The 250826-nt window shown below is 34.4% G+C and overlaps 2 protein-coding genes across 2 annotated transcripts; one reads left to right on the top strand and one right to left on the bottom strand.

Moving 5' to 3' along the window:
- Positions 1-90630: 90630 nt before the first annotated feature.
- On the bottom strand, positions 90631-91089 carry LOC112126682 (WAS/WASL-interacting protein family member 3-like). Its single transcript, XM_024226244.1, has one exon. It carries the CDS (start codon positions 91087-91089, stop codon positions 90631-90633), a length of 459 nt encoding a protein of 152 aa, XP_024082012.1.
- Positions 91090-127338: 36249 nt separating this feature from the next.
- Positions 127339-244889, top strand: LOC106665845 (hemicentin-2). The gene is made up of 9 exons (XM_024226243.1): positions 127339-127481; positions 129794-129891; positions 141186-141329; positions 143863-144051; positions 174123-174383; positions 191061-191348; positions 196680-196864; positions 197485-197636; positions 244700-244889. The coding sequence occupies exons 1-9, from the start codon at positions 127339-127341 to the stop codon at positions 244887-244889; spliced, it is 1650 nt and encodes a 549-aa protein (XP_024082011.1).
- Positions 244890-250826: the final 5937 nt, after the last annotated feature.

The following is a 250826-nucleotide window of genomic DNA, read 5'->3' as shown; positions in this document are numbered from 1 at the left end:
GAGTACTCGATATTCCTCGGGGCGGGGTAAATAACCCCTTCCTTTCATGCTTAAATTACATTCATTCCAATAGAGTAAAATATAAACAACATACAATACTAACATAAAAGTCTGGTCACATTCACTCCCCCAGATTACTCGATATTCCTCGGGGCGGGGCCGAACCCACTCTATTCGCGCTAGTAACTTACTTTTGCTCCCCAGACATCACACACTCACCCTAGAGTACTCGATATTCCTCGGGGCGGGGTAAATAACCCCTTCCTTTCACGCTAATAAATTACATTCATCCTAATATATTAACATAAACACGACACAAACACTTCTGACACTAAACAAACACAGCACAAACACACATAAACTATATACAACGGTAAAATAATTTCTAGCACAGCAGCGTTTTAAAAAGGGTCATCAACACCTCTCTTTCTGCTCCCCACTTAAAGTTCGAGAGGTATCTCAGGAGGTTGATGACCCGCTTGCACTAGACTTCGATGTTCACGATATGTGGTTGCCATCTTAGCTTCTTGTCGAAGGTCCGCATACCCGAGAACTTCGTTCCCCATCCGGAGCTGAGAGGGATTATGTTCCCTCCTCACTCTACAGAAGTGGACTGCCCGCGTCTTTTCGGCCGAAAAGGAGAAACCTATCCTCTCGGCACTGGCAACCATTTTGTCGATTGCGGTCTGCACTCTTCTTCCAACTTCTTCTACATTAATACCATGTGTGGAAATAGCGGCATCGTCGACGTAGAGCGATATCATCATTGGGGGCTCAATGCCATCGACGATACCGTTAACCGCAATCGTGAGGAGTGTAACCGACAGTACCGATCCTTGCGGGATCCCATTTCTTTGGTCTCTCCTTTCGGATAGCGTACTTCCCAGCCTTACCCTAAACCACCGGTTGCTGAGGAAACTCCTAAGCAATTCCGGGAGTCTACCCCTCAGGCCGAATTCGTGACACCTCCGGAGGATGCCATACTTCCATGTCGTGTCGTATGCTCTCTCGAGTTCGAAGAACACAGGCACGCCATGTTCCCTATTCAGGAACGTGGTCTGCACCTCGTGCTCGAGAAGAACCATTTGGTCAACGGAAGCATGTCCTCCCCGGAATCCCGCCGTATGTCGGCAGTAGAGTCCCCGAGTCTCCAAATTCCATACTAGTCTTCTGTTTATAATAGACTCGAGGACTTTACCCGAGCAGGTGGTCAACGATATCGGCCTGTAGCTTGATGGTTGGCTGGGGTCTTTACTTTCTTTGGCGATCGGTACTATCATGGCTTCTTTCCGGATATGTTCCGGCGCACCAAATGTTATTAAATAACTCTAAGAGGCGATCGTCTACGGTTTCTTCTAGTTCAGCCATCGTTATTGCTCGGTTGTACTCTTCTTCGTTTTCGCTAGTGAAGTCCTGTACAAGCTGTTCCAATTGTGCGCTTTACTATACTGAACCTTTCAGTGTATGACGGATCGCTCGACACTTCCTCGTAGTGATGATCCAGCGCATCGGCCACCTCCTTCGGATCCGTGATGATTCGATCAGTCACATTTAGTGCTGATATTATGGGTTTTTTGTCTTCCCCACGATCGCTTTTATTTTTCCCCATATCTGTATCGGCGACGTTTCCTTATTTAGCCGCGATACATATTCCTGCATGCTGCTCTTTTTCTGTTGGGTCTATAACCTTCGCTCTACTGCTCTTTTTATTTTAAAATCTTCTAAATTGGCCGACGTGAGACTTCTTTTCAATTTTTTAACCGCCCTTTCTTTTCTTTGTTAGCCGCCTTACACTCCTCAGGCCACCACGGCACCCCCTTTCGACGAATGGGGGTTCCTCCTGTTTTGGGCACTGAGTGCTCGGCGGCATGTTTTACATTTTCTGTGAGGATGTGGACGTCTCGTTCCACGTCGCCACTCATATCTGAAATATTCAGGGCACTTGTGAAAGTTTTCCAGTCGGCCTTACGAAGGTTATATCTGATCGCGGGGGTATAAAACCTGGCAATTTCTCACTCAGAAGCTTAATATACATTAAAATTTTTGTATATTGTAATTCTTTTTCAAAATTTCGTTTTTCATGATGCCGTTTTAAATTGCAAGATTATAAAATGAATTGAAAAATAGTAAAAAGGAGGGAAAATTCGAAAGTTTGTAGGTTGAGATGGGGAGTTGGTGTCCGAGAGCATCACAGTCACGATAGCTCAAGCGTCTTACGAATGTTTCAAAGATAATAGACACGTGATCGCTGTTATATTCGTCGTTTAAAGTGTTCCATGAGAGGCTAGCGGCAATGGACGGAGAGGCGAAGCTCAGGTCGATCACACTGAATCTCCCAGTGTAAATACTTATATACGTCGGATTTCCATTGTTAAGTAACACCATACCGATATATTCATCTATAATATCTTCTATACGCTCGCCCCTGGAGTCCGTCGTCTCCGACCCCCACATTGTATTGTGAGAGTTGAAGTCTCCTAGTATCAGGTAGGGACGAGGAAGTTGATCTATTATTCTTTTAATTTCTGTATGGTGCCACCTTCTATCTGGGAGGTAGATATTGCATAAGATCATCTCTAATGGATTTTTTATTTTTATTAAGATCGCTTGTATTTCAGTATTTAACGTCAATTTGTCGTATTTGAATTTTTTGTTTATGTACAGCGCTACTCCACCATACGCCCTTCCACCGGGTTCGGGTTGGATTTCCCTGCTTATGCAGGAAAAACCCCGGAGGTGATATTTCTTCCCGGGTAGTAGATGGGTTTCGTGTAGCGCTATTAACATCGGTTGTTTAAGTCTAATTATTCGTTGTAATCCTTCTTCATTATTTTTTAACCCTCTCACGTTCCATTGCAAAATGTTTTCGTTTATCATTATTGTTAAAAGTACAAATTATTGTAACTGGTCGGTCTATGGCATGAGTCATGTCTCTATTGATTGTTTCACTCCTGTTGTTTTTTTAAGTGACTTGCGGGGTTTTCCCTTGGGCTACCCTTTCTTGTTTTCCTTTCTAATCTCCTGGAAATCCTCTGAGTCGACCGAGGGAGTCGACTCGGTCCCGGCATCCCCCAACCACCACTCCTCAAGCTTTTTGACGTCCTCCGGATTTACTCCGGGAGGCATCTGCTCGAGGGAGAGAGAGAAGGGACCCGAGAGGTTTCCAGGGGTCGTCGGATCTTCTGTTTTATCACCCCCGCTCATGGGCGGAGGTTTATTATTTGATCCTCTCTCTAATTTGGAAGGAAGGTTTGGGGGTTCAGTAACACCCTCCACTGGTTTTACCCCGTCTTTAGGTCGGGCAGGGGCACCAGTGGAACCCTGGAAGGTGTATATTTGTGGGGATGGGTTCGTTTGGACGGCGATCTCCAACGACGAACCTTTTGCCTGGTGCCGACTGTCCGGCAGCCCTCGCATAGCTCATATTTGGCCGTGAAAACACTGAGCTGCGGACTATAGCTCTTGCTTCGACTCGACTCATGCCTTTTTTTGCCTTTAACCTCTGTATTTCTCTTTCCTCTTTTAGTATTGGGCACACACTGGACCTTCCATGGTGCGGCCCATCACAATTTACACACTTCGGCGGATCTACACATGGCCGACCTTCGTGCACCGGCACGCCACACGAGCAAATCGTGTTCTGGCTTCTACATCGAAGTGCTGTGTGGCCAAACTTTAAGCATTTGAAGCATTTCATTGGTGCCGGTACAAAAGGACGGACCAAGAATCTTTGATATATAGCCCGTACTTCTCTCGGCATCTCTGGTCTGTCAAATGTTAATATGAGAGACTTCTATTTATTAGACCCCTGTCCGTTTTTCGATATGTTCTTTTTACTTCAATGAAGCTTGACAATTCTTCTTTGATTTCCTCCTCAGAGCATATTAGTAAATCTCGTGCTTAGATTACGCCCTGGGAGGAGTTCAGCTTTCAGTGGGGGGACGTTTTAACAGGGGTTGCGCCGATGTGTTTAGTCTCCATGACCTTTTTGGTCTGCAGAGAGTCAGTAACCTCTATACTCAGGATTCCAGATGACAATTTGTTTAGATTTTTAACTTTTCCCATTTATTGGTTGACTATATGGCAGATCTGGATGAGGGAGCCATCTTTAAAATCCCCCTCTTTTTGTTCCATGATCCAGTATGTTGTGAAAGTCTTTGGCTTCTGGCCTTCATTATCACTTCCGCTCTTTTCTTTTCTCATTCTTTTCCTTTTTTTTAGACTCCGGCTCAAATTGCTGCAGTGTCCTCACGAATTCCTTGTTACCTTTTCCGTTCCTAGCAGTTTCTATACGTTGGGTGGCGCTGCTCTCTCCCCAAACCCCAACGGGCCCGAGGAAATAACGCCGAGGGTGGCCTGTGCCACCGACGTCACCGTCATTTCGCCTTCCGGATATACGGCGTTTTTTAATGTATTTCTTGGAGCTTGTTGGTTTCCGGCCAAGGGGAAGCTACCCGCCCTGGCCCTACCCGATTAGTGGGGTGCCACTAAAGGTGAACCGGCACACCTCCCCCTCCTTAAAATCTGGGACGCCGGGAGAAGGAACAGGGAGGAGGTTAGTGTTGGGGAAGGTGTTGTTACAGGAATAGGTAATGAGTTAGTATGGGGATGGGGTGTTACGGAAGGCCACCAGTTACAGGAGGGGTATTGGACGCAGTTTAACCTCTGGCCCGGGAGGTAGTAGAACAAGTTTTTTTATCGAAATGTCTAGTTCCTGCTGACTATGGTAGTACTGGTAACAACAGAAGCTTAAATTTAGTCGAGGTCGAATGAGAAAGTTTTTTCAAGCTTTGTTTTAAATTGGCCAGAAGAAGGAGGATAAGGTCATATTTCCAGTTTATGGTTTCTCGGTTAACGGAGATGCCCCAAAAGATTGTGGGTTATGATCTTTGGATTTCATTGACTATAGTTGATTCATTCATTAATGTAAGATCTACTCCGAACACATGTGCACAGGATCAAGCGTATGCCTATCCTAGGCTTATAAAGAAATGAAAAAAGAGTTCATCCATTTCGGGTTTTGCAGACTAGGGTCAGATTTCGCGCTGACGCTAACGAGTATATTCACTCTTAATGTGCACGAAATGGAATACAGAACAAAATGTTTATTAGTACTTTATACACTAAAAGCCCTGTTTCTTTTAACAATAGAAACACGGGACCCAAATTATCGCTGACGGATTCAAGCAGATCTCATATCTGGTGGAAGTCCTTCACTACAAGGTCTCTACTAATACATCTTAATACATGCTCCCTACATAGAGCCAAAGTCGTACCTCCTTTAATTATGTTGGACACTTTGGCTTTAACAGAAAAGTAAGTTCACGGTCTATTACTTATTTTGGCCGATTGGGTGAGGACGATCCCTCTGCTCGATTCAGAATTTCTTTGTGCCACCCATCGGACGTGTTCATGATACGTAGAAGATCCTCTGCCGATCTGACCCACAGACGCTCTTATTTCCTTTTGATCATATTCTTTATTGCATTTTATCGACAGACATCTGGATTGAGGTGGATAGGTCCTCCGAAGGTTGGGCGTTCCGGCCTTAGCCGCTTCTTCCGGGTTTTCGTTACCCTCGTGAGATATTTGTCCGGACCCTGGGAACTACGGAGAGCAGCAACTGCGCTCAGTTGTACAGAACCTCTGTCTTCTCGAACTCCAAACGCGTGCCAAATCGCATAGAAATGATGTCGTTAGATTACGAGACTAGAAACTCTGAGATGAAGTGCAATGTCGAGATCAGTAGTTTCATTTAACAAGTTTAACAGATAAAGCAAAACTCACGCTCAATATTTTTAATTAATATACATGACAAAGTAAAATTAGCACCACATTGCGAAATTAAGTAAAATAATCTTCTGGAGTATAACCTCGAATACTATAAATATGAATTTTTCATAACCAAGTTTTATTTCCACAATGTAATCCAGAAGAAAATTGTTAAAGCTTTTATTTATAATATTTCTAACTTGTTCGATTTCGTGATTATGAAGGGTGAGAAGCAATCTGTGCGGTCGTCAGCTCTCAAACTTAATTGCCCCTCAGGCGTTACCATCCCTTGTTTTCTGATATCCACCCAACACGCGAATTCCTGTTATAACGTTGATAAAAAACCAAATTTAGTAACATTTTAAAACTGTAGCTCTAACGATCGGAATTTGTTGAGTTAACTATTAAAAAATCCGGAGATTGATGCTTGCTTTCCGGAAATGAAGCTTTTTTAATTAAAATGTCAACTACCTCGGTCGTAAATGAATGATTCTCAACATGGGAATTAGCGATCCCATTTTACGACTGCTGTCATTTTCGAACCCAAAGTTAAAAAGGGATCTCGGTCAATCAATTTGGTTTGGGCCTATTTTCTTTCCATTTGTTTGAAAGTTTGCCACACGTTTCAAAAGAAGGTTATAAAATGTTTGTGACTATTAGATTCGATTAGTCTGCCGTTTATACTGTAGGTGTGTTGAAAAAAAGCAATTCCGATAGATTAAGTTGAAAATAAATAAATTTTCATCAGACAAAATCTCTCAGGCAATGTGACTTTTCCGAAGAAACTATTAATGAGGAATAGGTGCATCCTATTTTTAATTATTAAAGATAAGGAATTCAATTTGATTTTATAAAAAATAAACTAATTTAACAACTAACTAACTTAACATTATTAATATTGTTACCTACGTTTTTGATAGCATTGGATAGCAATTTTGAAATGCACATCCTGGCACTTGATTGTGCAACGCAGGTCACTAGTTGGCACCATTAAAATACGTACTAGTTTATGATCTAATTCATACCACTAAAATAAACTTAATTTATTTTCTCCGCATACAGAAGATTTAAAAACTTTATATTTTTGTGACCCTATCCTATTAGGATATATTGTACTATATGTATAAAGTACTTATTTTATGCTTTTTGAAACCAATATGAGTAAATAGATCATTTGCTTTATAAAAGCAAAAAACTTCTTGCTCGATATAAGTAACATGTTATGCGTATAATGTAATGAAATTCGACCTTTCCTTAGGTAGATATTTTACAAAACATTTTTACAATTATGTTTATTTTTTTAAATAATTCGTTTATCAAACCTGATCTCTAATATATTCGAAAATTAATCATTCATATTTTAGAAGTAGGTTACCAGTTTGTGCACAGGAAAACAGAACAAAATTATATTTTCAGTTTTTTCATAAATAATAAAATGGTTGTAAACCAACTCATCTTTAATAAATCTAATCGTGAATAAATAAAATAATTAATTAATAATAAATATTAATAATCTTTCTTTTTCTAGAATGTGCTGTCGCTCTCTTGCTTTCTATCTATCTAACTCTATTTCTGTTTCTCTTCTCTCTCTCTTTTACATTCTGCTTCCTCTATATTTATCTCTCTCTCGCTCTACTTCTCTCTCGCCCTACTTCTCTCTCTCTCTTTCTTTATCTCTTTTTCTCTGTCTGTCACTTTCACTAGCTCTCTTTCTCACTCACTTATTCACTAACTCACTACGTCCTTCTTCAAATGGGTGCTTTTCTCACATTACTGCATATTGGCATATGTTAACTTTTAGGATATAAATGCAGCTGCTATAATTTTTTTAAACAAATTAATTTGTGTTTATAGTGACCAGTTCCCGTGGGATAAACCTGGGAGAAAGGGAAGAATGTTTCTTCGTATTTGCTCTTTGAACCTTTCGTATAGTAAAAAAACAACAGGAAATCCGAAGGTGAAAGAACAGTGAATGTATTACAGACGACCTGGCACGTGTGCTGCCTGAATCGATGGCAGGTACACAAAAAAAGCGAGCGGTGATGGAGCCATAACAAGGGCTAGAAATTCCAAGTTTGCCTCTGAAAAAATCAGCGAGGAATTGACTGTTTGTTGTTTCAATCAGGGAAAATTGGACAGATATGCGTTGGCTTGGAGAAAGAAATCTTTCCATTTGTTTCCCTTGCGGGAAGGAGATAACTTACACCCGTTGTGATTGGGGGTGACCCGTCCGCACTGTGACTGAGATAACGAATCCGCTCGGGGGCGTGATCCATTCCTTGATTGCCTCATTCATAACTCCCCATTGTTGAAAAAGCCCATTGTTGCCGCACACCTATAACACCTATAATATTTATTGTTGTATGTTGATTCCATTATGCCCAGCTCTATCTGGATTTCCTTTTTTCTCCCTGGTAAAGTTCGGTTTACGAGGCTTTGCATGAAGAACGATTTTCTGGTATCATTTTTCAAACGATTTTATGATGAATGTATTGATATAGGAATTATAATCATTGGTAAAACCTTTTAATGAAATATTTTTAACTACTGTTATATAACGGAATATATAAAATAATATTTTAAAAATTGTATTCGATCGAGACTGTTTAACGATTGAATTTTTAATTTAAAAAAGCAATGAAGCGTAAAATTATCTGGTACATTTTACAATGAAGTAAATTCGTTTTCTATAAAATTAAAAATACATGGATATAAACACATTAGTATCTAACGCTAAAAAAATATATCAAGAATACATTATATCTTTACTCAACATTATTTTCTTGTTGTAAAACAAAGTTTTATTTTAAAATAATCTCATCTTTTATGTCTGTAGTATTTTTCTTTGGTTTTATAAAAAATTCACTTCTTTCAAGAGAATGAAAGAAATATTTATTAACCATTATTCCTTCCATTTTCCATACAATTTTCAAGAATTAACAACTAAGACATCTCGTATGATTATAAATAATACACATTTTGTAATTTCCTAACATTCTTTTAACCTAGCTTACAAATAAAATAAAATATACATAAATGTAACTTAATTTAGTGGTTGTATATTAAAACACGATCATAGATGATATCAATTACGGAGGAAATATTGGCGCAACAATTTGATCATTATTAAGTGTTGAGTTAAAGCTTAAAATACTTTCTAAAGCACACGTTTTGTTTCCTCTCGATCTTTAAATTAACGAAAATAACTGAACATATAGAAAATTACGTGTACATAAGAAAATAATGTTGAGTAAAGATGTAAGACTGATTAAAATCTTTTACTAGTCATTCTTATTTATTACATTTTATCAAGTACTACTCGGATGGGATCAGGTAGCACTAATTCTCTTTATCAAGCTACCTGTCCTGATAGTAGTAAAAGCACAGTGAGTTACTAAAGTTTTCATTAAATAATATTAATTGCTTACAAACCAATTAGTAAAGGAAATTTCTTAGATTATCCCCAGCCTGGTTGCTAAACTGTATTACCGAATCCCATCTTCTACAAGGATGACGATTTAATACACAATAATCCGCACAGCGAAAACGGCCAAGGTTCCATTAAGCTCTTGACATCCTGAAATGGATGTTGCTCGTCGGTACCATAGTCCAATTAATGTCTAAATATAAATTGGACTTGAGGATAGTCTTAAGGAAGGTGCCGTCTCTTCTGGCTAATTCCTTTCTATATGGAAAATATTGGGTATAAGGATTAGGACCTATCTCGTTGTATCTTTACAACAGCTGTACACCAGAATGTACAACACGGTAACAGAGGAGTCGGTAAATACGCCTTCGGCCGAGAAGGATGGGTGCTTGTGCTGTGTTTGCCCCTGGATTTGGAATGAGGTAACTGTTGGTTCAGACCTTTTGGAAAACCGCTACTTGATAAAACAATAACCTTTCCCTCACAACTTATCTCTTACAGTTTATTAAATTTCTGCACGACGTCGGATGTGGTTTATTAAACTGAATTGCTTTTACAATATGAACTTATAAGGACAATAAAATAATTGAACTAATATTTCATCACAAACTTATAACATTGTGGAAAAATAGGTTACAGTTATTATGGCTTTTTGTCATTAAAAAAAACAACTTAAAACTAGAACTATGAAATAATAGATATTAAAATATAACAATAAACAGATACATATTTTTTTAATGAAATTGACCAAAAATAGCTTCATGTTTAGGCTTTTTTTACTTTTAATTTTGAAATATTATCTTGATTTTTTTATTAGCTGCGAATAATGGTAATAAAAATGAAATAATAATAACAATAGTAATAAACGTGTTTTATTAGCAAAGTCTTACAAAGAAAACATACATTTCGATATAAATATTTTTAAAAAAACTCATTGTATGGCGAGTTATCCGTCAGCAGAGTTGCTATCAATATCTATTATGTACATGTGCTTACGGTATACTTACAAATAACTAAAAAATTATTCAAATAAACAAAAATAAATGATCCCATTTTTTTTTCTTTTTAATAATTTCACTCTTGAACTGAACACAATCTATAGCTCTGCGCTCCTTTTAAAAAAGTATGGAGTTTACCCCAGTTGTTAACATTTATGTACGCACACAGTTCATCTTCAGAAACAGTAGTTTTATGCAAGAATTATAAAATATTACGATACTGGGTTAAAACTGGACAGATGGATATAAAGTGAACTAAGTCCTCGACCTCTCTTAAATTACATAAGGGGCATAGTTGACAGTGATCAAATTGAAAATGTGTACCATTTAAAAGCCACGTTTCGCTTCTAGCTTTTTAAAATCAACTTAACATACTCAAAACATCTATCTTTGTTATTGGTTAAAATGGTAATTCAATTGGGATATATTTTATGATATTGTCCTTGTGTGGTTTTTATATTTGCATTTATTGTTTCAGCTATTTCTAACTGAATAATTAACTAATTAATTAATATCATAAGCTTGTCCATAGAGCTTGAAAGGGAAGTGAAGGTGTTATAAGAACTAAGAATTTACAGTTGTTGGGAGGCGTCGGTGGCCGCAAGGTTTAGTCTTTGACACGGTGCTCATCACTGTAAGGTAAAGGTCCCGGGTTCGAATCCAGCGGCCCTGCATTCGAACTCGACATACTTACAAATGGGCTTTTTTTCAAAAACACCGGCGCCCTGAGGGTTTATATGACCTTTGCTGTTGCGAACCCTCGTAAAAAAAAAAAAAAAATTACAGTTGTTTTCCGGCTTCTATATTTCGACCATCTAAATGTTAACACCCTTATTTTTGATTTTTATGGATTCACCTCTAACCCTCACATTCCAGTAATTACCTTAAAAATTAATCATTTCTTACATAACTTGACAATTTGTCTGAAATAAGCACAATGTCATCGGCATAGAAAAAGAGCCTCAAATTCACATCGCCTATAATCCATCTCCATAGCCATTTTTGTATGTCATATCATTCATTTAAGTACAAAAAATTGTAGGGGACGACAAACAGCCTTGTTTAACACCAGCCTGAGTATCAAAAAATTTGAAGTGCCTCCTTTGCTCCACCCAGCTGCTGCCATCATATAAATGTCTTGTAATGTCTATAAACTTCCTACATTACCCTATCAACGATAATAATTTATAGAACAATAATTTTCTCGGCGCAGAGTCGAAGGCAAACATGAAATCTACGAAACATATTTTTTTGGTTTTTCTTCTCCTCCAATTTTAAATTAATTAGATTAACAAGGCTAAAAATTTTATCTACTGTTGATTAGTTCGTTCTGAGACTCGCTTGGAACTTAGAAATAACAACAAAAGTAATTCAATATTGGTTTATTAAATATAATAATTATAGGTGTATAAACATATATATATATGTTACGTACTCGCTAGACCCTTATCTGTTGCAACCCTTCACNATGATCCCACTCATCTTCGGAGATCTGGCCCTCTTCAAAGTCGGACATAATAACAAAAACACGACTATTTAACAATTATAATTTTATTTAGTAAAAGATCAAGGCACGGATGCACTCCCCACTGGCACGCATAAAATGTTACTGTAACATACTGGAGGTTCTTATTGCTTCTGCCCCGCAAAAGTATAGAGCGCACTCCATGGTCTTTCTAAAAACTACCTCCGCGGTTAATTTAGATTCTCAATCAGTGGGGAGCGTCCAAGACGACACAATGTGTTTGCCTTTCAGGAATTAATAACTTTATAATAATAATAATAAATAATAATTAATCAACTTTACAAAAATGTGATAAGTAGACAACATAAACATTAATCATTGGTTTCTTCTCTATCACCGACATATATATATACATATAATTAAATACCCATTTAATATCTCTCAGACGGGGTCTCAATGTCTATGAATATGTCTAGCGTATGATAAAGAAAGGAATGTATGTTATTGTATTTACATTTGTTAATAAAGATTTTGTTTAGTAACTCTCGTCATACAGGAAAGACGTTAACAAATAAAATTACTATATAAAACGTGATAATAAAAAAAATGATTTTTGTTGCCTTAATAACAAAACCGATACATTTCAGTTCGTTTTAACAGATAAACGATGCCTGATGACAATGAAAATAAAAATGAACTTAAAGAAACGGAAGCGATGAACACTGTTACGAAGGGTTAATACAAAATTAACTGCAAGGTCTTCCAATATGTTTTGCGAACATTTATTAATTGCCGTTGAGGGGTGTGTAACTAGTTATACAATATAGGTTAAACCCGCAAGACTTGTTTGGACAAACTTGCGAGAAAGCAACGTTGTGCTAATTAATCTATCAACTAGCTGATAAATTGGTTGGTTATATTAAAAGTAATCTAAACATTTGGCAGAAGAAAAAGAAAGAAAATAAACATTTAAAATAAATATTAAATGAGGCATGAGATTGTAAACTTTCCTTAGAGTATGAAAAATATTTCTTATTTTTCCTTGCTTCCATATAATTCTAGCATTTCGGAGAAATGTTTCCAGATTATGTATTTTTCATTTAGGTTTAATTTATGTTTCATTTAGGCCTTTTATTGTAATTCAGGGGCATTGACAATAAATATGCTGATATTCCTTCTCAGTAGTATGTGAGCTCAACAATATTTTAAAATAACAATATAATTGGTCAAGCGGATTACGAAAAGTAGTGAATATATTAAAATATTTTCTTTGTATAAATGGCTATAAATAACAAGACGTAATGAAGAGTGTACCGTAAATATGATTTTTTTTATTAATGTTGTGTTAATATGAAAAATAAATATCCATGCAAACAAATCAAATACACTTTATTTGCCTTACAATTTATTTTAATTTTATTTTACTATTTTTGCACGTAAATCAATTTTTGTCTAATTTTTTATTTAATTGATCATCGCTGTCAAAAGCATAGGCTACCTTGGTAGTGTCTTCTTTTAAAAGCAGTTTGATTATTTTCATGGCTCGCAATATTTTTATAAACTGGGAGTAAAATAAAAAATTTATTGCTTGGGATTTGCACTTTATAGTTTTTTCTGTGAAGAGGTGTGAAGAGGCTGATGTTTTAAATGAGATAAGTTTTATATAAATGACAATGGATGTCCTAATTTTAACAAGATTTTATTCAATGTATACATTAAGATAACTGAAATTTGTGTTGTAAGTGATAAGTAGGAAATGATTTGAATTAACCATTCAATTAACGCTTACAACCTAAGAAGCAATGTTTTTGAATTTACTATGAGCGTTTCACATCCAAGTCTGAAAATATGACGGTACAAATTGAGTTGAAATTAGTTTCAATTTACGAGCCATGAACACGCCATTGCAAAATTATCGTACCCAGAAGGGTACCGGTGAAAAAGGTAGATTGGTAATCGACCTATAGTCCCATTATAATTTCTTTAATCGTCAAAAGTTTTACGTAAGACCTGTTACAAGAGTTGGAAGTCTAGAAAAACCTTGATTCGTTTATATTTTTACTTATATAAATTGCGTTATTATGAAAACTTTTACGTTAATACAAAATATTTGTTCTAATATTTGAATAGTCTATGTAAGTATTCACTGTATAATATATAAGTAATATCTTACCTCAGTATGACCCATCATCGCGCATTGAATAGACTTACCCATGGGTTGTTAATTAATTTATTGTTTCCTGTTGTATTAATGGCTTTATTGCAGTTAAGTGATTAAACAATAGCCGAGAGTTGACCCAGTTTCATTGTTGAGCGATAATAATGCGTTTTCGTTATTAGTTAATATAATAATTAGTTATTACGTGGAAAGAGCGTCTTTTAATCCATCAAAGAACAAATTGTCTTGTGAGAATGTAATATTCTTGTCTAATTAATAGTCTTTTGGAAAGTAATAAACAAATGTAAAAGATATTTCTTAGAGACCGACGAAAATACCGTTTGAAATAAACAACGCGGCCGTATTTGCGGGATTGAGTGATACAGTACGAGATAAGGGGGCATTTCAACCAATGCATGCAAAATTTGTACGAGACAATCAAGAAGGGTGCGGACCGTCACCTGAGTCCAATCACGATCCACACACCTCTCACATACGCATGAGAAACAATCGAAAAGATCCCGTTTTCCCGTTTTCTCTCTCTCTCTCTCTCTCTCTATATATATATATATATTTTTTTTTTTCTTTCTTTCTTTTTTTACGACAAAACATATCTGTTCCATTTATATAGACTATGAAAGTCAACTACCAAATGCAGATATAATCTTTATTGTTATGTCCATACTATTTTATTTTTATATTTACAACAGGTTAAATCGAATCAATAATAGTGAAATTTTGGGTTGAATAATGTCAAATCCATTCAAAATGATATGGTCAAAAAGGAAAAAGAAAGGAATTGTATCAAGTAATTTGTAGGTTAACAGAGATTCTACAAAGCTAATTATAAAACGTGACAATGTCGATTAAAGAAAAAATATAAATTTCATAATTGCCGTACAAATATTTAAAATTGATGGTAAGTGTTAGTCTGCGAATCGGTGCACACATGTTGAACTGGGTACGTAAGTGTCCGTCTACACTCGCGGGTTTGCACAGACAAACTCACATTCATACACTAAACTCGCACCACCAAAAGCATTAGATGACAAAAACGCAATTCAAAAGAAGACAACATCGAAACAATTACAAAAAGTTTATCACCTGGCAATAATTCGTTCGATTATTTAGTACAGAGTTAATTTTATCTAAAGAAAGACTGCACTTAACGAGGTAGTGAATACGTACTGCTGTAGATGGATGGGGACATATAGACAAGAAATTATAAAATTCTCCTCTAGAATTCATGTTGAAAACGGAATATTCTTAATTATTAGGCATTAGCCCAAGGTCCAAAATTTAAATATACTAATTAACGGCTAATGATTTTTAAAAGTCATCAAAGTTGATCAATTCCAAGTACGCAGGGTGAAGTTGAAATCTTTCACGATATTATGCACAGATTCTTCTCGATGACTAGTAGTTATTAAACAAATCAGTTTCGATGGTTAGTTGAACAAATTAGGTAAGTCGTAAAGAAAACAAAGAATTTACACCAATATTTTGATTTTGAGTGTAAGCTTTCAAACCAAAAATGCTAATTTTTCACTCCTAGAGCTATGACTTTTGGTAGCCGATGATCGCCTAAGGGGAAGACTTTGGTACGGTATTTTGTATGCATTTTCTCAAGATTATTTTACTGTCCAAAGCATAGTTGGCCGTAAAAGTATTTAGAGAGAACCGTTTTTTTGTTGTTTTTTTAGTAAAAAAATCGTAACTTCTTCAAAGTTTTGTAATCTTGGAAACCCCAAATTTTAATCCTTTTTAAAAAGTTAGTTCTTACTCACAGTAAGTTTTTTTGCAACGATCCGGATTTCGTATTCATGTCGACGTGGTTGTAGAAATCCTTCAACCTAATGATGAGTTAAGGGCTCGAAATCCGGATCTTTGCAAAACAACTTACTGTGAGTAACTCGGAACTACCATTTTAAAAAGGATTGAACACCGTACTCACTCCATCATGCATCGTTTCTACCCCAAATTTTTGTCCTGTTAGAATTGATAGTACGCGATGCACTGTAAAAGAGTTGTAATTTAGCATTTAATGGCACAATTTTATTACTAATGAGATTAGAATAGATTCTATTGAGGCCAAACTTTGCTAATGAGATTTTGTTTTGGTGCTGAGGAGGGAAGGAGAGCCGCGCTATAAGAGCAACTCCGTGATCGTGCAGAATAGTTTTCAGAAGCCGCCAGTCTACCACCTCTAATCTAAATCAGCAGAATATTTCGACAGTGTTAAATTCTATAAACCTTACGATGTTGATACTTATCTGTAGTGAGGAGGGGTTGTCTGCGATGAGTTCAAGATCGTTCACATAGAGGAAAATCATTTTTGTATTCAAATAGGTCATCATTCTGTTTTGCTTTAGTTGTTTTATCATACATCAGACGGATTTGTTATTGCAATAACAAACTTTCCTTCAATACCTTACTGATCATATAACAAAATTTTCTTGTTTGGTTTTACGTTCAGTTATGTTTCATTTATTTTAATTTTATTTTTTATCAAAACTTTGATCAAAAATTTAGTTAACCTATTTAGTGGGTTTCTTATCCATGCGTCTTAATTGTAACGGCTTTTGGAAGGCGAGAATAAAACATTTGCAATCACTGAATTTCTCATGTCTAAGAAAATCGAATGAATTCATATAAATATATTAAATTATTACAAATGTATACTTTAATATTGTGTGTAAATATAAACATTAAAAAAGAAAAGAAAAATGATGTTTATTATTATTTGATGCTTAAGATATAAAGTTGAGAATAAAGCAATCAAGATAAAAAAAAATTTCTCACGTAGTGCAGGGCAGTGGTGTTGATGAGCTCAAACCGCAGTAACGTCCGGTGCACTTAATTCTTTTGACTATCAAGCTTTAGAAAATGGGTTATAATTCAATGTATACACATAATATGACCAGGTATGGCCGATGAAAGCGAAGAAAAATCACTGTCTAGTATTCAATAATATGATGGAGAGTGATTAAATAGAAGAAATCTGATACTTTTATTTATTAGAAAACAAAAATAGAGACAAGGCGTATTGCTAAGCTACTAAAGCTCCCGAAACAGGTTGAAAAGGGCCTAGTCCTGACTGCAGGAACGTATCGCCAAGAGGGGGATTATTTTCATTTCCCATGAAAACGGGAGATGAGTGGGACCTGAGTTGGCCTCGGTTAGGGCTGAACTCCCCCTGCGCTCCGGATCTCTGCCTAACTTTTTATTAAAACATTTTTCAAGCGCATCCGAGGGAGAACGGTGTATACATATTGAACAAAAACAAGAGTTAATACAGAGACAGTTCATGTTTCAATTTAACGGAAATGGAATCTTTCGCTTTACTGGTTGAAAAATAATGTTTTCAAATTGATATAGCCAGCATTTTTTCAAATTATGTTCTCTGAATTTAAGTTAAATGAAAGCATTGTAACATAAAATGTACTATTACTTTGAAAACATAACTTTCTCCACCACACCTCATTTTATGGCATAAAAACTCACTGTTTTGATGTTAACCATTTCTTTTATTAATTTAGCACGTATTTGGAAAAAACTAATAATCTTGCATTAAAAATAATAAGTAAATTAGCAAATAAAATGTCGGGCATTCAGGCATTTGGAAAGTAGGTATGAAATAGTATTCTTTCTTGAATTTGAAAAACATATATGGTAGAGTGGATAACCAATGCATATATAAGACGATTGGGGTCCTCAATGATTCAAAAGTGATATTTTTCAGAACAAAGTGCAACTAAACCAGCTAACCTTTATTTAATTTTGTATTTAATGATTAGACATTTGAATTTTATTTCATCAAGAACCATCTGGGAGAAAATCAAAAAAGTAGAGCACCATTGTTTCAAATTCAATTTAACATTATTATAGAGCTATGGGTTCAACACCAATAAAACTAAATAAAGAAAAATCGGGCTGTAGAAATATTGAAGATATATCGAGGATATGTCTATTTATTGCTGGAACGTGTTGAAAATATAACAGGAAGGACTTAGCGGTCTAAAAGTTTCAAACTGACCTACTTTTCTATTGTGAGGGATTAGTTGTAACTGTAATTGTTTCCTTCATATGCATCTTCTTGGTTTTTTACGTATTTTTCGATTTTTCACAAGGTGTGCTATAAATCATGTGGGACACATTTCTCCTGTTTCCCTTACCACGTTGTCAGCTTCAAACGGTCAACTTCAAGAAGCATTTCGCCATGTATCCTCGTTTTCACTTTTCACGGAATGGATCGGTTTGTTTGTTATAAATTAGTCCTTTTTATATAATTTGTTCTATTTATATGTTTATATCTCAACGGGAGTATTTACTCTCGCTCTCTGTCAAAAAGAAAAAACATAACAACGACGTCACAGTTCATAACGTAGCAGTTTGTTCTAAAGGCTAATGAGACAATCGGTCTATTAACCTTTCATTTCAGTTTAGCTGGTTATATATGAAGTTGAATATATATATTAAAATAAGTAAATATTTCAAGGTTATAAAGCGTTTAATAAAAGATACCAGTTTACTAGTCTTAAATATATTATATTGACTTAAGTAAAAAGCTATCTGGTTATTATTTAGTAATTATTCTGAAATCGTGAGATGCGGTCTGGTGTGATGTAGGTTTCAGAAAAATATTTTCCTTATCGTGCCAACGTTTCGATCTTCAGGGCTCAAAGTGTTTGTCTTCTGCGTGATTGTGCCATTCTTGCGTGTCATGTTGAGAGTGTATTACTTAGGGTTGTTATTCATAATTTTAATTATGCGTATATCCTAGGTAAATGTATATAAGCTAAAACGGGTTGATTAAAAATTTTATTATTTCTAATCGTAGTGATTGATTTATTCACAACAACATACTTTCTGCAGGGATAGTATGACTACATAAAAAATCATGTGCGGTGAGAATGTTAAAAAACAATCCTAGCCGGTTGAAAAAGTAAATGTATTTTAAATTGATTGTAGCATGGGAAAAAGTTCTAATTAATTATAGTATAATGTATGTTTACCCCGGTTCAAACAATTGGAAAGCAGAACAAAAAAGTCCATTATCCTTACTGTCGTTTCAAAGGTATAAAGAAATGTGAGAAGGATATCGGACATGATGGCCTGATAACGATGATGGATGGACAGGCTGGTGTAAATGCATCTCACCTTTGTCGTTTCTATAAAGGCCACTACGAGGAAATGGTTTTTGTCCCTAACTCGCTTCATCCAATCCTACAACGAGGTAAAATTGATGGTAGCCAATATTCCAACGCGCTCGCGTAGGCCAGCCACGACAAAAAATAAAAAAATAACACGATTGTAAATTGATTGAAAGTTAAATCGCAGCCTAGAAAAATGTACGCTTAAAACAGTGGGATATATTTCTGTTTAAATAAAGAGTAATTTTGTAACGTTTGTGCTCGAAAAACACCTTTGCCACATTTTGCCTTGGCCACTTTTGATCCTTTCAAAGCGGCAACAAATAGTTTATCTTAATAGCATCTTTGATGTGATCGTCCGGGGTTATCTTCAAATAAATGTTTATCTCCCATCTGAGAAGAAATATGAAAGGAAATTGGTTGCCAAGTTACTAAAATTATTATTTAACTGGTTTAGGGAGTGGGATAAAACTTAACATCCATTTATTTCATTTTTCCTCTCTCTCTCTCTCTCTCTCTCTCTCTCTCTCTCTCTCTATCTATCTATCTATCTATCTATCTATCTCTCCTTCTCTCCCTCTCTGTCTGTCACATATACTCNCATCATCATCATCATCATCATCATCGTCGTCGTCGTCGTCATCATCATCATCATAATCACTTCCCCATTCTCCCTCTCTCTCAGCAAAACTTAAAAAAAAATAAGAATAGAAAGATTGATTGATAAAGCTAGATAGAAAGATGGAAAGAGAAAGTACGTTACCGAGCGAGTGAGTGAGAGAAAGGAAGAGAAAGTTCGCGGATGAATGTGTAATGTAGGGCGTCCCAAAATTCGCTCAAGAAATAATTTTGATATAAAACACAGGTTTATAATTAAAAATTGTAAATTTTTTATGGATTCATAAAGTATACAGTATATGTATGGAATAACTATCGGGTAAATGGCCTCCACGACTTCGCCCGCACGTACGCCATCTTTTGTTGAAATGCAACACGACTGTTTTACATAAAAGTGGCTTAATTTTGTTGATACCACGCTAAATTTCCTCTTTCAAGGCAAGGGTAATCGTGCTCTTTTTGACATAACATTAGTGTTCAAAAACTCCACCCAAAAAAGTCCAACGGCGTTAAATCGCATGATTATGATTGCCAAAAGGGGAAATTACTCGACCAGTCAATGACTCATACAGTAATCTAATTGTTTCTCGGACTGAATGGCATGTGGCACCTGTTCGTTGAAACCACGTATCGTCCAAATCCATTTCTTGTAATTTGAGCACAAAAAATTGAATTGTCATGTCGCGATACGTGCAACTTTAACTGTTATTGCTTGACTAGCGCATTTTGGCATTTTCGTTTTTCTTTCGTGAAGTACCCCATTTTTAACGGTGAACTGTCACGCTGCTTTTTGGCCTTAAGGCAACACCTGACCGTACAACTGGCGCAAAATTTAAATCTTCGAATGTGAATTTTTGGGCACCTCATATAAAGAGAAAGAAAGAAAAGCGCGTGTGTGTCTANAGTAGAATAGATAAATAGATACAGAGAGAGAGAGAGGGAGAGAGGGAGAGACAGAGAGGAAAGAGAGAGAGAGAGAGAGAGAGAGAGAGAGAGAGAGAGAGAGAGAGAGAGACAGACAGACAGACAGACAGACAGAGAGAGAAAGAGAGAGAGAGTGAGTGAGAGAGAAACAATGAATGAGAGGGAAATAAAAGATCGAGCTATTATCCACAATCAATTAAATTATTTAAGGCATATAATAAGCGTATACAATCTACTAATGTAAAGAAATTTATTTTTTCCTGAGTAGTTACAGTAATATATGCTCCGCCTGAATAATGTATGCCGAGGAATGAAAGAGAACAAATCAATGTGGAAAAGTTATTGTGCGGGAAGGTCCCCAATGGCTTACATTTGCTTTGTATGTGATGTATAAATTTCTCTGTTTCTTATTGGATGTGAAAGTATCCGGCGACGGAGCGCAGTTTCACTTCGGGTGACGTTGAGGATGTATAAGGTATTTTTCAGCTAAGCTTCGATCGTGCGGTGAAGCGTCCAGCTTTACCTCGGTAGTCTACCCGGTGTGCGTTTACGTCCCTCCACCCACGAAAAAAAGTCGCAACAGCCCCATATTACGACCCACACTTACAACAAAACTCTTATCTAGGCATAATTGAGTGAGGTAAACTTCTCTTCACATTTTATTGCCGATCTCAGAGACAGTTTACACGCCTCAAGCTTTAATTACGATGTTTTTATATGTGCGTGTCTGTTTTGCACTGTTTTGGAAACCGGATTGCCTTATCGACCTGTCCGTTTATTAAACCCCATTAATATATTGAAATTATATTGAAGTCAACCATTCGGACCACCTGTGACAGTTTTACCCGCATTATTAATTTTATAGAATTGAACTTTTAACCGCTCGTGACACTAACTTTTTTATATTGTCATGAAAATCACGACAATTTTTATTTAATTGACTTTTTGTTTATACTTTTGTTATGTTGTAATTTTCAAGTTAAATTATTATTATTAACAATGAAGTAAACCTTATTAATTTTCAAACAAACAATAATTTATTTAGAAAAAAAAATCTTATTTTTTATTTGTTTAAATTATTCAGTCAAGAAAATTTTATTAATTTGTTATTTCGATTTGCACTATATAAAAATGTAAATAGTTCATTTGCCAAACAAATATTTAGAAAAACTAGCGCTGCTTTCGCCATAACGTGTAGTAGCTTGTAGGCAGTCGTAGAGTCTACTTCATATAAACTATCGTTAACAGGTTGGCAAAAGAAAATATTTTAATTCTTTTTTGTATGATTATTTTGATTGAGATTTTTTTATATTTTGTTTCGAAGATTTTGAGTTTGTTTGTTTATTTTTTAAAAAGGAATATAATTTTTTGTTGTAATTCGGATTTTGTTTTATTTGTATTATTTCCACTGCACAGCAAGGATCTGCTGAATATTAGTGTCCCTTTCGGCAGTGTCCGAATAAAAGATACCACATATCTTCATTACAATATCAACTCAGACCTTAGACAAAAAAAATGAACTAATTAATACGGTTAATTATGACTGTTAACATAGTATTTTAAAATTAACTTCATGAATAAGTTGTGAAAAAAATATGTGCAGTGCTGTACAGTTATTATAAAATGAAAGAACAAAATTTTATACATATGTATAATGGATATAGATATGTATATATAATTATTAACCCTACCTGATTACAATGACGTTATGTAAAAATAATAATTTGTAACAAATTATGATATCTTTACGTAAAACCTGACCACTTTTTTGCCTGTGCACTGACAAAAATACAGGCCTTGAATTCGTCAAAAGCTTACGTAAAGTTCTAAAGTGTATAGAAACTCTATACAGTTTATCCATATTTATTGATATTTTTAATTGTAAATTGGGTTTGATCCATCTTACAACACTTTCCTCATTACTTGAGCCTAAGTTAATTGTAGTAAGAGGCCGACAATTTACACTAATTACTTCATTTTTCACACCATGACCGTTTTTCTCATCAGGAAAGTCCCATCATTGGTGATAATTTTAAATTAAGGTTAGAAAAGAAACTATACAGCGAGGGTTGTATAATCGGGTGGCAAAAGCTAAGAACGAGGCGAAGAGGCACGGTGGAGATTACTTAATGTAATGGTGGGCCTCATTAGTAGCCGCACAATATTCCACTGTGCTCATTATCTGACGACAGGTTTTGTTCAACACTCCATTAGTATTGAGCCGACGGGGCCAAGAAGGCAAAATTACGAATTTAATATGTTTGCTCTTCTTTCTAATGATAAACATCAGCACTACCGGTTGTTTTTGTTAAAAATTTATATGAAGAGCTTTTTGAAAGTTTCGTGACTTTATTATGAATATATGCATATATAAAATTTTGAAATATATAGGAATCAAAATAAAAGTATTTCTGACAGAAAGAAAAAAATCACTGACGATTTCATAAAAATAATTCGTCGTGTTAACACCATTTTTGTTGTGTGTTTATTAACAAAACTGTTCAACAATTTAGTAAATATTGCTACATACCGTTATACTAAACAAAAATTTTAAAAAAATTAATTAAAAAATTGAAAATTTCAAAGTTTTCAACCAAGAATGATAAACACTAGTAAACAATATAGTTATAGTAAAGGATAAACATTTATAACTAAGAATACGAACAATAATTTTTTTCAATACTTTTGTGTTTATGACCTAATTTACAACACTGGATCAAAATCAATCGATATGAATCGTCATGAGAAAGGATTGAACCTACGTGAGATCTAAGTAATAAGGATTACGTCGGCCATGAGGCCAGAAAATAGAATGCATCTTTCCTCTCTTCGGGGAATTTGGTAGGAATCAGGGGTAATGAGAACAAAGCGAGGACAGACACTGATTCAAACAGTGGAAGACAAACTTCGGACAAGTTTCCCCCAGTGGAAGATTTGTTCAAGACCTCCGAGAGTTAATGTCCTACTAATGAAAAATGTGTTGGACCCAAAGTTTATTGCCTTGGAAAGACTCTAATTCAACTCTTTCTTTCTCGATCTAATATAAAGCACGGTCGGCAAAAAGCTCTTCTCGAGGAGATCACCTTTCTCGCGGATTGAGCGTCCTTTTATTGCCTTTGTGACTTGTGCAGACAATGGTCGAGGATTGAATGGATTTAACTTATTTATTTAAGTTTCACCGGAATGTAATGGTTTTTGCTCTGAATTTTTCCAACCGGAAAAATCTCATTTGTAGCACGTTACTTTTGTTTGGCGATAATGCTGATCGAAAAATTAAACCTGTTCGCATTGAAAAACTAAATTATTTTAAAAAAAATGAAAATGATTGGATGGAGATACATTATGCGATAAAAATCATTATAATAAAACGAACATTTGTTTACAAAATGATAGATTTAAAGTCTTAAAAACCGAATGAATAACTTAATAACTTTAATATATAACATAACAAACAACACTGCAAATATTTTTTGCAAGATTGCGTTGAGCGTAAAATAAAGGATACAATTTTGTTACATTTAACATTACATCTATTCCACAGACGGAGATAACCAAAAAATAGAATAGAAGAACAACAATATTATCAAGATAAGATAATATAGCTTTTAATCATTTGTTATTTACAACTACAAATATAGTATTAAGTAAATATGTTCATATATGCTGAATTTGTTATTTGCGTCTCTTACAAGAGAAGTTGCCCATTTCTTCACACTGAAAGCTCCTCAATCTTCAGTCAATAAGACACCACTTTCGGTTCAATCGACTTGGAGGATTTTCGGGTAGGGGTGGAAGTAATAACTGTCGTACTAATTCCGTACGCCAAGAGTGAATTTATTATTGTCTTGTAAATTAAAACTTTGTTTTCAATGTCTAATTGTGATCGCAAGTCAAGTAGTATGTTTAATAATTTACAATGTTGGTTGAATTTTTGCTTTTTCAATCTTGTGTGGGGATTCCAAGACAGTCATTTATCGTTGAAAATTCCAAGATGATTCACACAGTCAGTGATAAGCAATGAGGTTCCGTTTATACTTACTGCAGGACAGATATTTTTTAAATAAGGTAAAATTTATCAGTCCGCTTTTCCTTAGGTTCTTCATTATCCACTTTTATAAACCTTACTGTTAATTCATTCAGGTGTTGGTGTAAGTGTTGAGTGTTAAATGAGGGGTCCGAATTACGTGTAAGAATCGAAGTATCATCAGCTAATGTATGTGTTCAAACGTTAACATCTGTATTAATATCTGAAGTGTATATTCCAAATAGGAATGGGCCACGTTTCGCTGAAGAACATCCGCCCTAATGCGTATTGTAAGCTGAGAATTCGGTCCCGATTTACTCGGGAAAATCGGTCCGGATAAGATCTCAGTATGAGTTAGTATGTATGAAGGAGGATGGTTCTACAGTTTCCAGAGCAACAAGCCTGATCGTTCGAAGGCCCGTTCTAAACCAAGAAATACACCCAAGCAATGCTGTTTTTGGTCGAGGCAATAGGTGATAATGTCAGCAACACGATGCTATTGTTGAATTGTCGAGTAAAATTAGCGAAATCCAAACCGTTTTTTTAAATATGATCTTTAAAAGTGATAAAACTGAATTTTTTACGATTTGCATTTATTTTTAAAAAAGAACAAAACAATAAAAATTTACTTTAGATAAACATGAGGAAATGAGCATTGCTTTTGGTTTTTCTTGATTCCGAATAGGCCGTACATCATTATGGAAAACTCTATTTATTAATTTATTATTAATTTTGATACCATAATTGAGCCATCGTGTTCGAGTGTAAAATATTTATTAATCCTTATTTACTGTCAACCAAATGGATCTATCCTTGGTAAAAATGTAATGCCAGTTAAAACTGTGAAGATTAATTTTTCATTTTTAAGTATTTAATTCACTCAATTGAAAAATTTAAAAATTTAAAAATTGCAAAAGATGTATAAAAAGAATCATAAATATTATTTCCTTAACAACAATTTTCGAAACCAAACATTTTGTAAACTATTTAAGTATATTAGTGAAATAAAAAAGAAAACAATTCTGGATTTGTTATTCAAGTTTTTTATGTTCATTTATATTAAAAATCAGGTTTAGGTTGGTGATTTAAGAGAAGAGAATGGTAATGTGTGAGATTTATAGATAGTAATTATTTTGTATATACAATTGAGTAATTTTCTAATAACGGGTAGAAAACCTGTTTTGCCGTAAACGTGGTATTAATTGAAACCGAAATGAAATTTGACAGAAATCAATTACAAGTTATAATGGAAAGCCAGGTCTCTACGCAGTGCCATCATATTAAGATAAATTAACGGATGTGAATATTAAAATTTTAACATGGCTTTTGAATATTGCCTTTAGAGTGAAAATTCGGTTCATTCCTGCCATTCATTAAAAGTGAAACAAATTAAAATCTAGGAAAACCAATACGACCTTTGATAAACGGCGTGACGGAACCTGCTGACTCTGCTCAATAGCTATCAGTAGTCGAGAGTACGGGTCGCTATTATGAAGGGATGGAACATGTTCCATCATCCTGTTCTTCGTCGAAAAAGGATTATCTAGCCTTCCGAGAAGGGCGTGACATGATCCGGAAGAATCCTTAGAAGGACCGATCTCTGGACTTATTGTCCGGGATTATTTTTACTGAAACTTTATCTTACAGTGTATTAAAAGCTTATCGTTAGGTAGCACAAGATAAAATATAATATAGAAAAAACTATTGCAGAAAGCTATTTCTTATTTATAAATTTCGGTAAATATTACAGCTAAAAATAATTAAAAAATTGTCAATGCAATTTTCAGAAAATCTTAAGAAAATATAATTGAAACTTTTTTTTGTGAAATACGAAAATGATTTGTTTGATATATTGATGATAATAAGGGGTGGCAGATTTACTCACCACATTCATTCACCGACCCTAGAGTACACAGTATTCCCTCGGAGTAATTTGGGTATGCCTCTCCTTTAGCGCTAATAAATTATATTCACACGCACTTCATTACTACTCCTACCCCCAGAGTACTCAATATACCACGGGATGATTGTGGATACTTATTCATACTAATAAATACATTTGTTTCAATAAATTACACATTATATCCATAAAAATACAAGAATACAGTTAAAGTTTTGGCACTGAGATATAGGATCAAAAATCCGTGCCTGCAGCCAAGCATAGGTCATGCTGGATGTCGTACTTTTTGCCAGATCTGTTTGTTTCTTTACTGTGATCATTTCTCCATACAAGGGGCACTTTCGTGGTCTCACCCCCGTTAGAAGGTGTTGGTATTGGTATCGTATATGCCTAACTTGGAAAATCGGCGGTACGTATATTAAAATTGGAATATAAATTTAATGAAAGCAAAAAAATAGTAAATACATATTAGTTTTGTAAATAAAGCAATACATATAATTTTTCATCAAGTGTTACCAATAGTCAACAAATCTTTAACTCTGACTCCTGAGAGACAACCATTCAAAAAAGAGTTAGGGAAATAGCCTGTAATACTCTCAACGCGACGTGTAAGGATGGCACAATTACACAGAAGACAAACACTTTGAGCCCTGAAGATGATCTCAATAAAAGATCGAAACGTTGGCACGATAAAGAAAATGTTTTTCTGAAACCTACATCACACCCGACCGCATCTCACGATATCTGAATAACTAGCGTGTAATACGTTTACCACCACATTCTTTCTTTTTTAAAATAAAAAATGAAACTTAATTAAATTAATAAAATTAATTATCTTAAACTTTATCCACTACTGTGGAAAAACAATTTTATAAAGTAACCGTTTACATTCCTTATAGGAGTCTCGGCTCCGGAAGGCTATGTAGTTACAGCGAACTTTCTGTGCTTCTCTTGCCACAAGAACATGTGTTTATGCATGTAGTTTAATTGTTTGAATAGTTGGCTCGCAATCATTCGGATTAACGAGCTAACACTTGTGGTGGGTGGTTAATTTACCACAATTAAAAGGCCATGTGACTCTAATCTTATGAAAGGAAAATATACATAAATTTTTTGTTTCGGTTTTATTCTTATTCCTAATTTTTCCACCATCAGGTACAAGCCAAAAACCCAACTTTTCAAAATTGCGATTTTAAAGTTTATAGGTGCAAATTCAATTTTCGCCCTAATTCTCCCCCCGCATCAAAGCCAATGTAGTTATTCTTGATGATAAATAAGTTTTTGAATTTATTTAATTATATCTTGAATTTCGGGTACTTATCCCATTTTGTTTACGAGTTTTAACACAAATTTAGGACACTTGTCGATAATCGTATCACCAATTATACAGTTATTCACGTTTAACTTTAATTTATAAGGCTAGGATAATTTGTGAGGTTAAATTGAGAAAATCCAAGTTGAATTAGAAACCACCATTATTTTATAGGCGAGAAAATAGAGCTAATTCACTGTTACCAAAAAATGTGCTAATACAAGTAGGTAAAAAAGCATCTCTTAACAGAACATAAAAATTTACTTTAGAAAAACATGAGTAGATGAGCATTGCTTTTGTGTTTTTCTTGATTCCGAATAGGCCGGGGATCGGGTATGAGACCCGGGCACATCTCATTCCTGTTATCTTCTAGTAAAATTACACTTGAAAGAATGACTCAGTCGAGCCGTCAGGGAAATGCATTTTCATCTTATGTACACATTAAGGCAGGTTTCCTCAGAGAAGCATTCTTGGTCCATTACTTTTTTCAATATACATTTCGGTCATACCATACCACACGTTAATAAATTTCGGATTATTTTGACAATCGACATACTTAGAATCCTCAAAGAACATTGAAAAGACAAGAAAAAAACTGACGATCAATATTATTAAAAACTCAACTTGACACGATCCAAATTTGACATTGAATACAAATTTCAATTTTCAATACAATGATAAGACCTCGTTAGGCTACATTATAAAACTTCGGGCTATATAAAGGACTCCAATTCCCAACGTCTCCAATCAATTCACTCCAAAATTCCCCGTCGTATTCTAAATATTAGTTTTACTTTACTTAATCAAATCCCGTTCTAAAAAATTACTTGACCTGCACAATAATCTCTTAGTGCCATAGCTATCAATTACAGTCCTACCGAAAAATCCTCCAAGACAATATAAGGTAAAGTGGCCGGATTGGGCAACTTCTCCCTCAAGAACAAATCAATATTAAAAAAAGAGGGTCGATAGCGGCAAATTGTTTATTTAATTTGAAAAATGTAAAAAACGAGAAAACTTTCTTCTATGTTCACGACCCGAAATATATAAGGAAATGATTTTGGTTACATAAAATAAATATATGTATGTATTGATATATGAACAGGTGAAAAAAATCTTAGAACCCAGAATATGAGTAACGGCGAAAAGGACCAGATTCAGGATATAGAAAGAAGGGCCGTCCAGGGGAAAAAGAAAAAACAGAGATCTGATATAGACAGGAAATTGAATTTAGGTGCGACCTGCGGACAGGTTTGTTTCTCGGCGGGGTGCAAAGTAGATTATAAATCAATTTACTTCTAAATTTGCCCCTCCCACTGAAGAAATTGGGTAGATGTAAATTTGGAATCCCATTACAAGTTGGTACAGCGCAACCAGAGATGTCCTACCGACCGATTTATTTAATTAAAATCCGTGACCTGGAATAATAATGGAAACAAATATTTACTCACTTTTCTCGGACGCTTTACACTTCTCGTTATGGGTGGGAGCTTGGAAACGTTTTAAAACGAAGTCGATTGATAATTAATTTTGTCGGCTTGTGGGATTTGATTAAAGCCGCCTTTATGTTTGCAGTATTAATACCATTGTTATTTACACATTTCAGAAATTGAATTTCTGTTTGGGTATCACAGAATTGGGTGTGGGAATGATTTTCAAACTCAACATTTACTCGTTGATTGTTTTGTGTTTTTTCAAAGAGTAAAAAAGCATCTCTTAACAGAACATAGATAAATATCAATTAGGATATAGTTAAATGCACGTACTCTATTTCAGTATATAATTTATTCGAATTTACAAATATACGATATCATCAAATATATGAGTTGATCTTCTTTGATCTATGAAGTCTAAGTAAACGTGTAATTATCGAAATGTTGACGTACTTTTGAAGATGGGTAAAGGTATTTAACGTTTAAAAAGAAATGATTTCCTTGATGATGATAAAATGTGTCGTTTTGCCACAAAGGTGCAGATTTTTTCGTTATTAATAAACTTAAGTAGCTAGTTTTTGTTTACTCTAACAACAATTATAAGTAACAACACATAATGACAAATAGTAAAATAGCTCTAAACAATATGTTTTTCGGATAACTAAGATGAATATAGTTAATTTTTTTTCTTCTTAGAGGTTAGTGTTTCAGTAATTGCTAAAAAGTGAGTTTAGGGATTTATATACAATTCCAGTATCACTTTTTATTTTGACAAATTAACAAAGTTACCTGTTAAAATAAGTATTTTAGGTATTATAATAGTTTTTATTTAACTTGAAATATATTTGTATTTCACGTAAGTCCGATGCCTTGATAAGAACATCAAATTCTATATATATAAATGAAATCCACCTGTGCTTCCTGGGAATCCCAAGGTGTTAACAGGCTTTACATGTCAAATTAAATAATGCATTTCAACCCCAGGAACAGCTACCTTTATCATAGTGTTTTAGCAAAATTCCAAATATAACACGTTGTAATTACTAATTAATAGAGGCTACGGTTGCTTGTATTAAATTTCAAATGTCATTAACACTTTGTAAATATTGAGTCATTTAAACTATACTGATTTATTCAAAGAGATTATACTGATAGATATGTATGAAGCAGAATGTGAAGGTGTGACCTTACCATCGGAAAAAATGCTATAGTGAGTCATGTATTATAAAGGATAGTGGTATATTATAGTCGCAATAATTCTTGTCCTACCAACATACCTGCCATGTATACTATGCTGTGGGGTAAAAATATCGGCCAACTTTTCGGTAAATACTTGCAATCGTTATAATTTTTATGTTTTGTTGTTTACTGGATATTTTTAAAGAAAAATGTACGTTATAATTAAATGAAAAATTAAATCGAGTAAAACAATTTTACTAAAAATATTAAGTAACCAATGAAGAAACCTCGGTGTGTCAAATGCGGGCGGTACCATTGGAGCGAAAATTGTATCATATCAAAAGAAACTCTACTTGTGTGCTCTGTTTGTAATGTTAACCATCCAGCCAACTAAAGAGACACTAGAAGAATTACAACTGCTAATAAGACAAGATTCCTCTTAATCAAGACACCTGTCTAGTACTCCTTCATCACCAGAACAGCAAGTGTGATATGATCGCCCTCGTCGAACCAGCATTAGCTATGCCCAAGCCATTCAAGGATCATACACAGCCGAACCCAATGACTTCTTTGATCCCTCCCTTCTAACTTCTTTAAACCTCACTTCAATGATGTCCTCCTTTATCAATTAATTCTGCTCTTTTATCAACCCTCTAACTTCTCTACTTACACTTATAGGCTGTATAGCACTGACCACCCCATGGCTATTGCCTGAGGAGGTACCGTTATCTCGATTCGCGACACCTAAACGCAACACAAGTGGGAGACTTTATTTATGTTTGCTTTACCTCTAATCATTTAAAACGGAACAGATATTTTAGAGATTTTAGATAATCCATGGAGGATTGTCTAAGAAATAAAATATTAGGGAGAACAAATTTTTTCCCAGTATAAGTCAAAATTTGATTTAGTTTATTTAGGTTCATTTTGCCTGTAATAAATAATTCTTTAAATTTTGCACTGTTGTTGAATCTATTCATACTGTTTGCGGAGATTTATTTGCTATTAACAGCAGAGTTCGGGAGCAAATTAAAGCACGGTGGTTTAGTCAATCATGTCAACCCATTTAGACAGTTCACAATTTCACAAATTTGATGTATGCGGCGAAAGTTAAAATCCAAGAGGACTGTGTACTAAATTCGTAACAATTTTACTAGAGACTAAAGACGATCGTAGACTAAAAGCTAGTCCGCTGTAGTTTGGAAATAAGGACGGATCGGACGCATGTGGTACCATAAAATGATCCTAAATCGCATCGTAATTGTTATTTTAATAAAAAATTAAATATTTACTTTGTTATCGATGGGAAATAGTTCATGAAAAATAAAAAATAATCACTATATGCAAGCAAAAATCACAGTGAATTACAATTGTAGATTTTTCTGGTCTTTAAACGAAATTACCTAAAATCTTGATTGAATTATTAGATTAATTACCATTTTAAATAGTTTTAATGTCTTTTTTTAATGTAGCGAATAGAGCAACCTTGTTTTTGTTTGATTTAAAGTTGGAAAAAGTGGTTGTCCCTAAATATAAAAGTGTTTCATCCGGCTTAGTATCTACAAACCGCCCCTCGAGGAATTGACGTTTGTTATAAATTACAATGTAAATATTAGCACTTGTCTTCTAAACAAAAACCTTCTATTATATACATTTTTTATAAATAATACCATTGAAACACAATTTCCAATTTCTTACGAGAAGTAAAAGTTAACTAGATTAGAGTATAAATCCAAATAATCGTAGTTTGTTTTACACGTAAAATGCGTCCCTAGGCACTTCACTTGCCGAACTTGCTCCCCTAGATACTTACACGACGGTAAAAATCAAGTTTTTAATTAAAAAGTACGTCTCATGTTGGCGAGTTAAATCTTCCTGGAAAACTTTAGAAAATAATTACCTCTTACCATGTCTAGAATTTTTTTCTGCTTAAGTGCATTAGGAACGAAATTTTTTTTATTTAGCTGTAATTATAACTTTGTTCAAATGAAATATGACAAGAGTTGAAAAATAATTTTTTATTGTTTTGAACATTTAATTATCTCTTGATCTTTTCAACCGTGTTAGCCCTCTCATTCTTTTAGTCGTTAATCCGTTTTTCCAGTCAAATGACGTATGCGTGAGTTAACTGGGTTTCGCCTAAACGAAATTTTTGTTCTACGGGGACTGAGTAGATTGGCCGGATTTGTGATTTCCTTTGAGAGTGGGAAGACAGAGTGCTAGCTGCAACTTGTGAGGCCTTAATGAAGTTCCCTTCATCTCATCAAGATCCCAAATGGTTTGCGGACATTTATGATTTTACGCTCCCGTTAAACAGGCCACAAAGCGGCAGCGACGGCGGTAAAAAATAAGGATGTCCAGGTGTTCCTGTTTCTATCAAAAATGCTAAGTTTATTTTAATGATATGATCACTCACATCTAAAATTTCTTTTTCTTGGAGTATAGTGAGAAGTGATTTCTTAGGTAATCGTTTTTCAAAACAAATGTTTCGCTATGTTTAACAAATTAATCAATACATATTTTTTATGTTAAAAGTTATATGCACAATTTTTTGCAATGCAGAATGGTGACTGAACAATACTAATAATACAGAATATATGTATGAGCGAAGGTGAGCAGGAGAGAAACAGAAATAGAAATAATTGTTGAAAATATAAAATTAATTAATTGATAAAAATAATAAGTAATAGAAACATTAGTTTCTACATATTATTAATACACACATTATTTTCAATATCCTAAATTATTGTTTGATGGGTGCGTTCCACGATATAGCCTCATTTCTTATTCAGTTTTCTTCTATAAGATTAAACGCTTCCTACCTACTCCTAGCGTGTAGTGCGCCTTATTAACCATATCTTGCAATCCTATTTATCTGGCCATGTTTCAAACTGAAATGAGTCAACGAAATACTCTTACATTACACACCATAAGCCGGAGTCCCACAAAGGATGTTTTTTGGCCATTTGTATACCATTTACACCGCTGATTTTTTATACGTCCCTCTACCATCGTTACTGTCAAAACGTATTGTCTTCTAACCCTCCAATCGAAAGTTCTCAACATTCCTTTTGGGATCGAACTGATGCAATCCCTTTTCAATAGTTCTATACCATGCTGTCGATTCATCCTAACCTTCGTATCCTATGTACTCAATAAACTTTCCCTTCACGAGAACTGGCCATTTCGTCGCTAAAACGATATCTTCGAGAATTCCTCGCCCTTCATTCCTCATATTTAGTTCGATCGTTGGCAGGTTTCTCTGAACTTGTGACCTCCGAGTGTAATACTGGCCAATAGTGCCATATACAGAGAAAGTCAGATGGATAGATAGATATAGACTGAAATATAAGTAGGTACTAAGAAAAATAAGTAATAAGAGTGTGACAGAATTAGAGTGAGAGAGAGAGAGAGACAGAGAGAGAGAGAGATAGAGAGAGAGAGAGAGAGGGAAAGAAAGAAAGAGAAAGAAAGAGAGAAGGAGATACTTCGTATAAACATAAATTATGTATAAGACACAATGCGTCTATCATAACGTTTTATTTTTTTGATTTCGCGAATTCAAAAAATGTTGCTAAGTTAAAGTTTTAAATAAAGATAAAACAGTAAGGTGTACATTTTGGAAACAATAGATTGTTCCACAAAATCAAAAGAAAAAGTTTTTTTTTTTTTAATTTGTGGATTTATTCATGAGATTTCTGTGAGAAAAAATGCTTCTGTGTTATTTAACGGCAGATTAGAAATTCAGATCAGGGCGGACGAATACGTACATGGTATATACAAATTACTGCTTTTGAAAATAGATCAAAATCGTTGGTAAAAATTAAAAAACAAAAAAGGAAAACTAAATCAAATCTTTTCGAACGTTGTCGAGTCTGCCGTTAAGATTAAAGGCAAATCCCCTCACCTCCATAGCGGGCTTCGTCATGTTTTACTCCCGTAATCCATGGGAAGGGAGGATCATCGTAGGGTCGTCACGCTGCATAAAAATTCCGGGGATTTCAGATCTGCAATGTGGTTCCATTCAACATGTACCTGGCCGCCGGCCGATCCCAGCACAGTTTACTGGGGCGCTTGCTTTTTAATTAAACCCACCCTATGCAATTCTAATTAAACTCGTTTTTTCCTCCACTGTTGTCCATCACCTCTTTAAGTACAGAATGTATACCCATTTTTTAGTTCAGTAAATAAATTCACTTCCGAACAACGTTCGCCCGATAGTTAAAAAATTTACATTGTTGCTCAATTAAATTGATTTTATCGTGAACATTCAATAATTGTTTATACACGATAGACGGTTTATGTTACTTAAATAATTACGAATGATTCGTCAAAACTAACGAACAAATATGGAACATTTAACTTAGATTATGATCGTCGAACCAACAGTTCGGCAATACATGTAAGCATTGCTGGTTTAGCCTAATCAATTCGTCGTAAAATATCAAGCTATATTTATAGGATAACAATCAAATAAATAAGTCAATAAAATAAATCACATAAATTAAATTAAGGGTATAACGATGAACGTTTGTATTTTCCAAAACTCTTTCCAAATAAAGAGAAAAATAGGGACAACCAATCCATTTCCTAGGTTCGTACTGTTTGAATGAAAAGTACATTTTTGTCTAAGGTCAGGTAGTATTATAAATGTCAGGATTCGAGGATAACAATGATGAAAGAAAACATGATTTCTACAAACTATCGTCACTTATATTCCTAGAGAACTGATTAAAGGCACTTGCAGCATATTGTACATTACATTCGACGACTTCGGACCTCCAAGGATAGGGACTTTATTTCAGTTTTGTTTGATTTTGTTTCTATTAATTTCAGTTTTTTTTACATGCAAGCTTGTTTGCCTTTGCAACTTAATATGTTGCGTTTTGCCTGTCGAGTTCAGAATGAAAACAAAGCTATAGAATACTAAATTAACTGAATGATATGGAAAAGTTTCATAACTACAAAAAACAATTGCCATTGAATTTTCTTTTTAGTAAACCAGGTTAACCTAACTGTACATATTAACCCAACTGATAACATTGTGGCAGGAAACCAACAAGAAACAATTCCTACAACAAAACATTAGTAATTGGAATTCGAAAAGAGCGACTTGCAGCTTTCCAGACAACATTCTGCAAACTTCAAGGATTAGTACTTCTTTCAACGTACCATTTTATATTTCTTAACTTTACAATTAGCTGGAGCAAACAGAGTAAATTGGACAGATGACTGTTTTACGTAGGACCGGACTCAATAGTGTGTGTACCTTCAGAGCTGCTGTTCACGGCAATTGGCCATTCAGAATCTCGTTCCTTTTAGTGGCTTGTATCACCACATACAATTTTTTTCAACCCATCATTTCTCGAATTCTCTCATGAAAGCATTGCATATTACAGCATTACAATAAAAATTTATCACGTCATTTGAAACCAGTATTTAAAGGGTGGTGAAACAAACACCGAACTCACTGTGTCAACCGAATGATTTATAACAGTAAAAGATTAAAAAGAGTAATCAACACTATCTCAAATACTATTCTTCTTTATTTATGATTTACCATATTTATTAGCATTAATTTATTAGTAAAACCATTTTTTTTATTTGGCATATAGTAAATACAGCCACAAACGTAAAATGATATATAGTTGAGAACATTTCTAATGAATAGGTCATTTTTTATTAAGATAAACAAAGAGCAACATTGTATCTTCAAATGAAATTGAACATTTGAAACCCTTTGGGTTAATTTGTTTTTTAAGCGTTCGTAAACAAACTTATTCTTGTAACTAACGATGTTTTTGTCGTCGCGAAATAAAAATTACATTTCTAAGAACTAAAATAATGTGTTGATTATTACAATATTTTTTATTTTCCACGTAAGTGATTGTCCATATTGGTATTCTGGTCGAACAATACAAATTTTGAACAAAAATAACATTTTTATTGAAGATTTGAAAGATTTCACACGAATGTTTTGTTGTTGTTCCAGTTCTCGAAAATTTCACATACCTTTGTAAAACCATGAAGATCGATCAATATACATTACATATGTAAACCAACAAAATTTGTGTCGTACAGGCAGAAAATAACTTATAGGTAGCAATAAATAAGAAAGGGAAAAGTATTCGGCCAAACCGTGATTTCTGAGTGGTAAAGATTCATCAGCAAATATGGGGAAATAGCGTGTTGATTATTAACTTCTGAATAACTGTGATTTCGTTGTAAACGTGTTGGTCTTATCCAGGCCGTGGCAAAGTGAATATTAAGTTTCGAAAAGGCGCCATTTCGTTTTCTATTGACCAAGATCACGTCAACGTCCGCCATATGGCGATAGCACGGTTTAATATTAAAAAAAAAATTATAATATGTTTGTGTGAAAATGTCATTCGTTTTGAACTAGAATTTGATGAATATATAACAAATTTTGTGAAATAATATTATGAAGATAGCATTCAAATGCAGTTGAAGTGCGAAGGTCGGAAAAGGAAATAGGGATAATTAAAACGTAAAATGATTTCAAGTAGGGTTTCAATACGATTATAATGAACATTTCTGCTGAAAGATTTTCTTCCATATCAAAAAAAAAAAAATCACAATGTTTTATCTGTGTTGTCTGTCCAATGAAACTCGTTTAGTTTGGAAGTAATAAGGACTTTGTTGACGATGTTTCGTTTATTCAGTAGTTTAATTAGTTCAAACATCAATTAGGAAATTTGTGTGATTTTTAAAATAATTGAACTTACTTAAATTAACATTGCGAGGTTCTTCGATAGGTTCTTTAGATTATTCTTAACAGAATGGTGAATACTAAATGTGGATTGAGAGCTTTTGATTTTAAAACGTTAAGAAAGGGGGGTTAAAATTTATCTTAAATAAAACCAAGATGATAAATGTCCAACACAAAAAGGATTTCAACTATCCTTCCAGAAAAGAATATTAATATTATAATTAGTGCTATACCCCGAAAAGACCTAATTTTTCTCTGAGGTGTTTGTAGCTTTATTCTCAGCAAATTACAAGTTGTAGTTAGAATTTACAAATTGTAATAAAATATTAAATAAAAAGTATAAAAAAAATATTTAAAAGAACTATTTCCAACACGAAACCATTTGTAAAATAATGCTTGTTTTACACCAGGATTTTAAGGAATAGAAGACTATTACACGAAAGAGTAATAAAAAATTGTTATTGGAAAATATAATTTTAATCAGTGTTATTATTCGAATATTCTGATAACAATAAGAGTTGCCAGGGTGTATGGGGCGATAAAAATACAATAACCATGTGTAAAGGTCTCGGGGGCGGGGTCAAGGGACTTAAGTTTATATACGAGGGTGGCTTCGGTGACAGTATATCAAGGAATACACCATGTAAATAACATGAAAAGAGAGAGGGAAAGACATAAGGGGCAAAAAGCGGAAAGGGGTTTTTAGAGAGGGTTCGCTCTCCCTTTTGGAATAGGGCATAAATCCGAGTAAGTCTACCCCAGGGAACTGTTGGTAGGGGACAAGTGATTCCTGGAGTTCGCTAATCTCATCCAAGGGTTTACATCACACTTTCTTCCTCCCGGTTGGCTCATAGGATATTCAATCTTTCCGAACGGAAGGATTACTAGCGGCGATGTCCCTTTTTTGACTAATGCATACCTTATATACCGGCAGTGACGAGTTTACTTATGCCTGAAAGCTCTTCTGTTCTACGGATCAAGGGAAAACGTTTCGAAAGCACAGATGCATTTAAAAGCCTATCTTGTTATCCTGATTTGCAAAATCGGCATGAGCTCACTATTTCTTTGAACCTCGTTTACTTTGACCGTCTTTTTAGACTTCTTCATCACATTACAAATACGAATCTATCTCGTTTATGCAAATACCTCATTACGATCTATGGAAAAAAATCAAAAAATTATTATTGTATTTTTCTTGTTTAATGTCCAAATGAAATTTCCATACACTATATTGAATAATCAATACAATGTGATAATTGTAAATATTTTAATAATAATAATTAGAAGGTATGTTTTAATATAAGGATTGTAAAATGTGCACATTTGTGTTGTAAACTAATTTCCTTTACCAAATTTGCGAAATCTTTGTTGATGTCAGCAGTTCGTAATGCCCGCACATTTTTTCGTCAGGAGAGCTCTGCTGAGCAGCGTTTATTGATTTCCATTAGTCAGACAAATTCACGGTTCAGCATGTTATACCTATAGTTCGGTTATGCTTTGAAAGCATTTTTATTTGTTTATTTATATTTATGTAAATTTAAAAAGCAACAAACATCATTTATAAAAAATATCATTACTATTAAAATATTGTATTCATAGGTGTGTAAGAGAGTGTACTGTCGTAGTGTAGTTTACATTTTTATGTTATGTACATTTGAAAGATTTTCCAAAAGTGCATTACGGCCAAACAAAACAGGATCTAGCTTATACAATCATAAATTGTAAAGATGGAAGAATGCCAAGGACATTAATAATTAACTAAAATAATTAAATGAAAACAATAATGTGTATAAAACTTAAGAAATAGAGTTGTTACTATTTATTACTATTTTATCGAACTTTTACGCACTAAACGATTTATCTCAGTTTTTGATCATAATTTATTACTTTCGGGCAAGGCCCTGGCTGCTCTTTCTTATTTAACAATGATCATTTTTATTAGAAACGTATTCTCATTGAATCTTAACAGGTGTAGTTAATTTATATTATACAAATTTATTTATACATTGTAACGATAAAATTATAATAGTAATGGTTGGTGTTTCTTGTCGACCGGATGACGATTACATGATTGGAGACTTTGTCAGGGTGGCGGTCAGAGAATGAACGACTCAGCAGTTCGTGACTTTTTTTAATTATTGGCGGCCTTTCGGACTTATTGTAGTCCTTCATCAGGCAAAACATTGTTGAAGGAACAAAATAGAAATAACAATTTCTATACATTATTCTATAAAATCTAGTACAGCCACTTCCTAGGATATTGAGACTAGGAAATGAAACGATCTTTGCGCAAATTACCAATCTAAATTCAGAAATCAACGAATAAAATGTTAAAAAGTTTAAAATGTAGTCCATGTTATTATTGTTTGAATAATTGTTGGTCCATTATTGTTTGAATTCAAATTATTAAACAGGACATAGCAAAAGGCATAAGGCACTCCACTACATTTGCAGTCTTAGCTGTGTGGTCGGAAGGTAGAGGCGGTCTACGTTACCCGTTGAGTTGATATTGGTAGCATGTGGGAATCAGATCCGTTTAATGACGCGTGTGTGACGAGTCGATCAGGAGGCGCTAATGATAGTTGCTTGATGATGGTTATGTTCTCATATTTAACCGCTAAATTTTCCACCGCATGCTTTCTCAGGGCTGTGGCGTCTAAGTTTCTGTTTTTTAAATATTTTTTGTGCTTCTGAACTCTTTTTTTGGACATTTGCTTGGATTAGGTTGGAAGCTGAATTAAGTTTTTCGTGAGCGAACAGAAATGTAAGATTCATCCATTCGCGGTTTCTTTCTGGCACCAGTCCCAGTTTGCATTTCTGATGATTCTGACATCAAGGAAGGGTATACTTCCATTCTCTTCTTTCTCTAGGATGAAAGTTACATCTAGCTGAAATTCATTAAAGGACCTCAAAACATCATCAATCCTGTCCTCCTTGATGATCACGCATATGTCGTCAACATATTTTTTAATGAAAAAGATATCCTTATTGTGCTTCTCCACCCCGCAATACAGCAAAGCGTTAAGAACCAAACTGCTGGTTCCAAAAACATCACAAGCGAGACAGTTACCCATGGCTAAGAACATTTTAAGATGTTAAGAAAGATTCTATTTTATAATCTCTACTATCACATTTGTGGAAAGGCACACTGCACCAAAGGAGACAGGGATATGATTTTCGGGTATAGGTAGGTAGGTTTTTAATAATAAAATTGACTAGTTCAAAGGAGTTGGGGCAGTCATACGGATTATTGTTGAAACTTTTTTTATGGTGGGAAGTATGTATATACTTAAGTTTTGGGAGGCCGAGGTAATAATATTGATGACTATGGGGCGAAGTTTCTGACCTGTTTTGTGGACCTTTCGGAGGCCAAATATGGTGCTGCGTCTTGTTTTACGAGTTTGTAATATTCTCCTTTCTGAATGCAGTTAACGGCTAAGAGTTGCTTGCAAAAACATTGGCTTGTAGTTGGTGTTATCTTTCTTTACTTTCTTTTCGGTTGGTCTGGTTCTCAAGCAATGAGGACCTAGCTCAAAACAAGTTTTACATCATCAGGAATCTCAACACGGGAAAAGTTTTCAACCCAATCTATTTTGCCTATAGGGTCAACGAGTTGTCTATGACCAACGTCGCCATTAATAAAAAAAGACATGACCTGCTGAGTTCTTCATTCTCTGGCTACCACCCTGAGGAATTGTCGAATCATGTGATAGTGAATGTTTTCAAATCTATGAAATATAAAGATTGAAACATGAATAATCTTTTGCACAATATTACACTTGAAATTTTTGCTAGAGAAAATTTGTGTTCATCATTATTGATCCGAAACCCGCATAAAATCGGTTACATACGGCAACTTTCACACAGAGACATTTGTTCATATTAAATATTTCTATTAGACTTAGGCCAGAAACAAAAAAAAATTGCCAAAGTATTGATTCGGCATCCGGTGAGGACAATTCCCCTTAAGACACGAGGAATACCAATGAAAGGTATAAATTGCATCAGTGGCAAATAGATGTAAGGCACTACGCAAAAGCGAATTTTCCCTCTTCCTTAATACAACAGTTGATCGACAGGGAGAATTTTACGGTCGATTGTCACCTAAAATTCGACTTGGAAATCCCCACGTGAATCTCTTTCTTTGCTCTATTTTTTTTTATTTTTCCTATCTCTAAAATAATTTTGTTAAGTCACACTAGTTTCAGGATTACGAAATTAAGTATAAGATTGTGATTCTTATAGAATAATTGAATGATAAATAAAGTTAAAGTTTCACTTAAATACTGTTTCGAAGTCTCCACGTGAATCTCCTTCTTCTTTGCCCCATTTATTTATTATTATTTTGAGTGTTCTCTAAAATAATTTCGTCAAATCATACTGGATTAATGCCATTCGTACTCGGTATAAAACGGTGAATCTTATGGAATATTTTAATGATAGATATAGATCATGTCTTACTTAAATGGGTTGGAAATCCCCACGTGAATACCTCTCTTTACCCCATTTATTTATGTTTTTCTTGGCAATTCTCTAAAGTAATGTAGTCAAAACATACTGCTTGCAGAATTACTGCAATTTGTATTCAGCATAAAACCTTGTTGAATCTTATGGAATATTTGAAAAATAGATAAAGTCAAAGTTTAACTTAAATCCGGCTTGGCAATCTCCACATGAATCTTTTTCTTTGCCCCATTTATATATTTTCTTGACAGTTCTCATAAATAATTTAGTCAAATCATACTTCTCACAGGTTTATGACTATTTGTACTAAGAATAAAACCTTGAATCTTAGGAATATTTGAAGGATAAATACAGGTAAAGTCTAATTTATTTGTGTGGTGATTAGTGACCCTTAATCGATAATTATTTAGAAATCGTGAGATGCGGTCTGGTGTGATGTAGGTTTCAGGTTCACATTTCCTTTATCGTGCCAAGTTTCGACCTTTATTGAGATCATCTTTAGGGCCTGGGATTTACAAACATTGATTACATTTAACAAATACATTTAGGATATGGAAAAGTGATTTTGTACAATGCAAAATACGTTTTTTTTTAATATTCAAAGTATTTCTACTCACTCAAAGTGTTTGTCTTCTGTGTAATTGTGCCATTCTTGCGTGACGTGTTGAGAGTGCCAGTGAGATATTGCTGTTTTGTGTTTATATATGTTGGATTTTGAAGGGGTGGGGAAGGAAGCCGGTATAGAAAAGATATTTTTGTATAAAGCGTCGGCTTCAGTGAGGTAAAAAGAGCCGACGAAGGAAAACAATGTGTTGGCAATGGTTCGGCCAGATTATCCTTTCAGGATTATATAGAAAGGGATAAATAGGAAAAGGAAAGCTAAATTGTTGGACAATTAGTCTATGAAAAATATTTGATGTGTGGAATGTAATGTAATAATATATGTATGTTATCTATATTGGATTTGATTAATTGGCGTAGCTGCAACTGAGTTTACATGTATCTGTTCTGTAATTGATGCTGTGTTTATCTCTGTTGATATAAACCATTTCTAAGAAATTACGTTTGTTTATTTTGTTCTGTATGCAATATTTTTGGATTTTTGAAGTCGAAATTGTGTTGGTGTTCAAAATGGTGAGTAGCGAGTGCTGTAGGATTTTGCTTGGGGTTTTTGCAATCATAGAGATGTTGCTTTACTCTCTTGTCCAGATATTGGGATGTAAGACCGATGTAAGTTGCCGGACAGTTTAAACAGTTGATCTTGTAGATTACGTCAGATTTATTTGTTANTTGATCTTGTTATGTCTTTTTCTTCCTCTGTTTTTGTGGATTTTTGGATTGCATAGTCTACATCCGTAATTAATTTAGCTGTTGGAAAATCTGTTTTGTTGTAAGGAATGGAATGTTTGGGACCAAGTGATAGGAAGTTCTGGAGGAATGTTAGTTTTGGTTAGGTTTAGGAACCATTTGTTGGTGTTAGCAGGTGTTTGTTTGTTGATTAAGTTATTTAATTTTTTGCCTCTAATTCATTTATTTTTCTTGTGTAGCAGGTTTCTATTTTCAATGCAAAATTTTAAGCAATGTTGACGTACCAAACGTCGTTTTTATTAATTGGGATAATTACTTACTTATAGTACTATAATAGGCTAACCTATTTCTCCTAGAAGAGTGGGTTGTTTCAAGTTTGTATTACATTTTCCATTGTGGTTGATAAAAAATCAGTTATAGCCAGATTGTTCATCAATTTTTCATTTACTTCCTTTGATTCCAATGAATTAGGTTAGACAACTTGTAAAAGTAATTGGTAAAGGTTTTGTTATTCAGTTTTATTTTATGGTCTAGTTTTGCATATTAAAAGGGAGTTCGGCTCTTTTCGTATTGTTCCAATGGAAAACACTTGAACCCATAAATCTTCCTTGAAAGGATAAAAAATATTCACTGAATCTCTTAAGTGCTAATACTCTCGGGATGGCGTATCAAATATTCATTAAGACCGTTTATCTTCAGCTCATTTAAAATTAATTTAAAGAATATTTTTGGAATTCGATGTTCTAGTTGGCGAAATGTTGAAGTTTAATGTGTCTTGCAGATGCATTAATATTAATATACAATTTAAAAGTAATTAACCAACTAAAACAATCATAAAAAAACGAAAAAACATTATTTACATTTAAATATTAAGCGTGCCTTATAATTATAATTTTTCTAAAATGATAATTTTAATTTAATCTAAAAATTATTACGATTATCGTATAATTTGTACAGTCGGCTTAACATATAAACGAAAAAAAATTTGATGTTTTATACCCGGGGGTATATTTGGAAACCCTTTATGCTCGCATATTTATTCCTGTTCAGTGGGAAAACGGTGAACATATTGAATTTAATTCTTCATTTGTACGTTTTATACACATTTTTCTCTTCACGACTACAGAACTAATTTTAGTCTAAAAATTGGTCAATAACCATTAACTTTCATTTTAGGTTGGTTGTCTTCTTGCTTCAATGATGGGAAAACCCTGTACCCTTAATTAAATAATGTGTTTGCTTTGACGGCGTCCTTCCTTTATATTTTCAGAATTCCTATAAATTTAATCACTCTTAAAAGCAAGCCATGGTTTTATAGATTCAAATTGGCCTATTTATGAAAAGCCTTTTAGAGGAAAATAATGTTCAGCTCAGATTCAATAGTGCGATTTCTTTTAAAACGGGAAGAGTAAGTGGCGACCAAAGAGAATTATTCTTTAATCAGAGCCCGTCCTAAATCCCGAGCCAGGACGAAAAATGTTTTTTATCGAGGAGCCAACCCTACCTTTAGAAGGGGATGCATGATAAATGAAGGTCTTGAAAAGAAGATTACAAAGCTAGAAGGGATTGCTACTCTCTATCTGCCAAATAGCCAATCAGGGCACCCCAATCCACGTTCACACACGCACCACCTCGAATCACACATCTCTTCCATAATTATACCTTTCTTACAAGCCCATCTACCATCCAGCAAACGAACTAATTAGAAGTAAAAGTGTATCTCACATTTATATCTTTCAAAATTATTTGATATTCAGATTTATATCTCTTAAATGGATGGACGTGGAAAAATGATACTATTTGGTAATTCAGATTAGATGTTTTTCCCGGCATGAACAGCACAATTTATGTAATTCTTATGCATGCTTATGCAACAGCTCATCCAATATTTTGTGCTACACGTGGAGTTATTCAAAAATGACTTGTTTGATATTTCTATTCTAACTGAGTCTCATTATGAAAATTCCTAGGAAACCGATCGACCGATTAGTCGTCCGTCTCACTTACCTAATTTTGCTTACTTTAGCAAAAATAAACGTAAAATGAAAAAACAAAAACTTTCATTTTCATTACTCATTGTTATATGTTTTTTAATTTTATTTATTCATTTTACGTTTATTTTCGTAATTACTAATTTTTCTAGACGTTCGCCGTGGAACCCCAGTTAGGGTCGCCGGACCAACCACCATCCGGAGGAACTTTCACGTTTTTAAAATTCTTAAATTTAAATTATAGTAATTTCTGTCAAACAAAAGAGTTTAACTTCCTAATAATAAAGATGGAAATCTGACGATGTCCAGAATCCGCATCTCTGCTAAGCTAGTTTATAAGTAGAACGGTCTTTTTTTTTCAATTACTAAATATTTTTTCATATTATTCTCAATTAAAAAGCATAGGCTATTCCCAGAACCTCTAGTATAGTATCCGAGTCAGACATTCAACTACAAACCACTGCGGTCCCCAACTTTTTAAATATTAGTCTCTAAAATAAAAGAAACCCAAATTAAAAAACAGTATGATCGAAATAACTGTTAGTTTAACTTTATCTTTTCTCGTAAAATGTATTATTAAAACAAATACCCGCCCCGAGGAATATCGAGTACGCTGGGGGAGTGAATGTGACCAGACTTCTATGTTTCTATCGAGTGTTGTGTTTGCGTTAATTTATTGGAATGAACGTAATTTATTAGCGTGAAAGGAAGGGGTTGCTTATAACACCGCCCCGAGGAATATCGAGTACGCTGGGGGAGTGAATGTGACCAGACCTCTATGTTTGTGGTGATGTATATATATGTATTGTATGTTTTGTTTCTATTCTGTATTTGACAACCTGAGATACAAACGAGAGGCTAGCATCCTAGGATATCAACGTAGTATATATTTGAAATCAGAGAGTCACTAACCAGATCGAGACGCTAAAATGGCTGCAGTTTAAAACAAAATACGCGCGAAAGAAGGGAAAAAGAAGGAAAACCCGCAGAGGGCCGGCGATTGCCTAAGCTTTGTGTCTGCCCATAAACTTCCCAAAACAAATAATGTTATAAAGCAAATGATGTAACCTCAAAGCAGTAAAAAATGCAATTAATACCGTACAGCTTACTTTGTCAGTTATTCGAAACCGAGTTGTATTTTAATTATTTTCCATCTTCACAAACGGCATTTTGATCGAAAACAAACAACTAGGCTACTCGGCCCAGACGTTATTACTGATTAAACAAGAAATATGCTCTCAAAATACTATTAGTTTATTAACCAAAGTTATAGTTTTGATTGGAAATGTTAATGTTTTATTACGTTTTTTTTACGGAAAAAAATGGATTTTCTTGTGTCTTGCCTGTGCCTGCGTGCGGGGAAAAAAATGTTAGTTTTAAGTTGAGTAAATTTGAATTTTGGGCGTACAAGATGAGAGCGTTAGACGGCAGCACGAGCGTGGGCGTTGAGGCCTGGAACGCGACCGAGAGAGAGAAGGTTAAGGGCCCTCGGCCCGGGGAGACGTGTCCGCCGTGCGAGGGACGAGCGGCCAAAGGAAAGGGGAAATTCACGCTGCTGCGGAGTGTTCGTCCTCATTAACCTGGCATCTTCCCCTGGACAGAGTGATGGGGAAGAGAACTCGGAAGAGGATTTGTGGTGCTACGAGGACAAATCATTTCCCCCGACTGAGGCTGCTCCTGGATGAGGACCACGCTGCGCCAGGGCCCCGAAGTGAGTTCGCCGAAACGGCCGATTGACTTTTTTTATTTGATTAATACCTTTTGTTAGATTAAGTTTAGTTATAAGACAAAATTGTTACGCTAGGTTTAGGTTTTCTTTGTTTTATTAAATAATGAGTCATTTTAAGTTAAAGAGTTGAGATTTAGTTGCTAAGTAGTTTAATTGTCATTTATTAATAAGATTATTTCCGATGTAAGAGATTTTAGTGTAATATAGTATAAAGTCAAGCGGTCTTTTGATGCTTGTTATGAACCTTTTATTTGGCGGAGGCCAAATGGTTTAGTTTTTTTCTTGTTGTTCACTGTACCCGTTGTGGGAGGCACAGGTAAGGCATCGGCGTTTAATATTATTGTTAATTATCTTCCTCTATCTCTATCTGTCCGGAGGATGGATTTGGGCCCCGGGTTTCGTGGCGATCCCAGACGCAAGGCGGTGAGCCGGCTGGATGCGGCGAGGCTCAGTCGGCGCCTGTGGTCTAGTGGTTACGGTCGCCGACTTGGGTCTCGAAAGTTGTGGGTTCAATTCCAAACTCTGTTAGTTATTTTTTTTTCCCTTTGGTTTCAATTTTTTTTCCTCTTCTTCTTTCTTTTACCTCTATTTCTTTTCTTCTCTTGGGGTTTCGGTATTTACCCTTCCCAAAAATACCGTGTCGCTCAACAATTCTCTACCTCTCTCCTTCACCCACCCCCTTCTCCACTGAGCGACGGGACCAACTGTTGTCGGCCGAAGTTTCGACCGTAACAGTTTTCAACGAAAATAAAAACCGACTTTAGAAAGAGGGGGCAAATTGCAGGGTGAATTGTGTAAATCTCCTTATCTCCTCGGCCCAAAACTTTTGTGTTCTTAGTCCGTTTTGAACGAGTGCGGTTAAGTCCATCACGGATTTCGTAAAGGAACCTTGTTTGCTCTTTGAACAAACACCGCCGCTTCCGTTGGGCCTCGCTATTTGCCTACACTCGTGTAACTTCGACAAACATTGACACATTTCCTCGGCAATTTGCCCGGACCTCTCTACAAGCTTGATTGCTCTCCGGGTCTTGATTTGTTGAATTATTAAATTTTTTTTCTCTTCCTGGCATCCGACCCTATTTTAAATTTTTCTTTGAATAACAGAAACGAAACCAAGCGACTTATATAATATGCAAAAAGTTTCTTTTTCTCTCTCCGTTAATATTCTTGTTTAGTTTCTTTGCTCGACTTATTACCTTTATTGTTTTAGCTTTGTTAATTTTATTGCAAGTGCAGAAAATAAAAACACAACAGACGTTTCACACAGTAGTAGTCTTTAATATTGAAATGTTCTGAATTTTGCTAGAATTACCAAACAAATCATCAATATGTGATCTACCGCAGTATTTTGCCAAAAATCATTAATTTTTACTCTTTAAACCTGCATCATAGTTTGTTTTAAAGTTAAACAAAAGTTCAAATCTAAGTAATTAAAAAGTAATTTCAACCATTTTTGACTGTTGTTGTAATACCCAATGTAACCAAGGTGTAAAAGTAAAGTACGGTCTTAATTACTTGCTGATTAATAATCAGTAACATCTTATCTTTCACTGTCCTAGTATTCCCGGCCCCCATATGTTCTCCAAGATAAGAGAAAATTGTTATAAAATGTAATAATTTAACTAAAAGTACATGTTATTAGATATTTTCGAGCTCCTCATCCGTAGGATCTATCTTTACTAAAACTGGCCATAACAATATCACTTGTTTAAACAAATATTATTTGGTTTATGCAAAATATAACTTTTTTCATTCTACATGTTTCAAACACCATATCAGAGCACACTCTAGGTCACGGGTGTTTTTTAATATATGCAACAGCCCGGGGATGGAAAAAGTAAAAAATATTTCTATCTAATTCCCGTGTCTACATTTGAGACAGGTCAAAACAAAAATTGAATAATTTAAAATAGACGCTTCCGAGAGGCGAACATGGTAGAGTCGATTTTTATGCGTATTTCAGGAGAGGGAAAATGTGAACAAATTTGTATTCGTTATGTTTTATTCTCGACTAAGTTAATAATTCAAACGTGAGTGAGTCTTGTTCGTTTGGCTGTAGCAATAAACATACATTAAATCTTGCTGAAAAATGAATATTTTAAGGCCGGGTTCAAAAGTAAATTTGCATGTCACATTAAATACCTTCATAGATTGTTTATCGAGTGTGTTTTTCTCAAAAACAAAAAATTTCCCTGGTAAAGTATATCGCCATGAAAATTTTCTTTGCGCTATCTGAACATTTTTGAAATAATTAAAACGATATTCGTTCGCCTGTTGTTAAGATTATGGAGTGAAGATTCAGAAGCAAACCCCAACTGCAGAAATGATAATTAATTTTGTAAATACTGGTTTAAATGTGAGGAAACCGACTATCTTGTTAAGATAACACATGTTATCTAGTTTAACAATCCTTGTTGGTTAATTGTGTTCTGCAACTACTACACGCATAAATCAACTTATGTAACTTTAGGGTAATATAATAACCCAGAGTTCGGGCTTACCTTATTTGGGCCGAGGACGTGAACATGTGAGAAAAGTGATGGAACATGATTGATGCTAGAAATAGACGGGTGGCGTTTAGAACCCCCTTGAAATATATTATTTTGAGTTATCAAATTTGGATTATTCTTATTGTGTTTCTTATAGATAAGCAGAAACCATCCAGCTGGTAACTTTACCAAGGAAAGGCCTTAATCAACGAAATCTTTACAAAATGACTGTAAATCGATATTGATATAAAATCAAAATTAGATTTTTGGTTAATATTTATGTGTGTACTAAACGGCCGTTCACAACCATCATAGTGTTTACTTTATCTATATAATAGAATTAGAAATACCCTCAGACAAGGATATTTATTAAGCCCAATGCGATTCTCTTTCTTTATTAATGGCATTTAAAATTACATAAACTGTAGCATTTTTATTAAGAGTACAAACATTAAAATATTTATAAATTCAGTTAACCTAGTCCTGTGAACAAGGATGAAAGAAAATATGATTTATACAAACTATTGTCACTTCTATTCCTACGGAACTGATTAAAGGCACTTGCAGCATATTGTCCGACATTTGGAGGTCCGAGTCGTCGAATGTGATGTACAATATGCTGCAAGTACCTTTAATCAGTTCTGTAGGAATAGAAATGACGAAAGTTTGTATAAATCATGTTTTCATTCTTTCCTGTCAAAAAAGTAAATAGAAATGGAAAAAAACAGTCAGAAGGTTGGAGCAGAAATGGTTTTACAAAAACGACAACAAATTGAGATTATTAATAGATTCTTAATTGTCCATATGCAAATGTATGCAGCATACCTCACTCTTTGGTGCTCACAGGTAAAAGATGTATAATGTATGCAGCAAATTTAATATCACTTTAGCAGATATTTGAAATAATAAATATCATACATCTGCTGAAAACAGATATATGGGAAGAATATAACCTAAAAGCATCCAAAATTCCAAGGTCCGCCGTTTATACACAGGACGATAACTTCATATATATACATACATTTATATACATATATATATATATATATACACATATATATACATACATACATACATATACATATATATATATACATATATACATATATATACATANTATATATATATATACATTTAATATCTTAATATCAAAAGCAATATTTTGGCTATGTAAAATTAGAGGAGAGGCATTTTACGTAAATAAATATAAGTTCAATCAACAAATAAAACTATGCTCAATATTTATTTTACAAGAAATCCATGTAACTTAACTATGAAGAATTTTTCATTCAGTACTTAAATGGTAAAGAGTGGTCAAAAGTGCATGGAAATATCGTTTCTCTTAATAACTTAATCATTAATAATTTATGTAAATACATAACTTTATAAACACATTTCATGTCACATACTATTGGTATTATCAGAAGATACTAAAACGGCTGAATTTCTTTTATGACATGTTATTTTGCTCCAATGAATAAACAACTAAAACAACCTCTCAGACAGTTGATTGATCATGAGTAAGCTTACTATTAATTTGTTATTAATAATATTTTTTGTTTTCATAAAAAATAAAGATTATTATTATTATTATTGGAGTATCGAATTTGAGGACTCCTGCCCTCATTAACTTTTCTTTCTATGACGGTTCCGGTAAACACGAGTCAAATTCGATACACTTTATTAAAGTAAGAAAAGTAAAACTTGTAAATGTATTTTTCATAAATAAACCGAACTTTTGTACAGATAATCAACCTTATGAAGAAAAATTAATAAGTTAAGAATTTTTCAGAATTTTTTTAAATATCAATGCAATGATTAACTATGTTTTTGCTTATAAATCAGGTATATTTTAAACGTTGCTCTATTGTTAAACAAATTTGTTTATAAATCAGCTACAAATAAAATTACTTTTTCTTTTTAATTTAAGCCACCATTCAATTGTTTATTTTAGGATATATTGAATTGACTTGAGATGTTTCTAGCTACCCAAGAGAAAGAATAATGAAAAATCAACTATTATATAACAAATTTAATTAATAATTATAAAAAATCTACTTTTTACTTCATTTTTCCGCATTAGGGTTATGAGAAAAGAAGATACTACGATAAATGTTTACAAAAGTAGTGTATTTGTATATGAAGTTGTAGTTTCATTTAACTAAATGCGTACATAGTCTTATTCGAATTTGCTTTTATTTCGCCATTTATAGAAATCGTCAACACAAATGAGCAGTTTTGAATACACCCTTTCAGCAATAAAACATTTATTCCCTTATGGAAAGTATGGAATCGAATACGTGAGAGAAAAAAAACCCGCTCTTTATTTAAATCCGCGTTCATGTATCGGCGTTTATACTGGGATGGCACGGACATTTTGAACCCAGCTAAAAAAAAACCTTCATCAGAAGAAATGTGAAACATCTTACGGTAAATATTTGCTTAGCAAACATGAATTTATCGCTCATATTTAGTCGCTCATACATAATCACGGAGGAATGCTTCGCCGCTTATAATTTGTAGACTTAATTGCAGACATGTGTATCTTGCATAAATATCCATAATTTATCTTAGGTTATAAACAAGCTTTGATTATCTATTTCCTGGAAGACGTGAAGCTTTTGAATATTTTCCAGACATTTCTTTCGAGGAATACAGAATAGAAAACATGGAGTTAAGAGGAAATATCGTTTAACTAGGTACCGATATACGCCAAAAAAACTAGATATATATTCGTTATTTTGTTTTTTGTGTAGAATGTAAAAATAATACTTGGAAATGTTATAAATATACATATGAAAGCCATGACCAACATAATTATAAATCACTTGAAAAATAATTTTAAATAATTGAGCATTAATTCTGTAACTCCAAAATCAACACAAAACTGTGAACGGTGAATCCGCGAGCGTCTCTGCTGCGTCCGGGCTGCCATAATCATGGTCGCAGTGAATCTGGTGTGTTGCTTTTTTCCCCTCTACCACCTTTTGAGTACCGACCGAAATGGTATTTCTGACTCAATGTGCGCAACACTGGGTCAGTGTGGACATGTATCTTCGCAGGGTAGAAGTGGCCTCCCTTGTTTCTTCACTTTGCCATTAGTTCAGTTAGCTATAGATTTTTTTATTAGTTTAATTTTTACAATTATAATTGTAATTTAAGCGGTATAATGCTGTGGAGTACCATTGAAACTTTGAAATTTATTGAGGTCATAGATTATCATCGTTGTTTATTGGATGTAAGCTTCAGTGAGTTTACTAACAGTGATTAAAACATAAAGGTTAAAAAATTGGCGAAGTTACATATTATTTTAGTTGCCGAAGTTGAAAAAAAATTGCATAGCTTAAAGGGCCATTTTCGGCGTGAGAATAAAGAAATGAAAATGATTACTTCTTTAATTATTATTACCCACGACCTTCGGCTCAATTCGCCGCTGCTATTACCACTGGAGCCATCGTGCCTTCGATCACTCGGGCACCAACTACTGAACTATGTCATCTGAAAAATGGCACAAAGATACAATCATGTTTAATTAAAACTTTAATTATTATTATATGAGCATGATCCGTTTTTATGAAAACAGATTATAAAAAATTGAAAACAGAAAAATTATTAACAAACAGTAATTTGTTATGTACAAAAGATATTAGCGCATGCCAATTTTAAAATAGAATTTTTTTCTGAAAGTACGGTTTATCGTAAGAATGCAAGAGATTATCGTGAATTTTTGAAAATATAAATCCTTTAGGGGCCGTAAAGAACTTCAATGAAGCCAGAATTGGGAGGACAGGGAAGAAAGGATTCTCCTTGCTCATTCAAACTTAACTGTCCAATATGCTCGAAACCCCGGAAGAATATGAAGGCTATTTCAGCAGTAAAACGTACAATAGATGTTTCTTCCGTAAAAGCGTCCCGAGCTCACCACCTCGCGACTTAATTAAAGAATCCAGCAGGGCCGTAAAACTTTACCGCCCGTCCCTATAGAACAGAGGACTTCCACTGTGCACGAACCCTGAACTCCTCGCTGATTGCGACCCTTTAGTGACAACAGTTCAATTCTATACCTTTTATATTGTTCTGGGCTAATGCCGGGAATTCGTGAGTAGCTTCATTACATCGGATTTGCCTTTTATTTTATGAGTAAGGTCGGTCTGCCAATTCAGCGAGGGAAATATTTTCGCACTCCCCTCGAGTTTTGGTTGGTCTTAATTGCACATGGGCAACTCTTCTTGTAGGGAAATTTTTTTTAGAATTAAAATGTTTTCATTATGGAAATAAGCCAACCCTCATTTGATTCATAACAATAAATTTACGGTTCAATTTAGTTTAAATAATAATAAGAACTTTAAGATGGGGCGTCGGTGGCCACTACGGTTTAGGCGGTGACACGGCCCTCCTCACTGTAAGGTAAAGGACCAGGGTTCGAATCCAGCGGCCCTGCATTCGTACCCGACATACTTACAAATGGGCTTTTTTTCAAAAACATCGGCACCCGAGGGTTAATATAAACTCTGTTGTTGCAAACCCTCGTAAAATAAAAATAATAAATAAATGTGTAGAGGTTAGTGACCGTTAATCGATAGTTCTTCAGATATCGTGAGATGCGGTCGGGTGTGATTTAGGTTTCAGAAAACATTTTCTTTATCGTGCCAACGTTTCGATCTTTTATTGAGATCATCTTCAGGGCTCAAAGTGTTTGTCTTCTGTGTAATTGTGCCATCCTTGCGTTTGTGTTGAGAGTGCCCTCTCAGGGAACCCTACCGCATCTCACGATATCTGAATAACTAAATAATAAATAAATAAGAACTTTAATATAACATCTCATCATATAAATCTCAAAATTTGTTCCAACAAAAAAAAAAATAATAATAATTTGGTCGTTTCTGATCACTTTTGCTTACCTACCTTCCTATTTTAGTCACGCCAATGCGTCTCGCCTTCTCGCCTTCTTGCCTTCTTCATAGGTTGGCCTGTAGAATATTAATTAAAATGAAAAAGAAATCTCAAATACCCATCCGACAAACTAATACTATTGAATTTTTTTTTTAATTCACCAATTTTAACAGTACAGTTGCTATTCTGCACATTCTTCCATTTTGTTTATTTAAAATTGTTGAAGATAATAGCACATAAAAAGAGTTTCCATATTTAAACTTTAGCACTTTAGCAGCAATAACAATATTATTGTTTTTTCGATATTAGTCTTAATCTTTACGATCATTAGGATGTTAGATGCTTCAACGTTTTAACCACAAATCATCAAATCGTCTTTAATTGGCTGAAGCCCATCGTGGTAAATTGTGATATCGTTACGGTTTAATTAATAAAGACTTTAATAAGAATATTATCAATTTATCAACGACAAATCTGACAATGAATAAAGTCAATAAACTACTTGTTATGTAGAGAAGAAAATCGTGTAAACAAAAAGGTATAATAACATTTTTTCTTTTGCTCCTGAAGCGTCAAAACGTCATATAGTCAAATTTGATATTCAGATAGATAGATAATGAAATTTCTTCCCTAGGTAGATCGGGGTAGGTAAACTCATGCGGCGTAAGGTTTGTTGAAAGGACCTGAGGCGGTTTTTGCACCGCTCGATGCCAAGGGGTCGAGAGGTAAATGAGGTCTAAAGAACCAGAGCCCCGAATGGTGAGGGCATTTATCAACAACAAGGGTTGAACATTAGCTGACGACATGTAAGAGGAATCAGAGGTTCCTACGGTCGTTACGTTTCCACCCAATCCTCACTCTCCGTCCCTCTCTTTCCTTGAAATTCTCTGTTTCGCCTACTTACTCTCTCCCTGTTAAATTCCCGTGATAACAAATGGAATTCGCGGAAAGACAGATTACCGGAAAAGCCGACAGGATGAACAAAATTAATGAAATTCTCTGTTGACCTCTTGGGAAACAAGATTACTTCTGTTCGACTTAGCTTAGTTGTTTGTGTAACAAATAAAAGGCTTTTTTAGCAATTGTATTCTAAAATATATTTTTTAAATCTATTTGAATTGTAATTAATTATCCTAATGAGAGATGTTTGAAAAGTACTAAAAAAAATTATATTGAAGCAAAAGCAATTAAATGAATGTACGATGAAATGACCACCTTTTAATTAAAATTATTAATTCTTTCAGAAAATAAACATTACTGTGTAACGGTGAAATTCATTATCTTCCATAATAAAGCTCAAGTTGCTGAAGCCAAGGAGTAAAACTTTGCTTTTACATTTTAAAAGTGACTGGTGCAACAATGTCAATGATATGCTAGTTTTTTCATCAAATGTTCAACACCTTTTTAAACACAAATTGTACTTTAACTAAAACTAAACATATATTTACATAAGACACGCACACAACGTTAGTGTTAAACAGCAGCACCTGAAGAAATTGCAGAAAAAATATGTTATTTTTAATTAATATTTTCTTCTAATTTCTTCCTTTACTGAAAGTAGATTTATATACGAAATGCAACACACAACATTAGTGACTTAAGTAACGAAAATATTTATACAAGAAAAATTAATTTTTTCTCCTTCAGTTTCTTATAATAATTTTTTTTCCAATTTCAATAATGTCCAAGTATTACATCAAGATGATGAAAACGTTGTTTTAAAAAACATATATAATTCCTATTATTTTATACCAAAGTTGATTAAAAAAAACTGAATTTTTACTTCAATGTTAATGCAATGTTTCTACTATAATTTTCTACAATGTATTTTTTCTTTAGGTCATCTGAACTTAGATTATATAAGAAATGCATCTCAACATCGTTAGGGGCAGAAGTAATTGATAAAATAGTACAAAAAATGTGTTAATTTTCTTTAATTTTCTCCTAATTTCTTATAAAATTATTTTTCAATTTCAATATGTCAAAATATTACGTCCAGATAACGAAAAACATAGTTTTAGAAAACGTACATAATTCGTAATTTTTTATACCAAAGATGATTACTTAAAATTGAAGTAGTCTTTTAAAGTTTCTACAATATTTCTTATAAAGGTTTTTACACTTTCGATTTTTCATTGTTTTGAACGTATAGAGGATAGACACATTAAAATTGCACATTAAAAACTAAAATTCACTACCTCTAAAATCTTACGAAGAAATCTCACAATATTTGTTAGATATTACAAGAGATAGATTTATAAAATTTGACCTCATCCGAAATTTTTTTCCTTCTTCGTAAAAATCCTTATCAACTTATGCGTTTTGAATGTTTCAGTCATCTTGGTTTAAATATAGAAAGACCAATTTTCATGTTGATTGTTTGATTTGTTGAAACAGCTCTTTACAAAACAACATTGTAAAAAATGCATTAAGTAGGTTGTCAAACATAAAATTCAAAGTAGGAGAAGGAACACAGACATATGTTGAACAAGGAACTTCCGTTGACCGCAAGTACATGAAAAATTGTGTCTGATGGTGGATTCAATCTTAAACCCCGTGGAGACACTACTCCTCTGCCAAATTCCCAAGAGGGTGTGGGGTTGACATGGATCTAAGTTGTACATGTCTAGACGTAAAATTGTGCCCGGCTATGGTCTGTTGAACTCCGGTGAATAGTAATTCATATTTTTTGAATTATAGTAAGGACAATATTGTACAATTCAAAGGAGATCGGAATTTATATTTTTACGAAACGGTTTTGCAGTTCGCGTAGGGAATATATTTGTGAATAATGCAAATACTACAGAATAATTTGATACAGTTTCAGCAAAAAAAATTTATCATTACAAAAAAAATAAATACATTTATCGTTACCATATGGAGGCTCTAAAACCAAATTGATCTCCCTAACTACGCAGGCAGTTACAATTTTCTTACCGACCGCCCTCGTGCCCCCTTTATGGCTTTATTTCCGCTCTGATTTTTCTAATCTACTTCAAAGGGGTAAATGGAAAAGCGATGGACGGGTCGATGGTTAATTACAAATTTTTTACCCTCCCTGCCCTCTACAACGCTAAATGGTAAATGTTTAATTGATTGTGAAAAAATGTTAATTAAAAACTTGTTTCCATTTGTTTTTAACTGCTGTCCTTAAATGCACAGTGTTATGTTGCTAGCCAATGATAAAAAATAGCAATTTAAATATATAACAAATTTTAATTTAATTTTTTTGTTATATAAAACGGCCTAAATGACCCATTGTGATTGAAGGAAGGAAGTATGATAGCAAAATGGAAAGTGTATATCTGAAAAATGTATATATCCAATTTGCGGTAATAAATGAATTCTGACCTGATTCGGGTTATCAATATAACTAAACAAAAAATCTGTAAAAGAAAAAATTTGAAAATTGTCGTTCCTTCTGGTGGACGCTAATTGGCGTATACGGAGTTCCAGTTGATAGCAAGATTTATATATATATGCAAAACATTTTTGATTGAGGTAATATAAAGCTACGTTTAGTTTTGCACAAAAGTATTGTAACAAGATAATATCTCGCAATGGATAAAGGTTGTTCGTATACATTTTATAAATCATACTATTTACGAGATTTTTTCTATATTTCCACTTTTGATAATCAGGTTAACATTTTTTTAAACTTATTTAATTCTGAAATGAATGAAGTGCTTACGGGTGTATCACAGGGACTTAATACTTGCTTCACAGTTGTATTTGTACTGGTATTTTTTCTTTGTCATTTTTAATTCTGACATACCCTCAAATGAGAATGCACTTGCTTCCGCAAAATCCAGATGATACCGCCATAACAAGTTATACAAATACAACCTGTTCCTCAATCCCGCAAAGTTAACTATTTAGCACTCAGGTTTTACATGAGACTAATTGGGACTCCGCACACACGATTAAAAAAAACACATAACAAACGATTTAAAATGTTTTATTCCTACTGAACTGCCAATCAAAATTACCATTAAAATCAACACTTTCGACATATATTACTCACTCCTATATGAATGTACGGGACCAAAGTTTATGGTTCGGCCAATATACCAATAATCGCAGCTTACAACGTTTTCATTCAAAGATTTTACGACTAAATGTTTCTGCCTTTTCTTATGAAAACAGTGACACACCGCGCAAAGTTCTTCACATGTCGCAGTTTTTTCATCCATCAAAATCACATTTTTTCACATCTAGGATTGAAAGGGTCTGATTTGAATTACACGATCGTACTAACACACAAATCTCTCAAATACCTCGTCGACGGCTTACATGTTAAATATACATTTAAGCTGCCACTGAGTAGCTTTCTCTATAATGCCACATGTCAAAATTAAATCCAATCTGCTGGTTGTGTATAATTCATATACAGTTAGTTGTACATATAAACAAATGAAGTAAAAAAGTTATTTACGTCCACAGAAACATTTTATATTTACTTTCAAATTCTATTTTTAACGTATCGTCAAAATTGTACCAAAACCTTCACAACAAAAACAATCCTTTTTACAAAAACAACTTTCTGCACGATCGAACTTGGATTTATACAATACAAAAATATTAATTTTGCCTTGTTGGTGTTTTTCTGCCTTGGTTAATTTATATTTATGCTTAAACTATGACTATAAAAAATATAAAACTTTACTTTACCCCAGTTTTTTGTATTAATATTTTAATGCCAGTGAACAATACACGACAAGTTCAATATTTCTAAAAACCACGTTGTATAATTTTTAACAATTCGTTATCGAATTAAAAATTAATTTTTATTTGCTAGGTTTCCTGGTTTGCTTGACCAATTAAATTATTTTCAACTTATTAAGGTTTGGGTTGAGATAAAGAAGTAAGTGTCACAAGCGGGATTCGAACCCACGACCTTCGGCTAAATACGGCGCTGCTTTATCATTTGAGCTATCGTGTCTTCGATCCACTCGGACACTAACTTCCCGTCTCAACCCCACCTTTTGAATTTTCTCTTCAAATGTCGTAAAGAAAGATTTTGAAAAATGGCAAAAATGAGCGAAAATTCAAAAGTGGGGTTGAGATGGGAAGTTAGTGTCCGAGTGGATCGAAGACACGATACCTCAGGTGATAGAGCAGCGGCGTATTCAGCCGAAGGTCGTGGGTTCAAATCCTGCTTGTGACACTTACTTTTTTATTTTAACCAAAATCGTAATTAATTAAAAGTTAATGTTACAACAAAACGAAAAGCTTACCAATAAATAAAAAAACAACACTCCGGACAATTTTATTAATTTGATTATACTCAATTTGATTACACTCTCCTATTTCAACATGAAGCAAAAAAAAGAAAAAAAGGAAAAAAGATTAAACTTAAAGATTTACGAACAGCGTCTGCCTGGTGTGATGTTTGTTACAATATGGCCGTGGTGCTTGTTTTGTTTTTTTTATTCAACATGCTTGCAATTTATAATAAACAAGAGAATGTGTACAGAGTACGTAGTCGTAACTAGATATGTACATGGGATGCCAGGGTAAAAGTCGAGAAGCTTCCAGAGTGGCAAGTAAAAATGAGAAAATTGCTTTTTTTATAGTTTTGTTTAACATAAACCTTTTTCCAGAGAAAATTGTTAGACTAGACTATAGGAATTGATTATATTTATATATGTTACATAGACTTTTGCAATTTTCAATTATCTAAGTAAGTAATTTGACCAATAGGGTCATCGAATAGTTGGTAAACATTTGTTAACTCGTCTAAATTGATTATAAAAATATCAAATCATCATATAATTAATATCTAAGTAACTGTGATATGTGATTCTATAAAAATTGCGCTTGAAATTGGATTTTAGTGTATACATTATTTAAAGGAAATGATCGAACCTTTTCATGACTAATCTACCTTTTTTCCTATGTTACAGGAGCCGTAGGTCTACAAAGATTTGACAAAGAGCCTTCCTATTCAGAAGTCAATCCTGGGGAAGATATTAAATTAGACTGCAAAATTTTTAACAAAAGGGGCAGTTGTTCCTGGCAGAAGGATCGTAAGGTAAGAGATATATATCTAAATAAATGAATAGATAGATTGTAAGATGTAAAGGGTGTGGTTTTCTTCGAAACCCACAACCTAAAAATTTTACTTGGTTTCTACCTGCCGAGATTAAGAATAATTCTAAAACTGCATGCTTTATATAAATTTTCAATAAAATATTGAATATTTGATTTTTAGTTTATTTCCGGACACGAGAAACGTCGATATAATAACATTTGGTTTTATTTTTTCTTGTTAATTACAGTAAATATTTACAAACGTTTACGGCTAATGTATTTAACGGCCGTATATTTTTTCTGTCAGAATTAACCACCAAGACAGATGTCAAGAGTCCAAACTGACATCTTGTTGTGCCAAATATTGCAGATTAAATCAAATTAAGTTATGCTTAATTAAGTAAATCCAAAACGAGTTCATTCTCTGCTCGCAATACATTAAATATTAAAACCTTACAAACTGAATATTTTTCAGATTGGTTTATAATTAATATGTATGCAAATGGATTGTCGAAAACACTCATTTAGGGCTTTCAATGAAGATCTGGATGATAGTTGTTATATAAATGTGTAGTATTTAGTGATCGTTAATTATTATTTACATATCGTGAGACGTGGTTTGGTGTGGATAGGTTTAAAATGTGGAGTTGTAGGTTTAGAAAAACAAAAAGCAGCGTGGAAATCGTAAACATTGTTTTAATTATACAAATACATACACGATATGAATATCAATTTATGCAATGATGAACACAATATAAAAACTTTAGGTTTAATCTAGTTGGTATATAATATAAATTCAACGAATGTGACATAACATCAGTAGCAATACGTGTCATATAGGAGGGCTTAACGTCCAAATTCCGTTGGGTTTCGCGGAGAAGGGTCAGGACCACTTTGGAATACTTTTACCAAATTAATCTCATTTAAAATTCCCCCGGCTATGCTAGGACCAAAACCCCTAGCTTGGAAATACAGCCGAACGTCGTAACCACCAGACAGACGTTTTGCAAACACAAAAATTGTGTCTTCTTGTATTTAAGACTGCATATACTGATTATACTTATTACACTGTATTTAATTTCCAAAACACAAATACAGTGCATCAAAATGAATTCTTATTATTCAGAAATGGTGAGATGCGGTCTGGTGTGATGTAGGTTTCAGAAAAACATTTTCTTTATCGTGCCCACGTTTCGATCATTATTGAGATCATCTTCAGGTCCTGGGATTTACAAACATTGTTTACATATAACAATTACATTTTGGATGTGGAAAAGTGAATTTATACAATGCAAAATATATTTTTTNTATATTATTATTATTATATTTATATATTATTATTATATATTATATATTCAATCAAAGTATTTCTACTCACTCAAAGTGTTTGTCTTCTGTGAAATTGTGCCATTCTTGCGTGTCGTATCGAGAGTGCCAATGAGATTTTGCTATTTTATGTTTATATACGTTGGATTTTCAAGGGGTGGAGAAGGATGTCGGTATAGAAAAGACATTTTTGTTGAAAGCTGTTCCCACAGATCAAATTAAAACTACATTAGATTCATTTAATAGCTTTCACCCACGCCTACAATTTACACACGAAATCGAAAACCACAAAAAAATACCATTTTTTGATATACTCGTAATAAAACAACCAGATGGCACATTAATCACAGATTGGTATCAAAAACCAAGAAACACAGATCGCTACCTCAACTTTACATCTCACCATCCCCTTCGTACAACAATAAACACGGCCAAAGGGATGCTTCACAGAATGATTACCCTAAGCCATGAATCATTTCACCACAAGAACATAAGATATACAAACAGATCCTCCATAACAATCTCTACCCTAAACACATAATTAACAGAATAATCAACAACTACAACTCAGCACAAACACCATCCACTATTACTAATAATACTACATTAAGTCTATCGAATACAAACAAACCAGCATACATTTCCATGCCATTTATCCAAGGCCTATCACATAAATTAAGCACATTTCTCTCGTCCGATAACTTCAAAATAGCTTTCAATAATTATAAAACAATTCAAACAATTTTTTTCAAAATTACAGATCCCATACCAATAACAAATAAATCTGACGTAATCTACAAGTAATTCACTACTTTCGTGGTCCGCTTGACCAATTAATACATGACAATTAATTAAGGTTTTTAGATGAGATGAAAAAAAGTTAATGGCACGAGAGGGATTCGAACCCACGACCTTCGGTTAGATACCCCGCTGTTCTACCACCTGAGCTATCGTGACCTCGATCCACTCGGACATCAACTCCCCCATCTGAACCCCACCTTATGAGTTTTCCCTCCTTTTGCCATTTTTCAAATGTCGTGAAAACGCTTTGGATTCTCGACGACAATTGAAATGGCGACGGAGAGCTTTAGTGAAGTGTACTTCATTTTTAAATCATTAATTCACTGCTTTCGTGGTCCGCTTGACCAATTAATACATGATAATTTATCATTGTAATCTACAAGATCAACTGTTTATACTGTCCGGCAACTTACATCGGTCTTACATCCAAATATCTGGACAAGAGAGTAAACCAACATATCTGTGATTGCAAAAAACCTAAGCTAAATCCTACAGCACTCGCTACCCACCATCTTGAACACCAACACAATTTCGACTTCAAAAATCCAAAAGTATTACACACAGAACAAAACAAACATAAACGTAATTTCTTAGAAATGGTTTATATCAACAGAGATAAACTCAGCATCAATTACAGAACAGATACATGTAAACTCAGTCGCAGCTACGCCAATATCATTAATCAAATTCAATACAGACAACATACCTATATCATCACATTACATTACACACATCAAATATTTTTCACATAGTCTAATTTCCCAACAAATTAGCTTTCCTTCTCCTATTTATCCCTTTCTATATAATCCTGAAAGGATAATCTGGCCGAACCATTATCAACACGTTTTTTCCCTTCGTCGGCTCTTTCCACCTCAAAGAAGCCGACACCTTATACAAAAATGTCTTTTGTATACCGACTTCCTTCCCCACCCCTTACATATATAAACATAAAACAGCAAAATCTCACTGGCACTCCCAACATGACACGCAAGAATGGCACAATTACACAGAAGACAAACACTTTGAGTGAATAGAAATACCTTATTGTATATAAAAAATATATTTTCCATTGTATAAATTCACTTTTCCACATCCTAAATGTATTTGTTAAATGTAATCAACGTTTGTAAATCCCAGGCCCTGAAGATGATCTCATTAAGATAGAGTCGTTGGCACGATAAAGAAAATGTTTTTCTGAAACCTACGTCACACCAGACCGCATCTCACCATTTCTGAATAATTATCGATTAAGGATCACTAATCACCACACACATGAATTCTTATTTTGAAATAAATAATTTTAGAAAAAGTTGGTAATTTGTAGTTGTTTTTTTTTTTTTTTTCAACAAATGATTTTCTAATATAATTTATCGCCAATAAAACTCACAACCGGTGAAAAGAGATGAACGATAGGGATAAATCCATTTCGTAATGGATAGGTGAATTTATAACAGACCTCAGTTCATGCCCGGAGAGGACGCTAACACACGCAATACTCGGACTTATTACACTCATTATACGCTTATTCATGATGCCGCTATCGCCAATTGGTGTGAACTGAAATTGAAAATGGAATGATTATTCAGAGCGTTTCTGTTTTTTCTTAATCCTCGAATAATCTGGATCTGTGTATGATCTTGATGATAAAACAAATCGAGTTGTTACTGCCAACCTTTTGACCTATTATAAGGCCATCTTCAGGGTAAAATAATGTTAAATATGTCTACAACTTGACTTAATTAAGTGTTAAGTTGGTGGTTTTAAATTTCTTTGAAGACGATTCAAACATTGCCAAGGACTGCTAACGTTTTTCTTTATAGGCAACTCCTGTCTCTTGCAGTTCTTCTTTTATTAAAAAGCCAAAAATAAAGTTGCCGTTTAAACATCATCTAAAATAAATGAGATAGCACATTTCTTTCCGTAAACCAAACCAAATTGCACCAAAGTAACATATTGAACATTTACCGATTCTCCTGACCTGTTGACAAGTGGCGTCTGACCTATGATATATTGGCAAACGTTCAACTATTTATTTAGAAACGCCATGGCAAAAAATGAAAACAAAGTGAACTTCCAAAAAAGTATTATTCAAAATAGTAATATGCATGTCACTTTTGCAATTATTTTTTAATTTATTTTTTAAGTCGTCGACAAGTAGGATAAAAATAAAAACCTAATGATCCAACTAAAGATTTCTTTTTTTTTATCGTGATATCTTGACTAACTGAATTTATGAAGCAAAAGAAGCTAAAATAGATGAAGTCATTAATGAAACTTCCAGCCATTTACAGAAAACAAATCTCAATACCATCCAAAACACTGGACTTAAAATAGCTACTGGAACTTTCTCATCAAGTTTCTTACCGATACGGATGCTTTCCTTAGGTTTGACAGAAACTATTGTACTTGTATTTAGTTTCTTTGTAAAATCATACCTTCCCCCTTAATGCCTATAACCTCCTTCGTAGTGATAATAACATAAGTTAATCTAAATATTACTAATCTATAGATTTTCCCATTCTAACATCCGTGCAATTTTAACCAAATATAATTACTCAGATATCGATTAACGGTCACTAATCTCTACCCAAATATAATTATTCTTCTACTGCTGAAAGAACAGCTCCGGCGATTCCACCGTAGTGCCTACCAAAGCTAAATATTATTCTCTTTCTTGCTTGATACAGTAAAACCACAATTCCTGAATATATTTAAAGGCAGTAGTTTCTTAAGATCAATAATTCACTACCTCGAAGTACTTATTTTTGCATGACCCCTGTCTGTTTTGATTGCAAATATAACCACCTAGTGACTAAAATGCTATAAGCAAAGGTTTAAATATGCTCAACGTGAATGAGATATTGATACCCATGTGCTGATTCTATTCCGCATCGCAAGCCTTTAAATTACAAAAAAACCACCTGTTTATATGATTCCTACGCATTTCAACATAGTGGGAGTTATAGCCGAAGGTTGTGGGTTCGAATCCCGCTCGTGACACTAACTTTTTCATTTCAGCCAAGACCTTACATGAAAAGAATAATTAATGGAAAGACGAATTTGGTCAATAAATCACTAAGCATAATGAATTTAATAGTGGCAAACGTTTACACAGCCGCCAAAGACATTGCGATATTAGCAATTGGTCATTGAGTCCTTGTATCCTTTTTTAAAGGAAAAATGTAGCAACAACAATTAGTGGAGTGTTTAAACCTACCTAGATTAGGATAAAATAAAAGCAGAGAGGATGTTGTACTAACAAGATTGAGAATAGGGCATTGCAGATTTACCGTGCGTTACTTATTGGCGTTTGACCAACCAATCCATCTGTAGATCTTGCTGGTCATCCCAATTTTTTTTCACTGTTTTGGTGTAAATCTGTTAATTCTTAAATTGAAAATGTTTTTTGCTTAACATTCCTTGTTCCTTCGTTTTTAAACTCCATTTATAAAAGAATTCTATGGCGAATCTGACTGGTTTCTGCATCTTCAACTAAATCATGAATTTCCTTGCACAATTGTCGTTCTCTATCCGAAATAACCGTTATTTGATGTTATGTGTTTCAGTTATAGCTATTGTTATACGTAGTTGCTGGTTGATTACAATTAACCCTTCCCTATTAACGGACTATTAATGTGCTGTTTGGAATAGCATTGTCAAATGGAAAAGTGTTCTGTGTTTTTAAAAGGTTTTGTATCTCAAAGTTTTTTTCCCCTCTATCTTTCCCTTTTTACATCTGTGGTAATAATCAAAGAAGAGTTGCACTATGTAATAAAACAGAAAACTATAACCCTTGTTATCACTTTATTTATTTTTTATTTTACGAGGGTTCGCAACAGCAGAGGTCAAATAAACCCTCAGAGTGCCAGTGTTTTTGAAAAAGGCCCATTTGTAAGTATGTCGGGTTCGAATGCAGGGCTGCTGGATTCGAACCCGGGACCTTTACCTTACAGTGATGAGCGCCGTGCCAACGCCTAAACCGTTACGGCCACCGACGCCCCCGTTATCACTTATTATCATCCATTTTGAACAGCATATTTCGAACATATTGTGACAGTTCGGTAAATCTCATTAATTCAGCACGTTTTAGCTTGCGTTCAGTTAATTAAAGGACCTGTAAATTTCTTTTAATGTAACTTAAAAATCATTAGCTAGTAACTGTCTCATTTAAGTTGAACGGGGGTGAAAATAAGCGGGAGTACCAAAGTCAGGAACTCACGACTGCCTCTTAGTTTCTTCATTGTGCTGAAACCTACTCGCAACCTCTTTGTCTCCACAGGCAATTCTACCCGTATAATTGGATGGTATATCACCATGAAAAGTCGTTTTAGCTCCTTTTGGTTTCGGTCCCTTTAATAGAGTGTAAGTGGCTGCTAGATATCTGATAAAAGCTTGAAAGTCGATCACAAACGAAAATAAATTAACATTTTTAATCTTAGAGAAAAGGGGTTAATAGACTGCTACAATGTTCAGCAGCCCGGTTTTCTGCTTTAATATTTCACCGGCTTTAAGCTGCGTCAGTCTAATCACTCTAACATGCGCTGATAATGGCCTTTGTATGTTGTATGTATATTCAAATAGTGAAATCGTTAAGCCGCCTAACATTTCTCTGGATTCCTGTAAAGTCCTGTCTCTAATTGTTTACCTAACTTTCGTTACAACAATAAACATGTCTCTAATTAGATATTAGTTGATTTAAATTAACGGAAAATAACATTCTCTCGAAAGTTTATTACCTATGTTACGAACATCCATACAAAATAAATAAACAGTAGTACAGAATTTTTAGCCTGTAATCTTTGAACAAATGTGTTATTTATAAATGTGTTTATTTTAAAAATTGTTCCGATATAAATGAATAAAGAAATCAATTTTTTTGCTAGGTTGTGATAACTATAGCTTTCTTTGAATTTGTAATTTTTTCTTAGCATAAAATCAAGAGCTACTGTCATTGTTTACCTATTGCCGCGAAAGAAATTTACCCACGTTAGATGTACGTTTCCAGTTTGAGAAATAACGAAAATGCTGTTGTCTTGCAAATAAGAACAATAAGAAGAAAATAATAATTGTAAATAGAAGAAAGGTAGATCCACTTGGAGTGTTGTCCAGAGTTTATTGTTAGTAGAAAAAATAAGGTTATGAAAATATATTATCGGTTCGATTTAATACGTGTTTCATTAGTGGTTTTTTTGTTTTAGTTTCATTTTTAAATTTGTAACCGTTTGTTCTGACGTATCATTTCGTCGGTGCCACACATTATTTGCAGACCTTTCAGGTTTCCCAAGATATTTGTATTTTCCATTCGTAGACGCCATTCTGAGCGGTCTAGATCTTTTATTTTTCAATTACAGTTCCCTGGCTCAAACTGAAAATGATTTACGCCGAAGAAGAAAGCACAAAAAATCTAGTTTCTTAAAAAATAAAATAAAATTGTTGGTCAAAAAATGTTTTTGAACAACTCTGATGCTCAAAATTGCAAATCCTTTATACTATACAATGCAGAAAAATGAGATATTAAATTATATATATATATACTAAATACTGTGAACAATTCAAAGCCAAATAATAAAGCGTAAACTTAATTCTAATAACTATTATTTTTAAAAATTGCGCGGATAGATACATTAATTTCAGCGTCAAAAGTGATTAAGAAGGTCATTATTATTGGCAGTTTATTCGTGGCTATGCTATTGCGTCCTGCTGTTGCAATTAATGAACAATTAAGTTACTCAATGGACTATAAAATCAAAATTACTGCTCAATGAATAAATCGTGTCCTTAATAATTTTGCCGATAGGCCTACTTCAACAGAATTTAGATTAGATAAGGTTAACGTAAATGGTGGAAGGTATATCATAAAAACCATATTATCGTTTCGTTTTTCTATAAACATTATTATGTTTTTCGTCCAAATGACATTATTGATAAAGCTAACTTTTTGACGTAAGTCGTTCGATGTGTGATTTGCTTCACAGTTCAAGGTAAATTATGAATTGAGCTATTTGACGCAACGATCCAAATTTTAAAACAGCTTATTCCTTCCGTTAGTATACAGACGAATTTTTCATGTATAGTCAATACAAAATGTAAATTTAGGAAAATTATTATTTATCAATATCGGGCTTTGGTCACTTGCGTTCTCTAGGAATCCATAACATGCATCCTCCCACCCGAAACTCATGTAAGCTTCAAAGATATCGAATTTTTTACGAGTTAAAGCCATGTGTTGGTTTGAGTGCTTTGGAAAATTGAGTTTCCATTAGAAGAAAGGTCAGATGCAGATCGATTGTAAATGTAGCTTGATCTGGTGGTAGTCTGGGCGTGTTGACTTAGTTTAAACAATGACTAGGTGTCAAGACTCAAAACGGAACCAGTTCTAAGATTAATATATATCATTAGTAACAACAGCGATTAATTAACTAATTAATCATTTAAGAGTTTAATTTGGTGTTTGCCATTTATTCGTCTTTCCTTTGTAATAAGGGAAAAATAAAACGTACCATTCCCATAGTCTTAATGCACAGATAAATTTCTAACCACAAGTGCAATTTTTGATTAAACCAATGGAACCAAGCTCATAGTTTTTTTTATACGGATTATTTTTAGGATAAGTAGTAATTGGAAATTTAAAAGCTATACATGACTTCCAAAATTTAAATAAAACTTTTATTAGAATTATAAGATCTACGTGGAAATTAATGTGGACTTTCAATTTCATTTTTTTCTATATTTAACCAGATATTTATGAGTATCCATTTCAATGTAGTAGACAAAATTGGATATAACAGAATCAATATAGAGAACATATAAAACCAAATAAAGGACACACTTAGGTTATAGAATGAACCAGTCATGTTTGATCCCGTTCATTGAACATTTAGTTAGGCGATATTCTCGAAAGTTCCACTGAGTGTTATCTTCTTCTAATTAGCTTCATCCGTGAGAAAGGCTGTGAGTCGGAAAGAGGGAGAAAAAATGGTACATAGAATAAGGAAGAGCAAAAAGCAAGTACGATATAACGAGAAAACGAGCATAAACAAAAATTTAAATAGAGAAGGACATTATAAATAGCTAGAGAGAAATAGAGGGATGACATAGAGAGAAAGATAAAGAATGTAAGAGAGAGAGAGAGAGAGAGAGAGAGAGAGAGAGAGTGAGTGAGAGAGAGAGAGAGAAAGAGAGAAGGAAGAAAGAAAGAAAACGATAGAGGGATAGAGATGGAGAGAGAGAGATAAATCGCTATTGAAGGAAGGAGAACGATACAGTGAATGGGAAAATGAGAAAGGGAGAGAAGTAGAGAGAAAATGTGGTGTATAGGAGAGGAAAAGCGTGGGATGAAAGAGAGAGAGAAACAGGACCAACAGAAATAGAAAGAAACAACATAGTCACATAAAGAAAAATCCAAACATCTAATATACAAACCTATGTGAATAATAAATCACAGTGTTCGAGCTGTAGAAATATTTTCAAATAATTTTGAACACCCCCGAAAAAAAAAATAATAGAAGCAGCTTTTCACCAAGGGTTCGGACTCATTTGTTAAAAGCGAGTAGGCATTGTTATCTTTACTGGAGCTGTGTGAGAAAGTTGTGAGGGTGAACATCTGCGGTAGTAGCAGTAGCTGATTAGACTCTACTGATAGCAAACCTCCTTCCAGATCTTGAAAGAAATATGCTCCTAATTCCCACTCTTTCCTTCTGATAACAATTTTTAAACGAGTACGCCCAAATTAGGGTCAAGCTCTCCCCTACCGTATTCATTAAAACGTATTTTGAAAGATCAAAAGATCGCTTGAGTCTTCTTGAATGCTAATTCACAATTTTCTATCCTTTCGATGAATTATATTGAGCATATTGCTCTAAATATATACATTAAACTTTCTGTTTGCAAAGACGATTGCTTTTGTATATTTTTCCCTCTTTTAGTCAATGCGCTTAAGTCAATTGGAATTTAAGTACTAGGTTCAATTCGATTTAAAATCACGTATCAAGTATGACGTATCAAGCAAAACCTATAGATACTTAAATTTATTAAGAAAAAGCGCAAACATGTCTCTATTCCCGAACATTTAGTTTTAAAATATTTAACTATTTAGATTTAAATTCCAATTAATTATGCTGGCATTCAGTATGGAAATCAAAAAATATTTCTTTCCAATTTTCTATACCGAAACGACAGGTAGTGTTGGTACCTACAAAGCGAAAAGTTTTCGGTCGTTTCTCTCGATCTAATGGATCCCCGAAATTGAATACAAGTTGAATCAATTGCTCGACCACGAGAATATTATTTGTAATAGGATTGAATAATTGATTTCTTAATAATTCCAATTGGCGGTTAGCTTTGCCATGACACATTCTTGGTTTCTGAATTATGCATAACTGCTGTTTGGGGCGTTGATCAATAACTGTTATATCAAATTACCTAAACTGACCTCTTCGGATTTTTAGATGGTATAATTTCAATTCAGAACGTGAAGCGTTCATTGACACATTATTTAACGTTTTGATAATTAAAGATTTTTTGAAAAAATTAAACTAATTTGAAATTTGTCTGAGGTTCCGACACTTACGTGATATGTGGACAGAAAGAGACAGATGGAAAAAATTATTGAGCAAAATAGATCTAGGTAGAGATAGATAGCTAAGTAGATAGATAGGTAGATAGATAGATAGATAGATAGATAGATAGAGAGAGAGAGAGAGAGAGAGAGAGAGAGAGAGAGAGAGAGAGATGATGATGATGATGATGATGAACGTTTTATTTATCAATCACACAAGATTTGGTCTCAAGGACCATTCTTACATCTAATGTGAAATACAATAGTTTCTAAGTTTAACTTACTTCTAATTTATTAAACATTAATTACATGGAATAACTTTATTTTGGTGGTCAATATGTTCCATCTATTTGTTAGACAATGAACTCAACTTACATTTGCTCGATGACATAGATATGTCAATTTACATAATAATTGAACAATGAAAAGGCAAATTACTAATAAAATAAGTGAACAAACATAATATTCAATACAACGTAGTACAAACAATGTATTGTAAATCACTAATATAAATCTACAAATAAAACCTTACTCACTAGATAGTAATATAAACAAAAAACCAAAACAACAAAAGAAGTTAAATTTGAGAGATCAACCATAACTAGATAACAGGTGATTTTTAAGACGATTCTGGAAATCTTTGATATTTTTACATTGTTTTATGTCGGTAGGGATTCTCGAAAAGGTTATTGCACCTTTTACTGAGAGCTTGAAATCGATTAACTCTTTAATTTTGAGAAATTTGAGTTGCGAAAACTTGTTATATATACAACTGTCATATTTCAGGTTCAGGATATATCTGATACACATGTTTAACCCTACTTGCAATTTTTTGATTTGTGTACGATTTAAGTATGTGTGACTTACACCTCCTACACCATAAGTTATGTGTGGAAAGATTAGAGCTGACACAAGTTGTTTTTTTATATTAACATTGTGTTTTGCAAAAACTTAACAATTTATTAAATCTATGTAAGGTAGAGTAGATTTGATTTTTAATTTTTAACACCTGTATATCCCATGATAGATTTTTTGTAAGCGTTAAACCCAGACATTTTACATTTTCTTCATATTTTAAAAAGATGTTATCAATTTTAATTTTATTTACACTATCAAGGTTCAATTTTTCTAATAATTTATTATGACCAAAAATTATTGCTTTGCATTTTGTTGGGTTTAATGCTAACATATGGTTATTACTCCACTCTTTCAATCTTACAAGGTCAGTATTTATTTTTTCGATTTGTTCGTTAATGTTATCAACTTTTGCATCGATATAAGCATTTAGGTCATCTGCATATAACTTAACTTTACAACAATGGAAAGCTTGATATATTCTAGTAATATACAGCGAGAACAACAACGCTGACAAAGTAGACCCTTGTGGTGACCCGTGATTAATGATTTTTTGTTCAGAAACTTTGCCATCCTGTGTTTTTATCATCTGACTTCTGTTTGTTAAATATGTGTGAAACCAATTAATTACATTATCGGATAAATTTATTGATTTCAGGATAGCTATCAAGATTTTATGATTTATACTATTAAAATCATTACTAAAGTCATGATGGTCATTTTACTGTAATCTATGTTTTCTCTTATTTCATCTGACATCATAATTAAAGCAGTTTCCGTGCTATGTGCTGACCTAAAACCAGATTGATATGGATAAATTATGTTTTTAGATTCAAGGTATTGATTAAGTTGTAAAAACACTATTTTATCTAGAATTTTTCCCAACGTACAGATAATATTTATGGGTCTGTAAGAGGTGCAGTCTTTTGGAGGCGATTTTTTTACTAATGGAATAACAAATGACGTTTACCAGTTTTCCGGATATACTCCAACTTGCAATGAATAATTATAAATGTGACTGAGAACTTCACATACAATTGGATTTATAATTTTTAGCATGACAATTGATATATAATCTGGACCTACTGATTTGGATTTTATTTTCTTAATCATTGTACTAACTAAGTCTGCGGTAATTGTTGCAAAATTAAATTCTTCTTCAACCTTGTTGTATTTTGACAAATTATTATAATATGCTATGGTATTTTTTAAGTGTATTAAATTGTTTACCTTTCCAAGTGAACAAAAGTAGTCATTTAAATCATCCAAATTTACAACGGGGTCGGAATTTTCTTTGTTTTTGGTAGTAATATTGTTTTCATTGACTAACGTCCAGAAGTCAGTGGGGTTTGATATGTTTTCAATTTGGTTTTTGTAGAAATTGAATTTTTTGTTTCTGATGGAGTTTTTAACTTTGTTTCTTATTTTTTTAAATTTATCTCAGTTTGCTAATTGTTTATCTTTTTTAAATGTTTTAAAAGCCTTGTCTCTATCTTTCATTAGTTTTAAAATATTTTCATCCAGCCAAGGTGCTGGTTTCTTATTAACTCGTATTTTTCTTGTTGGAAGAAATTTGTGTTCTAATTTTCGTAAGTAATCGGTTAACATATGTACTTTATTGATTAGATCATTTTGTAAATATATTTTATCAAAATTAAGTTCAGCTGCTTCTTTAAATAAGTTTATTTCATCGATTTTATTGTACTTTTTGACTGTTAGGATTTTAGGAGTAAATTTTGAATGTTTTTTTATTTTAAAACAACTAAAAATTATATCGTGATCCGCAAATCCGGGATGAAATAACTGGTCATTGATAAGTAATGTGTCCTTGCTATTTGTAATAATTACATCCAATGTAGATTCGTGTAATTTTCTGTGAAACGTAGGTGAGGATGGTAAAATTTCAAGATTAATGCCTTTTGTTAACGTTAGTAATTCTTACACATAAGTATTTAGTGATTTAGAACTTAAATCAGCGTTGAAGTCTCCCACAATTATTGTATCTTTATAATTTAAAATATAAGATTCAACGATATTGAAAAACTCTGCCAAGAAACCTATTTTTGGTGGTCTATATACCACTCCTACCAGTATTTTACTGCACTTTGTTTCTATTTTACCTAGGATAAATTCAGGTTTAGCAGAGTACAGGGCAGGTGACATATTTAACACGGAGAATTTTAAGGTACTTCTAACGAAAATTGCAACTCCACCTTTTCGAACGTTCATTCTGTCATTTCTTATTAAATTGTAACCCTTTAAGGAAAATGCTTTAGATGGCAAACTAGGCTTCAAAAAGGTTTCGGATACGCAAATCACGTCAAAAATACCATCTTCGAAAATTTTACAAAATTCAATCCAATGAAAAGGAAGAGATTCAATGTTTACATGGGCTATAGAAAAATTGTCTTTGTAAATCTTATCAAATTTTCTGGGCATCATGTTGATATAAAACTAAAATTAAAACATTAAATAGAAATACTAGCATTTATCAAAATCAAGGGGTGAATTGATAAAAACTATTTCACTGTTATCGTCTTTCGTTAGACATAGCCTATTATTTTTGTTGAACCAAATATATTTGTAATTTTAGAGAGAGAGAGAGAGAGAGAGAGAGAGAGAGAGAGAGAGAGAGAGCGAGAGAGAGAGAGAGCGAGAGAGAGAGAGCGAGAGAGAGAGAGGGGGAAAGAGTATGTGATAAAAAAGATATACCAAGCGAGGGAAAGAGAAATAGAGAAAAAGACCAACTGAGATAAAGTGATTTGAAATGTTATTCTCAACCCTCCCTATTTGAGAAGCTAAGTTCTTGTCTATTTCAGTTATAGGTTTTGATAACCTGTTGCTTACTACTACTATAGTAACCAGTATAACCTAGTTGGAATAGCCAATATTTGACTGTGAACTGAAATTTCCTTTGCATCGGTTAACACTGCTCGGCGACCCTTCTTCAAAAACACTGGCACTGCAGTAATTTTCATAACTAAGTAGTTGAAAAAAATGAATAATTACTCAAGTGTTATTTAGAATAAACAATAACATTTTGAGGAGAAATACATTTGCTACACATGTAAGCTTTCATATTGTGGTATTCATTGCATCTCCCTCTTTGTCCACAATCAATTATTTTGACCAGATGTTTCCAGTGTAGTAGCTGTTCTATTATAATTTTTTTTTTATAACCGTTTTAAATCTATTTCCACCAATTCCATTTTCCAAGATCTTTTATATTTTCCAGTCATTTACTCGAGGGGAAAGTACGAACAGTGGCCACCAACACATTTTACATCGGATATTTATTATGTACATTGCCACACCGTTATTATGCATATAAAAGTTTCCGATATTTTTATTGTCGTTATTCACTGTATACGATTGAACAATTTGTACAGGATTTTATTCACTTCGGCCAAACACTTTTCTTTTTAATAGGGTGGATTGTTATCACCCCATCGGGTAATTTTTTTTTGCATAACCGTTGCTTCTACGGATTTTTTTTTTTTTGAATTTATAGGTGAAGTCATATCTCATTCGAATAAGTAGAAAAAATACGGGGCAATGTCCAGTTACGGCAGATACTTACAACAAATAAGACATCTACAATGCGTGTTGTTTTAAGGTTGTATAGGGTTTATTATACTTTTTACCATTATTAATCTCAGAAATTTAATGAATTAAAATGAAGTATACTTCACTAAAGCTCTCCGTGGCCATTTCATTTGTCGCCGAGAATCCAGTCCGATTACACGACATTTGAAAAACGGCAAAAAAGGAGTGAAAATTCAAAAGGTGGGGTTGAGATGGGAAGTTAGTGCCCGAGTGGATCGAGGTCACGATAGCTCAAGTGGTAGAGCAGCTTATGTAGCCGAAGATCGTGTGTTCGAATCCTGCGCGTGCCATTGACTTTTTTATCTCAACTAAAAACCTTAATTAATTGTAATATATTAATTGGTCAAGCGGACCACGAAATGAGTGAATTTAATATTATTAAGAATAATGTGGCCTGGATTCCAGGGCACGTCGTGGCTGAAGGGGAACGAGAGAGTGGACCTGGCCTCTCGTTCCTCACAGTGATGTTGTTGAGACCAACCCGATACGGCCTGACGACGCTAAGAGAATAGTGAAAAATATGATATTAGAAAAGAGGAAGCGTCATGGGGCCGACTCAATTGACGCGCTGGTTTCCGTCAAGCCAACGGTCAACCGTTGGAGTCCGAAGGGGATATCTCGGAGGGGAACGTTGTCCTGACCCGCCTGCGGATCGGTCATACATTTGCGACTCATGGGTATCTGTTGGTTGGCGCGAATCGACCTATGCCCAGCAGGCCAAAATAACAGACTCACGGTGTTGGATGGGTGTCGTAGCCTGGCCCCGTATAGGGACCGAAATGGAATACCGCCGGCCTAAAGGAGAATGCTCGAGCATGGCAGCGAGTTAAAAGTTTGAGAGATATTGGGATAACGGGTTGCATATAGTGGGGTATTTATTTCATAGGTTAAAGTTTAGGTTAAGTTTATAGTAGAATAGGAGTATGCTGGGCGGCGGTGCAGCATATTATTTCAAGGCTCCACCGCTTCTCCGCTAAGCCGGGTCGGGGCGGAATATCGAGTACCCTCCGACCCGGATTCTAGACGGATTAAGTTTGTATATAGGAGTATGTATTTATTATATGAGTGAGTGTGAGAATGTCTAATTTTAGAGAACGTAAGGGCGCCGAAATGGCCTAAGAAGTCGATGGCGCCCGATCAGAGCCCACCGTCGGAGTCGCTCAAGCACCAAGGTGGGTGACTCCCCCTGATCCATCAGGGAGAGGCCATAATGTGACACAAAAATTAAAACAAAATGAAAGTAATTTCTACAAAAAATAGTAAATTTAATGTTGCGTTTTCGCAACGTGGGACGTAACTGTATAAAACAAAAGTCGACTTAATTACTATTTTAGGCATATGTAGAAATTGGGTCAATATTTCTGTGAGACATGTCCCATATGTTTTCAAAATAAATCAAGAAGAACAACATTATTAGGTTTGGTTGCACAACTTAGTCCTGCTAGAAATCATTGTGAAATCATATCCATTGACAGCAGGAGGTTGTGGTGTCAATAGATTGCTCTAACAATATATGATAATTTTGGCTGACTATTTTTCTACATATGCATTTAATTCTCTCTCAAAAAATACAGTCTCTACTAGATTTCATAGAAATAATCACGCCCACCACTAGATAATATCCTATAAAGGCAGATACTAGCTGCATTTAACTATAAATTCAAATGATTAATTTAAAAAGTATACAATATTTATTTATTTATATACTTGGTCCAGATTCTAAAGCAATATGAATGCCTCAAATCATGGAAATATAATACGCTTTAACTAATGCATTATTTACCTCCAGAATTTAAATTTTTTTTAATGGCTTTATGTTCTGAGCATATAAGCCAATGACAATGTATTATGCGTATTTTGGGGGGGAAGGGTAGCGTGAAAAAAAGGCCAGAGACGACGGTGGGAATCGAACCCACGACCGCGGGATCTACCACTCGGCTACCGCGGCCCCCTTTGTAAAATCTTAAATTATTAAAAATTAATGATGTGAAAGTAGGCAAGAAGAGAATTGTGAAAACACATTAAAAATGCAAATAGAGTAATATTAAAAATAGAAATAATAAAATACTTTTTAATAAACATTAAATAACCGTTTGAAACTTGATAGCGCTGTTAAACATGGACGACAAAGTAAGTTATTGTTAGGGCATCCGTCCTCCCCATATCGCTCCTGTCACCTGGTCTTTTAATAAAAGACAGCCTGGATTTACAAGTAGCCAATGAAGGTGGGCGTCAGCTTGAAAGGGTAATGAAGCCTTTTCCTCTCATTTCTATTCAACGTACACGTTGGACATTATACCCAAGCCCTGCTAATTAAGATACCTGCGGGATAGGACGTATGACCCAGGTTGACTTCCATCGGACTCGGAATAGCTGGCTAGTAAACTTATTTTATTTATTTTTTAATTAACACATACCTTCACCAATTCTGTAGTTAGGCGCAAAGATTTTTTGTGCGGGTTTTTCATTTGTTGACTACATAATCATGTTTCTAATGGCGATGTAATTTTTTCAAAACATTTGTTTACAATCAGAAATTTTTGGTTAGAATATGTAATTTCATGAACATTATATCTATAGTTCAGTTATTTACTTACATATTTACGTTGTGGGGAGCAAATACTAATTTTATTCTCCCACATCCCAGAAAATGGCCCCAAACAAGAAGGAATTAAGTCGGATAGCATAAACGGATTTTAATTATTAAATACAAAAAGTCGTTTACAGTAAGTCATTATGCCGAGAATGGTTCAATCATTGACTTTTGAATCTTTTTTTTTCAGGTTTTCCCGCGGTATTTTGAGATATAGAATGTTCGAATAAATCGTGTCTGACTACGTTGTTGATTTAAAACGTAATTTCCACTCGGATATAACACGACGTTCCGTTTTCCCCATAGAGCAACATTCCTAGACTTCCTCCTAACCTTGAATGATTGTTGTAATATTATTAGTATTTGTATTCTGTGTTTGTCCTTTGATAAGCATTTAATTTGGTGCCTTAACAGTTAGGATGAAGATTAAAACTGCAACGCCTCTCACTCACCCCCCCTCACTCTCTCTCTCTCTCTCTCTCTCTCTCTCACTCTCACTCTCTCTCTCTCACTCTCACTCTCACTCTCACTCTCTCTCACTCTCACTNTCTCTCTCTCTCTCTCTCTCTCTCTCTCTCTCTCTCTCTCTCTCTCCCACTCATGGCAAAATATTATCATTTAATGATAGAATAAAATTTAAATAACAATTTATTAACTAAGCCTGAAGTCTCCGAGACATCGGGTAAAGTAAGCGTTCGGATTCTTCTAACGATTTTGGAAATGACCGTGGTGACTCTCTTCACGTAGATCCCGCGGTCATAGGTTCAATTACCACCGTTGAGCGTTGAGCCTGGCCCTTTTTTCATAATACCCTTCCCCTAAAAAAAAACAAAAAAAAAACACGTGCGCAGCTTAATTTACCGTCTCGTTGGCTAAATGCACAGTTAATAAGGCGATTTTAAAAATGGAGCAAACCGGCATGGACGCTGATTCCACCTTATACCATAAGTAATTGTTTTTTAAAAGGCTATAACATGGCACATCAAGTAAAGCGTTCTACGCATCTACTCCACACACGGTCTCGGCCATCTGATTGCCACAAACCATACGGGACTCATCTGGGAAAAAAAGCCCCTTCATTGTGCGATACTGATTTGCAAATAGTCGCAGTTCTCCTCCTATGCCTGTCCAGTAGTAGAGAACCACGGGACATCTAGAGACTAGGCCATTCTCATGAAGCCTTCTGATGACTGTTTTAGAGCTGACCCATCGTTACGGATCCTTTGGACTTGACTGCCTCTAAAGAAAAATGTGTGGCGATTCGTGACAGTTAGTCGATGATTATTCGGAAATCGTGAGATGCTGTCTGGTGTGACGTAGGTTTTAGAAAAACATTTTCTTTATGGTGCCAACGTTTCTATCTTTATTGTGATCATCTTCAGGGCTCAAAGAGTTTATTTTCCGAGAATGCTTTCAACACACAGACCAGAATGACACAACTACACGGAAAACAAACACTTCGAGCCCTGAAGATGATCTAAATAAAGATAGAAACGTTGGTACGATAAAGAAAATGTTTTTCCAAAACCTACGTCACACCAGACCGCATCTCACCATTTCCGAATAGTTATAAAGAAAAAGTTAAACGACGGTTCCGTAGAACAGTAAGAGAAATAAAACGATCGTCTCTAGCCGTCGTACATCGCGTTCGACTCTACTCCTCTTCGATCGAGACTTCCGGTGTTATAAACTGCTCTTGTCCACCGTGGATGGTAGAACGCAATCCGCCTAGTCTCGCCATTTTTCCAAACACGCTATCGTGTGCTGTACTTATTGTGCTTCTTATGGAAGAGTTTCACACCCCCAATGACCTGTGAGTCTTTGGGCCCAGAACGCTGTTCTAATACTTCAGGTCTACACTACACATTCTAGCTTATTAACTCAATAGATTTAATTCAACATACATGTATTAATACTAAAACAGCGATATACAGAAAAACACCATTGCTTCGTCCAAAACCAAGCCATTCCCACTCGGTATTTATGTAGAGCCAAAGAAAGACACCCTTTAACAATGGAAGGCAAATCGTGAAGTCTTACTCCGTATACAGCACACATACGCTGGCTTTGGTCCAAAAGAAAGGGTTCATGTGCCCTCCGCGGGTGGGTCTATCGGAGTAAGGTCTAGCGAATCTCCACGACTGACATTTTTTTAGATCACATCGCCACGTAAAAAACCTTCCGATCCAACGATTTCGCCATTTTAGTTTAACCTTGTCTAACACTTTTTAATATCTGTGAGCAGGATCGCAGTGATCCTTAAACCCATTTACCAGCTGATAAATAAAAGTTGGTTTAATACATATTACTGAAGTTTAATTTCTATAGCTCAAAGGATTGTATTAATTTTAGAATATTCAAATATTTTACAATGATAGTCCAAATTAATAAAATTGATCCTTAAAAGTATGCAAGATATTGCCGTACTTCATGGTAATTACGTTTCAGGCAAGATGGTACAGTATCGAGTTGACACATTCCATTATAAATAAATATAACGTAGCAATTCAACCTAACCTAGTATTCTAAATAACCAAAACACGCAAATCCCCTCGTTGCCTCATCGGATAGGTGTATTAGAAAAGTTTCCATCTCTACACTTTCTTCGTTCTCGACTTTTCCTTCGTGAAAGTCGACAATAATTTGTTCTGTCCCTAGACTCTCTAAATAACTTTACCGCCTCGCTCTCGCCCGCAAACCTTTCTATTCTCTTTCTGTAAATATATTAAATAGGCCGAGCTTTGTGGGTCCAATGCATACAAATAATCGGCCTTTGGGAAGTTAGAGCTATATTTCAAAGTGTTTAGAAGCCCTTTGTTTAATATTGTTTCTCCCTTATTCTTCCCTGAGGTAAAGAGTAATAAAATGCCACTATAGTAGCAACCAACCGAAGATCAATGGTCAATTAAAAATCTCTCGTCTCTTGTTATACCTGTATACCAGGGCCTTAACCACAACATACCATAACGACTGACAGCTTAACAGCTTTAAAATTAAGAACAAGTCTTGGACTCGAAAGATAAGAAAGATGTTTTTTTCCAGTTAAAACAACAATCACTTTATGGGCGTTCGTCATATTTAAAAATCGCAATTTCTCTCCCGATCTTAACTAATTTTTTTATATACCGCTAATTTCATGTTTTCATTCTTGTAATCTTGTATATTTATTTTGAAATATAAACTTCGTATATTTTTTTGTCCCGCTCAACATTGTGAAATGATCGATATTGCCGTAAATGTGAAATGTACGCACGATCGCTATTGTCTCTATTGTTTTATATCACAATTATATCAACGATGATCATAAATATAATTATATTTGCTCTTGGAGGGTTATTCTTTATTAAAATTAAAAAAAGAACTATATTTAACATTACCCGGTTTGTAATCGTGTTCTATAGAACATATTGATTTTCAACTGACAAATAAATCAAACGATTCTCCGAAAGAATGCTTAGAAAATATTCCTTTTGGTAACCTGTAAACGATTTGCTAACCATTCTTCAAATAATGAAATTAAATGACACCAAACACGCTAACATTCTAACTCTACCACCGTATTCATTTTTTTAAAATTTATCTTTAATGATATAAATAAATTCTGTCAAAGTTGGTAAAAAAGGATAAATTTTGTGCGATGTAATATGCACATTTAGCGCAATATTTTTTAGATAACACTGAGATAAAATACAATATATAAGATACAACTGTAATATTAAGGGCGAATCCAATTACATCAAAGCAGAAACTACGTTCTTACTGATCATGCATTTTTTCATAATACTGAAACCACGGAAATTTTTACTGTGTAAATACTTGTGATTTGAGGCGTGTAATGTTGTAGAATATTGATTATTTAAATAATGCAGCAAACATAATATCGACACGACGAGTATTGTCAAAATATTATTTCATTTTTAGTGAATTGAATGGAGACAATAGAAAAATATCTCTTCATATTGAAAATATTATTATAGTAATATTGTATTGAAATATATAAGATGATTATATTGGGTTGTCCGGAAAATAATGCAGGATTTTGGTATTAAACAAAAAAAAAGAAACTAGTTNTGACATTCATACAAATGAGTAATCCTGTAAACGTAAACAGAATATTTTATATAGATTTTTTTTAATGAAAACTTAAAATCCTGCATTATTTTCCGGACAACCCAATACAAAGTATACCTTGGGGTCAACGTGAATTGTGGTTCACCATAACTTTGCTTAGTCTCGTTGAAATAATATTTTACAGACAAGCCGTCTCGGCTATGTAACTGGGAGTGATAAAAAGATAATACGCGAGAGAAAAAAGTTGGAAGAGAAAACATGCAAAAGAAAGTGTTAGAGTGAGTGAGCGGGGGGACAGACACAATAAACGCATGATTAAAGAACCATTAAGACAATAATTAAAAAAATAATTAAAAAAAGGAAAAATAAAAAATAGGAAAACACTTGGTTACAGTTTTCGCTCCGCGTGTTGGGGTCGTCTTGTACTTTGCATCCTGGGATATCAATGTTTTCCCAGAAGTTCCGTCTGTTTTCAGCGGTTGTTAAGAATGAGACACAAGGCTCTGGCATATCAAAATTTTAAATATTTACGATCTGTTATATATAGCGAGGGAAGCTGAAGTAGTAAAAATAAAATTAGCAGATAGAGAAAGTAGGGAAGAAGAAAGTACTGATAATAATAAATTAGGCAGTAGAAATCAGATGCCAAACCGAACTCTAGTTCTATTATAGAATAATTCATATTTTTGTGTTTATTCACCTTAAAAAACAACCGCTGTACTTAAGTACTGACTTCAAAATAAACGTGTGGCTACTATTCGAGCGAAGTGTGAAACTGCGTTGCAATATGCGGAAAACAACTCTAATTTTCACCGCTTCAATATGCGTCTTTCCTTAGACAGGATAAAACTCAAAGAAGCGATAGGGTCCTACTGGTCACTGGTATCTGAGAAAACATCTACACAACATGGGTACATACAATGATACTCCATTTGTAAATTGTGAAATCAAAAGGAAGAAACTGCCATCCACTTTATCTTCCATTATGAAGCAACCTATTAATACAGACATATATAATCTAGCGTACCAAGAGGAGCTGAGAAAACTAATTGCAGCTATGACTGTAAATGACCTACTTAGAAGATGAATCGGATCACTTAAATAGAACTAAGTAACTGGGAAAAAGACAATAAGCCAAAAGGATGCAGTGCTTGGGGATATCAAACTCACGCTTCGTACCACCCTTTTTATCACCACCAACCAAAATTTTGATGAAAATATACCCGCTTAAAAGCAGTGCTCTTATTACATAAAAAGGAATTACTTCTAATTGTACATCACATTTGATGGAAGTTCACAAACGATAATATAAACGACCAATAATTTAAGGGATCTATTTTTATATGGACAATTTAAATATTTATAAAACCGTTTGTATTGCTTGAAAATCTGACGTTTTGGTTTTGTACACCAGACGCGTTAAGCCGAAAGGGTGCGAAACGACAATACGTGATCAATGTTGTTCGACCTGCTGTCAACACTTCACCTAAGCGGGGAAATACAACTCGACGCGGGCTCACAATGTTTTTATTGCCGATGGGGATTACGTTTTCATATCAAGAGAAAAATTTGTAATCTGAGTAATAAATATCCATATTTCGCGAACGACATCAATTGCTTATATATTTTTAAATTATGAAGGATTTAAATGATAAAGTATTCTATTGTTGTAACAAAGGTTTATAAGGAAATAATGGTAATTAAAATTATTCCTGAAATAAAATTCTAAATTCCCTGAGCGTCTCCTCCCAACCGATTATGATGTTGGGTGATTTCAACGCGCAAAGCACCTTGTGGGGCTCTCAGCGCACCGATGAACCACGGTGCCGCTGGACATATTGTGACCTAAGAACCGGAATTTTAGCGCGATCGACGTCTAACCCTCCCTAGCAACTTTGGTGTTGTGGGCTCCATTGGGGAATCCACATGTGAGTGACCACTTCCTCACCACCAATAGTTCTGAGAAGTTCTGTTCCGAGGTAGACTGTACTTTGCTCTGGGAAAGGAGAATCGCGGTAAACGAACAAAAACGCATATTTTTCACCATAAACGGACAAATTCTCCCACTTTCTAATAATATTTCTATCCCAAATACCAACTACAAAAATGTACAAACGAAAGTCCTGAAACCACCATATTCAATTGTAACGTACAGAATACAACTCAGTAAAAAAATGTTGAATTGTTTCAACCTTATTCATATACAGAATAGTGAGAAAAATAGTGAAACGTTCTCACATATGTTTACAACTTCTTATCGACTCCGATCTTAATAGTCAATTTGTCAAAGATAACCAAATCCTTGTCAAGAAAATTCCAAACCAAATCTCATAATCCTTGGCAATTTTAATTATTACAAATTAGCTAACCATCATAATTCATCTCTTCTCAGGACTCCTTCTCAATAATTTGTCATAATTTAAAAAACTAAATAATGTTAATTAGTTAGTAAGAAATCTACTATGAATGTCCGAACAGAATTATAAAAATTAATCGAAAATCGCGTTTCCATAATCAAGTTTTGTCTGAACGGATTTTCAAACAACTGTTTGGAGGTAAAGCTTCTACTAATAATAGTTCATTATATTTTATTTTGGGCAGGTTTTATAAAAAACCAGGGGTGATGAGAGTAGGCTGACCCCCTGCATACTTCTCACACTCTTTGATATGGTAATAAGTAAATAAATTTAAGTAGAAAGCAAATCCCTCACGAGATTGTAACGCGATTATGAAAACAGGCGAATTTTTTTTCTAAGTGATAATTCGTGTTGGATTTCTTCTTAACGAAATAACATAATTTAATTTTTTTAAATTATAATATATATTTAAAAATACATACAACAGATATATAGATACTTTATTAGCAAGATTGCGTTAGCACAAAGCTTAATAAATTGGAAGTAGAAAGACAAAACCAGTTTCTATTCGAACATTGAAATGACCAATAAAATATGAAATATGAACAATTTTGCATTACAAAATTTTGTTCTCTTTATGTTTAAGCTTGTTTTCATATTTGAACTTAACAAATAATTTCAATTTTAGTCAAGAAGTCTTTGTTCTTTCGTAAATTTTAATTATATTGATATAATTTTCACGTTTTAAGAACAATAAAAGAACACTATAGTGAAAGTTGAAATGACAGTGTACATATTTTATGTCAGAAGTTTTCTATTTTATTATTAGTCTTGCATTAATATTATAATGATTTTTTGCATTAATCAAAGGTGTAATTATACTTTGTTAATCTTTTCTTTTCACAACCGTACATTACTATTTATTTGGCCGTTTTACATTTCAAACAGGACGTTTCATTATTTTAAATTAATTTGTTGCACACCTGTGAAAAGTTTGATAATATTTGTACTGCTTTTAACTTTAATTCAGGTTTATCAATTTGAAATTGTTTTCATTGGCTATTTGATAATATGATATTTAATCCTTTTCAACTGTCCTTAATCATGAAGCTAGGATTGGTGATGGATATATTATGTTAAAAACATTGTTTTGGTAGTAACATTATTGTACATAGAAATGTGATCAATTCACGACACAAGTGGTACAAACAATCACGATAGTTTGAAATTACATTGTCGCTGAATAAATTGCGGTTTCAGGTTGTATTGCTTAACATGTTACTACACGAAAATGTTATCGCTTACAGAAGATTTTTATATGTTTTTTGTGATTATTTTTGTAGTTTAGGCTCTTTTCTACAATCCATTGGAATTTGAACCTGATCAAACTCTATTTCCAGCCGAATTATCATACACTCGTGTATTTAAAGCCTCCAACTATAACACCTGTAAGTTACTTTGGAAAGGTAGAAACTTCAAAGAAGGCCGACTGACATGGCTGATCGTTCGGAACAGTTCTGCGAGATATAAGTTGTTTTATTGACGGAATCCGGTATTGATTGATGTTCCGCAGTCAGGGAAATGGGCCGTGAGGACTCTCTCCGCACACGTCATTTAGTGCATTGCCATTTTTTTTATCTTCTCGGTTGCGTTCTCCCACTAAAGGAAACCTTCCAGGGGAGAAGAAATGTCTACCCGTTATTCATTCCGGTACCAGCTCGACTTTGGTCAAAACGATCCACTGCGCAAAATCGATAAGTATTATCGACAATATACGTTTACCATAAAATAAAAAATAAAAATATTTTTTTACATGAAATTAATGTAGAAAATACACACGGGAGGAACGGATACTTGAGAGTTCTATTCCACTCAAACATTCAGTGCACATCATGTATACATATACATGATAAGTGTACATAAAAAAAAGTTCAGGCCGCGGGTGTTGAACAGAAATGTAAACGTTGTCATCAAATTGTTGTAAAAGCCTCGAAGTAATTGAAATAATTGCCTACCAATTAACCTAAGTTGGACCTATAGCGGCTAATTTAATTATTACTGCGTATTTCAAGAAATCAACAAGTTGATTTAAAAATTTTTTAACTTATATTAAAGTCAACGAAGAATCATAGAAGTTCAAATCGTGATTTTATATCCTCAGATGCCTATCTAGATTTTGACTTTTAATTTTTGCTCGTTTAATTAAAACACATATACTTTTATATATACAGTGCAGGGATAAAGCATCACAAAAACCACGGGAACGATTGATCATAAAAACGTTTATAATCAACCATTAGTTTAATCACTAGTGTGACCGGGAAACCAAAGAACAAAAGTATTTTTTCCTAATTAGGATGATATAGTTCGTAGAGTTTTTATCTTAGTTGAAATTTTGGCGGTTGTTATTATTTTACATAAATAACCTGAGATATGTTAAGCAGAACGGAAGATTGCGTCTTTTATTTGGTGTAAGTAAAGCAAATTAATCGTCATTATTAAAAACAAAACGGTCCTAATGATAAACAACGGGTAGATCGGGATATAAAGCTTATTTTTTTACCAAGTACCATTTTTTTAAATGTATAATTAAAATTATTTAATATTAAAAAATCTATAATTTTCATTCTGACTTCTTTGATGATGACCGACCCGAAAACCGTAGTGAAGAACAAAAATTTAAAAACAATGTATAACATGATGTAGAAAACGAGGAAGGGTGTTCGAGTAATTTTTCGAATGATTTTGCATTAGTGACTGGATTCTTGGAAGTTGGAACGCATTTGGTCGAACCCCACAATTCAATCACTTATGTTCAACTTTGTTGGAGTAATGATAAGTAGATGATTCAGTTCGTTTTGTGGTTAAAATATTGGACTATACTAAAATTTAATTGGTGGACTATAGAATTTTATAGAAGTTGATGATACACCCAGAAAAAAATATATATATCATATATAATTTTTTTCCGGGTGTATCATCAACTTCTATAGTCCACCCATTTAATGCGGAAACGATTAACATTAGCAAAACATGGTCTTATACAAACCACCCCAAGTTAAGTTTGTCTTCAAATTTTGCAAATGCATTATAGTAAATTTCTGAAGAATACCGCTTAAAGAACCTTTGTAAACCAAGAAACTACCTCAACAGTTCTACAATTTCTAACGAAATTGTGCAACTTGACAAGTGATTCACAGTTATAACTCGTACTCCTTTGTAGTTTACAATACAATTACAATAGCAAAAAAGGATTTATTAAAATGAAGAGAATTAATCAAATATGCACTTAATCATTGAAAATTTGAAGCAACTTTATACTGTATTGTAAATTTTAAACAAATATTATAATTTGAAAACTTAACTAATTTCTGTTTTAACACCATGTTGTAAACATTATTTTTCGTGCATGTATACAGGGTGAATTAACTTGTAAAGTCCACCCATTTAATTTGCAAACAATTAACTTATTAACTAAAGCAAAAAATGGTCTTAGGTACGTGGTGATAGGATAGGAATCACGTGGTAACATTTAAAACAACGTGTGGTGTTTAGGGACCGAATTAATGATTATTTGGAGATAAATCAGCGCTCTGGTGTGAGGTAGGTTTAGAAAAACATTTTCTTTATCGTGCCAACGTTTCGATCTTTATTGAGATCATCTTCAGGGTCTGGAATTTATAAAATTGTTAAAATTATAAAATACATATAAGGTGTGAAAAAATGGATTTCTATCATCGTACAAATAATAATTATTTAGCAAAACGTTCTCATCTAGCTGAGAAATGACACTGACTTTGTTATTTTAAATGGGAGTCCCATATTTTTATTGTGCAATTCTATTCTAGTGCTCATTTTTGCCACCTTTACTGAAAGGAAAATTTGGATAGGCTCGACCATTTCTGAGTTATGCCCGACGGAAAACGCGTGAGGGGGTATGGTTTTTGTAACATCAAGCTGGCCCACCCCGTTTATTTCGAAAACGATTAGCATTAGTAAGTTAATTTACCATAGTAATCGTCTCAGAGTTGTTTTTACGCTTAGCTTATATTAAGTTTTGAAAAGTCCAACAAGCTCCGCTTCGCACCCAGGGGAAGGTGGCGAAGCATCTCATATGGGATACCGTCACACCCGGGGCTTGAATTCCGGGCGCGCCCCGACGCGGACTCGAACTCTCCCATCGTCAGAGACATATTGTACGCTTCTCTGGTGCCGCCGCCGAAATCAATCTCAGTGCGTTCCGTCTCGGTTTTCCTTTGTCGGAAGGTATCGGAAGTGGACACCGAGGCGAAATGCCGCGCCAGTTCTTCGGCAACCTCCGAGGCTTCCGTCACACTCCCGCGATCGGTGGTCAATATCGGTACCGACGGAGGTTTGGATAGGCCAGAGAGTGCTCTGACCTTGTCCCATACTTCTTTGGCGGAGGTCTGGCAAGTCATTTCAGAGACATATCTCGCCAGGCTATCCTTTTTGGCTTAGGACAAGGTACGCCTCTCTCTAGCCCTTTTTACTTTAAAATTTGCAAGGTTCTCCTCCGTAGGAATGCTCGCTTCTTCTCCGCGTGTTCACGGCCTCAGGCATCGCTCCACCAAGGAACCGGTGGCCTACAAGTAGACCCACCGCTCCTGGGGATGGATCTGCCCGCAGCGCGGTTGATCTCCCGCTCAAAGAGGAGGAGATCAGTGTCGACATCCCCTGTTAATTGAGGTGCCGACACCGCCGAAGAGAAAAACTCCTAATTCGCAAGCTTCAGGCTCCACTTCGTAGGAGGGTGATATACTCCTCTCGAGACGGAACTCCTCAACAATATCGGAAAGGGGGTCCCCCAATGGAGCCCATTCCACCCGGGTGGTCAGGGATGGTGAGGCTAACGACAGGTCGATCCCGCTAAATCGGCCTGTACTAAAATCAATATGAGTAGCAGCGCCGGTGTTTAGGAGGCCCAGGTCGGACTCGCCTATTAGATCCCCCATCTCTCTGCCGCTAGCGTCTGTTCGCAACGACCCCCACGATGTGTTGTGCGAATTAAAATCACCCAACACCAGAACTGGCGGGGGGAGCTGCTCGACGAGGGCAGTGACCCCACTGCTGTGCCACGATCCATCTGGAGGAAGATAGAGTGAGGTTCATCGGCGCCGCTATCCTCTCTGTGATCGCCTGAATTTCAGTATTTATCCTCACCTCATGTACCGGTACGTTTTCTCTCATTAAGATGGCCACTCCTCCATGAGCCCTACCGCCCGGATCCGGCTGCACCTCTCTAGAGAAGGTATTGTACCCCCTCAGTTCGAGGCTCGCCCCCCCGGGCGGATTCGGGTCTCCTGCAGGAGTATCGCCATCGGTACATGTTCCCTGACCATTAACTGCAGCATTTCTCTTTTGTTATTTATACCCGTGCAGTTCCATTGCAGAATGGACTTCATTAGTCGCTCCCTTTTTATCTTTCTCATGTTCGGTCTGGGTCGACCCTTCTGCCACCCCTTTTTCCTCCTTGTCGGAGCATCAGTGGCTGCTGAAGAAGTATCTGACCAAGACGTCGCTTCTATGTCCGTCACCCAATCAAGGCGGGACGGACCTGTTGAGATTGAAGCTACCGCAACCCACCCTTTCTTTTGCCCCCGCCATCAACGGGAGGGCTTTGGCGACTTCTCCTCTCTGAGGATCAGCAGGCAGGTTTTCTCCAGGACTCTCGGCCCAGGAGCGGGACGAGCTGCCGCTTGGGCGTATGTCCCTGAAGTGCCCCTACTTTCGACCACTGCCCTGGCCTCACGAAAGCTCATTTTATCTATTGTTTTTAGTTTCTGTATCTCTCGTTCTTTCGAGAAGACAGGGCAGCTGCGGATCGAGCTGTATAGCATCCCCCGCAGTTCACGCAAGTGGGAGGGTCTGAGCATATAGATTCCTTTGGGTGTGCTTCCCTCCCACACTCTCACACTTCCTGCAGGGATTTACATCGCAGGGAGATATGACCAAATTTCTGGCAACGATAGCACCTTTGCGGAGGTGGGATATAAGGGCGGACTTTCAATTTGTAGAACGCCGCTCTTATTTCGTCTGGGCATCGCGGGGCGTCGAAGGTGAGGATTAGACTCGCCGAAGGGACAATTTGTCCGTTCCGGCGAATGTTCATCCTCCTTACCTCCAACACACCCTTGTCCCCTAGGCCTTCTTTGATGTCATCGACGCTGCTATTCATGAGGTCACGGCATACTACTACCCCTCTGGAGGTGTTGTGTGTGTGATGAGGGGTAACCTCGACCTCATGGCCAGCAAGCGCCTTTAATGACATCAGTTTTGCCTCGATCTCTTTCCCAGTCACTCCTGTGCATATTTTCCCATCTATACTTTTTGTAATAGAGTTTGTTTTTCCTATCTTCTTTATTTCCCTGTGTAAAAGGAAAGGGCATGTGGATTTACAATCTCCCTCTTTCCTTGCTACATTATAGTACCTCGTCTCGTAGGCCTCAGCGAGAAGAGTAATTCCCATGATCCCGAGACACGGCGACGAGGCACCACTTTGCGATTTCTTTTTCTTTTCTTTCTTTTCCTTCTTCTCTACTATTACTTCTTTTCTCTTTTTTTGTGCCGGTGACAAAGGAGACACAGGTACATTCTTGTTTCACTCTTTGGCGAGTTGGTGGGAATTCTTTTCTTTTCCCAGCAACAGGAACGAAGCCTTCATTCTCCAACGTATGAGAAGGAGTGGATGGTTGAGGAGAGGGGGTTGAAGGGTTTGCAGGGGATAGAGGGACGTGGGTCTGGGAAGTAGAGGAAAGCAAATCCTTCGGCGGGATTGAGAAAGGAGTTGGGAGAGGTGGTGGTGTTGGGATAGGAGGGGGTGTTGTCGGGCTGGTCGGGCCCGGGTTAGGCGGAGTAGCCACTTTTACTCCTAGATTATTTTCTTTCTTTTTCATTTTCATCATCTATTGTGTTTTGTCTGTAAGGATGTATTGTGACATGTGTGTACAGTTCTCAGCCTTTGGGGTCGGTCCCCCGGCCCGCTCGAGCGATACCCCACGCGCCCCACAAACTGTGTGGCCTCGAGAGGGCCCGCCGCGATGCCCAGCACGGTAACCATCCTGTCGCCAGCTGGCAATACTAGGCATCACGCCATTATACACGAGGTGATAGGACAGCCTCCCCGGTGGCTATTCCGGGGTTCGGGTCCCTGTACTACCTCGCGGCCCGGGAGTGCCGTAACCCAGTTTTCCTTTTGTACCCTCACAGCTGCAGGACTCATGGACACTCAAGCAGACCGGGAGACTGCTACCTCCAGATGAGGACTGTGTGTTGTTGGTGTGGTGTGATGTGCACGGTGATTTGCGTTTGTTATCTTCGGGTTCCGAGGCCCTTGGCCGCGTGCATCGGCCTGTGTGTTGGTGGTGGCATGCTGACGGAAGACTGAACACCGTCCAAGTCTCCCGCCCTCACTCCACCAAGTGTTAGGTGTGGCGGAGTTATGTCCAAACCGGGTCGCCAATTCCCAGGACGTGAGACTTTGAGTTCATCTCAAGAACCTTCCTAGGGACGGTAGCCCTAAGGTGTATATAACGTAAATGTACTTCTGTTAGTGTAGGTGTATGGTGTGTTATGTATGTGTATCGTAATCAATGAAGTTCTACTGAGATGCGATTATTGCTAGTTGAAGCTTTTAGTAGTTAAGAACGACTATGCTACCATCAGCCTTTAATACTTGGCTTTTTAGTGTCGCCCTATTCATAATACTATGTTTAAGTCGACCGGCAATTAGAGGGCTTAATAAATCTCTAGGACTTAACTTAAGGCTTCTCCATTTACACGTTGTTTACATTTTAATTAGACCTGACTGTGCACTTTATTACACGAACCTGTTTATGATAGGGTATAAACAGGAAGTCCTATTAAACGTATTATTTCTTTTACTAAGATTCAAAATTCTTCAAAGATATATTTATAAGTCAAGATTATACTTATACTGTTGGTGTAAACTCATAAAGCCTTTACGATAATCCGTTCCAAGCGGGTTTATTATATCATTGTCCTTGCAACCAACAATTTTATTGAATCACGAATTATGTTTTATCGTGCTTATATTTTGGAGAAGTTATAATTATGAAAACGCGAATAATTTATATTATAATAAAATTAGCAATTGATTATTAATATGAATATTCATAGGCACGTCATTTGTGTATTTTGCAATGTAAAATCTTATCATCATTATATCAGTCATTTTTAAAGGTTATGTAAATTGAACCGTTATACAATTAAAAACATGATTTTTAATAATGGTAAAAGTTTCCTTGGGTTAACTATATTTGAAAAAAAGGACAAAAGTAAACGACTATCTTCCGAGGAAGCGGGCAAACTTAATATAAACACTCTGGATTAAGAAATGGTTTTAAAGAAGAAAAAAAAATTTAGTTGCTAATGCCAAGCTTTCGACCTATTTTAAGGTGATTATCAGGGCAAAACAACTTTAAATGGCTGCAGAATGACATATTTTTTTTTACAGGCGATCTCAAATATCCTTGAAGGGGGACCGATTCAGTCCCAATATTGCCAAGGCCTTTATCAGTATTGAACAGTTTTGAGTACTGTTATAATCCTTGGCAATGTTGGCAAGATCGAGTAGTCGAATAAAAATTAAATATGTCAATCTGCAGACTCTGACGATGATCTAGATCGAAAACTTTGCATTAGAATAACTAAATTCACTTTCTTTTTCTTCAAGACCATACCTTGATCCAGACTGTTCGTAAGTGAAAAAGGGGTCGATACTGAAAACAATACTTAATATGCTTTAATAAAGCCTATCAACTGTTTGCCGGAAGGTATTAAATTCCCAACTTTGAGGAATCGGTTTTTACAACCGCCGTCAATTATGTCCTGAGCAAAGCTCAAAGAGGTATTGACGTTTCTGAGCCAATATACGAGATTTTAGACCCCTTTTTAGCTGGGTCATCCGCTCTCTCGTTTCTTAGACGTCCTTCATGACGGATTTATGTAATGCTCGTCTTTGTAGCTATTTGATGAATTTTCTTCTGCTCCCCTAGCTTAATTTCACAACCTTTTTTTATGGGTTTATAAGAATAATCAAAGGAAAATTGTGTGAGTTTTTTTAACTTATCAAAGAAATTACTGTTTCGATTTTCTAACTTTTACTTGTGTAGAAGGCCAATAATGTTCACTAATTCACATTGTAGTCACGCTCATTCCAAAATATTAATCCGATAGTGCGACTTTTTTCCTCTTGTCGGGCCCTGTTAATTATAATCTACTTTTCTTCCACTGCGACATTTTTTTTCTTAAAAAAATAATATCGATGTTTATCGTATGTAAGCAAATGAAGGATCCATTCGATTGACGTTAGAAAAGTATTGTACAAAGCCAGAAGGCTGCAGTACTTTGGGAACAAAACTCTCGACTTCCAAAGTAATTTTAAATTCTTCATCATCATCACCACCATCATCATATAAGAAAATAATTTTCCAGCGGTTAGATAGAACTGATTACATTATAAAAGCATCGTTTATCATAACTTACTTTCCACGTGTAAAAATTACTTACATTTCATGCCCTCTATCATCGTATTGTACACACAGTACGTGTACTATTGTACATTTAAGGGGGGTGTGTGCTCGGGAGCACGTTACTGCAAATTAGCTCCAGTCGCCCTGGTGTAAAAACTGTAATATCCTCTTGGCAACGTGAGATAGAAACCCTGAATGCTGCATTTCCATTTTCTCTTGCCGGAAGGCCCAAATAAGCCCTTAAACGGGCCCGGCCGGCTACTGCCCCTAGCACTTAGACCTCGGGTCATTTCCTTCTGGTCCAATTATCCTATATTGGCTGTAGATAGACTTGTCCTAGCAGAAAACGGAGTGGACAATCATTGGTCGTGTCAGAAGCTGAAAATTAAATTATGAAAAATCGGTATTCCTCAAGGGTACTTGTTATTGGCTCTGGCCATAACATTTTTTTGGAATAGTAATATATTTTAAACCCATTTTCTTAACCTTCAATACGTTATAAAAGTCAACCTTCTTTGCAGCGAAATTATTATCACGCGTATATTTTCATTCGAGCAAGAGAAAATTCTGTAAAAATATTTTGCATCAGGTCTACTATAAAGTAAGTTATGGTTAATGTTCTCTACGACATAAAGCTCAGTTTCTCAATATAAAGCAAGGATAAGAAGACGGAAAGTATTGATATCCAATCATCTTCTCAATAATACGCATATTGCTATTAATTTTTAAATCATAATAATTGTCCGCTAAATGTAATCGTTAGTCGCTCTTCATAAAACAAATAATTCCTACTCATTTTACGTTTTGTTCAAACAATACAATTACTCATTTTTTTTATTACAGCCCGTCGGCATCTTCGTCAAAAAGTACGAATGGTCTGGCAGCCAGGAGGCCGGCGATTGCAGCCTTTGGATCCGTGCAGCCACGCTGGAATTCGATGACGGCATGTGGGAATGCCAAGTGACTGCATCGGATTTTACTACCCAAGATGCCCTGTCTTCCATCCCCGTCCCACTAGTAGTTAGAGGTAATAATTTAAAATACCAATTAAAATTGCACCATCCCACTAGAAAAAGCATGAAAATGCGTTTTGGTACGCTAAGTAATAACATGGTAATAATATTTGAAATAATAGGAATAATTTTCTTTTTACTTTAAGCGAAGGTCTATAGGAGACTTTAGGAACAAAACGATCCCGCTTTATAGACAATTGAAAAAAATACTTAAATGGCCGAGGTCCGCCTGTATGGGGTGGGGATCGTACGGTTGTAGAAAAAATAATTGAAATAAATCGAGCAACCATTTTATATTCTATGTATAAAAAGAAAATGAAGAAGAAGTAAAAAATAATAAGGACATCCGACGAACGCGTCTTACAATAAAATTGATACACTTAAAAAAATTATAATGGTTTGTTGCACCACTATCCTAGGGATCGCTGTTCTGTCATAATTTATTATTCGTGGTTCTTGGCTCACTTTTTTATGGGAAATAAATCAGTAAAAGAAATATCTGTACGAAATATTTGAAAATATAAAAACATGGGAAATATGTCAAAATTAATTAATGAAATTCTTGCATCAGTACATGTTAATTGTATTGTCAATCAACTTTTAGTCGCCAAGTGAAAAATATAATACATTAAGGTTTTGTGAACAAAGTGAACTGCTCCAAATTTTAAAGTATATTTTCATTTTTGGTTAAGATTTTCGGGGCTATTGCCCGAATATTATTAATCCATTGGTAGCCATATTTTTATCTTAATATGCTTATTAACCAAGTTGATGTACTAGTTATGAAAGACAAAACGGAAAAACTTCTACAAAATAAAATGGAACATATGACGAATTGTTCACGTGTCAACATGAATGTCTAGTTGTATAGTATTGGAAACTATATCATTTAGTAAAAGACACACTGTCACACAAAACCAACATTGCACCACAAAAATAGCACCACACTTTATGCCCTGAAGGTGACCTGAAAAAAGGTCTAAACGTCGGCATAAAAATGGATAAAGTGTTTTTCTAAACTACCTCATTTTCGACCGCTCGTCAGGAATTCAACAAATTATGAAACAACCGTTCAGTAAGAAACCACAATTAATGGAAATGGAATAAACAAAAAATAAAAATTACTTAAAATGATTTGCATAGTTCAATTTATTCAAGAAACTTTAAAAATGAATCCAACTAAAAAAAAGCTGGAGGTCATAAAATATTTACAAATTAAAAAAATTATATACTGCACATACGTTAAAAATTCAAAACTGGGTGCACCTAAAACTGATTGAGCAGAAAAGCAAGGAATAATGTCGTTGTTTTTTTCAAATCAAAATCACGTCCGTTTTATTTTAATTAAAATTGGCATTCTCGCTTGAGCTATCCTAATACAATGCATTTCATGGTATGAGATGTTGGAAAATGTAATCGCCTCTACATGGTTTAAACTTCTAACAAATAATGCATATTCAGTTGGCTGGACAAGTAAAACTATTTTAGAAGCGAGTCAACATTCCAGGAAACTTTCTAATAAACCAGGGTCCGTCCCTCTGGCATTTTCGGACTGAATTTTATCTAACTTAATCAATTTGACCGAAACCACGAAACTGCAAAGAGAAAAACAATATCATTTAAAATTTTCATAGATCATTATATTTTATAATTTCGCATCTTTAAATATAGATCGTTGATCATTAATCTCTGTCACTTTTTCGTTAATTTACTTTATTTAACGAATAATCAAACAATTGTGATTTAACAGCATTGAATGTTTATTTTCCTTTTTTAACTCTTAATTAAAGGAAATTCTCTTACAGCAAACTGGCGGGTATGTGGGTAAATAGGAAAAAAAAATTTTAAAATATTGTGTTCGAAACGGACGTACTTACAAATGGGCTGTTTTTCGAAAAGACAGGCACCCCGAAGTTTATGTAACCTCGCAGTTGAAATACCCTCCGTAAAAAATAAAACAATAATATAAGAAGTTTCTAAAAAGTTATTCAAGGATTGCGGATAGTACTTCTTTTCACAAAAAAAGTTGCAATTCTTATTCTGGTAAATCGCCGTTTTATTCGTTCACATGTAATAAGATCGCATTTTTCTGATCGGCTGATTTCGTTTTAATCGTTTGAATTCCCATCGGTGAGGGGCCTATTCGCTTGACAGATGATATTAATTTAGCCCTTTAGCTCCATTGTCGGGCAAAGATCCTTTGCCAGAAGGGCCTCACCTCAGTAAAATCGTCTTGTGTAATTGAAATTCTTTCTTACAAAACACTAAGGAATCTTCAAATTAAAGAGAATGCCGTCGCACGATACAGCGATTTTCCTCCACCTTTTTTCAGCCTTGGATCACAGCCGCGAAGAAGGTTGATGAAGAACGTTAATTAATAAAAACTGCCTTATTTTTTATTAGAGAATAATCCTGTAATTAAATAACAAATTAAAGAATATAAGATTAAAGTTCTTGTTTCGTATTCGGATTGGTAAACTTAGTTTATTAAAATTACACCAAAATTAATCTTACATTTTAAAATTCAATTAATTAAAATAATTTTTACTTCATCACACTGTAGGAGTAGTAAAAAATAATCAAATAAAAAAAGAAATCGTGGAACTCCACCCGGATTATTAAGAGAGATTAAAGAGTTTAATCATAATTAAAATTAATTAAGCAGCAATAATTAAAGGTAAACCATTGCTTTGTGTAAACAAAAATTAAAAAACGGTGCCCTGGTGGACTTTCTGGGCACAATATGGCGAAGATTGTGACGGAAACAAGATGACCCGTGAAATAAAAATAGGGCTCGAGGCAGGGCAGTAATGCAAAACGAATATTAATAAAATCTTATTAATATTTACTCGAAAGACAGCATGTAATGAATTTCGTAGTCGTAGTTATCAAACATGTCTGGCCATTGAATGATATGTCATTTGAGCCATCACGACTGTCAAGTCATGATGGTTTAGCATTCGAAACGCCTTAAAGAATGAAATTTTTTTTATTTTATTACCATTTCAGTTTATTTCCCTATTCCTTTCAGTGAAAGATATAATATGTACGTTCAGTAATTTTATGCTATAACTTTTTTTGAGTATTCCTATAAAAGATGAAAAGAGTCATTAAAGCCAAAGAGGGCATACATTGTATACGAAAAAATATCGAAAAAAAGGCATGGTCTGAATGAAAGAACGAATTCAATTGATATCTGCCAAGCTTTTGACTCATTTTAAGGAGATCATCAGGGCAAATGATTTTAAAAATGTCTACAAGTTGGCATAATTAGAATTTTAATAAATGATTTTAAATTTCTTTAAAGTCGACTCAGTCTCAATTTGCCCAGTACTGTGACATACGTTTAGTTGAACGTCGCTAAACAGAATAGATTCTGTCAAACAATTGTCCACTTTTTATCGTTTATTTGCATCCGGTTTTTTTGTCAGTGTAGAATGTAGTTTCTCAAAGCAATTTCAATGGCCATTGCACGGAAATATTCATGAATATCACTTCCTGATTAGTTCGAAAACATTTGTTGGCAAAAGTCATAATAACACCACCACCTCCGTTGTATATGCATTAGCCGCGCGGTGTTTAGTCCTGAATATCAAATAGAGTTGGGTGCTGTCCGCCTTGGTACTTGGAGTTGACGTTACAGGTGAAATGACTTGATCAAAGCTGGTTTAGCATTTTAGGTCACGTAGTAAATCCGAAGTTTCTAACACAACTTGACGTATTGTCTGGATATAGTCTTGATCGATCAAGAAGTTCAAATTCCCTCCATTGTTGTTTCACTTAATAGACGCGATGACTATTGAACTTGCATGTTGAATAAGATGATCTCATGATGTCTTGTTTCCTTCAACTTCAATACTAAAATTAAAAAGTGCGTTAAATTATTCTTCAGTTATTATCGCTTGGAAAACAAAATTCGCTCACATTTTTCGTATCATGTACTCGAACTGGACGAGTATAAACATCTCCCCATCCGGCCCAAAGGTAATTCTTTTGATGGAGCTTTGAAACGAAGAGCCTTTTTAATTTTAATTCCCCACAAGAGACCACAGCAAAAAGCATAGTAAAAGAAACAAGTCTCTGAGAAAGAATTTAGAAATAAAACATCAAAAGGTGATTTTTTCTAATTTATTCATATGTTGCATTATCAATTATCATCTTTGAACGTATTTTTAATCGTTGTTTGACCGCCTAGAAAACGATTTAGTGAATTAATATAATATTTATTCTATAAACATGTAAATATTTATTCATGAATATATTTAATATTCATAAATGGTAACCATGCATAATGTTGTAGCAAATTTATCTATATACGTGAAATAGAAATTTTCTAAAAAAAATTGTAGTTTATACAAGAGAATTATTTGAATATGTTTTAAAGCTTTGGTTCTTTTCAAATTTGAAAAATGGATTGAACATCTAACTCTATGCCTTTATAAGTATTTGTTTGTTGTGTGGCGACCATTTTGGCAACACTGCCTAAAAAAAGCGAACCTTCCTAGACTGCTTTTTAGAAGATTATTAAAGAGTATCTTTTCGACCAACACGTGTTGTTTATTGTACCTCTCAGTGTATAATGTCGAAAGAGAATGACACCGTAAACTGTTCTTAGAGAGTGAAAGTGAATGTAATTATGAATTAGGAACGTATCCTCTTCACGAGAAATTGAAAATCAATTAAAAACATTTGATTTAGTGGCAAAAACAGTTTAAGTTTTGTATAAAAGCGTCACATCGTAGAGTTTTAATTCAAAAAGTATGTTATGGAATTTTCTTTTAAAATTCTACTTGTTTTTAAATTTAATTAATTCACACAATTTATTGCAAATTTTGGCCATTGAGTATAAACTAGCATTCTCAAGATGTGTAGTGTGGTGCGTAGGTAGAGCAAATTAGTGCCTGGTGCTGTAACCATGGTATGGAATAAGAACGTAAACTTGTCTTTGTGGTCACAGATAGTATTTATTGTAAAACATCCAGGAACTGTAATTAAATTGATATGGTTAAACTTACTCCAACATATCTTTATATCGCAACCCTAGAACATCTCTCAAAGCTTGCTTTTGAAGTAGGACAACCAGAACCAAATGCCATATTTCACAAGTAGCATAAAAATGGCGTAAGAAGCAGTTGAGACTGATGTCCCACTGATTTCAATCTCTTAAATCCGAAACTCTCAGCAGTCGGCTTACGCACCAGGAAAGATGAAAAACAATCAAAATAACAAAGGATATTTTTAAGTTCATACCTAAAAACCACGTGTTATTTAAACGTTCAATTGCTCTCATGTGAAACAATAAACGGGAATTTCAATGCTACGAGTTCTTTCTATGCTGAAGATTACACATTGATTCATGGTTGTAAACCACTTTAGACGATCAAATATTTCACCAGTTTACATAACGATACATGGTTAGCATTCATTAATATTATGCATATTCATCACCAAAGTTTCTCTCCTTCTTAATGTGCTATTATGAGCAAAAGCAGATAATAAAATGTTAGTTACATTTATTCTAATACTAAATGATTTTTCGGTGTTTTGTTAAATTTTCTACAAACCGTCATAATTAGATCATTTTTATTAATACTCAATTCTGATTCCATTTAATTTGGTTTACATTAAAATAAGTATGTTGTAATTAAACGATAAACATACATATAGTTTCAACTAACCTAAAAAATACGAGCGTTCGGTTTTTGTCATTGAATATATTTATAGGTTATAGATTGGTAGAGACCATTAATCCGAAGTATTTCAATCTAACCTAATCATTGATAGAAACCCAAATCAACAAATGGAATCTATTAAAATTTTAATACATATCTTGGTGAAAATAGTAATATAAATCTTAGCTGGTTTTTAACGAATAAACTACATTATCACGCACGAAGAAATGATCTTTTCAATAGGAATTTGTCACTTTTCTTTTGGTGTGTAGGATATTGTAGATGAATTATGATGCTATTTATGCTCATTTCCAATACATTTGTACTTTTACCTGGAAAGTGAACGGGAAAGAGTCGATTTTAGGGGGGGGGGAATACATAAAATGTAGCTTATGCCTTTCATGTCCCCGGCGACCTTAGTCCCTTTGGCACTCTCTTTCTCAACATCTACAAAACATCTTTCGGAAGTATGGAGAACTTGACCTCATCGCTACATTTTCTGACGGGGTAAAACAAACCCTGGCGTTTACCCTTGCTCCGGTCGAAATTAACTTTTTCTCATTTTCATCGTTCGTGTAATTCTTTGCTTTCACAAAAAAAAAAAAAAAAAAGCCGGATCATAGGACGGGGGCGACAAAGTTTCTTTATTGTTATCGGCCGGTTATCGCTACTGTCGAGAAAAAAACGGGTAAAATAAAAGCGAGATTAAAAATCAAACACTCTAACCCCAAAGAGAAAGTTAGAGGAATCAATCTGACCACGGCTACATGGCCTTCCGATTGAAAAGTTTTAGTTGCGGTCGGATTAATTGTTTACACTCGGCTGGGAATCTGCTTGAACAAACAACAATCAACCTAGTATATTATGGCAGAGTGGTGGAGATAGATTTAAGTTAACTAGAGATATTAGTCTAACCTAAAGCTTGTATCCCCTTAAAGCTGATGCTAATCCTTAAGTTATAGTTTATCGATTGTGACCGCAACTGCTGACCAGACCTTCTGGCCATTGTTCTAACCGTAAATAACATATAATCCCTTCCAAACATAAATACAATTTCTCTTTCCTGCACTATATATGAACAAGTCTGAATATTAGCCATCTAGATAAAATAGAAAAATAAGTATATCTGGGATAGCTATTTCTATAATTGTGGCTTGAAAAAGCACAAAACAAGGAAATTCTTTTAAAAAAATTAATATTATTGTATTATAAACAGTATAAATCTATAAATGTATTTAACAATTCATAAGTTGAATTCATCTCTCGAGTTTAGAAAGACATTGAAGGGTCATAAATTATTTGTACGTAAAATGTATCTTTATTTATTTTACAACACTGTTTATTTTTGATTAAAGTGTTATGTTTTCAAACCCTAAGTTGTACTAAAACTGGCGGTTAAAAATAAAAATGGAAAATAAAGGCAATTTAATTAAATTGCCTATAGTGAATTATACCGTAAAGGTCTCAATCTGGCAGTACAACGAAAGGAGATGCAATCCTATCTGGGAATTAGGGAGAAATGGGTTGTGACAGCAGAAAAAATCCAGAATATCATTCTAAAGGTCAGGTTTGGAATTGGAAATCCTCAGGGATTCTGTACGCCCAACGAGATCAGCATTATTACAGTCCAGCCTGAAAGGGGTTTGTACCAATTTCCATTTTTCATGCCAGGTTTAGCCATTCCGATATAATTTTTAAACGTAAAACATGTACTCGCCAAAGGAATTCAACTTTTCTGGTAGAAACGTATTTATACAATGGTCTACGAAAATTTAACATCACACCTTCACCACTTTAAAGAAATAATTCAGTTGTCCCACTTCATAGTCTGGTAAATATGATAGTCCTTATACATTGGACTTATTACATAAATATGATAGTCCTTGTACATTGGACTTATTACACTCATTGACCCTTTAGTCGATCATTCATAATTTATTCCCCCATAGTCCTACTGATCCACTTACTCACTCATTATCGTACTCGCGTTTTTACTCATTCACTCTCTCAGGAATACTAAGGCTTGCTCTAGACGTAGGTACTCAAATGAAATGGAACTGGTTTGTGACTGTTACTTATTGGTGACGCGTATCCACACACGGATCTAAATCACTAGTTGCCCCAGTAAAATCATGGAAGGAGCATCATCCAGTGATGATTTAAGCTCGGAAGCTGTCCTGTTACTGCATCCCCATAAGAGAAAGAATACGAAGGAAAATTTTCGATAATGCGTTTTTCCAAACTTCCGTTTCAGTAAAGGTGTATTAAACAACATGTTTTTCTAATTCTCCCACAAATAATATGTTCACTGTTGATCTTGCAACGGAGCTACTTCAGTCTCTAGCCTTGGCAGCTACCTGATTAGTAACGCGCCAGTAGTCAATATCGGCCCATCTAGTTACATTAGAAGTGTCTCATTGCGAATTTTTCCTCAGTTTGTTTTGAGTAGCTCCGTGCGTAGACGACTAAGCACTTATCCACATAGTGACTTATTCCCCTGATTAACTCATCCTCTAACCTTTTTTAATACACTCACATATTTCCTTTACACACTCATAATCTCTTCCAATTATGATGCAATAATTAACTCAATATACCTTACTCAGATTATCCAAAACTGGCTATTTCACATAGTACTGCTAAGCTTAGCCAGTTTTTTGTCTACCAGCCTTGAAAAATGAGTAAATTGTTGCAGTTATGGATGCATCATTGATCAAATGGTTTTGTAGGACATACTTGACCTATTCCCGGCCGGAATAAGCCTTTCCTCCTCACTTTGGTGAATCCCAGGAAGCATGGTGGCGAGACGTGATCGCACTAAATCAACCTCGTTCCCAACCGCACGTAATGTCTCCGCCAACTGAGATTAGTCGTTCAGCTGAAAATCTTTAGTAATTCCTCGACATTTTTCCAGCTTTCGTCACCCATCAATCAGTTTTTTGCCGCTAGCCCCCAGGAAGAGGAAAATTCCCCTCTCGCATCAATTTCATTGCGTGGCCCTCATCTCGTAATTTGCTGGGTTCCTTCCTTTTTTATTATATTTTTTGTTTTGTTTTTGTTCTGTTGTTTTAGTAAAATAAAGCCGTGGAAAATCTGGAAAAAATAACGTGCAAAGCTTACAGAATATTTTAATTTATTGGAGCTTTAAGGTTCAATACTTAGTTCATAAAGCTATGGCATATAAAACAATTACGTATAAAAAACATATTTTTAGATTATCATGTATAATATATATGACATATCCTAATTTAAAATATTAATATCAAAAATATACGGAAAACCCTTGCAGTCTCGGTTATCTCCATAATTATCATTTTCCATCTCATTTTTTATTTCAAGCTTTCTCATTTTCCTTATTGTTAATACTAACATTAGATATATTTTTGTACATCTATCTGTTCGTTTCTTTTTTAATTCTCTCTTTCTATGTCTGTCTGTCTGTTTGTCTCTCTCTCTCTCTCTCTCTCTCTCTCTCTCTCTCTCTTTCTCTCTCTTTCTCACTCTCTCTCTCTCTCTCTCTCTCTCTCTCTCTCTCTCTCTCTTTTCTGTTCTGCAGTTACTAAAGATTCCAGTTCTCTATTACTTTATCTTAGTTTATAACACAAAGTGGATTTGGACTATGAGTTTCATTAATGGTAATTACACTGTTTGTTCCATGAAAATCGAAATTTTGACTGTATTTATGTCCAGAACATTTAAAAATTTAAGTTGAAAAATTTTGATAGTTTCCTGTAATAACCCTCACTTTTGGTCGAACCCTAAAGAGGATGGTTTGCAAAGTCAGATTGTAACACAATTGGTCTAAAGTTTACCTTCTTGTTATCGGAGAACGGACTGAAAAGATTTTATGGGGCAGAACATTCCCATAAACTACTCAGGATATATATTACAGAGGAAATCAACGTCTGACTATCCTTGGTCAATTTGAAGGTTTCAGACTGGGAAAGAGGTCACTCCATAAATATAAAGCCGGCTCAAACAAATCCTCCCATGGCCCGAACTAAAGCAATCCGTCACCCTCTCTGCCCCGGGGGTAAACCAAACAAGTGATGTATGGAGGGATGGGCACGTGGTTAATCAGATCGGCTTATCTCAGCCAGGTATGGAATGAATCCAGCATATGACCCTATTCTTTAAAACACACAAGTCCTCAGTGTAATATTTCTGAGGAAGCAGTTATGGAGCGAAAATATATAAAAATGAAATGGTTATTAAAATGTCATTTCTGCTTATAAAACAGGGAAAATTCTTATTATTCGTCGTTATTCTTCGGGAAATCCTCAGGGTAAGCTATATATCACGAAGGAGACAGAAATAGGACAAAAGTGTATTAATTTTATGGAAGACCGCGGAGTAGCTGAGGGTTAACCATAAGACGTAAATCCGTATTTATATCTTGTGTAAAAAGGGTAATTTTTACAAGAGGGGCATAAATATCTAGAGAGGGTTTTAAACAGTTGTGAAGTGGGTTAAGGTGCATTTGCTCTATAGAAGATTTACGCCATTCTACCTCAAATCCTTGAAAATAAAACCATATTTTTAAGTAATTAATTTAAAAAATAAATTCATATTGGGGTATTTCAATTAGCGATGTGATGTTATAAAAGTAAACAAACAAAAAATTTAAACTAATTGTCTGCACCTTGTTAACCCCAGATAATTTTGATTTGTCCATTGTTTGGAATTGCTTCACTCATAACGTCAGTGGAATTTACAATATCTGTACTTCTATATTTCGTGCGTTAAAAAGGTTTCACAATTTATAGACATGAAAACATGACCTAGTCGTCAATCGACATTTCTGATGAACACTGTGATGTAGGTGGTTCCTAGATATATACGGAATATCCAGTTGAAAATAATGTCTAGTTAAAGTATGTCATCAAATAATTTTAAAGTAAAACGTATTATTATGCGCTAAAATATTTGTCACAATAAGTATACCAAATCACGCGTCCTGAAATAACATACGTAACCCTCCCCAAAAAAAATCCCAAAATAACATTAAACCTACACATAAATTAAATTCTTGCTTAGTATTTACGATCATTTATTTGACAGCATGACGTACGAATTTAATACTTAGGCTATAATTTTATAAACATTATTATCTAGCTCATGTGAATATGCAGTAAGAATGAACCTTACTCATATACGTTTTTCTTTAATTAAATAAATAAAAGCATTCAAATACTTGGGTGATTTTCTGCCTATATAATAATCCCAAAGTCGGACTTTTTTTTATCATCCCTTAGGTCCAGGCTTCAATTTTGCCCTTGTAACGCCCTGCGAAGTGTTTCTGTCTCCCGACTGGCCATGCTATCTCGCATTCCGACAATCTAGTAAGAAATTTAAATATCCATATAATATACTCAAAGACAATCGTATTTTGTCGTTTATTTCGAATTTTATGCATTTTTAGTTTATTAATTAAAACATACTTATTTTCATGAAACCAAATTAAACGAGACCAGAAAGTTAGAGTTTTAATAAAAATGATTAATTATTAAATTCACTAGTTTTCGTGGTCCGCTTGACTAATATCTTTCAATTAATTAAGGTTTTTAGGTGAGATAAAAAAGTCAGTGTCACGAGCGGGATAGATACGCCGCTCCTGTACGGAGTGGATCGAGGTCACGATAGCTCAAGTGGTCGAGCAGCGGCGTATTTAGCCGAAGATCGTGGGACCAAATCCCGCTCGTGACACTGACTTTTTATCTCAACTAAAACCCTTAATTAATTGAAAGATTATAAATTATGATAATTTGAAAGAAAATTAACTGAAAAATCATTTAGGAGATAAATCTCTTAATAACCATAAAGACCAAAACTAGGTAATAAATTGTAAATTAAATTTTAATTTATCACTAAAGGATTTTCCGGTGTTTTGGTGAAATTTCGTACGGGCTTATATCCCAAATACCCCGAGGGAGATCGAGTTCTTTGGAGTAGTGTTTTGTGCTGTATATGTGTAATTTATTAGAGCAAATGGAAGGGTTTATACCGAATTACCCTCAGAAATATCGAGTACTCTGGGGTAGTGTGAATGATTTGTACTGTGTATAAGTAATTTCTTAGCGCGAATGGAAGGGTTTATTCCAATTACCCCCAGAAATATCTATTACTCTGGAGTAGTGTGAATGTGATCTGGTGTATGAATGTAATTTATTAGCGTGAATGGATATCCCAATTACCCCGAGGAATGTCGCTTACTCTTGGCTAGAGTGAATGTTAACTAGACTATCATGCCTTTATATAATTTCTTTGTATTTGAGTTATTTTATCCACAATTGACGAAGTCGTGAGGTACAGAGATGCTAGCAAAAGGACAAAGAAAAGAGAGTTGGTTACCGTCGTACCATAAAATTACTTCTTTTTTTAACGCCTGCGCCATATTGATTCATTATCATTTGGCGCCTTATCTACGACGATACTGCTGCTCGCTTAACGTGAACCAGGGGACACGTGTACTAACGGTACGGATGCACACATTAACAGCATGTGGCAGCAGGGGGCTAACATATCGTAACTTAGCTGGAGAAGCAGAAAAAGAAATTAGTAGGAAAACACTAAGGTCGAGAGGGCTGACGTGACCAATGTAGTTTGCCGGCCCTAATAAAAAATAAAAATATAAAAATAAATTTAAAACAAGGTCGTTACAGTTCTCATCCCGATAAACAATCTCGCAATTTTATTTACAAATAACACAACATACAAACAAAATTGTCATACAAAAGAAACATCAAATAATTCGAAATAATAATTAAATACCTTTGAAGAGTGGACACCTCTGGCATCTGGATTTGATGTTCTCGGTGACAAAGGATTAAAAATAGCACGGCGGAATCAATACGCATATTCACCGGGGTTCAAGAGCCTTTTTCGGTGGTCGAATTTTACTAAATTATTAAAGCGCAAAATTTAATACGTGCTCAAAATATATTTATATGAGCATATAAAGGTTATTTATGTACGAATCCAATTAATTGGCTTTTAATACTAAAATAAAGATAGAATGGCGTAAAGCTTTTAATATCTGTGGTTATTATAACATTAACATTCAGGTCAGTGCCTGATGACATTTCTTGAATAAAAAAAATTATTTTTATATATATTTACATTAAAAAATGTTAAGTAGAAATAAAACTGACCAACTGGTCTTAAGAGATTTTGACTAAAATCCGCGTGACCTATATATATAAAGTGGAAGGTTTATGGGCCAACAAACAGCTGAGGTCATCGCCGGCCCTCCGCGTGTATTCCTTCTCTTTCCTGTCTTTCTCGCATATTTTGTATTGAACTGCAGCCATTTGAGCATCTCGATCTGATTACTGACTCTCTGCTTTTACTTGTATATTACGTCGTTATTTTACGCGTGACCTAATTCTGAAAAGTGTAATACCTGAGTAAATTTTAATATTACGTTGTAGTTTTTCAGACACGTGATATTAACAAAAAGATACAGTAGATACGTAGGAAGTTCGATATTAGTTTGCAATCAATAATTTATTTTAATATTTATCATTATAGAGTATAATATATGCCGGTTTAGTTTTACCTCTTTCTGACTTTTTTTGGACAATTGTAATCATAATTATATAAAATTGTTCGTCAACGTTCGTCAAGCATTATATGAGAGTTTACAGATGAAAAAGAAGGAAAGTGAGAGGTGATGGGTGGGTATGGACATGCTTACACTTTCATGTAATCTTGTCTCGATAAATCTAAGTATGTTTAATAACCAACTTTACTATTATTACTAATCAATTTTACCTGCATATAATCATTTATATAATTATCTTATTTCAAAAACAATAGCTTTATAATTCTTCTAAATGTAAGGTTAAATTACAAAAAAAGCTACGATTCGATATCAAATTAAGGAAAATTCTTATTAACTAAATAATGAACACATTTAAATTATAAAAGTTCTTCACCTAAATTGTTTTACCTCATTCACCGAAAATGTAGTTATATTAATATTAAATGTAAATTGCCTATTTTACACGTTTTTTTAGTTGATGCCACTATTTATAGTACGATAATATAGGTTAATTATTTATTAAGTTTAAGACAATAAGGTGAGCGTTCCATTGTATATGAAATGTTTAAACATTGCAACTTTCGTTATAGCGATGAGCTTTACAAAATTATTACACAATTGTTTTAGCGCTCAGTGTGTAAATCAATTATGATTTACAAAGTTGAGGCTAATTTTGGAAAGGCCAAAGCTGGTATTAACCTCTCAGACGTAATCCTGTTTTAAACGACCAAGAGATATTGAGAAATACTGCCGAACAATCCCAACATTTGTACAAACCAATTATACACCGATAATTAATTTAATCCGTTTAGTTTATTAAAAAAAAGGAATCGTTTTTTCAAGGGAAAGCAAATACCTCTAAGAAGTCTTCAGTTTATCCCATTTATATTTATAAATTAATGATTTAATCAAGCAATTGCTAGCATACAAAAGTTTTATCTTTATAAATTAATGATTAATCGAGCAATTGCTAGCATACAAAAATTACGTAAAAATCAATGACAAATATCATTGAAATATCAGAAAACGTAGCAAAATAGTCTCTTAGGTAATAAAGACCAACAACAATAATTGTAATTAATAAATTCAATATGAAATTATTTTAAATTAAAAAATTAAACTGTTACAACAACAAACTTATTAAAATAATCGGTCGTTATTTTTATTTTTGTCTTTTTTTATAGGTGAAACTATGTATGTGGAAATGTGCCATATATTCACACAAGCCCGTCCAACTTTAATCAATTAATTTAAAAAATATGGCTGCTGTGTGTTAGAGCCAGCACTTAGATAAAGTATCGTTTAAAGATATTAGTTATTACTATGCTACAGGCATTAAACATACCAAAACCACTATGACTACATTATAATCGTTAATCAATGTATTAGAGATTTTATGTTATTTACAAAGAAAGACGTCGGGTTTTATCACAGACCTGAATAAATTGGAAATGAGTTCCCAATCAAAATTTTGTATATTAAGTTTATGAAAAAAAAAATAATAAGGCGTTGTGAATTGTATGAAAAGCAATGTTTTTCTTTAAATAGAGTTTTAGTAATTATTAAGTGATTATTAATTGAGGGTCCAATGATTATAATTTTTCTCTTACCGCCATGAATAGATTTTATGCCAAATTTCCGTAATTTAAATGAAACCATCGTAACGATCCAAGCATAGGAAAATGCTTGAGAAAAAAAATGAGTTCGTTCATTTCCAAATATTTCGGTTTGGCTGGATTCTCTGTTTGGTTCTGTCAAGTGGGTTTCGGCTTACGCCATCCTCAGTGTGCAACTTCAATCAAAATGTTAAATAAAATATTCTTTGACCTACCACTGAAGATGACGCGATAGGGAGATTCGTCCGACATACAAAACCCGCAAGGATAGGCGAAACATGATGTTCGGGTACATCCAACTCTAGTTTCTTCACGACGCAGGCCGAAAGAGAAAATTTCATATTTCGTGGAACCAGTATAAATCAGGTGCAATCTAACACTCTCAACATTTATAAATCTGATATTTGGTTATGACCAAACAGTTTGGTCTGTCTATCCACTCCGGTTTGGCTTGCCTTACGCTTCTTTTTATAAGGTCATGAGGGGGTGCGTGTGTTCGTGTTATCTTTGTCGGTACCTTTGGTCGATTAAGTTTTTTTTTTCCGGTTTATCTTTGTGATATTCGTATTTTTTCCTTTCAGTTCGTGTAGTGTTTTGAATGGTGTGACCAAAGATAATGCCGATACCCGTAACCAATAACAGTACATTTTACTATATCAGTAAATAATCAATCGGTTATTTTTATATGTATCCGAGTTGTTTGCATTTAGAGTGGAAATCCGTCACGTTGGTCGTATAGGCAGACAAAATGCACGACCGGTTAAAAAAAATCAACTAACAATATATGATATAATTGTAACATACAAAAACATTGATTAATGTGGTCAGAAAAAAAATCGCAAAGAATTATCGCATGACAACGGTTAAACGGGTGGCTGAAAAGTTATTTAGTGCATTGTTGGCAGATGGGAGGGGGCGTTTAGTACTGCGAGAGCCCAGAACGCAGAGAAATAAATCAGGGTTGTTCCACATAATTAGTCCTATCTGGTGGGAAAAATGCTGGGTGTAGTGTTACGTGGCTGGAAGCGATCTATCAGCGGTCCAGTTCTGATTACACCGGCCGGGCTTACCACAGACATGCTAATTCCACACTCAGCTCAGCGTATATATTTAGTTATTTGCTAATTTAATTAAAAATAAATCAGACTCGCGCAGGGAATGGTAGCAGTGTTCAAAAAAGAGCATCGTTTATTTTATAAACCGACTGTAAACAATAGGACTTGGATTTAATTTATGCCTGCGGTGTAAAACGATTAAAACCATTATTCCTTATAGCAATGTTTCAGGCTACGTCCATTAAAGGCGTATTAAATGTTGACTGAGTTTTTAATTGGCGATTTATGATTTTATCACATTTCAACTATACTGAGGGGCAAAAAAGTGACCCCTCTTAATATTTTTAATTATCTCTTAGACATTTCTCTATGCATTATTATATAATATTTATTCTGCTTTAAATCATAAAAAGTAAATAAAAGACAGATAAAATCTTCTGCTTGGTTACAATTAGATATTGTAAATAAATCTTAGGATAATCATTCTCTCCTTTTTTTAAATTGTACCATTTTTTAGTTTCAAAAGTTTGCGTGATGCTTTTATATGATACAGATTCGGCTAGAATCATAGCATTGTCGAAAGATAGAAGAAGTCAAGGGTATGTGGCTTGGGGGGTTAACATTCCCAGAACGACTGCCCGAAGACTGTCCTTCCATCGCTACCAAGATACCCGAGGTTATTCAAGGCGTGGATCAAGTCACCACCGTATCACATCTCTGAGTTTTATTGTTTCGAATGTACTCCATAAACGACATTCTACTTCGGTTGAGATTAAGCAACGACTTTAACAAGTTAGAAATGTTAATGTCCTTTTACGCATTGTAGGACAAAAAGGACAATGAGGATCTTTAACGTCCACACCTTATCGAACGTTTTGATTCTCAAGATGAGAGCTGACGCACCTCCGCATAAGACAGAAGTGCACTGCCGCAGCGTTGGTGTAGAGGCAGCTCAGCCCCGAGGGGCCAAGACAACCTCGCTCCCCGCTTGCCCATTCCGAGTGGTCGGGTCCGCATTAAGCATCGCACCGTATGCCGCGCGCAAAGAGCCGAAATACATCAGCTCGGTCTCCCGCGCGCTCCCTAGATAGAGAAGGCCACTCTATCTCCCAGAGTATTGGGGGTTCCCCAGCGTAGAAACTACCGGATCCGCTCCGGCCGCGGTTTTTTGTAAAGTGGAATTGCTAACCACCCCCTAGAGGAGACCGCCTACGGTAAAAGCCTCCAATCGAGCTCAGCCTACACCTACGTGAAAAGCATACTCGAATAGGAGCAACCGATTCACTACCCATTCCCATCCGCATTCGAGGGACTTTTCAGCGTAATCATAGCGTCCTCAACGCTTATATGCTGCCGTCCGATCCGCCGTATCCCGTGAGGCCGGGTGTATAACGATGGTCATACGCAAGTTTCGTACGAAGGTCACAGACAGAAGACAGCCTCTTCTCTAAGTACCCGCCAGGGGTCCACCACGGCCAACTATGAGCCCATTCCCATTGTAATAGGGGCTGAACCTTGAAACATTTCTGTTACCCCGTAGTACAGAAGGCTGTGCACCCTCCCCCGTCTATGCCGACAGGATCTGGTGCCCTAACCCTCGTGTGTCTCTGATAAGGCGCCCCATGCTTACCCGAGGATGCGACAGGAGTACAGCTTGTGCTTTAGAGAGGTTGCCACGCCCTCAGGGCTACACCATTATTTATTACCGGACACAACAATGGTTGGGAGGGGTCACAGAGAACAATGAAGGAACATGGAGTGAGAGAGGGACTCGAGGTACTCCTTTCTTGGGCCCCGAGCCTTTACCACATTGTACCACCCGTCGTCGTCGTAGTTCCACATTAAGTGGGCTACGACTCCCCGGGTGGATGAGATGAGATGGCCGTTCAAGAGTCGAACGAATGTAGGGCGATGACAGTCAGAAGCTGGATTACATGCGAGAAGGCCTGCCTGCCACTGGTCCAGAACTTCTGACAAGGTACAGCAAAACGGCTCGGTTAAGTTTCGCATGAAATCACATCAATTGGTTTGAGCAAGATTAGACTAAAATCATGTTTTCGAATTAGTCATGGCTTTGTTTGAGGTTTTCTGACGGCCGAGAGAAGGTTGGGGGAAGAACATGAGAGCAATATGTCCCCGCAACATTTTCATTCGGGAAAAGCTATATAAAAGTTGTGTTATCGTTTGGGCAGGCATTTCTGTGGAAGTTAGCACAAACCTGATCTTCATCAAAGTCCGATACATTGAAGTTGTGTTATCAAAATACGCTTTTCTTGATACGCCATTAATTGGCGACGGTTTTATTTTTATGCATGCCAATGCAAGGCCCCACACAGCTAGGATCATGGTGACTAATTGGAACTTGACAATGTAAGTAAAACGTCGCACACTGATGCCAGAGAATGTGCATTAAATGGCGCTGTTCGAGGAGCATGGAAATATTCCCCAGCACTACATTCAAAACCTCATTAGTTCGATGCCACGTAGAGAAATTGAATATTTTCTTCATTGCTTCTGCAATTGCTTTACTCAGTGTAATTTTTTAATTGTTTTATTTAGTTGTATCTTATATTTTTCTTGAAAAATATCCTGGTTATAAAAAAAAAAATTATAACGATTGCAAATATTTATTAAAAAACAAGGGGGGCCACGTTTTTGCCTGTCCGTGTATTTATGTATTGAGTGTAATCGCTTAATTTTAAAAGCTATGACACAATCCTCATCACATCATTATCATAATTATCACTAGTGAAGAAATTATTCTCATACAATTAAAAAAATCCTCTTTTCTGCCGACTGTCTTTTTCTATATCTGTATCCCTCTCTGTCTCGCTCTCTCACTATCCAATAAGGGAGAAGCTTGAAATAATTTATTTTTCTCATTATTCCACTAATAAAAACGTTCTTATTCCAACGAGAATCTTTTCAGAAAGGTCATTTAATTATTTAATCGTGAACCGCCGGGAAAAATGCGGGGCAACATCTCCGGTAAAATAACTTTTCCGGTTTACGGCTTCTCTTTCTCGGGGTTAAAGTATAGAAGAGAAAAATTTGAAGAGTTTTCCGAACGTTATAGAAAAGTCAGTAAAGCCTGAAATTTGGGAGCGTTATTTAGTTGGCTTGTTTTATTCCAACGATATTGCTTCTTTCTTTCATATGTATTATAAACCTGACAGATGATTTTTGAGACCGTTGCTTTAATAATTCTCTACACTCCAAAGCAAGTTAGTATTGTTCATCATTTACTTACGGCATGCTGCTACTTAGTAAATCACGCAATATTTTTTTACACTGGAGTATATACGATATAAATATTTGTATGATGTTGCCTAAAGTTTTAGTAATAGTAGTAGTAGTAGTAGTAGTAAATTAGTAGTAGAAGTAAATCTAGTTTTTGTATCACAATAACAAATTCCTTGTTGTTTTTTTTTTAGATTTATTATTTCGTACTGGAGATACGTCAGGCTCTCCGTATCTTTTATTTCTCTTGTTTTTTTTCTGACGGCTCAGCTTTGTTTAAAGTCAATGTCTGTATTTATTTTTTTCTGTGTCAGTTTTGTTTATCTGCAAATTGGTGTTTACATTTTTTCTCAAGTAAGTAGAGGTCGTTTTACGTATACAAAACTACAACTCCATCATGCAGTTTCATGAGTCAAATAATCAAGGTTTTTCATAAAAAATTATATAACATAAAGCCGATGGATATAACTATTATTAGTGAATGTAAATTGTATTCGTCTACCTTAAGGTTTTCAATTACAGCAATGGCTTTTATTTTATTTGCATTATTTATTTTTTATTTGTTAAAGATTATTTCATTTCCTCAATGGGGCAGACAGTTACCGGGGTTTTGACAATACGCATTACCGCATTATTTTTTCAGTAGTCGATCTCTTTTCTTGTTCAACACTAACATATTTTCTACGTGGGTCTTAAATAGCATTTCGTGTTTTATTATGCCTCAATGAGTTTTAATTAGAAGATTATCATTGTTATCGTTAACTCAGGCATTGGACCTCGAGGACCCACGAGGGGTGGTCGAAAAATGCGAGTAGGGTCTGATTGAACGTGACGCCTCGGTACGTTTACGACTTTTAAGATAAGGGGAGGCCAGTAAGTTGTAAAAGGGACACCGCTGTAAAAGGGTAAGTCGTAAGAGAACCCAGACTCATAAAGGCTATCTTTACCGACCCGGTTGAACATGGCTAATCTTACATGGATGGTTTAAAAACAGCATTGACTCAATTAACATCTCAATTTCACCCTTAACCCGCGAGAATTTTTTCTTTTATATGGATTGATTAAATAATCGAATAAAGTCTTTGGATAGTTGAGAGCTCGATTCTCTCAGGGGTTAAAGAATAAAATAAGATTGCGAATTTGTTCTAAGTGCCGTTTTTATAAAAACATTCAACTGAATCCATGGCCTCTGCAATTGCTCATTTCAGATGAAAATCATGAAATCCAGATCAATTTGGAGTTCTGTAAAATATGTATTAACTGTCGCGTTTAAAGCCCATCAAAGAATATGTTGCAATAGTTTATTTTACAAAGGAATTCATAGCAGAATATTTCAAGAGCAAACCACTTGTTTTCTTCAAATCATTTAAGTTATATTGAAATGTTTTCTACTGTGATCTGGACGAAAATAGACATTTATGTCAATATAATTTTTAATCTCAATCCTCAAACTTACTAATAATCAGTATTAAATTTGGGTAAGTGTTGCATTGAGAATTTCATTTTTAGTGATTTTTTTATTAACAATATTTTTTAATTAGGCTTTACGGGTTATTTTTCCTTTGCGGTTTTTTTTACGAGGGTTCGCAACAGCAGAGGTTATATAAACCCTCGGGGTGCCCGTGTTTTTGAAAAAAAGCCCAATTGTATGTCGGGTTCGAATGCAGGGCCGCTGGATTCGAACCCGGGACCTTCACCTTACAGTGATGAGCGCCGTATCAACGCCTAAACCATTGCGGCCACCGACGCCCCCTTTTGCGGTATTTCCTATCGTTTTAAAATAATAAATGCCATTGAAAACTACCAAACCCAAGATAGAATCTTAAAATTTTTATAGCACGTAAGAAAAAAAGTAAAAATTGTAAAGGCCACACCATGATCTCTATGTGCTTCGTTTATTTATTCACTTTGGCATAGAATCAATGAGATTGGTTTTTCTTTTTTTCTGCCCCAAAAACAATCAATATGATTTCAAACTCTAATTTTCGGGATCCTGGAAAAAATAGAAATATCCGTCAGAATATTTCTATAATATGTAGCTTATCCGTAAATCCGTTAATCGTTCTTGGACGTCGTCCGGAAATAGACAAAAATCCTTACAGTTTTAAATGAAACCTTCTCATAATGATTTTCTCATCGGGGCAATAATTATCGAATCAATCATGAGACGAAGAGTAATTTAAGCCCAAGACCCTTCTCGTGATTTAGGAGGACGACTTAAATTGAAACTGATAAGAGGAACAGGGGTCAAAACTTGTAATCATGATTTAGGTAATTAACCGAAAACTTTTCCTGCAATTAACTGTTCTAATATCCCGATAAAAATGTGTAATTGATTATTGTTGATATATATATANACGATATATATATATATTGAGTGACTATTCTTGCCCAGCGAGGCACAGTCAGTCATATCGCCATCTTCATAAGTATACCAAATCAGTTACTGATAATTCACTGTGGTGTAGCAAAAAATCAAAACTACTTCATTCTATCTACCTCTCAACTTGCTGAAATAAACAATTCCGGAGGACTTAATTAATATTCCTATATGGCAAAATAATTGGTTATGTTTATGACCTAATTTTCTTTATAATTTTTGGAGTAGTTATTTTTGCTTTTTCCTCGTTAAGGTTTATTTTCTTTACTAAGGTAACATTTAACAATTTAGAATACTGACTCCTAGTAAATTTATTGAGTGTGAAGTCGAATAACTTCCCGGTAGAAATGGACTACTTCGCGAGTAATGGCCTGAGTGGAGTCTCTTACTTTTATAGTAGTATTTTTCAGAAGAGGATAAGCCTTGCGGAGGTTGTACATAAATAGCATTTATTCCTTCTACCGGGTCAAAGCTTTCACCGTAACATAAATCCGCCAACGATTCCTAGTCTGAGCTGCAGTGTCACGAGAACCGCTATTGGCCGAGATAAACAGGAAGTGACAAATATCTTGGCGGACTAACATTTGTCCGGGTTCATCGCCACAGAAACGTAACGGGCGACAAACGAACTCCTTTTCGAGGTTTCATGAAAAAGAAAAATCCTGTCTCAAGAGACAAAAAATGTAAATCGCAGATTTCAATGACACATTGAATAAAGTTTGCCACGCAGAGCAAGGCTATCTAAAACAAAATTTAACACAATAAAAACCCCGACGCTACCTTGATGTATATCTTAATAACGTATGAATTATGACGAGCCATAATCATACGAAACCACGAGAGATAGTGATTTATTGTCCTAAAATTATTCATTGACGGGCGACAAACGAACTCCTTTTCGAGCTTATTTTATTATCATTTTATTTATTATTTTATTATCATTAAATAATAGCCATTCGCTTCTGAAATTGTATCCCATCTCTGATATTTCAAAATAAAAGTTACAGTGCATAACCTTCCAACAATCTTATGTAATGTTTGACTTATTATTTGTAAAGCCGACCCAATACTTTTGTTCCAATTGTGTTTTCCTCGTTATATTTTCCTGTTTCGTTTTTTCCCCGTCGGCTGGTTCCTTGCTTAAAAAAATTGCTTTTAAAAAATTGGTAATGATTTAATTAATCATTTTTGAACAATTGAAAATAAAACATGGAATCGAGTTTTTTGTAATATTATTTGAATATCGATGTAGACTTGTTGATTAGTTTTAGTAACATGTTTTATCACCCTTTAACGAATGTAAAAACCTCAATCTTTTCATGTAGTTACGTTTATTTATTTTGTATCATTATACTAAAGACGATCAAAAACAACCCAATTAGTTTTCAGCAATTATTGTCCCGTAAATTCTTCATTTAAATGTTATACTGCTTAGGGGGGGGGGCAATGAAATTTTCAAACCATTCTTACAAAACAAAGGTAATGTTTTTCACCTCGGTTTAGAAAATTGCGATTATTTTGTTCAGAACCCAACCATAATGGAACAGTTTGCTAAAAAAAACTTTAGTTAAGCCGGCTTTCGACAGTTAAATCGCATTAAGGTAAATAAAAAGCATGAAATATGAACTCGACCAGATTTTATCTGGGAAAAATAGTCGTAATGACGTTGGGCTCGCTTCTGAATTGTGTTTCAACTTTGTTTGATTCCCTAAAATGGCTGGATGAATTCCGAGAAGAATATATAAACTATATGAAACAAAAAAATGTACTTATTATTATGTAAAAATTAAAACAACGTCAAAAAATGAAAATAATAACAGATTTCTTTTAAATTGGATATCAGTTATGTATCCAAACTAGAAACTAAACTAAAACTAAAACCAAAACTTTTTTATTATGGTTACTACATCCGTTTCAAACTTATGAATAAAAACTAATATTCAGCGATTTGGAACTCTTAAAATTACATATACTTGGCGTTTTGATGATGTTTGTATTTTGTTCTTAGGAAAGTGTTGCATGTTTTCCAAATGTAAGAGAAGAATGTCTGCATATTAAGGTTGAAGCGGAAGTTTCTTACTCGAGCAAGACTCATTCATTGTAACTAACTTGTTCTTCGTTCGCGTGTTAGAGAACCGATTACCCCGGTTCATTTTCATTTACAAACATTAATTTTATTATTTCCTCATGTTGTTACGATATTTTTTTTTCTTAAGTTCACAATTATTTTCTATTATTAATTATAATATCTTTGCAATTTTATCCATCAGAATCGAAGAACACAAATTACGCCAAAGTGTTGAGTTGTTGCTAATGTTTTATTGTATTATTAAACTACAACTGGATGGTATAAACAAGCTTTGGAGCAATAACTGGATTAAGCTTGATTATCCTGTTTGAAAAGACAGTTTAAACGGATATTTTTTAAAAATAAATTGCTTCTCTAAATCTTATCCATCAAAACAACTTGGAATCTCCCATAAATAAATAACCCCTATGTTTATTAATGGAAATTCAAGTCATTATTCTGCATTATGTAGTCTAAATTACGTCGAAATTTTGAACTATATTTTTATGCTATTGTATTGTGGTAAATATCGGATGATCATAGTAAAACTATGTGCAGGCTAGATGATTTTTTTTTTCAAATAGTAAAAGTGTTAGATTGTACCTGATTTATACCAGATTCACAAAGCGTGAAATCTTTTATTTTGATAGTCTCCGATCAATATTTTAGCCGTCTATAGCCATTTTGGTCTGTCAGATTCTCGGCTTCTTCACTGATTGGTCCGGCCTGTCCAGAAACGAAGAAAGTAGATAGACTAAAATAACGGTAAAAGACCCCAGGTCCATCACTTTATAGATCCGAAGAGCAAATTTTTTTTATGATAGGAAAAGTTGCAGATTTCGGAAATTTGACTTTAAACCATAATTTTTTGTTAGCTTGGTAACATAATGAATTATGTTTAGATTGCCCAACAATGAATAATTAAGTTGGAGAAGGTAGGAAGGTCTTCTTCAACTTAATTCTTTGTAACAATTAAACAGTTTCAAATTATGTACTTTTAATGTTTCTTTAATTCTTTTTTAAATATTTCAACGCTGCTTATTATCTTTCAATTAATTAAGGTTTTTAGTTGAGATAAAAAAGTCAGTGTCACGAGCGGGATTACAACCCACGACCTTTGGCTATATACGCCGCTACTCTACCACTTGAGCTATCGTGACTTCGATCCACTCGGACACTAACTTCCCATCTCAACCCCACCTTTTTGAATTTTCCCTCCTTTTTTACTTTTTTATCTCAACTAAAAATCTTAATTAATTGAAAGATATTAATTGGTCAAGCGGACCACGACTAAACTAGTGAACTGCTTATTATGTTGATTTCATATTTTGTTCATGCAGCTCTTTACAAAACAATACATCGAGTTATTTAAATTAGTTTTTAAATACTCTATTGAAAACAGCCGGAGACAATTACTATCTATTCTCTACTTACAGAATTATAGTTATAAAGTTATATAAGTGGAGGTGGTCTTGGAAGGATCGAACCTCAAAGGAGGAAGACTTGCTGTCTCGTCCGCATAGGTAGGGGTAGGGTGAGTGAATAGAATGAAGAGGGAAGACTGACCGTGTATACATGCTGAAAAGTATACCGCTATAAAGTACAAAACTAGGAAGCTTACTAGAGGAACCAAATAGAATGGACCGAAGAGGTTGAGTGCCTGAGGAACATAGAAGAAAGGAATTTTAGGATAAGATAGTATGTACTACAATATAAAGAAAGAATTAAGGTTTCACCTGGGAGACGTCTAGAAAGATTCCAGGGCAGAACTGCTTTCGCTCTTGGAATGTTGCAACGACGTCTACACCACGATGACTTTAGTGGATTTTAGAGTAGTAATTGTATGAATTTTTATAGATGGAATAGAAGTAGATTTCACTAATTTTCTTCTTAATTTTTATTTTAAATTTTAGTTCTATTTATTTTAAAAATTATGTATTTTACCAAGGATCGAAATCTCGATAGCTCAAGTCGTTAGTGGGTTCGAATCCCGCTCGTGACACTAGCTTTTTATTCAACCAAAATCTAACGTAAAAAGATTAATTAATGGAAAGAAGTACTTTGACCAATTGACTACTAAATATAATGGATATATATTTTATGTTTATCTTTTTGAAAAAATCGTCGAAATCTTTCATTATAAATTGATTGAGTACTTGTTTAGTATGTGTTAATCAGACAGCTACAATAGTACAAATGAGTAAATAAAAGATTAATTAATTACAAGATTAATTGAGATCTCGTCTAAGAAATTTTAAGTTTATCTATTTAAAGTTAATATTACGGAGGTTAAGAACACGGTATTAATATATCTATAATAATTTACCGAAGGGTTATTTAATTTGAAGATAAGGAGCTGAACGGTATATTTGAACGAAAGGTTCGTACATAAGTAACAATCAACATGCTTCACATTGTCAGACACGGTTGTTTCAAAAAATTATTATTAACCGAATAATCCACTGAGAGGAAGGAAGACAACGGTAATTCCTCAATATTTGCCTCACTTTCCCCTTTTTTTCCAAAATTACGGACAATTTGTTTTGCATTAATGTCCCATCCGTCTACGGAGTTGGGGACAACAGCTTGTTTGGTTTATAACTACTGGGCGCCTGGGTTAGCCAGCTCCCGGCTTCTCGCCAACGCTTCTAAGAGCTATAAAACACTATTATCTGCCACAAGAAACGGGGGGGGGGGGCTGTCTTTGCTGGAAAGTTTGCTCGGTTTGCTGCCTTGAATCTTTCGCAAAGCCGAGTTTGCTGGGTGAACCGAAGGGAGTGGAGCGGTAAAACTACCTTTCCGAAAAGACGACAATGAAAACTTTGTGGACGGAACCTTTATCAATATTTTACCTGGGGCCATTTCAGCACCCTACCTATTTAACATTATATGTAATTTTGTTGTTGACGTAAGGGGACTTTTTTTTAATTTTAAATCACTTAAGCAGAGACGAAGAATTAGTTTGTGCCATGTCTATTTTAAATATTAAACGAGACAAATTGTTACTCCCCAAGTTACAACAAATTGAACTACTTTGTAAGATATGCAATGCAACTTTATACTTACCTTTAGCTGATAACTATTCAATCTCTCTATTTATAAACACAATTTGCAAACTTTCCAAGATCATAAATTATTTCGCTTATAAGAAAATTGTTATCAAAAGATTATACAATAAGGTAAGCTAGCAAGGCACTAATTTCCAACTAGACGTTGAAATATGTTAGTATCTAATTTTGACGGGATGTGAAATATATTATTCTTAACGGAAGTTTTAGAATTTTCTTTTGGCAGTTTCTTCCTCATCACAGAATATCGGTTGTCTTGTCTTTATGAATTGCTAAAGGTGTTCCAGTTCAATCAAGATTATACGAACCATTTATGTTTTTAATTTTTATTTGAATCTGGGGCAAACATTTGATTTGTTATAAGCTGTTATTCTTGTAACGGTAATTGTTGTCAGATTTTACGTTATATTAAAAATAATTAATATACAAATAATTGTTTTAAATTCGATAATAAATTAGATAAAATACCAAGCAATTCAATAAAATTCATGCTGCTATTGGGCCAAAGCCCCCGCAAGTGCCCCGTATGCAGAGGAAGGTTGTTCGATGTGTCCCAAATAATAGAGGCGTGCCATGGCTCCATACAGAGAGCGTGCAGGCATGCCGCCGGATTAAAGAAGAGTTCTCGGACACGGCACCGAATTTCAGGGTCCCCTGTTTCGCCTTTTAGGGGAATTGGGAATTTTGTATTGTATATAGCCTTCAAAATATGTGTTTTGTGTTTCTGTTTCTTGTACGAGTAAATGTATTTATCGGTATGAATGGGGAGGGGCTGATGGTGAAGTAGCTTCTCCATCGCCTCTCAGCTTGTGTGTATGACGTGGGATGGTGGCGGAAATTTTATAAAAATACGCCATCGACTCCAATTTAGATTAGTTTATCATAGGGAACAGGTAGATGGAGGAATATCAGTACTCCATCTACCAAACAGTATGAGTGCGATCAATGTATATAGGAATGAATATATTTATTAGTGTGATTGTGTATAGAGTAGGAGGGGGTACCTTGTTAGTGCTTCGGGGCTGAAATGTCCAAGCTGTCGGATGCTGCTATCATAAAAAGAAAAAGAAAAGAAAAAACTCGTGATTATACTTCTGAATTCATCATGAAAATTTTTATATATCCTTTATAAATTATGTGTAGAGATTCTCACGATGTCTGAATAACTTCATAAATTATACTCATGGCGATGGATTTAACCTCTTATAGTGATATTCGTGAGTGAAAAATAAGGCAGTAACATTTATATGGGTAGTAGTAATCAGAGGATCATATATAATACCATCGTCTCGTCATCTTGTCAAAGCATCAAAAGTTATAAAACTTTATTACCACAATATCTTTCAAACGACCTTTTTTAACAATTTTCGAAGAGGTTTTTAATTTTTTATTGAAAATAATGAAGAAGTGTTATGAGCTATTAGAAATGATTGTGCCACAATCAAATGTCAAATTCCAAATTGTTTGATACACTGAGTAAATTCGCAAAGTGAATTTGCGACCGTGACCCTTTGGATTAGGTTAGGCACAACGGCCAATATACATTTCCAGTTGGCTAATAGAGATATTGAGATTGTTGTTATAGTAATTTCTAACAGCCTGTCTTATCTAAGTCCTTCCAGATGGTACTGCCAACCTCGTATTAATGTGCATACCTTGAACGTTTTCAACTTTAATCACAAGATCAATATTAATGGATACATGCTCTAATCGGCACAATTTAGATGACATTCATGAGACATGATGATACGAAATCAGATTTCAAATACAATTCGTAATTATGTAGATTCGAAATTAAGGTTAATTAAAAATTATTTTGGTATAGGACTAAGTTGTTAACAGCTCTCATTAAAACTGCTAAATAGGACTTGTCTTGTTTATTAGATTATTGCGTTTACGATATTGTGGATTTACATCTGCCCTTTTCTTAGCCCATAATTTCATTCAATCGTATTAGATATAATTACGAAATAGACAGTATGGTTCTAACGTTTAGATTGAAAACAGATTTCCAATAAAATTTGCTGGTTAATTTTTTTATTATTAACTAATTTATTAAAAATTTCGTTGGATGGGGTATTAAATCATAAAAAGTTTTACGGGATGAAGTAACAAAAAATATTATTGTACAATGGCTAGTGATGGAAGCGATCCTATTCCTTTTTTCTGCATGCAACTCTGGAATCAACGATATTAGCGTCTCTTAATTATCTAACTGAAAATTATAACCGAAAAATATTAAAGGCAACTACTGTTTCTGCACACAATTTAAACAAAAGTTGATAGAAAAAATCCAAAATATTTTATGTGTACATATGAAACTATATTTTTTATGCATTTCGATACATAACCATTTACAAATATCTAAATCAGGGGTGCTCAAACTTGAACTGCTGGCGATCTACCTCAATATTTTTAGACTACTTACGATCGACTCTGAGAGGCTGCAAGTGTGTGTGATGCAGGGTTGTCGTACATACACGATACACCCTACCTACCTAGGTAGGGTGTACCGTAGCATTTATAGATATTAGCTTTCTGCACAATATAGGTACATTATTTTAGTCAAGGTTTGGGTTAGGTTTAGTTAGGTTCTTCTCTACAATATCAATGAAAAAACTCATAGTTATTCAAAATTGCGAGTTTATTGGTTGTTACAAAACAAAAGAGTTACATATGGTGTTAAACTTAACTAAGGAGTGGNCCATCAAGTTACAATTCAGAATGACTCCAATTCCTGCAGGCACAACATTTATATCGGCGTGAACGAAAGTCTCGAATGTTCCCGTCAAACGCGCCGCCCGAAACTAGACTGTACTGTCTCTCGTTGTTTCTAGACTAGACTGTACTGTCTACTAGTCTAGAAACAACGCGGCTTTTCTTTGACAAGTGCCGCGCGTTCCTTTGATAAAGCCACCTTTTGCCGCAAGCAGTGTTATTTTATTACGTAATACATTTTTGTAGTTTAGTTACCTACCTACTTATTAAAAATTTTTTTCTTCTCGAGATCTACTCAAAAAGCACTCGCGATCGACTGGTCGATCGCGATCGACCGTTTGAGCACCCCTGATCTAAATTAATGTGCATTTTTTAAATTGTATTTATTTAGTATAAAATTATACTTTTGTAAATCACACCAAAATAACTTGATTTGTTGCTTTCAGCTGTATTACACAAAATCAGACGGAAACCGGCGTATCTATTTCTAAGTTCAAGGAACTTAGCCTTGTAGAGGTATGGCGGCGTACACGATTTGGGCAAGTTCGCCAGATCGTCGCGGACGAGTACAGCCGGAAAGGTCCAGGGGGATGTCGGCCGGTGACCCAACCGAAGCACCGTCCCCAGCGCCAATCCGGCCCTCCCTAAGGACTCACCGAAGCGAATCCCGAGGGGTCGCGTCTGCGAGCGAAGCCTGTCGTAAACTACTCTGTACGGGCAGTGGAGGATCTTCATAGCCAGGGAGAGCTCCGGCTTGGCCAAGAACCCGGCCGCTTAACCGAGGGTGAGTTGCTCTCTCCGAAGTTCGGGAGGCAAGACCCTCAGCTCGCAGCACAGACTGGCCAAGGGGCTGGTCCTGAACGCTCCCGAGATTTCTCTGAGACCATGATAATAGAGCCTGTCGAGCTTTCTCAGGCGCGTTTTTCGGGTCAAGGAATAAGCCATACATCCATAAAAGATCCTCGAACTAAGCAGCGAGTCAAAAATTTTTAGCAGAATCTCTCAGTCTGCTCCCCACCTAAAGTGACCAACAAATCTCAACAGTGAGAGAGCTTTCCTGATCTTGACCTCGACGGCGTCGATGTGTGCCTGCCATCTCAACTTCTCATCAAACAGGAGGCCGAGGAACCGCATCTTCTCCACGTACCTCACAGGTGTGCCCCTCAGGCAGAGTTGAGGGGGCTATGGGCCGTCCTCTATCTGCAAAAGTGAACACACACCGTTTTCGAAGTGAAAAGGTAAACCCGGCTTCCTCGGCTATGGCAGCCACATCGTTTATCGCCGACCTCCGCCAGATCCTTAACCGAATAGTAGAAGCAGAGGTCGTCTACAAAGAGCATTTTCTTTATCTGCCGTCAGCGATACCATTCACCGCCACTAAGAAAAGCGCAACGCTCATCACCGAACCCTGATGGATACCGTTCTCCTGAACGTGCTCCCTAGAGAGCACAGTTCCCACCCTGACTCGGAACCTACGGTTCTCCAGGAAATTCTGGAAGAACTGTGGTAATTTGTCTCTTAGATCGAAATCGTGACATTTCCGTAGTATCGCGAATCTCCACGTCGTATCATACGCCTTCTCGAGGTCGAAGAAAGAAACGAGGCCAGAGCATGCTCTCTGTTCAAGAACGTGTCCTGAAAGTCTCCCTCCAGAAGACATGGATGATCCACCGCGGAGTGACTCCTACGGAATCCCGCCTGATACTGGCTGTAAAATCCCTTTGTCTCCAGGTCAGACGACCTTTCACCATAGACTCCAGGACTTTGCTCAAGCAGGTTGTCATCGAAATCGGACTATAACTCGTAGCCAGGCATGTAACGGTACGTTTTCTCTTATCAAAATGGCCACTCCTCCATGGGCCCTACCGTCCAGATCCGGCTGCACCTTTCTAGAGAGGGTTTTGTACCCCCTCAGTTCGAGGCGCGCCCCCGGGCTGATTCGGGTCTCTTGTAGGAGTATCGCCATCGGTACATGTTCCCTGACCATTAGTTGTAGCAAGTGTCTCTTATTATTTATACCGCTGTAGTTCCACTGTAGAATAGACTCCATTAGTCTCTTTCTGTCGGTTTCTTTTTTCTCACATTCGATCTGGGTCGATCTTTCTGCCACCCTTTCTTCCTCCGGGCAGGAGAATCAGGGCCAGCCGATGATGTTTCCGACCCAGACGTCATTTCTATATCCGTCAACCAATTAAAGCGTGACGGACTTGCTGATGTTGATGCGACCGCCGAAGGTGGCGGCAGCTTTGGTGGGGCCATGTTCGTCCCCGGGTGGTCGGGCTGCTTCTCACGGCTAGCCTCGACTCCCCATGCCGGGGACGTTTGGGAAGAGGATGTTACCATCCTCTTCTGGGGGAGGGTGGCATCAGCCACCCTTTCTATTGCCCCCGCCATCATTGGGAGGGGGGCTTTGGCGGCTCCTCCTGTAATCCCCATTATGCCGAGACCCAGCGACGAGACACCACTCCGCGATTACCACTCCGCGATTTCTTTTTCTTTTCCTTTGTGTCCATGTTACCTTCTTTTCTCTTTTTATGTTCCGGTGACTCAGGAGTCACAGGCACATGTTTCTCTGCTTTCTTTTCTGTCGTCCCTTTCGGCGAGTTGTTGGGGACTCTTTTCCTTTTCCCGGCTACGGCAACGAAATTGACATCCTCCATCATGGCAGGAGGAATGGATGGTTATGGTGGGGGGGGGTTGAAGGGAGTACAAGGGATGGTGAGATATGGGTCTGGGTGGCTGAGGGGCCTTCCGGATTCCCATGAGGCAAATCCTTCAGGGGGATTGGGAAATGCCTGGGGAGAGGTGGGAGTGTTGTGATGGGAGGGGGTGTTGTTGGGCTGGTCGGCCCTCATTCGGCGGAGTAGGCACTTCTACTTCTTGTTCCTTTTTTTCACCATTTTCATCTTAATTGGGTTTGTGTTTTGTCTGTAAGATTGTATTTGATTGTATGTGTACCATGTGAGTGCAATCCTCAACCTTTGAAGGTGCTCCCCCGCCCATTCGGGTGCTTCTCCGATCTGCCCGGAACCTGCGGAGGGGAGCACAGTAACCATCCAGTCGCGAGCTGGCGGTACTAGGAACCACAACATTATACTCGAGGTGATAGGACAGCCTCCCCGGTGGCTAGTCCGGGGTTCGGTCTACCTCTCGGCCCGGGAGTGTCGTAACCTAGTTTTCCACCGGAACTCTCACAGGAGCAGGTTTCACGGACACCCAAAGAGACCAGGAGATCCCTCCTCCAGATGAGAATTGTATGTTGTATTTGTTGTGTTTTGTGCACGGTAATGTGCGTTTGTTATATTCGGGTTCCTCTGCCCTTGGCCGCGTGCATCGGCCTGTGTATTAGTGGTGGCATTGTGACGGAGGCCCAGACACCGCCCAAGTCCCCCGCCCTCACTCCACCAAGTGTTAGGTGTGGCGGAATTATGTACGTACTGGGTCGCCAATCCCAGGACGTGAGATTTTTAGTTAGTCTCAAGAACCTTCCTAGGGACGGTAGCCCTAGGGTGTGTACTGTTAGTGTACTTATGTAGTGTAAGTGTATAATATGTGTGGGTGGGCGCAGTTTACCCTCATGCCCGGGAGGGAAGTAGATTTGTTGTTTTCAACTCTATTCAGGAAACTATTTCCTACAAAATTAATAATTATTCAAAAACGTACCTAACTAATTAATATGCGAACAATATTTAGTGATAATTAATTATATTATTCTATACACAATTACGAAGAACTGTTAATAATATTAGGGCGCATGAAAAAATAATTAAATATTTCCTGATTTGATGGGAATGCAAACAAATAAATGTATTAAAAGTTAGTAAGCTAATGAAGAAAGTTAATTTTCTACAGGAGAAAAAATATAATAAAGTCAAATATGCGCAAAAATGAAAAAAAGCATAACTTTCCGTTAAAGCGCTGAGGGCTTGGGATGACCATTTTATGTTTATCGATCCATAAATAATACATAGGAATATACATACATTAAATATATTGTACAGTTTCCAAACATTAGCTCAATCTTGTAAATAATCTTCGCAATTTCTCTGTTGACAGTAAAATTATGAACAGTAAAATTATGAACTAATGGCATGCTCTCAAATCTATACAAATTTAAATTTTGGTATGATACCGCCTTGAATTCTTCACGTTTTTACATAGGTATGTTTTGGGCCGTATGCTATATACCCTATTATCGATTTGACGTTTCAGAGGGTGTAAGCAGGTGTTGTATTAGTGTAAGTGTTAGAGACAGGTTAGTTAGGTTATGTACGGTAATGATTACGGTAAGGGATGGGTTAGGTTAAGTTAAATACATCTTAGTTACGGTAAGGTTACCAAACGAAATGCATCAAACCTTTTGCCATAACTTTATCATTTTTTAACCAATATAAAATCCGATGGCACTATTGTTTACAGCGTAAAAAGTGCTGTAAAATGATATGTCAGCATGTAATCGGTCTATTTGAAATTTTGAAGTTGGGATTCATCTATCCTGCATAATAATCCTCCAAAAAAAGTAAAAATTTGAAACTAGACTAAAAAAGATAAAACACGTTTGTTTTGATAGCGTCATTGGTTCAAGGGAAATTCAGCCGGACAAGGACACCCTATATTTACGACAAAGCGCAGAGAAATTAACATTAATATAGGAATTAACGAACAATTGCCTAATTTAAAAAATCTCAATTTAAGAACCTCCTGAATGAAGTAATGCACAATCTAAATTTAACTTTCACTACAACAGTGTTATACAGTTTCAACAAAGGGAGGGAACTAGATTGAATTGAGAAATTTGAAATAAAAAATTGAACATGGAAATTAATGCATAAATAATATAATTGATTTTGATTTACCCATATTTTAAACATGTAAAAAATAATGAACATGCAAATGAATTACTAATTTATTTATTTTTTTGCAGTATGTAATAGGAAATATTTAGTTGTGTTGTAATTCACGTTTCGCCCGTTCAAAATTTGGCGGCAATAAAATCACCTTCTGATTCTCTTCACTATGGCTCAAACACTTATCCAACTGCGTTAGGCCATTGTGAAGAGAAGATTGGCATGTAGTGTCCCATATTAGCGAAGGTGGGAAACGATGTTCGGGAACATTGGTGTCTCACTAGACTTATCAAAGGAAGCCAATATGAGCGAACAATCTGTCAATAACATGCCATAGCAATTATACAAGCCAAACACTAAGCTGCAGCAGCGATTCACTCGACCTCGGCACAGGAAAAGTAAGCAACTATAGGCCATTGCGGCCATGCTGGCTCAATCTTGGACCTAGTTGACCCATCAACCTAGTTGGTGGCCAGCATCTTGACGAACGCATTTGTTTGTGTTGGCCCACAAGATAGACGCACCTTTACAATTCATGTCGAGAGACGTGTTTGTATTCGGATAGGTATAAACTACAAATTCTGTAAGGAGCACATCATTTACATAAAGTGAATGTTCATGAAGATCCATACATCTGAAAGCTCGATTCGTGCAACGTTCACGTTCATAATGTTCAATTAAAGAAAAATCTATTGTATTATGAAAAGCCCTTGAGAAGAAATCTAGACTTTATTAAAGTAACCGAATTCTTTCACGAACATCAGTAATTATTAGAATTATAACTCCATAGACAAAGGCTTATATCCCTTTGACCCCGAATTAAAAAAAATATTTCAAACTGTTTTAACTTTTAAAATAATTGTAACATATATGTAAAAAAATTTGATCCTTACAGACATCGATTGAAGCTTACCAAGCATGCTTTGAAACAGTCTCCACCATATAGATGCAGATTGCAATGTGCTGTGGAGAGGGCTGAATCGGAGAAGCCCTGTAATACAGCGTTTAGTAATTGATTTAGAGCTTGTTCACAAACAGTCCTTCGGGTTGGCCGAGCACCAAACCTATGTCCCTACCAGGCGTCAGGTTCCCTCAAAATATTCTCTCCAGGACTCGATATCTCATTCGGACAGAACTTGCCTCCTATTCCTTATACATTTAGACGTCGTGCAATGTTTTTTACGATGGCATTTAATCCATTGGACCATTTTTAAAATAGAGATTTTACTAGTTATTGACATTTAAACGAATTTGTGAGCAACAAGCAAATAATTACAGCCAAAGTTACAAGAAATATTTCTCATTAAACACATTTTCATTGAACCATTTAATTAACAATATTTTGTTAATAACGAATGTTGAATTTAGGAGCACATACAGACAAAGCATAGGCAGAGTATGTTTTTGTTATTCTATTGTGATTAGAATACAAAACATGAACACGTGTTCATGTTGTATTGGATTCGTTTCACTAGAAATTGCGAAAGATTGAGATGTTTTTGACATTTAATAATGGTGAAGTATGAAAATCTTGTAATTCACTGATATTTTGATGAAGAAGTTGGGGACTGCTGTAACCTTAAGATAGGCACGATAATATAAAGAGAAATGGTCGCAGTAGTCGGATTGTACTGAAATTGTCTTCATACCGAACATTTTCATACTAGCCCGAAAATGAAATAAAGTTTGAACCGACTATCAGGTGTTCTACGTGTCAATTTCTATGGTATTTGTTTTGTCCCAGCAAAGAGAATCGCCACTTTCACTTATTAAAGAGGGTGAAAAAAACAACTAATAAATTACACACGACCTCTTCTCGCAATAAGCTGGTCGTGAACTTTTTAGGATATGAACATCATTTTTCCTGCCACCAAAAGTAGATTTACTGGCGCAGACCCAACACATCGAAACAATAGATAGAACACGAGTGGGCCTCCTCTACCACTGAACTGAAAACCGTGCTTTCAGTTTTACGGCCCTATCCATATCAGGATACTCCAAAATTACACGCTGTCGATTCTGAGTTTTATATGCAACAACTGTAACGTAAACTGCAATGTTTTTAATGTAAATTGTAAATTTATTCCTATAAGACGAAACTCGGCTAAAAACTTGATGAAACTGAGTTTTGGTTCGAGTTTATTTATTAGATACTTTTACATACATTTTGTACAAAGTGACTACAAGGGGAAATGTCTAGAACATTTTATATCCTTGTGGCAGAGGGCTTAAGTATATTTACAATATTTGTTGATTTGGCCTAGAGAAATAAGAACGGTAGTGAAAATTATACTAAAAGCCACTTTCAGAAAGAATACATTAATACGTAGGGAAGTTACAAATAATTACATATATTATAAATTATAAATCATAAGTCATTGACTACATATGTACAATAGATAAGTTCGATAAACAACACATTTCTTTAATATTAGCTAATTTCATATATAAGTTAATAAATAAGCAAGTTAATAAATATATTACTAATTATTATAAGTTAAAATCATTGAATAGACTTGTACAATACATAGTCTGACATTTACTAATTTTGGAAATAAATAAAAAAATATATAAACAGTAAAATTAACAATTTAATAAATAATTTAATAAATAATATCACAGTGAATAAATATACAAAGCAGTCATACTAAAATGTGTTTGATCCTCCTGTGTTTCCAATTTTTGTCGAGGTTATAGTTTCCTACATTCTTTACTGTCATATTTGTACTCTCAGCGCTACGTTCATAAAAGGAGCTAGTGATCCTTTTGATATCATCCTTAATGTATGGGATGTTTAAAATTTCGTGCATATAATTTATACGAACACTTTTTTTAGAGGATGTAATTAACCTTAAAAATTTATTTTGAATTGTTTGTAGGCACTTTATATTGGTGTTACTTGTGTAGCTCCATACCTGACAGGCGTATAACAGCATTGGTCTGACTATGGTTTTATATATAATGAGTTTATTTTGGGGGCTTAACCCAGATTCTCAGTGGGAATCTTCTCAGACTCCAGTGGGAATTTTACATGGTGGCGAGACAATTTCATTGGAGGTTACCCTGAATGTCATTTTTTGTAGATAGCTATGTATTACTCTAACAATGTAGCTTGGAAATTTGTCTTTTAAAAACCTATAGACAATACCTTTGTGCCAAACCGTATCAAATGCCTTCTCCATGTCGAGCAAAACCATCCCCGTGTGTTTTTTTAAATTAAAATTCAGTGTCACATGATCGAAAACTTGAGTTATCGTGCTTAATCCCGGACGAAACCCATGTTGGCATCAGAAATTATGTTGTTGGAGAAGAGGTGACGGTTTATTCGTGTCAGTAGTATTTTTTCAAATATTTTGCTAATTGTGTTGAGAAGGCTGATAGGTCTATAACTAGTAGGATTTGTTGGTGACTTCCAGGTTTCTTTATAAATATGACCTTGGATTCCTTCCAGCAGGAGGGAAAGTGACCGTGAGAGAACAATGAACTAAAAAGATGAGCAAGAAAAGCTAGTCCTTTCCTGGGTAAGTTGTTTAGGATTGTATTGGGTTGTCCGGAAAATAATGCAGGATTTTAAGTTTTCATTAAAAAAAATCTATATAAAATATTCTGTTTACGTTTACAGGATTACTCNTGGGAAATTATTTTGATTAAAGAACATTGCTTTAAAGTAACTAGTTTCTTTTTTTTTGTTTAATACCAAAATCCTGCATTATTTTCCGGACAACCCAATATTTGTAATCAAGTCAAATCCAGGAGATTGCCTATTTTTACGGGAACGTATAATGTATTTTATTTCTTTAGGAGAAACAAGAGAACACTGGGAGGGGACGGTGGTTGTACTCAACATGTAGTTTTCTACACTTTTAGAGATACACTTTTCAAGGAATTTGCGTCTTTGATTTGCAGTTAGACGGTGAACTGAGGAGAAATATTCACCCATTTTTGTGACTTTTTACACCTCATTTTTGCTTGGTGTGCCATCAAATAAAATTTGCGTTTCATGACTCTCTTTTTTATTTCGTCATTTAGACTGCTACTGCCCTGAAGTAGTGCCCCCCCCCCATTACCTTATGTATCAAACATAAGTTCAACGCTATTAAAGACGATGTTTTCTTCGTCATCGAAGTAGTCAGACTGGAAAGCTAAAACCAAATCCGATTCTCTTTTCTTAATCATCTAATACATACAAACTAAACTCTTCTAGTTACATCAATCTGAGAGCACTTGGGTTGAAGCTTAATCCCGAAATCAAAGAAATAGCCACCAAGAATGGAGTCCCTTGAAATCCGCCATAAGTATCGATTAGGACCATGTTTTAACAATTCGGATTATATTCACTAATTTCGTGGTCGGCTTGACCAATTAATATATTAGAATTAATTAAGGTTTTTAATTGAGATAAAAAAGTCAATGGCACGAGCGGGATTCGAACCCACTATCTTCGGCTAGATATGCCGCTGCTCTACCACTTGAGCTATCGTGACCTCGATGCACTCGGACACCAACTTCCCATCTCAACCCCCATCTTTTGAATTTTCCCTCCTTTTTGCCATTTTTCAAATGTCGCGTAATCGGATTTTTATCTCAATTAAAAACCTTAATTAATTGTAATATATTAATTGGTCAAGCGGACCACGAAATTAGTGAATTTAATGATTTAAAATGAAGTATACTTCACTAAAGCTCTCCGTGGCCAATTCATTTGTCGTCGAGAATCCAATCCGATTACGCGACATTTGAAAAATGGCAAAAAGGAGGGAAAATTCAAAAGGTGGGGTTCAGATGGAAAGTTAGTATCCGAGTGGATCGACGTCACGATAGCTTAAGTGGTACAGCAGCGACGTATCTAGCCGAAGATCGTGGGTTCGAATCCCACTCGTGCCATTGACCTTTTTATCTCAATTAAAAACCTTACTTAATTGTAATTCGGATTATGTTAATTTTCCAGCAGGAATATCCCTGGTTTTAAAAGAAATAAACATGACAAAACCACAATGCTCCCTGTCCATACGATACTTCGGATAGAAAATATTAGGAAAAAATAATTCTTTTTCATTGTGTGACCCGGCTCAAGACATGTACATTGTGCGTGAGACGTCTGGCCACGCGAGTGGTGGCGACCGCTCTGCATTTTCACCCACCCTTCACAGCGCTCAGCGTTTAAACCGCAGAGCGGTTCCACTTTAATCCTGGAGTTCTGGAATAGTGGAATTCTCACAGGGCACGCAACAACGATATAAATGCACCGTCATAGCAAATCGTATCTTGCACAGCAATGGCCCTCCTCCCCTTTCTGCAATTAGCTTAGCGGCGAATGAAGCAAAAACTTTTCAAAACTGTATTATACATTCCCGGTTTCTTCATTCTGATAACAATAAGTCATTCAGAGGAGAATCAAATTTGTTTCTACTTCTGCGCACGCTTGCGAACTACGCTGACGGTTTATTTTCATCTATGCTCGATTGAAAAAAAGAAATCAAACAACATATTCAATAAAATTTATCTAATAAAGCACAATGCAATCGTAGTCGGCCGTTTGAAACTAATAAAAACAACTTTTTTTTATATTCTATAAGTTCCTACAAAACTATGCAACTGCATGTGTCACGATCTGTTCTCGATTCACCAAGACGGGCCCAATTCTGAATCCTTTTTATGAGAAACAGAGCCCCAGAGGTCTTGATCGAACCTGAATACAGCCAATCAGGTGCCTTTTTATAATAAAATTTAATTAAAGTTTAAAAACAATTTATTAAACACACAAGAAAATAATAATTAAAACCAATAAATTTCCTTTTAAATCTTAAACAAACAATTAAAACTTTTTATAAATTTAAATAACCAGTAATTTCCTACAAAGCGTTTGCCAGACCATTTAGAACAAGGGTGGATATGTACCCACTATTTCCAGTCAATCCTCAGTGGACCGAAGCACTCTATTTTAGGGAATATAACACTTTTGAGGATCACATACTTCTCTTGTCTCTCCTCTACCCGGAATCTTGTTCACCTCTCTCGACTGAGGTGAACCCCTATTCTCTTTTCTTTTTTTACTGTAGGCCTAAACACGAAAACTAAATCATAACATTGTCACTTTGAAATGAATTGAAATGTGACACATGTATTCCAACTATCCTTTTTTTTCTCTTCTCACGTTCTCACTTTCTCTCTAAAAAATCCAACATATGTATATAAAAAACAATCCATATATATGTATATAAAAATGTATGCATTTGCGTTAGATTTTGTTGTATGTATTATTTTGTCGTAATAATCAAACATGACTGGACATTGATTGATTGTTAATGGCAGGTGAGCCCATCCGACGGTTAAGTCATGTCGGTTTAGCATTCGCGACGCCTCAAAGTTTGAAAACATTCTATTGTACGAGTTCATTTTTAAATTTATTGTAGTCGATGTAACAATTCCTATGTCAGAAAACAATGTAATGTAATTAAATGCAATAAATTATCAATAGATAATTTAACAAATATCCAAAACTTCTATTTCGCCGCCCGGGTAAAATAATGGTGCAACTGCAAATTTGCGTTAAAGTGGAATAATGTTTCATTGGTGTAAGAAATAGGTAGCGAATGCTCGGAAACAATGATGTAACTATAGATATGTTCCCAGCCCCGAGAGTGTAATTGCGTTATTGGGGAAATGAGAGGTTATGCTTGAGGCTAGTTTAGAATAAACATTGCCGATTTTGTAAGTTGTGTGTTTTACCTCGACAAGACGTGGTGTTCTCAATTTGCACAAACAACGTTTAATGCACTTTACACTTAAATTTTGGTGTAACAAAGACATAAATATGTTTTGTGTCATTGTTTAGTTAAAATTTATGAATAACCTTATTGTCATAACTGTACTTTTTGTTTTTTGTGAACAAGATTTTCTCCAAAGCGTCGTCTAAGCTGTCTTATGTCATGATAGGGGACAAAAAATAAACAGCAGTAACATTCGGCTTTGAACTCTCGGATTCCATTGTCCGAGGGTAAAGAATGTATTGGGTACAGAAAATATTTAGAAAATATTTTCATGAATCGAATCGTCTTTAGAGAAATCACTAATCATGAATCTTTTATTGAAAGCGATTTAGTTTTTTGTGCCTCCTGTAAAATTTCATATCATACAGTCCTGTCAATGTTCTATCGTGGCTATATAATATAAAAATGTATAAGAAGTAATAAAAATCATTCATAATATATTGCTGAATTTGTGTATCGAAACTACCTAATCTGTGTGTGTATGTCAAGGTCTGTGTTTTTCTTTCATTCAATCCCTCCTCCCTTCTCTTCTCGTACTGTATCATCCACTCACTTTCTTCTTTTGCTCTCCCATGATTTCAAAATGCTGAATTTGCATTGGACATGTTGAGTTTTTGTTCTGTTCACTCCCACACTTTTTGTGCTTAATAATTAAAAGTACCTTGGCTTATCTGTCATAATGTTCGCTGGCTTGGTGCAGAATAAGCGGGTTGATTTTCCTCTCCTTGCAATAATGCGACCGTTTGTGTAAAATAATTAAACATTACTCAGTGTACGGTTTTAACCGACGGAGGACCACCCGAACGTAATCGGGAGGCGTAGAAAAAATATAAAATAAAACAGTTTTAAAATAAAAAGTGATTGAAATATAAAATAAAGAAATGAAATAATAAAAGACTCACCAAACTGTTGTTGTGGCAAATGATAAAAGGTGAGCAGGAAATAGAAGGATCCAGGAGCGATGAAAAATAGAGTATTTGGGTAGGACGGCCCACTTACAGGTACCAGCAACTCTGGCGTTTTAGCGAGGTGTAAAATCATTCCAGAAGAATTCCAAGAGATGCTAGAAGAGATTTTACAGAAAGCGGTCTGTAGAAAAGCGTTTGCGGGTTCAACACAAAAAAGAGAAAAGTGGAAAGCGGTGCGTGCTGAGACGAACAAGGCCCGGTCATAAAAGCAACTGATGTCTGGTACCAAAAGTGGGACGGCCAATCCTTTAGACCGGGCTTCCCCGTACAGGATAATAATTAAATAATAAACAAAATAGGCGGGCGTTTCTTTAAAATGAAAATGAAAATCCGAACACACGGCGAAAATTTCGATTTTACTTGTCATTTTCAGCTGTTTCTATGTCGCTTTCTCTCTCTCTCTCTCTCCCTCTCTCTCTCTCTCTCTCTCTCTCTCTCTCTCTCTCTCTCTCTCTCTCTCTCTCTCACTCTTTCTTTTTCTCTCTCTCTCACTCTTTCTCTTTCTCTCTCTCTCACTCTTTCTCTCTCTCTCTCTCTCTCTCTCTCACTCGTTCTCTCTCTCTCTCTTACTCTTTCTCTATCCCCCACACATACACATCATTGATAAAAGTTTGGAACTTCAGCATTTATAACAAGTCGCGTGAAGCTACGTAGGTGTGTAGTTAGCCTATAGTTTATAAATAAATGATATGAACACGATTGATTAAATAAAGGTTTACTAAGATGTCATAGTTGTTATACAGGATAATAGGAGAAATTAAAAAGTAGTTTAATGTTAGACGGCAGAATTGGTAGAAATCAAATCGGAGATTATGGAATTTGCTGGTTATCCAGGTTAATCGAAATAGTTCAAATATGATGATGGGCGTATGAATGATCTAAATTTACATGAACAATATTTCACGGTATGACGAAATAATAATCCGTAAGAACCTCTGTTTCCCATGATGATTAAAATATAAACCATTTAAATTAGTATATTTATTGTTATAAATAATTTACACATTTGAGAGATATTATTCAAACGCAATTAATCAAGCCATAACAAATATTCAAAGAGCAAGTTAAAGTTTAAAGCAAGTTACAAAGTTGAAATTTGCACATTTATTACGTATAAGTGTAAGAATCTCTTATTGGTTTCTTTTCTTTACTGGCTCCTTTTCATCCATGAATATTGTTGATACTTTATTGAAAAACTCCGGGTTTTTTTCTCTTTATTAAAATTAAAATGAAAGCATTTTGGGTTAATTCCAATAATCTCGCTTTAACTGACGATGTCGTTCATTTAATTAAAGACAAAAATATACTGGGTTTTTTAAATAAAGTATCACTAATATACTTGTAACACTTTATTCCGAATATTATATTATAAAATAACTATCCATCTGCAAATAGATTTTTTTTTTTTTTTTNTTTTTTTTTTTTTGTGGGAGAAACTTCATATTTGAGCAACAGAGTGATAATACATTCAGCATTCAGAGGTTATAGTAACAATGACTAATTTATTTAAACACAACTATAAATAAATTATAAATTCAACATATGCAGTAGGAAATGTAACTAAAAAATTAAGAACTTATCATTAACAAATGAACATGATCCTTTTGATGAGTTCATGGCCTTGAATTAGTAATGATTTGATTTTTTTTTTATTAAAGAATGACATTTAAAATTTATAGGATACGTGTCTGCAAGCATTTGAAATTAAAAATGTATTGATAAGCATTAAACGCATTTTTCTCAAAATTGTCAACAGTGAAATATGAAATGGAAACTTCTTTTGCAGTTAATATAATGAAGTGAACAGAACATCCATTGTTCAATATTTTTGTCATGGATTCATGCGTATCGTATAAGGGAGTTTCAGCGAGGCAAGGAGATGGAAAAGCTTCAAAGTTTCTTCATTAAAGCCCGTCCGAATATTCATTGCATGAGGATAAAATATTAATCGTTTATAAATCCATTCGAATCCTTGAATAGTTCTCTTTGCCCATACATTTATTATTGAACAATAATTCATAATTTGGCAATTCAGTTTGCATGAACAAACGGCTTTCCAACAGTTTAAGTACGTGTGTACGTTTATGGCACATTTAAACGTATATTTAAACTGCTGGCATTAAAAAATGTTTTTTATAATGTCATAAAATCAAAACCAGTAATTAAGAAATTTATTTAGTCACCACGGTGCAGTTGAAAAGGAACTTTGCAGTGATCCGGATTTCAAGCAAAGTTAAAGCTTTAAATTTTTTGGTGTACAAAAATTATCTTACTATTAAACTCATAAATTGTCAATTTTCTTTCTTTTTTTAAATATTAATAAAAGTAAAACCAATTGTAGTTACTATACAATATAATTTTTATCGATATATTATTTTACCCAATTTTAATTGAATGCCAAAATTGAACTGAACGTTTATGTAACATTAGATAAGTAATAGAAATTATGAAAGTCAGATGAGCATGATGATTTACTTTTTGTATAAGATGGTTCTACTTGCAAATTGAAATATTTAAAAAAAATTAATTTAAAAAAGGATCGATAACTAATATAAAATTTGTCAACCACGATGTATTCGATTGTATGTATCGTAATAATAAGGTTCATACCACGTTACATGTTGTACTTTTTTCTTGACAGATTGAATTGAATAATATTCATACATATATAATAATATCATAATCATCAATAACATATATAATAATATCAGTAAGCGTTATTACGAAAGTAATTAAAATCCACTTTTCTCTTTATTATCAGGATGTCCCTTCGCACTCAGCCCATCCTTGCCACGTCACTCAGTAACTAAACCGGCCAAATAAAGTTTTCACATCCTAATTTAACACACGAACAATTTTGTAGGAAAAGCTGAATTTTACAAGCCGGACGACCCCTGTATTCTGAAGGGGTTTAGCCGGTCGAGAAAGGGTTCGTATTTGTACACTAATTAAAACACGGGGAAAAATGAAATAATCGGCCAACTCATCAGCTTAGACTTTAGAAAATAATAAATGCTGCTTAATGTAAAATGTGCTATTCCCCCTTTCGCATCTTTGAAAAAACTAGCTCCCGAGACTGGCTCCTTGATTTTTCATCGCCCCCGGCCCAACTTTCCACGTTAAAAGGACGTGTGACATCAACCCTTATACACATTTATATTCGTGAAAAGGGGGACGCGGAGAAAGTCGTGAGATGAGAAACGGGTAAAGTTGAGCACATAGCTCCGGGGGCGGAGACACCTTGGTGATACCCACAAGATAAGACTTGTGCAAAAGTTACAACTTTCATGCGCTCTTAAGTAGACGGCAGGAGCCCCCGGGGGCCTCACCTGCTATCGGGACACACAGACGGAGACAAGAAGGTTTGCAAACACCGGGGGTTTCGTAAACAAGATTTTTGCAAGAGAAATATGGTTGGATGTTTCAAAAGATTTCTTAAAAAGCCTGGGAATGTCCAAGTTTCTGTTTCTCATGTAATATTTATATATATTTGTCGTAATATCTCTCATGCCAGTGGCTATTTCAACATTTAGGGTTCCTTTAAAACAATTATTTAAATATTTACTTTACAAATTTTCTTATGCACATTAAAAAACAACATTTCTTTACCACCACTGTAATAATTTAAAAGATAAAAATTAATGTGTGAAGTTTGTGCAGTAACATTTTTAAAAAATTGAAATTAATTATCAATTATAAAAAATAATGAATGTCAAGCCTGTACATATTTGTAATAAGGTTAAATTCAGAGTTGACTAATTTATTTTTTCCCTGATCTTTAACATGCATAAGGTTAAATTCAGAGTTGACTAATTTATTTTTCCCCTGATCTTTAAGATGAATCTGAACATGTATTTTAACATAAATCAGAGCAGACAAATCTGTGAATGGTTCGGAGCCTAAATTGAGATATTATTCATTGAGGTGAAATTTAGATCAAGGAGTAGTCCGGCGGGGTTCTATGGGATCCGTCGAGTGGAATAATTCAAAGGATCCCGTCTGGGATGGGAAACCAGTTGAGTATCTTTAGAGAATCCGACAGTACTGCCATGGATTTTGGACGAAGGCTCTTAGCTCGTATAGGCTACATATTTTCTTCCCCCAGTCGTTGATAAGCCCTGCAAAACGAACAAAAAGGAGATAGAACGAAAGAGTATGCGAGCGCAAGAGAGAGAGAGAGAGAGAGAGTGAAACAGAGTTGGATTCGAGACCAGAATTGTATTCCATCAACGATATATCTGAAGCTTCGGGTTTTAGGGAATTGGGGACCCGTTTAATAGAGGAATTTGCGATTTTCGTACCGAGACGTGAATTGAGTGATGCCTGGATAGGTGCCAAATGAAAGTGGGTGCCTCGCATTTGCAGAAAGAAAACAACCGGTTCAGCGTCTAAAATGTTTTTCGAGAAATATGATTTCCGTTTTTACACCACTACTTTAAATATCTCCAAAAGAAAGAACACCAAAGGATTTTTTTTTCAAATAACAAATAATCTATTTTTAGTATTTGTAATTTTTTTGTTAATCTTGATATTTATGTCTTTGTTTCAGTTGCCCCACAGAGGCCGAGAATAGAATATAAATCTACTCAGGTTTTGCCTGGGAATAATGTCACAGCAAGAGCTGGCGAAAAAACGACTGTGAAATGCATCAGCCGATATGGAAATCCACCCGCAAAAATCAAATGGTTTCTAGGTAAATCAAAACTACACTATTATAAAAAAAGTTTTCTTGGCAGAAGATTCATGATAAGTTCTTTTTCTTTGATTAGATTTGAATCCATAATAACTACATTCTTATAGTACTTAGTAGTACAGTACGTACCGTTCACGACAGGGTGCAACTGTTTTTTTTTTTTTTTTTTTTTTTTTTTTTTTTTTTTTTTTTTTTTTTTTTTNAATGCAGCGGCCCTGCATTCGAACCCGGGACCTTTACCCTAAAGTGATGAGCGCCGTGTCAACGCCTAACCGTTGCGGCCACCGACGCCCCCGTTGCAACAGATATTGTGGTAAAATATGTTCTCTCAACCCAACTTACATAATGTTTGGCCATCAATAATACATTACCAAAAGAGTTAATCAATATAACCGTAGTAAGAAGCAACTATGATAGATTTTTTTAAAAATTATTTCGCATATCATGTTTACAAGCTTCTTATTTAGGGCCACGACAAGACTCCATAAAGTACAACTGAGTAATTCAATTTATACGATTCAATACATCTTAAAGAATGTTTGTATTAAAATATTAAAACAATGTATGAGGCAAGATTATAAGATATCAAAATATTTAATTTTTTTATTATTTTTTACTTGTAATAAATAATCCTTATACGTGACATTCTATGTTTTCTTTTCGGAAATGAACAGAGAAACGAAAATATTCAAATAATATTAGTACTGATTGTTGGATGTTTTTAATTCGGAAGAATTCTGTCAACACTGAGTGGTGTTCAATATTAATCCTTTGAAAATTTACTACACAGGATAATCAAGCCTGTAATGAACTGCTGTAGTAATATGCAATAGTACTCTGCGTTTAAAACGGAATGGGCTAGTAAATGATTAATTCTACGAAGAGTTTAGACTTAATTGGCCCCTGGGGAAAATCTAATATTTTATCTTTAGTTAATTAACAACCCGCGCCTATTTCATACGTAATAGCTACTAAAATTCTCTGAATCTAGAATTGCGCTCTAATATCCGATAAAATGGCACCTCCTGCCACAATATATTAGGGTTTTTTTTTTCTTTTTTTTCAAAGTTCCCCTGCGTAAAATTGAAAAGGGTGTCGGGCAGTGTTAACGCTGGCAAATTTATTAAATTTATAGTTTGAACTCGCTACTAAAAAGCCCAAATCGGAAAACAGACCAACCAGCCAATGCTTATCTTAAATTCGTATTTCTTTCCATAATTGTTGCATTCCCAACATTTGGTCTTAGATTATTTGAAAATAAACATCACTCCATTACTCATCCTCAACTATTTTAGGCAGACATCTTCCATATTGAACAATCACTATTTGTATTAAAACTTAGTTAAAAATCAAAGTTAAGGCCAATTTGAAATGAAACACTCTGTACCTGTGTTCAGCATTCGAATAATTCCCCTTTCTCTAATAATTCCCCTTCATCAGAACTTTGTAACTAATAATATTAATTTAACTTATGACTAGATGGAGGTTATATTACTGATGTAGAGTGGACGAGAACTCGATCTTGTTCACTGGAAATTCAATTCCTCATTATTACGGTTAAACCATGAGTTTCAATATTGTAAATCGATGTTCATAGTTCAGCTGAAGAGGATACATTCTTTTAAAATTCTACGGAGGAACTAATTGGTTTCATTCCAATTGGCTTTTCTCCATGATTTTTTACGTACAGTTAATATATTGAAGGTCGATATTAATCATCTCGGATGTCATACTGTATATTATTTTAATATTGTAGACTTCCTATTATTTTGTTTTTGTGATTATTAAAAAATACTAGTCCTGTCTACTATTAGGATTATTACAAAGAAATAAAAACTGTTTTATATCTAAAAAGGTTATTTCCTATTTTCTGTTAATTGTATTTAAATTCTGTACATAGTTTCTTAATGTTTTTTAAATCATGTTATTCATTAACCTATAAATTACATTCATATTAAATTAAAACTATTTATGTACATTAAGACATGGCTATGACTGATTAGGCTAATATAATAAAATTATTATTATTAGTTACTACAAGGGCGTGATTATTTCAGTTTTCTTCATGTGCTACTTTTGTTGTTTTACTTATTATGACAGCTTCAGTGTTTTTCGTATTAACTTAATATTTTCTCTCAAAAATGTGTATTTTGGATACTAATTCAATCTAATTGCATTCACATCACAACAAATGAAATAATTAATGTTTACGTGATTTTAGTACTGCGATGGCAATGTCTTCACCTTAACTTTGTACTTAATAAGAGCAATGATGTAATTTCGGCCGAGTTTAGTCCCCACTAAGCAAAAAATGTAGAAATATCTATTAATGATGTTTTGATCTACATATTGAAAAATGAGCCTAAAATTTATAACAGAAAATATCACCCTACTGAATTGTTAATAGTAAAACTCTACGTTGAGTAAATTGTCTATAAGTTTTTTTAAAAAATGAAATTTATTCTTAAGACACTCCCCAGCACAGAAATGTTGCCACAGAAACCTTTTCACACTCCCATTGTTTTGGTTTCAGGCGAGACCGAGTTGATCGGTAACCACACCAAAGATCCGGAAATGGACAACCCAAGGACTTGGGTCGTGACATCCGTCGTCGCTATCCACGTTGAAAAAGTTCAGCATGGGAAGCCATTGCGCTGCGTGGCTATCCACGAATCCTATCCAACCAAAGTGCAAAGCCTGGACGTTCGCCTTGATGTCACATGTAAGTGGTAGTGATTAAAACTGCTTTATATATACCGATCATGCACTATACAACTCACCATGGAAAAATGCTGAAACCCAAATGACGTTCTCTGTTGAATTATATACAAATAAAAATTACAATAACGTTATACAAGAACAATTTTGTTGTGACTAAATCATGGCATTTTCTTTCTGATCAAAATTTCACAATTATTCAAGAGGAATTTATTTACTACATTATGTCTAATTGATGCCAAATTATAAAATTATAAAATATATTATAAATATTATAAAAAATAAAAAATTTCATAATTTTACTGTAAAAACATGTGTAAACTGCTTATCGGTTTTAAATTAGCATTACAATACTTTGAAAAAGACTTCATAGTTCTCTTATTATGAATTAAGCTTTTTTAAATACATTACCCTCAGCTATTTACAGAAATTCGTAATTGGTCATAAAGTTGCTTGAATGTATGAACTCTCCAAGTGGTCAAACGGTTAAAACAAACGATCAATTATTGACTCATTATTTAGACCATTTGGAAAAAAAGGGCCGCTGGATTCGAACCCCGGGGACTTTGCCAACGCCTAAACCGTTACGGCCACCTACGCACCTCGTCAAAAATTTCACAAATATTGAATTTAAAATTCATATAGTTAATGATTTGGTCATAATGCAAATAAAATCCGGTCACAACACGCACATTATAACGATTTCAAAATGGCTGTATTAACAGAGTTTTTGTTTTTCCTGAATTTGATCGATTTACATAAAACCACGTCCCCTCTTTTTTTCCCACAGCATATCAATTTCTAACTTACTCAACGTTTTGTTCTTTGTACGACGTAATTGCTATCAACTATGTTGACGATTGAATTGAGCAAATATTATCAAAACAAAGATAAATACGAGAGCCTGATCATTTTGACATCTTCATTAATAATCATGTACTTTCTGTCCAAGGTTATTCTTTTGTTTTATAAATGTGGGAAAATATCTTTTACTTACGTGCATAAAAACTACCACATTCTAAATAAAAAACCTTTTCGCGTTGGATATGCTGGGGTATTTGTTTCATTCTCGCATGTTCTTCCTATTTCCTCACTCCCTTTCTCTTTTTATCTCTCCCGGTCTCTCTCTCTCTCTCTCTCTCTCTCTCTCTCTCTCTCTCTTACTTTTTCTCCTGCTCTCACTTTTTTTCAACATGTTTTCCATTTACACGTTAAAATAAAAATGTCAAATTTTAGTAAATGAGCTCGTATTTTATTAATTAATATTATTTGTCTTATTTTGCTAATTTATTAACATTTTCTTGCATGTTAACGAGTCATAAGACTAGGTCGAGTTTAATAAAATCGTTATAATATTGGAGAATGTTTGGTTTTTAAACTGAGCAAGTCTTTGAATTAAAATTTGCAAGTTGAAAGTCAAGTATCATTTAGTAAAGAAGCTATTGTACCGTATCAAATGAGAAAACCGTGAAACTGTGCTTCAATTAGTTTTGTAATACAGCAGTATCGAATCATCCTTTAATGCAATGAAATTATTGGACTATGAAGCCTTTGATTAAATGTTATCCATTTCGGCTCAACTATTACATTGTTGGAAACAACAGATCAGGTCGAAAGTTTCGTGGGGAGGAATATGTAATCATTAAAACATTTTACTGTTTGACTTTGTAACACAGTCATTGACTCACCTTTTTATAACCAATCGTGTATTTTATTACGCTATACGCGCATGCTTATTTAACGCAACGACATTAGTAACTATGAAACTGAAACAACAAAATAACTTTCTCGCTCGATATAATGCAGAAAGTGGTCGCTAAACGTTACCTTAGAGCATTTTTTCTAAAAGACGGGCAAGGCTAAAAGCCTTCTGATCTCAATCCAAGTAATTTTTTTAATAAAATATGCCAAATTTGCCTAGTGTATAGAGAAACACGTTTTACCTGCAAAAATAAAATACTTAGGACGACTTTTTTGTATGACTGTTGTTTTACGAATATTCCATCCTAATAGGAATACAATATACCAAACACAATTATAAAAAAAAATAAAATAAAATAAATAAATTTTAAATGATTATATTTGATTTTTTAATATAATAAAATATGTTTAATTACTGTATAAGAATTGAATTTAATCAGCGTTAACATACTTTGGAAATATATATATATATCACTTACTGAGACTTCTTCTCCAATTTTTACCAGTCAACTCAAGGTTTATCGTATGTTTGGATTGGGGTTAGTAGATAAGATCGCCTTGTCGTCCGCAAGGATGTATTGATGGTACTATGGTAATGGGCTGTATAGGCAAGCCAAAAGTTAAGTGTTCAACAGGATGGGGCCAAGAAGATCTCTGAGTAGATTGATATAATGATGTTCCATCGTTAATAGGTACACACCTATAAGAACTCTGAAGCAGCAGTCAAATAGTTTTCCAGATATGGTAATAACTGTGGATAGGCAGCGTTTAAGTTTATACAGGATACCTGGGTGCTGGACTTTACGAAAAGCCTAGGCCCCATCCAGGAACGAACCCATGCAATTCACTTTCTTCTGTAATGCAAAGGGGGGAATAGTATCAACAAATCTGAAACCTTCCTGGAGCGTAAAATCATAGGGACTGGAGCCGAATTTGTGAGAAGGAATGATTATGTTATTAAAAATGTGTTTATTGTGTTGTTTTTATACTAAATTTTTCGATTGTTTGGATTTTATACAGTACATGTACATAACAATGTATTGCAGCTTTTAGGAACACAAGACCTTTGTGATATGCTATTGTATCACAACGAGTGGGAAGTCGGCAAGAGTATATTTTTATTTCGAATTTATTTTTTTAATTCATGCGACCATCGGTTATTTTCTTAGTGAAAATTTCGAAAAATTGGCATTAAAGAATGGTAAGGCTTATTATTGTCCAAATCTCACAAAAATATCTACCATCCCACACAAACACTCGACAGGGAAATTAAACACGCCCCAACGGCGAGTGGACCGGAGAGTTCAAACAATCAGTCAAATAGCCAGAGCAATTTTAACCTGTGAACAGCTTTTCATTTTCTGCCGCAGTAAGTCCATTGACATTGCTTAATTATTTACGTTTACGTAAATTTTCATCAGTTAACATTTTTGGTTACTTTTATTACCATAGATCATTAAACGACAATGAAATTAGTCTCTTGCCGAATATCTTTCAAAAACAACAGTATCCTCCTATTACCTATGGAAATTCTATCCATTCAGACAAAATTAAATAAATCAAAAATGCTAACTAATGTACACATACTCTATAAGTAGCCTGCAATTCTGACTATTGGTTACAAAATGTACATTCAAGGGTAAAAAACCTAGTTTTTTCCTAATATGTTATTAAGAGCAAAACAAGGTAATCAATTGTTAGTTAAATTATCACTAAAAGATTTTCCGGTGTTTTGGTGAATTTTCTTTCAAACAATCATAATTAATTTTTTAACTCATCAATTTCTCATTTCGTCTAATTTGATTTACATTAAAATAAGTATGTGGTAATTAATATTCTCATAAAATCCATTTAATTTCAAATAAACAACTAAGTTCGATTCCGGGTTGGTTTTTTTTTTTTATTTTGATTTTTTATTATTATTAATTGGTTAGAGAGTTTGCATAAAATATCTGGTTGTTTGATTATTAATTCGGTTACTTTTACGGCACGTGATGATTAATTCGTTTACTTTTACTGCACGTTGTAGTATGCATATGGACTCTTGATTTATATCATTTGCACCCAATTCGCAGAACAGTAATTGTAACAAATAATATTACAATTTTTCATTAACCTACTACGTTTGTAGGACACATAATGAATAAATTTTTTTTCAGTGTGTTTACCAAAAGTGCAATTAGAATAATAAAACATGTAATTTATGTAAATCCGTTCCGTTCCGAGAAAGGAAAAAGGATAAAATAGGCCTCATGGAAACCCGTCGCAATTTCATAAAAAGGTATGTCTCTTTGTTACCTTTTCAGTTCTTCTTTTAAATAATAGAAATAACGCGGCAAGAAACCGAGTGACCCGGATCCAGCCCTTGTAATAATTTACTACAACGGCCTGTATCACTTTTCTAAGGTAACATTTATTGTAGAACGAATTTCCAATTTTTTTGTCTTTAGTAATGTAACATATTTGGGGAAAGGATGAAGACGTTTCTACTAAACATCCTTTATCACGGCTTGGATCTTTTTTGACAAATTACGCTATTGCGAGCACATTTCCACCGTAGCAAACTGTTTAAAAGGACAAGAAGTGAAATATCTTCCAGAAAGAACAAATAAAAAACCTTTTGTTTCTATTATACTTGTCAATTGCTACTCCTCTGGAAAGAGCTATAGACGACCATGAGTTACTCACTGTCTAATAAAGAATTTTTAAAGCATTAGATACGCAGAAGACCTCGTAATAGAAGTAGATAGATAGATGTATTAGTCGAAGAGTGTATTATACTAGGCCCTTTAAGAGCTATTGTATCCCCGTTCTGTGCTTAAAGCACACTGGTTAGTCCTAGTTCATCAAGGAACTTGATTAGTAGAACTGGTTTCAGTGGTTGGATCTCTTCTCCGGTTACATTTATGGCCCATAACACTTCCTCCTGTGGGCAAGTGTAACACCCCAGTTTGCTAGCAGGTTTGTTTCCTCTGCTTCTTTGCAGAATCTGCACGTTCCGTGTTGGGTTATCCTACTCTTCTTCACATGTCCAATTAGTTTGCAGAATTCTGTTAGGATAAGCAGTATTTTCTTGCTTCCTTTAATATATCACTGTTACCTCTTTCTTTCCAAAGTTTGTTTTGAGGTTCTTGGATTGTTTGTGTCCATTGAGTGAGTTCTATTGTTCCCTCATTTTCTTTCGAAATAGTAATAATTTACAAACATAATTATGAACGAGCATAACTCAACTTAACCAGAAGGTGGCGCAGGCAGAAAGGATTCACTTCCATCCTGGTTAAAGAGATAAAAAGGCCCGGGAAACAGGTAACTAGTAAATATTACTATCTTTTCTGACAGCCGAGCTGGATTCAAATCCTTGGCCTCATTCGACGTAAGATCTGCGAATGGGAGAAGTAGTAATATAGAACAAATTGTCACTTGTTTGAATCCCCGGGCATACATGCCAGAAGGATTACAAAGAAGGCCCCCTTCTTTAAAATTCCCAACTGCCAAAAAACAGGAGCATTTGCCGATCGGATGTTAAACTCATACCGATAGAAAAATATCCCTGGACAAACACAGACAATAGACTTCGATAACTGAACATGGAACATTGCGGAATCTGACCGTACGTTTAAAATTGCTGATAAAAATATATTGGGAGGAAAAAAGTTTCTTCTGACAAGAAGAAAAGTACTCCGAATGAATAAACATTTATTTAAAAAAATACTTATACATTGTGTTAAATAACATTCATTAAACAGGGGAAGAGGCGGGGCACTTTTACGCCTATTTCAAAACTTTTTCCTATCAACGCACCTAGTCCCAGTTTGTTAATATTTTTTATTAATCAAACAAGAAAATAGTGGAAAAATCTTCTTAAAAAACTCACAAAAGTACTCCTAAGTGCATTGTGAATGCCTGACAAAGAAAAGCTTTATCCTAACGAGCAAAGAAAAGGTTAAACTAGTAAATATAACTAAGAAACCACTATCAAGGCTATGGAGATTAACTAAAAACATAAATTCATACTTGAAGTAGCACACAGCCCCATTTGATAGACGCAGTGCGACAGGCCTTGTAGCCGTGAACTTAGCTCACCTATTACAACTTTTCAGCGATATCATTAAATGACAGCGATTATCTAACAAACTATAATTATGTTTTATTTTTACTTGTTAACTGCTAGACATAAAAGCTTAATATTAGAATTTATTTGTTGCGTATACTGTATTTATCAATTTCACGTAAATCTAATGTTAGAAAGACGTCATGTTGAGTTCAATCGTTAAATCATGGTCTAATATTCAGAAAGGGCAGTTTCAGGCATGGTAAAGGAAAGCTAAAACGTCCATTAAGCCTTACGGCTCAGTCCCGGCACTTTTAACTCGTCGCTTTTCTGAGGAATTGCTTTCAGTAAATTTTCGAGGGAAGTTCTAACACGTTCAATTCATACTTTATGAAATGTATAAAGTTTATTTGATGTCAATATTTATATATACTTGATATAGGGTTTTTGTTTATTTTTTTATTATTATTATCATCATTATTTCGAGTGTTCGCAACAGCAGAGGTCATATAAACCCTCAGGGTGACGGTGTTTTTTTGAAAGAAAACCCATTTGTAAGATGTCGGGTTCGAATGCAGGGCCGCTGGAGTCGAACCCGGTACCTTTACCTTACAGTGTGAGCGCCGTGTCAACACCTAAACCGTTGCGGCCACCGACGCCCTGGAGATACTAGGTTTCAATATTACAATTTCATTTAAATGAGCTAGTTTTTTTCAAGAAAGCAGGATATTCACTTAATTTGAATAAGAACAAGCGAAAAGCACGCTATGTCACATTTACTTCAAATAACTAAGATAATTGGCCCCTATTTAATATGTAAGTGCAAAAAAAATTCACGAAAACTCAGGACTAAGGTCTTGAAGAAAACAACACACAACAAATTCAATTGCTACTGCCAAGCTTTCTACTTATTTTGAGATCATCATCAGGGCAAAAAAATCTCAATTATGTATACAGATTAATATAATCATAGATCTTAAATTTCCTTGACGAGCATCGACTCAGTCCTAATATTGGCAAGAACTGTAACAGAAATACAGCTAATTCTATAACTAATTATTTTCTTCAAAACTATACCTTTATCCAAAGTGTTCGTGCGTGAAAAAGTGGTCGATACTTCTAATACTGAAAAAGTCTACCATACCTGCAATCTTAGCTATATAAAACACCTGAAATAATTCAGATTCTTTTTTTTCGCCTATTCCTGCTTTATGTTTTATCTGGCTACTACTGGTATTTCAAGGACGTAGAAATAATCATTATTTTCAATCGCTCATCGTTCAAAAATAATTATTTGGAAATCATGAAATGCGGTCTGGTGTGATATAGGTTTCAGAAGAACATTTTCTTTATCATGCCAACGTTTCGATCTTTATTCAGATCATCTTCAGGGCTCAAAGTGTTTGGAAATCACGATTAATCATAGAATAACGGTCACTAATCACTACGCGTTCAAAAATAAACTCCAATGACAATTGCTCCATACTGCGTGAATATACAAAATTAATATTGCAGGAATGAACTGAAAGTGGCTGACAGTTGAATAAATAAGCGAAGACAACAAGTCGGGTCACGAGGGAAATCAAACCGTGAGAAGGTAAAGCCCCGTTCCGCCAATTATATCGAGGTGTAGAGGGGACATTATTAGCAAGGAAAGCGGAAAACTCCGCCTTTTACGCGGCAAGCCATCTAATCTTCTTCCCTGAAGGTTGTTTTTTTTTAAATCTCACGGGGAAATATAAATCAATTTTATTGTTTTTCTTTCTCTGCGCCGAACGTGAAATTTGTAAGAGTTGACATTGTATTACATGTTGAACTAGCCACGTGGAGAAATAAGTTAAGTCATGTAAACACTATTTTTTCCTTTAGTTCGTCCAATGAAAAACGTGTGTAAATAAAGATTAATAAACTGATTTTTTCAAACACTAATATTTTATTGTTGGTACAATAGAAAACACTTAACAATATAATCTGCGATAAATGTTTCAGTTTAACTTTTTGCAATTGTTTTGTAAACAACCTAATCTTACTAACCATAATAAATCCACATTCTGGTTAACTTGTTCAGTTATTAATGCCATGCCTACAAATCTGAAAGATCTCTCAGAGCATGAGGCGGAGCTTCTGTCAAAATTTAGGACTCTGCATTTTTGTTGAATCAGCGGTCAGGATAGTATATCACGGGGTAATCGCCGTTTAAATTAGGCAGCTTGGAGGATTTTAAGGGAATGCGTTGAGAAAGTTCGTTAGAGAAGAGTGGTAGTTTGTAGTTATTGAATTGGAGGAAGACTTTGAATTGAAAATATTGTTGGTGATTGGACGTTTTGGGAAATCCCATAGCTAGAATTCGGAAGTCCAAATCAGTCTAGTGAAGGTTATGTTAGCGGTTAGTTTATTATGTAAGCTTGGTGTAGATTTCGGCCTAAGCGGGTGTCAAAGTTGTCTGTATCTTTTGTTGGTTCTTCTAGTTTTAGACCATTACTAGTCTTAGAATACTATATAATTTTGGTATCAAAGTAAAGCCCAATGTGGTGAACTTCGTTGAATGGAGGAATTACCTTGTTGTTCATGTGCAACTGTGGGCAGGTCTGACGTCTGAGTGTAAACGTTCCGTGATGGACTTTTTACTCGTTGACGATCCACCGAGTGCACCAGTCGTTAATGATGTACAGGCTGTGCTTAATTTCTGTAGCTTGGGAGTTTGAGTATGAGGATAGAATCTTAGTGTCGCTCGTGTAGGTTGTAATTTGTGTGTTAGAATGTAGGGTACAAAAGTATAAATTTATCTAGAAATAGTTGTAGGATCCTTCCTTGCGAAACGCCATCTTTGATTGGTATGATGCCTAAAAAATCTGAACCTATTTTCATATTAAACCATCCTTCCGACAGAACTTAAGGTTGAGATGGTATGAAAATGGGTGATAATTTTCTGCTGAAAAGGAGAAGAGCGAATGTGAAGAATTTTTAAAAAAATGACTTTTTATTATATTTATTTTCATAGCTTAAGAAGGTTTTGGCATTGTACCATAGGTTATATATTAAACCATTTTCTTCCACGTAACTTTCTACAAATTTTATTCAATATGACAAAATTTCAGCTAAAGCTTTGTAATTGTAAAGGACAAAATAATCTGCTAATATAGTTTCATAATATAACTTGGCTGATTTAGATTAAATTTGGCTGTTTTAATTTTCAAAACTGGTTATCAACAAAAGCTACGAATTAAAAAAATGATTCTAAACATATAAAATCGTTTATTTTTATGTGATATGTCATGCATAAGCAATTTTTTTTTAATGGAAGCAAGAGATTTTTCATTGTAAACCTTGCGGTGGGTATTGTGGATATCCAATTGCTTCCAAAGGTTCCTATAAATAGACAGCAAAGCCTGAACAAATCCTTCCCCCTAAGTTACAAATGTAGGCTCAGTTGACGTAAAGAGTACACTCGAACAAATAATACTTCCTCGGTTTTGAAGGATTTCGTAATTATCGCGAGTGACTAATGTGGCCACCGTTGTAAAGCTAACATATGAAGGATTATCTGCAAAAGACGTTCGCCATAAACTTTGTTAAGCTATTGCTTGTGACGACTTTGTGATTAATGAGAAGCCTTTTGTTAAGAAAATAATGAACTCTTTTTTCATGAATCGTATTCACCCTGTATATAATTTCTGCAAATATAATTGTATTTTTTAACCATTTTTAATATAATTACCTCGCTTCATTTGAATTTGAGCTAGAAATTTTTCCTAGATTTGTGTTTAAAATAATCCTTTCTTTTATTGTCTTTCTACGAAAACTATTTTAATAATAATTTCTTGGGGGGCGTCGGTGGCCGCAATGTTTATGCGTTGACATAGCGTTCATCACCGTAAGCTAAAGGTCCTGGGTTCGAATCCAGCGGCCCTGCATTCGAACCCGACATACACTGGGCTTTTTTCAAAAACACCGGCACCCTGAGGGTTTACACGTCTTCTGCTGTTGCGAACCCTCGTAAAAAAAATAATAATAATAATTTCTTTTCATTTTACGGTTTATCAGGAAATATTCAATGAAATTTATTAATAAAATGAATTAATGAAAAGTTAATGCCTTTGAATGACATTTCACGTATGGTCAAGTAATCTTTTCAAAAAACATTAAAACCGATAATAATGACACTTTAGAAACGTTGTCACTGATGACACGACATATACACTGCCCGAGATGTATTGATATATTCCCATATATTCCATTGGAATATTATTCATTGTAATATGTAACGTTCTAAACATTAGTACACCCAATAATCTTGTACAATGACGTATGCGATAATCGATAAGTTGAATAGATAAGTACAACTTTTGCACTACTACAATGTAGTTTTTCAAAAATTTATCTTAAGTTGATGACGTAACTAATTTTTATATAACATTGTCCGTCAACTTACATTGGTATTACATCCCAATATCTGGATAAGAAAGTAAAGCAATAAATCTATGATTGCAAAAATCCCAAGCAAAATCCTACAGCACTCGCTACCCACCATTTTGAACACCAACACATTTTCGACTTCAACAATCCAAAAATATTACACACAGAACAAAACAAACAAACGTATTTTTTAGAAATGGTTTACATCAACAGGGATAAATACAACATCAGTTACAAAACAGACACATGTGAACTCAGTCGCAGCTACGCCAATATCATTAATGAAAATCAATATCCATAACACTTTTATATATTATAATCACATCACCCAAAACATATAATACAACATATAAAACAATCATCACATTCTACACATCAAACATTTCTACATAGTCTAATTCTTCAATAATTAGGCTTTCCTTTCCCTAATTCCCCGTTTATATAATCCTGAAAAAATAATCAGACCGAACCATTCCCCATTTTTTCCTATAGTCAGCTATTTCGGCTCATTTCACCTCAAAGAAGCCGACTCCTCATATAAAAATGTCTTTCTATACCAACTTCCTTCCTCATCCAACGTATATAAACATAAAATATCGATATCTCACTGGCACTCTGAACACGACACACAAGAATGAATTACGCAGAAAACAAACACTTTGAGTGAGTAAAAATACTTTGAATATAAAAAATATTTTTTTGCATTGTATAGATTCACTTTTTTCCACATTGTACATGTATTTGTTAAATATAAACTATGTTTGTAAATCCCAGGCCCTGAATCGTTACACCGGACCGAATCTCACGATCTCCGAATAATCATCAACTAACGGTCACTAAAATCCACACACTTTTATATAAAAATTGATTAATCCTTGGTAATGAAATATGGTTTTACATTGAGGCAGATCAGACTCAAATCTGTTTTCAAGAATCATAAAATAATGATGCATAGTATCAATAACCACATTTACAGATAAGTAAGATAATAATAGAGTAGTAGTAGTAATAGATAATATAAGAGTAACCGATTTTGCAGGTATAGAAATGAAGGATACCACTATTTGTATATAAGTATAAAATCGCGTGTTTCTTTAACTAATATAATTTGCTTCACAAAATACTTGTCTGCAATAGTTATAGTTGCATAAACTCAACCCATTTGTTTAAGCAGTAATAACGCCAATGGAATGAATACTAAACATTTGCGTCAACAATTTTTCTAATGAATGAAAAAATCGAGAGTGGAATATATAACAGTAAATGGTAGGAGCGGCTCATAAACACAGTGTTATAATGTGTATTTACTTGCGACCAGAATGGCTGGGAGTTATGATGGCATTAAAACAATGAAGGTAGTCCTGTCGCGTTGGCCTGTCGGAGCGATAAGCTGGGTTTGCCCTTGCATCCCATTTTTTTACAACCAAGCCCCGTATTGCCGTACATTTTTTTCTCGTTAGGCTCCGCATACTTTTTTCAGGGAGATTTTCATCAGTATCGATAGTCGATTTTTTCAAATTTCCTGGGTGCAATTATCCGATTTCTCACATCTTCGGTGAAAAGCTTTCGGTGGTTTTCGTGTTCCCAGCTCGTGGCGCTTGAAATTCAAACAACCCGCTAATTATTCTATTCACAAATGTACAATTGGCGGACGATTCCTTCTGTGAAATACGTTGTTTCAAACAAGAGCCGGGATTAGCACTTACAAACGTAATGAGAGGAAAGTAGCTAGACTACATAAACGTGAGATTGGATGTCAGTTGGAACTATGCTTTGCCCCTTGTCCTGCGACAACTATCGACAAGAACCTCCCATTTCAAAGGGACAGACAGCCCTTATACACCATTGACAATATGTTAACAGTTGAAACAACAGGACTCGGGCAAACCACAATTCTCTAACCAACAACTTCAACCTTTTGTTACGAATAATGCTATTCTAACATTATTTAATTTGTACACAAATTAATATCTATTTTATTTTTCAAATTTTGAAACTATTGAATCGAAATAATATTCAATTTATCTTTTATTATAAACAAACTGTATAACATAATTTTAAACAATATTTTTTTTTGTTTTTAGCAAATTGTTATTTTCACCGTAAAAATCCGGACTGATTAATACTTGTCCTTTTATTCATGTTGAGAAATCAGGCTTGTAGACTTAAAGGATAATGTTTTAAATAAACTTTCGCCTTGGGAATCCTGGAATACGTGGCTGCCTTCAGGGTAAAAAGATTAATATAGTTAGAACATTGGAATACCAATTTGAAATCGCAGAAATTTTAAATCATGCTTTAGAACAAAGTTTTGCAATAAACATGAACAGTTTTTACAATTTGGGTCATCTAGTTCATCTTCAAATGTCTAACTGATGAATCACGCTGTAGGTTTTAAGTTTAAGTTTTTTGTTTGTTTTTTTAATTTTACTTGTTACATTCACTAATTTCGTGGTCCGCTTGACCAATTAAATCATTACAATTAATTAAGGTTTTTAGTTGAGATGAAAAAATGGCAAAAGGAGGGAAAACCCATAAGGTGGGGTGGAGATGGGGAGTTGATGTCCGAGCGGATCGAGGTCACGATAGCTCAGGTTGTAGAGCAGCGGCGTATCTAGCCGAAGGTCGTGGGTTCGAATCCCTCTCGTGCCATTAACTTTTTTTCATCTCAACAAAAAACCTTAATTAATTGTAATTTACTTGTTACTTTCAACAGACGCAATTAGTATTTGTAATTTGGTCGGTATTGATCATTTTTGTTTGCAGCTGTCAGACGCATTTCACCTTTTCGCCATATTTCAAATCACAAAATCATTAAATTATGATAAATTTCAAAAGGACAAAGAGAGTTTCGGAATGTCGAAGCTTAATCATTTATCCTAAAAGGTACAAAAGGCAAAAACTAAGCGATATTGTAGATTAATAAATTCAAAATTCATATGAAAGTTCCAAAAAATTCCAAATTTAAAAAATCAGTACATGTTTCTACAAAAAAATACATTGCTTCTATTGTCATAAAATGTGTCACACGTACACACAGGTCCATGCACTAAAAAATACGTTTAAAAGTACAAAATTATATAACGTATTATATAAAGTAAAATAATCCTTAATCAACCTTCTATAAATGTGGATTGTTATATGGAGGGCTGGTAAAATTATAGTCATCGCCAGCCCTCTTCATCTTTGCCGATCTTTTCTTTTCCTTTTATGATTTTATTCCTCCTACTTTGTTTTTATGTCTGTGCAGCTAAGGTGTATTCAAGTCAATTAAGTTTTAAATTTTTCTTTATCCTATTGACAAGATCTATCTACATTCAAAGATCGAAGTCACGATCAGTGGTCGAGTGGTAGAGTAGCGGCGTATCTAGCCGAATGTCGTTGGTTCGAATCCCGCTCGTGACACTGACTTTTCATCTCAACTAAAAACTTTAATTAATTGAAAGATATTAACAAATTACATTCTTTCAGTTTAAACAGATGGCCGACGAATTTTGTGATCAGCCAAGACATTTTCCCTTGTAGTCCCAACCTCTCCAGCCTAGTGACTTTTTTTAACTTTATTTCTTTCGGAACAACTGATTCACGGTTCATTTTGGCGGAAAGGGGTCTTGTGGTTTTGTAATGGTTAACATTGCTGCCTTATCTTCTTCTTTGTTCCATAATTGATTCAGTATTTGTAGGTAATATCGTCATTTTCCAAGAGGATTTAGAACATAACACTTTTCAAAGGTATTACTAATACTGGTAAAATTCGCCTCGCTTTTCACGATTTTTGAACTCATGTCGTAATAAAAGGAATATTTGTGTAGGTATAGAAACTCGATCTTATACCGTGTAAACTGACAGCTAATCAGCATGGGTGATTTGGCCATTACTTTTTTTTCTCTGCCACCTGTATGCTTAAAATTCGTATTGACATTTTGGTTTTCATGTTATGACATTCCTGTGGCTTTAGGTTCGGAATATTTGTTCCAAATTTAAATCGTTTTAAAAAATGGCACTCTTGATGAAGGTTTTGACGAAATGTTTTAGCTTGTGGCAAAAAGCAAATTATCCTTGCCTATTAACTTATTCAATGCAAATATTATTTTTACTTGGCTATTAGTTAGTTCAAAAATGGTAAAGCTACTAACGTAAATGCTTTTCATTTGAAATAAGTAAAATCGATGGTTAGGCCATTGTCTGAACTTGCTTGAAGAAGAAAAATTATTCTTATTCCTATTTCTATTAATTATTCTTTATATTTCTTATTCTAAGGTCCTGGTTCATATGAAAAAAATCGTATCACGAGCGGCTAGCCGAAGGTCGTGGGTTCGAATCCCGCTCGTTACACTAACTTTTTCATTTCAACCAGGACCTTACGTAAAAAGAATAATTAATTGAAATAATTAATATGATCACCTCGAAACAAAGGCTCCTCATTATGTTATTCAAGAACTTCTTCATCGAAGAAAGAAAATAATAGAACGAAATAATATGAAAATATACAATACTTTCTCGTTGATTTTAATACATATCACAGTTGACTTGCCTAGCAATAAATCGAAGTGGTGAGAACGAATGGGTATAAACTTTTCATCAAAAACCCGACTGATATTTGATTGATATATTGAGTTTGACTGAATGCTTCAAAGGCGGCATAAATACACGACTCTTGTATTTTTACTCGTAATTGTTACTGTAGATAAATCAGCGATTGTTCATTTTGCGTTTTGTTTGATAAAAACAAATTGATTACAAGAAAACTGCAGACAGACTTTCATGTTACCAAGTGTCATTTAAATCAACTTGAATTATAACCATACTTTTAATGTTAATTATTTTTTTCAACTATTAGACCAAAAACAATAGATTAAAAAGTGCAGTGAGCGCTTCTATGTTTTGTTTTAAGTGTATGTTATTGAAAAAGACAAAGATAGATAGATAGACAGATAGAGAGAGTGAGTGAGTGAGAGAGAGAGAGAGAGAGAGAGAGAGAGAGAGAGAGAGAGGGAGTGAGAGAGAGAGAGAGAGAGAGAGAGAGAGAGAGAGAGAGAGTGAGTGATAGAGATAGATAGAGAAAGAGTCAGACAGACCGATGGGTAGACAAACAACATACGGTTTGAAATAATAAATATGATTAAAAAAAGCATGAGGGAAACAAATAGAATTATAAAATTAAGAATGAAAAGGAAATATGAAAGAAAATAGTACCGAACTAGAGAAAAAAATTAAATGGTCTAACTGAAAGTGATATGCGTACAAACAGTAGTAGGAAATGAGACGTGATGAAGACAGAAAGAGACAGGATTACAGAGAAAAAAGATACACACAGGTAGTGTTAGATTGATATGTTTAAGGAGATAGGGAAATGAGTGAGAAAGTGAGAGATAGATAGATAGGTAGAGAGTGACTGAGAGAGAGAGGGAATGAGGGAGAGAGGGAAAGGGAGAGAGAAAGAGTCAGACCGAGGAGACAAACAACATACAGTTTAAAAAACTAAATATGATACATAAATGCATCAGAGAAACAAATAGAACTATAAAATTAAGATTGAACAGGAAATATGAAAGAAGACATTACAAAACTAGAGAAAAAGAAATAATTAAATGGCTTAACTAAAAAAGATATGGATGCAAACAGTAGTAGGAAATGAGACAGTGATAAAGGCAGAAAGAGACAGAAATACATAGAAAAAAGATATACACAGGTAGTGTTTAAGGATAGATATGTTTAAGGAGAAAGGGAGAGTGAGTAATGAGTGAGAAAGAAAGAGAGAGAGAGAGAGAAAGAAAACTAGATAAATTATGAGAGAAAAACATGAAATATTTTAAGAGAGTAGACATAGGGAAGGGGAGAGTGGAGAGTAAGGATGTGCGATATTTTGGAACAGCCAAAAGTTGGATTTTGTTCCAACGAAATGGCGCTATCTTTGAATTTTTCTTCTGAGAACATATAACAATCATGAAAGAAATATCGAACGGAGGGATCTCCCCAATACTAACCTGGATAATACAAAAGGAATGTCCTTCCTGCATCAAACAACTTATTTTTGTTAGGAAGAACAAAAGGTGGCTGGAGAGCGGCTAATAAATAGGAGAGGAGCCGGAGGCATTGTCTTAAGCTAATGGCTGGGGACACTTTTGGAAAAGGAAGCAGGCATTTAAAGACGCTATATTGGCACGGAACGACTTCAGAACTCAGGAGGCCTTCCCATTCATTGTCCATAATGTAAAGAGAAGAACCCCTCACTGATAGCTCTAAATGGACGGGCTCTGAAAAATAAGATTTCTGGTAGAATGGCGCGAGAGGCGCTAGTAAAAGTAGGCCCTGGGAATAAAAGCTGCCCAATATGTAAATCTTACTACCATTGGAACGTGTCAGGACAAATATTACATTTTCTTTCATATCGTTTCTACACCCACACACGAATATAATACAAGTTTAAGCATTAGCGAATATTACGAGAAGACTATTGTTTTAAATAGTGCTAGCAAAGTAAAATATTAGGCCATTCATTTTTTTAATAATGGGTTTTACAGTTAAGCGGTAATTTTGCTAATAATAAATAGTATAATGAAAAAGCAAGATAGGTTTGATTGTTGCCTAAACCGTTGCCCATCATTTTAACACACTTTTCCCAACGTAAAGTTCAAGTATTGATCGCGTCATTTACATATTATTTCCAAATCAAGCAACAAATCAAATTTGTTTTCAGGAATGAATTACTAAACATTCCGAGGTATCAATCTTACAATCTTATATAATTAGTTAATTAAAGGGGTGGTATGAGAAGTAAGATATGATGGAAAAGAAGGTGAAGGTTATAGTTTTCTTCTTTTCCTTTTTTAACATGATAAAGTTTTATCCTAGTGAAACGTTCAGTGCTTTCGGTAGGAAACGTCAGTCTTTCCTGGAAGAAAAAGAAGAAGAAAAGATTAGATTGAAAGAGTAGTCCGTAGTTTGGCAGCTCTTCAAAAGTTTTCAAATGAGTTGCTTCCGCAAATGGGAGGAGGTGTGCTGATAAAACACCAATGTTTTTCCTCGAGAGTACCAAATGACACGTTAGACGTGTGGGAAGATGAAATCATTGTAGCCTATTCATGGGCCCTCCTCAGAAGTGCTTTTGTCAACTTCATTAATCGGTAATGAATATTTAAACCAAGGGAGGCTTCAATCAAAACATGAATTCATTCAAAACAACTTAAGGAAATGTAGCTTGCTCTTAGTACACAGCCCCAAGCAACTTGGTTTTGTAAATGTATTCCACGAAATTTATGATAATATCGTGAGATATTGAACCATTATTTTAAAGGAAAACTCAAAATGTTGGCGGATTTCTATTTCGAATATCATATTATGTATTACGTACCACGAAAATGTATTATAATAACTAGGACTGTAATGCAATTACTAAGCAATGAAAACACAAATATGCACATATATATGTAATTATATTTGAAAAAAATGCAATTTAAAACTAAAAATATCAAAAAACTACCATCAGAAAAAATAGGAAAACTTCCAATTAAAGCCCATAATTGTATTGAAAAGAGAAACAGTGGCAAGAGTTAATATTAAAAAAGAAATACGCATAAAAAAAGATTAAATTTAAAAAATCCGTAGTCTCATCCATCGAGACCCAGATCGGTCTAGTTTCGATGAAGTCTCTGATTTTATGAAGTGTTTCGTTGTATATAGGATTCAGGTGAGATTTCCTGAGGGTACTTTCGTGGGGAATGGTTTTTCCTGTGTATTTCTTTAAAAAAACACTTGAATTCAGGGTGGCTTAGTTTATGGATGAGTATGTCAGCTCTAACTAAAGTACGACATAAATCGGTATCGAAACCAGACTTTCCAGACCTAGCTCCTGTGGCAGCTTGTGTCACAAAGGTTTGTTGAAACTTAGACGTCCTGCCTTTGTTTTCCTTATGTTTTGCTGTCTTTATGTGCTGTGTTACCAAAAAAGTGTAACTGTTGATACACGTTTATCAAACGAACACAGTATAAAATGTCTGCATGCCCTTAAAAGTCTCACTTGAAAACTTACGCACATACTTTTTAACAAGATCTTTCGTCTTTGCGGTGACTTTCGGCATTTTATGAGTAGTCAGTTCACAACATACAAATAATGTTTCACGATGGAAAACAAATGAGAGACTCGGTAAACTTGAGAAGTATGATGGTATGGAAAGGAGAGAACTGAGGTCGTAACATTTCCATGAATCCAATTAAACTATTCCAAGAGAACATTTACAGTGGTATAAACACTATCCTTCTCCATCCAGCGGCAACTGACCAAATACAAACTCGTTCATTATGTGGAAACAGAAGAATGGGAGCCCGTAGCTTTTTTTAGATTTTTTTTTGGCCTGCTCAGAAATATTAAAATTTGACTTGCCAAATACCGATTTGCCGTATATGTAAAAAATATGCAGTTACAACCCACTTATGCAAAAATATGCATTTATGGCAATCTTTTCCAGTTTGTTAAAACTGGATGTTTTAGTTAACCAGGAAAAATACGCAAATGCATATATTTCACAGCCTTAATAAAATACTTATGTTGTTTATATCAATTTGTTTGACGAAAACTTCTGGAGACCGGTTATGGTTAAACATTAAACGAAAAATGCTTATATGTTGTATAAAAAGCAAATTTGTGTTTTTGTAGATTAGAATGTCTTACAAAAATAAGTAATTAGGATCAAATATTTTATTTCAAATCTATAAGTTTCTCTTTGTTTGTCGGTAGTGTTCTCTGGAAAAGAGTAACAGTGCGGAGTGTAAAAGCAGTCCCGACCTTGTTAAGCGGGTACAGGTGCAAAACACATCCTTGTTATGAGTTGGAATAACAGTAAACAGTCGAGACCCACCCCTTGTTAACAGTTGCGGTTGAAATACACGTTTGTTTTACTTTAAACCAAAATCACACTTCCCTTAAGAAGCTTGGTCCTGATAAAAAAGGATAAATATGTACTGTAATACCGATGACGTTACATTTAATTTATCAATATACGGAAGCAAATGTATTAGAGGGAAAAGGCATGACTCGAAAAAACAAAATTAGTAGAGCTTAGGATCAAACTCTCCGGCTCGGACAATATCGGTTCACGACCCAATCACTAGAAGCCCTTGTCCAGGGTCAACTAGATAGCCAACCAGCAGCCCTTGACCTCGCCCCATCCCAATCATTGATTTCGTATTTCCAGAGTAAAAAATCACCTGGATATCACTTTTACCTTATATCAGTAAAAAAAGGTTAACTAAGCGGGTGTAAATTCAACGCGAGATGATTAAGACACAAAACAAACATTTTCCGCCTTCCCTCTCACACTGACCAGGCCTAAGATTCTGATTTTGACATGGCCGTTGTGCTTGTACTTTTGTTTTTTCGATATAATTGGCTTCGAAATTTAACAACCTCATAAATGGGAGGTTTATTTTTGTACCGGCAAAAAAAACGGTCAACGAGGTTTACAATGTTGTTACTCCGCAACATTTTTTTGCAAAAGTTCATTTCTTATATTTATTCGAATAATCACAAAAGTCATTTAAAAAAATTTAAAACAACTTTGTATAGAAATACACTTTCTTCACGCAGAAAATTACAGTTCATTTGTCATGCAGTAAAACAACTTGAAAAATAATTATTCATTCACTACTTCTGACTATGAAATTGTGCAACACTCTGTAAACAATAGAAGCGAAGAATCTTTTGTTCAAATTTAGATCGGTGAGTTAAAACTAAAAATAAGATGCAATAAAAAATAAGATCAAAAGGAAATGGCAGCGACAGGAGTCGGATCCGTAAAGAAGTTACTACATTTGATCAATAGGTAGTCCTCGAAGGGGCTGAATCGTTGGTTTAGAATCGGCCATGCGAGGGTAACACATGGGCACTTGCTTTTGCACCAAAGCCCAGGTATGTGTAAAAGAGGTTGCTCGATGTGCTTCATTGTGTCTTTCCTTCGCTCTCAATAGTGAGAAAATGTGAAAATCCTACCCGTTATCAAAATTGAGCTTAAGGCAACGAGTATTTTGGTTTGTTTACGGATATTTGGAGAAAACAGGGATTCTTTACTACTGATATACTACGTTTTATGTATGTACCTATGTGCTATCCGGCTATCCCATCGCTAAGAAAGAACCGGAATCAACAACGTTTTAAGAAGCGGGAATAAAAGTAGTTAAAATAATTTAATTGTGTTAACAACCATTTTATTTGTATGACAAGTATCAAAAGTGGTTATCTTACAAATCCAATGATGACACGCACTTATAGTAAGTAATTTTACTACCTTCGTGGAAGTTTTCGAATTTTCAAACTTTTGTCATTAATTAGGCACTAATTCAATTAGAAAAATAAAGTCTACTCATATTTCTAATTTACCGTCCAAGAAATGGAAAAGTTAAAACATACGAAAATCTCTTATCTCCTACTAAAGGTGAAATTTACTTACGTTAAATTACATAAGATTAGCTTTTAAATTTAAAGTGCAACTTTTTCACAATAACAATTTATAAAGAGGTAAACTATCGTATACTACCGATTAAATAAATCTAAAGGTTGATAAGCACTCAGCTCTAAAAAAATGACATGTAATTACAAACCACCTGGACCACATGGATCGGCCATATTTGAATTAAAGTATTCCTTTTTGTCAAGCTCCTTTAAACGTCTGGAAATAAGCCAGCGAAGTAAAAAAAATGCATACTTGCGGTCTCAAAATAATAAATAAAAAACATTTTATCTGTATTCCGCTGCTATAAGGAAAAAAACAGAGCAAAAGAATAAAGTAGCTCTTGGCTGCTTCGCAAAAAGTGGGCGATTATTCCGTGCCTCTCAAAATGATAGTTCCGTCTAGGAAACGATGAAGTTGGACATGTTGATCAAAAACTTATCTCTGGGAATAATAGTTATCAGTCTTAAGAAACTTTACTTTCTACACTACAACTATCCTATAACTTCAGAGAACTATTCTCTAACTTTTTGTGGGTTGAACTGTTGCTAAGTTGTTAGAAATTAATTTTATGAGTTGTCTTTCTCCATAGAAAAATTATTTATATTTCATAAAATAATGGTATTTCTTTTTCTTGTTATATTCTTGTTGTTGGGAAAGTAGATTTTTATTTAGATCTAAAAAAAAGCATTCCGTGCTGCGGCTTTTCTTAATGGATCCATGATACGTGCCAGGATATCAAACTGAAGAAGGAGTTTATTAAAGGGACAGTTTTGCGTGACAAATAAAATTGGAAAAACCTTTAACCACCAGATAGGGTAAAAACGATTGTGAGCGAAAGAGTATTAATAAAAATACGTCAGCAAAATGCGGCCTTGTGATGTCTTGTCAGCGTATTAGACCTTTCTTGAAATAGCAAGAGAAGTTATTGGACTTGTCAAATTAAAGGCATTCAGCAGGTTATCGATTTCCATATCTCGAAATACGTTCATCTCAAAGTTCTTCTAAGGATTTGTTACATTTAATAATTGACTCGACCAAAATCGGAACAAAGAACAATTTTATTAAATATTGTTTATTTAATCCATTACAGTTCATCGTCCGATTGGCTAAAATGAGGGAAAATTCGAGAGGTGAAGTTGAGATGGGAAGTTGGTATCCGAGCGGATCGAAATCACGATAGCTCATGTGGTAGAGCAGCGGCGTATTGAACCGAAGGTCGTGGGTTCGAATCCCGCTCGTGACACTGACTTTTTTATCTCAACCAATACCTTTCATAAATAATAATTAATTGAAAAATTTATTTTAAATGAAGATATATAATTTTGGTTTTAAATAGTCGTATGGCGAAAATTTATTTGTTAATAATATCTAGGTTGTCGTATTGTTATAATATTATACATATTTCTGTCATTTTATTACGTATTGACCACTTACCTTAAGCTAGTGAAGGTGCATGCTTATGTATGTTAACATGTATCAATAGCTATTCATATTCATATGATATACTGGGGGAGGGAGATTATATCAGTTTGATCCAAAGTATACGAGGGCATTCATTACTCTACTGTAACTAACTAGTTAGTGTATTTCAACTATAGTTACTTATTTGGAACAACCTGCAAGTGGGCGACATTAATCCTTCATGAGAGACCTCAGGTGGTTATGCATGCAGGATTATTGGCCTGACGTCTACCTTTTACAGCTCAAACTCGGTGATAGTCCATTTTAGCGACAGAGTAGAGGGGACGTTCGCGAAAACCCACGTCTTGTACTGCAACTCTCTACTCTTGCTGAAAACTATTGTCTCTTTTTTATTTATAGAGGAAGTTTTCAACGGTTAGGAAAACTTCTTATATTGCCTTGTTTAAGATATATTATACCTTCAAGAGGATGAGTAGAAAGCGATATCATCCGAGTAAAGATCCATTTTTACATTCTGTACGCGTATTTTGTTAAAATATACTAGAAATAGGGTGGTTCCAATTATAGAGCCTTGAGGAACCCAAGCAGCAATGCTTTGATTGGGAAAGGGATGATGGAAAAAAAACCTAAATTGTCTGGATAAGAGTCACGAATGGATTATATTTGTTATGTAGATCGAAAGTTTATACTGTATAAAGGTTATACTGCATCATCCTACTGACTATATCATTATGCCTGTATCAACGAATTTTTGTGTATAGATCAAAACAATCCCATTATGTTTCTTTTGGTAAAAATCTAGAAATAATCATCTAGTATCCTGCCTAGCTGGATTTTTGTTTTGTAGTGGTTTGTAACCCGGGCATGATGTCATTTAGGTGGACTAGTGGCGGGTTCAAATATCCTGCTGACAGAGCTAAGTAGGCTAATAGGTCAATAACTGTATGACTGGAGGTTTGATTGAAGATATTTTTTAGATAGGTTATCGTTTTTATTAGCTACTGGATTTTATGGTGGGGTTTTTAGGAAGAATGTTATAAATATTATCAATTCCAGGGGATTTATTGTTAATGATACTGTCAGCTACACAAGTACTTACTTCACTTTCAATTCCTTCATTTTTCATGCTTAAGGGGTCAAAGTAAGTAATAAAAATCAGTTTATGTGTTTAAAATGCTTATGTCATAATAAGATAATTTTACACAATCAGATTGAGCAGAGACTTGGCGAATTGAATAACATAATCACTAATTTCTAGCTATGATTCTCAAATAGTTAACCTGTTTCTTACAAAACAAATTTAATTTTTGTGTGAAAAATATGATCAAACAGTAGCGTTCTTATTTTCAAGGTTCAACACGAATCCCTGGAAAGTTTTCTTACCTCCGACCGACTTTATCCTTGGAGATCAAACGTAAATAGAGAAAAATTACTTAAGAAAAGCCTAGCGAGCTCGTGTTATATTCCAAGACGGGCTTTTGAGGTGACCCGGGAGCTGTGCACACATATATCTCCCCTTGTCTCCACCATCTGCCACCACCCCAAATATCCAGCCGTCCCGCGGTTCTTTACCGTACGCACCATATCACCACAATTTGCATAATGCATTCAGATTTAATTTCGAAATTAGATAGGTTAACCACTATTTGCCCAGTAATGAGTAATGTATATTGGGCATTTTCTGTTTGATTAAATTCCACGTTGAACAAATTTTTATTCGGACAAAGTTGGATATTTGGATGATACATGATATTCGCTAAGTGTCTTGACATCAGGGAAGATTCAGTTTATAAAATAGCATGTATACGTTACATAATGTACGTGACATCAAACGTACATTATGTTACGTTTCAATGTTACTAACGAACGTTTTCACAGTAATCTTTTACGGGATGGTATTATCGCTTACGCTCATTATAGAGTAAAACATTGGGAAAATTAAATTGTTCGCCGGCTAAATCAATCAGTGAGTGATATGAATTGTATTCCAGGTTGGTCGCACCTTCATATTTGACGTTTTATTGAGCTTAGGTAATTGGATTTCGGGAGACAATAACGACTCCATCATTATTGATCAACCGTGGCGTCCCCAAGCGTGCAGTTAACATTCACGAACTCATAATAACGGGATTTGGCTCGGGTCCGTGCCTAACAGGTGTGTTTAATTTACGAGCAAATGTAATTTGAATTATTGTATGTAGGACTAACATCAAGCACGCAGGGGGTGGTGGAGTGAGTGTCCTTCTATTACGCCACAAAGGCGATCCTGAATGGATAATTTGGCGTATTGGCAAAAGGGTTAGTTCATTTTCTGTATTGTCTCCAGGGGTGAAACGTCTGACACTGGCTAGCGCTAATATAAAATTATAAAAAATCGTTAAAATCGATATGGTGATCATCGAGGATAAAATAAAAGGTACACCTTTTAAAATGCTTCCACAAAGGTAACATTACATTTTTACATGTGTTGTTTCTTACGTGCAGACGTGCCATAACAAACATGATAAATTGTTTTGAAAATGTACACCTATCATTATAAACTCTTATTGTTTGTATTTTATATTTAAAAAAGTGAACTATATAAGCATTAATTATTGCTCCAACCTTGTTAAAAATTCAGATTAAAAGCTTTCATTCAGTTTTACCGTTTAGCCAGCGTAGTAAACTAATTCTATTCTTCTTATTTCGAACAAATTAAACCGTTTAACTTAAAACACTATATAAGGGTTCTGACCCACGAGACTCTATTATTCAGTAAAGACTGGTCGATCGCATAGAAGATACTAATAGATTTTTGTATATGTATTATTTATTGTTTTTTATTTACATAAACTGTACATCTAGTGATTTATAAGAAAAGTTTTTAATGTCGTAAATATTTTGTTTTCATATATTCTGTATTAACTGATTCATTTTCCTTTAACACGATTACATAAAGTACCATAAATAATTGTTTCAAAATAATATATACACACACGCGCGCGCGCACACACACACACACACACACACACACACACACACACACACACACACACACACACATTTGCTACTTTAATTTGGCACAAAATTTTGACTATGTTGTTTCCGATAAATCAACTTTTAATTTATTTGAAAAAATGAATAAAAAAAGGTAAATAAAAAATAAAAACAGACAAATTGATAAATAGATATACAAATATTTAAAGGAGGCTAAAAGAATGCGAGTGAGAATGGTGAGGATGATAGTTTGAATAGTAAGAGGGTGAAAGTGAGAGAACATTATTATTTAAAATAACACATTTTTCTGTATTATTATTTAAGAGGACGTCGGTGGCCTCAACGGATTAGGCGTCATTAATGTAAAGTAAAGATCCCGGGTTCGAATCCAGTGGGCGCTCATTCGAATCTGACATACTTACAAATGGGCATCTTTTTTTTTTCAAAAACACCGGCAGCCTGAGGCCTGACCTCTGCTATTGTGTAACCTTATAGGAAATACATTAATATGTTGTAGCGAATTTTAGAGTCAGGAGATGGGGAGCAAGGTCGGGTTCGGGGTTCTGAAAAAGTTCCTCCAGTAGGGAAACAAGATTTTTATTTTCACAAGGTTACCCTTTTACATTCGTGAATATATGGTCAAACCAAATGAATAACTCTCCGGAGATAGGGGGGGCGAGCAAAGAAAAGGAAGCCTTCCTACCTTGCCCGAGGTGGTCCAGTGTCCTCTGCTAGTCCCGTCCGGGTAACTTCCTCCTTTTTCTTCTCTGTTCTTTTCCTCGGTAATCCGTGCTTTTTCCTTTTCTCTGTCCGAGCGTCCAGTCACCTTCCGGCTAGGGAAACGAAATTCCCCCTCTCTCCGCCTTTTCCGGATATACCTTCCTTCCCCCACTCCCGGTGGATGCGGACGCCCTCCATGGGCAGAACCCATGGGGGGGGGATAAGTGAGATAGGGGCGGTGATGAGGCCCTGGATAGGGCCGTCTGTGGTGGTTCCTCTGGGTCACCACAATGTATTAATATTTTTTTTATTTTATAAACCAGACGTATAAGATACTACGTTTTTCTAGCATTTCTAATGTCCTTTACATTTCCTTGAGTCCTCCTTTTCTTGAGTTGTACTTTTCATATCTGATCCATATTTAATTTAATATTATCAGTTAAATTGCCTTAGATATTCTCAAAAATGTGCTACACACACACCCACACACATTTGTCATTTAAAATTTGCAAAAATAAAACCTTAATATGTTGGTGCAATGTCTCCGGTAATCGGTGCATTGATTACAATTTAAAAAAACAGATGTTATTTGAAATTTGAAAAAACTTCTTATAAGTTATAATGAGGTAGCTGTTGTAACAATTATACTACAATCTGTATATTGGTGCCAAAAAGCGGTTCGTATTTACCAAAACTTGGTGGAGATATCCACTTGATCGATCGAACCGATATGTTTTGAGTCAGATTAATACTTTTTTGTCACTTCCCCTGTCTCAGACCGTCCAGGTTCGTAACACATTGCATGACACGATTCAAACACACAGTAGTTGGATAAAAAATGGCTAGCACGTTTGATATATGATCTTCCGTGAGAGTGACTAATAACTAATCGAATGAAAAATTGTTTGTCCCTGTTTCACCATTAACTCAGGTTAACAAACTCTATTATCAACCATCACTTCTGTATATTTAAGTAATTGCTTTATTCACTATTCCATATTTTATCAATTATAGACACTCCTGTAAAAACGGTTTCGTATAAGTCAATAACTAAATATTGTTTAAATTATTTATAAATTTTGAGGAATAATAGAGAGGAAAACTGTAATGTATAATAACTCCGGAAAACGGAAACCAAGGGAAATATTTGGTAAATATAACATCTTACTATTTACTTACAAGAGATTTTTAGGATGCCTTTCATTTTACCAGGATATAATGTTTTATTAAAAACAACCCCAACTGGCTAACAGGCTATTCAAGAAGCAAATTTTTTATACAACAACTCCCATCTCTGCACTAAATTAAATGTTAAACAATGATGTTTATCACCCGTTTTGTTTACACATTTGGTAATTGTATACGAAGCTTCGTTTTTTCCTTCCCATTTAAATTCGTTGGCATTTTTCTTTTTACCATTTAAACATTCCTCTATCTGGCTAATGATCTTCTGGTAAATGTCGTTTTTTAATGAAGTACAGGAAAATTTTCTTTTCCTTTTTTTCAGAATATTTCTCTTTACGTATCATGACCTACCTTGTACAAGAACAGCATTCCTTGTCACCATACCGTTTTCCTAGCTATTGCTGGACTAGGTGTTTTTTTTTTTTTTTTTTTTTTTTTTTTTTTTTTTTTTTTTTTTTTTTTTTGAGGGGCGCGAACCACCAAGGGTCATGTATCTTTTAAGAGAATCCCCCTGCGGGAGGAAGATCGAGGAACCAGCACACCAGAAGGGCGCACCCACACATCAATGCCCCAGCATGCACAACCCCACAACCCACCCCCAGCCACAGGGAGTCCCATGTTACACATTGCTCTTTATATTTTGTTGATTAGATTAGCTTCATTTAAAAAGTGAAACAGCTTTGTAAGTGTATCTTGATCATCCCCTAAAAGTTCAGGTAGTGTATTTNTTGCCCCGTAGTCTAGACGCGATCGCACAAGAGTTCTGTATAAACATGTAAGCCCCTTGCGATCAGCACCCCACGAACATGAGCTTACAGTCTTCATGACATTCAGTGCTTGGGAACACTTGGATTTCAGAGTTTTGAGGTGAGCAGCCCAGTTTAAATTCTTATCAAAGATAACTCCAAGATAGGGGACTCGATCTACGAATTTGATTGGGTTATTTGAAATATACAAAACTGGAAAACTACTAGGTCGTCTTTTTGAGAATAGAATTCCTGCTGACTTTTCAATAGAGACAGTAAAGCCAGTTTTGCATAGCCACTGATGAACATCATTTAAACTAGTTTGCATGTCCTCTTGTAGCATTGTTATATTTTTTCCCTGACAGTACAATACCAGATCATCTGCATACAGCATTGCTCTACACGGCAATCGTATATGCTTAAGTACCTCATTAAAGGTTAAGCAGAAAAGTGTAGCACTAAGCACACTGCCCTGTGGTACTCCATTTTAGGGTATTTTTTATATGTGTATATTCCATATGGTTCTATGACTAGCACTATGGCTTGATAGTGATACAGCCATATGGTGCTTATAATTAGGCCTCTTTGCGCCCATAACCGTACCATTTCCCTTCATTGAGCCATCCGTATACCCTAAACCAGTTCCAGGTTTATAAAGTCTAATATGTATACTGACAAGTTAGTCACGTCAACGAAACTTAAATGGATTAGTTAAACTTTTACAGTTTAAACCCATTATTTGCTCTTATAATTATTCATCAATTAAACGTCATTTCATTAAAACTTATGGGTTCGGCAATTGTGAATTGCATTTATTTGCTAGTAATGGAATTACTCGGCGAGAACGTTTCTTACCTGCGGATCGATTCTCGGTGACAAAAGTGTGCATTTCTAAAGAAAAAATGTATTTTTTTCTTCTTTTCAAACGGGATAGGACTGTCGTGAAGAAGAATAAATGCATGCATATACAATTTATCTGCATAATTTATGAAAAGTGTGAGCCCTCGGTGAAGAAATGCGAAACATGACCGCTTTTTATGTGGAGTCGGTTGCACACTACCCTTGTAAGTCTATATTTTCAATTTTTTAACAAAATTCACAGCGAACTTTACAAGGAAAATAAAGTAGGTCGGGAAATTATTTTTGACATAGACAACGACAAAATTCTAATTGAAGAATTCTCTGAAAATTCAGAGATAGTGTTTTACAGAAAAAGCTTCAACTTAGTTATCAGGACAAAATTCTGTAGATTTATAGTAACAACAAAAAAACTACAATCCTTTGTCTTAATAATAAACGGACGTCTTGCAAAACTGTTGAATATTAAAATTAAATTCAATTTACGTCGCTCTGTCGCGTAAGGCATTTCAATGAAATGATAAGAATTTTTTAAATAAAAGATAAATCACGTGCTATCTCAAGGGATCTCGCATCTTCCATTGACGACTCTGTTATATTAAAACCATAAAAAACAACACTCCATCACGTTACTGTCAACAAGATTATATCCGTAGTAAATTATTTAAAGGTGAAAATACTAGTAAATATTTTATTATTCAATATTTCAACAGGCACTAAAATCATGTATTGTTTATTTATTCTGATATCGTAATAAACTCGCATAGTATATGTAACATGTATGTATATGTTGAAGTCGTTTAAAATCTTTTTCATAATTTATGTCATTAACCAAATACAATATAGATAACATACATATATCATTACATTACATTCCACACATCAAATACTTTTCACATAGTCTAATTTTCCAACAATTTAGCTTTCCTTTTCCTATTTATTCCCTTTCTATATAATCCTGAAAGGATAATCTGGCCGAACTATTACCAACACATTGTTTCCCTTTTGTCGGCTTATTTCACTTCAAAGAAGCCGACACCTTACACAAAATTGTCTTTTATATACCGACTTCCTTCCCCACCCCTTCAAAACCAAACATATATAAACATAAAACAGCAAAATCTCACTGGCACTCTCAACACGACACGCAAGGATGGCACAATTACACAGAAGACAAACACTTTGAGTGAGTAGAAATACTTTGTTTGAATATAAAATATATTTTGCATTATATAAATTCACTTTTCCACATCCTAAATGTAAACATTGTTTGTAAATCCCAGGCCCTGAAGATGATCTCAATAAAAGATCGAAACCTTGGCACGATAAAGAAAATGTTTTTTTGAAACCTACATCACACCCGACCGCATCTCACGATATCTGAATAACTGTAATATTTAAATTAGCTGAATTGCTTATTGTATTATGAATGATTGTGAATAATCCACATAAAAGAAATAGCTGATCTTGATTAAATCTAATTGTAATTATTACAATAACTAAACAATGAACAAATAGTTTGATGGTTATTCTGATTGATATATTTTTGCAGTTCCACCGGAAGTAAGGTTGGTGGGTGCTCCGACGACCGACCTTGAGGAAAACCGTGACAACGTTGTGTTACGATGTGTGACCGACGCCAATCCTCCGGCGTCCGTTGTTTGGAGGAAAGTCGGTCGCCAGGACGTGTCCAGCTTGGAGGAGAGCCTCCAGTTTCGACCCGTTACCAGGAAAGATTCAGGAACGTACACATGTCAGGCGAGGAACAGCCTTGGCCCTAGCGAGCCGCTTACTGTGAACATAGACGTCAAATGTGAGTACAAGTTTTTATTTTTTATTCAAAGACACACAAAAACTGTTTTAATATTTTTATTTGGAACAAAATAAGCTAAAAGAGATTTTAAAATTTGGAATTTTGTAAAGCGGCATTGCCAAAGAATACACAATTTACGTTTACAGTATTCTAAAAACAAAAATGCACTATCTTTCCTCCATTTTAAATTAGGTAAACATCTTGTAAAGATACGAGATCTCGTACGAAACGTGATCTGTTATGTATAACCAAAACCTGTCAAAACAGGGATAAAATATAATTATTGAAAACTGTAATACTAGTCTTTTTGATAAGATTGCAATCTTTTATTAAATCTACAAATAAAAGTTTTTTAAAAACTTTATTAAAGCTGTACTTAAGCCCAACATGTTCTATTGCCATTTATCAATCCAGGACTAAACAACTTATCATGAAAAACACGTGCGGTTATAAGGGGAGGCAATTAAGAAAGAAGTCTTTTTTTTTCTTCAGAAGCCTTTAAAAAAAATAAACAAATGTTCACCAAGTCCAACCAATCAATAAATGGGGCTGTTATAAAATATTTTTTATTATCGTAACGTTTATGAAGTTTGCGGAGAAAGTTACCAATCAATTTTGCTTGTCTTCCTACTTTTATACTGGACGCCATGCAAAGATGACGAAATCTCCACGCCGTCTGACCTAGTTATAGACAAAATATGATAGCTAAAGACCAAATTACAGTAAAGATTAAACGAACAGTTGCTTTTAATTGCTTAATGATTTCTATAATTGTGCGAAATATTTGAGTAATTGTTTTAATTAGCCGTATAAATTGCATGGCCTCTCTCTTTTTAAAGACGTACCCACGCACGCGCGCGCGTATATGTTATGTATATACAGGGTGTCCCAGTTCCTTCTGACGAAACTAAGGGAATCGATTCGACTCTTCGTTTGGAGCAAAAAATGCTCAGGAGAAAATTTTCGGAAAGTTCTCTATTTTGAAGATATTCTACAATTTAGGTTTTTTCAACTTTTCACTTCCTTACCACATAAAAACGCTTACAACTTCCAAAATGTTGAGACTACAACAAATACAATTACAGCATTTCAAAGAACGTTAAGTTTGCTGTAAGGTACTTCTTTGCATTAATCTGAATGACATAAAATGTTAGCTAATATCAGTTGGAACATGTCAAAATTACAAAATTTAAAATTTTGGTCATGATTGCACGTTCTACTGAGGTAACAAAAAAATACCTACAACTTGTCAAATTTTACAAAAACTTCTTCATCTAATATGGTTTACGTTGATATATCCAGGTTTTTAAATAACGTTCTAGTAGAGTTGAAAAATAACAATTGAATGTTCGAAAACGAGAGCTAAGATAAATTGGATGGGAGGGGGGTATTTTGACATTTTCCGACTGATATTGGCTAACATTTTATGTCATTCAGATTATTGCAAAGGAGTATCTTACAGCAAATTTAGCGTTCTTTCAAATGGTGTAATTGGATTTATTGTAGTCTCAACATTTTGGAAGTTGTTAGCGTTTTTATGTGATAAGGTAGTGAAAAATTGAAAAACCTAAATTGACGAATATCTTCAAAATAGAGAACTTTCCGAAAATTTTCTCATGAGCATTTTTTGCTCCAAATGAAGAGTAGAATCGATTTCCTTAGTTTCGTCAGAAGGAACTGGGACACCCTGTATAAGTTAACTTTCTCTTAATTAATGTATATTCTTCTTAAAATTGTAAAACACTATAGTTCGAACATATTTTTTCTCTGATGTCTAGAAAGTAATACGTCTGAAAGAACGGAACAAAATAAAATAAGAACGTTACTGGCTTTCAGTTCCAGAACAGCCCTCTAACCCTTCCATGGCTTGTATTTTCTTCTCTCGAAATCCCCTTCCTGGAAAATAATGAACTTGCTACCATCATTATCCGCGATTTGAGATTTACTCGAATACTTAAATTGGTCGCGGAAGGCGTAATACGGAAAACAAGGCGAAAAGCAACCTTCCGAACCTTTCTGAACTATGTCATTACGAAAAAGATTTTGACATTATCGAGGTTTGTGAGTTAATCCCAACATAAAACGAACAGTGTGTAATATGTCGCGCATCTGGATAAGTAGCGTTTGACCTACTAAATATTATTCGATATGAATTACTATTCAAATAAAAAAATAAAATAAATCCATGCATTCCTTCAGTTTTACGCCAAGCATACTGAAAACTGTCAAATAAAAAATTGTTAAAGCAAAGATTGAAATTTATTTTTCTCTAAATATTGCCACTGTAATATAGGTTTGTTACTTTAAACTGTCAATAAAACACGTAATAAAAGTTATATCAGTGTCTTGCAGGAGTGTGATGCGTAGAATAAGAAGTAAGGAAAATATGGAAGGGTGAGGTAATGCATTGTTCCCAGGCAGAGTTACGAATGTCTTTTAAAATCCACTAGGGAAACGAGGTTGCATATGAACCATAAACGAGTCAAAATATTTATTGCATATGAACCATAAACGAGTCAAAATATTTATTGCATATGAACCATAAACGAGTCAAAATATTTAACTAAATTACTCGAAGATCTATTGATGCTAGTAATCATCGGTGCACCGTACTTTTTTATCTCGCTTCAAAAATGGAAAGAATAATAATAATGCAAAATGTTGTTCATCATCATATATGAATATTATGTGACATGTATAAGAAAACTCAATTACGAGAACACGCACGCACACATATTATTTACTTATATATGAGAGGACTTTGATAAGAACATGAGGACATATGCCCATAACAATTTCACTCCCAAGAACCTATGGGGTGGGCATTTCTATGGAAGGTCAGCCAAACTTGATCTTCAACAAGGTTCCTTAACAGGTGGGCGATACATTGAAGAAGTGTTATCAGAATACGTCGTTCGTTATATGCCACTAATTGGCGACGGTTTTATTTTTATGCATAACACTGCTAGGATCGTTGGCGACTACTTGGAAAGGACTTCAATGCCATGTTTGGTCTGGCCAGCATGTAGTCCCGACAAAACTCTATCGAACACCTTTGGGTCGAGCTGTCAACGATGGTAATAGTCGTTTGGAGGAGTATGAAAATATTGCACAGCACTACATTCAAAATGTCATAAAATCGATGCTATGTCGAATGCAATCGGTGGTCAACGCAAACGGCGGAAACACTTCATACTGAATTGAATATTTTCTTCATTGTTTCCATAGTAACATTTTTGGTTAAATATTTTACTCAGTTACGGATTTATTTCAACGATTGAAAGTATTTACTAAAAACAAGGAAGGCCAATTTTTGGCTCTCAAGATATTTTAATGGAAAAAAATTCAATTTTGATTTCGCCCTAATTTTGGGCGCTACCTGCGACTGTAGATTGATAATAATCTAACGGGGAATCCCCATACACAACTAAAAAGCAGCTACAAAAGCTACAAATTACATACACTCCTCACTAGCAAACTCACAATTTAAAAGACTCTCCTTGGACCAATATGGACATACGAACTTAAAATTGACGATCGACGAAAATATCGAACCTTACAAAATCTAATCCATGCACTCAATAATCTACATCCTAATTTGCATTTGAAAATATTAAATTCTGATACCTGATACTTCTCCAACAATTTACACCTTCAACCCAGACCACTAGTCCAATAGCTTTCTTGTCCCAACATTCTTGGAAATCTCACACGTCATGAAGCTGTTATGGCCGAGATATGTTAAAAGATTGATTGGCTGAATGTGAGAGCGTGGCACTACTGGGTGGCTTCTGTTACTGCTTGATATTCATTATGACAATTATCACATTTTCGCGTACTAAAATTCGCAGTTGATTCAATATTTAGTTCAATTCATAAAAAATTCAACAAATGATGATGGAATGGTATCTTTTCTTTCAATACACGTACCTACAGAAATAAAAAAAAAATTCTTTGATCATATTGTTTCATCAAAAGCACTAAACGTTTATATGGGCTATTTTTGAATTCTGCATTTTCATAATCAAAGATATTACATTTTATTATAATACAATATATCAAATACATTATGGTATATAAATTACACATACGTTTCCAAGACCATCTTATTGTCTCTTTTTACTGTTTGGTTGAAAAACCGTTGCTTTTAAATTATTTTACTAATTGCTTTAATTCATTTGGGGGAAAAGTACTTATAATGTTAATTTTGATTGCGTGTACCATGCATTCCCGCCAACGCCGTGGGGCTAATCGTACAACATGAAAAGCTAACACATCATTATCACATCCTTTTTTAAATTCTGGCGAGGCCATTTAGTTTCAAGTTTGGCACGTTATTCATATAATTTAACGACTATAATGTAATTGTAAAATAGTTAGCAATATTCTTTCAAAACACACTGAAGAACTTTCAATTAATTAAGGTTGAAAGATATTAGTTGGTCAAGCGGATTACGAAAACTAGTGAATTTAACACTGAAGAACGTTTATCTAACAATAAAAACCGCAAAAACAATTCGAAAACTTTGTGATTCGAAACCGAAATATAATATCAATCAAATAAAATAATAACGTGTGTGTGTGTGTGTGTTTTTGTGTAAGTGCGATTGTGACACATAGCCAGAGTGGAAACTTGAATAACAAATTTTAGTTTCATAACGTAAAACTATCTTTATTAAGACTTCTATATGTAATTCAGTATTTGCACAATGCAAAATCGTTCTCTAAAATCCGTGTTACTTTCGATTTATCAAGCCGGATCATTTTAGAGAAATCACAAAGCGTCTAAAAGATTATCAAAGAACGTCTTAGGCGTCTTGATGTATTACTTGGAATAAGAGATTGCCTACTAATTAGACCTCTTCGAAAGGGGAAAAATGAGCCGCGATTGTCTTCTGGAAAGAAGAAACAGGATGTTGGTTGATTAAAGAAGAGTATCATGTTTTTAAACTTGATAAACTCTATTAGGCCGTACCCGTATAAAATTCTGAAGGCAACAGCTTTACCGTCAGCAGCAAGCCCTAAGTGCAAAAGTCCTTAAAAGTTACAACGAAAGCAGAGTCCTTTTACCTCAATCGATCTTGATGTTCTTCGCATGATAGGGTCTTGTAATAATTAAATACTTCTCGCTTTAGCTGTTGTTAGAAAATGTACTAGTTTTTCAAAAGGTTGCGTGTAGGATTTGCAATACTTTAGCTCTACACGTTTTAATTAAGGTATAGGGAAAACGTTTCCCGACTCAAGAACTTTTGAAACGAGTAACCAGTTATTAAGACAGTCGTTTTTTACATGCGTGCCTGTTGATAACCGGTGGATAAAACTTTGTAGACAGCTAACCATGCTTAATTTTCAATAATTCTTTTTCGTATTTGATAATACATATGAGCCACATCAAATATTTCGCAGTATGATGAAAAAAAGAACTATAAATTTATAAAAAAAATTGTATGAGCATAGACATTAAACTATATTTGCTTTTGTATGTTAAACTTATAGCGTTGTTTTAAAATTACATTAATTTATTAATATCATGTTAATTATTAATTGATTTTGGCTTTCTTTGCTTCTAGATTAAATATGTAGGTTTTTGTATCCTTTGTCGTTTTCTTACACATGCTTAAAATTTAAAACGTTTTTATCTGTTTAATCATTCATTTATTTTTTATTCCACACTACAACTAATTCTTCATATTCACATAAACATTCAAAAAAATTTATGGCCCGATTTATTGTACAATTTTTATGTGGTTTTTTTACCAGGTTAAAAGTGAACATGGCACGATAATGAAACGTGATAAAGTCCCACTTTCTATTATTTTCAATAGAGTATTGGCGTCGAAATAAATGGATGGTTTGGTACTCAGTGTAACTTGAATCATAGGTTTGGTTGGAACTTTCAAATAGATTTTTGCTTAGAGAACGAGATTTACTGGAAAGAGAATCGTGTGGCAGAAGGCAAGTGCTTAAAAGAAGTTTTGGAAATTCAATGTTCCAACAAAGTGTCGTAGGGCACTTAAAACTTATTCCGATAAATCAATGTTCAATAGTGAAAGTGAGGAAGAGATGGAGTGCACCGGGTTTTTGCAACTAAGTCATAGCCGCAGAGTCAAGCAAATCATTGGCTATTATTCTAGAGGGGTTGAGAAAGCGGCACGTTAGGGGTGAGTTGGTTGTCGAGTTTGTGTTTCCATATAAAATCTCGTAATTTGTAAACGCCCTTTTCCTTTACATTTATCAACAGGGGAAAAAACTTTCTCCGCCAAGGCAACAGAAGTTTCCATCCCGTGGAGCAGTTATTTTTTCGCCCTCTCGTTTCCTCCAGTAACAAAGGGTCTCGCTTTGAGACGGTGAGTTTACAAGTTCTCGTTGTTTATTAAAAAAGGGAAACGCGGGCTGCCGGAGTTATTTCATCAGATGGAAATAACCCAAAGGCAAACTGATCGGAATTTAAAAGTGATTGGTTAACACTCCGAATCTCATCTGTTTGAGAATTAAGGAATAATTGATCTACGTTTGAAGCGGAGCCGACCAAGGTATAAATAATTTATCCCGGAAACGTTATTTGGAATACAAACCACGTCCGAACGAAGTTTTTCAATGGGCTGAGATCTAAGCAAGTAACAAAGCATGAATTAATTTATGTTGTCTTCCATAATATGAATCTAATTTTCCAACTTAGCGCTTTTCGAAAATCCATGATTCTTTTTAGGTGAAACGGTTTGGAATTTACCCATTTCATTGCAATAACAAAACCATTTTCGTGATTACACTAAGTAATTATGCACTTGCTATTTTTTCTAACGTCTAAACTTTTAATTTGTCTCTTCTGGTTGGAATACTCGGTGTACTTGGGTTCTAAACAACAGATGGCTCGATTTGAATGGCGGATTTACTCCTTCATACCTTCTCGATTCAGGCAAACTGTTATGCCTTTTCTTTCATTTAATCTTGAAATGACAGTGATCATCTTTCTAAGGTGAAGGAAAAATTTTTTGTATATCCCTGAAAAATGTTTTTATCTTACCTACTAATGAAAAATAACGTTTAACAAAATCTTTAACTGCGGGAACACACAACATACAAAGCTACAAGATGAATAAAATAATTGTCTACTTGCTATTAAATTTCAAAATTTATTTGAAAAACTGCAATTATTTTGAGATTTTACAATTATTTTTCAATGTAATGAATGCAATGAAATTAGCATATAAAATTCATCTATCAAGAATTGTTTTTATTCCAGTTGAACTGGACTTACATTCTACAGCTTCTGTTAATGAATTTAATACAGATAGGCATATTTTACCCCTTTAAATTGACGAAACAATTTTTTAGCGAATAACTAATTGCTAACATGCAATTAATGACATGCCAATTTAAAATCAACAAAGGTTTTCACATTAATTACCATTCATACTACACATTCATGAGACAATCCGGACAGTATGACTTTGCTGTTTCGAATTGTCAGGAATTAATCATAATTTTGTAACTACATGAACTATTATTAAACGATATGACTAGTTATTCGATCAATCATGAAGGAAACTTGGTAGTTCCTGTTCCTGAAATAATGTTTAAATAAGTTTAAAAAAAGGGGGGGGGCGTCGGTGGCCGCAACGGTTTAGGCATTGACACGGCGTTCATCACTGTATCACTGTAAGGTAGGTCCCGGGTTCGAATCCAGCGGCCAAGCTTACAAACCCGACATACTCACAAATGGGCTTTTTTTCAAAAACACCGGCACCCTGAGGGTTTATATGACCTCTGCTGTTGGGAACCCTCGTAAAAATAAATAAAAATTTAAAAAAAGTTAAAAAACGTTAAAAAGCTTGTAGGATTTTTGGAGGGTAAAAGGTCTTTTAGCGTACAATAATAAATTGGATGAGAGATCAGATCAACTTGGGCTTGTTGAAATTCGACCTCATTATCAACAACAATGCCCCATAGTGATCAATTCATGTTGCATCATATTTGGTAATGGTGCCCTCTGAATATTAAAATACGAAGCGAATCACAAGCATGAGCCAAACTAAGGACGTCGTGGGCAAAGTCAGTTACATGTGTAGGTGAATTTTCAATTACTAAATCTCTCTCTTGCCGTGGCTGGTTCTTAAATTAATGTTAACTTTGACACGTCTGACGGAGAAGGCTGAAGGGAGAAAATTGAAATGAGAACCAACCTCACTATTAAACTTCACCTGTACTTTTGCTTCACAACGTAACACAAACCGAAGCCCCGAACATGTCAATCACTGTCATATTTCATGCAACTCGCTTTTCGAGTGGTTGCGATTTCTTTTTTCAAAATCTTGAGTCAATAAAGTAGTATTAAGCAGTATCGATTCTGTCTTACCGAAGTGTTGACAATTATTATTCAAAAACATATATTCTACATTATAAACAAATTTCCTGTCATACGTCAATATAGTACGAGATTTGCGTATTTTTGTTCCAAAAAAAATTATTATCACAATGTCAGGGTTAGGTACATAATATAACTTAAAAAGACATAAAATTGATATTTATAAATAAATTCAATTAATTGAGGTTTTTAGTTGAGCTAAAAAAAAGTCAGTAACACGAACGGGATTCGAACCCACGACCTTCGGCTTGATACGCCGCTACCAAACACTTGAGCTATCGTAGCGGCGTATCAAGCCGATGGTCGTGGGTTCGAATCCCGCTCGTGTCACTGACTTTTTTATTTCAACTAAAAACCCTTATTAATTGAATGATATTAATTGGTCAAGCGGACCTCGAAAAATAGTGAACTTATAAATAAAGTATTTCACTTGATGTTTTTAAAAGGCAAACACTGGGCAGTTTGAAATTTTAGAAATAACAAGCCTAATGAAAATTCAAAAACGTCTTTTGCAAAATACCGAAATATAAAATAGTAGTTAATTTTAGTTATATTTATGTGTTTTCTGAATTACTTAAGAGCTTACATTTCTTCTACATCAAATAACTCTTTAAAGAAAACTTCTCTACGAAAGGAAAATCAATACAATCCACACGACTTGTGTCATTGTTTAACTATCCCAAGAAAATCACTTATAAATGACAGTCAAACGTAAGTATCTGATAAACGCACACAAATCTAAAAGGTTGACAATGAATAAAAATAAGAGATATTTGTTTTCTATAATGGAATGCGTGCACTGTCCGAAAAAAATAAAATAAAATGGCGCGAGACATCAATTGTTACTTTAGCAAAGTATAAAGAATTGTGCGTAGTGAAGATCCAGTTAACTTAATTCATCAATTTTTTTCTTACAATCAAGGCTTCTTAATCAGATCATATTATTACATATAAATGTTAACAGGTTCAACATTACCCTGACGATCAACATTCATTTTGAAGTTGTATATTTAGAAGTTATATGTTTTATGTGTTTATAGATATAAAAGTTTTTTAAAAATTGGCCACTTTCTAGGTTTTGTAAAATTTCCTAATTGTAATTGACAATAGTAGGAATATTGTAATTAATAATAATAATTTATAGTAATAAATATTACGATATTTCAACAGTTCTACCATCCTGTATCATTTTCAAGAAATATATGTTTTCTATAAAAATACTAATTTTACACTATTCTATATGAATATTTAATATATTTTTATAATTACATTTATAATATTGAGCCTACTATTGTATAACCAATTTAAAATAAAAAAAATGATTTTAAATAATATATAAATAAAAAATAATAAAAAAACTGGATTGCTAAACTTGCTGCCAGTTTTACACGAAGATTTCAATTTTGGAAATGTTATTTTTTCGGTTTTATGTTCTGAAATGTATACAATATTAGTGTAAAAAATTAATCAATTAATTTTAAAAATATATTAATATTAAAAACAATAATGTAAAATTAAAATTTTTTCCCTGAATGAAAATAAGTTTCTTGAAAATGGTATAGCATCGCCGAAACTTTGAACTATCGCAATTTTTATTTTAAAACAACACCTCCAAAAAAGACCTACAAATTAAATAATTTTTGAATGGATAATTTGTATATCGTTCTTAAACCAGAATATGCTGCTCAGCTCTTAAGAATTGTGGTGCTATTTGAATTTTCAGGGAGTTTAGTCATTGTAAGAAATATTTATTTAGAAATCGTGAGATGCGGTCTGGTGTGACGAAGGTTTCAGAAAAACATCTTCTTTATCCTGCCAACGATTCGATCTTAATTGAGATCATCTTCAGGGCCTGGGATTTACAAACGTTGATTACATTTAACAAATACATTTAGGATGTGGAAAAGTGAATTTATACAATGGAAAATATATTTTTTATATTCAATAACGTATTTCTACGCAGTCAAAGCGTTTGTCTTCTGTGTAATTGTGCCATTCTTGCGTGTCGTGTTGAGAGTGCCAGTGAGATTTTGCTGTTTTATGTTTATATACGTTGATTTTAAAGGGGGGGAAGGAAGACATTTTTGTATAAGGCGTCGGCTTCTTTGAGGTAGAAAGAGCCGACGAAGGGAAAAAACGTGTTGATAATGGTTCGGCCAGATTATCCTTTCAGGATTATATGGAAAGTGATAAATAGGAAAAGGAAAGCTAATTTGTTGGGAAATTAGACTATGTGAAAAATATTTGATGTGTGGAATGTAATGTGATCATATAGGTATGTTATCTGTATTAAATTTGATTAATGATATTGGCGTAGCTGCGACTGAGTTTACATGTATCTGTTCTGTAATTGATGCTGTGTTTATCTCTGTTGATATAAACCATTTCTAAAAAATTACGTTTATGTTTGTTTTGTTCTGTGTGTAATATTTTTGGATTTTTGAAGTCGAAATTGTGTTGGTGTTCAAGATGGTGGGTAGCGAATGCTGTAGGATTTTGCTTAGGTTTTTTGCAATCATAGATATATTGCTTTATTCTCTTGTCCAGATATTGGGATGTAAGACCGATTAAGTTGCCGGACAGTATAAACAGTTGATCTTGTAGATTACGTCAGATTTATTTGTTATTGGTGTGGGATCTGTAATTTTGGAAAAAGTGTTTGAATTGTTTTATAATTTTTGAAAGCTATTTTGAAGTTATCGGGCGAGAGAAATGTGTTTAATTTATGTGATAGGCCTTGGATAAATGGCATGGAAATGTATGCTGGTTTGTTTGTATTCAATAGACTTAATGTAGTATTATTAGTAATACTGGACGGTGTTTGTGTTCAGTTGTAGTTGTTGATTATTCTGTTAATTATGTGTTTAGGGTAGAGATTGTTATGGAGGATCTGTTTGTATATCTTTATGTTTTTGTGGTGGAAGGATTCATGGCTTAAAGTAATCATTCTATGAAGTAACCCTTTGGCCGTGTTTATTATTGTATGAAGAGGATGGTGAGACGTAAAGTTGAGGTAGCGATCTGTATTTCTTGGTTTTTGATACCAATCTGTGATTAATGTGCCATCTGGTTGTTTTATTACGAGTGTATCTAAAAATGGTATTTTTTTGTTGTTTTAGATTTCAACACTTGTACAAAATCCAACGTATATAAACAGAAAATAGGAAAATCTCACTTGCACTCTCGACACGACACGCAAGAATGACACAATTGCACAGAAGACAAACACTTTGAGTGAGTAGAAATATTTTGATTGAATATATAAAATATATTTTGCATTGTATAAATTCACGTTCTCACATCCTAAATGTATTTGTTAAATGTAAACAATGTTTGGAAATCCCAGGCAAGATGATCTCAATAAAAATCGAAACGTTGGCACGATAAAGAAAATGTTTTTCTGAAACCTACATCACACCATACCGCATCTCACGATTTCTAAATAAATATCGATTAACGGTCACTAATCACCACACATTGTACGAAATGAAGACTACAATTATGAGTGTTTAATTTTGAATAAAGTCGAAATAAAGCGAATTTTAAATTGTTCAACTAGATAATCTACGGAAGGCGTACGGTAACCTTAAAATATGAAAGATAATGCATAATCCTTTTTCGAACTTTAACACTTTTTAAGGGGGGAATATTTAGCCACGGAGGCAAGGATATTTACCTTCTACGAGAAAATTTACTGTAAAACCTTAGATAGGATTTATTATCAGGTTGTCACGACTGCCGTGGGGCTTTTAGAACGTTTAGACAACTTTTTCCATGATGCCCGGCTTCCTGCCACCGCTCGTCCTTTTCAGTGATGGTGCATTCTTTAGATTTATAGCGTAGCAGTGATCTACTCTTCCATCAGTTACTTTCTTCTGATTGTTGTTGAAGAACACAACAATGTGGGACAAGGTCTTGGGAATTCGAGGCATTGAAATGTTGAGATAGAAAGGTGGAGTAGGGCTTTCAGAAATTGGATATTCAATTGTAGCCCGCTCAGCTATAATTATCGATTTGGCTTTGTAAGATTAAGACCATTGTGATGCTCAATCTGGAATCTTATAAACTTTTGCAAGTCAAAGAGAGGGAAAGTATAATTTGGTCATTATTTTTCTAAAAACGTTAGTAATCTCTGAAACTAATTTATAAACAACACCGATAAAATTATGAACTAATTCAAGTTCAAATACAATCAATTAAGAAGATTAAAAACAAATTAAATTCTAAAACATATACTTAATATCCCATTTCCTCGATAACATAATTTAAAAATAAAATAGTTTGATAGTAAATTCTTTATCATAAAAGTTCAGGAACTTAACGGATGAACTTTATATTATTTAGAACAAATAGAAGCTATGTTATACAGTGGGTAGAGATTAGTGACCGTTAATCAATAGTTATTCAGATATCGTGAGATGCGGTCGGGGGTGATGTAGGTTTCAGAAAAATATTTTCTTTATCGTGCGAACGTTTCGATCTTTTATTGAGATCATCTTCAGGGCCTGGGATTTACAAACAATGTTTNTTATTAGTAATAGTGGAATGTGTTAGTGTTGAGTTGTAGTTGTTGATTATTCTGTTAATTATGTGCTTAGGGTAGAGATTGTGATGGAATCCATTATTTTTACTTTTTTTCCATAATGAACGCCAGAACCGGGTCGGTACAAATCTGCATCTTTCCATCGCTTCATCAATTAGTCTCACCCAAGTGATATTATAATGTGAACCAAGCGTTTTCCTCATTTTGAATAATTTATGTTGGGCTACTTTCCGTCTTGTTCTCCCTGGAAAAGGGTTGTAAACTATCGAATGCTCAAACTCATTTGAATTGGCTCAGGTGAGTAATGGGTTCTTTATTTTGGGTTTTCTTCAATACACGAAGGCGTACGCTTTTGTTTTTTAGTACTTTTAAATAAACTATTATCCATATAGATTTGGACAACTGTATCTTCTCATTCAATTTTTTTTACAAAGAAGCACTCGTTTTCTATAAGCCAATCACGACTAAGGGCTCCGAAACAATGCTTTTTTTAATTTTAAAGCTAAAGTAAGCGTGTTTCATTTTTTAAATTATTATTAATAAATATGAATTTATATCAATCACAAATTTTTCTACTTAAGGGTAAAAATGGTTAAAATGGAGCTTAAAAATATTGCTGTTTTAAATCCATGAATGTTCTTGCTTCATTTCACCTGCCTTCCTTCTTTCAAGTGATTTACTAAAAGCCAAAACTTTGAAATTGAAATGAGGTTTGAAAATTGACCAAAAATCGTGTCACCAGTGCCTATGAGGTGTTAACACGTTTATTTCGCCATGTTAACACTGAAAAACCATTTTAAAAAGTGTTGTTTTATCTCGCAAAAAAAGGTTATTATATAAAAAAATATATCTCGGCAACGGATTAGAATAAAAACTTGTAGTTGGTTTCATTCTACCGAAAATTTAATGCTCAAATAGATTTTTTTGATACGTATTTTGGGACATGGAGCCGTTTGGGAGTAATTCTTGAAAAAAAGCTTTAAAAAACACGGTTTGTAGACGTTTTTAGGTTTTCTGTCATAGAAGGCTTCATTTGAGGACCTATGTTTGTAGGAACTTGTTGTACTGCATGAAATTTCCTATAAATCCTCAAAATACATTACTTCCTTTGGGCCCACCCCGTGTTTGTTTTTCCCACACACACAACTTCGAGGTGTGAATTTAGTAGTCAGAGTTCCGCGAAGTTATCAGATGTATAACAAATAACGAACATATTGACATGTATAAAGTTTGGAAACTCAACAATCATGTCTGTTTCAAAAGATTACGCTGAAATTATTTTTTCAATTATTTTTATCAGAGAACTCTCCCACCTGGAAAAAATGGTATTCACAAAGCACCTGATACTGTATGAAATTCAGTTGTTCCTCCCTTTCTTTTTTTTTCTTTAAAGGCTCGAACATAAAAGCTTAATTTAATTTTTTTATGCTTAAGAGCTTTCCCGTGTTTTTCTCTCCTCAGAAGGCTGTCAACAAAAGCTTAGGAAACTTAGTAGCTATTAAAAAGGGTGAGATGGAAAGAAAGATAGGAACGATCTACAAAAGGCCAGTTGTAAATTTACCAAGGGATGTTTTAGGGTAACTTCCGGTAGTTAATTCTAGCAGATCCCCCTCGCCCTAAGAGCCATTTCCTGGCCCACTAAACGAGATGGACAATAACAAAGACGAGACGCGAGAATGTGCTGACCGTCTCGGCCGACTTTTGCCGAACGAGCCGTTCCAGTTTCACCCAACTGGGGCATAACTTAGAACTCACTCCAGCCGAGGATGCTTTATAATTCTTTTGCTATACCCCACCTTTTTCTCTCTTTCTTCTCTTATTCGAATAGAGTCGGATATAAATCAAAGCACGGACCAGTGACCAATAAATGCAATATTACTCTTCTTTTGGGACATAAACAAGTTTGAAATATAGCCTTGGAGCCCAATATTTTATTGTAGACTTCCTCTTCCGACTCTTCTACTTACCCGTGGAAATGTATATTTTAGGCTCCTTGCCATCTCTCTATAATATTTCCTCTTCGGTTAGTTTTGGTATATCAAATTGGACTATCAGACATAATTAAGGCATAAATTGATGATTTAATGTAAATAATGAATTGCCCAGTGTACAATAGAATTATTTATACATTAATAATTAAACAATTACTATTCATTAATGGCCCAAGATGAAATTCAAATGTCAATAAATCACATTCTACCGGTGGAATTTTGTTTAGGCTGAACCGAATTGTGATTGGTGTGACTGGACGGCCCGGCCCATTTATCACATCCGTGACATTCATTCAATTATAATGAACGCCCAGAGTTTGTCTTAGTTTAAAGAGACTAACCTAACCCAAGCTCGTAGTAAATGAATCTGAATCATACATATTTCATGGATATAGTTTTCAAAATAATACACATAAAAAAATGGATATGGAATGATTTTTGATACTTGGACATTGTGATTCAGTCTACTTATTCCCTATATGCTTTAACATAGCACTGCAATAGATATAGAGATATAATTGATATCCATTTTCAATTTTGTAATTACATATTAAAAGGAGTAGGGTTACACTGACAACTCCTTTATCAAGTTATCAAGGAGTACAACAGGAAGGCTTTGAAACTATTATTAATAATTTATTAGAGTTACAAAATTATATGAACATCTTCGTACCATATGGAAATACATCGTGTCAAATAAAATGAAATTGGAGATTTACAATCCTGCGGTTCTATATCGGAATTGCAACCTTGTAAGTGTTGATACTTGATACTTAATTAATTAGATTTAATTAATATTTTGATATACAATGGACGTGTAGATCTCGTCTCTCTATTCTCTTTGGGACTGATTCTATTTAACGAACAAAAAATGTAATTTTCATTTGAATATTAAAGTACAGATTAGGACTTCCACATTCTGGTAACTTCATTTCTACTGATTATTTTATGAATTAGGGATGTAGTGCGAAAAAAGTTTGCTGTTCTTTATTATGTTTGTCATATTGTAAGCTTCGGGTTTTTTATTAGGCCTTCTTTGTGATCTACAGAACGATAAATATATTTATTCCAATCGATATGGTTTTAATTAAATAAAAATATTTTTTTCTTTATAATGAATAACTAATGTATAGTCACCTACAAAATTCCATACCATATCAATTTAAGGAAGTATTTCTCACATTAAATTTGTTAGTAATGCTTCTAAGGAATTAAAAACATCTTATTGGAATCAAAAGTGCTAATGTAAACTTAGGGGATATGTTTAACCATAAAATAGGAAAGAATTTTTTTACCAAATTCAAAAGTAAATCTCCGCTTTTAAGGATGTAAAATGTGGCCTAATAATATTGCGATTCTGTGATTTTACTCGATAACTGCTTGTTGAATTTTAAAATTCGTTATTCATCAAAGAGTTATAAACCGACCTTTTGCGGACTATTTAATTAATTATTCAGTTTAACTATTTATTTCGTTATCTATCTGACAGATCCAAACCCTATACCCTTCCAGCCAACTTTCCTTTCTGCAGATATATTTAATGACGGCTCACATAATGCTTCTGACATCCGTTAAACAACTCGCATATCACTCAACGAAACTCCGCAATTTCCAATGTATCTTGATGTTTTTGAGTTAAAACATTGTATGAGTGAGAACCGATCGGCTCAGTGAACCATGGCATTTTATAATCCTATGAAATATGTATCATATTTTCCACGGTTGAATGAATTCGATGTAAAGCATTATTACAATTCAATTTTTTTTCTCTTTTTTAGTCGGCCCGGTAATTAAATCGGTGGGACCGGACAAAGTTATAACAGCTTCACTTTTCAACGAAGCGTCCTTTGACTGCGAAGCCGAGGCGAGCCCGACTCCAAGTTACCAGTGGCTTCAGAGAATCCAGGGAATGGAATCTGCAGTGCTGGTACGCAGCAATGACGCCAGGCTTCACATCAGGAACGTCAGCTACCACCATCAGGGTGAATATATCTGCAGGGTGTGGAACTACATAGGCGGATCTGAACGATCCGTTCAGAGCGACCCGGTTTCCCTCCAAGTTGTCGGTAAGAAATTTCGTTTTTTTAACTAGCAGTTCTCTTCTATTGTCTTATTACTATCCTATAATTTCTATATACGTTTCCTAAATGTTTTGTGTAAATTTGTTACAAATAATTCGTTAGTATCCAGCAGTTTTTTATAAATTTAAACATTTTAAAAACCCTTTTCGTTGTTTCAGTAAAGGTATATAAACCATTATTGTTATATAAATATAATTTATAGTATATATTATAATAATGTAATTATTGTTGTTAAACATAATCAACAAATGCATTGCGTGAGCCAGCACGACAGGCAGGTCTTGCCAGTTTAGCATTCGTAACGCCGTGTTAATTCTGAAAACGTCAAGTTTCTCAGCATTGACTAATTAATTATTATGACTAATATTTTAACTAATCTTGTAACTTAACAAAAATATTTTAGTGTAGTTGGTTTCACATTAATTTTATTTTTGGATAATATTTAGTGACCGTTAATTAATGATTATTTAAAGATCGTGGGTTGGTTTGAAGTAGGTTAGAAAAATATTTTCTTTATCGTGCCAATGTTTCGATTTTTATTGAAATCATCTTCAGGATCTAGGATTTATAAACATTGTTTTCACTGAAGATGATCTCAATAAAAGATCGAAACGTTGGCACGATAAAGAAAATGTTTTTTTAAACCTACATCAAACCAGACCGCATCTCACTATGTTTAAATAAGTATACATTTTATCGTTATATTTTTTAATTGACATTTACAAGTTAATAGAAAAGGCCATCGTAGTATAAAATAAAACTTAGTTAAAAGGAAATTGTTATTCTACTGACTAGCTACTGATAAAGTAGCAAATGGAAACGGGGCCGACTGAATTAAACCTAGTTAGAAGTCCCTTACCGAAGCAGACTTGCCTTTTACTTTCAGTGCAAAAAATTAACTCTAATTTCAGTAAATAACACTAGTTGAAGTCCCAACAGTCTACTCTCAATTTAGAGTTTTTTAATAAAATTGTTTCACTGAGTACTTGTGAAGTATATTAAATTCATACTACAGTATACAAAAATATTCTGAATTCCAAACTGTTGAAAAAACTTAATGAAGCTCTATCCGGCAACCCATTATTAGATTGAATCAGTGGCCGTATGAAAAGAAAGACGTTGTTTAAAAAGAAAAGTTCTTTCAGCGCCATCTGTCTAATGGTAAAGTGGCAAATAAAAACAGGGACAGTTGAAATAATTTGGTTATAAGTCCATCAACGGCTACCGGAAAAGGGAGTATTGAATCGATCGCCGAGTTTTTCATAAGAAGATTAGAAGGTTTCTTTTTATATTGAAGAATATTTGACAAAAAATTGGGAGACATTTATTGAATTCATAATAAAAATATTACACAAATTGAACGGTAAAATTCTTTCCATACCAAAAATTGTTAACTTCTTTGATATATTTTAATAACAAAAACAAACAGAAAAAGTTAAGTTATTTATCTCGATATAATTGAAATCAGCGTTCAATATCATAATTTTGCAGTTAAAGAAAAGGAATAAAGAAAACATTTGAAACAAAAAAACATTCTGTTCGTCAAGCATTCGAGTAATATGTTCTTTTCATCATGACATTGAAACTACAATATTAACAAACAGGGATATCTACTCAAAATATTGGAACTCATAGTTTCAAACATAACCAATTTATGGGTTGACGGAGGAAGGAGATCTTCAACTCGTCCGCTCTATCGCAATCGTAACTTTATTGGTAGTACTTAATTAACCAATTATACTTAATTCATTTGCCGATATAGAAAGAACGGGTAGTAGATCTCATTCCACTATCAATTCACAAATTCACTGTTTCAGTATTGTAAGAAAGTGTTCATATTTGATAACTTTGTGAATTATTCATACAATTTTGATATCCTGAGATAAATTCTTCAAATTGTAAATAAAAGAAGAAAATTCACCAAAACACTGGAAAATTATGTGGTATTTGATTAAAATTCAACTAAATATTTATTCTATCACCAATTTTCCAGTGTTCTGTTGAATTTTCTTTCAAACCATCATAATAAAAATCTTTTTATTAAAACTCTTAAATTTGTAAACTCTTAATTTAGTATACTTTAAAATAAGTGTGTAAGTAATAAGTGTATAATTATTATAATGATAAAAATAGGTATAAGTTGAAATAAATAACAAAAAACGAGTGTCGGTTTTTGTCATTGAGTGTATATTTTCTGTTGAAAGAAACCTAACAAACGTGACATTTTTTTAAAATTAGCTTTAGGAAAATTTGCCGTTCAACACATTTTTTAAATTCAATATACAATGTTTTAATGCGTTTTAAAAGTTGTTCAGTTACCTGTTTCGCTTTTCAAGTTTATGAATGGTCCAGAATACCAAGAGACGAAAAGAAAAATCTTCAATAGAAGCAATTTTTTATCAACGCAATGACACAATATAACTGCACTCTTTCTTTTTCTTAGCCCGAACTTCCTTTCCTCTCGTCTCTAGCCCAACTCAAACTCTGTCAAAATAAAATTATCCAATATTTCACCGTCTACGTGCACTTCTGGGAACTCGGATAAACCCTACTCAAGAAGATTATATCACAACAGAATGACAATAGCGTATTTTTATAACCTATCGCAAACTAGAAACTTGTTTTTAACTGTTTTTTTAGGAATATGTCAGGTAAACGCGTCTCTGAACGTTTAAAATATTAATTATACTTTTTATGGAAGGTCTCGGTTTTAAAATAAATTTAAAAATCTGAATTATTGCTGTAGAAAAATTTGTAGATTGTTAATCAACTCTTCTTTAAATACTTCCATATATTTGATTTTCATAACAAAAACAAAAAACTCAAATTACTTGTTTGCTTATCTTTCTGCCTTAAATCTAATTCTGTACATTCATATTAAACGGATACAAACTAGATTATCGTTACTATTGACAGTTTCAACTGATCAACACTTGTTCACTTGGCTGGATCGTATCGCTCGTTTACGTTTCCCAAAAACCTATTTCAGCTTCTCACTATCATTAATAAAAATCAGACTGACAAAGTGATCAGGGGCCGGTCATTTCAAAGGTTTGAGGAAATTATCCAAAATACATCAAATGAAGTACCAAATAAATAAATTTGTATATTTGAATGTATTTTCTAATAGCGTATGTTGTAAAAGATGGTGTTTTTTTTTTTTTTAAATTACGTTATTGACTCACAAATTTTAATCAATTACCAAACTTTCGGCCCATGTTTGACCTTCATGCTAGTCTATTTAATGTTTCCGGTAGCCGTTGATGGACTTATAACCAAATTATTTCAACTGTTCCTGTTTGTATTTGCCACTTTACCATTAGACAGATGGCGCTGAAAGAACTTTTCTTTTTGTGAATAACTTCTTTCTTTTCATGCAGCCACCGATTCCATCTAATATTGGGTCGCTGGTCACTGCTTCATTATGTTTTTTTCAACAGTTATGAATTCAGGAAACTTCTGTATACTACAGTATGTATTTAATGTACTTTACTAAGTACTCAGTGAAACAATAAAAGTAAAACGCTCTAAATTGAGAGTGGACTGTTACGACATCACCTAATATTATTTACTAAAATTAGGGTTAATTTTTTGCACTGAAATTAGAAATCAAATTAACACGAGTATCCGGTGTGAGTATATAATTTAAAAAAAATTTATATCCATTCCTGCAATCCTAAGGAAACTCGTTCGGATATTTATGGTTGAGAGACGCATTGAAAAGTATAAGCTAAATTCATATATTGCTGAATTGATATACATATTAATACATTTTTTTTTCAAATAATTTATCTACTTTCAATTATTTGATTTGAAACCGTGTACAGCACTGGGACATTGTTCCCTTTCATTAAATTTTAAATAACGAACTTAAAAACCTTAATATAAATTAATAATTATAATTAAATAATTTAAATAAAGATAATAAACGAAATAGTAAATTAAAATAAAAAAATAAAATTCATACTACAACAATAATTGTTTACTTCTTCTATTTAACTCTTAGGTAATAAATTTCTAATAATCTAATTTCAACAATTCATTGCATGAACGACTCATAACAATAGAAAATATTGTAATAAAATCATTTTAACCGGTTATTTGTAGAACGTCAATTGTATTATTTTGTCACTTCGTGTTACAGCAATTAACAATATTAATTCCATGTTGCAGTGTAGCAGATTTTCAAAGCTAGCCAACTTTCAGAACCCCTCCTTTCGTAATTCATGTCCAGTTTATCCGTTATATGCTGTGCGGGAATTATAATTTATTGCAAAGCTTGTTAGTCATTTCAGATGCTGTTTATAAACGAATCATTTATATTTTAAAACAACCTTTGAGTGGATTATTAGTTATGATTTTTGTTAAATAAAAACATGGGTTGACAAATTTATTTATTTGTTTATGGGGGACAACAAAAAGACCGATAATTCTCCGAGGAAAGTTAGATGACCACACCTAAACCTAGAACCTGGTGGAGAATAAAATTAGCAACATACACATAGATCCGTCAGCAATGGGTTAAGAGACCTCGTTTCAATGGGATTGTATTTCAAGACAGTGGTATGCGAAAATTTATGAAAAAACTATTTAAGGAACTAAAGGCAAAAATACAAAACCATATGTGATAGGACTAGCATGATAACAGATGGACTGACTGGCAAACCCCGGAGGCACATGCTGGAAGTAGTAAAAAAAGCCTTGCAGATATTAGCACATCACATCCAGCCTCTATTGGGGGAAGGCCAATGCAAGCTAATAATCCTGTGGAAGGAAACGCAAAGAATATACACAACATGTGTGGTGATTAGTGACAGTTAGTCGATGATTATTCAGAAATAGTGAGATGCGGTCTGGTGTGATGTAAGTTTCAGAAAAACATTTTCTTTACCGTGCCAACAATCTTTATTGAGATCATCTTCAGGGCCTGGGATTTACAAACATTGTTTACATTTAAATTTGTTAAATTTAAACAATGTTTGTAAATCCCAGGCCCTGAAGATGATCTCAGTAAAGATAGAAACATTGGCACGATGAAGAAAATGTTTTTCTGAAACCTACATCACACCAGACCGCATCTCACGATTTCTGAATAATCAATATACACAACTTTGGATTCTGATAAAAACCTTAACCTAGAGCTCTAGATAATAATGGATATTTTACAATAGATCTTCTTTTTTTTTAAGCACTTATTTCTTTTTAGATAGATCTTTTAAAGCACAGCAGTTTTTGTTAAGGCTGAACCTTCAAAATTAAGAAACAAACAGTTGATCTCAACAGTGACTGCTTGATCCCATACTATTGCGTTTCCAGGTGCGCCGCAGGTTCTGAGGGGGAATAGTGGGGCTGAAGTAGTAGCCCTACGAGGAGCCGATGCAGTTCTTGGGCTAGTCGTCTGTGCAGACCCAAGACCACAAACGGCGTCTTGGGAATGGGGAAGCCTTCATCTTCAAGTAGGCGAAGGCCTAGGAAGATACCATGCTGAAAAACTCGTCCAGGTGAGAAAAACAAAGAAAAAAGCTACATAAGTTTTTTCCATATGAAGTACATTTTGTAGATTATTATGTAAATGAATTAGTCTTTTTTGTTTTTATTATTTTTTGTTAATTTCATTTTAATGGCACCTTGTTTCAAGTAACATTTTTTCACAAAAGCAAATTGAAATGTAAAATAAAGAAAAAAGAGAAAAGATAAAAATAAACTCTATTTAAATGCTAATTTTTTAAAAAGGCAATAAACAGTGGTTTAAAAACGATTTTATAATCTACATATCCATTTACAGAGAAATGTTCATTTGATTGGAAAGAAGTATTAAAATTAAAACGATGGTCTATTTAGATTTATAGCATCGCGGACTTAATAGGAAAAACAAAGCTTAGTTGCTTGTTTTCCGTTCCAAGAGGTACTTAAATTTGGAATAAAATAAATAAATTATAAAACAAAAAGAAAAAACAAGTTGGTTCCGGGTTAGTTGCAGTTTAATCTCCAGTATAATGCAGGACCGAGAAGCTTTTTCCATTTGGCACAGATCCAACTTAACTTACAATGTAAATGTCAACCACTGGGGCCAATAACCACTCCAGCCGGCTGTGGGCTTATTTTTTCTATGTTGTTACAGGAGACGAGAGAAGACTGCTACGAGGCTAGATTACACGTCAGGGAGGTGGACCCGACAGATTCCAGGACGTACTTCCTAACAGTCGAAAACGAGAGGGGTACCGACAAACACTACCTAAGACTGGCCGTTCGCGGTTCGTATACCAATGGCAAGTCTCAAATCACTTAATCACTACACTAACTAAAATTTACAACTCTCCATATTTCCGAAGTGCCACTTTTAAAGTATGAAATCGAGTTTTTCTACAAACAAATGTAAATCTTGCATATTTATCATTATAAAAGTAATTCATAATAATACTTTATAATATGACAGATATTTTGAAAGTATTAATAATTATCATTTCGACGTCCACCGCAATGGTAGTTTATAAAATGCACTGATTTTGAAAACTTGATTGGCGCATTATTAAAATTTAAAAATTTAGAACAAGAATAAAAAATTACCGTGGCCAGGAGCGATGAGGTAATATGGAGGGCGTAGTGTAGATGCTTGAATACTAACAGCACCGTCACTGGTGAATTACCTTAAAAAAATATACTTGTAATTGTAAGTGCAAAAAACAAACTGCATTTGAATGCATAGAATAGCAGCACCCTAGTATATTATTTGGAAAGGCTTAGCCGGAGAGGACGTATAAACTCCCGTTGCATTCACACGCGTTTTTGGTGAAGGGAGCATGGTAGCCTCTAACCCTGCTCTTGGGTGGGACTGCTGGTGGATTAGAGCCTGTATGGGCCGATCTGTATGCAGCCGGCGGTTTTCTCAGGAAATAGAGTTCTCAGAAACCTAGACGATTGTCGGCCCCATCCACCCGCACCCTTGGGCTATTCTATCCACACATTCAGACCGACAGCGTCGTATCATATTTTATTACCGGCTAACCTCTTAGCGACATAATTCAGTGCGTTATAAAGTAAACGTACCGATATTTTCCGCTTATATTATATGAAATCGTTTATAAATCTATCCGAACTTTATGAACTAACTACATAAATCGCCTTGCTTAGTCCAAAACCTTTTGGAACTTTGTGAATAAGTTTACATATATCACATATGGTATGTGTTTTTTAAATAATTTCGAAAAACCTTTGAAAAGTACAAATTCTCTCAGGCTAAAAGTTTGTACATAGTCAGTACAATATTATATAAAACACCGTTATATTTAGTTGTCTATTTACCAAATTACTTCTTTCAATTAATTGATCTGCTCGTGGCACTAGCTTTTTCATTTCAACCAAAACATAAGAAGATTAATTATATACAACATTTCAGTAATACTAATGCACTTTTAAATTTGTAATTGTTTAACTTTTCAGTTGTTATCGATTATGAGGATCAGGGTAACGTCATAAACAAAACATTGTTATATGACAAGCTTTTGTTGATATATTTCAACTTCATCAGGGCTAAATGACAAAGAGGAATTTAATTTATGAATAAAAACAATACTGACGGTAAATAGCAATATTTTTTTCTGAAATCACCTACTCAACAGGCAGTAAAGTTATTTATGTGTATATTAATTCATAGACAAAGGCATACATATATTTATATTATATATATAATATAAAACACAGAAATTAATTTTAAAGCTTAACTCCGTACTTTTAGAAGGAAGCTGAAAAATTAGTCCGTCTGTTTTATTTCACGTGTACATTGAACATATATATATGTCATTGGGTAAGTGTCCGTTTTAGTTATAAATATGTAATCGGCGCCATTATAATGTAACATACACCCAATAGCATTATTAACCTTTTGGCGTAAGTGAGTTCCCACAAAGTCATTACTATTATCATTCAGCTTTCAGTTTTATAAGTATAAATTAAAATCCTGTTTATTATCAAGCACTGTGTTGAAATATAGCAACCCAACTTTTTGACCTAACAAGAGTTTTGTTCCTGTTAATGACCTCACCCGATCCTCAAAATCATTATCTTTCACCCTGGTCAATTTCAAAAATTATTTTTAATTGTTATTATTTAACCTGTACAAATCTCATTATATTAAAAATAAACACGAAACTTCCTTTACATAGCGAGGGACAACAACAAGAAACTTAATTTAGGTGTAATAATTTATACAAAAAAAGCAAAATTGTATACAAATTATTTATTAAAAACTATTTATAAAGCATAAAATGCCCAAAACCAGACCTAAAGTAACAGGGAAAAAATATTGTTACACCCAACACTACAGAATATATGTCCTCATAAGTAAGAAAAATAAATCATTGGACGGTTTTCTGTTTTTATTTTTTCTACACAACTTGTACATTCCGACTGAATTGCATTCATTTTATTGTAGTATTTTTCTTATAATATTCTTAAAGCTTAATCTTATATTCCATATAAAGTATTCGCTATCCGATAAGAAAGAGCAGAACAACTGAATCTCTCAAAAATGGATACTGTCTGCCACACTTTTCAATATCGCGGTTAATGGCAAAGTTCAAGAAGACCAAGAGGATAGAGCAAACCTTTATCAACAGAACGATTGCAAATTACGAGAAGTTTTCTCCTTCTTTTAACGGAATTTCATCCTCGCTTACAATTCGACAATAAATTAAGAAAGCAACCGTAAATAAGAGATACTGAACTCCAGTGTGACAGGGGTCATAAACCTTTAAGATCCCGCTTAAGCTACAATTGAGGAGAGGTTCGAGAGAGGTTCTGATGTGTGGCTTCGACTCGGCAAGGAAACACGCAAACGATTAGGTACTATACTGCCCTCAAAAAAACCGTCCACCTGATTTTTGCACTACAAAATGGCCAACTTTGGAAATGCATGTTTTCTAAGCGGTGTAAGTCACAAACCTGTGCTCGGTTTCATTTTTTAGAATATTTTACGCTGAACAAGATGACTTCTTTAAATCATTTCCTAGCGTCAGTAAATTCAAAAATTAGGGAACATGTTAATTTTTGCACTTTTTACGAAAGCTTCAAACTGAGGAGCCAGAAAATCGTCTGGAGAGGCGCCTATATTAATCGATAGGAAATTTGAATAAGCCTTCAATTGGTCAGCTTCCACTTCGCCCGATTTCTCAACCGTTTAGGAGTTATTCGCAATTTTTTGGCAAAACATGTTTTTTGTACGTGCTACCGATTACCCCTGGTCAGTTTTTTATGGGCATTTTATAATGTAGGATCTAGCGCGTAGAAGAAATGTGCCTCAATTATTACGCGAACAAATGTGCAAAGCTCGATCAACAAAACCAACCCCAACTACAGAAACAGGTACGAACTCATGGGTGTCCCGTACCAGACTTTTGGCCAAAAATGTGAAATCCTTGATAGTAGATAAAATCTCTTTGGCAGAGACTCCCTATGCCCGGCCCAAGAATTCAGGCGAAGAACCTCCATTAATCGCAATTGAGAAATCGGATAACCCGAAGAATATCGAGTCCAACATACTGGCAGTAGGAATGAAGTCTGGTGAGTGAATTAGTAGTACTCTGTACTAGTAATTATTAGTACTCTGGGGCAGAATGAATGCTTCTTAGACTAACTTGTTTGCCAATGATATTTTTATTTTTTATTACATCTATATTTTTTCTATATTTTTATCGTTGACCTGATAGGCCCTGAGGTAGATAGGAGCTGGCAATAGGTTACAGAAATAAGAAAGGCAGTTGTTTTAACACGTAAAGTTTAATTAACATGTACATAATTGGCTGCATAATCAGAAAAATTATATGAAAAATAACGTCGCACTTTAAATATGCAATAAAAGTAAAGTAATACAATAAGAACTTTATTTAAAAAAGATTATTTTTTTAATTTACAAAAAATGTAAAATCCGCTTAGATATCTGAATTTCAGAACGAACTCTATTACTAGTTTGATACGTGTTAACCACATTAATCACCACGTTTAATAAAATAAAATAAATGTCACAGTTTTCTTTTGATTTTAGTTTAACTGAAAATTACAAATAAATAAATAAAATTCTTCCATACAAACAAGCGACAAAAACAAACTAATTCATTTATCAATATCTTTTCAGTTATTGTTATTATAATTGAATAGAAGATAAACGATTGTTAAAGAGCCATTAAGAGTAATAACACGTATAATGGAACAAGGTCACGTATGTTTACAAACCACACGAGATTTCATTTCGCTTTATTTTTTTTTATTTTTTTACTTTTTCCCCTCACCGTGATAAGGTTGAAAGCAGGAAAGTGGATTATAAAGTTGAACCCCTTGCCCGATCCCCGGCGGAGGTGTCACTAAAGGTAAACCGGGAGTTCGAATACGGAATTTTACGTACCCCCCGGAAAGGAAATCTCCCAACCGGAAATTTCCAACGATTTACAAACCACCTTTCTAACACACAGTTCGCCCTTCCAAGCAGTAAAAAATTAACCGAAAAACTCGACCATTTTCAATCTAGGTTCCTCATTTCAGTGAAGGCGTTAATACCAAGGTAAAAATGTTAACTCATATTTTCCACTTAGAATATTTTCTTCTAGTTCTCTTTTGTTGTATTCACTCCAACAGAAAGGGAACATCAAAAGGGAACTCATAACGGAACAAAAGTGGCATTTAGAGCCAACTTTGAAAACAAAAGGAAGCCTATATTCCAAAGGAAATCCCTGTAGGCTGGAATCAGCCATTCTTATATAAATCAGCTTATATAAGTTCATTTGTACGCTTCTTTCTTATTCGGGAATTTTTAACCGACAAAAATACAAGCTCTATTAAATAGTTGAAGAATGAACGAAGGACTTTAGGTTTAGCCCACCATTTAAACAAATTTGATCGCTTAATCTATCTGAACAGTTCAGATGAAATAATGTTTCTTGTGGTGATAAATACTACCAAGGCAAACACTGGCCATCGTGAAATGCTGAAATGCGTCTAAAAGACAACAAAACCAACGACAGCAAACTGTAGACAACGTTACGTTAAACAAAATCATATTTGATTTTGATATCCCAGCTCCAGAATCAAATTCGAATTGCGTAAATACGCGCAGTAATAAAACAACTAATCTAAATAGCATTAAACAAGGTTATTACTCATTGGATAAGTTGAGATTAAGGAGTCGGTCGACATGTGCAATTCCAGTCGGGGATGATAGTGTGGACTCAAGTGATTGTTCGAGGATTAACTGAAAGGCGTCCCCTCGGGATAATGGCGTGAGATAATCTTCAGATGAAGATAATGCTTAGATGGATGCCGCTTCCTAAATGGCACGACATTCAGCCAATGAGGGACAGACTAATAAATTCATGGGATCCTTCGTTCAAGCATGCAATTGTTCAATTTTGGATTATTTTATTGTATAATACGTAAATGTTTTGGTGTAAATAATTTCGGATTAAGATGTGAGGATTTTTGTATTGCTTATTTTAATTTTGTTAAACAATTTACTATTTTTAAAATTCATATGGTTCCTAACATATCATGGGCTATCTTCGAATATTTGTTGTATTTCTGAAGTCCAAATAATAGTTAAAATGATTTACTGGATCAAAAAATTATCCTTCGTCTTACTTACTTACTTACTTACTTACTACTTCTTCAACTTATACAGTACTTCTTCAATAAATGTTGGGAAATTGAAGTTATCCCTGAACCTCGGTAAAGTTCGGCAAATAATTTTTCGTTAATGGAAAGTCAGTCGGTTGAGTGCAAAAATTATCGTGGTATAAGTCACCTGAGCATAAGCATATATAATTTACACTCTCGTACAATAAGCAATCGTCTTAATTTTATCTGAACTGCTTTTGGTAGAAACAATTGATCATGCAGTTATAATGATGCATGCAGTTACAATTATGAGACCAATTATCGAAAAGCGGCGGGAGATTATTCTTCAAACGCATATAAGCAAGCATTTGACAGATTGAACAGAAGCCTCTTATAGAGATAAAGAAATAAAATATGATAACATATTCTTGACAAGACGGAAATACTCATTAATATTAATCCATTTTTGTTTTGTGGTCTAATTGACCAAATTACGTATTTCAATTAATTATTCTTTTTATGTAAGGTCTTGGTCACGATAGCTCAAGAGATTAGAGTAGCGGCGTATTGAGCCGAAGGTCGCGGGTTCGAATCCCGCTCGTGACACTAACTTTTTCATCTCACCCAAGACCTTACATAAAAAGAATAATTAATTGAAATACTCATTAATGTTGGGAAGGAAAATATTCTTGCCCGAATACATCTAATCGATCTGTTCGAAAAAATGTTGTTTATCACCTGTTTTATTCAACTTCTGAATTACCTAGCATACACCTTCTTCCAACTTCCCACTTTCAGTACGCCTCTGTTTGCAGACGGTCAAGCGGTTATAGAGATAACGGAAGGATTAGCAGCGTGCTATTTTCACTCTAAACCAGATAAAGCTAGTGACATCACTAATGTCCCTCCAGCAAAACTAACGTTATGACTAATGGTTTCTGACGATGGTTTCCCAACTCAATCAGAAATAATCATTGATTATACAATTGGGGTGTCGCACTTCATAGTTCTAGGCTGCTATCTGAACTGCACTGCCTATCAAAAAAAACCCGACCACCTGGTTTTTGCACGAAAAAATCGTTAATTTTTGAAATGCACATTTTGTCAATCTTTTAAGCCACAGACCGGCGCTACGTTTCACTTTGTAGAAAATTTTACCCTGAACGAGATAGATTTTTTAAATTGTTTTCCTAGCTTCAGTCTTTCATCAGTAAATTCGGGCATATGTTAATTTTTGCACTTTTCAAGAATACTTCAAATTGAGCTATGGTGCCAGGAAATCACGCAGGAGTGGCGCCCTATATCAATCGACAGGAAATTTGAATAAGCATTCAATAACTCACCTTCCTTTTGCCCGATTTCTTAACTGTTTTCGATTTATTCGTAATTTTCAAACAAACGTAGCTCATGAAGAAAACTGATCACATCTTTCAAGAATGAATAAATTTTGAACGGTCATGTTTTCGCAAATTTTCCCCCTACAACTGTTGTTCCGAGTATTTTTTCAAAAAAGTTAAAAAAGTCCTACATTTTTCTTACTTTGACCTTTTGAGATGCGGAATGCTTCTGATATTGATAACCAGTTGTTTAATTAATCACGGAAATTCAACTTTTCTGTCCCATTTCACGGGTGTTGTGGCGTTTGGCTTCGAATAACGTACTGAAACAATAGGTTCATGTTTGGTAAAATTGGAAGAGAGGAAAGATCCCTTTTTTTCCATGAGCACGTAAAAATCACCAAAAATCGCGAACACCTCGAAAACAGTTGAAAACTCGGGTAAAGTTCAAGGTGACCAATTGAAGCTTATCAAAATTTTAGATTAATTGGCGCCGCTCCAGGACAATTGCCTGACTCCAAAGTTCAATTTTCGTAAAAAGTGCATTAATTAAGTTGTTCCCCAACTTTTGAATCTACTGATGAACGACGGAACCTAGGTAAACATTTAAACAAGCTTCACCAAGCGCGAAAGAAAAATACGAAAAAACCAAGCTCAATTATCACAAAGTTGCTAATCTAACCCTTGAAAGAATGACCAATAAGGAGGAGGAATAATTATTATATATCGAGTGTAAACTAGATGGAATTACATGTAATACAGAAACAATCAAAACAATACACGGCATATGGTTAACTGGAGTCCTAACCCTTATTAACCCTTATTTTTTTCCATTTTTAATTGTTTAAACTGAACGAAGTAACCACGACTTTTCGAAGCTAAAAAAAAAAAAAAAATCATTCGCCATCTAATTCCATACTCTTGTCGTTTTAAAAACAGGAATAAGGTTAGAAGGTTAGGGTCCACAAATGACGAAACTCGTTAATATAAGTTTCTTTCACTTGATTTACAATAGTAAGGGGGCGTAAAAAGCGATCACTGTTTGACATGGAGGGCGTTCGTTTAAAATTTTTCGTAAATTGGATTATTGCCCGAAATCACTCCAATGATGCCTGAGTTTGAAATCTGAAAAGGGTAGATGTCACTAACTTCAACCCTCTTGAAACCCACGACTAAATGGCTCCGTCGTTAATACCACCAAATAACCCGACAAATTACCATTTATAACCAATTTAATTCGTTTTGTTCTTATTACGCCTGGCTTTTGTCACAATTAGAGAAGTTTCTCCTAGTCTTCTTGTGAGAAACGTTTAAAGACACAACACGCTCCTCAAAACAATTAAAAATAAAACGTCAACACACTTCATTGTTATATGATGAACGTTCAATTTTCAACGCATAAATTATATTTGTTAACAAATGGAACAATACACTACTAAAACGCACGATTCAATACCGCGGAACGAACTGATTTTTATTCAAGCAAAGTTTTGAATTGTAAAAATATGTAAAATATTTTAGGCTTCATTGGCTTTCTATATGCCTACTGTTTACGCCTGAATTTAAATAGTTTTTTGTTTTTAATTTAACAGTTCGTTTATTTTTCTCGTTGCCATGGATAACGAATGTTTACGCTTCTCGTTGCTACGGTAACCAAATGTTTATGCTTTCGGTTGCTATATGCACGGTTGCGAAGTGAACTTTTAGTTTAAANATATATACATTTCTTTGTATTTTTAATCGTAATTTATCTTTATGTTTCTTTGTTTTATAATATACAGAAGCTCTGTACTCAAACAGGTGAGTAATTTGAGTGGCAAAATGTCGTAAAATAGATCTGGCAACATATTTCGGATAAAGATTACCCACAAACGGACACTGTCGCTGAATACCCAACGCCTACAATTTACATACTGTATGACTAATCTAATTGAAATCCTCTCACTCTAATAATTGCATTCGATCTCAATATACAGAAAATGAAACAAAAAGCCAGATGTCTATCAAGTTCTGAACAAAAGAAGAAAATGAAACTCAACAAACTGAAGAAAACAGACTTCTTTCCTCCAAAAACCGAATTGGTACCCAAAATATCCGCTATAGTGGTTAACCACAATTCTCATATCGGACGGCATTGCAATACGCTCTCTATATGAAGCCAAGGAATGAAGCCTTCAACTAAAAGGGACACATCAGGCCACCTTTCTCGCCTGACACATACGTGGGCTTTGGCCCAAATGTAAGTCTCGAATAATCTGGATCTCTGTACGGTCTGGATGAAAAGACAAATTGAATTGTTACTGCCAAGCTTTTGACCCGTTGTAAGGTCATCAGGTTAAACCAATCTGATAAGATTTCTACAAATTGAGATCACTAGGTTTTTAATAGATGGTTTCAAAATTCTTTTTGAAGTCTGACACTGCCCCAATATTGCTAAGGACTGTACCTCCAAATGTAAGTGTTCGTGTGTCAACCTCGTAGGTCTATTCTTAACAGGGTGAGAATGATTCGTCTTGTACAATTGAGATTTCCGAGGGCCACCGTTTTCAGATACGTTCCAAATGTAGTATCCCGTCGTTTATATAACAACTAATTAATCACATGTATTACGGTGTAATTTAATATTTGTAAAATTATCTAAATGTACATAACGAATTTTCAATCAAAAATGTTCTAATTTTCAAAATGTTGTGTGGTGTGTACAAAATTTATTGTATATATATTTATAGTTTATAAACCGTAGTATACTAAACTAACAATACCATCATTAGTGTCTATTAAGACCACAATATAAGTTGTTTTCCATATTATGCGCATAAAAAACACAGCCAACGTTTTGTAGTTACAACAAATTACGTACTGTTGTCCGATTTATTTTATATATTTAAGCACTCATAACTTTTATTATAGTTCATCATCATAAGCAAAAGTACATAGTACTATAATAATATAATATAGTAAAAAACTTTGAGAACAACCTCTTACTAAAACCCAAAATATAATAGTAGTTATTTGTTAGAGTAATTGAACCATAAAATTTTTTTATAGACGTAACTCAGTATAGTCTTTATTATAGAGAAATTTATTATCCTGGCTACATGATTCTAACAGCCGAGCATTAACATAAAAGCTTAATGGGTTAAAGCCCCAGCCTGCTAATTATGATGATAATGTACATTTATATTGATCTAAGAACTTCTGGTTTCCTTACAACAGCATAAGCAGAGATTAAACCGATAACACCCTAAGTGGACGAAGGGTGGAAGCAGAGGGTGCTGGCTAAGTTTGTACGTAGCTTGCATCTCAACGCCCTCAAATGGAATGTAAATGCCTTGGGCGTGGATACGACTAAGTGATCCCGAGTGATCGTAGTCTCTCAGGCTCTCGTTCAGCATACATATGGGGAGCCGCCTTGATGAATTTATATAAGGAATCATGACGGTGACGAGGGTAAGGCTTAAATCGACAATATCTGCCAACGGTTCGGTCTGTCCTGTAAATTTTCAAGCAAATTTGCAAATAAGGCATTCAAGCGGCTTACTTTTCTATGCGCTGATGTTGGCTATTTCCGAGTACACGCTGGGGCCCTCGCTTGATCTATTTTGGATGGGGTATTTAAATTATAAAAAATTTATAACAAAATCACTGTTTAATTTTTATTTTAAAAACAGCTTGCTTCGTGCAATTAAAATTATAATTAACTTTTCATACACACTAAACTTCTGTCCGTTTTTAAATCAAATAGTAATTTGAAAAAATCCAACATCTGACATTGTAAAAGTTAGTTATTTAGACCTTATTATAAAGGGATATGGTTGAAAGCATTTTTTTAAATTGAATATAAGAATGATATGTTTGTTGTGTGTTAATAAAAATAATTAAATCGAAATAAAAAATGTGAAAACGTAACGTCAAAAGACTCAAGAAACAAACTCATTTCATATTTAAATCCAATTTAGATGAACAAATATGAGTGTTTTAACGTTCCAAATTTAATCGTAAAACATTGAATATACGGTATATAAATAGACTAGTTTTTTATTTAACCAGCAAAAATGTAAGAAAAGTAAAATTCGAGTTCAAACCGTGCATGAAAATTCTTGTGACAATCAGTCTGAATAACTAGTTATTGTGAAATCGTTGGTGTAGGCATATAATCTTAGAATAGCACAATATAATTAAAAACTCACTAGTTTTCGTGATCCGCTTGACCAATTAATATCTTTCAATTAATTAAGGTTTTAGTTGAGATAAAAAAGTCAGTGTCACGAGCGGGATTCGAACCCACGACTTCGATTAGATATGCCGCTACTCTACCACTTGAGCTATCGTGACTTCGATCCAGTAGGACACTAATTTCCTATCTCAACCCCACCTTTGAATTTTCCCTCCTTTTTGCCCTTTTTCAAATGTCGTGTAATCTATTTGGTTCTCGGCGACAAATGAAATGGCCACGGAGAGCTTTAGTGAAGTATACTTCATTTTAACTTATTAAATTCTCTAGTTTTCGTGGTCCGCTTGACCAATTAATATCTTTCAATTAATTAAGGTTTTCAGTTGAGATAAAAACTGGATCGAAGTCACGATAGCTCAAGTGGTAGAGTAGCGGTGTACCCAGCCGAAGGTCGTTGGTTCGAATCTCGCTCGTGACATTTTATCTCAACTAAAAACCTTAATTAATTAAAAAATAATTAAAACCATATGACATATTTGTCATGGGTGGTAATGTCAGTGTTATTGTCTTTATTTCCCCCATTCCATTTATTGGGTTTTACAGTATAGAACTTTTTTTTTCTTCCTGTATATATGTTTGTAGAAGCTATGAAAAAATCATACAGGTTCCAAAAACAAATAAATTTGAATTTGGAAATATTAACAAAATATTTCAAGTTACAATCATACCAAATAAAATCAGACGCCCATTCTTAGAAATGGGAACTGGTCACACAATTCCGGAAATGTCCTTTGCAACATGGTGCAAAGTTTTATGAAAGAGAAGAAGAAATTGGGAGAGATTACACTGACAAAGTTGGCAGGCATATTCACATTGTTCATGATTTGAGATCAATATTATATTATTTACTACCATTTTTAACCTGACATATTAATGTGTACGAAACACACAAATTACGAGCTTACCACAATAAAACATTGCACACGGCAAACAAACTTTCTTAATAAAAACTAAAGAATTTTTTTTTTAATTATCTCATTTTATTCTCTCAATTTCATTGACAAATTAACAAGCTAACAGGCATTTTTGTCATTATGAAACAAAATTAATTGTGTACAGTTGGCAGTAATTAAATTACATATGTTGTAATATAATATTATACGTCATTTTTGAATTGCATGGCTTTGTCTCTTTTGAATGGAAAATCTCACGAACTAGTGGAACAGAAGCCCTTTTCTCTTACAGGAAAATTTTGATGAGATTAAGGCATTGAATGACTGATTAAATTTGCATTCAATTTGTATTATTCTGCTAAAACCCCACACGCTTTATGCCGGGAACACACTTACCCGATGCTACGCCATGCGACGCTACTCGACGCCTTGCCACCTTTTAGTTTCTCCTAACCATCATAATTAAACAATGTTTATAAAAACTTATGCATTTTTGATCTCGTTTAATTTGGTTTACATTAAAATAACATGTTGTAATTAATATAACGACAAAATTACATTACTTAGTTTGAAATAAACTACAAAAAATATGAGTGTCCTGTTCTGATGCTACCCGACGAAAATGGTGTAATTTTACGAGCAAAACTGAAATAAATTTTTATTTAAATTTTATGAGCAAAACCGTGTAATAAATTGTTCCAATTTTAGTATATGTACAGCTGAAGCGAGTACAATAAATTGTTAGTAAAATTCATTATATCAAAAAATCGTATACCGGTGTTTTGATTAATTTTCTACCAAACCATTAAAATTAATTTTTTTAATAATAACTAATTAATTTTTAATCACAGTTAATTTGTTTTATATTAAAATAAGTATATTGTAATTAATATAACGACAATAATACATGTAGTTTGAAAAAAATATGAGTGTCCGGTTCTTTTGTCTTCGACTGTACTCGATGGATGCGACCCGACGAAAATCTGGACAGTGGGGATCGCAGATCGTCGGGTAGGTTAGCGTGGCATAGCATCGGGTAGATGTACACGGGGGTAATACAACCTTATGGAAAATCGGAGTTTGGATTTGCGTCGGGTAGCATCGGGTAACGTCGCATGGCGTAGCATCGGATAAGTGTGTTCCTGGCTTTAATTGTTTCCCGGATGTGGCTCGTATTGGCAAATGCTTTCAAAATTAGAAAAGGTAATTTTTTTTCACTTCGTTTCATTTTCAATCCGAAGCAATTTTTAAGTTAATTTAACGTTGAATATTTAAAAATAAGAAAAATAAAGTCATACTTGGAATATTTAAATGTACAAACATACTACACGTGATAGTCATAAAATTGGTACCCACAAATATAAAGAGAGTTTAGCGGAAGTGAAAAACACTCAGAAAAAAGTTCAAATTAAGCAATATTGTAAACACTATCAAGATGCTACCACCAACTCTTTAAACAAAGTTTTACCATATACTAAAAGATTTCCTTTGTAAATCGCGTAAACATTCACTTAAATTTCAAAAAAATGGACACACATTTATATAAAATTTACAATTCTGCAATTTGTTAAAGTTATTTAGAAATATATAATATAATAAATATAAAGCTGGTGCAGCGAGAACGAGTCATGGTTGATCGCGTTCACTGTAGGTCATAGGTTATGGAGTCTGGTTATTGACACGTGCACTTCTAATTTTTTTTAAAAGCGCGCCAAAAAAGCCATATTTTGAGAAAAATTCGATCTGGAAAACGGCTAAAAGAAAAATAATTGCTAAAGGAATCAGAACAATTTTGTTCCAAGCAGCTTATCAAATAGCCAAAGAATACAAATAGATCTTAGAACACAATACCTAATTACTGCAGCACCAGCAGATCAAAGGAATTTCAATAATCCAGATATTTGATATTCTTTGCCTTCCTTTAAGCGCTTGAGAACACCCAGGAAAATGATTCAATTTAACTTATAATTTTAATTAATTGTACTTGTTATCTAAGACCTTGGTTGAGCAGAAAAACTAGTGCCACGAGCGAGATTCGTACCCACGACCTTCGGCTCAATAGACCGCTGCTCTAACCTCTTGAGTATCGTGACTTCGTTCCACTAGACTTAAATTATAATAAAAAGACTAATACGCCCTCAACATTTTGACGGATAGTAGGAAAATGGAAAAATCATAGTCTCCTAGTTCAAAAACGCAATCTTACTTGAAAAACCAAGCGGAACAAGGCATTTCGAAGATTCTGCTAAGAAAAACAAACTTTTGTTAGAGCCGCCTTTTTTCCTCTCCCAGGTTTAGGAATCCGGGCTATACCAGCACTGGCGTGTTTCTCCTACTCTGGTTTACAGGGTCCCGTCATCAGTTCTGCTATCATCCTCCTACGACTAAGGACCTTAAGTTTAGTATTTATACTGTTAATTTCTGAAATAGCTTTTTATTAACTTTTTGCATACATTATCATTGAACCGAGGACCTATTATTTTGTCGGCCTTATCTGAATCTTCGTTCAACAACAAAAAGGTTCACGGCCTGTCGGTGTCTTGACTAAACTTTCCTTGGCCAATTTATTACTCGTTACCCCTGGCCTGTTTACACTGAAACCAGTTTTGTTATTATCCATAATGTCTGATAAAGGGTTAATGCAATCCCTTAACTGCTCTTTACTACCGATGAAGTGGTTGCCTTCAGAGCCGCCTGTTTGTATGAGCAGTATATACATTCTTTGATATTCATTCTTTCTTAATTCCCTTGCCTTTTGTTTACTTGTAAATAATTTTGTTTTCTTACTTTTGTTAAATATATTTTATCTCTTAAATATATTTTCTTTGAGTATGCGTATAGATAATAATTTATGTTCTACGACAAAATTGAAACTTTAAAATCCTAAAATGTTTATCCTGTAGTCAGTGGAAATTTCGTATAAAAATTGTTTCATTTGAATTAAACAAAGAAGGCAAATGCCGAAAATATTTATGTATTGATTATCTACTTTTGTTCAAAGCTGAAAATAATTAAGAGCATATTCATGGCAATTACCTTTCCACTAACTAATAAAAATTCTTTATAACTGCAGTTAGAGAAATTAGCCAGTAAATGGCAACCGCGTTTATTATTAAACGATTAATAACAATCGCTACAACGATTAAAACTTTTCAATAAACATAACAATTACCCACGCAGTCCTCAAACTGGAAAAGTGTTTGAACATACGTTTTATTAGACGGCCTATTTTGAGCTAGTAAACCACCCTTGCACACGATCGTTCCTCCGTAGTATCAATAAAGTTTTGTGGACGTTATTAATTCACCTATTTAGAACCCTCGCACTCGAGAGGGGAAACTTAACCGGCGTCTAACAAGCACACGGAGGATGTGCAGGTGTTGTTGACAGCCGTCTCGAAATAAAGAAATAAACGGTTTAAACGAGCAATCGAGCCGTTGTAATAGCCTCCCTCCCGGACTTCTATTAAGTCAAGCAGACTTTACAACCGATGCTTTTATCACTCAAACCCGCCGAGCAGTCTCATAACACCCTTCGTATCAGAAGCATCATCCCCTTTTCTCCTTTAATTATTCGCCTCTAGTTACTCCGTCCTACTAAACAAATGAACATTCTAATTGACTTTAAAACAGATGTATTCCAATATTGTTCTTGGGTACAGGGTTTCATTAATTTGTTGAACAGAAATGTTACGCTCTATTTCGACGATGCATAGTTTTGAAAAAAAAAAAGGCTTGAACATCAAAGAAAAATAGGGTACAGAAATGCACTGTCAGCACAAACAATCCAAAACAATTTATTCTTCAATTTTTAAAAGTTTTTCTTTGTTTTCTATACAGGGTGGGTCAGTTTTATTCGCACCATAAGGAAAAAGCCTTAGTTTACTTCAAATTTGACTCACCTGTGCTTTCCCTATGTAGAAACAGGTGAGTCCACACAACAATCGACACAACCATAGGAAAAATACATTGGTCTTTTTTTGCTTTTACTGACCCACCCTGTAGAGGGCGGATTAAAGACAATCAGATTGATCAATAAAACATACTACAACTGCTTTTTCTCTCCAGTATATATTTTTTTAAAATTTTTTATCAGGTTTATTTTTCATCGCCTTTCAGAGGGGCTCTGATCAATAACGTGCGTCAAGAATTATTAATCAAAATTTCAAATACGCTTTAAACAAATTTGACACGTCTTTAAGGCTGCCATTATATTACAGTATCGTAACATCATAAATTCTAATCGGACTTGACATAATAAGGCTTTATTGTTTGCAACTGACATTGCAACTCCCACGAAATGTGTAATTTTAAACATAATCCTTCAGTAAAAACCTACAATGGTGAATAAATGAAAAATCTATAAATGGTGATGAAAAGTAATTGAAAGAGTCATTATTTTCAATTATTTATTAATTGTGAATGTGTTTAGTAGGCAATGTACACAGTATTACAATACATGTTTTTATTTCTTCTCAAATCCATTTAAATTTTTCATTTCAGTCTTATAAAAAAATTATATATGCACCAAATTTTAAAAATCAAATTGACAGAGAACAGCTTGAGAGAAAAACTGTTTTCCCGGACGAATTCTCAACGGAGCCTGAAGCAAAAGCGAATTAAAAATAAGCAGCTTCGGCAATATCGGGGTTTCAATCAGAAAGTAAGATTTGTACCCCGTTTGATGGAAGCCTGGACCTTTGATAAATATCCGAAACGAAACTGTGAGAGGAGGGAAGCCTTCTTCAATCCCATCACAAGATATTTTCCATCTCCGTCATTTCCGTATCCGAATACATTATTTACATCTGATGGATGGGCACCTATTGAGAAGAGGGAGACAGGTTAGGATTACCCACTATCTCTCCCAGGCACTTCCTCTTACCTTTTAAAAGCGTCACGTCGCTTTTCGCAAGGGTTGTTAAACACGTTTGGAAGGGTGTCTTTCGATGAAACGCCTTGGATTACGGCCTGTATTTCTTCTCCAGTTTTTTCTTCTTTTGTTCCATCTCGTGTAGTTTTATTCCATAAAGACGACATGGTTATTTAAACAAAAATAAACAGGTTTTTTAATGGAAATTATCCGTAGCCCGTTATCTGTATGACTTTGGCACTGTATGCACTAAGAGCGTTTAATGTAAAATGTAAACTTTTACATGTAAACTATGTTAAATGTAAATTCCAAGAGATTGAAAAGATAATGGTCATCAATGAATTTTTTTAAAGATGATAGCTGATATTTTAACCAGTTAAATAAAACTGAAACAAAAATCAACAGAATATTTTGAAATAGCCCTAGCAAAAAATTCATGTATGTAAACTTTCATATAGTACAAATAGTACAGCTTCTGGGTTTGCTTTTGTACGCTTATGAAGTTCAATTATTCATTAGTTCAATTATTTGTCATTATTATTATTAGTTATATTCCAATGATATGAATGACGAATTTTTAGATTTGTGCAATAAAAAATATAGTATTAAACATAAATGATTAATTTAATTTTGTTTTTCAATCTGTTTAGAACCTTTGGCAATGATGACTGTCATCTCGATGGCCGGTGGTTGTCTAACTTTTTTTCTAGTTTGCGTTCTTTGCGGCATCTACTGCGTAAGGACGGAAAAATGCTGTTTCTCAAGTAAGTACATTTCATAAAAACTAATCTATTTCATATTAGCGAAAATGTATTACAAAATAAATATCTATATACAGGTGTCCTTTTTGGATGTCCCAGCTGATTTTCTCTTGCACCAATGACTCTATAACAAAAATAATTTGCCATAACTTTGTAACTTTTTGATCAATAGAAAATCCTATTTCACCGTTGTTTTCAGCGTAAAAAGTCATTTAAAATTATGTATGAAAATGTATAGGGTTGTACTTGAAATTTTGACGTTGAACTGGAGGGGGCCTAAGGTATCCTGCATAATTTTTCTCCAAAAAAAAGTAAAAATTGGAAAATAATCCACAAAATATTAAACATATATTTTTTCTTTCTTTTGATAGCGACATTGTTCCAAAAGAAATTCGGTCGGGCCATCTAAAAAAAGACAGCCTGTATATGGAAACGTGATAAGTTAGCATGTAGACTAATTTTAAGAAAACTTGTTTAACAGTTGTTATACACTACTTTCACGGTAATAAGGTGCAGAATCGACGAATACCCCTAACGATATTTTTTTCAAAGTTCTTCCATTTTCCAAGACTACTTGTACCATCCAAGAAACTAAATTGATGATCCATTCCTACAGAACGTTATAAAAACTTTTACCATTAGAATAACTATAAAAGAATATAGAAATTCAAATCTTTACACTCCCTTTCATGTGAAGTGGTGCAACTGTATTTGTAAGCAGTATTTCAAGCACAAACGCAAACATGTCCAATATTTATTTATATTTATATGGTATCTAGCTTTTCTTTTACTGAAAGCCGTAGATGAAATATCATGCGAAGCGAAGTGGAGATACAAATAAATCATTAAACCAGGCAGTCGTAGACATACTGTGTAATTAGGCATTCACCTATAAATACAAGGAAGCATTAATTTCCCTCATGTCTATCCCAAACACAAAAATTGAATTAGTCTAAAATATGTAATCAGACGAGCAGTATCATATTTACATTCTCACGGATTTTGTCAGCGATCGCCTTTGAATCTCGCGTTGCACCTCGTATTCTGTTTTTTCACACAAAACTTGGAACGAACAACCGCATAATTGACAAAGAAACATCTATTTACAATCATTTGAAAAATGGCAAAAAAGAGGGAAAATACGAAAGGTGGGGTTGAGATGGGAAGTTAGTGTCCGAGTGGATCGAAGTCACGATAGCTCAAGTGGTAGAGTAGCGGCGTATCTAGCCGAAGGTCGTGGGTTCGAATCCCGCCCGTTAACACTAACTTTTTTATCTTAACCTTAAATAAGGATTAATTAATTGAAAAACGTTACTGGGTCAATCGGACCACGAATCTATTTACAATGTTAAAACCTATGATTTCAAGTGTTAAGAAATTAGAAATTAAATTTATACTGAACGAGATCACACACCTATCCAATCTACATCAAAATTATAACCTCCATCCGTTACCTTTACAATACAGCTAATTCATCCACCAATTTGTCTTAAAATTTACTATCATAATGTCAGCAATAATTGTCATAAATTTAAATCCTCAACGAAAGAAACTATTACATATATATGTGTAGAGGTTAGTGACCGGTAATCGATAGTTATTCAGATATCGTGAGATGCGGTCGGGTGTGATGTAGGTTTCAGAAAAATATTTTCTTTATCGTGCGAACGTTTCGATCTTTTATTGAGATCATCTTCAGGGCCTGGGATTTACAAACAATGTTTACATTTAACAAATACATTTACGATGTGGAAAAGTGAATTTATACAATGCAAAATATATTTTATATTCAAACAAAGTATTTCTACTCACTCAAAGTATTTGTCTTCTGTGTAATTGTGCCATCCTTGCGTGTCGTGTTGAGAGTGCCAGTGAGATTAGGCTGCTTCATGTTTATATATGTTTGGTTTTGAAGGGGTGGGGAAGGAAGTCGGTATATAAAGGCAATTTTGAGTAAGGCGTCTGCTTCTTTGAAGTGAAAAAAGCCGACGAAGGCGAACAATGTGTTGGTAATAGTCCGGCCAGATTATCCTTTCAGGATTATATAGAAAGGGATAAATAGGAAAAGGAAAGCTAAATTGTTGGGAAATTAGACTATGTGAAAAATATTTGATGTGTGGAATGTAATGTGATGATATAGGTATGTTATCTGTATTGAATTTGATTAATGATATTGGCGTAGCTGCGACTGAGTTTACATGTATCTGTTCTGTAATTGATGCTGTGTTTATCTCTGTTGATATAAACCATTTCTAAGAAATTACGTTTATATTTGTTTTGTTCTGTATGTAATATTTTTGGATTTTTGAAGTCGAAATTGTGTTGGTGTTCAAAATGGTGGGTAGCGAGTGCTGTAGGATTTTGCTTGGGTTTTTTGCAATCATAGATATGTTGCTTTACTCTCTTGTCCAGATATTGGGATGTAAGACCGATGTAAGTTGCCGGACAGTTTAAACAGTTGATCTTGTAGATTACGTCAGATTTATTTGTTATTCGTGTGGGATCTTTAACTTTGGAAAAAAGTGTTTGGATTGTTTTATAATTTTTGAAAGCTATTTTGAAGTTATCGGACGAGAGAAATGTGTTTAATTTGTGTGATAGACCTTGAATAAATGGTATGGAAATGTATGCTTGTTTGTTTGTATTTGATATATTTAATGTACTATTATTAGTAATAGTGGAATGTGTTAGTGTTGTGTTGTAGTTGTTGATTATTCTGTTAATTATGTAACACACTGAAGATCGTGCCGAAAGTCAAGAAATGCTGAAACCGACCCAAGGAAGAATACGGAGACCAAAATGATCAGTAACAACCAAACTTTTTCAGTAATTAACATTTATATAAAGAGTGAGACGAACAAGATGTCGATCCGTTATTATGATGATGCGTCAAGAATTTTTAACCATTTTGTTACAATCTGTTTATTGATCTTGTTGAATCGCCGATCGAGATCGTACAGCACTTGTTAGCAATAAATTTACATTAAGCCTGAACAGATATAAATATTACATTTCCTAAAACTACCCGCTTTTTGTATTGTTCATTAATTCCACAGACATTTATGCCGAAATGATCCTTATATCTAATAGATTTCTTGCTAAACAATGATGTTTGTCATTCTAAGGCGTTATTTATTTACTTGCGAACTTATCTACCCTAATTACTCTCCTGTTTTATAATTTTTGAAAGCTATTTTGAATATAGCAAAATTCAAACACCACCATCGCCATCTATGCAAATGGCCCCTTTGAAATCGTAAGTCAGTCTTCTAAACCGAATTCTGTCCAAGCAACCACCAACATAAAACTTTACAGATTACTTGTACAACTAAAAAGACTTTAGGACCAAAATTAGTTTTTCCCGTCAAACCTCAACTTAGCTATACAAGACATTACTGCAACAACTGTAGACACATGGAGTTGAACTGTAGGTTTTTTCCACATGCAGTATCTTGCAATCATTAAATTCATTTTTGCTATTTTTTTAATATAAATTTGTTGTAAAGTCAAGCCCTGATGATGGCATAATATACGTTGAAAGATTGACATAACTGTAGACTAGTGTATCAGTTGACTTCCTTTCGATCCTTTTCAACTTAATTAAAGTAAATATTTGTGATACTAAATGAGTTTCCGGTTCTGTGTTAAAATCTCGCCATAGCCTATTGTTTTTTATTTGAACATAATATGAAAAATGTATTGTAAAGTGGTTTGGCCCCTCGTCGATGTTCCATGTTACGCACTTCTGTATGACTGTAATTTCGTTAATGTTATAAACTACGATTATTGGAGATCGTGAGGTGCGGTCTGGTGTGACGTAGGTTTTAGAAAACATTTTCTTTATTATGCCAACGTTTCGATCTTTATTGAGATCATCTTCAGGGCCCAGAAAATGTTTATCTAAAACATACGTCACACCATACCGCACCTCACGATCTTCAAATAATCATTGGCTAACAGTCAGCAAACACCACACATGTTTTAAACTACTCTCGGCAACTTTCATATGATTTAGTTCATCCCTGTGTATAAGGGGGTTTCATACTGCAATATACCTCTTTTTTCCGTAGAGGAAATGTTTTTATTAGAAAGCTTTAAAGCCGAGAAATTATCTGATTTTTTAAATTTATTTAAAGTTGTCAACGAGAGTCGCATAGCCGTTTTAGACTTAATGTCATAAGTGCTTACATTGAACAATAGAGGTATGCTACCTTCGGATTACAATCCTCATATCTGTTTCAATCACATTTAACCCTTTTTCCCATCTATATTCGTTCTATCTCGTAAACGTAACGGCCTGGCAATGGTACGTATTAGGGGTGTAGGGATGGAATAAGAATGACAAACGCCTCCTGATAAGAGACGAGATCCGGGCGAAAGGGAACCACAGGACCGTGTCGGTTCACTCTCAGCCCACAAAACAAGTGGCTCTACATTAATATCCCTCCGAACACAAACACACACTCGCACAAACGGGTGTCTGAGCTCTGAGCATTGTTTATATTGTTTGTATCGCGGGTCCAGGGCGAAAGGCTTTGTTTTACGTTTCCCACTCGCCCTCCGGCCCCACTCTTCCACCATCCGAAAACTCGCGTACAGTAATTTACATCTGTCAAAACGTTACATGCTATATATTTTCCTGGTCATAGGGGGGGGGGGATGTGCGCCCCACTGGGGCCCGGAACGTTTGCACCAGCTTCCCCTTTGATTATATTTATAGTTGACTTCGATTTTTCCCTCGATTTATCGTCGGAGGCCAGCATTTAGTTCTTCCTGACCGTCAAAATGTGGTGTGTGAATTTGACAATAAACATGCCAGAGAAACATCGTTGACCGAAGCTTCTCGCAATGATTTTAACACTGGCTTTCATATAATAATTTATAATTGCGTTTTTTAAAGGCAAGCAATTCATTGGATCTTGTTTTTGTATGAATCAACCTCCATCTTATTAAAAAATTGTTATGATGGAGAGTTTATATCAATTCAATAGTTAAAAATGGTAGGCTGATCACAAACATTTTAGTTAGTTTTAGGGTTTTAAGGAGTGGGGCTTGGTATACGTTTTATTAGCCAAATAAATCTAGCAGCCTTATCCATAAATATGAAGTCAGCTGGTTTCATGATGTCCGTCATTGGGTTTTCTATGTGTGTCTTCTACTGTCAGATTATCAGATTATAGACAATTTTAAGTGTAGAAAGTTTAAACAAGCTTACTTATTTATTTTTAATGTAAATTATATTTTAAGATCGAAGTAATATTTGGAAAAAATTTCTTAAAACTGCTAAGCTTACATAAAACCGACCATATACATAAAATATCGTCTATATAACGTTAAAAAACACAGATTTAATTAATTAATCGTTTGAGTCCTACAGATGTTTTTCGAAGTGGTTAATGAATTTTCAATTATTGCCTTATTAATTTTTTAATTACAAATACAATGGGTAAATATAATAATTATTTTTTAAACAAACACGATGAAAACACATTGATTTTGTGTAAATTCACCATGATTCAATTTTTAAAAAAGTCAAAAGTCCGATTTAAAAAAGTTTTTATCCCCTAGTTAGAGTTCATCAGTTTCTTAAAAAAGAGTGACTTTAAAAATTAAGGAAGCTTTGAATGGTCGTGGAGGCTAAATATAAATTCCCAAAGCAAATATATGTTTTTACCAGAGCTTAATCACAGAATTTACCTTTTTCAAACTTTCCTTTCCGGCTTAAATGATTTTAGTAGACGACTATGTCTTGGTCATAAATATACGTCATTTGCACATGATAATACACATTTTTGCCGAATACCACCGTTTTATAATTACCTCAATCGCTTTCCGTCAGACCATTTAGAAAAACATACTAATTGTAGTATGTTGTATGAATGTCAAACATATCTTGATAATGTGTGTTTTTTAGTGACCTGTTGTTTCATAATTTGTTTATGTCGTGAGGGGTGTTCAAGAATGAAGTAGTTTAGAAAAACACCTTTTCATTTTTTTGCCGACGCTACGAACATATCACCTACAAACATGGACATCATGCCACAGCCACACTCAAAAACATAGCTAGAAACCTGAAAAAACTAGCACCAGCTACAAATCAAAAGATTTTCTTATTAAACTGTAGATAAAACAAGATATTTCCTTCTTACATAAAAAATAACTTTAACTTCATAAACGCCGCATTAACGCACCCCAACACCAACATCAAAAGCATACTGAAAGCCGCTCACAAAATTAAAACAGACATTTTAAATATTGAAATTAAAACTTGCATTGATAACATTAAAACACTATCAGTCAATATCCACAAATTGAAACACGTAGCTTCACCCATTTTTCAACTAACATCCTCAAAAAAATTTACACATACCAACACACAACACATTCACACAAAACCAATATGACACCACAAGATAACACCACACCTTTTGCCTTGAAGATGACCCGAATAAAGGTCGAAACTCGGCAAAAAAAATGAAAAAGTGTTTTTCTAAACTACCTCATACTTGGCCGCTCTTCACAATTTCAATTAATTATATAATAACACAAACGCATTTTACAAATTGTTTAAGTTTAAATGCTTTTTGTTTTGTTTCATTACTTAAGCTAAGAGTATACTTTCAATATAAACTTGTAAGATTTTCCCATGACGAACATATTTGAAAAGTTGCAATTTGTCTCACAATTCATAAAGTACATATTTGTACTTATGTGAAAATTATTTGACTGTAAAGTAGTTTTAATATTAGTGTTGGTTTTGCAATTATTGTTAATTCAATTGCTAAGCCCGAAAAAGCATGGCTTACTAAGTTTTACGACATAAGTGCTCCTTCGGTTCCATTTATCTCAGCGAATTAAAACTGTATGCTTTTAATTTTCACTGAGGAAGACATTAGCAATATTGTGGTTTATGTTAATTCATTTCATTAATATTCCCTCTCCGAAAATAGATAAAACGCTCCCGCCAACGCCGGGGATTTAAAGTGTAATGTATCTGAAACAATGTCGTCGCAAACTTTGCAGCGGGCAAAAAGTTTTCCCTTTCATTATTCACTCTCGTGCTTATGTTTAATAAACAATAAGCTTTCCCTTTTCCGTTAATTAAATAATTTTATATTATTCTCGAAGCCGCTGAAAAATCAGTTAGTAAATTCAGATATTTCTCGTTAACGATAATTTTCATATTATATGATGATGATCTTGTGGAATGCGTTCATTTTGCCAAAGGAGGAAGAGTTCAGTCTTGGTGTACCGTCATTTTGGATGCTGACAAAAGAACGATAAAGGGAGTCCTAGAATGATTCAACTTTTAGGCAAGGGTCGGCGGATTTCATACCCCCCGCAAAATACTTTGATTACTTCCATTCGCAGCTTCTTGTCATAGTCGTGGTTGTCAAAGTTAAATGAAACTTAAATCCCTCTAAATCCAGATTCTTTCAAAGCCCCATTGATTCCGCCCACCACTTTTTTTTAAATCCACGAGCCTCATAAATTCCACTCAGGAAAGCACTTTTAATCAAATATACGAATTCGTTAAAGGATCAATACACTTAAAACCCAGTAATATATTTCCCTCCGTAAATCTGGCCCATGCACTCCATTATGGAGATTGATTCAGTTTTCTGCAGCAGCGGTCATTTGACGATCCCCACGTACTCTGATCTAATTTCCAACTCCGGCCCTCCTGTGTCAACGACCCGTTCGTGCGCTCCCGCTCTAATTGATTTCCACTTAGACGCAGTTTATAATCAGTTAGATTTAATTCATTCTGTATCCTAAATGGCTTAAAAGTTTCTAAGCGTGCACCGATCCAACAGGTGGATTTATTCAACCGGGTGTAAATCCACTCGTCGGAAAAATAATATTATCCCCATGGAAAAAATAATCCCATATTTATTCATAACACTGCGACTCTTGTCAGAAAATAGAAAATTTATCAGTTGATTTAAACTTATCGACGTAGACATTGATCGTTTGGAGAATTCATTAAAAATTGAAGAGTTCCAAAAACCTTTGAAGCTTTTTGTTCTTATTCACTTATGAGTATAAGTGCTGCTCTACCACTTGAGGTATGGTGACCTCGATCCACTCGGTCACTAACTTCCCATCTCAACCCCACCTTTTGAATTTTCCCTCCGTTTTGCCATTTTTCAAATGTCATGTAATCTATTTGATTCTCTGCGACAAATGAAATGGCCACGGAGAGCTTTAGCGAAGGTATATTTCATTTTTACTTATTAAATTCACTAGTTTTCGTGGTCCGCTTGACCAATTAATATCTTTAAATTAATTAAGTTTTTAGTTGAGATATAAAGTCAGTGTCACGAGCGGGATTCGAACCCACGATCGTCGGCTTGAATTTGTTCCCTCCTTTTTGCCATTTTTCAAATTTTAAATTCAAAAGGTGGGGTTGAGATGGGAAGTTAGTGACCGAGTGGATCGAGGTCACTATACCTCAAGTGGTAGAGCAGCGGCGTATCTAGCCGAGGATCGTGGGTTCGAATTCCTCTCGTGACACTAACTTTTTTTATCTCAACTAAAAACCTTAATTAATTGAAGGATATTAATTGGTCAAGCGGACCACGAAAACTAGTGAATTTATCGTAACTTAGACAAACTTTAAATTATTAGACAGTTTATAATGTCAGGCTTCTTTTTATTAAACGTTACCGGATTTAACGCTATGCGATGGATTTTTCTTTTCTTCTCATATTATTTCCGATTCCGTATATTTAAGGAATTTATTATTTCTCGACCTACAATAATTTCCTTATCAATTCTTAAAAAATTGCATTATTGAAATTTTCAATTAAGGTACGTAGTAGCATGACCCTTTAATATTAAAACGAAGGGTACTCATCTTCATGAGCTCTCAATCTTTTGAATTATTGAAATATTTAAATTGATACAACCAAGTTAATTGTATTTGTCCTTATATTTATTTATTGATGTTACTATGACCGATTTCGAACGATAGAGTTATCACACATGATACTCCCACGGTAAATGCACTGCACTGTTTAAGAAAATCGTGTGACCCTTTTCTTTTCAGACGTATAAAGAGATTGTTGAGGAGGATGCTATCCGAAAAATGGAAAAAAATGTAAAAATGGAATGTTGGCTGATAATTAGGCTGATTTATAAAAAGGGGTATCCACTATTATCCAAAGAACTTTGAGGAGTTTAAAATTTTTTGAATGTTATAACGCTGGTTGGACCCTAAAGCTCAAGTCCGAATGTTCACATTGACTTGTATCGTGCTATTTATCAGTGATTTATTATTTAGGCATAATTTTGATTGTCCGGAAAGTAATAAAATGAGGAGTGGAGTTTGGAACGTATTTTTAGTTCTAGTCTTTTTGCTAGTGCGCGATTTCCATTTCAGTCTCTTGTTTATAAAAAATCCCAAGCGAAGATTGTCGAAGGGCTAATGTCACACATACTTTTTGACTCTTTCAACATTTTCAAAGTAAACAATTATTCTGAAGATTGCTTTGGAAGGTGAGAGGATTGGGATGAGGAGACAGCATCCCTATATCTCTTGCGATGGTCTACATTACTGTAAATGAAGAGGTAGGAATGTCTTGAATATATTATATAGAATGGAACTTAGGGTAATACTTAAGTGGGCACTGGCGTTAATTGGAAAAATAGAAGTGCGCTTGGCTCTCGCAAGCCTGGAATTGTATGTCAGACAGGTGTAAGGTTACAGAATAAGGTAGTAAGCTTACGTTACAACCTGACATGACAAACCATATAAAAATACGCTACGCTCTGGAATGTGCTAGCACATAATTTTTTAATTACAAGAAAAGTAGATGACACCTGATGAAATTGCTAAAATCAAACAGATGGTTCGGTTCTACGGACAGGGCGCTTCAAGTATAGGATGAAGATGTTAAAGGAAAAATTTTCAGATGATAGTAACCTAGCTACTGATAGTCTACTGATAACACATGGGAAGATGTAGAGTTTGATTGGTATAAAAATGGTATAAAAATCAATTTTAGGTTCGAAAATTGTCATAGGGCTGGAAAGTAAGTTTCAATCCGTGACACTTTTAGGACGTTGCTCGGAAGAAATAGTGGAAAGTTTAGGGCTATAAACGCTCTTGTCAAAATCGGCGGTCCGAAATAATGGTTTCGGCGGTTGTAAATTTTCTCCTCAAAAAAAGTTGCAACATTACCAAAACGCCATACCTCAATGTCATATCGCTCACATGAATAAAATAGGGAGTGAAAAATGGATGAATTATATTACTAAACAATGTAAGATAGTCAAGTATCAAAATGAAACATTGAAAAACCGATCATGGTTTGCTTTTTTCATCATCCATTTAATAATATTAATTATTTCCTGAGCGGTCTCGTTTTATCCGCAGACACACGAAACCAGTTTGACTAAAGACAAACACCAGAAATAAACGGTACAGAGAACGAATGGAAATGGCAGGTCAAACCGCCGGCACAGTTCACCAACTCTCTCAGTTCAATTTTGGCGTTCACAGTTCAAATTTTGCAATATGGTTTACATTTACAATGACCTTTTGTTTTACTAATGAGATTTAATTATGGACTTGAATATTATCATTGGTGTGTTTATTGTGTTTAAATATTTCTTTTTCTTTTGGAAGAAAATAATATGAAAAATCTATAGAATCATTATCTTTAATATACAGAAATCTTTACAGTATTATTTCCTGATATTAATAAAGCTCATTTGGGTATACGTTTATTTTCTTTGGGCTCCCATCTTCACTGGTTATAAACTTTTGAAAACCGTTTGCTAAGAGTGAAGGTCGACACTTACTGGTACAACAGGGCCACTACTTTGTACAAGGTGCCAACAGTAAACGAGGTGCTAACTGCTTCGTACTTGCAATTCAACTAACCTCTAAACAAGCACCCAATCGTTTAACAAATACAATTGTTTTTAAACTATCACATCCTCCCAATTTTTTTCCTTTTATTTATTCAAAATTCAAGTCATTAATTATACAATGATATAAATATATATTTACATATTCTTATAAACTCGTTGGTACAATAAAATTCACACTTCACTATTTACAAAATTATTAATTACATTAATTCATTTGGCTTTGCTCTTTTCAACTATATCGTTGTTTGGGTTGTGAAGCAGTTCGGTGCCGCGCCCCAGTTGTTGTATATCTTAAATCTATTTCTGCCGTCTTTTTTTTTATTCACGTGCTTCTTAGCATTACATCCAAGATCACTTCCAGATAACCTGTATCATTGTATGGTATTGGTCCATCGATGTTGAGAGTCGACACATGGTCCAATTGTTTTGGTTGTAAAGTTTATAAGTACAGATTTATTCCGATTGTGCCTGAGTGTCCTTTTTTCATTTATTTATCTTGTTACACGCCTTTTGAAGGATTTGGGATGAACGGTTGATGCTCGATCATATTGATATCACCGTTGTGTCATTTTCAAACGTTGCAATATTTACTCCATCCATTTTCGAAAATTAGTGGTGTATAACAAATAAAGTAGTAGACCTATAGTATGCTACCTTGTGGCACTCCTGCATTTATGGTATTTAGTTCTGCATAGTTTTCTTGTCTATCTCTAAAATGACAGGCGGTAAGATAGGAACTGATAATTTTCAGTTTACTGATGATTCCTTCATGCCAGACCGATCAAAAGCTTGTGAGACATCAAGGAAGATAGCGGTACAAATTTGCTTGTTTTGAAGTGATTTTTCCATTACGTACGTTAATCAGTATCTAAAAGGTTTAAAATAAAATCTAAATATACAATCTTTTAGGCCTGTCAGTTCTACACAAGAACTAAAGCGAAAGAAATGAGGACGTCAGACCATTTGTCCTTTTTTAATTCATGTGCAATTAAACGTCATACAATGGAAAAAGTGTAAATTAATCATTTTTAATGGTGAAAATTCAACTCTTTACAAAAATATTACTGATTACTTTAAATACACGGAATGGGAATATGTATGTGGTTCCGCCCAAACCATTTCTTCCAATCAAAAGTTCTCAGAAAATTGGCAAAACTCCTTTTGTTACGGAACTAATCCGATCCCACTTCCAAACTTCAACATCAATCTCTCGATCCTGCTGCACATGACCTCAGAATACAAGCCGGCGTCACATACGGGAGCATTGTTGGCTCCACCATAATACCATTTATACTACTGCGTTTCCTATGCATCTCGCCCACCTCATTGACACCTAAGCGAACTATTCCGTAATTCTGTTTTCTAACACGATTTTATCAAAACAACCTAGTTTAACAGAGCGATGTTCACTGAAGCAAAGGAATGAAGGAAAATTGAAAAAAGTAGTCTTGGTACTCCATTTACTTCAACAACAATGAACTAACTTCCGCTCAAGTTAGAGACTTAGCCAATATACCTCCACACCTACTGTGACCACTTTAGATATACGTGGTAAAACTGCGGGGTTCTCCACGCCGTCCAATATCTAGCGCATCCATTCCTTCCAATCAAAAGTTCTCAGAGAAATTGTCCAAGCTCCTTTTGTAACAAATAATCCGATCTCGCTGTGGGACAGCAAGCACTTGATCCATCCTAACCTTGCATCCCAAGCCTTCAGATAAGCCGGTGTCCCACAAGGGAGAATTTTTAATCCCATTCTGTATATCATTTATACTAATGACTTTCGTATACATCCCAACCCCTTCATTACCGCGTATGCGGATGATTTGTTATTTGTTTTCTAACCCGATCCTAACCAACATTCAAGAACACCTCGAGGACCAATGATGCCACTGAATGTGGAAAAATAGAAACAAACAGTCTTGGCCCTCCAAAGTACGACAACAAAAAGGAATTACCGACATCCACTCAAGCCAGATACTTAAACAGCAGTCTTACCTGAAATTCCCACACAACATGTAAGAAACAACAACTTGACAGGAGACTTAAATAACTATCTACGAAGCCTTTAAGAAGAATAAAGAAATTTTAAAACTTAGCTGACTCTATACAAGACATTATTGGGACCAGTTAGGACATACGGAGTGGAACTGTGGGGTTCCGCCAAGCCATTCCAAATCCAGCTCAACCAATCCTTCCAATCAAAATTCCTCAGATAAATTGTCATTGCTCCTTACTACAGCACCAACCTCACTATCCCCAACGACTGAAACATTCCTTTTGTCAACAAACTGCTTTGACCCCGCTTTCAAACGCTCCATCCTCCTAACCCTGAAGCCCATGTTCTCTCTACGTCCCCTGAATCATTTCGAGAACTTGAAAGAAGACTAAACGTTCAACTGCCCGTTAACCGTTGCGAACCTTCCTCATAAATATTTAAATTACTAAATTCACTAGTTTCGTGGTCCGCTTGACCAATTAATATATATTTACTATGTAAATTACGTTTTTTCTAAATTATTTTCAAATAAAATTCAAGGAATATGCAGGGATATTAACCCAGAACGGCTAGCATGGCAAATACGAGACTTGGCCTTCTCCGTCCACAAAATTGCAGTTTTGTAATAAATAATAATAATAAATAATATATAATTGGAATAAGTAATAAATAGATGGTACGGCTAACCCTCTGTGAGAATATACTGAATGAAATTGGTGCATTTGTCTTAAAAATATTAAACGAAGCATATGAGTTATTTGGGCTGGACAAGCGAGACATTTCTAACGATCCACCAGTCAAGACCATGAATTTCTGTTATCAGTACGTCAGCTTCTATGCCCGATAGGGGCAATCGATTTGTTAATTTACGAGCAAGCGATACCAGTCGGCCTGGAGCGATAAATTATTTGTTGATTCCACGATTCGGCAGGCCCGACTGGGAGGGAAAAAAGTGTACCGCAAGGTCGAAATTTTAAAGTGATTTGTGAACTGAATACATCGTCTGACTGTTACACATTTATTTTTTTCGTCGGAGAGAACAATCTGCATCGTGAGAAATAAGGGGCGATTTCACTACCGTATTTTTCATAACAGTTCGTGGTCCGATTGACCAATTAACATTTTTCAATTAATTAATATTTATGAAAGGTATTGGTTGAGATAAAAAAGTCAGAGTCACGAGCGGAATTCGAACTACAATGGATTTAATAATTAACTGAAGTATATCTTCACTAAAGCTCTCCGTGGCCATTTCATTTGTCGCCGAGAATCAAATATATTACGCGACATCTGAAAAATGGCAAAAAGGAGGAAAAATTCGAGAGGTTAAGTTGAGATGGGAGGTTGGTGTCCGAGCGGGTCGAAGTCACGATAGCTCAAGTGGTAGAGTAGCGGCGTATCAAGCCGAAGATCGTGGGTTCGAATCCCGCTCGTGACACTGAATTTTTTATCCCAACCAATACCTTTCATAAATATTACATTTAATAATATATATAAATAATTAATTGGTGCAGTCGAAAATAAATAAATAAGATAATTAGACTTATTACTGACTGGAACTATTGTACTATACTGAAAGAAAGTGTACCCTATTTATTAGAGCTTAACCATGTTGAATTATAAAACGAGAATATTCAGACTTTATTATTAAACCCAACATCAAAACAGAAAAATGTTTTATAATTGGCCGTTTTCTGCATATTATTTCTTTTAATTACATTATAAAATGGCTTAATTAATTATTGTCAATTTCCAATAGTTAAAAGGAAATGCAAATCTAGGGGTGCCTCTTGGTGTTGCCTCGGCCATTTCAGTTCACTGGTTTCCATTTAGCCCTCTTTAGTCTACTAATAACATTCAGCATGAAACCATCGGTTGCCATGGCGGATTGAACTTTATAGAGCCAACTAGAGTGAACTGGGAGTATGTGCTTATGTATCTATTTAGTTTACTCAAGCGCAATGTAAACTTCAGCGTAATTTGGGATCCTTCATTTTACCACATGTCTATCAGAGGTTATTTTTAAAAACTGTAGTCTTTAGTGCTATTTATATTTAAACAATTCGACAATTTGTTATGTTGTAGTTCAATTTTAAGCGAAATACTATTCTTTGAAGTTTTGGCAATTTTATCCCATGGTGTGCAAAACGTTGTTTTTAATTAATTAAGGTTTTTAGTTGAGAAAAAAGTCGAAGCCATGACAGCCCAGGCGGCAGAGCAGGGAATTCGGGGATTCGAACCCGCGACCTTCGGCTGGATGCGGCAGAGCATAGAATAGAATAATAAAAGAAAAATAAAACTATATTTTTTGTATTCATTAGTATGCGTTGTCGCCGCCTAGGCTGTTAATTGGTAGCAAGATTGCTTCATTCTCAGATACCGACAATTTTATTATGAATGATGGAAACATTATACCGTAAGGTTTCAATTCTGGAGAGGAAAAGAAAATAAAACTTTACGACGTCATTCTACGTTTTGTCCTAAAAAGACAGGCTTAGAAAAGGTCCTAGACAGTAATAAAAACTATAGGGCTTAACAAAGAAAGAAAGAAGACTCCGACAAGTCTTTTAAAATTCAATACAGGTGCGGTTTTTACGATAGCATTTCAAATATAATTCCATTCCACATGGGTAATTTAGACAATAAATGCAGTTCCGTTTTGTTATATTTCATGTGGAACAAATCCAGCTGCTTGTTTTAGTTAAAAAACAAATTGACTTCTACGTTTTTTTAGGAGGAACGTTTTAATATTAACCTAATCATGAATTTAGTAGGTAAAACGGTTATTTTTCTAGTGTTTCTCTGTTGCTGCTAAAAAATATTTTACGCAAAATTTATATTATGTATTTACAAAAAAGCTTTATATGTTTAAAAACTAAGAATTATTTGTGTTTTTAGAGCTTGGATATTATTGTTTTTAATTTGAAATCATTTGTCTCTTGAGAAATTACGTGCCGTCTAGGCAAAAAAAATAAATCTTAATTTCTTATTCGTAATAAATATCAAATTTTAACAAAATGATTTATTCTACGAATAGAATATTACAAAAGGACGATATTTGATTTCAAATATTCAAAAAAATTAAATTGGTTACCGACGCAATTCGTATAAGGTCACCTCAATTGTCATGAAAGCTGACGTACATTTTAAAAACTTTCAACAAAAACCACCCGTAGCTCTCGAGAGGAGAGAAGCTGAGAACTGTAAATCAACCCTCCCTGTCAACTTTCGAACCTTACTTTCTTCAGTAAATCAACCGGGTTTGGCAGATCCAACCTATATGGACAACAGTTTAACTGAATGTGCACAATGAAATGGCTTGGAGGTGGTCAAGACAGAGATGGCAGATACTAGAAACGGGTCAAAGTGGGATCTAATAATGGCCAGAAATCTAAAGGAAAACAGCAATTTTTTTATGTTACTTGAAAGACATAAACGTTGAAGGACTAAATAGCTTTACACTAAGCTATTTATTAATCTCATTTCAATTCAAACTTTTATTGTTAATATCCTTAGCCTAGGTAGATTCGCGTACAGTGGATTATATAAAATGTATATAATATGCATACACATTTATATGTATAATAATAATGTATAGTAAGTATAACCTATTAAGGTTTTAGTTGTGCATAATTTTAGTGATTTAAAACCAATTTTAAATTGATTAGTTTTGTGCAAATTTGTAAAGCTAGAAAACTAATTACCTTTTCTTTTTTCTTTTTTACAGGGCGGAGTGACTTTCAGCCGACAGACTTAGAAAGGTAACAAATTAAACATTTTCTCCTCTCTTTATACTAATTCAGATTGAAAAACTTTCCCACTTTTTTCTTGTCACCCTCGCCGGCTTGCAAAGAAAAGTAAGGTTTCATTAATTTAATGGCCGACAATTCATTTGTAAAGACCAGAACCGGACGGGCTAGGCGAAGGCGGGGGGAAAAAAGAGAATCGTAAGGAAAATATCACCGCCGAAAACTTTCACAGGAGGTGAGGGGTAAAACTTCCTAAGCCACTCGCGCCCGTGTCGCCAGGCGTACTTCTAGGCAGTAGATGAATAAAGGTACTCGGACAAATTGGAAAAGTGACGACCAAGGAAGAAAAAGTTTTGCCCTTTAGCTATAATCATTTGTAAAGACAGGAAGACCATTAAAAAATTGTGAAAACCATTTAAAAACACCATGTTATTTGATTTTTGCTCGGTAAAATTCACTTGAACCGTAACTATATTCAAAACAAAAATTTAGAGTTGATAAACAAATAGCTAAATTAAGTTTACATTTCAAACTACTCAAAGAGCTTTAGTATACTACTCTATAATATGTTATGGTCTTTTAAAACTTCAACAGCAAATGCATAAAACGTCAACCTTTTTGAACTATAATTAACTCACAATGGGAGACTGCAAATGAAAATTTAAATTAAAAAATTTCTGGTGATAATAGGCCGAAAATTATTAGACATGTGTCCGAACGTTGTTGCCAGTGGGCCCCTGGGACTGAGAATAAATTTTTTTATAGTTATAAGGTTTGTTATTACTTAGAATAAAAATAGTAATTTGCAAGATTATTTTAAATGTGATCAGATATATACAATTGTGCAAAAATCAAAAGGCCCTATCAGTAAAGCAGACCAAAAAAATATTTTCACAGTAATTATGATGACAACGATGGTGTGGGCCTGAAAGACAAACGAATGTGTAGAAATCTGATGGTGTAGGGTCACAAAAAATATTTTTGCTAAAAATGACATCTTACCAGAAACAAAATTTGATTTTTGTAATGTTTTGCACATCTAATCTCATTTAATCAGATCAAGCATCATTTAATCATACACATTCTCAACCAATGCAGAAAACCCTATTTAAAAAATTCACTGAAATTACCTAAAATATTTTTTCCCTCGGCTCCTAAGTCTGATTGGCAAGAACGATCGGACACATTAAAAAAATTTCATTAAAATCTGCGATCTCATGTAGCCTACCCTTGCCAGTAATCCTATACAGGTAAAACACCAACTCATTATGAAGTAATAAAAAGAAGTCATTAGAAGTAGGTTTGATCCTCCGTTCTTTTAATGACTAGGTTTGTCTTCCTAACACAGTATTAATGAATAAATGATGTAAAGGTGATCGGCCAACATTATGTTGATATTCAACAGTGTATTTGGTAGGATCGGGGATGTGGTCCAAAGTATATTCTGGTGTTGAAACTACGCCAAGCTTTGGTGTTTTATTTCACCTTCCTCAGAGCTAGATTCTCTGTCAGTGTTTAAAATTGTTTTTTCTTATCAACATGTATAGATATTTTTTCACTATTTTTGACATTTCGTATACTAAGTACGATGTTTTCAACTAATAAATAAATAAAAGGAACTTTCTACAAACTATTATCACAAACAAAATCAACGTAAACAAAGAGAACTGGTTTTCAAAAAAGTACAGTAAAACAGTACCTGATTTTGTACCTTTAAAGCCTTCACTAGTCCGTTTTGTTTACGTTGATTTTGTCTGTGATAATAGTTTGTAATAAGTGCCTTTTATTTATTTATTTATTTTATTTGAAATATTTTACTAGTATAAGAAATTACAAAAAAGTTAGAAAAATATCTATACATGTTGATAAGAAAAAACAATTTTAAACACTGACAGAGAATCTAACGCTGAGGAAGGTGAAATAAAACACCAAAAGCTTGTCGTATTTTCAACACCAGAACATACTTTGGACCACATCCCCGATCCTACCAAATATTTTGCTTAATGAATACATATTAAAACTAACCAAAGCCCTCATAAAAAAATTGAACATTGATCAAAAGATTATTTGGAGATCGCGAGATGTGGTCTGGTGTGACGTAGGTTTAGAAAAAGATTTTCTTTATTGCGCCAATGTTTCGATCTTGCCCCCTTTGAGTGAGACCTCTCAAATAAAGAAGCCCTGAAGATGATCTCAATAAAGATGGAAACGTTGGCACGATAAAGAAAATGTTTTTCTAAAACCACCGTCACACCAGACCGCATTTCACGTTCTCCAAATAATCAATAATTAACGGTCAGTAAATACCACACATTGATCAAAAGTAAGTCTTCAGGGACAACTTTCTTAAAATTTATCTTCCAAATCAATTACTATATACCAGTTCCCCTCGCTAAAGAGGCCTGCTTGATTTAATCAAAGATAAATTAAATAATTGGATTGGTTTTTTAATTTGTAATTGGACTTCGCGTAACAGGTTGGCAAATTGATTAATGTTTAGTCAAGGAAATAAGCACGTGACGCTATTTTATCCATTGGTCTTTGGTGTCTTTTTAAAGCATTTATTACAATTTATGACCTACATATTTTTCGAGCTATAAAAAACTAATTTAAATATATAAAACCGTACAAAGATATCGTGCTTTATAAAAACGTTTGACGAATTTCTGAAAAATGTATTCTATGTAATGACATCAAAAATAGTGTTCTTTAATATAAAGATTTACTAATTTATACCTGTTAAACAAGTCAAATATTCCCAATGGGAATACAAACATAATAAATAATATAGTTTTATCATGTATCTAGTTGTTTTCGATATATCAATTAAATTGACCTGACAACGCTCATGAAAAGATTTAGATGGTACATACCATATCAATATCGTTAAAAATTAGCAAAACAAAACCGTGCATACACATTTTATTTTAAAGGAAGGTAACCAAAACACAAATGGACTCGCTCTTTATTTGATTCTTCTAGTTCTGATACAGCGTTTCCGTTGAAAGCTTTACATTTCCGATGCAAAGGGTGTCATCGGTTTCGGCCGGACTCTTCCCTTTAAATCCAACACGAAATCCCTTTGTTTTCACAGGATTAGCATGAGTGCTTCTGACCCAGCCGGAGGCAGGATGCTATGTTTATCCGTTATTACATCAACCTTTGTGCCATTAACTCGGCTTTTTTCGAAATACTGCAATTCTCTGAAATGTATTTCTTTGTTCTTGGTTTTGTATTTATTTCATTCTCAACCGGGTCTAGATAAGGGAAGAAAGCTGCTTTGATGTCCTTATTAAATTTATGGTGTTGCTATGGCTTGATCTTTACTTTTGAAATTTACTTCGCGTAAACATTTTTTTATATTTAATATGTTGTTTATTAGCTTCCACGTGTGATTCTTGGCAATATTCAATTATATACACTTTTTCAGCTTTAATTAAAACGCATTTATAGTGACAAAACATTGTTGACCGTTGGTAAACGGAACCACTGGCAGCGCTTAATGCCGGGAACTCACTTACCCGAAGCAACTCTATGCGACGCTACCCGACGCAAATCCAAAGTCCAATTTTCTATAAGATTGTATTACCACCGTGCACATCTGCCCGATGCTATGCAACGCTACCCTACTCTATGCTACGCAATCCCCACTGTCCAGATTTTCGTCGGGTAGCATCGAGTACAGTCGAAGACAAAAGAACCGGATACTGATATTTTTATTGAAACTACATTTATTATTGTCGTCATATTAATTACAACATACTTATTTTAATATAAACTAAATTAACCAAAATCAAAAATTCATTAGTTTTTATTTTTTAAAAATTTAATTCACTAGTTTTCGAGGTCCGCTTGACCAAATAATATCTTTCAATTAATTAATCTTTATTTAAGGTATTGGTTGAGATAAAAATTTAGAGATTTAATAGTTTAGTAGAAAATTGATCAAAACATCGGAATACCATTTTTTGATATAATGAATTTAACTAACAAGTTATTACACGGTTTTGCTCATACAATTTAACTAACAATTTATTTCATGGTTTTCATCATAAAATTACACCATTTTCGCTGAATAGCGCCAAAACAGGACACTCATATTTTTTGTAGTTTATTTTAAACTAACTATACGAAAATTTTGTCGTTATATTATTGGGTTGTCCGGAAAATAATGCAGGATTTTGGTATTAAACAAAAAAAAAGAAACTAGTTACTTTAAAGCAATGTTCTTTAATCAAAATAATTTCCCNTTTAATGAAAACTTAAAATCCTGCATTATTTTCCGGACAACCCAATAATTACATTCCTGTTTTAATGTAAACCAAATTAAACGTGATCAAAAATTCAAAAGTTTTTATAAAAATGATTTAATTATGATGGTTGGGAAGAAAATTTATCAAAACACAGGAATCACTTTATTTAAACGAATTAAGTTTAACAAACAATTTATTAAATGATTTTGCTCAAAATATTGCATTAAGAACAAAAGAGGCGTTGCGATTGCGATACTGATTTGTGATACACGCTGTATGACCGTACGTGCCGAGCGCTTGACGTCGCATAGATGTGCACTCCGTACCAAAACGTGGCACGGCGTCGGGTAGCGTCGCATACCGTGCCATCGGGTAAGTGTGTTCCCCTCTTAATGGTAAGCCATGACCTGTCACTTTGGTCTTTGTCAAATATCGCAATGATTAAAATCAAATTTAAATATTCATATTGTTTAAATGGTCTTTGGTTTTAATTGCTACTCCCCCTTTTGACCATGAAAATGTTAAATACGCATACTTCCATTTGAAACGTGATTGAGTAAAGTAATAGTTTCCTATGGTGTATTATCCTGGGTCCTAACACGAGTGGATGTGACTAACATCAACGATACCCAGTACACGTGTTAGGCCTATGATGCCTCACGCGAGCATTCCTAATCACGAACTTGCGGGTAGCTTTAGCTCATTTGAATTTCCTGATTAAAAGTAATTAGGCGTGGGCGATTAGGTCATGATAAGTAATTGACATCGTGAGAGTTCTGTTTCCATTGCCAATAATGTAAAAATAATTCCGAATGTTATTGAAAATTGGTATCAGTGCGTATTTCTTTTTTCAACTAGATGAGGAAAAGGTAATCAAACTAGTTCTAAACTAGAGTTCTAAAATGGAAACAGCCCTCAAGAATATTCATCTAATTAATTAAAAATCAAAATGTAGTATGCCGTATGATTTGTTTACGGGCTGACAAACATGAAGTCCGTCTTTGTCACTGAACCTTATAAATAAATGTAAATAAATAGAAAAAAGGTTTATCAAAATGTGTAGTAAAACATAGAATACAAATGCAATTACATAAATTATAGGAAGATGAGTTAAACAGGTAGGTTTTGAAGTGACCAAGAATTTTGGAAGTTTTTTTTTATTCTAGTTCTGCTGATTAGGTTAAGGAAGATTTTCACATTAGTTTAAAATAGTTTATGGTAAGAGACAAATGCATATATCATAAATAAGTTTACAAAATCACCACCAAAGTGAATAACGACCAAATTATAAATTGAAAGTATCTAGCACCGAAATTAAAAATATAAATTTTGTTCTTGTTTGACGACTCTTGCGTTAGTAATTAAGCTTGAGTTTGAAATGTGGATTATTTACGACAGAAGACTACAGAGATACTTTCATTTTTATCGATTTTATTCATCCCTTTGCAATAACTAATATTACTTTTTTATTTTATTTATTTTTTATTATTTTTTTTTTTTTTAATTGTATCTTACAACTACCTGCATTTTGGTATCTAGTAATAATGTATGAATAAATATTAAGAAAAACAAGAGTGGAGAAACTACCCACCGGTAGTACTCCTAACATTCTTTATTCAATTGTAACTGGATAGAAGATCCCGTGGCCATCGTCTTTTTAGTCGGCGAAGAGGGTTGGAAGGAATTCGTCGGGATGAGAGGATTTGAATTTGAGGATTTATAGTGGTTGGGAGGTTTGTGAAAAATTTTTGGTAACGGGAGTGGGTTACATCTTGGACAAAAGGAATATCTAGGTCTTTATGGGTAGTGTCGTTGGACACATAAAANTTTTCTGAACATGCAACTGAGGATGAGTCTTGATTCAAATCTGTTTTGTCTGTGTTTGGAAGATTCTCTTCTGGATTGTTGCATTCCATGGAGGAGCTTTCCCGGCTTGAGGAACGAGTGGTTGTACTTAACTTTTCCTTTGATATAATTCGTTTTACTCTGCTGATAGTAGATTTTTTTGAGTTTGCTGGTAAATTTCCAGCGGTGCCTGTTATTTTATTTGATGAAGACATTGTTTTTCGCCCGACCCCACAGGGGTAGGGTAAACACTTTAATAAACAATATCACTGAAGATGATTTATAAGTAAAATTAAAAGAAAATTAAATCAATTTTTCAATCTGCAGAGGAAGAACGTAATGAAAAACGCTGAATGTATGTTTGATGTTTGTTTACCTGTTGAAGATAACAGTAGGAGGAGGTTTAGCGTTTCCAGGTTATGATTCCTTCTTCACAGGTCGCAATTTGATAATTGTTTAGTTTCTTGTATCCAGTCCTTTCCAAGTTGCATCAAATCACTTATTCATATAAAACACAAATAATAGCGAGTTCCAAGAGTAAACCAATCAGTTTGTCGGGTCGGATAGCAATCATAAATCAGGTGAAATACAGAGAGTTACAGAGAGTTTTAAAACGAACCTTCTCGCACTGTGTCAGAGAAGCAACTGTGACTAAAATTACATTTCAAAAAAGTTACTAGGGGAATAGAGTGGGTTAAACCCCGCCCGAATATTCTGGGATGAGTGGGTGACGTGTTGGGAGTAAAAGTAAGTTACTAGGAGAATGGAGTGGGTTCAACCTCTCCCCGAAGGCTATCGAGTACTCTGGGGTGAGTGTTGACGTCTGGAGAGTAGAAGTTAGTTATTAGCGAGAATGGAACGGGTAAAACCCGGCCCCGAGGAACACCGAATACTCTGGGATGAGTGGGTGACGTGTGGGGAGTAAAAGTAAGTTACTAGCGAGAATAGAGTGGGTTCAACCTCGCCTCGAGGTATATCGAGTACTCTGAGGGAGTGAAGGAGACCAGACTTCTATTTTGTATCGAGTGTTGTGTCTATGTTAATTGATTGGAATGAATGTAATTTATTAGCGTGAAAGGAGGAGGTTATTTAACCCTCTCAAGGAACATCGAGTACTCCGGGGAGTGTCATGTTTGGAACGTGAAAGTAAGATATTAGCAAGAATGGAGAGGTTCAACCACGCCCCGAAGAATATCGAGTAAGAGTTGCGGCCACGGATTCCCCAAAATTATTTTATGCTACTACTGTTATACTTCACTAAAATTATATTTCAGAAAAATCACCTATTCCAGACGAATATCGAGTACTCTATGTGTGACGTCTGGAAAGTTATTTATTAGCGGGAATAGAGAGAGTTAAACCCCACCCCAAGAATATCGAGTACTCTGGGATGAGTGTGTTGTGTATGGATAGTAAAAGTGAGTTATTAGCATGAATGGAGTGGGTTCAAACCCGCCCCGAGGACATGTTTGCATAAGCTGGCGATGTATATATTATTGTATGTCTTGTGTCTATTCTGTTCTAGTGAAAACCTGATATAAAAAGAATAGCATTTTAACATATGGGCTTAGTTTTCATACAAAAGCAGAAAGGCTGTAACAAATCGAGACGCTCATATGGCACATAACCTATGTGTCAGCCTCTCGACTTCTAACATTAGATGTCTATTAAAAATCAACTCTACTATGAATCAACACATTTAATTGACAGTGTTACTCCCCTTAAAATAACATTAAAATGGTAGCCCATAGTAACTGTCAAAGGGTTATAAAATCATCGATCATTTGGAAACTTTCCTGACGTGAAGCCTAATATTGATTGTTAATTATGGGTCCGCTGTTGATAAATTGATAGTGAATGTTAATAATAATTTTCAGTTAGTGAAATTTGTTGTTTCTCGCAATATTCATTTGCAATTACAAAAATAATTAATGTCTATTTTTGTTTTCCCGTTAATTGGTGTGCAAGTGTATATTTCTTCAAATAAATTTGCATTCGTTTAAATGAATTTGATGTAATTGTTCCTTTTTTTTTTAATTTTATTCGAATTAAAACACGGAAACGGTTGCACGATATTCAAACTCTTTATTTTATGAAAGCCAGTGTGCTGTGAGAAAGTTCTAAGTGTAATATTACCCCTTTAGAGCCTAATATCATGAATTAGGCTGAATTTAAAAAATATACCCTTCCGTTTATTTAAAAAGCACCATATAGGAAAATCAAAGAGAAACCAGTCTCCGAGCAATACCTTCGCGATGTGGGGCTTCCGTTCCCAATTTGTTCCCAGAGAGAACACTCATCCGCCCCCATAGAAGCACTGGGGGTCTGTGATGATCATCATGCATAAAATCTGATTCGTCTAAAGTGTCTAAACCCTTAGGATGAAGTTAGAATGGTGGGTGGATGTAATTTTAATCTGGTGGTTATGCGGATGAGGTGCCATTTGCCAGATTACCCTGAGGCAAAATGATGAACAAGAACATTACACTTATATCTCGAACTTCACGAACATCATGACATGTTTTACGTAACATTTTCAAACATTAATAATAAGTGGCTGCAAACTAACGTGAGTGGTAAATAATTAGCATTGCTTTATTAGAAATTAGCAACATCGGCTTAGCCAAACATAGGTTTTAAATAAAAATACCAAGAATGTAGCAAGAGTTTGTCCATGCTCTTACTTATTCTTATATATACTATTAAACCAACCACAATAAAAAGTCAGTACTTCCTGTCATTCGGGTGGTTAAAGGTTGAAGAGTCGGCTTCATTACTTACGATTCTTACCTCTCAAGCTTTTCGTTAACCTTTGCTTTTTGCCACATCCAAAGCTTTGTTAAGGGCATTTGTGTGAATCCTTCATGCTTTGGCTTTTCCTCTCCCATGATTATAAATCACATCGCCTTTGCCTCAATAGAGAACAGATGCATACTGCTGTTCCGAGACTATGCATGTGCCTGTGATTTGCATAGTGTTCATTCAGCAGTCCTACTAGCTACTCCTAGTACGCCATAGTTTTAGTAGTTCTGTCATTTCTAAGATGGTTCTTTAATGAACGGTTTCACATTAATTTTACGTTGTTATTATACATTCCCATTGAACCGAGTTATTCTTAACACTATCTGCATCTGCTTTTTATGCAATTTGGTATGCTGCAAAGGGATTCAGAGAAAATTTCTTAGTTAATTGATTGACTTTCTGGCCCTGTGTGCCATGGTACTCAATAAGTGTAATTTTGTTGTTTTCCGCAATGTCTGACATAGCCTTGATGCAATTCAAAATGGCTCTTGACATTACTACCTTTATTGCCGTCTGGCTGTTGACTGTTCTTTTGTTCTTTGTTTGTTCTTTTGTTGGTAATTTTGATCGCCTGGCACAGTGTTTAATAGCTGTAGACTATGCCTGGCAGTGGCACAATGCCTAAAGCTTACATGAACTGTAGTCCTTGGTTTACTTACATACCAGCTACTTACCCATATTCGATTTTAGAGCCATCTGTTTATCAGATATCGCCTACATTAACTGGTACCCTTTTGCCCAGTCTGCTGTTTTAGGAATTTTGATTTGAAAATTCTAATCAAATTTGAATTTTGGGATCATTGGGTGATGTGAACAAAGGTTCATACGACATTAGAAATTATTCTCAAATACATTTCCTTGCAAAGCTGGACCGAACCATCTTATTTACATTATACCCCATTTTGATTTTTTTTTTTTTTTTTTGGCATTGGATTTTCATCCATAGCCATGTCTCAAATATGGTATTAATTATTAACTAATAGTTTTTTACTTCTTAAGTGTGACATAGTGTTAAAACATAAAATTTTAAAATTAAATACAAAAATTAAAGTAAATATTTATTTTATTATTGGTTAATTATACGGTGAGATTACATGATCTTACAAATGAGACGACCTCGCTATATATGTAGTAGTTCCTTGAGTCTATATAGTATGGTAACTAAAGGGATTATCTATGTATCCAGACAAGGCTGTAAAGAATTTTTTCGTTTCCTTCTCATATCTAGAACAAATCATGATTAAATGTTCCATTGAACTCAGTTCCATATAGAGCTCGCAAACGTCTGTAGCAGATCTGTTTATTTTACGCATATATTGATTGACCACATATGGCATGGTTTGATCTGAGCCCGGCTATAATTTTGCACTGGTTTTTTTTGTCGAAAATTTCTAGCATTGTGTACATTAATTTTTTTTAATCAAAAATTTTCTAGCATTGTATAAATTCATTTTTTTATACAAAATTTTCTAGCATTGTATAATTTTTTTTCACATCGTACATGTATTTGTAAAATATAAACAAAGTTTATAAATCCCAGACCCTGAAGATGATCTCAATAAAGATCGAAACGTGGCAAGATAAAGAAAATGTTTTTCTAAAACCTATGTCACACCAGACCGCGTCTCAAAATCTCCAAATAATTATAGTATTGGGTTGTCCGGAAAATAATGCAGGATTTTGGTATTAAACAAAAAAAAAGAAACTAGTTACTTTAAAGCAATGTTCTTTAATCAAAATNGAGGTAAACAAACAATATCATTTGGAAGAGGATTAATAAGTGTTGACATTCATACAAATGAGTAATCCTGTAAACGTAAACAGAATATTTTATATAGATTTTTTTAAATGAAAACTTAAAATCCTGCATTATTTTCCGGACAACCCAATAATAATGCCTTTCATTAAGTATATAGATTGTCCTATTGACAATCTTAAATTAAATGTAAATTAATTTATTAAAATTTATATATTTTAGAAATCTAATTGTTCAGGGTCATAGAGCCCGCAAGGTAGTTTTACATAATAGTACAATTAATTCCATTTTCAGTAGAGGCTTACTATTAATGATTAATTACATGATCCTTTCTTTGTATGCTTGGGCAGTTTTGGATTAGATTTTCAGGTTCTAAATAAATACCCAAATATGTTAGAGTTTTGGGCGGCTCTATTCCCCATTATTCATGCTTGTTGAATACTGAATAATAAGAGGTTAATCATCAATATTGATTTAAAATAATATTGCATTACCATTGTCAGATAAACCATCTACTTCTAAACGATGTCTTCCTTCCAAACGGAATTACTTCCGTTGGTGTTCTTTTTATTTGTAAAATAGAAAAAAATATCAACTCTTAAGATAAATTATATATTTGTAAATACATAAAACGATGAACGAATTTGGTTTTGTACGGAACACCTTAGCAATAAAGTTTAGCAGAAAGTTTGGCCAGAAACAACCGTATACATGAAAATGAAGAAGTCAAATTGGGTTAGGACAGCGGAAAAGAGAATCGGCGTCTGAAGCCTCAAGGGCCGCTCGCTGGCCTAACATAGTGGTTGCCATATGGACCCTTTGCGAAAATTTCCTAGAATAAATCACAGGGTGAATTCCAAACGGGTATTTGCTGTATTCAAATAAACTGTAGGTGGGCTGAATGTTCGTTGAGTTTGGAGCCGCGGCGGATATTGGGAAAGTCCGCCGGCATTTGCATCAAGTCCGGGCAGGCCTACCCTTAGGGACAGGTCACAAGTAAACTCGTACGTTTCTGCCCTTTGCTGGCCGAGAAGCTGAATTCTTTCCCTTATAAGATTTTATCTTAGGGTTTTCCTTTGGGGATCATTCTATACTCACAGAATCGCCTTTTCCTCTTGCTGACAACTACGAATTTTTTGGGTTTTTGCAATTGAACCTGTCAATGAAAAATAGATCTTTTTCTATTATTATATGTACTTTTTATAAAGTGTGATATTGTCTACTCCATTTTTAAAATTTTCTGTAAGAGTGGATTAAAAACAAACTTTCTGGACAGACCTCCTAAATTTAATAAGCATTATGTTTGTTCAATGAAAAGTCCATTAATAAATATTAATCATGCATTTATAAATTTGAAGTTGTAAATTATTTCACCTTCATGAACCAAACACTTAAAAGAAAATGTATCAACACGAATACAAATAATTTCTTTCTTTCTATTGTGAGTGAAGAATTTGTAATAAAATAGAACATAATGCCCAAATTTTTGCCCTATGGAAAAAACGTCAATTGAAGAAGTAACAGAAATATTATTCCAGTTATTATAAACCTTTTGGATTTATTAAAATTAATATATATTTATCAACGTGACGCCGGTAGTTTTTCACCGCTTTCTTTAAAAAACAAAGATAATTAGTACTAAGTTCTTCGTGTAACGTGTAATTAAGAAACGACGAGGGGTGTAGCCAGTAAAAAAAAAAAAAAAAAAAAAAAAAAAAAAAAAAAAAAAAAATAGTTATTACTGAAGCCGAAATGCGTTTTAGTATCTTCAAAACCTGCTGGTACAGACGGGCACTATATCGGCTTAAAACATGAATTAAGCCACATTTGAAAAGTTTAGAAAGGGTCAATAGCCCCAGAATTTTATGCCCTCCGGGCCGGATGGTAATTCATCCTTCAATAATCCTTGACACTGATAAAAGGAAAATTTCACTGGAAAGCTCGTCGAAGGAGTTGTCTGTTTTCTTTCTATCTGGCTTTAGCTTCGATCTTGATTTTGAATGATGATCAATAATTAAGTCTAATTGGCCAGATTACTTCTTTCAATTAATAATTATTTTTATATAAAGTCTTGGTTGAGATGAAAAAGAGCCCACGACCTTGGCTAATATTATAATTATATCGGAATAATTATATTGTTGAAATAATTAGGTTTTTCACACTTTGCAGGTGATATTAATATTATTGATTAAATATCTAAAATAATTGTATTCTTGTAATGGCCAGCAGTTCTTATTGTACCGTACTTATGCAGATAATGAGCAATCCAACCAGCTTTAAATAAAACAGAACAGCTGACACTACATCTTGATACAGTGTTTTGCTCTTATTAATTCTGTTTCCTCTTTTGCAGCGAGAAGAGCGACATGTCGAGCATGATGTCGCGGAAGAGTACCAGCTGTGCACCAAGGATGGAAACGGGCCCTCCTCGGCCGGAACAGCCGTTTTACAGATCCGGACCGCATTCTATAACAGCGCCCAGCCCAGATGCAATGAAGGTGAGGTTAGCCGCAATGGTACTTCAACCTCCAACAAGGGTCTAGCCAAAGTAACACAGCCTGGCATTTGTTCCGCTTAACCCAAAGACAATGGTCCCCAATACGGCTGACATTAACTATAAGGCATCGCACGTACTGTCGACTGAAAATTTTATTTTTCTGTGTAACAGATGTCATGCTCCCTACCCAAACCCAAGTGACCGCATCTTATATTGTTGTTTCTATATACATTTTTTTTTAAATCCATTAACAATTTTATTTCAATTTTGATTGTGAATGACAGCACTGTTTTCGCATCCTTTTGAAACAATTTTGTTTTGATTTTTTTTACTACTGTGAAGCACTTTAAGGTGTTTAAATTATTATTTTTATTAACATGCTCTAATATTAGTGAAACGTCTTTACTAAAAATCCCAATTGAATTGTTTAAATATGGAGAAACGAAAATAATATTGCATACAAAATACACAAAGTGCATCAATATCATCAATTTAAATTTGATTATTGCCTATAAATATATAGACTTTACTTTTAGTAGACTTTACTAATCCTAATTTTAACCTTCATTAATTTTAAATCTTGCATTTATCTAGTTCGAAACATCAAGATCGATTCGTTGAAAATGTTTTACAATTTAGAAAGCAGTAATCAAAAGTTTACTCTCCTTCCACCTACCTTGACATGCATAAAAGAACCGCAATACTTATGAACTTGTGAGGATTTTCAACTTCGCCGAAAAAGCCCTTTGGGTAATCTTAGTAATACTTATTGGAAGACTATGATGTATTATTCATAAAGCGTGTAAACTGTGTGCAAACTTCATAATGCGATGCCAGAAATTTCTTCCTCCATTTCTCGCTCGGCCTACATTCCGACATCGGACATTCATTCCTGATTTTATTCCTTCATTGGAATATTATTTTCATTTCTCCATTAGGGTGCTGAGTGGCAACAATAAATTATTAACCGCAATGTCTTATTTACCAAATCATATATATTTTTCTTGTTCTGTTTAAGATAATGGAATATGTAAAAAAAAGACAATAATTTAGAAATGTTTAGAGTAATTTTATTAATATTTTTTTATGTTTTTATTTTTCGTTGTAAAATCGTAATGTTACTCTTAATTGGTTGCACATTTAGTTTTATGTTATAATTTTAGAGAACGATCTCGTATGACATTGTGCCGACCTAGTCAGATATATAATTATTTTTTTGACATGAAAATTTTTATAAATTTTATAATTATAAGTAAAAATAAATTTTGTATATTAGAGTTATAAATAAGCGGTAATTTTATAGAGGAAAAACAGTAAAACGGGGATTTCAAAAAATTAAACTTATAAACTCTTTTATTTTCCCCCATCTCTAAGTGTATTGCATTTCATAGACAAACATAATTAGCATATCGGCATGAAAACGATTGTTCCCCATTTGTTATCATTCCAAACACAACTGAAATTCCTTGTGACATAAGTCTTTCAGATTGTTATACCACCTTGCAATATTAAAACTGAAAAACCCACCGTTGCACATTTTGAACTTTTTTGTTGTTACCCTTTTTGTTTTTCTTTTATGAAAAGAAAAATATTTAATGATGTTATTTTAGATTGATTTTTTAAAAGCACCTGTTTGTTTTATATCGATTATAAATGCACGCTCTGTATAGTATAATCTTTTGAAAGACCCCTAATTTCTACAAATATATTTAATTTTTTCTTTGCAGCTATTGTTGTAAAAGTAAATGTGTAGCAAAGCATAAGGCAAATAGTTTCTAAACTAAGTCAGCTCATAATTGCACTTGACAAGCAACATGGTGACAATCAGTTTATTGTAATCCCATGTTCCTGTTTTTCTTATAATTCTTCATTTGCAATTCTCAAAATTTCCACTTAATATTACTTGCATTTCTTATACTTTTACAAATCGTCAGTTCACTGTGATTAATGAAATTTATTTTCTCAGTTTTTTAAACACTCTGTTTAAAAAGCCTAGATTTACATAAAACCAATTTTTCACAACAATTCCACGATTCATCCATGCAACAAGGCACTATTTCAACTGGTTTAGAAAACAGGGAATGTCCACTTCAACGCCAAGTTTTCGGCGGGGTCTGGTCAATCCGGTGTCCCGCAAGGAAGCATTTTTGATCCCATATACTACTAACCTGCCATACATCCAACACCATTCTTGTAACCTAAGCGAACTATACCGCAATTTTATATCTAAATTTAATCCTTACTCAAAGAAGAATATAGCACAAAGTGTGGTAAAGTGAATTGTACGAAGACAAATGCAGCCAGACAGCGATCACGTTAAATAAACAGCCACGTTTATACGTTTACAGTAAGAAACTACCAACAATACACAGATTAAAAACTTAAGATTATACCTAGCAGAATAACGTGGAATCCCCACATCAGACTCAAGCGGCAGGAAACAGAAGACTTGAACGACTATTAAGACTTGTAGGACCGAAATCAAACATGATTGTAGAGAACAAACTAACATTGTGCAAAACATACATATTTGGACATGCAGAGCACAACTCTGTACCACCTATTATTAAACTAGTCTAAGGATTCCAACAAGTACTCAAACTCAAAATAACTCAACATCGTCCTCTAAGCTCCTTACTTACTTTACTCTTACATCACTATTTACAAGAACCTCCTTGACAATCTCTTCGTTAAAGGATTAATCCGTTCCCACTTCCTCAAGTTTCACTGAAATCTTTCAACCCATCCTAACCCAATCTTACAGCCGTCTTACCTTATCTGATAACTCCCATATCCTCAAATGATGATGGCAACGAGACCTCCTTGCCTTAATCTGAAAGCAAATTGAGTGCCAGCGTTTGTTGGCTTCTTATTACACTACGCGTGCCCTTCGGGTTCTGTGCTAGCAAAAGTGTGAATTTTAAAAAAAATGAGCAAACCTTTATATCTCATTGTTTAATTGATCTATTGAAATCTAACCAGATATGATGATGTTTTATAAATGGTAGATCTTAAGTACCAGTTAAACTTCTAAATTGAACTTGAAAGAAATTTATTAACAGCATTGAAACGGATGCCGATTATTATAATTATAAGAACATGTGTAAAATGTATAACAGCACGCTTTAGTGCCAGAATTGCTAAATTTGTACATTTATTTCAATAAAAGGAGATAGATTTAACATGCTTATCATAAATAACTCAAAACTTATGAATAAGGATTAAATTTACTGGAGTTACCTACTACAATACGGTTTAATCTGGGGTAGAAATCCTTTGTTGCAAATTATAATTAAATTAAGTTAATACATCATAGTGATTTTGTACAATAAAATACAAACTATGTTTTTAATCGTAAAAACCGTGTGTGTGTTTAATCGTGTACCCGTGCCTCTTTTTATATCTATTCCGCAGCATAAAAGGAAAATGGGATATATCATCTGTCAAGGAACGCGCATTAAATTTATTGCTGGACCAAAGGGAATTCGTTGCTTTGTTTTCATTTTTTCAACAAGTTAATAAAATGATGTTTAATATTTTTATATTGGGATCGAGTTTAATATTCTAGGAAGACCCATATCGTTTCTCCATTTTTTTTAATAAATTCAAATTAAACACTTTGTCTTTTGATACTTGTCCTCACTGGGAGCGTTATTTTTACAATTGGTTTTGAAAAGGGATTTCAAATATAAAATTAGAATTGTTTACCATAACAAAATCGCTTACTGAACCAAAGGTCCTTCTAAGAAAACACCACTGTAGACATACCTCAGCTCACCCAACAAAACAATGGTTCAATTTTATCTTGGTACTAAAATGAGAAATGTATTTATTATTATTATTATTATTATTATTATTATTCACGGATGGAAATCGCGAATTGCAAATGAAGAATTTTCAGTAGTGTAAAAAATAACCTAAAGCTTTTAATTTGATGTTCTTACTGAAGACTCAATTTTTTATGCGTTGGCGGTTAGTTTGCATGAGAGGCAACTCACTGGCAGAACCGCACTGTTTTTTTTTTTTTTTTTTGTTTGTTCGTTTTTTTCTGATTTTGCTCTGAGCACTGTACACAAGCATGGGATTGAAAAAGCACCTTGGAAATATTGCGTTAGGGAGTAGAATCGTGGAACCCTCGGGTTCCTGAAATAAAAATCCCTAGGGCCTCACTCGGATTTGTATCGGTAGAGGGAGCACAAGAAGAAGAAGAGGCGTCACCGGAAAGAAATGAACGACGACGGACTGGACGACGTCCACGTGCCGACCGTATCCAACCACGGTTCTGCAGGCCTGCAGCAGAAGATGACCTACTACACAAAGGCATTTCCAGCTTCTGAATACGGGTCTTCGCCTTACTTCTGCCCGGCTCCTCAGCAGGCGAGATCGTTCGCGTACGACAACGCCAGGACCATGCGAGCATCTGCGTACTACCAGCCCAACAGCATCGACAAAGCCGAAATTTGAACCTTTCTCGACGGCCAACACGTTGGCTATGTCATCTCGCCGAGATACGATATCAGGATATCCGAAAGAGTATTGATTTAAATGTATTTATTTTTGTATTATTTCGGAAAAATCGGTGTTACCCGAGCTTAAACGGTACAATTACATCATTTAAACCAGACTTCTATTTTCATAGAAGTAGATAACGAAAACAGTTGAAGGTACGCACATATACCGTACTTCTCACCGTGTCGGTGAAGTTAAAATTGAAGTTTGTTCTTCATCCATTCAGTTTGACGTTTGTGCCAAATGCTCAGTTTTGTCATGTATTTTCTTGTGATTACGGCACTAGCTCTCTTGCCAATAAAGTTAAATCTTTATTTATAGTTGTGTAGTCATAGGTTTATTCGCTGTTATATATATATAAAAATTGTAAATTATACTTCATATGAAATATAAAATATATCTATATTTCTGTTAAGACTACGAGACAATAATACATATTTTCTATTTGTTTTTCGCTTTTCTATTATATATTAAATATANTTATATATATATATATTGTGAAAAAAACAGGGCATTATTTGGAAAATATGTTTTCCATAATTTGTGTTTTTGCCTGAAATGAATTTTTTCCATTATGAAACGGCTATAGTTTTAAGATGATATAGATTTTAAAATGACTCACCGTTAGTGAGGCATGATTTTTGATTAAAACGAGCTAAAACATTTTCATTTTGAAATATTCAAACGGAATTTACCGTTCTTTGTAAATATTTCCCCCTTTGTAAATACAATCCTATCAATGATATTATCGACATCAAATAACTGCGGTGTGTCTGGAGGTACATTGAACAAAAGACAAACTGAACACAACAGTATCCGTCTTGAATTTGTGAGGATCGTAAAAATTCACATAATCGCTGTTTACTACAAACCCAACAACATCAAAAAACTATTATCATAATCCTTTACACAATAGAATCTTTCTGTTCTGTCCACACAATATAAATTGTTAAGTGTCTCTCGTGAGGAGAAAAGATACAGTGTACTTAAAAAGTGAATTCCATGTAAGCTGTGCACACGGGGCTGAGTCCCCAATGATTGTAGAATATTTTCTATTTTTGAAAAAAGAAACGAAAGTACCAATAATTTATTGTATATGAAATGTGTAAGTGGTTTTAATTTTCAAAAAAGAAAATAAAAATAAAAATTGTAGCAAATCAAGGACGCATTTATACATTGGTATTGATGTTAAACATCGTAATATAATTCGTGGTTTTAATATTTGTAAATAATCATAAACATTTTATTCGTTGTGTAGCCAATAGGAAATGGTAATTTAACAATAAAAATTTAAATGTGTTATTGCATAATGATTTTATTTGCCCCATTCGTCATCCTTTAATTTCTTTGGAGAACTTAGAAAAAATTCAACTGATAACGAAGAAGGATAAATCTGTCCTGACATGCATTGTCTATATTAGAATAAAGTAAAAGACGTTAAAAGAGAGAATCCTAGCAAGACATCAAAACCAGT

Source organism: Cimex lectularius, unplaced genomic scaffold, assembly GCF_000648675.2.
Source record: "Cimex lectularius strain Harlan isolate CLEC.00 unplaced genomic scaffold, Clec_2.1 scaffold54, whole genome shotgun sequence".
In the NCBI taxonomy this organism is placed as follows: Eukaryota; Metazoa; Arthropoda; class Insecta; order Hemiptera; family Cimicidae; genus Cimex; species Cimex lectularius.
This window is presented reverse-complemented; position numbering and strand designations above follow the sequence as displayed.

What these genes read in the sequence shown, in the direction of transcription:
- LOC112126682 (XM_024226244.1), bottom strand. Translation starts at nt 91,089, where the DNA reads ATGATGAAAATGAAAAAGAAAGAAAATAATCTAGGAGTAAAAGTGGCT.
- LOC106665845 (XM_024226243.1), top strand. Translation starts at nt 127,339, where the DNA reads ATGTGCGTTTGTTATATTCGGGTTCCTCTGCCCTTGGCCGCGTGCATC. An exon ending in AAAAATCAAATGGTTTCTAG is followed by an intron (nt 141,330 to 143,862) that starts GTAAATCAAAAC and finishes TTTTGGTTTCAG; the next exon opens with GCGAGACCGAGTTGATCGGT. An exon ending in GGTTTCCCTCCAAGTTGTCG is followed by an intron (nt 191,349 to 196,679) that starts GTAAGAAATTTC and finishes TTGCGTTTCCAG; the next exon opens with GTGCGCCGCAGGTTCTGAGG.